General features: G+C 41.3%; 6 protein-coding genes and 3 pseudogenes across 9 annotated transcripts; 6 read left to right on the top strand and 3 right to left on the bottom strand.

The window, feature by feature from the left end:
• The first annotated feature begins 95,516 nt into the window (after positions 1 to 95,516).
• Positions 95,517 to 118,148, top strand: ADORA3 (adenosine A3 receptor). Of its 2 annotated transcripts, XM_053591055.1 has the most exons (7): positions 95,517 to 96,178; positions 103,232 to 103,338; positions 106,021 to 106,368; positions 115,138 to 115,195; positions 115,949 to 116,049; positions 116,602 to 116,660; positions 117,949 to 118,148. In XM_053591055.1, exons 1-7 carry the CDS (start codon positions 95,829 to 95,831, stop codon positions 117,958 to 117,960), a joined length of 1,035 nt encoding a protein of 344 aa, XP_053447030.1. In that variant the 5' UTR covers positions 95,517 to 95,828; the 3' UTR covers positions 117,961 to 118,148. The 2 variants fall into 2 exon arrangements, with proteins under 2 accessions (XP_053447030.1, XP_053447029.1); XM_053591054.1 differs by lacking the exons at positions 103,232 to 103,338; positions 106,021 to 106,368; positions 115,138 to 115,195; ... (1 more) ...; positions 116,602 to 116,660; positions 117,949 to 118,148 and adding an exon at positions 97,972 to 99,081.
• A 6,650-nt stretch (positions 118,149 to 124,798) lies between these two features.
• Positions 124,799 to 130,524, bottom strand: C5H1orf162 (chromosome 5 C1orf162 homolog). Of its 2 annotated transcripts, XM_053591757.1 has the most exons (8): positions 130,403 to 130,524; positions 128,654 to 128,686; positions 127,752 to 127,883; positions 127,574 to 127,621; positions 126,709 to 126,799; positions 125,886 to 125,989; positions 125,546 to 125,595; positions 124,799 to 125,323 (listed from the first exon to the last, which is right to left on the bottom strand). In XM_053591757.1, the coding sequence occupies exons 4-8, from the start codon at positions 127,608 to 127,610 to the stop codon at positions 125,159 to 125,161; spliced, it is 447 nt and encodes a 148-aa protein (XP_053447732.1). In that variant the 5' UTR covers positions 127,611 to 127,621; positions 127,752 to 127,883; positions 128,654 to 128,686; positions 130,403 to 130,524; the 3' UTR covers positions 124,799 to 125,158. The 2 variants fall into 2 exon arrangements, with proteins under 2 accessions (XP_053447732.1, XP_053447733.1); XM_053591758.1 differs by lacking the exon at positions 128,654 to 128,686 and having other exon boundaries at positions 130,403 to 130,509.
• On the top strand, positions 127,735 to 128,744 carry LOC128585458 (signal peptidase complex subunit 1-like; annotated as a pseudogene).
• Positions 130,525 to 134,260: 3,736 nt separating the features above from the next.
• LOC128586753 (ragulator complex protein LAMTOR3-like) lies at positions 134,261 to 134,780 on the top strand (annotated as a pseudogene).
• A 6,833-nt stretch (positions 134,781 to 141,613) lies between these two features.
• Positions 141,614 to 144,060, bottom strand: LOC128586116 (arf-GAP with coiled-coil, ANK repeat and PH domain-containing protein 2-like; annotated as a pseudogene).
• Positions 144,061 to 147,830: 3,770 nt separating this feature from the next.
• ATP5PB (ATP synthase peripheral stalk-membrane subunit b) lies at positions 147,831 to 161,411 on the bottom strand. The gene is made up of 7 exons (XM_053592875.1): positions 161,225 to 161,411; positions 160,923 to 160,959; positions 155,056 to 155,201; positions 153,425 to 153,588; positions 152,775 to 152,900; positions 149,193 to 149,372; positions 147,831 to 148,247 (listed from the first exon to the last, which is right to left on the bottom strand). Exons 1-7 carry the CDS (start codon positions 161,262 to 161,264, stop codon positions 148,170 to 148,172), a joined length of 771 nt encoding a protein of 256 aa, XP_053448850.1. The 5' UTR covers positions 161,265 to 161,411; the 3' UTR covers positions 147,831 to 148,169.
• Positions 161,412 to 161,482: 71 nt separating this feature from the next.
• On the top strand, positions 161,483 to 170,491 carry WDR77 (WD repeat domain 77). 2 transcript variants are annotated; one of them, XM_053592874.1, is made up of 11 exons: positions 161,483 to 161,749; positions 162,002 to 162,187; positions 163,194 to 163,335; positions 163,639 to 163,688; positions 166,035 to 166,105; positions 166,220 to 166,274; positions 166,733 to 166,804; positions 167,316 to 167,424; positions 168,496 to 168,564; positions 169,195 to 169,270; positions 169,326 to 169,388. In XM_053592874.1, exons 1-11 carry the CDS (start codon positions 161,635 to 161,637, stop codon positions 169,386 to 169,388), a joined length of 1,008 nt encoding a protein of 335 aa, XP_053448849.1. In that variant the 5' UTR covers positions 161,483 to 161,634. The 2 variants fall into 2 exon arrangements, with proteins under 2 accessions (XP_053448849.1, XP_053448847.1); XM_053592872.1 differs by having other exon boundaries at positions 169,195 to 170,491.
• Positions 170,492 to 177,402: 6,911 nt separating this feature from the next.
• On the top strand, positions 177,403 to 200,146 carry OVGP1 (oviductal glycoprotein 1). The gene is given in 14 exon segments (XM_053592871.1): positions 177,403 to 177,626; positions 181,292 to 181,417; positions 186,302 to 186,331; positions 186,722 to 186,926; positions 187,903 to 187,959; positions 189,490 to 189,655; positions 190,147 to 190,271; positions 191,547 to 191,655; positions 191,754 to 191,939; positions 193,649 to 193,765; positions 197,947 to 198,082; positions 199,262 to 199,800; positions 199,802 to 199,925; positions 199,928 to 200,146. Coding segments are annotated over 13 exon segments (1,956 nt in total). The 5' UTR covers positions 177,403 to 177,626; positions 181,292 to 181,347; the 3' UTR covers positions 200,020 to 200,146.
• Positions 200,147 to 226,114: 25,968 nt separating this feature from the next.
• LOC128585457 (pepsin B-like) lies at positions 226,115 to 233,964 on the top strand. Its single transcript, XM_053590563.1, has 8 exons — positions 226,115 to 226,300; positions 227,442 to 227,559; positions 228,090 to 228,208; positions 228,934 to 229,133; positions 230,202 to 230,324; positions 232,424 to 232,571; positions 233,484 to 233,582; positions 233,812 to 233,964. The coding sequence occupies exons 1-8, from the start codon at positions 226,115 to 226,117 to the stop codon at positions 233,962 to 233,964; spliced, it is 1,146 nt and encodes a 381-aa protein (XP_053446538.1).
• The last annotated feature ends 4,340 nt before the right edge of the window (positions 233,965 to 238,304 follow it).

The following is a 238,304-nucleotide window of genomic DNA, read 5'->3' as shown; positions in this document are numbered from 1 at the left end:
GAGGGTTAGGACTCCTGAATGACTAACATCTGAATAAAAAAATAATAAGGGCTGAATTCTTAAAACAGAATACAAATAGAGCTTAGCGCCTATAGCTCAGCGCCTAGGGTGCCAGCCATATACACTGGAGCTGGTGGGTTCAAATCCAGCCCGGGCCTGCCAAACAATAATGCCAACTGCAACCAAAAAATAGCTGAAATAGCTGGACGTTGTAGCAGAAGCTTGTTGTCACAGCTACTTGGGAGGCTGAGGCAAGAGAATCGCTTAAGCCCAAGACCTTGGGGTTGCTGTGAGCTGTGATGCCATGGCACTCTACCCAGGGTGACATAGTGAGACTCTGTCTCAAAACAAACAAACAAAAAAGGAGAATACAAATAGAATTTGCCACCAAAGAGATGGGCTCTTAACAAAAAATAAAAATAATTAAGTATCAGGAATGCAGGGGACCTGACTAAAGGTCTCATTTGGTTTTTGTTTTTGAGCTTGGCACAGGGCAGAGGTGAACTATTTCTCAAGTCTTTCCCTTGCCTCCTGCAACCAGGATGCACAGTGTGAAGGACGAAACGACAGGGCATGTGCATCCCTCCATAGACAGCAGATATGGGTCATCCTCCTGCTGGGAGTTAGAGGGTTTCTCATCACCCCTCTGCCCTGCGATGTCCAAAATGACACAATTATCACCATTTCAGCCTATGAAGCACCTCACTAATGCTCATTCTCGGACCCTAATGAGTTCCAGAACCAATCTGTGATCTTACAAACAGCGCAGGTTTATCACTAAAAGAAAGCACTGTGACTCTAGCGTCGAAAGTCAGCTCAGCAGAGTTCAGCAGTGAGACGTTGACATGAAAATGAATTCGAACAAACTCTTGTGGGCTTTGTAAGTCCTCCCTGTTCTGTAATACCATTAAGCAGAAAAATGTTAGGTGTTGGATAGTCTGACGTGGCAGCTCCCGCATGATGCCTGTCTTACAAACTACACTGGAGTATCCTTTTATTCTCTCTTTAAATTTCACAGCTTCCTCTACTCTACCTAAAAAGGAAAACTCACATCTTTGAGCTGTTACAATACAACTATTGGCAGCCGGTAAAGTGAGAACAGAGCTTTGCCTTAATTTATTGCACCACGCAGATTTATTACACATCAGGGTAATAATAATAACACTGTGATAACAACACTGTGACTTGCTGCCGAGAATCTCCCCCTTTAGTCCAGTAGGAGAAGGGTAGAGGGAATTTGGAGGGCCCACAGACTCCTTGTACGATGCTGGGGATCGCTGGGCACCCTCTTGGCTCAGTGCCACGAGTTGATGCGATACTACTGGGCCATGCAGTGCCAAGATGTAATGCAGAGCTTGTAAGGAGATGTGGTATTTAGACAGAAAATACTAGAAGCCATTTGCCAGGTCTACGAGAAGAGTGTTTGCACAGTTGCTTATTGCCTGGGGAATGAGCATTCCCCAGCTACCTTCACATAAAAGTCTGCGCAACCTGAAATATGGTGAGAACCCAGTTTTAGAACCTTAGCAGTGAGGGGGTCCTTTGGGGGGTGTATTTTACCTGTCTTTTAGCAGCAACATCTTTGAAAGAATCTGGGACAGTAAAAGTTAAGTCTATTCAGAGAGGGCGTCTAAGAAACAATAAAATTCATGGTTAAGGGTAATCACCCTTTGGGCCAGAGGTCTCTTTGGGACCAGTTTCTCTTCTGGGCTGTTCCTCTGCCTCATCTAATGGCTTCTGAGTCCTGGGGTGCTTGACTGTTTCCAGAGAAACTGCTTTGAGGCACTGGGGCACTGAGCTTGCCTGCGGTGATGGTGACGGCAGTGACAACCCTACAGAGGACAGCGTCCATCAGAAGTGCCCTCCTGCTGATCAGCTTGCTTGGAAGCCTCTCATTAGAGTTTCTAATTTCTAAGATAATGGGAACTTAATGGGGATTATTTTGATTTTCTCTTACCAGCCAACACTTTTATGTCCGCAGCCCTGCCGCCCCCAGCTGCACTGCCTGAGCAAGCTTACATTCTGAACAAGTGAAAGCTTGGCCCAGGAGACTGCTGACATGACTTCAGAAAGGCACAGTCCAGTCCTTTTGCCCAATTTTCTTTTCTCTGAGGCTAAAACTTTGGCCTTGTAACTGTGTTTGAGTTTCTGGCCACTTTGGTGACTACTTCAGACCCTGCATTCTTCACCTACCAATTTTTGGGTAGAAACATCTTCAACAAATCATCAAGGAACTTCTCACTGAATTCTAACTATTTAAAGAGCTCAAGCTACTGCTGTTTCCTTCATACCATGCATGATAAAAAGAAAGAATTCAATCTGCTCATAATCAATCACCTGTTTTTACAACATTTTTTTGATGATGATAGTGACATTTTTGGTTTTTTAAGAGTATAAGCTGAACTGTGGACATCTTGTCACAGGGACTTAAGTTCAAGGGAAACCAGAGTGTAATAGGGACTTCCCAAACAAGAAGAATTTGGATCTTCTTGATTGATTATGGTAGTACTTAAGGCAGAGATTCACTCTCTAAATGCAGTACCAGGACCCAAATGATTGGAAAGTTATGTCTGATTAACCCTCAGAGGAATCAAATGACCTTAGGTCCTGGGGATCCAAAGACATTGTTCCTGTCCTCTGTGAAGGCCTTGATTTTCTTTCCTATAAACATTAAGTTTGTTTTTGCATTGGCAAATGGAAGTCTGTGGGGATAAACTGGCCCTAGGGGATTTTTATCCTGCCAAAATGGTTGACAAGCCAGAAAAAAAAAAAAAGGTGAAACCATCACCCTTAGTATACCAACTGTGTCCATCACCTCACAGGATAGTCTGGGTTTGGATCTCCCCTTCTGTTGGCTGTCAGCTATTAGGACTAGTCAGGCAAATTCTGAATCTTGGAAACCGCTTCAGTCCTGTGATAATTGCTGGTGGTAACAAACCATGTCTGCGTTTAATGGAGAATTATCACTACTAACTTGAACTTCTGGTGGTGGATCTTCATTTCACAAGTGACCCCAAAGCAATCTAACAGTAGAGAACCCAGGGAGGCAGAGTGGTGGCTGAGGCACAGAAATGGAGATAAGCACGGCCAGGGGCTCTTAAGAGTTTGAAAGCACGTTGCTGATCACTTTTGATGGCAGGGCCACAACTGGTTTTAATTAAGTAATTGCTTTGAGGGTAAATTTATAAGAAAGGGAATTCACTCTCCAGCCATTTTGTTAATAAGTTGGTCCAAAAGAAAGAATTGGGAAAGGGCACCAAAGAAGAAAAATGAAAATACAAGGTAGGAAGTAGGTAGAAAGTGTAGTGTTATAAGCAAATCTAAACCAAAATTGCTGGGGGTGAAGACCTGTTTTTACAACATTTTTTGATGATGACATTTTTGGTTTTTTAAGAGTATAAGCTGAACTGTGGACATCTGACCACAGGGACTTAAGTTCAAGGGAAATCAGAGTGTAATAGGGACTTCCTGAACAAGACATGGCAGTGAGGGGAAACACTGAATAGGTGGGAAGGAGGCAAAGTTTAGTCCTGCAAGAAATAGTCGCCCAATGTCAAGGCATGCCTGTATCACTGGCAGTTTTTCGGAGTGCACACAGTGTGCAGAAACTTGGCTTGTCAGCCCTCCTGATGTTGACTGATAGGGTGACCGCACAGCGGAGCGCTACAGAAGCTCGTTTGCTGCCTTCACCAGTCTGTAGGTGCTGACTGTGCTGGGAGAGTCACCACCGCAGCCACAGTGCCTCTTCTCCTTTGCCCACTTCCTCCTGCTCATGCTGCTCCTCTCACTGGGGAAGCCGAGGCCCACTCAAGCCCGCCTGCATCTCTTACAGCAGAGGTTTGGGACAGCATAGTACAAAAGATCTTTGCAAACTTTTCCTTTCATCTTCTTGAAGTTTGAGCAGAGAGGCACAGAATAGGTGACCCAGGAGCAAAGAAATGTGAACATTTCTAAAATGAGTTTGGGATGAAGTTTATCTAAAAGTGCAGCTGGAGGCAAAAACAACTTTCAGGGTTAAAGTTGAGCAGGATCTCACAGAGTTGCAATCCTGCACATTTTGTTTTGTTAAAAAGAGAAGTTTTTTAAAAAGGCTAGATAATGCCCCCTCAGTTGGCATGGCATGAAAAAGAATCTAAAAGATGTTTGCTATGTTTTTTTTTTTTTTTTTGTAGAGAAAGAGTCTCACTTTATGGCCCTCAGTAGAGTGCCGTGGCCTCACACAGCTCACAGCAACCTCCAACTCCTGGGCTTAAGCGATTCTCTTGCCTCAGCCTCCCAAGTAGCTGGGACTACAGGCGCCTGCCACAACGCCCGGCTATTTTTTGGTTACAGTTTGGCCGGGGCCGGGTTTGAACCCGCCACCCTTGGTATATGGGGCCGGTGCCTTACCGACTGAGCCACAGGTGCCACCCTGCTATGTTTTTTTTTTTTATTGCAATCCTCAGTATTTGACTGGGAGGAGTGGGTTTTATATTCTAACACAACTGTTCATGCCCCAAACTTAGAGGGGGAGAGAAGAAAGTATCTTGGAGGAAAAAAGAAAACTTTTGTTACCTAAAATTTTCTTCTTTGAAAAAATACAAATTCAACTTACAAGCTAAAGGAACACTCATTGAATCCTCACTATTATCCCAGAAGACTCTACTGAATAATTCAGCTGTTCCTAATTTTTGAACATCTCATTTCAGAGTGCATGGTAAATACTAATTACTTTTCATAGCACTCCAAAGTTGGTCAAATCACTCACACTTACAGTGATGACGGGTAATAGTCTTCCTTCATTGACATTATACTTTCCACATTCTGGAAAACTGAGGCCTGAGAGGACAGAGGTAAAATTTTGGCTTCAAGGTTCTGGACCAAAGAGTGGTGCTCTAGGAACCAAATGTTGAGCACTCTTGTCACCTCTGGAAGTGGTTTTTTGATTCAGCAGTGGTACTTTCCAAGTCAGCGCTTGTGTATGTCAGCAGATAGGACTCCTGTCCTGGGGCCCCAGGTCCTCAGCTCCACTTCATGTCAGGAAAGCCCTCTGGCAGTTGAAGAGAGTAGGGGTGGGTTGGAAAGTACAGTGAGGCCCCAGTGAGTTGGGTGGTTGGATGCTTGGATAGAAATCTAAGAGGGGAAGTAGAGGGGCTCTGTGATTGTGAGTCAATATCACAAGAGGTAATTGGATTGGAGGGAGCTGGCAGGACTTACACTCCCTCCTCCCTTGATAATGAACCGTCACAGTGCTGTGGCCAAGCCTGACCAAAGCTTCACTTGCCTCTTTGGGTATTAGATTTAACTCTGGGAAGGGGAAAAATTGGGACAGGTTTCCTGAGGCCTTTTTTGTTTTCACCTCTAATTGAGATAAACAGGACATTTATTCCAAGGTTGATCAAAATGACCTTAGAGTAGCTAAAATAATTCATTATCAGTTGGACTTGGGTCATTTTTTTAAGTGCTGGAAAGAAGGATGGACACAGCTCACTGTGTTGAAAAGGTTAGATGTGTCTGTTTCTTCCCATGTTCTTCATAATCTCTTGCCTCAGAAAAGTGGGAGAAAAAAAATAAACCAACACATCATTTGATGAATGTCTCTCCCCACAAAATAGTCCAATTCTGTGTCTCAGCAGGAATGGGGAAAACCAGAAAAGGAAGTGATATTTATTGAGGGCCAACTCCACCCTGGTCACTTTATATGAATAATTGAATTTATTTACTTATTTTTTTGAGACAGAACTCAAGCCGTCGCCCTGGGTAGAGTGCTGTGGCGTCATAGCTCACAGCAACCTCCAATTCTTAGGCTCAAATCCTGTTGCTTGCTTGTTTTTCTATTTTTAGTAGAGACAGGTCTCCCTTTTTGCTCATGCTGGTGGTTGAACTTGTGAGCTCCAACAATCCACCCACCTACGCCTCCCAGAGAGCTAGGATTACAGGCATGAGCCACCATACCTAGCCAAATAATTGAATTGAATTCTCCTTCATAAGACCTTACTATGCAGGTGTTATTATCCCCATTTAAAAAGATAGTTCTATTCGATTATCACAATTAGGAAGCCATGAAGTCAAAATTTAAAACGTAGGCTTCCTGACTCTAAACTCCACTTTCCCTCTTGCTATCATGTTGAAGGGTTCATTTTGAATGAAGATTAACTTGATCCTGAACTCAGCCTCCAGGAGGAAAGGGACAGTAGGGTACTGCCATCTTACTCAGCATGGTTATTAGAATGTCCTCAGTGACATGAAGGGTCAGGATGCCAAATGGTTGTTTCTAATCCCTGTTTGACTGAATGAACACACACCATTTCTAGGGTGTGAAATGTACGGGCGGTAGACCTGTGTTGGGAGATACTGTATAATTTGTTTGTTAAAAATTTAATTAGAGTAGACCTGTCCATAAATTTAGGGACACTATAAAGTGAAGGGACCTTCAAAATCATGTTACTGTTAACCTTCTTATAAAAACAATAATAGCCAAATTTATTAAGGGCTTACTATGTGTCAGGCAGTGTTCTTTAGGCTTTCTATGTGTTGTTTAATCTTCCAACAATCCAGTGAAGAAGGTATTATTATTTTCTCCATTTTACAGATGAACATACAGAGGAAAGGCACAGAAAGGTTAAGAAACTTATCTGAAGACACACAGGAAGGAAGTGGCAAAACTGGGATTTGAACTTTCCTGTCAACTACACTTTTCTGCTGCCTGTCATCGGGGAGATTATACATAGATAGAAAGGGTCATTGCTGTTCTTGGAGGTCGTTTCTCTGCTGGGAGAAGGACCTATTTCTTTCCCTATTTTCTATTTCTAGAGTAATAGTAACATTCTGCCACAATACAACACTAAGTAGAGGAGTCTATTCACAGTAACTTCTGAGTCCTTTTTAGTCATTAAGTAGCTTAGTTCGTCTCTTTCCTTCTCCTCAGCTGGTCTTAAGCACTCTTGTAGCGGGTGTGAGGGGTGACTAGGATGTCCTTTCTCAGCAGAAGTTACCACTATCTGGTATGGTCATTGTCCTGGATACCCAGGCATTACAGAATGGCTGAAATTCCATACTCCTTGTACACAAAGGATGCCACCGTCATCATAGGCTTCACCAGAGAGAGACAGGTGGTTTGCCTGCACTGAACGTTGTTGTTTATGTTAATGAACACCTTGTCTGTTGTCTGTATGTATAAGTATGTGGACTTCCCTGGGGGAAAGGCCAGGAGCTCAAAGAAAGGTCTCGGAATCCCATCCTCTTGCTGTTGTTGAGAGGGGAGTGAGTGAGGCTGCAGCAGCCTCAGCTTTTAGTTTTGTCTGCTGAAACTCCCATTTGCCTAGGCCTCATGTGTAAACCAGGGTTGCAAAATTACTCACTCCAACTCAGATGTGTAAAGCAAATGTAGTTTCCTTTTTCTCGAAATCACTCTGATCTCTCTATAAGCCCTCACCTGCTGGGTAGCAAGAGGGAAAAAACTAATTTTAGCTCAAGAGATGTTAAAACAGTCTGATGCAATTATTTAAACAGTTTCTTTAGGCTTAGCTCTTTGTATCTGAAATAAAGCACAGTTTTATTGGATTTCTTGATTCTTCGTTTGCTTCTCTCTAGGCGGTACCCATGGTTCTGAAGTCAGGTCCCTGGCCCCATCCCCTCACTGCATGGTACTGTGGGGCTACCTACACAGCAGTGTCCTAACAGGGATCTCAAGGGGATTGGGGAAAGAGCTATGCTGCCCTTGAGGTTCTCTATTTCATCTTTTAGGCAGAAATCTGGAGAGCAGGCTGGATGCATTAGCTCACGTCTATAATCCTAACACTTTGGAAGGCTGAGGTGAGAGGATTGCTGGGGGCCAGGAGTTCAAGACCAGCCTGGGCAACATAGAGAGACCTTGTCTCTACCAAAAATAGAAAAGTTCGCTGGGCTTGGTGGCATGCATTGTAGTCCCAGCTACTTGGGGAACTGAGGCAGGAGGATCACTTGAGCCCAGGAGTTTGAGGTTTCAGTGAGCTGTGATGATGCCACTGCACTCCAGCCTGGGCAACAGAGTGAGTGGGTCTCTGTCTCAGAAAAGAAGAGATGAGAAAAGAAAAGAAAAAAGAAACCTGGAGAGAGAAGCCTGGAAGAGGACCAAGGGCCTGCCTGCCTATCTGGTATGTGGCTGCCCCTATATCTCCTTCTAACATCAGCTGGAGGAGAAGGGCTTCCAGGCTCTGTCACAGGCGGAGGAATAGCCTCTTTACCCTAAGGAGGAAACTCTAAAATCAGAGTCTTGATTCTTGAACTTAGAAGATTATAAAATAACCAGCTTGTTTTAACAGTCCTGACCTGCTAAAGCATTACACTTCCAGGTAAGGCCTCTGGAATATGAACTGAAAAGAAAAGGGATTTAGAGAGGAATTGAGGTACTGTGTGTGATTTTGTGAAATATATACTTGGTCTTCAAATCCATTTCCTGACGTATAACTCCCTAAACCCTTAGAATCTCCAAAGTGGTGTCTTTTTGTGTGTGCTGATGATCAATTGGTGGCCGGCAGCCCCTGGGTCACTTGGGGATGGGGCTGGTCACAGGAAAGACCAAGGCAGGATTAGAGGATTGGAACTTTCAGCCCCAATCCCAGTCTCTGGGGGGAGGTGATGGTTAAGTTGATCACCAATGGCCAAGGGCTTGATCAATCATGCCTACATAATGAAGCCTCCTTAAAAATCCCAAAGCACTGGTGGCACCCGTAGCTCAGTTAGTAGGGTGCCAGCCACATACACTGAGGCTATCGGGTTCAAACCTGGCCCAGGCCTGCTAAATGACAATGACAACTGCATCAGAGAATAGCTGGGTGTTGTGGCAGGCACATGTAGTCCCAGCTACTTCGAAGGCTGAGGCAAGAGAATCTCTTGAGCCCAAGAGTTTGAGGTTGCTGTGAGCTGTGGTGCCACGGCACTACTCTACCCAGGGCAACAGCTTGAGACTGTCTCTAAAAAAAAAAACAAAAAAACAAAAAAACCCCCCAAAGGGCTGGGTTCAGGGAACTTCCCGATAGCTGAATTTGTGGTGGTTCCTGGAGGCTGGCACACTCAACGGGGCATGGGTGCTCCACATCCCTTCCCACATACCTCACCCTCTACATCTCTTCATCTGTATCCTTTGTAATATCCTTTCTAATAAGCCAGTAAACAGAAGCTAACCGTTTTTCTGAGTTCTGTGAGCCTCTCGAGCAAATTAATTAAACCCAAAGAAGAGATTTTGGAAACTCCAACTTGAAGCAGGTTGGTCAGAAGCTCTGGGAGCCTGAACTTATGACTGGTGGGAAGTGTGGGGGGCTATCAGATAGCATCAGATCCTACCTATAGGATCTGATGGTATCTCCAGTAGGTGGTATCATAATTTAATTGGAGTGCACCAAGCTGGTGTGCACTGCAGAATTGACTGCTTGCTTGGTGTGTGGTGAGAAATCCCTTCACACTGAGTTATAGATGTCTTCCGTGGATCGTGGATCGCTGCATGGTGTGAGAGCGGAGGAAAAACACGGTTTGAGCTTTTGCACTTTCATGATGTGTTTGCTGAACATTGTTGCCGTTATGTAATTGTAGTCTAGGGATGATGAAGGGGGAGGGTAACAGAATGCTTAGAAGCACTCCTCAAAGGAGAGGCAGGATTGTGTGTAATGCTTAAATACGCACACTCTGGGTTCGGTGCCTGTAGCACACACTGTCCTTTCAGCACCAACCACATGCATCGAGGCTGGTGGATTCGAGCCCGGTTCGGGCCAGCTAAACAATGACAACTGCAACAAGAAAATAGCCAGGTATTGTGGCAGGCACCTGTAGTCCCAGCTCCTTGGGAGGCTGAGGCAAGAGAATGGCTTAATCCCAAGAGTTTGAGGTTGCTGTGAGCTGTGACGCCACAGTACTCTACTGAGGGCGATATAGTGAGACTCTGTCTCAACCCCCCCAAAAAAAACAAAAAACAAAACCACGCACTCTGGACCCAGGCTGGGCTTTAGTATTTCCTTGTGCTTCGAAGAACTTTATTTCTATGTAAACGCAGTTTCCTTATTCTTAAAATGGCATAATTACAGTATCTACTTCATAGGGTGGTTACAAAGTTTAATTCTGTTAAACATTTATTAAAAAGTTACACTTTTGTCTATCTCACAGTAAGTATTCCACAAATGTTAGCTATTTAGATTCCAAATATACTATATATAACATTAGATTTTGTTTTATTTTATTTTACTTTTTGAGACAGAGTCTCACTATGTGGCTCTCAGTAGAGTGCTGTGGCATCACAGCTCATAGCAACCTCAAACTCTTGGGCTTAAGTGATTCTCTTGCCTCAGCTTCCCAAATAGCTGGGACTACAGGCACCAGACACGATGCCTGGCTATTTTCTGTTGCAGCTGTCATTGTTGTTTAGCTGGCCTGGGCTGGGTTCAAACCTGCCAGCCTCGGTGCATGTGGCTGGCACTGTAACCATTGTGCTACGGGTGCTGAGCCATAACATTACATTTTAAACCATAGCAGTTTCTTATGGGGTATAGGAGAAAGAAAATGAATTTTCCAAAATAGACTAAGCTATATAATCTTGAGCAGGCTATATGACTTCTGTGAGTCTTGGTCTGAAAAATGAAGGTGATAACATCATAGGATAGTTGTGAGAATTGAATAAATTAATGATGTGAAACACTTAGCACCTCTCTGAGGCTCAATCAATGTTTTTACCCCTTTTCCTTTTTCTCCTTATGCTGGGATGTGCTGTTTTTAAATTATGTATTTACTGTTCTCAGGCAAGAATCCAAAGCTTTTGTAATCCCCAAACTGGTCAGCACATTGCAGAAGCTCAATGAAGATTTGTTGACAAGGCCAGGCACAGTGGCTCACACCTGTAATCCCAGAACTCTGGGAGGCCCAGGCAGGTGGATTGCTTGAGCTCAGAAGTTTGAGACCAGCCTGAGCAAGAGAAAGACCCCGGTCTCTAAAAAATTAGCTGGCCATTGTAGCCTATGCCTGTAGTCCCAGCTACTGAGGAGGCTGAGGCAAGAGGATCACTCGAGACCATGAGTTTGAGGTTGCTGTGAGCTATGATGCTGCAGCATTCTACCAAGGACAACAAAGTAAGACTCTGTGTCAAAAAGCAAACAAACAAACAAACAAAAAACAAAAAAAAGATATTGAAATGAACCTCCAAATCTGGAGCTTAAGACCCAGAACTTCTCCCCTGTCAAGTGCTATTAGGGGAGAATTTCTGCCCCTCCACCAAGAACTTCAGCTATTCTAGGCATACACTTCTCCTTGGTATTTATGAAAATTACTCTGTGGCCTGTCGAAGGCATTTGTGTCTGCTTTATTCATGCTGCTCAACCCACACTTGGAGAGAAATGTGTTTGCATAAATACTAGCAGATGAATTTTTTAAATATCACTTTTTCTCTCCTGGCACTCTGTGAGAGAAATGAGCAAATACAAACAGAGGAGTATCTCACTAGAATTATAGCAGATGGGCTTCTGCTGGGGATCTGGACTTTCTTGGAGTTTACACATTTGGGAGATGTAGGATTATGACAAAATCCATTTGTAATGTTCATGCACAATATTAATTGCTTAAAGATTGAATTTGATGCACATTTTCAGCCCCAATTTTCCCTTTGGGAAACAGGCAGGATTCTGTAACTAGCTCTTTGTAGGAGTGATTGTCTTCCTAAGCCTAGCCTAAATCCAGTTTGATTGAGGAAGCAAGGAGAAGAGAGAAAAAGAAAATTTGCCTTCATTCCACACTGCAAGGGCAGGGGAAAAAAGGCAAGTCTTCCGTCCTCATTTTAGATGGCTTCATGCTTATGACCAAGAGTTTATTATGGATGTTAAAAATGGTCACTGGTTACACACACACCCTGACTTTGATTTTGATTTGGGTCACATTAGTTCAGACTGCACATCCTGAGAAACACAGCTATATGTGGGGAATTGACTACAAACCCTCCTTGCTAACAGCCCACATCTTTGGCCTAGATTCTTTCTTATTCATTCATCCAACAAACTCTGTTGAGTGTCAATGCTATGGACTGTTCGTGACCCTCCCATTCATATGTTGAAAGCTATTGTCCAGCTTGGTAACTGTAGCATGGTGGTTACAGCACCAGCCACACACACTGAAGATGGTGGGTTCGAACCTGGCACGGGCCAGCTAAACAATTGCAACAACAACAACAAAAATAGCCAGGCATTGTGGTGGGCACCTGTAGTCCCAGCTACTTGGGAGGCTGAGGCAAGAGAATCACTTAAGCCCAAGAGTTGGAGGTTGCTGTGAGCTGTGATGCCACAGCACTCTACCAAGGGGGACATAGACTCTGTCTCAAAAAAACAAACAAACAGAAAACCTTTGTCTTCCTTTAAAATGGGCGGCACCTGTGGTTCAGTGAGTAGGGAGCTGGCCCCATATACCGAGGGTGGCGGGTTCGAACCCGGCCCTGGCCAAACTGCAACAAAAAAAAAAAGAAAGAAAGAAAGAAAGCTACTGCCTAGTGTTAGAATATTTGGGGGCAAAGCTTTTGGGAGATGAGTAGGTCATGAGGGTGGAGCTCTTATGAATGGGATTAGTGCTCTTATAAAAAAGAGACCCCAGAGCGCTCCCTTATCCATTTATCCCAGTGAGGACACAGGGTGAAGGCACATCTGTGAACCAGGAAGTGAGCCCTCACCACACTCTTGATCTTGGACTATCCAGCATCCAGAACTATGGGAAATACATTTCTGATGTTTACAAGCCACTCAATCTAGGGCATTCTGTTATAGCACCTCAAATGGAGTATGATAATCTGTAGACGAAGCACTACCTGAAGAGTGGGAATTTCGCAAGGACAAGGAGACATGGTCCCTGACACTATACAACTTAAGTCTAGTGGGAAAACAGACGAGTGTTGGAGTGTTGTAACTCAGTCGTTCAGTAAGAAGCCCAGTAGAAGCAACAGTTTCCATTTCTGTCTCATGTGTCCCCTGAACTGGCCTTGGAGAAAATGAGAGGTAGAAGCTGTCCTGTGGCCTCTTTGTTATCAGAGCCTGCGCGGGGTCTTTGGGAACTCCATGGAAGAGTTCTTCATCCAGCGTTGACCCAGTGGACTCCTAGTGTTCATGTGTTGTATTTAACCAGCCCCTTAAAGGAAGGCCATGAATGATTGTACCGACCTGCAATGGTGACCCCTGGATCTCAGAAAAGCCCTACCCTGAATCAATAAGTATCAACTTATTTTTTTGTTGCAAGCATGTTTGTTTCTTAGGAAGGCAGCGTGACATGCGGCAAAGTACACAAACGTTGAAGTCAGCCCTGGGTTTTAACCTGGGCTCATACATTTATATGAGTTATTTTAATTTTCTGCTATTTAATGGTCTCATACACAAAGCACAGAAAAGGAGATTTAACTCTGGATTGCTGAGATTCCTAAATGAAGCAATCACTCAGAAGGGCTTAGTACAGAGCACATTGTCTTCTGTTATGCTCTGGAACTGTATTCCACATGACACAGGACTTGCCTTTCAAAGAAAACAGAATTTACATGAAATATTTAATAGTAATCATAAGACCACGGCTATTTGGCAAGTGATACATTAATACCATAGCTGACTCTGCCTATCCCGACTCATGCCAACTCTCTTCTTCTTCTGCTCTAACTCAGCAGCTCAAATCATATTTCTCCAGCAAGTACCCAACCAGGGACACCCACAAGAAAGAAGTCTGAATACTCTGATAAGAAATCAGAATAAGAGACACTCTGACACTTTATGTTTAAAAATGAGGCTCAGCACCTGTAGCACAGTGGTTACGGTGCCAGCCCATGCACTGAGGGTGGTGGGTTTGAACCCAGCCCAGGCCAGCTAAACAACAATGACAGCTGCAACAGAAAATAGCCGGGCGTTGTGGTGGGCGCCTGTTGTCCCAGCTACTTGGGAGGCTGAGGCAAGAGAATCGCTTAAGCCCAAGAGTTAGAGGTTGCTGCGAGCTATGTTGCCATGGCATTCAACCAAGGGTGACATAGTGAGACTCTGTCTCAAAAAAAAAAAAAAAAAATGAACTTCTGCCAAGCATGGTGCCTCATGTCTGTAATTCTAGCACTCTGGGAGGACAAGGTGGGTGGATAGCTTGAGCTCAGGAGTTTAAGGCCAGCCTGAGAAAGATCAAGACCCTGTCTCTAAAAATAGCCAGGTGTTTCGGCAGGTGCCTGTAGTCCCACCTACTCAGGAGGCTGAGGCAAGAGAATCCTTAAGCCCAAGAGTTGGAGGTTGCTGTGAGCTGTGATGCCACCACAGCACTGTACCAAGGGCTACAAATGAGACCCTTTCTTAAAAAAAAAAAAAATGAACTTCTCAGTTTGGGCACATTTTGTCCCTGTCTTTTGTTTTACTGTTCTTTTCACTCATTGAAAATATTATCTCTTTTTTCCAGGATGCTTAAAAATGTTGAGGTGAAGATAGGGTCCCATCTGACAAGAAAATACATAGCTAGATGGCTGTGACATTGCCTCAGGTAATTCCTATGTCCTTCAAGACCCCTGTACCAGAAGCCCATGAGTCGCAGCTCAACAGGGGCTGGATTCCTCTAGATGTCTGTACTGGCAGCTCCCTCTGATTGTTCTGTAGTTTCCTCCTGCTGCCTGCAGGTCACTGGTCCAGATAGGGGTAGGACCTGCCACATGGTAAGTTGTGAGGCTGATGCAAAAGTCTCCCAATTTTGTACATTAATTAAATAAAGACAGAGTTTTAACAGTTGGAAACAAATTTAATGTAAAGGTGATTAACTCTGGATTCCTAGGCAGCCCTTAATAATCATGGTTGCATAACTTTCCATATAATAACAGGAAAAAAATAGTAAGATTTATTATTAATATTTAGCAAAAAGCAGCATACACAATTCTACGCATGCAGAATGGTGCAACTGTGTTAAGAGAATAAATATATGCTTACCAATGAACTAGAAGAAAACACACTAAAATGGACATGGTTGAGGAATGGCTAATATTTTTTGTTTTTTCTTTTACTTTTATAGCAATTATATATTGTTTATAGAAAAAGGTGTTTTGAAATGAAGACTTCTGAGGCCAAGAATATGCTTTCCTAAGATGATTTTCATGAATCATTTCCAAAGAAGATTTTCAGCCAAACAGAAACCGAATGACGAGAGGCAGCCCTTTTAAAAAACTTAATAGGGTCAGAAATTTCAAGTACTTCATCAAGTCTTGAGTCTGGTTTTTCTTGACAGGCGCTATAGTTGTTTTCTTTCTAGCTACCAAATTTGTGTTAGCTTTACGTTTCTCCACTTCCTCTTGAGATGAAGCTTTGCTCTTTCCAAGTCATGCCATCTGGTTTTATACTTATGCGGGATAGGGGTGGGAGAGCAGCAGAAGATAAAACTAAAGTCTGGCACCCGCCCCCGCTGCAGGGTCAAGTGAAGCAGAACGTGGCTGGAGGCTTAAAAATCCAAAGTAACTTGTTGTTTTTCTCTGTTTGTAAGCTGTCCCTGAAGTTCCTGGTGTTGACCTAGAGAACTGGACAACTTGTGATCAAAGCCTGTCATCCTCATGATCTGAGACAGCCTATCTCTGGGGTGGTCTATAATTCTTTTTTCAAAAGAGTCCCCTGGTGGTCAGATCACATCAACCGTCCTGGATGCCTCTTCGCCTTCGTTGCTTGCACACATGGTTTTTCTTTCTGGCCTCTTGTTGTGACAGTTTAAACATCTTAGAGAAGGACTGTGGGCTGGCCAGAAAGAGCCTCATGAAATCCGACCATTAGGCATGTTCTGAAGCCTATTCCACTACTTTTTCACTCAGAAAAGCAAAAAAGTAGGAGTCATGTCCCAAGCTACCAAGACAAATGGCCAGTGGCTTCTAAGCAAAGCTACTCCTGGTGGGAGAGCACCCCAGGATCTCAGCAGGGCCTCAGCTTCTTAGGTATTCATGATGGTCCTGTCCAGTGTTGCCTGGAGCCTTGGCAGTGAGGTGGCCACCCAGCCCCACCGTTGTATTTCAAGATAAAGTTTTCCAGTAATGATGCATTCTAAAAGATCCCAACAAATAAAAATATGAAAAGAAGAAATTAAAATTCTGCCCTGACTCTTGTCACCCAGACACCAGACACAGTATAACCAGAAAAGGAATGGCCCTGGAGCAATATCATTGCAGATCCCTGATTAGCAGTTTTGCAGCAACTTGAACAAAGAATTCCAAGCCCCAGGACTCAGAACTTGTAAACAGATAAACAGAACAGGACAGCACTTAGGTGACTTGTACAGCTGAGTTTTACTAGACAGCCCAGCGTGAACAGTTCCCGAGGGGCCTGGGCTTAGCTTGAGTCAGCCAGGGTGTGACAAGCCACAGTGCTGATCTCACCTTTGCAAGCCACCCAAGTTCCCCCGCCTTCTCCGCCCACTCAGCTGCTGTCAGCCACCTCTGCCAACTTGTTCATTTTGTTTCTATTCTTTCTCTCTCTTTCTCTGGGCAGCCATCTCCTCTGCTGTTTAACCCTCCTCCGCCCCAAACACGCCCACTGATCATCAGAGCTCTGTGTTGGAAGTGTGGTGACTCATTTGCTACTTAGGTACTTTGGGCTTATTACTCTCCAGTCACTTTACTGAGAAGAACCTGCAGAGCCAAAACAGAAGAGAGGAAACGGGGGCGTGCGGATGGGAGGGAACGGGGCAGAAAGCCAAGAGGTACTATGGAAAAGTTCAGCGGAGGTGCTGTTGTCAAAGCTAGGACTCAGAGAACAAGGCCATTCCAAAGCAACAACAGGAAGGAAAGAGTGCTTTGATTAGAACTTCATTGAGAGGCCTGGACACACACCCTAGCGTTCTCCCATGGGAGGGGTGGTGTGTGCAGGAATCCAAAAGAATACTCATTGCTCTTTTGGAATATTTCTGAGCAACCACACCCAGGCTGTGTTGACTCAGCCAAAGCAAGGTGGAAGGGTGCAGTTACAGGACGGTCAAACACAGTAGAAACTATTTGCCCTAAACTTCAGTGTCCTGCTCTCCAGTATGTGCCTTTGGACCATCTATTTACATTCCTGTGCAGACAATATCTGCTGTGGAACGGCTGCTGTCCTGAGTGGACAGACTCTACTTAACGTTGTGAATACTAGTGACCATGTGTGGCGGGTCAGCGGAAGATTTGTGAATACACATACAGGATGGCCATAAATTGCACACAAACTTTATGGCCACCTGTATATGTGGTGGAGAGGCTTTCAGAATGTTATTACTTACAAATTAATTTTCCTTAAATTTTTCTCCCCTAGAATGTGCAGTACGTGGTTACTTGTTCTTGCATAGTAAGCCTGCCTTGTTCTAGTCCCAGTCTCCCTAGAAAGAGGATTCGATTACTGTTTGAAATATTTGCCATCCATTTCTAGTTTGGGGCTTGCAAGGTTAACATGTCAAGAGTATTTGTTCTTTTCTAATTATGCATTCTTGAATCTAACAAATATTCCCAATTGTGTAATACTGGAGCCAGCCCTCCAGGTCCAGAGCTTCTGATGAGCAATTCTAGAATGGGATTCTGAACCCTGAATTCTGATTTCTGAGAGAAGGAAGCTATGAGAACAATTCATGATACATATCATAATAATACACTGAGTTTGGGCTGTTAATTCCCTCTTATACAGCATGGTATAGGATGCATCATATAGTTGCTACGTGCAAACCATTTTACTGGAAACAGTGATAAATGCAAAAACAGTATGTGATGGAAGCCCAGAATTAGGATGATGGAATAGGATCCAGGTCTCTGATGGCATCATGCCACCATCTCAGCCCAGACAACAACAAATCAGTATCAGGTGGATCATATCTCTGATCAATCAAGAAGTACTTTAAGTGTGACACACCTCTTGGAGGCAGGGCACAGTTATAAGAGGGACTTTACCTAACAAATGCAATCAGTGTAACCTGGTTCTCTGTACTCTAAATGTATCCCCAACAATGAAAAAAATCTATTAAAAAGAAGTACTTTAATAACACCATATATTCAGGAATTTAAAAACGCTTCTAAATAACTTTATAAATAAATCATAATTGATGGGTCAAGAACAAATTAACACTAAAATTAGATAATACAGAGGGCTAAACAATGAATAAAATATATTTTAAAACTTATACAGAGAAATTTATGGAGAGAAATTTACAAAAGCTTTAAACTATTTAGAAAAGAAGAAAGACTAGAAATTAGTGAGTCATGTGTCTCAGCATGCAGGATGGAACAATAATATAGACACAAGAAAGTAAAAGGAAAAAATAATAAGCTCAGAAATTAATAAGATTAAAAATGAAGTTATAATAGAAAGGATCATGAAAATGAAAAGCTAGTGCTTTAAAAACACTAATATAACTTATAGGAATGAAAAGGGAAAATCACTGTATATGTAATCAATGTATTTTAAAATATAAGAGAATGCTATTAACTTCATGCAATGAAATTTGAAAGCATGAAATGGCCAGTTCCCTAGAAAAGTAAAATTTACCAAGACTGGATTGAGAAGAAATAGAAAACCTAATTGGAGGTCTAAAGCTATTTGTAAAAATTTGAATTGGTAGCTTAAAGTCTATCTTTAAAAACAAAACAAAACATCTGAGAGCCGGAGGGGTTTATAAACAAGTTCTGCCAACACCTAAGGGAAAAGTTAATTGTAACCTTATATGTTCTATTCCAGATAATAGGAAAAAAGAAATGACCACAACTTATTTTATGATGCTAGCAGAATTTTGATACCAAACTAGACAAGGATAGAAGGGAAAAGAGAATTATAGACCTATGCATCTCAGAAATGCAAATATAGAAATCCTAAACAGAGTAATGGAAAATTAAATCCAGCAAGGCATTAGAATTAATATTTGTAATCTGTTTTGTCTTATCCTAGAATATAATATTAGAAAATGTATTAATATAGCTTACTATATTTTTACATTAAAGGAGAAAAAAATTCCAAAGATTTTATAAATTTTAATTCATAGTAAACATCCTTAGCAAATTCACTGAAGAATGAACTTCCTTAACTTAATAAAGGGTAGTCACCCCAAATTTATAGCAAACAATATACTCAATGCATATACTTAATGGTTAAATGTTTGTTGGAAGTGTTCCCTTAAAGTGAAAATAAAGCGAGAATGTCTACCATCACTACTTGTATTAAACTTAGGAATGGAGGATGGCTTTGGCTGTTCTGGGTCTTTTGAGGTTCCATATAAATTTTTGGATTCTTTTTTCTATTTCCATGGAGAATGTTATTGGTATTTTTATGGGGATTACATTGAATCTATAGATTTCTTTGGGTTTTATGGACATTTTAACAATATCGATTTATTTCAATCCATGAGCTTGGAATATATATATATATATATACTTTTTTTTTTTTTCTGAGACAGAGCCTCAAGCTGTCACCCTGGGTAGAGTGCCGTGGCATTACAGCTCACAGCAGCTTCCAATTCCTGGGCTCAAGTGATTCTCTTGCCTCCGCCTCCCAAGTAGCTGGGAATACAGGTGCCTGCCACAGCGCCTGACTATTTTTGGCTGCAGCCATCATTGTTGTTGGGTGGGCCCAGGCTGGATTTGAACCCACCAGCTCAGGTGTATGTGGCTGGCGCCTTAGCCACTTGAGCCCCAGGCGCGGAGCAGAGCATGGAATATCTTTCCCTTTGTGTTTTCTTCAGTATCTTTCATCGATGTTTTATAGTGTCCATTATAGGGGTCTTTCACTTCTTTGGTTAAGTTTATTCCTAGGTATTTTATTTTATTTGAAGCTCGTGTAAATGGGTTACTTTTTCAGTTTCTTTTTCAGATTGTTTACTGTTGACATATGGAAGTGCTACTGATTTTTGTGTGTTGATTTTGTATTCTGCAACTATAAGATAATAAGAAATCAAATGTGTAAGGATTTGGAAGGAAGAAACAAAGTATTGTATTCACATTCGATGTGATTATCTACATAGAAAAGTCAAGACCTTCTATCGAACTATTAGATTAAGAAAGTTCAGAGAAATCCATAGATATAAAATTGAATTGCAAAAATAAGCAGTGTGCTGATACAGGAGAAAAAAAATTAGACACTGTTTCCTAAGCAGCAAAAATAAAACCCCATAATATAAATAAGAATAAATCTAACCAAAGGTGTGTAAGAGGTGAAGATGACTATAAAACAATAGTGTAAAATATAAAAGAATATTTAAACACCCACTGAGAGGTACTATATTTTTGAAAGGAAGACTCAATGAAGTCGTGAATTCTTCTCAAGGTAATCCATAAATTCAGTGCAATTCCAATCAAAATCCCCAAGTTATTTTTTATTGTTGTTGTTTTTTTTTATTTTCTGAGTGGCACTGGAAAGGTTAGTTTACATTCAGAAGGTAGACCAACAGATCAAAAATAGGCAACATAATTCTGAAAGTTGAGAAAAGTTGTTCTACATCATTAGTATAAAACAATAGGAATTAAGGTGGTATGACCAAGGGATAAGCAAATAGACCAATTGGTCAGAAGGGAGAGCCTGCAACTGTCCCAGACATATATGGAAATTTACCTGTGACAGGTGGGTGATGTTGCAAATCAACGAGGAAAAAAATGTTAGCCAAGGTGTGGCACTAAGATAATTTGTTTCCATGTAGAAAAATATTACATAGCTACTACATACCATGTAGAAAATTCTAGATGGATTAGACTCCTAAATGTCAAAGAAATACTATAAAATTTTCAGAAGAAAATATGGAAGAATATTTTCATTAATTTGTGAAAGGAAATTATTTTGTTTATTTATTTATTTATTTTTATTTGTTTTTGAGACAGAGTCTCACTTTGTCACCCTCGATAGAGGGCTGCAGTGTCATAGCTCACAGCAACCTATAACTCTTGGGCTTAAGTGATTCTCTTGCCTCAGCCTCCCGAGTAGTTGGGACTACAGGCGCCCACCACAACGCCCGGCAATTTTTAAGAGACAGGGTCTCGCTCTTGCTCAGGCTGGTCTCGAAACTGTGACCGCAGGCAATCCACCCTCCTTGGCCTCCCAGAGTACTGGGATTACGAGCGTGAGCCACCATGCCTGGCCAGGAAATGATTTTAAATCATTTGAGCCTGGGCTCAAGCAATCCTCCTGCCTCAGCCTCTCAAAGTGCTGGAATTAACAAGATTTCATTGTATTAAAATTACAACTTATTTACAATAAAAAGATTCAAAGTGAAGCATCAAGTCTGCAGCTAGTAGTGTATATTTCTAATGTGTAGAACCAAAAAGATTAGCACTTCCCCCACCCTTCTTTCATTTTTTTTTTGTTTTTGATACAGGGTCTTGCTCTTTCTCCTGGACTAGAGTTCAGTGGGATCATCAAAGCTCTCTTCAAATTTCTGGCTCAGTGATCCTCCTGGCTCACTCAGCCTACCAAGTAGGTGGGCATGTCCCACTACACCCAGTAATTTTTCTATTTTTTGTAGAGATGGCTCGGGGTGGGGGTGGGTTCTCACTTTTGCTTAGACTGATCTTGAACTCCTAGCCTCAAGCAATCCTTCCGCCTCAGCCTCCCAAAGTGCTGGGACCACCAGCGTGAGCTCCCACATCTGGCCAAGATTAGTATTTTGTGTAGAATAGTTCCATAAATTATTGAAAACAAGGCAATTCAACAGGAGAAAAATGAGCAAAAGATATGATTAGGTGTTTCACAAACAGGAATACTAAAATTAGTGTATAAACATAAGGAAAAATTGTAGAGTATATTCATGATCAGATATATGCAAATTATCAATAAAACAATCACGAGGGCTGGGCATGGTGGCTCATGCCTATAATCCTAGCACTCTGGGAAGCCGAGGCAGGTGGATTGCCTGAACTCACAAATTCGAGACCAGTCTGAGCAAGAGTGAGACCCCATCTCTAAAAATAGCCAGGTGTTGTGGTGGTAGCCTGTTGTCCCAGCTTCTAGGGAGCTGAGGCAAGAGGATTGCTTGAGTCCAAAAGTTTGAGGTTGCTGTGAGCTATGACAGCATAGCCCTCTACCAAGGGTAACAAAGTAAGACTCTGTCTCAAAAAAGAAATAAAATTTGGCTTGGCACCCGTAGCTCAGTGGTTAGGGCACTGGCCACATACACCAAGGCTGGTGGGTTCAAACCTGGCCCGGGCCTGCTAAACAACAATGACTACTATAACAAAAAAATAGCCAGGCGATGTGGCGGGCACTTGTAGTCCCAGCTGCTTGGGAGGCTGAGGCAAGAAAATGGCTTAAGCCTAAGAGTTTGAGGTTGCTGTGAGATATGATGCCATGACATTCTACTAAGGGAGACATAGTAAGACTCTGTCTCAAATAAATAAAAAGAAATAAAATTTAAAAAATTAACATGTCATTTTATACCTATCAGATCGGTAAGACTAAGAAAAAAATGTCTGAGTGTTGATGAGGGTGCAAGAGCTTATATGTATACAGTTCATTGTTTGCATCCTCCCTCTGTCATCACCCCCAGCATACAAGTTCCACGAGTGCAGGGCCTTCATTTTATTATTATACAGGTCTAATCTCCAGTGCCTGGAATAGAGCCTGGCACTGAGGGAGGTGTGCGCAAGAACTGGTAAAGTCGAAGATGCAATGTTAGATGGAATCGAACACTCCATTATTAAGAATATGATTGACAGGAAAATAGAAGAGCTCTTTCACATGTACACAAGAAATCATGTCCAAGCATGTTTATTGTTTAAGTATCGAAACAGCAACAAATTGGAAGTAGAAAAATGGATAGATTGTGGAGTAATATGTAACTGTTAAAATGAGTGAGTTAGTATTAAAGATGTCCATCTGAACACTACACTTGAAATGTTATGTTTGCTGGGAAGAGCTATACACTGTCTTTACGAGTTGAAAAGTGTTAGATAAATAAAGGACTTCAATGTAAATAGAATATGATAATTCATAGTAATTTTTGCTGCACAAAAGGTATAAAATAAAACTGGCCATGATAAAGGGTACAAAATGATATGAAAGTTCTAAAAGAAGAGGAATTAATCTCTTCAAAAGGAATCAGGGAAGTGGGCATGCATGAAGTTCCACTTAAACAGGTGGAAATGGAGCAAAGAGATTCTTTTTTTTTTTTAGAGACAGAGTCTCACTTTATGGCCCTTGGTAGAGTGCCGTGGCATCACACAGCTCACAGCAACCTCCAACTCCTGGGCTTAAGCGATTCTCTTGCCTCAGCCTCCCGAGCAGCTGGGACTACAGGCACCCGCCACAACGCCCGGCTATTTTTTGGTTGCAGTTTGGCCGGGGCCGGGTTTGAACCCGTCACCCTCGGTATATGGGGCCGGCGCCTTACGCACTGAGCCACAGGCGCTGCCCGGAGCAAAGAGATTCTTAATGGAGAGAATAAAATACCCACGTAAAGGAAATAAAGCACTGTGAAAGTATATTTTCAAGAAGTGTTTAAAAGTTCAGTTTTACTGGAATGCAGATTTAGTATAAAATAATGATGCAAGGTAGGTTGGAATAAAATCTTGGAGAATATGTTCCAGCTCCATCCATGTAAATGTGAAAGAGGTAAAGTCTCCATCTTTCTTTAAGGCTGCATAATATTCCATGGTGTACATATACCACAATTTATTAATCCATTCGTGGATCGATGGGCACTTGGGCTTTTTCCATGACTTAGCAATTATGAATTGGGCTGCAATAAACATTCTGGTACAAATATCTTTGTTATAATGTGATTTTTGGTCTTCAGGGTATATACCTAATAGAGGAATTATAGGATTGAATGGCAGAGCTATTTTTAGATCTCTAAGTGTTCTCCAAACATCTTTCCTAAAGGAATGTATTATTTTGCATTCCCACCGGCAGTGTAGAAATGATCCCTTTTCTCCACATCCACGCCAACATCTCTGGTCTTGGGATTTTGTGATATGGGCTAATCTTACTGGAGTTAGATGATATCTCAAAGTAGTTTTGATTTGCATTTCTCTGATGATTAAAGATGATGAGTATTTTTTCATATGTCTGTAGGCCGTGCGCCTGTCTTCTTCAGAGAAGTTTCTCTTCAAGCCCCTTGCCCAGCCTGCGATGGGATCACTTGTTCTTTTCTTGCTTATACATTTGAGTTCTCTGTGGATTCTGGTTATTAAACCTTTGTCGGAGATATAACCTGCAAATATCTTCTCCCATTCTGAGGGCTGTCTGCTTGCTATCTCAAGAATGGAAGAAAAAGTATCCAATGTACTCAGCCCTACTATGAAATTAATTTATGGCTTTCATGTGAAAGCTATAACCCAGTTATAACCTAAGAATATGGGGAAGGGAGAGAGGGAGGGGAGGGAGGGGAGAGGATGGGCAGTGGGAGGGTGATTGGTGGGATTACACCTGCGGTGCATCTTACAAGGGTACATGTGAAACTTAGTAAATGTAGAATATAATTGTCTTAATACAATAACTAAGAAAATACCAGGAAGGCTATGTTAACCATGTGATGAAAATGTGTCAAACTGTTTATAAAACCAGTGTATGGTGCCCCACGATCGCATTAATGTACACAGCTATGATTTAATATTAATAAAAAAAAATCTTGGAGAAGTTTAAACCCCCAGTTAAAGTACCTAAACTGCCTACAGTGTACTTCTGGATTTGTGTTTCAAATACTTCTGCTCCACTTGACTTTATGTTATTGGGATTTCAGATTAAGATATTGTCCTAATAAACTAGTTGTTAACTTCAAAAATTAGAATATCATTAAGACATCAGAATGTTGTCTTATTATTATTAACTGTGTTAATACGTTTAAGGGGATGATACACTTTAGAGAGACAGATAAGTAAATGTAGATATCTCATTATCAGAAAGTGCCTTTTCTCCAATATTTCACTGGTACCTCTGCTTAGTTTACCCACATTTTTAACTATCTTGTTTATATTATAGAACAACTCTTTATTTACTTGACTTTATTTTTAGACCTAAAAGCCAAGTAATTCATTCATCCAAGGGGGAGGGATGTTTGAGAAGGATGTTCAGCAGTCAGGTAAACCAGAGAGGAGAGGGTAGGAGGGCATACTAGGAGGAAGTTCAGGAGCGTGAAACATGTGCGCATACCATCAAATGAGATCAGAAAAAAGGAAGAGTGAGGTACTTGGTAGGAAAGGAGGCTAAAAGCTGTAGGCAGGAAGCACATCATGGAGGACCTCGAGTGTTAAAATGTTCTAGGGAAGCAGTTGAAGTGTTTTAAGCAGGGAAATAACGTGATCTGATTTGACTTACGTGTTAGAAAGGTTATTCTGGCAGCAGTTGGCACCTGGTAGCAGTGTGGCCGGTAGATGGAAGAAGCAGCAATTAGCAGACTACTAGAATGATCCAAGTGACAGAGGGGAAGCGAGGGCCTCCGTTAAAATAGAAACCATGGAAATGGATTCCAGGGATGGTGGGGTACAGAGTCCAGGAGCCTAAGTAACTGGTCAGATGTGGATGGGCAGCCTTACAGCTTGACACCTGTGTGGAAGGAGATGCTGGTCGCTAAGGCAGGAGGAGAAGCGGGTTCATAAGGCAAGATTATGAGTTTAATTTGAAGTCTTGATATGGCCTGGTTATTTGTCCACTCCAAATTTCATTTTGAAATTTGATCCCCAGTGTCGGAGATGGTAATTTGTGGGAGGTATTTGGGTCATGCGGGTGGATCCTTCATGAATAGCTTTGTGCTTTCCCTGCCGTAATGAGTGAGTTCTTGCCTTGTTCACCTGAGAACTAGTTGTTTAGAGGAGCCTGTCTCCTCCCTCTCTCAGCCTGTGACATGTGTGTGCCCCCTTCACCTTCTGCCTTGATTGGAAGCTCCCTGAAGGCCTTACCTGAAGCAGATGCTGCTGCAAATCTTGTACAGCCTGTAGGACAGTGGGCCAAATAAACTCCTTTTCTTTACAAAGTACCCAGCCCCAGGCATTTCCGTTATAGTAATGCAACCTGACTAACACTGACATATTATTATCCGTGGAGAGGCAAATTTCAGTCTGACATATAGATTTGAGGCCATGGGCCACATGTGGAAGCTGAATTGGTGTCTGTGATTGAGACCATCAAAAGAGCTCGTAAGTAGACCAGGGGGAGCGAAAGCCTGAAGCAACTTCTTTCTGGTCAAAGAATAAAACAGAGAAAGACCTGAAAAAGGAGAAGAAAATGGGGCAGCGTCTGTGGTTCAAAGGAGTGGGCCACCGGCCCCATATGCCGGAGGTGGCGGGTTCAGGCCCAGCCCTGGCCAAAAACTGAAAAAGGAGGAGAAAATGGTATCACAAAGACCAAAAGGAAAGGAATGTCAAAGAGGGTGTCCCAAAAGTCACCCATAAAGTCGCTGTACATAAGGAAAATGGGGAATTGTAGCCAAATATACCTTTATTTAGTAAATATTCATTACGAAAATTTATAGAGAGGTGGCCAACACGTAGATAATATTTTGTAAAAGTTCGTAAACACGGTAGAGAGGTCAAGTGACAGAAGGACAGGCCAGAGAGAGGGAACTAGTGAGCTGAGAGAACAGTTTAATTGGCATCGTTAGCACGTTTGGCAGATTTTGATGGACTTTTAGAGAATGGGAAGTGAAAGTGGAGACAATCGTGATAGGTAGACTTCAAAAACTTGGCTTTGAAGGAGAGAGAAAGCACTAGAGCTAGAAAAGAAGAGTGGGTGAGTGGAAGTTGTATTTAAAGAAAGTAGAGATGTAAATATTTAGACGCTGTCAGGAAAGATCAAGGAGAGGGGAAGCTGGGAATGGAGGAGAGGGTAAGTGACAGAATGCGTGTTTCCTGAGGCGAGGCGGAGACCTCATGGAGGGATTAGCTTCAGATGGGAAAAACTGTTGCCCTGAGGAGAGAGAAAGAAAAAAGGGTAGATTTTGAGTTTTTAGGTTTTGGCAAAGGATCTTAGATAGTTCCAACCTCCTAGCTTTACTTTTCTTATAAAGTAGAAAGTAGGATAATTTGCAGAAAGTGAAGATGGAGATGTTCAGGATTTGAGGGAGTAAAGAGAACAGGCAAGAGAGCTGTTGAGAAAAGTGGCACAGGGAACAGGTTGGCCGCAGCTTAGGGCCACCTGAAGTTGGAGCAAATGAATCTGTGGGAAGGCTTGTGGCTGCCTGGGGCTGAGGTGCAGGAAGCAGGAAGTAAGTAGCAAGGGTGGAAAGTCATAGAATGATTGCAAAACAAAGACAAGGAGGAAGAGGGCTGAGAGCAGGCTGCTGGGAGGATAAGAGGGCCAGGACCCTTGTGTGGAGGAGTCAAGGGAATATAAGATCTTGTGTTACCCGGACTCTTCTACGTGGACCTTGGAGTGCCACAGGGTGACAGAGGCATAGGAGGTAGAGGGGGGAAAAGGGGAGAATGTCAACCAGATGGCAAAGCCCTAGGGGAAAGCTGGGACACTCAAGATTCCAGCCAGCTCTGGGGATGCAAGATTGAAGGACAGTTGCTATCAAATAAGAAGCCATCTCAAAAAAGGCAGTGAGGCACCTTTTCAGCATTCCCAACTAGCTACTTATTTGTTCATTCATCCTTCCATCCGTCTTTTCATTCAACAACTTACTAATATTTAGTGAATGCTTGCTACCTGCCAGACACGGAGGTGAACAAGACATCTACATTGGGGTTGGGGTCTCAGTGTGTGACACACCTTTTGGGGTCAAGGCACAATTGTAAGAGGGACTTTCCCCAACAAATGCAATCAGGGTAACCTGGTTTCTTATACCCTCAATGAATCCCCAACAGTAAAAAACAAACAAATAAACAAACAAAACCCAAGACATCTACATTTATCAGTTCTAAAAGCACACATTTATGTCTCCACTTTCCTCTTTCCTCTTTTTTTTAAATATCTCTGAAGTCATGTGGGATGTTGCTTACCCTGATGTCAGTTAGACTGCAGTCATGATGTAGTTGTCCTGATCTGCCCAGGCTCAAACTTAGTCATAGCTCTTCATGTTGCCATGACTTCAATTAAGTTAAGTACACTGTTCATAATAACATATTGAGCTAAGTTGCTGTTTCAATTGTGAAAAATTACACTATGATTTGGCATTGAAATGCAAAGTTACTATATTTGCAGAAGGCATGGAAATAGAACTTAAAATTGATATTAATGAAACAAATATTCATCATTGGAGAAATGATTGAAATTCTATACATTATTGGGAAAAACAAGAACCACATGCTTTATGGGACCTGAGAAAGGAAGACCCACAAACAAGTAAAATTGTGTTATATTTTGTACTGAGATAGACACAAAACCTAAGATAAGCCAAGTAATGCAATTGAAGGCAGGTGGAATTGGCCCATATTTCAAAGCATGAGAGAGGTAGGAGTGACTGATTCCTGAGTCTCAGGGTTATAGTTAAGGCATTGTAGTCATAGTTTAGATGGCTGGATTTTTTTCTTAGTAGTACATAAAATTATGGTGTGTCTTTTTTTTTTTGGGGGGGGGGATTTAATTTTTTTTATTAAATAATAGCTGTGTACATTGATATGATCATGGGGCATCATTCACTAGCTTCACAGACCGTTTGGATTTAATTTTGACCAAAGTGCATTACTTAAACATTAATTCCTAATTCAACTTGTTAATATGTTGTTTAGGATATTGCATCCTCATTTATAAGTGAAATATGTTTGTAATTTCCCCTTTATAATATGTGACTTAGAGTAGATGATAACTCACGTACTAGAACTATATAAACATTTTCTTTTAGAGAAACACAGAATGTCAGAACTATAAGAACCAAATCTCTTTGTTAGCAGATGAGGAAAATTGAATCTCAAGGGGTGAGTAACTGACTCAGGATTATACCCAACCTGCCTATATTAGAGGCAGAGGATTTTATTTACTGCAGAGGAAATTGTCTTGCCTTGTGGCAAAAAGAGTAAGAAAAGATAAGGTTACATAATGGCTTGATGGCCCAGACTGCCATTACGAACTCTATAATTGCTTTGTTTTCCTTATTGGAAGGACGATAAACAGCTTTAATAACTACTGATCTTTGACAACATGCTCCTGATTTGTGCTCATCATCCGTATCTATTTAATCTCCTTAATCACTGGCCTTGCTGGCTTTATAGTTTAAATATTTCATACAGCACACTCTCTCAGTGTGCCTTTTTATTTTTCCTATGGCATTTTTAAGACACACAAGATAGTTTTAGAATGGATATAGAGAGTAATTTATTACTTCATGTGATTTTTCCCCTAATACATAAAAAACTAGTTGCTTCACTGTTAGTCCTACCCTGGAGCTTAGATCGTTAAGGACGCAGGTGTCCAAACTTGAAAGGGCAGGATTAAACCAAGAACAGAGGTGACATCCATTCTATTCAACTATTGAAAATACCGTTTAGTAACTACAGGCAGATTTATATCTTTCTACCCCATTCCTTCTGGCCCATTCTGTCACAGAAGGAATCTCTTTTTTGCCATCCATGACTTCTAATATAAGTTAGAAAATACAGTAGAGGGTGTGAAAATAAAGATGAAAGATATTTAATGTTTTAGTTTTGCAGTAAAAAGCTGCTGACTCTCGTAAGGGAGACTTTATGGCCAGAAGTTGGAGTTCATCCTCTTAGGTTCAGTATTTCAACGGAATAAGACCCAAATTTGTGTGTGTGTGTGTGTTTCCGTAGTTGTAGGAGCTTCTATGTTTTTTGTTTTTACTAAATAATGCCATTCTGGTCGCCAGCCTTGCCAGTCAGTTATAAATTATTCCCTATTTATAAATGAATTACTCTAGAGGCATTAGAGCAGTGGTTCTCAACCTGTGGGTTGCGACCCCTTTGTTCAATGTAACAACATGGCAATTAGGAAGGTTGAGAACCACTGCATTAGAGGGATGTAAGAGGCACTGGGAGAGACCCGATTCCTCTCTTCAGGGCCTTTTATCTGTGATGTGAATATGGGGCTCCTGCCAAAATTCATGTGTTGGAACCTGATACCCAATGTGATAGTATTAAGAGGTGAGGTCTTTGGGAAGTGATTAAGTCATAAAGACTCCACTTTTCATGAACAGGATCAGTGCCCTTATAAAAGAGGATTACGGGATCTCCCTTGCCCCTTCTGCCTCATAGAACATACTGCCAAGTCTGCTGGCACCTGGAATGTGGACTGCCCAGCCTCCAGAACTGTGAGCAGTGAAGTTGCTGTTGTTTATAAATTACTCTATATACAGCAGCGGTTCTCAACCTGTGGGTCGCGACCCCTTTTTGACAATGAAAGTACATGGCAGCATTAGGAAGGTTGAGAACCACTGATCTAAGATATTTCCTTATAGCAGCCCAAACAAAGACAGGGAGATTTGACATTTTCTCTTTGTAAAATTAATCCATGGTACATCTTATTATATATCTTTCCAATCATTTTTATTTTTCTTTCTTTTTCTTGCTTCTTTTTTTTTTTTTTTTCTGAGACAGAGCCTCAAGCTGTCGCCCTAGGTAGAGTACCATGGCATCAGAGCTCACAGCAACCTCCAACTCCTGGGCTTAAGCCATTCTCCTGCCTCAGCCTCCCAAGTAGCTGGGACTACAGACGCCCACCACAACGCCCAGCTATTGTTTGGTTGTGGCCATCATTGTTGGTTGGTGGACCCTGGCTGGATTCGAACCCACCAGTGTGTGGCTGGTGCCTTAGCTGCTTGAGACACAGGTGCAGAGCCTTGCTTCTTTTATTTACTTATTTATTCCGAGAAGGATCTCACTCTTGTCTGGGTTAGAGTGTAGTGGCACCATCATGGCTCACTGCAACCTTAAACTCCTGTGCTCAAATAATTCTCCTGCCACTCTCTGGAGTAGCTGGGACTACAGGTATGTAATAAGGATCAGCCACAACATCCAGCTGATCTTTATTTCTATTTATTTGTTTGTTTGGTTATTGAGGAGACAGGGGTTTCACTATGTTACTCAGGCTGGTCTTGAACTCCTGGCCCCAAGCAATCCTCCTGCCTCAGCCTCTGAAAGTGCTAGGATTACAGGTGTGAACCCTTGCTCCTGGCTTTCAATCATTTTTCTATGCATGATTTTTAGAGTTAAAATATCAATTGTATATATCATTGTATTTTGCTTATTATACATTATTATGTAATCATTTCCTTATGTTATTAATACTCTACTGGAGTATAACTATTAATAGCTGCATATCTCAGTTAGTATACCATAATTTTTTTACCCATTCTCTTATAACTGTGAATTGTACTTAGCTTTTTCTTTTGGCAATTTTATTCAGTTTTTTATAATTAGGTTTTTTCTAATGAAATTGTAATGAATTTTCTATTCTATAAAATAACTATAATGAACATCTTTATTCATTACATAAAATTGTGAAAATATGGAGACTGGATTTTTTTTTAATGTACTAAAGTATTAATAGAAATCAGTGAAATAGTAACCTGAAAGTTGTAAATTGTGCATAAGTTCTACCATATATATATATATATTTTTTTTTTTTTTTTGAGACAGAGTCTCAAGCTGTCACCCTGGGTAGAGTGCTGTGGTGTCACAGCTCACAGCAACCTCCAACTCTTTGGTTTAAGCAATTTTCTTGCCTCCCCTCCCAAGTAGCTGAGACCACAGGTGCCCACCCCAATGCCCAGCTATTTTTTGGTTGTAGTTGTTGTTGTTTGGCAGGCCTGGGCTGGATTCGAACCTGCCAGCTCTGGTGTATGTGGCTGGTGCCTTAGCTGCTTGAGCTATAGGCACCAAGCCTCTACCATATTTTTTTAAAGGGTGGCTTTTGGGGGGAAGCATGAGCATTTACCTGTCACCATCAGGAGTAGATTTTTCCTCCTAGAGAATAATCCAGCATCCGTCCTGCAGCCTAGGGCATGTCCTGCCTTTTTGCCTGTTTCCAAGGCAGAGAAAGGCATTGGGGTTAGGGGAGAGGAAGAGAGTTTAGGGATTCAGTGATGATCTGTACCTCGCAACTTTGGCTGGGAACAGAAAATACAGGAATCTCTGCAAACTATTTTTTGAAAATCAGTCTTTCTTGCAATTGAATGATATATTCAATTGGATATTGGACATATCCAATGTCCAATTGGGTAGGAGTGGCCTCTCGCCCTCCATGCGCCCTTCTCTTCTTGTCGTTACCGCAGGACTGTGTGGTCATAAGGGCCAGGAACCCAGAACAGCCAGGTTTGGGCCAGGAGTCTAGGCTGCTGGGTGGGAGTAATCCTCTAGCTTGGTACCCAGGAGCTTCAAAGGACAAACAATATGATCTGAAAGCTCTTAGGTCATGCTTTCTAACACAGCTGTTAGCACACACCCTGTAAACAGGAAATGTCTTAGGAAGTACCACGGAGTGCTTCTTACTTTTATTTTGTAAGAAATGATCAAAAAGCCTGAGCAGAAGGTGACATTCATCTGGCATTAGAGTTAATTTAGAGTTCCTCCCTGACAGTTCTGGTTTATGCTCTGGGCAATTGTGTGCCTGGCTGCTGCTTAACAGGAGCTTAAATATTCCCAAACTAATCTAGAACTCATTTTTGCCTTGAAAAATAAGCACCTCAGTCAAGGGAGTTGGATGTAGTTGTTACATAGCTCATTTTTGCCATCAGAGAGAAGAAAAAGATTTACTAAACCCTAAACCAATATTTAGATACCTCTGGGTGTGGAATGTGGAAAATTTAGCACAGGGCAAAAGAAAAAGCATGTTAAAAAAGAGTATGCTGGAGGCTGGAACTATTTGAAGAGCATCAGAGAGGCTAACATGAAGAGCTGCTGACTTTTGGAAAAGACTTGGTCACTGTATTTCCCCACCCACTGTGGTCCACCCCTGCCCCTGCCCTGCCACATACCACTTACTTCAGTCATGCTGCCCCAGGGCGTTGGCATGTGCTGCTCAGTATCTGGAATGCCCCACTCTTCTCTTTTCTCCTCTTCATTTGGCAAATTCCTGCTTATCCTTCAAGGCTGAGATGTCACTTGATGTGGTTATTACATGAAGACAGCATAGTGGAAAGAATTTCCAGGGGTCCTCAAACTACGGCCTGCGGGCCACATGAGGTGGTGTGATTGTATTTGTTCCCGTTTTGTTTTTTTACTTCAGAATAAGGTATGTGCTATGTGCATAGGAATTTGTTCATAGTTTTTTTTTAAACTATAGTCCGGCCCTCCAACGGTCTGAGGAACAGTGAACTGGCCCCCTGTTTAAAAAGTTTTAGGACCCCTGACTTAGACTCTAGAGCTATGTTTTTCAACCTTTTTGTCTCACAGTACACTTGAACCTATGGTTAAACTTCCATAGCACACTTAAACTATGGTGATCAAAAAACCAATAAAAAACCAATAAAAAAGAATATAGTTACTGTGCTTTGAACTTCTTTTCAAAACAATTTAATTAAATGATCTTTAAAATTTTTCATGGTATATCTAAGATCCTCTCATGGCACACCAGTTGAAAATTGCTGCTTTAGAGTATAAGCCTGTGTCTTTTTTTTGAGACAGAGTCTCAAGCTGTTGCCCTCAGTAGAATGCTGTGGAGTCAGCAACCTCAAACTCTTGGGCTTAAGCAATTTTCTTGCCTCAGCCTCCCAAGTAGCTGGGACAACTGGCGCCCTCCACAATGCCCAGGCTTTTTTTTTTTTGTTGCAGTTGTCATTGTTGTTTTAGCAGGCCTGGGCTAGGTTTGAACCCTCTATTCTCAGTGCATGTGGCAGGTGCCATAACCACTGTGCTACGGGTGCTTATCTCTTGAGTCTGTGATGTCTATATGGTATTCAAATTCCTCATGTCATGCTTAAGTTATGGGGTTTCCAGGCAGAAAGAGGATGGAATCTACTTAGGGAATTTTCAATTCATTAATGTATTCAACAAATATTTATTGAATGACCTCAGAGGGCAGCTGATCCTATCACTTGTGTTCTTGATCCGTTTTTTTCTTCCTTCAGAATAGGGTTTCTTGACCTCAACTATTGGCACTTGGGCCAGAAAATGCTTTATGTGGGAGCGGTCCTGTGTATTATAGGCCATTTAGTAATGTCCCAGGCCTCTACCCACAAGATGCTACTAGATGATAGTAACAACTCCCCCACTCTGGTTGTGAAAACCCAAACTACCTCTGGACATGAGTGCCTCTGGTTGAGAAAAACTGCTGTAGCACTTTGCTCCTTAGTTATTCCCTCTATTGGCTCCTTTCCCTCATAAAAATACATGATTTTCTCCCATCTTTAGAAACAAATCAATTTCAACCACAAAACCCTCGTCACAGTCAAGCTCCGCACAAGTACAGCCTTCATTTGCTGTTGTTATCCATACACCTGTTCACCGGCTGCAGTCAGGCTCCCCAGCCCCCTTCAGAAAGTGCTCTGGCAAAGCCACTACAGATAAACAGATAAATGGCAAAAACCTGACAGTCTTTTTTATTTATTTATTTATTTATTTTTTTATGAAGTCAAATACACATAGATCATGAATACATTTATGCATATGTGGGGTACAATGTGTTGATTTTTTTTTAATACAATCTGACGTGGTTACATCAAACCAATCAACATAGCTTTTGCCTCATTTACTTGATCATTGTGTTAAGACATTTATGTTCTACACTTGACGCATTGGACTTGTACCCTTGCAATGTGCTCCGTAAGTGTGGTCCTGACCCTCCCTGTATCAAAGCTCTCCTCCACCCCCCCTCGCCCTTCCCACTCCATTTCTCTCCTTCATCCTGGGCTATAGTTGTGTTCTATCTTTCATAACAAAGTGTGAGTAAATATAAGTAGGTTTCATAGAAGTACTGAGTACATTGGATACTTTTTCCTCCATTCTTGAGATGCCCAAGAAAACCTGAGTCTTTTTTGCACTGTGTGTCTTCACTGGCCTCTGTGACTCTTGCCATTTGGTGAACTCTGGGATGTCTTTCCTCCGTGGTTCTTCTCTGACCTTCCTCCACGGATCTTAGTAGTGTCTCCTTTGCGGGCCTCTTAAATTTCGGCATTTCCCAAGGTTCTATTATTGGTCTTCTGTCTTCCTGGGGCACATTCACTTATTCTGGTGGTTTTAACTCTAATGTAAGCATCAATTCCAAAGTTTTTAGTTCCAGCTCGAATTTCTTTCCTGAGACCTAAACCTAAACACATCCATTTGTGTGTCTCACAAATATCACAAAAGAGAACTTACTGTTCTCATTTTTTTCTGCCCGAAGTTGCTTCTTCTCCCACCTTCCCATACCCCATGTGATCTACGTGGCGGAGCACGGTGAACACATTAGGCTCTGGTGATGCAGATATTTGGCACCTCAGTAAAGATGCTCACCTTAGGCTCTTTAGCACAAATGGTCCCAAACTTATGATTTCAACTTTATGATGCTGCAAAAGTAATGCCATTCATTAGAAACTGTGCTTTGTGTACTGATACCACCATTTTGTTTTTTACTTTCCGTATAATATAGTATACTTTCCGTATAGTATTCAACACTTTATTATACAATAGGCTTTGTGTTAGATAGCTGTAGGCTGATGTAAGTGTTCTAAACATGTCTAAGGTAAATGAGGTCAAGATACGATGCTTGGTAGTTTATGTGTATTAAATGTATTTATACAGTATTTTGATTTTACGAGGGACGTAACCCATTATGAGCTATTCAACACTTCATTATTCAATAGGCTTTGTGTTAGACATTTTACCCAGCTATAGGCTAATGTAAGTGTTCTGAACATGTTTAAGGTAGGCTAGGCCAAGATATGATGTTTGGTAGTTTATGTGTATTAAGTGCATTTTGACTTACAATGTTTTTGTGTTATGATGGACATAGCCCATTGTGAGTCGAGGAGCATCCGTAATGTGAGGGCAAGTCCATTCTTCCCCTTCTGTAGGTCCTCTTCATAATCCTCTGGCTGTGGGCCCATGTGCAGCAATGAACCCTAATATTACCTTAAGTGAGATAAACTTCATAAAGCATCCGGTACCCAGTGCATGCTCAGTACCTTGAGTTTCCTTGTCTGTGTGGTATAAATTATATTTGGTTCTTCTTCCCAGTTCCTTTCATAGAGCTTCTAAAGCCCCTGTAATTTTCTGGATGGTAGGAATATCTTTTGTTGTTCATAATGAGCCCCTTCGATAATTCCTGAGTTTATGCTAATGAGGTGAGGCCTCCAGATAGCCTCAGGACAGGGTCAGTCACCCATAAGACCTAGTGATTGGAGGATCAAAGGTTTGGAACTTTCAGCCCACACACCAACCTCCAGGAAGGGTGGAGAGGGAGGCTAGACGCCAAGCTCTAGGAACACTCTTGAAAAAAGGGCTGATGAGCTTCCAGCAGCTCAACAGTGAGGGTACAGAGAGGGCACAGAAACCCCATGTTCCCCCATACCGTGCCCTGTCCATTGTGTCATCTGGCTGTTCATTTGTATCCTTTACAATAAAGTGGTAAATATGTTTTCCTGAGTTCTGTGAGTCATCCTAGCAAATTAATTAAACCCAAAGAGAAGCTGCAGGGGACCCCATCTGTAGCCAGTTGGTCAGAAATTTTGGTGGCCTAGATTTGTGACTGGTGCCTTAAGTGAGGGAATTCTTGTGAGACTGAACCCCCAACCTGTGAGATCTGACACTGTCTCCAGGTAGGTAATGTCAGAATTGAACTGAACTGTAGGATAGCTGATTGGTGTCTGCTGGAGTGTCTGGTTGGTGTCTGGGGAAAAACTCCATAGACATCTGGTCACATGAAGGATTCCATATCGAGTAAGTAGAGGGAAGGAAAAAAGTTTGCTTTTTCTTTTATACCCTGTTATTCTCTCTGGAAGACACACTCAGGAACATGAAAATTATGTATTAGCAGTGAATTTACAAGTGATTTTTTTCTTGTGTTCTCTAAAATTATTTTTGCAACTAGAGAAAAGAAATGTCATGAAAACACTCTTATACATACACCTGACCATGCCACTCCTTACTTCCCCTCTTGCTGGCTATTCATCCTTCTGGTCAATTCCGAGCCTCCAACTATGGTTTATAAGATCCTTCGGGAGCTGACCTTGATCTAGCTCTGTAACCTTTCCTCTTGCTCTACTACCTCCTCCACACATCCCACACTCTGGCAGTGCCAAACTTCTCCAGATCTCTGATAAAACATGCTGTTGCCTGTTTTTGCACAGAACTCTCTCTCTGCTTGGTGACCCATGCCTTCCACCCCTCCCGTTCCATCCAGTGCCCACATGGGACACTTGGCCAATTCTTATTTCTCAATTCACAGTTCAAACATGTCCTCATTTAACCCTTTTCTTATTGAAGCTGCTAGACCAGAAGTAAACATGCTCTCTGGCTTCTCATTCCTTGTCCATTTCAATTTGTCAGAGCACCTAGGACACTAGATTATATTTAATTGTTGACTCATCTTGTCTCTCTGTAAGAGATTGTGGAGTCCTTAAAGGCAACAACTGTGTCTTTTATTTATTTATTTATTTTTTGAGACACAGTCTTACTATGTCGCCCTCTGTAGAGTGCCATGCTGTTATAGCTCACAGCAACCTCCAACTCTTGGGCTTAAGTGATTCTCTTGCCTCAGCCTCCCAAGTAGCTAGGACTATTGGCGCCTGCCACAAGGCCTGGCTATTTTTTTGTTGCAGTTGTCATTGTTGGTTAGCTGGCCCTGGTGGGGCTCGAACCTGCCAGCCTCCGTGCATGTGGCTGGCACTGTAACCACTGTGCTGTGGGTGCTGAGCCAAGTGTGTCTTTTATTCAGCATGCAGGAGATGCTTGATTAAATTTTATCTAACTGGGTGGTTGGCACATCTTTTCTGTGGGACATAATCACAAGATGAACTCTATCTAGCTGAACCAATTATTTTGACCTGGTTGCTTGTACCCCCACATTAACCTGAAATAGATTTACTTAAAAAATTTTTTTGACCTAACTGAGAAGAACTGTAGTAGATTTCAGGATGGAAGGAGGGGAAGGAAGTAGGAAGTAGGAAACAGGCCCACTGTCCCTACTGCCTTTTTGTGATCTGACATGCTTTGTGGAAGTAAGTGTAATTAGATGAGATAAAGAAAAAATTTTTAATAAAAAAAGCCAAGCATTTCATATGTTTATTTTAATCCCCGATTTACTTGGAAATAAATAATATTATTTTTAAAATATAAGAAATTAAGACTTCAGAGAAGTCAAGTTACTTGCCCAAGTTCAAGCAGCTACCAAACTTCCAAAGTCTAAACTCCTAAATTCAATAATGTATTTGATCCTAGAGTTTGAATGAAGCTTGCAGAAAAACTTCAGGGAGAAATTACCATCATGGATCATCTTGACCACTTAACATGCAAGAAACCCAGGTTCCTGCAAAAGAATACCTGGATATCACGAATTAGTCCAAATTTTCAGGGTCTGAACTTTTTGCTATACACTTTCTTGATCCATCCTCCAACTCTAGAAAAGTGCCGGTAACATAAGCTTCCTGGAGTTCTTGGATCCATATCTGATTGCCCCATGGAACTTCCTGGGTCTCAGTGGACAAGGAAAATCTGACCTGTAATGTGGTTGGGGACCTGGAAGGGACCACTTCTTGGAGCATTAATAAGAGTGTTGGTGATGCAGATTTTGAGACTCTAGTAAAAACGTTCCTCTTAAGTAACCTGAGCTTGAGTCCATTTTCCCTCCCCATGTTCCCTCTTCCTGAAGCTCTGGCTGCAGGCCCACATGGAGGCCTGCCTCCTGGTAGCTTCATTAATGACTTCAGAGGCTGAGTGAGATCAGGTGGCCTCCGAGCGGGCACCAACACCCATTATATTCTCCAAAGATAAGGAAACTAAATAACATTAGCTAGCTGGAGCAAACAGTGCCATAAACATACCCATACCTTCCTCCCTCCCTTTCCACCTCCAAAGGAGCAGAAAAATGCCACCTCTGTCCATATTTAGATAGAGAAATAAGGAACTAAATACAATCCCACCATTTAGCCGGAGGAGTTCTCTTACAGACAATGTTTTCGTTATTCTCCTCTGTTGAGTCAAGTGCCTTCCTTCTTCCTTCAGGAATATCCCAAATACTTTACCTGCTTGAGCACCTTAATTGGATGGCCCTGAATTATGTACATAGTCACATGGTACTGCAATCTCTAGTCATTATATACATGGATATAGGATTCAGTTTATGGAATATTTTTCTAGCAACATGATATGTGTGATTTTGTCTTGTGTATCCTAGTGAGTTATAACCCTCCATGAGACTCAGAAACATGTTTCTTCAGTGTTGTTGCCTGGTATGGCCCACTGACCAGCAGGGTCAGAATCAGCTGGGAGTTTGGCATAAATGCAGACTTTCTGGCCCCACCCCAGACCGACTGAATCAGAATTTGCATTTTAACAAGATCCCTGGGTGATTCACATACACTTTAAGGTTTGAGATGCTCTAAGCTAGAATGTTGTTAATCATACATAAACTCTGTTGTGATACCAGCGTTAAGCCCAAGAGTTAGAGGTTGCTGTGAGCTGTGATGCCATGGCATTCTACCAAGGGTGACAAAGTGAGATTCTGTCTCAAAAAAAAAAAAAGAAGTTCTGGAAGGTTAAGACTTCAACATTTGAATTTGGAGGGGGACATAGTTCAGCCCATGATAATGATAAAATACCTTATTATTGTCATCCCTTCTTTTTTTTTATTGTTGGGGATTCATTGAGGGTACAATAAGCCAGTTACACTGATTGCAATTGTTAGGTAAAGTCCCTCTTGCAATCATGTCTTGCCCCCATAAAGTGTGACACACACTAAGGCCCCACCCCCCTCCCTCCATCCCTCTTTCTGCTCCCCCCCCATAACCTTAATGGTCATTAATTGTCCTCATATCAAGATTGAGTACATAGGATTCATGCTTCTGTTCAGTGACTTGATTAATGTTATACAACTAGTAATGATAGAGTCACAGCTACTCATTTATTTCACAATCATTTGTTGCATGCCTTGTAGTCAACTATGTGTCCCAAGCCTTGTAGTCAGTGATAGAGGTACAGAAATCACTATTCCTTCTCTCTTAAAGCTATATTTTGTGGATTTTTATTTTGGAGTCAATATGCTCACTCTCTCTACTATTTACAGAGATTAATTTTTGAGTAGCCACACATCATTATTTATTGCCAAATTCAAAGGGACAGTATAGCAGAGTCACTTACCTTCCAAACAAAACCAGGCTCTGAATCTGGCTTCATAAAAACCCACTTGGGGCTGTATTTGTTTCAGGTAAGTTCCAGCCATTCCTGTAGTGACCAACTCATCCCAGTCTGCCTGGAATTTCCCTAATTTCAGCATGAAAGTTCTGTGTCCCAGGAACCTCTTGAGTCCCGGGGAAATGGTGGTACTTGGTCACCCTACTATTTCCTAGCTTGGACCTTGATAGGATAGAAGAAGAAGGAGCAGACATCACAATAAGAGAGCCTGATTTCAGAACCAAGTTGAACTGATGAGGTGGTAAAACTTTAGGTTCACTGGGCCTCTCTCTACGAATAGAGGTAATCTGGTTCAGCCTGTTGCCTCCAAAGGCAGGAAGCAAATCCGGGAACAAATGGAATGAATGCCTCCAGCCTTGTCTACTCTCAGCCTAAGCAGGCACACTGAAAATGAACAGGATGATCTCTTGGGCTATCTCAGCCTGAGGATCCAGGGACTTGTGAGTTCCAAATATCCAATCATCCTTCCTTAGGTAATCTCAGTTTCAATTAACATGTGAGTAGCTTTAACAGTGAGAAGCTGTGAGGCAGCCCTGCCAGGACTCTCTGAATTTACCATCTCAGGGATAACAGGAGAGGGGAGAAGGAGAACAGAGAGCTGTGCGCTTTTTTTAATGCAAGCCCTGGGAACATGGTGAAAGGGGCTTCTGAAAGGCAGCCAGATCCTATTGCATAATTGATGACCACAGCATAGCCCTGCTGACCTGCTCTGATACTATCCATCTTTCTAAAGCTCATCATCTCTTTGCAGCTCCCTCAGATGCAGAAACAGAAGTTCCTGCGTATGGAAATGGCGGGTTTCTCAGGAGCAGAGGTGCCAAGGACCTTGTACTCCAGCCTCTGCTTTTTATTATTCTGTTAGCTCATAGGCTTCAATGACGAGGTCAGGAAACAAGGGCTAGTCAAGGGGCCTCATAATTGGCTAAATCAATGCAAACTTCCAAATAAGAAATTTAGCCTTTTGGGGAAAAAGTCCAAAATATCTGCCATTTTATCTATACACTGGGTGTTAGGGTTTCAACAGATGAATTTGGTGGAGCTGGGGTGGGGGTGGGGGACACAATTCTGTCCCTAAAAGGGTTGCCGTTTTACTCTAGGACAATCTCTGGCTTCTAGTAAGCAGCTCATCTTGGCAGTGATAAGACTTTTAGCCAGAACTGGGTTTGCCATGTAAGCTCCTTCTGCTTTTAGCTTACCAAGTTCCCAGCGTCATGGTTACCCCAGGTTACCCGGAACCTGTTTCCTACATAGTGTGTAAGTACTTCACACATCCACATCTTACACATCCCCTGGTGTCGCACCCTTCAAGAAGATGCCCAAACCACCCTCCCCCTCCTCTTGGCACCTGTAATTCTCTGTGGATAAAGTTCTTATCCTTGTATCTATGATGTAGTTCTACAATGGAGTCTGTTTGTCTCTGTGATGCAGTTCTACAATGGAGTCTGTTTATCTCCTCTTCTGAATGGTGTGGACTTCTTGAGGGCAGAGCCTATGTGTGCTCTCATTCAAGGGTATATCCTGCACCCAGCTTGGTGCCTATAACATGTTAGATATTTGATACACGTTTGATGGATTGAAAAAAGGTGACCTCCTAAAACTATGATTCTGAGGTGATATATACCATGAAGCCATTGCAGTTTAGTGCCAGGGCCCTTCATTTGCATGAGGACTTACTTAACTAGTTTGAATTCATAATTTAGTATTCTTTCCCTTAAAGAAAACTTTTCCACCCCCAAACCACTCTCAGCTAACAACTGTATAAATTTTAGGCTCTACAAAAACTAGGCAGGCGCCTGGGTTGCTGAGATAGGGTATAACTCTCTGCTGTATTTTTTGCCACAGGAGGGGAACACGCCTCAAATACATTCCTCCTTCCCTGAGAGTCTTATATAATCTTGTTACTCAGCCATCCTTTGATCAAGGAAAATGAAAATGCTGGAGCTGTGTGCCTGGCAGCATGGAATACACCAGACTTCCAAAAATCAGACTAATTAAAGACAAACAAGGTGTCCAAGGAGGATTCCAGGAGTTTTTTCCCTACCAACTAGTACTCGTGATCTTTACAGAGAGGGGAAGTATGGCCACCCTGTTTCTTTAGTTTAGAGGCTCAGTCATTTACTCGGACACTCAGCTTTGGAGGGCACTAGTTGTTTGCTCCTTTGGGACTGATCTTTAAGTCCCCCTCCCCCATTCCTCATACTTTTTCAATGGCAAGTCTAGCCAACCTGACCTCTCATAAGGTCTCACCTTAGCCTGTTTCTCTCTGCAACTCTCTGCTGTGGATTCTTGCCTCATTTTTGCAAACAGCACAAACTGGCCTTTCTCCTCCGCTCCTTGCCCCTCCTCCATTCATGCTCCATTTGATGGCCACGGTGACCTTTCAACAGTCCCAGGTGCTCATGTTGGAGTCCTCAGTCACTCCCTTTTCTATGAGGGAGAAAACTCACATTCCCTTGTGTGATACACAGTCCTTCGGACCTGGCTGCTCCATACCTTTCCTTCCCCATCTCTCTCACTCCTCACGGGCACTTCAGGACTCATCAAACTGGGTCACATGTAGTTTCTTGAAGGGGCTGTGCTCTCTTTACTATCTGGACTTTGGCCCATGGAGGCCCCTCTGCTTAGAGGGTGCTTCTCCCTCCCTGGCTCATCTTTTCCACGCTCAGTTTGGATTAGTGCTATAGTTCACGAGCCATATATTTATTTGATTGTAAATTTTCTAGCAGCTGCATTTTGAAACTTTAATTTCTGTTAAATTTCTTCCATCTTTGTAGAGATGATGTCTCACTACTTTGCCCAGTTGGTCCTGAACGCCTGGCCTCAAGCAATCCTCTGCCTCAGCCTTCTGCGTAGCTGGGACTATAGGCAGGAGCCACTTGTGCCCAGCTTCTGGTAGCCACATTTTAAAAAGCAAAAGAGCACATGAATCATATGAAACATCAGTAAAATTTTACAGGATGCAATAGCAAAGGTGGATATAGTCCTACCCAAACTGTAAGGTTGTGTTTAATGGAAAACTACTTCACACTGCTTCAGTTTTAAATTTAAATTAATATTAAAAATTTGGTTCCTCCATCACACCAGGCACATTTTGCCACGTTACTGATTAGCACAGGTTTAGACTTCACATTCCCTGACATCCCTGTCAACCTTAGGTCCTCTCCGTTATATTACTACAGTGTCCTGTGCCTAACTCAATCATAGTGCTTATTACACTGGGATATGGTTGCCAAGATGACACAGGAAAGCCACTTGACATCCAGATGGGTCCTTAGTTTCACCCAAGAAATATTCAGGCATGAGCCAACAAAATAAGGTGAAAGCGAGATTTATTCAGAAAGTCTACATCACAGAGTAGAGACCAGCTCTCCTTGCAGAATGGAACCTGTCTGCACAGGGCACCAGCTCCCTGATTCCTGTTGTCTTTCCACTTAAGCAAAGGATGGGAGGAATATTCATGAAAGGGGCTTCTCTGCCATCTTGGCTCTAACTGGTTGGAACTCGCCCTGCCTCCATCCTGCTTTGATCAAGATAACTTGAAACTTTGTGAGACTTCCTGACTCATGTAGGTAATGCTGCAGCAATCAATGATGCCAGGGCAGCCCCCAAGCAGGGCCTGCCACTACTCTGTCTTGTGGCTGCTTGTCTTTGTTCTTCATCAGACTCTGAGCTTCTCAGCTATGAAGACTTTGTCTTACTCATCTCTTACTCAACAATTCTGACCTAAGATAATTGCTTGGTTTGTCTGAACAAGGTCCAATGCCTGAACAGCAGCAATCTTCTGTGGGCCTATGAGGCACTACAAAATTGTGCCCCTCACTTGCTCACTCCGACCTCAACTACCATGCTCTCCTTCGTTCACTCTGCTCCAGCCATACTGGCCTCCTTATCATTCCTTGAATAACCAGAGTCCAAACTCACCTCAGGGTTTTTGCACTATGCTCTCTGTGCCTGGAAAGCCCTTCTCTGGGGGGGGGGGGGAGTCAATTGGCTTCACTTGCTCTCTTAGTGCATGTAGGTGTCTCATTAGAGCCACTTTCCCTGATCAGCCTTCTAAAGCAGACCCCATTCCACCAGTCATTTTCTAACTCCCTGTTTTTCATCACAGTGCCCATCACCACTCATCAACTTATTTAGTCAATTTGACTCTTCCTACTATAAATTTCATGAGAGAAAGAACTTTGCTATTGTGTTCAGTGGCCTGTTCTCCCAACTTAGAATAGTCTCTGGCACCTAAGAGTTGCTCAATAAATATTTGTCTGCTGTAGGAAAGTTAGACTATCTATCAAGGAGAACTTAGGGAAAGAGAAGACACTGTAAGACATTTAAAAGCAGAGTTTCAGAAATTTCTCTCACTTCATTTTGCAATGTCCAAAGGGCCTGGGGAATCATCCAATGACCAGATTTTCCTGGCTGATGATATAACACTTGTTACAGGAGAAAAAGGATAAACGTGAATGTTTGGGGACTTGAAACTTGATGAGTATGTCCAATTCTATGCCCCCCTAACCAGGGGATTTCTGATTCTCTAAAGGCAGAAGGGTTGGATGGGTAGAATGTGGCTGTTAGACGCTTCCACGGCAGTTGGTAAAGACTACCAGTTGGATGGATGAAAGGGACTCCAGCAGGACTTATTGAGCAGAAGGTCAGGTAGGAAACTCCCAGGAAGAATAGCCAGACTGGACACTGGCTGCCCAAGTCCTCAGTAGCAACGAGTCATTGCAGAAAAAAAGAGCCGGGAGGCAGAGAGCTGGGTCTGAGTCTGTATACTTACCACTTTGGATCATTACACAGTGCGGTGGGGAAAACTACTTAATGAATGCTTTGTCTTCCTCATAAAAAATAGAGATAATTTGTATTTCACAGGTTTGTTGTAAGGATAATGTCATACAACATATGGGCTGAGCACAGTGGCTCACAGAGGCCAAGGTGGGAGGATTGTTTGAGACCAGGAGTTTGAGTCCAGCCAGGGAAACATAGCCAGAGCCCATACAAGAAATAGAAAAATTAGGCAGACATGGTAGTATGAGTCTGTAGTCTCAGCTACTTGGGAGGCTGAGACAGGAGGATTACTCAAATCCAGGAATTTGAGGTTGCTGTGAGCTATGATGATGCCACAGCACTCTACCCAGGGGTAACAGAGTGAGACTCTGTAACAAAAAAGTAAGAGAGAGAGAGAGAAAGAGAAGAGAGAGAGAAGGAGAAGAGAGAATGGTTTGACCAATACAAGTTATGCTCTGGGGCATTTCCCCATGAGCGCTCTTGTTTGCCCAACCTATACCTTCAATGAGTGAATATTTTTATTGTATGCAACTCAGTGCTCTTGCAAACTTTTATTTTGTTATAAAACTCAGAATCATTCCCTCTGAATGTCTTTCAGGATTTCAGAAAAACAGATCTCCAATCTGGCCCTGGAAAACCATCATAATTATGACCTAAGGAGTCACACCTTGACATTTCAAGGAATACTGTTTTCGAATTATTTCATATGTGAATGCCTCATTTCACATTTCATATGTGAATGTGTAACTCCCCAGATAGATTGTAAGCTGCTTGTTGTAAACAGCCCAGTCTTAGGCGTTCAGTACTGGGTTTAAAGTTTAGGTTTTTCATTTACTAGTTGTGTAAGACTTTGGGTAGGCTACTTACTCTCTTTAAGCCTTAGTCTTCTCATTCATAATATTGACAGCATAATAATCATTTGCAAAGGGCTGTTGGGAGAATTAAAAGAGATAACACTTAAATAACTTAACCCAGTATGTGATATATGGTAAGAACCTAATAAATGTATCTTCTTAGCAATAGCTGCCAGCACAAGCCTAGATACCTGCTAGCATTGACTTTCCAAAAATATTTGATTGATTGAGAACTGGAAGTAAAGCAAAGAAAGCAGAGTAGGTTGAGGCCAGTCTTGGCCTTAGTCTCCCAGCCTATCCAAAGGAACTGAAAAGTTTATGGCTTTCTGACCCCTGCAGAGACTTAAACAATAATATAAGGGCAATTTATTTTGCGGGGTTGACAACCGATGTCTCATTTTAAATATGACAGCAGGTTTAGGTAGAGGAAGGGAATATTGGCGATACTAGTTCTGAAATATTGATGGAATGGTTGTGAGATAAAAATATGGGGCAACATGAGATATTTTCTAGAATATTTCCCAACTTCAATTCATCTGCCACATTTTCAGATGACATATCTTGATTTTTGCCCAGATAATTCGATGGACAGAGATGTAGATGTATGACTGCACATTACCAGAAATGATTAGCATTATATTTATTTGGTTATTTAATTTATTCACATATTGTTAACAGGTTTAAACTTGGATTGAGAAGTCCAGGCCACAGGTGAAGGGCCCTGAACTAGAATGGAGAGAGGGGATCTATTTCAGGCATATTTCTGATAGAATTGACCCAACTCAGGACTCTCTTCAAATTACACGTATACACATATGTGGACACATGCATATACTCATGAGATAAAGACTTCACTAATGGAGACTTCCATAAATTAGGAGAAATTGCAAAAAACTCAACAGTAGTGAGAATTAGAATAGTAATGGCCTATGAGGGATAACAATTCTGTGACCATCTGCTCTGCCTTTAACTGACCATGTGGCCTCTCTGAGATGGGAGCCTATAACCTCTGTCCCTCCCTCCTTACCCTAACACACACCATCTGCTTCTCTGTCAGGTAGGAAATTAATAATAGTGGTCAGTGGCACCAGATCATCCATTTAAAACCAACAATTGGGTAGGTGAGGAGTTTTGAAAATGGAGAGTCCTGGCCGAATATGGCAGCCCACACCTATAATCCTAGTGCTCTGGGAGGCCAAGTTAGATGGACTGCCTGAGCTTCAGAGTTTGAGACCAGCCTGAGAAAAAGCAAGACCCCGTCTCTAAAAAATAACTGGGCATTGTGTGTGGGGTGGTGGGGTGGTGGGGGGATTCCTGTAGTCCCAACTACTCAGGAGGCTGAGGCAAGAGGATTGCTTGAACCCAAGAGTTTGAGGTTGCTGTGAGGTATGCTGCCACAGCACTCTACCAAGGGCAACAAAGTGACACTCTGTTTCAAAAAAAAAGAAAAAAGAAGAAAATAATAGGAAAGTCCTATTATTTCTTCCTTTAGGGTATGATCCTCTTTTAATTCAGCCTTGTTCACTGGACACAAGACCAAGCTCAGACTAGGATGGGCATCCAGAGAATGACAGCGCTCTTTCACCTGACATCTAGGCCAGACAGTTTTTACAGGGGAAATGCAGAAGTGCAACTGATTAGGTCACATGTGTTGAGGCAGGAGGGTTTGGGAGGATGGAGGGAAGTTGGTCTCCAAGGCAATTAGCAAGTATTTATTAGGTACTGTCTACCAAGGCCCTCTTTCATTATGTTCTGCATAATTCATTTATTCATTTACTCAATGACTATTTATTGAGAACCTACCCTAGGCCCCAGAATATGGCAAGAAGTGAAACCATCACCATCTCCTGCTGAAGGCATCTCCCTGCCTTCATTGCCTTAGTTCAGCTCTAGGAATAGTAAAGGAGATTAGGCTCGGATAAGGGTGGGGGTGGGGGCCTCTTTGATAATTCTTATGTCTTTGTGTTGGGAGAATACTGGGCTGGCTATTTTTTCAGCCTCACCACTCAATTGTAATGTCTGATTTCTGGTGCCTAGCATATAAGAAATACTTAGTGAAAGAATGTTGAATGAAAAAAAAATTGACTGCTCTGAGAGGCAATTTTTAACATAATTTTTCTTTTCAAAGGAACCATACATGATTTATGAGAAGCAATTTTTAATTCCACGTTTGTTATGTCAAGAATCTTTGATCCTGAAGGATAGGACAGGACAAATGACAAGTGCTCAGCCCCACTGTTCAGAGTTGCAGAAATACAAAGCATAAAGGCATCCTTGAGAGTAGGTTTGTGCTGATTTCACAGCAGCAGGTGACCTAGCACTTAGTCTCTCCCAGCATTAAGGCTTGAAGCCACCTTGTAAGCTAGACTAAAGGAGACAAAGTTTTAAATCCAGCTGTCATTGCATTTCTCCAAGACTAGGAAGGCAATGATAATAAATGGTTTGTGGATATTTTAAATATTAATAATAATCTTTTTTTTAATGTATAGATACTTTTTTTTTTATTGTTGGGGATTCATTGAGGGTACAATAAGCGGGGTTACACTGATTGCAATTGTTAGGCAAAGTCCCTCTTGCAATCATGTCTTGCCCCCATAAAGTGTGACACACACCAAGGATAATAATCTTTTATATGTGTATAATCCTTACACTTTCCCAAAATACTGTTTATGTCATTGGGTCCCATTTGATTTTATCAATGGGACAGATATTTTAATCTCCTTTCCAGGATAAAGAAAAGGAAGCAAAGTAAGAATAAATGATTTACCCAAAGACACCCAGTTGGTTACTAGGAGAGCTGGAGAAGAATTCCAATCTCTTGAGGAACAGTATTATGCATAGTTCCGCATTTGGTTATGTAGACTCTAAATTTCATGAGGACAAAGACTTTGTTTAGAACACTGCTGAATCTTAAAAGCAGTTATTTGTTTAATTTAGCCACATGCTATTAACAAGTTTTAAACTTGGATTGAAACGTCCAGGCCACAGGTGAGTGAAATGGAGAGAGGGGATCAATAAACATTAATGTTTCTTTCCTTAGAATTCTTTAAATCTCTTTTAATTGCGTTGTTCCTAACTTCTTAAGTTAGTTGAGTAATGCATTGATTTTTGCATCATTTTCTTGATAATATAGGCAATTAAAACCATCCATGTCCCTGAAATACTGGTTTAGTTACATCTCACAAGTTTGATATATACTTTCATTGTTATTATTTATTGCTGAGGTTTAAATGTTTTCAAATTCAAAATTTCAAATATACATTTTTGAAAATTACCTTTAAAAATTGATGTATATAGCAATTTAATTGCATTGTGTTCAGAGAACTTTGTGTGAAACTGATAATTTTAAATACATTAGGACATAATTTATGTTTTGCTCAGTTTTTTATAAAAGTATAATCTTTGCTTGCTGGTACTATGTGTTATATATAGCCAGTTTAATCAAGCTTTTATGGTATTGTTTAAATAATCCCCCTTTGGTATTTTAATCAGTTGTTCTACCAGTTACTAAAAGAGATATGCTAGTATCTGTCATAATGATGGTAGATTTGACAATTTTTTGGTCATTCTGTCAGTTTTTACTTTATATTTGAAAGCTGTGTTATTAGGTAACTAAGAGCATAGGCGTTCATGTTTTCCTGGGAAAGGAAAACATTGATTATGAAGAGACTATTTATTTATTATTATTTTTATTTTTTTGCAGTGTTTGGCTGGGGACGGGTTTGAACCTGCCACCTCCAGTATATGGGGCCGGCGTCCTACTCCTTGAGCCACAGGCACTGCCCAATTTATTTTAGTAATATTTTTGTTTGATATTAATATAGCTATATAAGTTTTCTTTCAACTAGTAAACTGTCATTTTTTAAATTTCAACCTTTCTTTGTTGCTATGTTCTGAGTATTTATCTTGTAAACAGAAAGTTAAGTGAATTTTTAAAAATCCTTTTTAAAATCCCTTTTTTTTTGAGATAGAGTCGCACTTTGTTGCCCTCATAAAGTGCTGTGGCATCGTAGCTCACAGTGACCTCAAACTCTTTGGCTCTAGTGATCCTCTTACTTCAGCCTCTCAAATAGCTGGGACTAGAGGTGCCTGCCACAATGCCCAGCTGGTTAGTTTTTTTTTTTTTTTAGAGGCAGGGTCTTACTCTTGCTCAGGCTGGTCTTGAACACCTAAGCTCAGGTAGTCCACCTGCCTTGGACTCCCAAAGTGCTAGGAATATAGGCCTGAGCCACCCTGCCCAGCCTTTCAAAATCCTTTAAAAGAATTCCTTCTATATTAACTTTTAACCCAAATAGTTTGGTCTGTTTATTGTAATTACTGTTACATTTAGATTCATTTTTAGTGTCTTAATTTAGACTTTCTATTTCTATTCCTTTTTCTGTTTTCTTATTCCCATTCCTTTCTTGCTTTCTTTTGGATTGGAATTTTATCTCCTTATTCCAACCCCCCTTTATTATATGTTCTATTATTATAATGGTTACCCTAGAAATCCTTACATGCATAATTTGCTTACGACAGACTGAAGCTCTTTCTTTTCCTTTCTAACTAAAACAAGGAAGCTTAGAATGTATTACACAGATCAATCTCCCCCAACTCATATCCTATCAGTGTTCACATTCCTATTTAAAAAAATTTTTTATGCCATAATTAGTTATTTTTATTATGGTCAACTTCTTAAATTTGTTTACATATTTGTTAGTCTATTTATTATTTTTTTTTTCTGTTTTATCTCAAAACTTTTTTTCCTGATATCATTCTACTTCTTTTTTTTTTTTTTTTGTGGTTTTTGGCCGGGGCTGGGTTTGAACCCACCACCTCCAGCATATGGGACCAGCGCCCTACTCCTTGAGCCACAGGCACCGCTTCTTAAAGTATATTCTTCAGAAGTTCATTTGATGTTAGTAAAGTGCCCGTTTTTAATTATCTGAGAATTTCCTAGTTTATTCTTTATTTCTGTAAGATTTTAAAAACAAGGTATATATTTTTAGGTAGACATTTTCATCTCAGTCTTTTGAAGAAATTATACTTCTCTATTCTGCCTTCTATTGTGGCATTTGTATATTTTCTTTGGAAAAATATCTACTCAAATACTTTTCCCCTTTTTAGAAACTGGGTGAATATGCCATTGTTGAATTGTAGGAATTCCTTACACACTCTAGGTAATAATTCATTATCATATAGGTAATTTCCAAACATTTTTCTCCCATCCGGTGGGTTGCCTTTTCAATGATAGTGTCCTCTGATGTACAAATGTTTGATTCTTTAATTTTATTTTTTGATGTACAAATATTTTAAATATTGATGTAGTCCAATTTATCTATTTTTTGTTGTTGTTGTTGCCTGTGCTTTTAGGGTCCCATCCAAGAAATTATTGTCAAGTCCAATGCCATGAAACTTTGTCCGTAAGTTTTCTTCTATGAGTTTTAGTTTTTAATCTTTATGTTTTAGTTCTTGAATCTATTTTGAGTTAATTTTCATATACAGTATATGTGACAGTCCAACTTCATTCTTCTGTACGTGATTATCCAGTTTTCCCATTTATTATTATTCAGTTTCCCACCATTTATTAAAACGACCATTATCTCTTTGATCTTTTCCAATCTTTTCTAATCTCTCTTCCAGAAAGCCAAATAAATTCACATGCAGCTCTCTCACTTCATTCTCCATGTTTCTTAATCTCTCTTAATTTCCATTTAATTATTTCTCTAAGCTGAATTCTGTAAAATTTCTTCATCTCTGTTTTTCAATAGACTAATCTTTTTTTCGGTCAGTCTACTATTTAATCTGTCTATTGAGTTTTAAATTCAATTATTAATTTTTTATTGTTTATAGATCTATTTAGTTTTTCCCCCCAAATATAGCCTGTTATTCTTTTCTCATATTTTCCAATTAATTCTCTTTCTTTTAAACATATTAAATATGTAAATAATTACTAAATGTTCTATAGCCATTACTACCTACATTTAAAATCTTGGCAGGTCATTCTTTTCTTACATATTGTTTTCTGCTATCTTTCACTCAGGAAATTTTTTCTCATGTATTTTGCAATTTTTTATTCTGAGCTAACATTCTTTGGAACTTTGTGGGAATTCTTAGATCTCTGAGTGGAGAGAATTTGTGTTTGCTTTTTCCAGAGGTTTGGGGACTATGAACCTGTGACCACTTTGAACAAAATGTTTAATTTGGAATTTTTGGAACATGAAGAAAATGTAAATAAATGCTCCAACCTTATTTGAAGACTTACATGTGGTTAGTTCTCAGAGGAGACTTTTGACCCCATACCAAGTACCATGATCATTATATAAAATTACTTTTTTCCACTATATTCCTTGGAGGGTTATGTGTGTGTCTCTTTTAACAATTCACTGAGCATGTAACCCGTTACACTCCTGGTTAAATATTTGGGTCTCCAGTCTTACTTTGAACTTATGTGTATGTGAGACTTATAGTTCTGTTTCCAAGTGGCCATTAAAATAAATGCTCTAGACTACTGTGAGCTAGCAAATGTTCTAGAACAGCTGCCAGGTCTAGCATTCACCCCCATCTTTAAATTTGTTCTGTAGTTTCATCTTGGTATTTCCTTTTATCTTGCCAAACAAAAGATGTTTGCTTCATTTTTGTCTGTCATTTAATTTTGAGAAGTTTATAAGAAACATTTTTTGGATATGAAATCCTCTGTAATGCTTACACACTTCCGTAGGTCCTTATAGTTGTAAACTCTGTGATTTTTTTTTTTCTTTATAGAGACAGAGTTTCACTTTATTGCTCGTGGTAGAGTGCTGTGGCATCACACAGCTCACAGCAACCTCCAACACCTGGGCTTAGGCGATTCTCCTGCCTCAGCCTCCCAAGTAGCTGGGACTGCAGGTGCCCGCCACAATGCCCAGGCCGGGGCTGGGTTTGAACCCACCACCCTCGGTATATGGGGCTGGCGCCCTGCTCACTGAGCCACAGGCGCCGCCCAACTCTGAGATGTTTTAAATGTGGTCTTAGGTGTTATATTTTATGTGTATTAATTCTTACAGTAAGTCTGTGAGGTATGTACTGTCATTACCATTATTCTCATTTTAAAGAAGGAGAAACAGCCATAGAAAAAAAATAATATGCCCAAGGTCACATATCTCAATCTGGGAATGCTGGCTTCAGTGCGAATATACTTAACCGCTTCAGTGAGTTACATTCAGTTTCTGCTTTGTGCCAAGCACTCTTCCTCCTTGCTTAAAATCAGAATCGGGAGGCAATGTATACCTATGTGGAACCATTAGAAAACAACATACCATATGTTCTTAAGTCCTACAGATGCTACAGGTGTTTGCAGAAAGTGTAATCAACGGGGAAGATTTTTTCTGTGTGTTTTGTTTTGTTTTCCTTTCTTCTTCTTCTCTTGCTCTTTTTTTTGCCAGTTTTGGACTTGAAATAGGTCTTAAGAAATAGTCGCATTAGCCAAGTAGAAAAAAAGGGAAAAGGGAAGGAATTTCAAAAAGGGGGGTGAGGCGAATGAGCACAATGTCAGGTAGAAATGAGCATGATGGTATATGTGGAAAAGATCCTGACCCACGAAGGAGGTCTTTTTTAGGAAGAAATAGGCATTCATTTGGGTAAGGAGGAGCCCAAGAGCCAGATAGAGAAATTTAGATATAATGGGTAGAAATTAGGCTTAAAAAAGATATCTTCATAACAGCATATTGGATTGGATGGAAGCTGTCAAAAACTGAAAGGTCTAAGACTTACCCTACGTGTAGGCTAAAAAGTTAACCCGTTGCATGGATACTGGCAGAAAACCTGAGGCTCCTGAGTCAGAGACAAAGGACTCTATTACTCATGGCACAGCGGGCAGCATGAATGTCAGTGTCACATCTATTCCCCTTGCTCCTCAAGTCTCACAGAGGTGATGCAGAGTGAATGCTGTGTATGCCGAGAGTTCTTGCCAGAGCTGGGGAATCCTAAGCCCAGGAAACACAACTTTTTTATTGTGGGCTGCAAACATACCTGCCTGGCCTTTTCCCTGGAGGAAGATATTTTTATCATACTAGGCAATAAAAAACCCCTGTACTCTAAAGGGAGACAGTCCAAAAATAAGGTCATCTGTAACTTTGCTTACAAGATGGGAAGAAATATGAAGAACTCATAAGGAATTGTTTTCCAACAGAAGTAATCTGAGAAATAGCAATCTGAATATGAAGTATTTGGGAACATTTCATGTAAACTCTGTAAGAGTAGAGATCTTGTTAGTTTTGTTCACTGTAATTGTTTTAGTGATGAATATACAATCTCAATAAATTCAGTTTCAGTAAATATTTGCTGCATGTATTTAATGCCTAAACATTTTCAAGTGTTTGTTATAAGGTAGGCCCATAAGTGTTGACAAATGTTAACTCATTTAATCCATTTAAACCATAGATACTTTTTTTTTTGTACAGAGACTCACTTTACCACCCTCGGTAGAGTGCCATGACTTCACAGGACTCACAGCAACCTCCAGCTCCTGGGCTCAACCGATTCTCTTGCCTCAGCCTCCTGCGCAGCTGGGACTACAGGCGCCCGCCACAACGCCCGGCTATTTTTTTGTTGCAGTTTGGCCGGGGCTGGGCCTGAACCCGCCATCCGCGGCATATGGGGCTGGCGCCTTACTCACTGAGCCACAGGCGCTGCCCAACCATAGATACTTTTATTATCCTATTTTACATATGGTAAAAACTGAGGCATAGAAAGATTTAACTAACTTGCCTCAGGTCATATATAAAGGAAGTGGTGGAGCTGGTATTCGAACACCAATATATAATTCCAGAATCTATTGCTTTAACTAGTATAATAGATTGCCTCTTGAGGCCTTCTTGGTGGTGGTAGTGTTGGTAGTGGCCTTCTGTAGTCCCTGATACTTGGTAGACTGAGGCAAGAGAATCATTTGAACCCAAGAATTTGAGGTTGCTGTGAGCTATGATGTCACAGTGCTCTACAGATGGGTGACAAAGTGAGATTCTATCTCAAAAAAAAAAAAAAAAGAAAGAATAGTGCACCTAACAGCAGCAAAATAAACATTTTTCTCAAGTGCAAATGGAACATTCTCCACATTAGGCTATTTACTGGGCCACAAAGTAAGTCTCAATAATTTAAAAGGATTAAAATCATACAAGGTATGTTCTTTGACCACATTAAAATGAAATTGGGCTGGGTGTTGTGGCATGTGCCTGGAGTCTCAAATTACTCAGGAGGCTGAGGTGGGAAGATTGCTTGAGCCCAGGAGTTCAAGGCCAGCCTGGGAAGCACAGTGAAACTGAAAAGGAAATTAAATTGGAGGTCAGTAACAGATATAAATCAACAAAATTTACAAGTATCTGAAAATTAAACAACACACTCTTAAAACAATGAGTCAAAGAAGAAATCACAAGAGAAATTAGAAAACACTTGAAATGGATAAAAATAAAAGCATGACAAAGAGAAATATAAGTGATACAGGGAATGTTGAAAGAATGCTCAGAGGGAAAATTATAGTTGTAAACACCTTTATTAAAAAAGAAGAAAGATCTCAAGTTAATGATACAATTATTCATGTTTAGAAAATAGAACAAGAATGGCAAACTGAATTCAAAGAAAGAAAAAGGAAGAAAATAATAAAAATTAGAGTAGTAATAAATAAAACTGAGAATAGACAACATTAGAGAAAATCAATAAAAGCAAAAGTTCAAAAAAATTGGGAAGTCTTTATTTAGAGTAATCAGAAAATTAGGGAAAAACTTTAATTACTAAAACCAGGAGTGACAATAGGCATATTACTACTGACCTTAAAGAAATAAAAAGAATTATAAGAGAATACCATGACCAATTGCATGCCAACAAATTTTATAATTTAGATAAAACAATTTCTAGAAACATATAAATTGCTAAAACAGACTCAATAAAAAACAGAAAATTGAATATACATATAAAAAGTAAAGAGATTGGGTGGTGCCTGTGGCTCAAGGAGTAGGGCGCCGGTCCCATATGCCGGAGGTGGCAGGTTCAAACCTAGCCCCCGCCAAAAACCAAAAAAAAAAAAAAAAAAAAAAAAAAAGTAAAGAGATTAAGTCAGTAATTAAAAAAAAATTTTCCAGCCAAGTGCAGTGGCTCATGACTGTAATCCTAGCACTCTGGGAGGCCAAGGCGGGTAGATTGCTTGAGCTCATGAGTTTGAGACCAGCTTGAACAAGAGTGAGATCCCATCTCTAAAAAATAGCGGGCATTGTGGTGGGTGCCTATAGTCCCAGCTATTCAAGAGGCTGAGGCAAGAGGATCACTTGAGCCCAAGAGTTTGAGGTTGCCGTGAGCTATGATACCACTGCCCTCTACTCATGGGGACAAAGTGAGACTCTGTCTCAAAAAAAAAAAAAAAAAATTCCAACAAAGAAAAGCCCAGGACCAGAAGGCTTCACTAGTGAATTCTGCCAAATCTTTAAAGAATTAATCCCAATCTTTCACAGGAAAATCAATTGATCAATCAATGGCAAGGGGACAATTTCTGACTCATATGAGAACAGTATTACCTTAATATTAAAACCAGACAAAAGATATCATAAGAAAAAAAACAATAGACCCATATCTATTATATCTATTATAGATATAGATGTCAATACAATCCTCAGTAAAATACTAACAAACCAAGTTCAGTAGCACATAAACAGGACTAGAAGAGGGGTCTTCAAAAATGTGTGTTATAAAAAACTATGCATGGATTTCAAAATTTTTTCACCAAAATAAACTTGTACTACCGTCTCATAACATATCTGAACAGGAAGTTTGGGGCATTAAGAAGGATCAGATGTCAGTTTGAAAAAAGCCCCCTATCAGGGCAATTTGAATTCTGCTCAAATTGAACCAAGAACAAACGTCAAATTTATGGTGAAGTTTGAGTGGAAGAATGGCGAAATCTCTGGTGCTTTATGAAAAGTTTATGGGGATAAATACCAAAAAGAAATGGGCTGTTTAAAAATGGATTGCTTATTTTAAAAAGGGATGCAATGATGTTGAAGATGAACCCTACAGTGGACAACTGCCCTTATCAATCTGGGGGGAAAAATTAATTTTTTTACGCCCTAATTGAAGAGGACGGACAATTAGCAGCAGAAACAATAACCAAACACCCTAGACATCTTGACTGGTTCAACGCACACAATTCTGACTAAAAATTAAAGTTGAGCAAAGTTTTCACTTGACAGGTGTCAAAACTGTCTCACCCACATCAGCTGCAGACAAGAATGAAAATTTTCAATGAAAATTTTAAACAGGCGAGAGAAAGCTCCTGAAGCATTTCTCCAAAGAGTTGTAAAAGGAGATGAGAGGTAGCTTTACCAGCACAATCTTGACGGCAAAGTACAATCGAAGCAGTGGCTACCAAGAGAGGGAAGTGGTCCTCTCAAAGAAAGGCAGACTGGTCAAAAGCAAAGGTCATGGCTGCATTTTGGGGTGGGGGGATGCTCAGAGTATTTTGCTTATTTTACTTTCTGGAGAGCCATAGAACAATAACATCTGCTTACTATGAGAGTGTTTTGAGAAAGTTAGCCAAAGCTTTAGCAGAAAGATCTGTGGGAAATCTTCACCAGAAAGCCCTTTTCCACGACAACAATGCCCGTGCTCATTGTCTCAAGGGAAATTTTGTGAGTTTGGACGGGAACTCAATAGGCATCCACCTTACAGTCCTGGTTTGCCTCCTTCTGACGTCTTTGTGTTTCGTAATCTTAAAACAATCTTTAAAGGACATCATTTTTTTCTTCAGTTAGTAATGTAAAAAAAGACTACATTGACATGGTTAAATTCCCAGGACTGTCAGGTTTTCTTTTCTCTTTCTCTCTCTCTCTTTCTTCCCCTCCCTCCCTCCTTCCCTTCCTTCCTTCCTTTTTTAGTCACAAACTTCTGGACTCAAGCCATCTTCCTATCTCAGGCTCCTGAGTTGCTGGGACTACAGGTGCACACCTCTGTACATGATTAACTTTTTTTTTTTCAAGAGATGAGGTCTCACTCATCTCAACTCAAGTGTTGCCCAGACTTGTCTCAAACTCCTGACTTCAAGTGATTCTCTTGTTTCAGCCTCCTGAGTAGTTGGGATTGTAAGCAAAAATGTTTAGGGATGGTCTAATGATCTAATCATTGCTTACAAAGTATGTTGAACTTGATGGAGCTTATGTTGAGAAATAAAGTTTGTATGTGTGTGTATCTATTTATTTTTTGTGTATATCTATATTTTTGAGACAGGGTTTCACTCTGTCACCCAAGCTGGAGTACAGTGGCACAATCATAGTTCACTGTAGCCTCCAACTCTCAGCCTCAAATGATCATCCTATTTCAGACTCCAGAGTAGCTAGGACTATAGGGATGTGCCACCACAACTAGCTAGTTTTAGAAAATGTTTTTGTGGAGATGAGGTCTTACCACATTGCCCAGGCTTGTGTCAAACTCCTGGTCTCAAGTAATTCTGACACATTGGCCTCCCAGACTTCTGAGGTTATAGGCATGAGCTACTATGCCTGGCCAAAGTGTGTATTTTACTTTTATAGGTTAATCCTATTTTCCATGATTTTTTTTTTAAATAAAAAGGTTGGTTGTGTACCATTACCAGTGGAATTTGTCCCAGAAATAAAAGATTGGCTCCATATACAAAAATTAATCAATATAATATAATAATAGAGTAAGGGAAAAAAACATGAATATCCAATTGACACAGAAAAAGCATTTAACAAAATCCAACACCTTTTCATGATAAAAAACCTCAAAGAACTAGAAATACAGGGTATCCCAAAAGTCACCCCTAAAGTCACCATACATAGAGAAAATAGGAAATTATAGCTAAATGTACTTTAACTTATGAAATATTCATTACAACATTTTACAAAGAGGTAGCCAACATGTAGAGAATACTTTGTAAATATGTGTAGAATTTTGTAATATTTTGTAATGTAGAGAGGTACATTTAGCTATAATTTCCCCATACATGACAACTTTAGGGACAACTTTTGGGATACCTGGTAGAGTGCAAATTCCTCGATTTGACAAAGGGCGTCTGTGAAAAATGCATAGCTATCTTTATATTTAATTGTAAAAAGCTAAAATACATGTGGTTCCCCTGAAGATAAAGAAAAAAAGAAAATGACCATTCTCTCTACTTCTATTCAATACATTATTGAAAGTTCTAGCCAGGGCAACGAGGCAAGAAAAGGTATAAAAGGCATTCGGATTGGAAAGGAAAAGGTAAAACTACCTTATTCATCTATGATGACATAAGTATGTATAAGTTCAAAATAGAAAACCCTAAAGCATACACACACAACTAGATCTAGTAAACGAATTCAGCAAAATCGAAGATAACAAGATCAATACCAATTGCATTTCTATATGCTAGCAACAAACATTCTAACAGTAAAATTTAAAAAACAATTTAATTTACAGTACCATCAAAAAGAATACAACACTTGGGCATTGTTCTACTTTATACTCATTAGGATGGCTAACAATTAAAAACAAAACAAAACAAAAACCCAGAAAACAACAAGTGCTGGGAAGGCTATGGAGAAGTTGGAGCCTTTGAGAAGTGATAGTGGGAACGTAAAATGGTAGAGCCATTATGGAGAACGAGATGGCGGTTTCTCAAATAAATTACAGTAGGATTATCATGTGATCTAGCAATTCTATTTCTAGGTATATATCTAAGACAATTAAAAATAGGGACTTGAGGGTGGCGCCTGAGGCTCAAAGGATTAGGGCGCCAGCCCCATATGCCAGAGGTGGTGGGTTCAAACCCAGTCCTGGCCAAAAAGTGAAAAAAAAAAAAAAAAGGGACTTGAACCTACACACAATATTTGCATACCTATGTCCATAGCAGCCTGATTCACAATGGCCCAAAAGTGGAAGCAACCCAAATGTCCACAAAGGGATGAATGGATAAACAAAATGTGGTATATACATGCACTAGAATAGTATTCATCCTTAAAAAGGAAGGAGTCTGACACATATCTACAATACCCATGAACTTGAGGACATTATGTTAAGTAAGACAGTCACAAAAGAACACATACTGTTATGATTCCACTTATAAGTACGAGGTACCTAGAGTCGTCAGATTCATAGAGACAGAAAGTAGAAGGATGGTGGTTGCCAGAGGCTGGGGGGAGGATGGAATGGGGAGTTACTGTTTAATGGGTACAGAGTTTCAGTTTGGAAAGATGAAAACAGTTCTGGTAGGATGGGCACAGTGGCTCACACCTGTAATCCTAGCACTCTGGGAGGCTGAGGTGGGTGGATTGCTTGAGCTCATGAGTTTGAAACCAGCTTGAACAAGAGTGAGATCCCATCTCTAAAAATAGTGGGCATTGTGGTGGGTGCCTGCTACTTGGGAGACTGAGGCACGAGAATCACTTGAGCCTGAGAGTTTGAGCTGTGATGTCATGGCACTCTACCAAGGGCTTCAAAGTGAGACTCTGTCTCAAAAAAAAAAAAAAAAAAAATTAGTTCTGGAGATGGATGGTGGTAATGGTTGCAGGACAGTGTGAATGGATTTAATGTTGCTAAATAGTACACTTAAAATAGTTAAAATAATTTAAAATGGTTTCAAAAAACCCAGAATAAATTGAAGTAAGGTGGGGGGGGAGGGGAAGAGATGGTAAAACTCCAAATTGCTCTACAGTTTCAATATAAAATCTATCAAAATTCTACTTTCCTTTTATTAGATATGTACAAACATCCTAAAATTCATATGGAAATGCAAGTTATCTCAAGTAGCTAAAGAAAATCTTGTTGAAAAACAAAGATAAAGGACTCCCAATTTCAGACTTCAAACTTAACTACAAAGCTCTACAGTATTCTAGAGGGTCAGACTTCCAAGTTAACTACAAAGCTCTACAGTATTCTAAAGGTTCAATGGATAAAGCTGAAAGTTCAGAAATAAACTTGTGGACAATTGGTTTTCCACTCAGTTTCCCGGACTATTCCAGGGGAAAAGACAATCTTCGACAAATGTTGCTGAGGTGGCGCCCATAGTTCAGTGTGTAGGGCGCCAGCCACATACACCAAGGCTAGCGGGTTCAAACCTGGCCTGGGCCAGCTAAAACAACAATGACAACTGCAACAACAACAACAACAAAAAGAAATAGCCAGGCATTGTGGTGGGCGCCTGTAGTTCTAGTTACTTGGGAGGCTGAGGCAAGAGAATCACTTAAGCCCAGGAGTTTGAGGTTGCTGTGAGTGGTGACACCACAGCACTTTACTGAGAGTGACATACTGTGTCTCAAAAACAAAACAAACGAACAAACAAACAAACAAAAAACAACCAAATGTTGCTGGGACAACGAATGAAGTTGAACTTTACACCATATGTAAAATTTAATTAAAAATGGATCAAAGACCTAAATGTAAGGGCTAAAACAGTAAAAAGTTTCAAAGGAAACTGAATTATAAATCTGTGCAATCTTAGATTTGGTAGTACTTTCTTAAATAGGACACAAAAAGCGTAAGCAACAAAAGAAACAACATGGAAGTTGGACGTCATCAAAATTAAAAACTTTTGTATAACAAAGAGCACTACAAAGAAAGTGAAAATATAATACAACCCATAAAATGGGAGAAAATATTTGTAAATCATGTATCTGATAATAGTTTAGTAGCCAGAATATATAAAGAACCCTTAAAACTCAACCATAAAAGGACAAATGATGGACAGGTTTGGTGGGTTGTGCCTACAAGATTAGCAAAATGGCAGGCCCAGGCAGGAAGATTGTTTGAGGTCAGGAGTTTGAGACCAGCCTGAACAAGAGTGAGAACACCGGGCGGCGCCTGTGGCTCAGTGAGTAGGGCGCCGGCCCCATATGCCGAGGGTGGCGGGTTCAAACCCAGCCCCGGCCAAAAACTGCAACAAAAAAATAGCCGGGTGTTGTGGCGGGCGCCTGTAGTCCCAGCTGCTTGGGAGGCTGAGGCAAGAGAATCGCTTAAGCCCAGGAATTGGAGGTTGCTGGGAGCCGTGTGACGCCACGGCACTCTACCCCAGGGCGGTACAGTGAAACTCTGTCTCTAAAAAAAAAAAAAAAAAAAAAAGAGTGAGAACCCCATCTCTATGAAAAATAGAAAAATTATCCAGGCATTGTAGAAGCTGTGGCAGGAGGACCACTTGAGCTGAGGCATTTGGGGTTGCAATGAGCTATGATGACACCACTCTGGTTTAGGCAATAGAGTGAAACCCTATCTTGGAAAAAAAATGTAAAGACCCTATTTAAAAATAGGCAAGGAACTTGAATAAATATATAAATGGTCAAAAAGCACATGAAAAAATATGCAATAGCCGTTACACAAATGCAAATCAAAATTACAATGAGATACCACTTCACATCCCCTAGGATAGTTATCATAAAAAAAAAAAAAACAGAAAGGGAAAATGAGTGTTGGCAAGGATATGAAGAAATGGAAACCCTCAGACATTGCTGGTGGGAAAGTAAAATAGTGTAGCCAATGTGGTAAACAGTTTGGCAGTTCCTCAAAAAGTTGAATGAATATAGAGTTCCCATATGAGCAAGCAATTCCACTTCTTGGTATATGTCCAAGACAACTGAAAATGTATGTTGACACAAAAACTTGTACACTAATGTTCATAGCAGTGCTATTCATAGTAGCCCCAAAGTAAAACAAACCAAATGTCTATCAGCTGGTAAGTGGATAAACAACATGTGGTATATCCATATAATAGCATGGAAGTACTGATACATTGCTACAACATAATGAACCTTGAAAACATTATGCTAAATGAAAGAAGTTAAACACAAAAGGCTACATATTCTCCTACTCCCTTTATAGACATGTCCAAAATAGTCAAATCCATAGAGACAGATTGTAGATTAGTAGTGCCAGGATGAGAGGAGGAGGAGATTGAGAAGTGTGGGGTTTTGTTTTAGGAACATAGAAATATTCTGGAATTAAATTGTGGTGATTGATGGTTGTACAACATTGTGAATATACTAAAAATTACCGAATTGTACTTTTAAGTACTTTAAAATGGGCAAAATGATGAATTTTACATTATGTGGATTTGCTCTCAATTTTAAAAAAAGGAACAGATCACACATGACTGAATCTACTTTAAGGTTTCATGCCCAGGTAATTTGAAGAATGATATCTCATCAACAGAGAAGAGTCAGTTAGAAAGGGGAGTCTGATATTGTCAGGCAAATAGCAAATTTGCCTTTAAACATGTTGGCTTCAAATTGGTCGGAAATTATGATCTCCAGTAGATATCTAGTGCAACTTTAGAGCATGAAGTACAATTGAGAAGTATTTAGCATGGAATATAATAGAGACTGGGAGTGTGAAGTGCCCCATCTTTCCACATTGTAGCCTATTTTCTCTCTGAGAAGACTCAGTACTTTAAAATAAATCTGCACTGCTTCGAGAATGGCCCACCTGGGAAAGAAATATGGAGAATCCTCAAAGAAATCAAAATAGACCTTATATTTGATCTTGCAATACCATTACTAGATATCTTCCTAGAAAAAAATCATTTTATCATTAAGGATTTGCACTAGATTGTTGATTGCAGCTCAGTTTATAATCGCCAAGATGTGGAATCAACCCAAGTGCCCATCAACCTATGAATGGTTTAATAAACTGTGGTATATGTATACCATGGAATACTACTCAGCCATGAAGAAGATGTTACTAAAGAGAACATTCTCTACAGTAAAGTATCACAAGAATGGAAGAGCAAGTATCCAATGTATTTAATACTAATATGAAGCCAGTAGATGAACTAATACACATCCACACAAGAAAAAAACTGAATTTAACTCAAGTTGGGCAGGGGAGGAAGGGGGACTAGTGTGCTCTCACCTAATGAGCACAATGTAAGGGTATATGGCACACCCCCTGGGTGAGGGGCAGAAATGGGACCTTACCTAGCAAGTGCAAACATTGTAACCTAATCATTTGACCCTCATATGAACCTAAAAAAAAGTTAAAAAAACAAACAAACTCCAAAACCAAATTAAAAAACAAAAAAACCAAAAATGGCCCACGGTGGCACAATGAATGGTAACATAGGAATAGGAGTAATTCTATTTTTATTTGAAGCTTTCCAATCAGCAGTAGGGTTTCTTCCCTCCTCCTCCTCCTTAAGGCAGGGCTCAGTCTTTTAATAAGGAAAATCCAACTTTTCATTTCCCCAGTGCATTAAGACCCCAAGAAATGATTGCATTAACATTTTGGTGAACACTCTCCCTTGAGAGTTTTAAGCAGAAGAGTGATGTGACACAATTATGTTTCTAACAGATCAGTTTAGTTGCTTTTGGAGAATGGACAGGCAATTCCCTTTTGGCAGTGAATCTCCTTGGCAACGAAAATTTTCAGGTTTTCTTTCAAAATCAAGTTCTTTGATTTTAAGGTTAAAACAATATTATGCTTGTACACACACACACACACACACAGTCACTCCTGAGTTCACACAGAACTTTTGGTTCATCTGTGAAAAGTACCCATAAAAATTACATTTCAGACAATAGGGTTACCCAAGAGCTCTCACCTCTGCTGTCTCTGTCTGTGTTTGTGTGTGTTTAGCCGAAAGAATTTCTTTAGAAATGTTCCAGATATTGTAACCCAGTGGGGGAATCTACAAATAGACTTTGACATCAGTTTCTCATGGTTACTGAAAGAAATATACATGACACATTCTCTCTCTCTCTTTTTTTTTTTTTTGTAGAGACAGAGTCTCACTTTATGGCCCTCGGTAGAGTGCCGTGGCCTCACACAGCTCACAGCAACCTCCAACTCCTGGGCTTAAGTGATTCTCTTGCCTCAGCCTCCCAAGTAGCTGGGACTACAGGCACCCACCACAACGCCCAGCTATTTTTTGGTTGCAGTTTGGCCGGGGCTGGGTTTGAACCCGCCACCCTCGGTATATGGGGCTGGCGCCCTACCAACTGAGCCACAGGCGCCGCCCATACATGACACATTCTCAATCCAGGTACTGCTCTGGGAGTAGACACACAGGTCCGCTGTTGTAAATTTGTACATTAAGAGAAACGCTGCCTTCACAGTACAAATCACAGAAGAAAAGTTATTTGCATGACTGTGCTTCATGAAGTCTGCTCTGCTTTAAATAAAAATTTCCCACCCTCAGCTGCCTCTTCCAGAACTTCACTCCTCCTACCTAGCCCTCTACCTGCTTTCTCCAGGACCAGGCCTACTGCCTCAAATAATTGGAATCTGTCAGGCAGCTGCCTGCTTTCCTACCTCTCAGTGGGCACAGTCTTTACCCACGTAAAGGAGACACAGCCACTTCTTCAACCTCTTTGCATTGCCCCAAGTTAAACAGCTAAGAGAAGTGTGCCTATTGAAAATGCTCATGGTGTAATGCATGCTGCTCCTGGGGACACACATGCCATAAAAATACACCATCCTGCCTCTCCTCTCCAGCTGTTTCCTTCAGAGGCAGTGGGCATGTTTCATCTCTTTCAACTGTGAATTAGGACTTTCTTAGCCTCCACCATATGTGGTTTTATTGCATCACTCGTAGCTTCTAGAGGCTCTTATTTCTGTGCCCTCTGTGACTCCTCTTCTGGAGTCTTCAACTTCTCAGGCTCTTTAATGGTCCCTCTGTACCCTGCCCATCTTCTGAACGTTGGATTTCTTGGGGTCTGCTTTAGCCCACTGCTCTTCTCTCTCTCACTCTCCTTTTCCTGGTTATCACTTTTATTCTTGTGATTGTAAACATCGAGTACAGGTGAGTGATTTCCAAATGGGCATGTTCCCAGAGCTTCAGACTACACTTCCACTGCCTGCTAAACATCATCACTTGGATAACTCATAGGTGCCTCCAACCTGGCATGTCCCAAATTACCTCCCTACAAATGTATTACTTCTTTTCTGGTTTGCCTGTAAATCATCTAGTAGTTTTTGTTTTCTTATCACTGTATATCAGTTAGAATTCTTGTACGGTACTCATAGAAGAGCTCAGCTCCCTTATATAGACCTTGAGCTAAGACTGTAAAGCCCTGAGCTCATCCTTTTCTTTTCCTGAATTCTCTAGCACACTTAGAAGCAATTAATCACATTATGGTTTGTAGCTTCACTAAAACATCCGATGACAGCAATTACTTGCTCTTCCAAAGCTTTACCTTCTAGGGCAGAAGTTAGCAAACTGTGGCTCCTGAGGCACATCTGACTTGCTCCCTATTTTTGTAAATAAAGTTTTATTGGAACACAGCCACACCCGTTTATATGCTTATTGTCTATGTTTTTGTGTTATAATCAGAGCTAAGCAGTTGTGACAGAGACCATATGGCCCACAAAGGGGAAAAGATTTACTATCTGTCCCTTTTCAGAAAAAGTTTGTTCTTTAGGCATTTAATTAAAGGTGTCAACATGGGATAATTGGGGTAACTGTTTCACCACTGTGTACTATATAATAGTGGTGGGTCCTACACCATTGGAAATAGGGCCATCAATACTTAAAGGGTTTTGATTTTTTTGAGACAGAGTTTTACTCTGTCGCCCTGGGTAGAGTGCAGTGGCATTATCCCAGCTCACAGCAACCTCAAACTCTTGGGTTTGAGTGATGCTCTTGCCTCGGCCTCCCAAGTAGCTGGGACTACAGGTGTGTACCAGGTTTTTCTATTTTTAGTAGAGACTGGTCAGGCTGGTCTCAAACTCCTGAGCTCAAGCAATACTGCTCACCTTGGTCTTCCAGAGTGCTAGGATTACAGGTGAGAGCCATTGTGCCCAGTCAGCCATTCATACTTTTAAATCTAGTAACATCAGGAAATGAATTCTAGTTGTCTCTTCAGAGGACATAAGTTCTGAAAGTTCTGTACCTCTGGAATCTTGTCTGGTGCCAAACTCTCTAGCAGGGGAGACTTCTAGCAAAACCACTAGATATTTGACCTTACACAAATGTGAGATGTGTTTATGGTCTTTATGTCTCCTGCTGAAGCGTAAAGTTTGCAGCAGGCAGTCAGGAAGGGGAAAAGGAGCTGGCACACTTCATCTTGTAGCTAAATACTCACCTGGCCCAGAAGTCAGAAAAGCTGAAGGAAGACCCATGAGGAGGTGAAGCAGATAGCTGTAGAACGGACTGCTGCCCTGTGCCAGGGAGACGAGTCAGCAGACAAGTGACAAAGTTTGCGTGCTGCACCTGTGCCTAGTCCTCCCTCTTGCACACCAGAACGTTATGGCTGCCGCCTCACTTCCACCACCTGGAGCTCAACTCACCCAGACGTCTCTAACTGACCATCCTAATCAGAAACATGCGAGGGAGACAGCTCTAGGAAATAGTCATTTTAACCATGTTGACAAATTACAAACCACCACAATCACATTCCCAATTATTAATTTTTAATTACATGATTTAAGTTTTTAATTAAGAGATTTCAGGGCGGTGCCTGTGGCTCAGTCGGTAAGGCGCCGGCCCCGTATACCGAGGGTGGCGGGTTCAAACCCGGCCCCGGCCAAACTGCAACCAAAAAAAAAATAGCCGGGCGTTGTGGCAGCCGCCTGTAGTCCCAGCTACTCGGGAGGCTGAGGCAAGAGAATCGCCTTAAGCCCAGGAGTTGGAGGTTGCTGTGAGCTGTGTGACGCCACGGCACTCTACCGAGGGCCATAAAGTGAGACTCTGTCTCTACAAAAAAAAGAAAACAAACAAACAAAAAAAGAGATTTCAAATTTCTAATTCAACCATTACTTTTCTGTTTTCCTGTGTATCTGGTCTCAAGTAATAGTGTATCATTCTCTAAGTTTCTAAAGCAAGGTACCTGGATTTCTTCCTCTCCATCCTCACGATAAGCCACTCACCAAAACTTGAATTTTAAATTCTCAATGTATTTCTTGTATGTTCATTCTTCTTTGGCAGGGAGCTAGCTGGTTCTGGCTTTTATTATCCTTTGCCTTATTGCTATCACTGCATCACAGCCACTTTGCCTCCCATCCATCCTCCTTTCCATAGCTGGTGCAAACTACCTCAAACACAAATAAAACCACATTATGATTTCTTCACTCGTAACACTTCTCAAAAATGTCATGATCAGTAGTAGAGATTGGGAGTAGGGGATATGTGTAAAGCAATGAGTAAGTTTCATGCTGTCTTTGTAGTTCCTAGGGGTTTTTTAATTGTAGTAAAAATTGTAGTAAAATGTAGTAAAATATATAAATAATACAACATTTTAACCATTTTCAAATGTACAATTCAGTGACATTAAGTGACATTGTTGTGAAACTGTTACCATCATCCATCTCCAGGATTTTTTCTGTTTTCCCAAATTAAAATTCTATACCTATTAAACAATAAGTCTCCTGTATCCCCTACCCCCAACTCCTAGCAACCACCATTCTGCTTTCAGTCTTTACGATTTGAGTTACTTTATAAATGTTTCCTGTAAGTGGAACTATATGTCTTTTTGTGACTGCCTTACCATAATGTCCTCCAAATTCTTCCATGTTGTCAGGATTTCCTTCCTTTTTAAGGCTGAATAATATTCCATTGTGTGTGTATACCGCATTTTGTTTATTCATTCATTCGTAGGTTGGCTTCTACCTTCCAGTTATTGTGAATATGGTATACAAAAATATGTTCCAGTTCCTACTTTCAATTATTTGGGGTATATAATGGGAAGTCAAATTGTTGGATTATATGGTAATTCTGTTCTTAATTTTTTAGGGTTTATTCTTTATTTTCAAAAATTAAAAAATTATTTTCAATTATTATAGGTATGTAATAGTTGTATATCTTCATAGGGTAGATGTGATGTTTTGATACAGACATGTAATTAATCAAATCAGGGTAACTGGGGTATCCATCACCTGAGGCATTTAACATTTCTTTGTGTTAGGAACATCCCAATTCCACTCTTTTAGTTATTTTAAGTATACCCTAATTTACTGCTGATTACAGTCTCTTTGTGGCATTATCATTCTATCTATTTAACTATATTTTTGCACTAGTTACCCATCCTCACTTTATCTCCCTGTTTCCACTACCCTTTCCAGCCTCCGCTAACCACCATTCTATTCTCTGTCTTCATGAAATCATGTTTAACATTTAACTTCCAAATATGAGTGAGAACATGTGAGATCTGACTCTCTGTGCTCTTCTTATTTGAGTTAACATAATATTCTCGAATAGTATTTGTGTTGCTGCAAATTGCAGGAATTCATTCTTTTTGTAGCTATATAATATTCCATTGTGTATATGAACTACAGTTTCCTTTCAATAACTGTAGATGTTGTGATTGTCTTGTGGATGATACGGTCCTACTCAAGGGAGACCTCATGGGTTTACTTCTTGAGACATCAAAGGTAAAACAAAAAATGCTTTTAGCACAAAACGAGCAGTGGTAGGTGCCAACCGTGAAGGGCTAGGCATGGGGAGCAGGCTGACTCAGCAGCCACAACAAGAGACAGACACCCTCAGCAGGAACCTCCTTCTTACCCCCTGCCAGAGCCATCAGTCACATGCAGATGTGTGATGCATCTAAACAATAAGACTAGTAATGGAACGACCTTTAAATTTTTAAAGGGAGTGAGAGATATACTTTCCAACTCAAATCCTCCTTCCTGACCTGGAAAACTCGAGAACAAGGAGTCACTCAGGTTCACCTGGGGTACTGTCCAGGATCTGGGGTAAGAACCAATTCCAGAAGGACCAATTGTGGTTTTTAGCAAAACTGATGTCACTTTTTACATATCATAACAAGTGTATTTTTCACAACTAGTGTTATGCACAACATCATCCTGGTATACTCAATTTTCTGACCCTACCATTTTTTAAAAAATTGTGAAAATGCTATGTGAACTAACAAATAGCAGCAAAGAAGTGGTCTGAAATATTAAATGCTCATGTATTTAAGGAAAGTATGTAAAGAAAAATGTAAGAGGGCTATTCTGGTAGTGAAGGCTAGGGCACAGGGGAAAAACAACCCCTCAAATAAATAAATAGGAATAAAAGTCATCCAACAGAAAAGATCACATCTGTTTTCATCCTGGTTATCATAGCCCTCATGTGTCTCACATTGCTAATTATATTGTTTCAATGTTCCTTAAAATTTATTAATCCTAGATTATATATGTGTTTCCAAGGCTTGGTCAAGTAAGATTGTTTCCCTTGGAAACATAATATTTTTATTCCTTAGCAATTATGAGTGAGTTCAGACTACCTGCTTTCTAAATTTTTTTTTTTTTTTTTTTTTTTTTTGCCGTCCTTGGTAGAGTGCCATGGCATCACAGGACTCACAGCAACCTCCAGCTCTTGGGCTTCTGCGATTCTCCTGCCTCAGCCTCCCGAGCAGCTGGGACTACAGGCGCCCGCCACAACGCCCGGCTATTTTTTTGTTGCAGTTCGGCCGGGGCTGGGTTTGAACCCGCCACCCTCGGTATATGGGGCCGGCGCCCTACTCACTGAGCCACAGAGGCCACACTGCTTTCTAATTTTTTAAAACAATGTGCCAGAAAGAGAAAGCTCCAGCTCGGCACCCATAGCACAGTGGTTACGGCATCAGCCACATACGCTGAGACTGGAGGGTTTGAACCCAGCCCAGGCCAGCGAAGCAATAATGACAACTGCAACCAAAAAATAGCCAAGCATTGTGGTAGAAGCCTGTAGTCCCAGCTACTTGGGAGGCTAAGGCAAGAGAATCACTTAAGCCCAAGAGTTTGAGGTTGCTGTGAGCTGTAATGCCACGGCATTCTACAGAGGGTGACATAATGAGACTTTCTCAAAAAAAAAAAAAAAAAAAGAGAAAGCCCCTCTTTAAAGAAGAACTCTGTGGTGTCCTTTCTGATGTCCTAAGTCAGCTTGTCCAACTTTTTTTTTTTTTTTTTTTTGCAGTTTTTGTCCAGGGCTGGGTTTGAACCTGCCACCTCCGGCATATGGGGCCAGCACCCTACTCCTCTGAGCCACAGGTGCTGCCCAGCTTGTCCAGCTTTTGAAGTACAGCTTGGACTTTTAGTCTCTTTGGACTCCTTTTGCTTTAGACTCCTTTCCCCAAAAGGGAAGTTTAGTCTCTTTGGACTCTTTTCCCCAAAAAGGGAAGTTCTCTCTTTAAAAAATAATGCTTTATGATCATATTTTTTTATGTCATAATTGCTGTTTATGTACCTGCCCGCATCACGGAATGATGCTCTGCTGTCAGTTGGATTACCTCCCAGTGCTCAGCAAGTCCTCACCGAACACCTGCAGGGAACTCAGTGCTATGCTCAGACCCAGAAATTAATCAAGTGCAAAACACTTATTGAGCACCTACACTCTGCTGGATGTTGGAAGACAAAATAAAAAGGACAGTCTCTGCATTTGAAAGCTCTGAATCCAAGTGAGGAAGATAGCCTGGGAGCAAATAAGACCACAGCAATTTGAGCAGTCGTGTACCAGAGGTGAGCGCTCTGGGAGAGAAGGTGACACATGACGTGAGGCCTTGAAGGTCTTGAAGTGTAATTTCACTGAAGAAAAAAGAGGTGAGAATGCTGGGGAAAGAAGTTTGAGCAGGTAAGGTGGTTTCAGAAAAACTTGAAAACCAGGGGAAAGAATTTGACATGACTGGCGAGCTGTTGAAGGACAGTCAGACACCACATATTGGAGAGGCAACCAGAAAGTTCTTGCAGTGCCAGTCACTGGGAGGGGATAAAGCCTGGGAACCTGAGGAATAAACAAAGGAATGGAGAGGAAAGGAAGAGACCACAGCAGGAAGGGAAGGTGCTTAGCAAAGGGAAGGAGAGGAAGAGTTGTCTGTTGAGAGAATGATTGAATATTTAAGTACATAGTAAATAGGATTTGATGTAGCAAAAAGAGGTGAACAGGAAACGTTATGACTTTAAAGATTTGAACCGCAGTGACAAAAAAGAATGGCTTATTATTTGAAGGATATGGGATGAGAGATGAAGTAGATTCAGAGAAAAAGAAATTAACATTGGCTGTAAACTCCTGTTGGCAGAGTTTGGCCTCTGTCCCCTGAGCACAGGACTTAGCATACAGCAGTTTGTCATGAAATGTTACTAGGAAGTTAACAGGGCAAGAAAATAGGGGAAACGAGGCCCTGGCTTCAGTGTCTGCTGTCCCATGACACCTTGCAAAGTGCTGCTCGTGCTTTTAGCCTCTCTGGCCTCAGTTTCCTCATCTGAAAAATGCAGCAGTTGAGCTGTGGCTAACTAATATCCTTCTGATGTTAACAGTGACTGTTCGTTGATTTCTTCTCCTTAAAAAACAACATAAAAAATTAATCCCAACTCCTTAGGCTTTCTCTCCCCTGGGATGTGAGCAGAGGGAATGACATGCAGGAGGGAATCTAAAGGACTTGAGAGCTGAAGGGCTTTTTCTTGCTGGTTTGGAGGATGCTGTTGCCATAAATGGAAGCGGTGTTGGAGTGTTGTTTTGCCATGTCTCCTGGACTTAAATGGAACTAAATTCTCGTGTAAAGATGGAGAGGAGAAAAGAGGAGGGGGTGCCTGGGCTGGGAGCTGGCTGCTAGTCTGTGCACTGGAGGTCCAAGTTCAAATATGCTTGCAGGAAAGCTTCAGTTCCATTTTCTCTCTTCACACAATGAAGCTGTTGTGTGTCGAGAGGCTGGGAAAAGGCAGCTGCATTTCTAGAGCTCCATGGCCGGCGTCTTTTCGATTCTCTTTTGATTCTCCTCTGCTGGAGTCACACCCCACAGGACACACTCATTTCTATGTTGGTCTAAAGGATAAAATATTGTAAACTCCAGGAGACAAGCAGCACGGCCAGACCAGACGTTACTGGCCTCACGAGCACGTGTTTGAGGCACTGAGCCAGGTGTGAATAATGGCTTTCTGTAAGACAGGCAGCAATGAAACACTTTACCCTCACTTCAAACATTTGCTCTGTCTGCGTGTATGTTGACCATTTTAGGTGGGTAAGTTCTTGGACAGCTAGGTCCTTTGGCTGTGTTAGTTTAGTGTTATAAACTATCCCTATAGGAATGTGTTGAATAAATGCCCATCTGATTTAAAACGTCCACAGGGATTTCTGTGCCTGCTTTTTACAGGATCTCTAATCAGATGGTCCCTGAAATGGCTCTGACCCTCTCTTTGGGAACAATTTCTAGAGTGATAGTTTGTTTGTTTGTTTTGCTTTGCTTTGTTTTGTTTTTGTACTAAACCTCCGTGCAATAGTTTTTCTGTGATTTCTCTTTAAACAGAATGACATGTAAGGAAGCTGGCTCAAAAGGGGGTTAAAGCTGGGGGTTAAAGGTGGGGCGGTGCACTGAGGTACAATGATAATAACAGTGGACATTAATCCAGTGCTTACTCTGTGTCAGGCACTGTATGAATTTAATTCATTTAATCCTCAAAGTGACTCTATTCAATAGGTATATCTTCATCATCTTAAAATGGGGAAACTGAGGCACAAAGTTTTTTTTTTTAAGGAGCTGATAGGTCATTGAGTCAGGCTTCTAAATCTGGTACTTTATAGCCTACCACTACACTGATTTGAGCAGGGTGTTCCCCTAACCTTCATGCCTCTTGGTTTCTCCTGTGGGCCATGTTGTGTTTTCATTCTGAATAGTCCTTAACTATTCATTGGCTTTATTCCTATACAAAAGCTGAGTATGAAGTAATGGGAGAGGAAATATGGGCTGAAGAGTAAGGGAAGAAGTCATGGCATCAAGTCCTTATTCACACTATCACATGCTCATGCACACACATACGCACACATATATACACACATACTCATGCACGGACATACATGCTCTCACACACAACGGATTTGTTTCTTTGATTTTATATTCACATCCATGTGCTCCCAGAGGCTCCTTTCCTGCCAGGTTATACATAGACCTTCCCTGAGGGATCAGTTCTTCCCACTCCAGGTCATGGGAAGGGGCAGGAAGGAGATGACTTCCTTTCCAGGGGCCTGATGGAAACCCATGTTTGGAGAGAAACACTTATAAAAACTAATCAATAAGAATAGCAACTATAAAGGCCAAACTTCTATGAGTAAGACAATGCAATCATCAGCTCTCAGATCATAGAAGGAAATCAGTCCTATCTTTTAGAAGCTCAGCATTGACAAAAACAAACACCAGTTCTGAGGTGCCTACAACCCAAGACCCCAAGATTATCACCTTGGGCCATATTTTATGATGTGTGGGCATATACTCTACAGTTTATTGTACCCTGGATTTAAAAACAACTCCAATTTCTACAACCATGGAATTGAATGCTGTGTTGTCGTTACAGTGAGAGGAGGGAGATTGGTGTGCTCCAACTTAATAGGCACAGTGTAAGGGCATATGGCACACCTCCTGAGTGTGGGACACAAGTACAATAGGGACTCTACCTAACACATGCAAACACTGTAACCTAATTATTTGTACCCTCACATTAATCTGAGAAAAAAAAAAAGGTAAATATGAAACACTATTTTATTATTTTTAAAAAACTTTTAAAATAATTGACTATCAATTCCAGGAAGGCAGCTTAAAAAATGACTCTGGAATGCAAAAATAACAGCCATGTATCGAAATATTTATAACACAAAGACGTGTCTGGCAATAGCACAGGGCCAGGAAGGAGATTAAGCATATGAGCATAAGAACTATATGAGAAAAACTACAAAACTCAGATGAAAGAGAAAAAGAACTTAATAAATGAAGAGTTATGCCACATTCATACGTAAGAAGACTTAATATTATCGAGATGTCAGTTCTCCCTAACTGGTATCTATATTTACACAATGAAAATTGTGTAAATGAAAATCTCAGAAAGTTGTTTTTTTGGTTAATAACGGATTCCAAAGTTTACATGTAGATGCAAAAGACCCCAAACAGCCAACACAATATTAAAAAAGAACAAAGTCAGAAAACTGACACCACCTGACTTCAAGACTTATTGTAAAACTAAAGTAATCAAGACAGTATGGTATTGACAAAAGAATAGACAAATAAATCAATGGAACAGAATTAGAGCCCAGAAATAGACACATATAAGTATGATCAACTGATTTTTGACAAGGAGCAAAGGCAATACAAGGTGAAGGGAAAGGAGTGAACAGACAGAACCAAGAGGACTTTTAGGGCAGTGAAATTATTCTGTATGATACCATAATGGTGGATACATGTAATTGTGTAAAATCCAGTGAATCCCATTGTAAATATTATGGACTTTGGATGATAGTGATGGGTCGGTGTGGATTCTTTCATAGTAACAAATGCACACTCTGATGGGGATGGTAATAGAGAAGTTGCAGGGAGGCGTGTAAGAGTACTCTGTGTACTTTTCACTCAGTTTTATGTGAATATTAGATAGCTGTCATAAATGCATTTCAAAAAAATTAAAAAAATATTCCGTTGAAAAGAAGGCATAAAAAGAGGAAAAAAAGGAACTGAGAATAGATGAAACAAATAGAAAACAAATGGTAAAATTATACATTTAAACCCAAAGATGTCAACAATTATAGTAAACATTAATTAACTAAAAGGCAGAGATTGTCAGATTAGATAAAAAGTAAAAATCAATTATATGTTGCCTTTAAAGAAATTTATGTTAAAGACACAGATAGGATAAAGGTAAAAAGATGAAAAATAATATACCGTGATACCATTTATAAAAATAGAGCTGAAGAGGCTCTATTAAAGTTGATTTCAGAGCAAAGACTATATTACCAGGGATAAAGAGGGTTATTTCATAGTGATAAAAGGGTCAGTTCATCAAAGGACATAGCAATTCCAAACATTTATGCACCTAAAAATAGAGTTTCTAAATACATGGGGGTAAAAATTTGTTAGAACTCCAGGAAGAAACAGACACATCCACAATTATAGTTAAAAATTTAACTCCTCTCTTTCAATAGTTCTTTGAATAAGTAGACAGAAGATCAACAAGGATGTAGAAAGACTGAGTAACACTATCAATTAACTGGGCCTCACTGATGCTTATAGAACTATCTACACAACAACAGTAGAATACATATTCTTTTCAAGTACACGCAGAACACTAACCATTTAAATATAAAACAAGTCTCAATAAACACAAAAATATGTAAATCATAAAAACTGTTCTCTTGTCATGTCTGATTAAATTAAAAACCAATAGTAGAAAGCTATGAGGAAAATCCACAAATATTTAGAAACTGACACACTTCTAAGTAATCTGAGTCAAAGAAGAGCTCAAGCAGAAAATCAGAAGGCATTCTGAAATAAATAAGAGTAAAAATATAATATCAAAATTTGTAGAACACAGATAAAACAGTGCTTAGAGGGAAATCAATACTACCTATTTAGAAAAGAAAGGTCTAACATCAAGGCACTAGAAAAAGAAGATTAAGTAAAACCCAATGCAAACAAAAAAGAAAATAACAGCAGAAATCAATGAAATAGAAAACAAAAATAATAGAAAAAGTCAATGAAACAAAAGCTTATTCTTTGAAAATATCAATAAAATTGACAAGCCTCTAGTCAGATTTATCAAGAGAAAAAAAGAGACTAAATTAACAATGTTAAGAATTAAAGAGGGGACATCACAACAGCTCCTACCCAGACTAGAAGAATAATAGTGAATGTTGTTTATAACTTTATGCTAATGAATTTAACAATTTAGATAAAATAAATAAAGATTTTAAAGACACAAACTGTCAAAGCTAAATAAATCGAATTTATAATAACATTTCCCATAAAGAAAATTTTAGGCCCAGATGACTTGATTAGTGAATTTTATCAAACATTAAAGATGAAATATTGTCAGTTCAACACAAACCGTTCCAGTAAATTGCAGAAAATACTTTCAATTCATTCTATGAAATCAGCATTGCTTTGTTACTAAATCAGACAGACATTACAGGAAAAAATTATAGAACAATATCCTTCATTAAATAAATGGAAAAAATCATCAAAATTTTAGCAAATCAAGTCTAACAATATATAAAAAGGGAATACTTGCTGGGCACGGTGGCTCACTCTCTCACATGTGGAGAATATGTAGAATACATATTCTAACACATGCCTATAATTCTAGCACTCTGGGAGGCCAAGGCAGGTGGATCGCTTGAGGTCACAAGTTTGAGACCAGCCTGAGCAAAAATCGAGACCCCATCTCTACTAAAAATAGAAAAACTGAGGCAAGAGGATCACTTGAGCCCAAGAATTGGAGGTTGCTGTGAGCTATGATGCCACAGCACTCTCTACCCAGGGCAACAGCTTGAGACTCTGTCTCAAAAAAAAAAAGAGGTAATACAAGTGTGCAAATGGAGTTTATCCTAGATATGGGACATTGATTTATGATTCAAAATCCAATCCACCATTCATATATTAATAATCTAAACTAATAAAAAGCCATGTGATTATATTAATAGGTACAGAATAAAAACCTTTTGACAAAATCCAACGTCTCTGATATAAATTCTTAGGAAACTCAGAATAGAAGGAAACTTTTCCAATTAGATACAAAGCATCGATGAAAATCCTACAACAACTTCACACTTAATGATGAGTGACTGAATGCTTCCCCCCTAAAGTCAGGAATGAGGCAAGCATGGCTATTCTGACTATTTCTATTAAACATTGTACTAAAGGTTCTAGCCAGTAGGATAAGGCAAGAAAAAGAAATAAAAGATATTTTGATTGAAAAAGGAAAAGTACACATCTGTAATCCTAGCTCTCTGAGAGGTTGAGGCAGGTAGATTGCTTGAGCTCACAAGTTTGAGACCAGCCTGAGCAAGAGCGAACCCCATCTCTAAAAATAGCTGGACATTGTGGTGGGTGTCTATTGTTCTAGCTACTTGGGAGGCTGAGGCAAGAGGATTGCTCTCTTGAGCCCAAGAGACTGAGGTTGCTGTGAGCTATGATGATGCCATGGCACTCTACCCAGGGTGACGGAGTGAGACTCAAAAAATAAATACATAAATAAAGAATTGGCTCAGTGCCTGTAGCAGTGGTTACGGTGCCAGCCACGTTCACTGAGGCTGGCAGGTTCGAGCCCGGCCTGGGCCAGCTAAACAACAATGACAACTACAATAAGAAAATAGCCGGGCATTGTGGCAGGCACCTGTAGTCCCAACTACTTGAGAGGCTGAGACTAGAGAATCGCTTAAGCCTAAGAGTTGGAGGTTGCTGTGAACTGGCATGCCACGGCACTCTACCAAGGAAGACATAGTGAGACTCTGTCTCAAAAAAAAAGAAAGAAAGAAAGAAAAGAAAAGAAAAAACAAAACTTCTGGTTTGATTTTTTTTCCCTTTTGTAGATAACATGATTGTCTATGTAGAAGATTTTATATAATTTTGATATATAAAAATTAATTGTATTTCTCTATTTTAGTAGTGAACGAGCAGAAATTGAAATTTAGACACAATACTATTTGCAATAGCAACAAAATAGACAAACAACAGCAATAAACAATACTTAAGGATGAATTTAGTAAAAGGAATGTAAAATCTGAACATGGAAACCTACAAAGTATTGCTGAGAGAAATTAAAGAAGGCCTAATAAAATGGAGAACTATAATGTATTCATAGATTGATGTAACAGTATACAAAGCAAAAATAGAAATAATCCCATATATATACAGTTAATCTAGTTTCAATAAAGGTGCCAAAGCAACTACGTGGGTAAAGGACAATCTCTACAACAGATGGTGCTGAAATAACTGGATAGCCACATGCAATAAAATGACCTTCAATCTTTACCTCACACCATATATAAAAATTAACCTGAAATGAACTATGAACTTTAGACTTAAATCTAAGGCCAAAACTATAAAATTTCTAGGAGAAAACACAAGAAAAAGTCTTAGTGGCCTCAAGTTTGGAAAATATTTCTTAAATATGACACAAAAAGCACAAACTATACAGGCAAAGGTAAATAATCCAAATTAAATCTTTTGTCCTAAAGACAAAAGCAGTTAATAGTGCTTTCAAAAACACTATTAAGAAAATAAAAATGTTAACCACAAACTGGGAGAAAATAACTGCAAATTGTATATCTGACAAAGGTCTTGTATGTACAATATACATAGTATAAAGAATAACTCTAACAACTTCCTTACAAATATGAATAAAGCCAGTTGAAAAATGAGCAAAATATTTACTAGTCAGTTCATGAAGGATGATATAAAAATATCAAATAAACGCACGAAAAGACACTCGACCTCACTGGTCATTAGGTATATACATAAAATTAAAATGAGATACCATTACATAACCATTAGAATGGCCAAGATACAAGCAACTGACCATTCCAAGTATTGGTGAGAATCTAGGCAGAGGAAATGGAACTCATTACTGGTGGGAATATAAAATGGCAGTAAAATTTGGCAGTTTCTTGAGAAATTAAACATATATCTACCATACGATCCAGAATAACCAGGTATTTGCCCAAGAAAACATATGTCCTTGTAAAGGCTTGTTCATAAATGTTTATGGCAACTGTGTTTGTTAGCTCCAAACTGAAAACAGCCCACCTGTCCCTTAATAGGTGAATATATAAGCAAATTGAGATAGATCCAAATGATGGAATCCTACTTAGCAATAACAATGAAAGAATTATTGATGCTTATAACAACATGAATGAATCACAAAATCATGCTGAAAGAAACCAGATGCAAAAGAATACATACTTAATGTATAACCCTATTTATGTAAGTTTCTAGAAAGTGTAAATTAATATGTATAGTAACAGAGAGCGGATGTGTAGCTAGAGGATGGGAAGGGCAGGGGCAGGAAGGAGAAATTACAAAGGGGCATGAGACTTTGGGCAGTGATGGCCATTTTCATTGTCTTGATTGTGGACTTTAATATGTGCGTGTTAGTCTTATTTCAATAAAGGTATAAAACAAAAGGAATTCATTTTAGATTACTGTTAATACCTACCAATGCTTAAACATATAACTGAAACAAAAATACCCTTACTGTGTGCAGTGTCATCTGATATATAAATTTCATTCCACTCTGTTTAATTGCAAATATAATGTGGTCATGATGCACTAATTTGATTTCCAAATTCACTAGTGGGGTGATACCGGTAGTTTGAAACTCATTTTTGTTTTAAGATATATTTAAGAAACGGTTTATACCCCAAACAATTTCTTAGTTACATTGACGTCTCTCTGAGATAGTTCCTATGTGTTTACCATGAAATTTCGTCTTCCCTACTGTTCACGTGGTTGAGAAATTATACAGTTGGAAAGTAAAAGATGTAACCTTTCAAATTCTTGCATTGGAGACTGAGATTCACTCTTAACCTTTTGCTACTACTTTCTTACTGACTTGTTTGGGAGATTGTTGGTTTTATGATTTTTTTTTTTTTTTTTTTTTGCAGTTTTTGGCTAGGGCTGAGTTTGAACCTACCACCTCTGGTATATGGGGACGGCGCCCTACTCTTTTGAGCCACAGGCACCGCCCGATTTTATGATCTTGTAATGAAAAATTTTCTGTGATGACTCTATTCAAGAGGAACACTGTAAATGGCTTGTGGGGAGCACTGAGATGGCAGCTACCTGACTGCACAATTCCTATGGTTGCCAAGGCTGCTACACTTTACTAACATGGGTACCTGTATAAAGGAAAGCAAGCTGGTTCTGGCAGTGAACCCACTCTTTGTAATAACTTAGTTTCCTGAAGAGTTTACTTTCAGTTTGTTTGAAGACCATATGAAAAGGGATTCCTATTTGCTAATGTGCAGTACATTAACAGGGGCAACCATGTCTGTGTATAACAGGGCCCAACAAAGAAGAGAAAAGGGCATGAAGCTGAAGAGGGAAGCAGAAAACAGAAAACTGATGGAAGCAACCTGGGGCTCAGGGTAGTTTCAGTTCTGTTGTGCATGAGTCTTCCTGCATGCAACTTGATATTTACATGCCTGCTGGTCTCTTTTCAGTTACACATTGTCATTTGCAAATCCAGTTCATTTTCTATCCATAATTTAATAAATTAATCTGGAAGCAAAAGGAGTTGAAACTTAGGCAGAAGTAGTCTGAGCTGTGATTGTAACCTCAGCTCCTTTTAAACAGAGGGTGAACCATGGTTTTCCCAGGGGTTCTGGAAGAACCAGTGGAGTAGATGCTGAAATCAAGCTTCAAGGCACACTCAGGGGACACAGGGTTTTAAATGAGAACTTAAATCCCTAGGCTTGGCGGAGTGGCCTAGTTCCCAGTTGATTTAGCTCCTCAAATCTTATATCTAGACTGTGCTCTGATAAGTAGCCAAAGGTTATAAATTCTGAATTTGAGCAGTTTCAGGGGAGGGGAATCAGAGTGTATTAACGATATTGCTTCTGGGCAAGTAGATTTCAGCATTGAGTTCACACTTCCCTTATGTAGAAACTAGGAGAGAGCATGGCATAGTGATAAAGCAAACCTTGGTTCAGATTTTGTCTCTGCTGCTTGCCAGACCTGTGACCCTAGGAAAATTGCTTAAACTCTCCGAACTTCAGAATTCTCATTTGGAGCAGCAGTTCTCAGTTGGGAGTGATTTTGTCTCTCAGGGAACATTTAATAATATGTGGAGACATTTTTGATTGTCATGACTTGGGTGTGGGGGTTGCAGAGAAGCCATGGATGCTGTTGACCATACTGTAGTGCACAGACGGGTCCTCACAACAAAGACTTATCCAGTCTTAAATGTCAATAAAGCTGAGCTTGAGAAACCCTGGTTTACAGATACTGTATGGAAAGTGTCTGCCATAAAATAGGTAGATGCTGAATCAATGGAAACTATCATCATTGCTGAATGATCATTTCAGGGTGACTGACTGCAAACCAGATTCTGAGGAAGCAAGGATTATGCATGGCTGTCTTCGGGTCATAAAAAGTCCCTAACAGTGGCACCTGCAGGCCACCAAACAGTTAGCACAGGTATGGCAAAATGATTAAAAGTGGGGGCTCTGGACCTGGTTGGGTCCAAATCCTGGCTCTACCACTTACTACATATGTATTCATGGGTGAGTCACTGAACCTCAGTCTACTTACTCATAAAGTTGGTACAAAAATAGTACTATACTGGTCTGATGCTGTGTTAAGACACACACAGGACCAGTCTGCATAGCAAGTTCTCAATATTTGCTATTATTACAGGGGGAGTAGTTCTGGAGCTAATTCCGAGAGGAACACTGGTTTTAATAAGAAGGTCAGAAGTTTTTGATATGGAGTATGAAGTGGAACACAAACCAAACAAAAATAGATAATCCATGCAGCAGTAGAAAATATTTCAACCCACTGAGGGCCCACTATGGGTTCGTGGGCAAAGTGGCAGGTGTGAATACATATCTTCTCATTGAATTCCCCTCTTTGAGGTAGCTTTTATTAACCTATTTTAGCCTCACTTAACAGATACAGAAACAGACTCAGAAAAATTAAAATAACTTGCCCAAATTCACACATAGCCACTAAGTGGCAGAGCTAGGGTTTTAAATCCTGGTGTGACTCCAGTGTGTATTTTTGTGGGCTGAAATTAAAAAATGCTCTACTCAGAGCAAATTCCCAGAATACAAAATATTGAACTAGTTTGAGTTTTCTACATTTAGGAAAATAAAAAAACAAACAAACAAAAAAAAAACTTTAAAGGCAAGCCTCTGTCTCTAGTACCTTGGCTGGAACAAATGGCCTGGAGTTAATAGAGATGGGTAATCTAGATGGCAGGTAATCTGAGAACAGGATGAATTGACAGGAGCAGTCCTTGCTTTTTTTCCAGTGACAACTGCTAAATCCAGAGAAATCACCCTATATTGATTGCTACAGCAGCATAAAGTCACTGGGGAAGAATACTTGGTAATGTTGGAGGCCTGGTAGCCTAAGAGTAGGGATGTGGACTGTTAGGTTATTCAGCGTTGGTACTTTTCACCATGAGGTGAGATTTTCTAGGGGGTTCCCGCCACATCCTTTCTCCCACTAAATGTTTCACGAGTCTACTGTTGTGTGAGTGCCCAAGTGAGCTTACACCCTGGGTGCTTGGGAGGGAGGGAAAAGGAGAGAGAGAAATAGAGAAATTGTTTAGTGAGATGGGACCACAATAGCACAATAGCCTGGGACTGAAGAGCTGGCAGAACCAGGAAAATGTTCTGGGTAGTTGGTATTGCCTCCCTTTAAATCAGTAGTTTTCAAATGGTGTGCTATGAAGATTTTTAAAGATCGTTAATTAAATTATTTTTGAAAGAATTTTAAAGCACAGTAAGTATATTCTTTTTTTTAACCTTTTTTTTTGGTTAATAATTTGTGCCACAGAAGTTTAACTATAGGTTCAAGTGTGCCATGAGATTAAATAAGGCCGAAAACACTGTTCTAAACAAACAGCCCTGTTTAGATAAGGGTGAGCATGGTGCCTAGAAAAAGCTAAGAGGCCTGAGTATATCCCAACCCGAGCTGTGTCAATGCTCACTGCTGAGGCTGGAAAACAGATGTTGTTTCATAGATCAATGATTTTACTGAGGGTCCCCTTCACCTTATCCAGCGCTGGAGGACACCACGCACTGCTTACAGTGGGACAGTCATCCCCCAGACCTCCCCAGCTCCTGCCCACCCTCTCACAAGCTAGGGTCTTCTGCAGACTTCAGCTTTGAGGCCTTCTCAGGAACCCTGGGCCCCACTCCTCCGGCAGAAGCTGAGGAGGAGGAAAGAACAAGCCCCGGTGTCATTGCGTGTCCTGTGTGCTCTGGGGCATGCTCTGTTCTTCCCCGGGCAGAAACGCTCCCCAAGTTCATTAACCTGGCTGTTTAAATATAGGAGAGGAAACAGATGCTGGCCGAGCGGAAGTCCCTACGGAGAAGAAGGGCTTTCGGCAGAGGCTTGCTGAGGCCGATAAGAGCAGGGGTGTGCTCCACGCCCAGCCTCTGCGGATTTGCTTTTGGGCTTTTCTGAGGTAGCCCTGAGCTGTCACCATCAGAACTTGGCCTTTCTCTAAGCTCCTCCTCATGAGTGACCTGGACAGGGGTTACTTTTAAACTGCTGCTGTGACTTCCTTTTGGCTTGCGTCCCCGCTCTTCTGTCTCCAGTGCCCTGAGAACAAGCAGAGGTGCTGCCCTCCAGGCCCTGGGAGGCGAGGGCTGTCCATACGTGGACAGTGGCTGGTCGAGGGCAAACCCAGTTGATGTCATGACTGGACTGTGCCCAGGACTCCCAGCTTCAGGTCTGGGTACTGGCCTCAGATAAGTCACCCAGCAGGACTGTGGTTCAACCTGCAACTCCAGGACGCTCAGCGGCCATACAAATGATGGGACCCGTCTCCGTGGTGTCGCTGCCGCCCGGCCAGGATCCTAACTGGTAGCCCCCGCTTTCTGGGCCGCGGCTGTGCTGACTGACCCCTGCGGTCTGCGGGAACACCGGTCCCTCTGGCGTCCCCCAGCACGGGAGTTCCGGAGGAGCGTGTCCGGTGGGTGCACCAACAGCATCCTCGGATTGTGTGGGGGATGAATCACGACTATAGTCCCACCGCTTCTGCCCGCCCGCCACTGCGGAGCCGCTGCCACTGCGAATTCTAGCTGGTGACGTCGGGGCCACTCCCTTGCGCGAAGTCCCCCTCGGAGCTCCTCCTCTGCCGCCTCTGGCTTCCTCCAGTTCTCAGGCGCACAGGAGGACGTCCCCAGCAGCCGCCCAGCCCAGCCACCCCTGGGAGGCCTGGTGTCCATCGCCTCTGGCACAAGAGACAGTTTGCTGCTCTTGGGGACTTCCTTCCTTGTTGTCTGCTGAGAGGAGACCGGCAGGGTCCCCACCTCCTGCTTGTTAGGGAACACGATGCCCATGTCCCCTTCTAGTCTCTACCGCCAGGCTGTGAAATCACCCATCAGAGGATGATTCCCACATCAAACAAGCAGGTCTGAGGACTGACAGGCGACAACTTAGGAAATTGGCACTTCTCCTAGAGCAGAGGGTGGCAGTTCTCAGCAGGTGGGAGATCTGGGTCAGTGGCCCCTGTGAGTCAGGCAGGAAGAGCCAGTTCATCTCCCCCTGACCCACCAGTCTGATGTGCAGAAAAGCCTTCTCAGGTTAGAGTCTGGGTCAAAATTAAGTCTTACTCTAGACTAGAGGCTCCCTGGGTAGGGGACGAGCTGACCTTGGGCTGCCTTTCTGTTGAATTCAGGACGCTAGAGGCTCTCAGACTCTGTTACTCATCTGTAGAAATGAGCACAACCCATCTCTCAAGGTTGCAATTGAACCCAATGAGCTGCTGGGGCAGCCTAACACAGTGGTTGGATGTGTGGCTGTCTGAGGTTGAAGTGGACAGTGGCTGGTCGACAGTACAACCTTTGCTAGCAGTGCAACCTTGGGCAAGTTGCTAATCTTTCTAAATGTCATTTTCCTTACCCACCCAAAGATGCTATGGAAATGACAGGCTTTATCATAGGGCAGTGCTAATGATCCGGTAAGCATGTGACTGCATTCAGGCTGTATGAAAGATTTGAAGACGTGCCAGCATGGGCCAGGCCCAGAGAGAGCCCTGCAGTGTTACTATAATTGTATTTACTACACATGGGGATCGCCCAGGCATTGGTCCTGACTTTACATGAGGCACAACTTTTAGCATGACTTTAAGGGAGGCAGTGTGGTAAGATGTGGGGTGCAGTGGTGATGCTGGGTACCAGTTCACACTTTGCTTCTAGCTTCCTACAACTACTCCTTTGGGTCTTTGTCATCATTTGTGAAATGGCAGTTTGGACCTATTGTTTTCTAAGATCCATTTTAGCTGAACCACACAAAAGTTTAACATCTATTATAAAATGTATTTGTAAAAGAGTATGTGCGTCCTCCCTTCATTTGGTCAAGACATAGCTAAGAGTTCCCCTTCAGCAAGTAAAAAGAAGGGAGAGGTTGAGGGCCTGTAGTGATTAGAACATTACACCAGAGCCTGTGGCCTGTCTGTGGTTTTCTGTTGAGGCGTCACCTTTGCCCTCCTCCCTAATGTTTCTGGACCTTCCTCCCACAACCCCTCCCACTGGCTCCCTTGCAACCCCATCCCAGCCAGGGGCTGTCCCCACCTCCCTGCAGATGTTCCTAGTTTGCAGATTGCATGGAGTTCACATTGGTCATTTGTTCCATTTGCTCAGAAACAACAGCTAGCATTATTGGCAGAAATGGAGAGGATGCCAACTCCAGAATAACACAAAAAGCCCTAGTCATGGGCACTGAGCGGGGGTGGGACTGGGGGGAGGGAGGGCGCACAGGCTGGACCATCTGTAGTGACCCAGAGTTCTGTTGCCCGCGCTGAAGTCATGGTCACTGAAGCAGTGTCTAGCTTTGCTCTGGGAATGACCAGAGCAGGTCAGTTGACTCACCCTGGAGGGGCAAAGATAGGATGAAATAATATCTTGGAGGCTTGGGAGTGATTGGAGAGCCTGGAACCAGCCTGTAGACCTAGGATGTGTTTCTTCACCTCTTTGAAAGTAGGAAAGATTTCAGGGTTAATGAAAGATTAGAGGATGTTTGGTACTGAGGTTTGAGAGCAAATACAAAAAAAGTAATGCAAATTAAATTGGACTCACATACTCCATGTTTTGGCTGCAGTTGGCTGTACTATCCTCCTGATGCTGTTATTCAGCAGCCCTCACTCCGTGCTCAGCAGGTGGCCCCTACGTGAATAGTGCTGAGGGATCTGCCAGGCCCTCTAAAATGAATGACATCTGAGAAACAGAAACTATGATTATTGCTCTGAATAATCTGGTTCTTGAGAACTGACCCTTGATGGTTCCCCTGTAGCAACTGAGGGGAACCAAGTGGCTCTTGGGGACTGGTGACCTGACATGCTGCATACTTGGAAGCTGTGCACTATCAGACCTGGGCCTTTCTTGCCCCCAGGCTCATGAAGGAGCCTACCTATGCTGACAAACCACTCACTTCCTAGCAAGTATGGAGAAGGGAGAGAAAGACAGTCTCCTTTCTGTGCAGTCTCCTTCAGGCAGTTCCCATTTCTGAAGCCGAGAGTACCATTGGGGAATCTGGAACAGGGGTAAAGCCCTACAGCAAGAGGCTGAGACAATCAGCCCTGGAGAACCCCAGAATCTATGGAATACATCCTTATGGATTTCCAATCCAACTGTATCTCATGGTTTGGGGAGGAGTGGTAGGTGTGGAATGATTTCCATTTAACTTAATATCTACCAAGCCCCTGGTAAGTAGAGTACTAGGTAGGCACTGGAGTGGCCCTGATGCCGAAACCTGGACTCTCCCTGATGGCATTGCCATTCCTGGTGGCTTGCTGAGGTGCAGGTGCAGGGGCCAGGTTCTGTGTCAGCTGCCGTGCCTACATTACTTCAGTCAACCCCCAGAGAAGTATCCTTCTCATTTATCAAAGGAGGTACGAAGACAAAAGATTAAGCAATTTGGCCAAGGTCATCCATTTAGAAACAGAGTTCAAAAGAAAGACACGGCATGTACTAAAAGAACTGGTTGAAACTTGACAGTGATTTCTCCTCTGGAGCAGGCTAGGGTGAGCAGAGTGGAGCAGGATGGATGCCTACAGGAAGATGCAGCAGGGTGCTTGTTGTGCGGGATGCACAGGTGGTTGCAAGGGTCTCACTGCAGCTGAACATCCATTAGGTAGAGCCTGGGTGCCATGGGTTTGGAAGGGCACTGCTGATGCAGGGCAATGTAACTGACCAGCACCCACTACTATACCTACTAGCATGGATTGATGGGCAGATTGGCCAAGAGCAAGTGCAGTGATGAAGAAGGAAGGGTCAACTTCATGCTTGGTTGGGCGATAGGCTACTTGGCTGGAGATTCAGAAAATTGATCTCAGCTTTCAGATGTTTGTGATAAAAATTTTTTAAAAAATGAAAAGAAAGTTGGGACCAGAGTGACAAGGGAACCAGTGAAAGGGTTTGCTAGTGGAGAAAACTGACTGCCTGTTCCAGTTTGGATTTTTTTTTTTTTTTTTTTTTTTACTTTCTTTTCCAGTTTGGATCTTGAACTAGCCACTCTGGGCATCAGTTTTCTCAGGAGTTTCATCCCATTTCAAATTTATGTGTCCTAAAAACTTCATCTTGAACACACTGGCATGGTGCAAGATCGGGGGTCAGGGGTCAGGGGCAATGTGTCCGACTAACTTGTAACAAGGGATAGAGGTGGTTCCAGCTCCTGCAGACAGAGCATGAACAGGACAAACAAGGAGACAGACCAAAGACAAAGGAACAAGTGAGTTTTGATTGTGAAAAGTGTGACATAGGAAATAGAATGAGATGGTGGAGAGAACACGTGTGTGCGTGTGTGTGTGTAAGCATGTGCGTGTGTAAGGGGAACCATATGAGATAGATCACAGAGATTAGAGAATGAAATGACCTATTGTAGGTAAAAATGCTGAAATTACAAACTATAATGTAAATATTACACTTCTCTCTAAGGGTCCCTCTAACTAGACCCACATGGGTCATGCACAAAATTTTCTATATGTTCTGGTTTGGAATTGAAGTTAGAAGATGCAAAAATTTATTTCTGTTGAGGCAGAGGTCTTCAGATACCCCTTCTGATTCCTCAGTGGGCAGAGAGAGGTACAGTCAGCATTATTACAGGTAAAGAGAAGACAGATCTGAGAATAATACATCATACATTCAACTGGAATTTATTGCAAATCTCCTATGTTAGGGCTCCTGCTGATTTTGGGAGAAAGGGAGTGGGAGGAAGATTCAAAGATGAATAAGGCAAAATGTCTTCACTTAAGGAGTTTACTAGCTAGTGGGAGAAATAGTCATGTAAATAAATACAAACTGGTGTATAAATGCTCAAATAGAGGAATATGTAAGCTCATGTGGGAGTACAGAGGAGGAAGCTACTAACTCAGCCTCATAGCATTAACAACTTCAATCCCTTGTGGAACTAAGTGGGATGTACAAAAATAAAAATAAATTTTACCTGGAGGAATCATGTTATGTTTTATACACATCATTCCTAAGAGAGTGTTTATTAGACATTGCTGGTTATGGATGCCCAAATATTGTGATGAAAGCTTTCTCCAAAAGCTCACTAAAAATGACAGAACATTTTCAGTTTCATCTTTTTTTTTTTCTCTTTTGCCCAAACTGATAACTTAAAAAGTGATTGTGGACTACTTATGGGGGGAAAAAAATTCCTACTCAAATCATGAGGGAGTGGACGTGGATCCCTGCATGACAGATTGGAGTAATTAATCTGCTGTCATGCCTTTGGAATAATCGCTGATGCTCCCTCTAATGTTAGTTTTATTTAGTTATTATTGATATATTGCATATGTCCAGAAAGAATGTGAAGCGACTCTTAGTCAAAGAACAGGGTGTGATGGAATTACTAAAACACTAGGAGCCGAGGGACAATGTGGGGCACAGAGACGTCGTAGAAAATCTGAGCAAGGTATGATTACCCAGACTGAGCACCAGCCCTGAGACTCCTGGCTGCTTAGACAAAAATGAATTATTACAATGCTCTCTCCCTAGCCAGATGAGCAAAGCAGTCTAGTTTATTAAGAAAAGCCACCTCTTTTCTAGCACTAACAGTCCTCAGAGAAATTTATCTTATGAAACTTTATGTAAGGGACATAGCAACAGCTAGTATCTTCAATCATGATGAAATGCTGAGGCATACTTCCTATAACAGTTTTCTGTATTAACCTTTAATAAAAAGCAGAGGGAATAAGGTTATCTGAGAAGGCACTTCAGCAGGGAACTAGAGTAATGTGATTTCACAGCACCATGTCTGTGAAGAGAATGTGGAGGAGGGGCTGGCTGGGTGTTCTTTACAAGGCCCGAGTAAGTGTCTTCTTGGCTGGGCTTTCACAGGAGCTAGAGACCAGACAAGCGACACCAAATGCAGATACTGGGTATCTGGCCTGACCTTGTCCTACCCACTAGGGCACTTGGGTTTTGGCATAGTTGATGCTGCATTGTACCTGAGTGTTTCACTGAAAAATCCAGGGCTTTGAAGCCAAGATAGACTTGGGTTCAGGCTCCAGCTCTGCTGTTTGCTGACTGTTTGCCCAGTGTAAAGTCATTCAGATCTCACGAAGCCTTAGTTTCCTCATCTGGGAAGTGGATCTGATGTTACTGCATAATGACTTTCAGAGTTAGTATAGGATTGTAAGCAATGTGTGCAAAACACCTAACAAAATGCCTGGCACATGTTAATTGGTGTTCAGTTAGTGATAGTTCTTAAGATTATAACCATAAAAGGATCTTGTAGAGTAGGAGGGGGGGACACATGTCATCAAAACAGGGGAGGTTACTTATCTCCCCATGTGGCAGGAAAGTTTGCATCCAATTCATTAAAGTTTTGTCACATTTGTTAAGGCGGAAGGTTAAACAGAAGGAGCCAGGACGCAGCCCTCCGTGAGCATTTAGGATTGGCAGTTGTTCTATCCAGAGTTCATCCATACACCTTCTGGTATTTAGGTAAAGGCACAAGGATCAACATCAGGATCCCTAGTTGACACAGATGGGATCAGGGGGTGAAGCCAGACCAGGGTAGCACCTGGTGGTAGGGGACACCTAGCCTAGTGATTAGATGCCAGGGACTGATAAAAAGAGGCCAGGTTGTGAAGAGACAGGAGGGTGTTTAGAGACATCCTGGGCTCTGAAAGACAGGAAGCTTTTCTACAAAGGGGGAGGGCAAGTCAGAGATTGGCAGGTGGCAAGGGAAGGACCAATGACACAGGTACTGCAGGTGGCTAAAAATCTCTCCACTTATTTCCTCCTCTGTGAGATTACATTAATGATACCTGCCTTGTGGATCTGTTGTGTTCATTTAATAAAGTGTGTGGAGCTCTGCACATTCTGAAACAAAACATACTCACTGTTTTTATCGGAACACGTGCAGGTTTGAAAGGCGAAGCTCCTTCTCACCTTGCGTCAAAAGGATTGATTGGGCTTGGAAGTTCCCAGGAATACTCTCTGTGGGACTGGGTTGAATTTGGGCAGTTGGATATCTTTTCTGGTCCCTCTGGCCCTCCCTCAATTCTCACTTTCATTTTCTGCACCATCTGAGGGTGCTGGGTAAGCAGGGCTCCATGGGGATGTTTTGAGTTCTCATTTTCCTTCTCAACAGCAGCCTGGGACCCGAGACGCAGCAGAAAGGTGCTGCCATCAGGCGGCCACGGCTGAGTACAGCGCCTCGGCCAGGAGGCAGGGACAGGCCTTTCTGACAGCTGAAGGGGAGGCTACCCAGACCAAGACTCAGGCAGTTAAAGGCCTCCTCACTTTTTGAGTGCCTTGAACCTGGAGCAACTTGACAGTTAGCTGAACCCTTCTCTAGATTTTTCACCAGGGCCTGGAGACCTTCTGACAACAGTGGGGGTGGGTGGGGGGTCTGGTGGTGGGACTGGGCAGTCAGCATAGTTCCTCTTTCCTTGGTAGGATTTCCTGTTACTCAGAGTGAAGGAACCTTGACCTCACCTCTCCTTTTCCCCTCACACTGGCACTAAGTGAATCTCCACATGCTCAGACTAGAGGATGGCAAGTAGCCACTCATTGTGTGTCTGGGCAGCACAGCTGGAGTGGCCTATGTGACTGGGCCCTGGGAAGAAGGTCCAGGAGACAAGGGCTCCAGATGAGCCCCTGGGGGAAGCCTTATCTCTTCCCTCTGGCTTGACTGAGAGGCAGACAAAGATGGTGAGACAGGCAGGGGATGTAAGAGAAAGCCAGCACCCTCAGGGGTGACTCTGAGCACTGTTTTTTTTCTAAGCCTCTGCTCTTAGCTAGCAAACATAAAACTCTATAAAAATCTAAGACTTTGGGGAAGTGGCAATGAGGCCAAGAGGAAGTGAGCAAACTGATTTTGTGCAACTCTGCAGACACAGTGGAGTCAGTGAGAGAGCCCTGGGCAGAAGCCGCCACTTTCTGCCTGCCCGACATCCTGTCTTAGCTGCCTCCTGGACCAGTTCTAGAGCCCCAGCGGTCCTTGCCCTGGGCTTCTGCTAACACTGCATCTTGCTATTATTGCAGGGGCACCTACAGTTTTCTAGGATTTTCTGAAAAAACTTCAAAGCATCAGATGAATCCTCTCTTCTGCCAGCCTCTCAGGATGTTACAGCCTTGTGGCTGAACTGTGCCCAGTTGCAACAGGCCCACGTAAGCACTAGGCCAAGGTTTGGGACACGTAAGGCCTTTCTCCAGGACTCCAGTCACTTTTCTTGTGATTCAGGCCAATGGTTCCTCCCAGATTCTGGCCTCCCTGATGAAGTTCAGGTTCTTTTAGTAGAACTGAAAACAGCCATGGCCCTTCTTTTAGGTGGAAAAATCTCCTAAACCATGGTTCACTTATAATTTATGTATTATTTACAAAAACTGTTTTGGTACTCTGATCCAATGAATAGTTTTCTTTCTGGTCCAGAGTTTCTTGTAGGACCCCCAGGCCCACCAGTTATGCAATCATATCTCTGGTCTGCCATCTCTTCCTAACTCAGAGCAGTTGCTGAATCTACATTATACTTGTTCTTTGTCCCCACAGTCTTGGTGGCCACTTTCTTTTTCAGATCTGAGAATATATTCACCTCCCATTGATACTGATAACATGGCAACATCAAACTGAGGGACTCCATGAACTTGTGAAAGCTTTGTGTGATTGTTCATTCACTTACTGAAGGCTGTTGTTCAGAACCTGGGCTCTGCAGCAGGGGTCTGGGTTTCAATGTCAGCTCTGCTACCTCCTAGGTGTGCAAGCTTGGGCTAGTTCTTTAACCCTCCAGAGCTTCAGATTGCTCAGCATTAATGATAGTATCTATTTTATCAGAGAGCATCAGTGAGCATTGAATGGGACGGTGAATATAAAACTCTAAGTGCTAAGCAGGTCCTAGCTGACTTCTTGTTATTAATACCCAGGCTCAGGGTACACAATGTAGTTCACTGAGGTGCTTTCCTGTTCATACATTTATCAAAAATATACTGAGCACCTATGACCTCCAGGCATGGTGATAAGGGCTGGAAATGCAGAAATGGAAAGTGGTGGTCTCTGCCCTCTGGGAACTTACGGAGTAACAGGGCAGGGGTGTGGACACACAGCACACTGAGGCCCCAGAGGGGAGGTGAAGTCTGGGAAATTTTCTTCAAAGTCCCATTGGAGTATGATCTTGAAGAAAAAAGTATATTCTAGGCTCGGCGCCTGTAACTCAGTGAGTGAGGGTGCCAGCCACATACACCGAGGCTGGCAGGTTTGAGCCCGGCCCGGGCCTGCTAAACACAATGACAACTCCAACCAAAAATAAAATACCCTGGGCAGTGCCTGTGGCTCAAGGAGTAGGGCGCTGGTCCCATATGCTGGAGGTGGCGGGTTCAAACCCAGCCCTGGCCAAAAACCACAAAAAAAAAAATAAATAAATAAATAAATAAAATAAAATACCCTGTTTCCCCGAAAATAAGACAGTGTCTTATTTTAAGGTGTGCCCCCAAAGATGCGCTAGGTCTTATTTTTAGGGGACGTTTTATCTTTCCTGTAAGTAGGTCTTATTTTCAGAGGATGTCTTATTTTGGGGGAAACGGGGTAGTCAGGTGTTGTGGTGGGCACCTGTGGTCCCAGCTCCTTGGGAGGCAAAGGCAAAAGAATTGCTTAAGCCCAGGAGTTTGAGGTTGCTGTGAGCTGTGATGCCACAGCACTCTATCTAGTGAGACTTTGAAAAAAAAAGATAAAGTGTATTCTAGGTGGACTTGGGGGAGAAGGGCCCTCTATGCCAGGCAAAGAGCATTTGCACTGGGAAGAGGAAGTGAAAGAGAGTGGCTTCTGAGCCACGAGGGGCAAGAGGTGGCAGGAGGCGGCAGAGGCTGGGAGACCCCATCATGGAGGGTGTAAGCCACTGTAAGGAGTCTAAACTTCATCCTGAGGCCACGTGACAGTAAATGGTTTTTAAGCAAGTAGAGGAGTGCGCCTGGCAGTTGAGTTTCAACATGACCTCTCTGGTTGCTTCAGGGCAGGGGTTGGGAGTTCTCAGAATCTCCTCCTTGAGAGATGATGGGATGCAGTGAGTTATCTGAGTGTGGCAGTGGACAGTACTCACAGGTGGAGGAATGGGCAGACGAGGGGACCTCCTGCCCAGTCCCACTGTCCTCTTTCCCATCTTGCCTTTGGTTTTCAATCTCAAGTAAAAAGGACACTCAGGACCCAGTCCTAGGCCAAAACGTTATGTGAATATGAAAGTCTTTCTTCCCCTCTCCTCTCCAATCACCCTCCCCGAGCAGTGATAGACTGTCCATTCAGAGAATCCAAAGGAAGGGCTTCCCTTGTTCACAGAAAATAACGCCCATGATATGATATGTACAGAGAATTCTGGAAGTAGAATTCTCAAGTGGGCAGAAGTGGTTTGGTTGGCCCCATGTGTGTCCCCTGCCTCCCTCCTCTCCAGTGGACTCTTCCTCCACATGTTATCTTGTCTATAGAATGCTATGTTTGGACACAAACTCCGTTTCCTTGGTTTCTCTAGCCCAGCTGAGATGGGCTGATTCCTAAAGAACTAACCTATGTGTCAGACAGGAGGGAGGGGGGATTTTTTTACAGTGACTTTCCAAGAGTCAAAGATTGCTTTATCATGAGAACTGGCTTTTTCTAGTACATGCGGCCTTTTAGAAATTGCTCTTGGCAACTTCCTCCTCTCAAGCAGAGATAAGGAAATCAGTTGTAGTAGAAATGTTTATGGGAGGCCACATTCACTGGAGACTGTTGAAGCTGTTCAAGTTCGGCATTGCAGGGATTTAGGCAGAGCTGATTTTGGAAAATGCCAGAATGATGGCAATGCATTTGGAAAGGACTGCCCCTTAGTGTCTGGTCTGGGGAGTTTCCTCAGGGAGAGATGACAAGTCTGGTGGGGACAAGTATGGCCTATAGGTCAGACTTGGATCGAGTTGGGAAAAAGCAGTGAATCACAGGGTGCAGAATCAGAACAACAAGGAAAAGGGACAGGCCCTGTCCAGGGCATCTCCCTAATGCCCCATTGACGAGTGTTTGTTGCTAGACACCACCACACTATTTTTATTTTTGGCTGTACACATATATAGGTGCTTTCAATTTGCTGTGCAGGCTTACATCCAAATAACCCCTTCGCACAGTGATGAGCAGCACCTGAAGCAGGTGGGCTCCCTAAATGACAGCTGCGTTCAAGCATCTGGTTCCCAGAAGCCGATGACCAGGTGAGCAGCTTCAGGGAAAAGGGTCTGATTCCCAGACAGATGCATGATGGTGCTGAGGCTTGGGAGTGGGGGAGGCCGGACGCGCTGTGAGACTCTGCACACACTGCTTTTTCCCTCCCTTCTGTGCATCTGGTCATCCTGCTGTCCTTCTGTTCCTCAAATAGCTTTGACACTGGTAGATGCTAGTTTGAGAGCACGAGAGACTTTGCTAGGGGTTGTGGGTTGAGAAGAGAGACTGAGGCTCAGCAGATGTGCTGAGTTTTTGCTCTTTTGAGCAGAGACTCTTTGCTTGTCCCTTTGACAAAGGATTGTTGTGGCAAAGGCTGGGTGCCAGCTGTGCTCAGCAAAGAGTCAACTCATGCAGCTGAATTCTCAGCGCTTGCTGTTATGCACTTAGAAGGAGTAAGTGCTGGCTAAGGTTAGGAAGCTGCCGCCAAAATCTATTTCTTGTTTCTCTGCTTCTCCTGTCTGCCTCCTTATATGGGGCCTTGCTGCTAACCCAGCCAAAAGCAAGAATATTGCATAGTTGGCACACTTAGCTTCTCTCCCCCCCAGTCCTGTACCCTCATTGGTCCCTGAATGAATGAATTCTGTCACCTAATCTTGTTTTGACCATTCTCTCTGCCACTCCCACCTCCTCCTTGGCTCTTTCCATCTTTTTGCTGAGAGTTCCGTGCTCTGTACTTCCTCTTGGCACATCTCACTTCCTGAAACACCGCTAAAGAGGGTTGCTTATCTTGATGGAACTTAGAAAGCCCTCTGGGGACAGGGGAAGGCAGAGGCCTTGACAGTGTCTGTCTGGGGAACTAAGAGTAGCAGGACTTTCACATTCAGCCCACATAGAACCATCCTGCAGGCCTCTAGGAGCCCAGGCGCGTGTGGCTGGCAGAGGAGCTGGAAGAGCTCGCCCTGAGAAGGGCCCTGTCTAGGGAATGGATCACCCCACCAGAGAAGAGGAGTGAGTGAGGTGTGAATTTTAGACTGTTGCTACCCATGGACCTCTGGGAAGATATCTGGGAAGATCTAGGCTCGCTGGCCATTACAGATCCTGCTGGCTCACCTGTCCCCGTGGGGACTCCTCTGCGAAGGCAAGATGCCCATCAACAGCACCGCCCTGTCTCTGGCCAGCTTTACCTACATCACTGTGGAGGTTTTCATTGGGCTGTGTGCCATAGTGGGCAATGTACTGGTCATCTGGGTGGTCAAGCTGAATCCCAGCCTGCAGACCACCACCTTCTATTTCATTGTCTCCCTTGCCCTGGCTGACATTGCTGTAGGGGTGCTAGTCATGCCTTTGGCCATCGTCGTCAGCCTGGGCATCACAGTCCACTTCTACAGCTGCCTTTTCATGACCTGCCTGCTGCTGATCTTTACCCACGCCTCCATCATGTCCTTGCTGGCCATCGCTGTGGACCGGTACTTGCGGGTCAAGCTTACTGTCAGGTAGCCTGTGGGATATGGGGGGCAGTTATAGAGGTGCCTGTGAAATGAGGCTACAAAGTTTAGATCCCAGACCTTTTGAGTGATAATGAATGCACATTGGTCCTCAAGGTTGAAATAGGGCAATAAATGTCTGTGAAGAGTTGAGCAACGAATGATGAGCTGAGACTCAGGAACTAGAGCCAGGAATGCTCCAGTCCTTTCTCCACTGGCTACAGGCAGATGTTCAGTCCTCGGGGTAGCTGACATTGATGAAGTCTCTAATTAGTAAAAACTGCTCTTAAGTTTTAGAAATGGTAAAACCCTACCAGATAAAATTTCTTATTTTAGGAGAAGCAGACAGATAAGAATGAGGGAAGACAAACTGGAGGTTCTTTTCTTTGCAAATGCAGGTTATTATTTCATCTTTTTGCTTTGATTCTGTGCCCACTTCAAGCTTGAGAAAAGGGTTCTTAGAGTGTGTATATTTCTCCTCCTTTTCTTCCTCCTTCCCCTCTTGCTACTCCTCTTCCTGCAATGAAACCTTCCCCCCCAAAAAACGTTCTTCACTGCCCATCGTAGTTCCAAGCTTCTGTGTGAGTATGTGAAGAAAGCAGACTGCTAAATTGAGAAATCTAATTCCCCAGTTGTCCTAAATTGCACTGGCCTCATGTTTCGCCTCTCCTTTGAGGAAAGAGCACAGAGAGGGGGCTACAACTAAGTTATAGATGTAAACAAGCCTGTGTTCAAAGACGATCGTGAGAACTGATCTTGGCCAAACTATTTCCCCTTCAGTTTCTTCATCCATATCACAGTGGTTAAGATGCTCTCAACTCAGACCTACCTTTTTTCAATTTTAGTCCCACCTCTTCTAGCTGGTATAAGGTACTTGTCTGAGGTTCAATTTTTTAACTATAAAATGGGGATAATAATGTGCACTTTCCTCATAAGATTAAAAGAGTTAACATATGTAAAGTTCTTAGAAAAATACCTGGCACACAGCCTATGGTCCATAAATAGTAGCTATAACTCCTATTATTTTCACAATTGCCATCAGTAAAATGGAGATCATCAGAAAAATATCTTGTTTGTTGTGAGATTTAACTGACATAAAATATAGTGAGTAAAAAGTCGGTATTTAACAATATTAGTCTCCTTCTTCTAGTCTGTGTAGGTTGCTGTCGGGAAGGAGGTTTAAGCAGAAAGGGTGACTTTTACTGGTTGAGTCTTTTAAGGTCTCTGAAGTACTTCAACACAACCTATACGACTCCACTGAATCACTGAACTCAAAACACCAAGGATGGATGCCCATGCAAACAGAGAAGCAGGGGCAGGGCAGGTAGAGAGGAAGTGTGGAGAGACATAACATAATTTACGGGCATCTGTACAACAGCCAAACAAAACAGTGCAGGGCGTGGCAGGCAAGCGTGCTCTGAGAAGACCATTTCACACCAGGTATGTGATCCCCAGAGACTTAGGTAAATCTTACCTCCCAGAGCTGAAGAATTCTCACACTAGGAATGGAAATAACTTTAAGCAATATATTCCTCATCCTTTCTAGATTGTTCTTTTTTAGAAGATTCCCCAGAGGAGTTTGCTGAATTTTTCTCTGTGGTCTGCCCATCCTATCTTCATATCCGGTAGAGTTTAGCTCAAATCACCATAGAATATCAACGCTCTCCTCTCTCAACAGAAGACTGGGGAATTGAGAGAGTGTACGCTTTGGCTCACCCTGTCTCTCTCCTTTACCCTTGCCATCTCCCTCCACCCTGTAGCAATTCCTGCTGCGAACTCACTGGCTTTTTTCATTCAAACAGATACAGAAGGGTCACCACTCAGAGAAGAATATGGCTGGCCTTGGGCTTTTGCTGGCTGGTATCATTCCTGGTGGGGTTGACACCCATGTTTGGCTGGAACGTGAAACTGACCCCATGGTACCACAGAAATGTCACCTCCCTCTCCTGCCAATTTCGTTCCGTCATAAAAATGGACTACATGGTCTACTTCAGCTTCTTCGTCTGGATTTTAATCCCCCTGGTCGTCATGTGTGTCATCTACCTTGACATCTTCTACATCATCCGGAAGAAACTCAGTCAGAACGTTTCTAACTCTAAAGAGTCAGGTGCATTTTATGGACGGGAGTTCAAGACAGCTAAGTCCCTGTTTCTGGTTCTCTTCTTATTTGCTGTGTCCTGGCTGCCATTATCCATCATCAACTGTGTTATCTACTTTGATGGGGAGGTACCACAAATTGTGCTATACTTGGGCATCCTGCTGTCCCATGCTAACTCCATGATGAACCCTATTGTCTATGCTTATAAAATAAAAAGGTTCAAGGAAACCTATCTTTTGATCTTCAGATCCTGTATGATCTGCCGTTCCTCTAATTCCTTTAACCCAAACGTTGAGCAGATTTCTGAGTAGTCATCCATGAACGATGATGATTCTCTGTCTTCAACAAACACTTGAAGACCTGACCTATCTGCCTGGGCCAAGGGCATTTTGCATCCTTGATTCCTTTTTCCGAGGTGGAGAATATTTGGCTGGCTGCCTCTTATCATACCTCCCCTATGACCCTCTTCCTCCACTTCAGTTGTTTTTTCTTGATCTTCTTCTTTAACTCAGTTTTCTGGAGGCTTGACTTGAGGACAATGTATTATTCTACTATTGCTTACTTATATCCCTCCTTCTCAAACAGAAGAAGAAATTGTGGAGTCTGAGGGGTGCTTCATTCACTTACCAACAAAAGACTCTAGGTGGTTTGGACACATATGTAATATTCACTCAGTTCCACCCCGGTGTGAAACATAGCAAAGAACTTGCTCTCAGAAGATGCCTAGGAGATGGTGGGAACAGGAGTGAACTGGTTTTAAGGGAGACTTAAATCGCTGAACTTATCTGTGAATGTACTTGATAAATAAAAGATGACAGCTAACTGTTGTGTGGCTCTTTGCTAGGGTCCCTTGGGGCCTGAAGACCTGACTGGTTGCTCTTGACAGTCACTCAACCTGCTCATATGCTACCTGGACTCACGTGGCCTGCTCAGCTTTTTATCCCTTGCCCCAGAACACCCTGCTTCTTATTCCTGGGTTGATCAGAGCATTTGCCAATTTCATGAACTGTTCCCTTAATGTTAGAGGAAGAATCCTAATCATTTCCCCGGGTGTTTCATTCTAACAGGAGTAGTGGGTACAAGGCAAAAACAGATGCTGGGCAGCTATTACTTGTTAAATACCTTCCGCCCATTATCTCTTTAGATCCTGAAAATCTGTGAGGTAGGTGCCACCCTTAGTACCATCACCATTTTGCAGAAGAAAAACTGAGGCACAGAGAAGTTAAGTAATTTGTCTGCAACTCCTTGATTAACAAGTAGGAGAGCAGGGACTTAAGCTCAGCCCTGCCTTATGGGAGACGAGCTTCTTGCCGCCTATTCTCAGACAAGACGGATGGGTATAAGCCACAGTTTGTACATGTGAGGGCTGCTGTTTTTTCACCTTGCTGATCTCTAATCAGAATTCTGGACAGGGTAGAGTACCGGTCACTATGTCTGAGCGTTTTGGGAGTATGGCTCCAGAAGTTGAAGGTGGAATGTCTGGCTCAGTGTGTTCAAATCTGCAGCTGTAGATTCCCACTCCCAAGGCAATATATTAACTTGACAAGAGCAGAAAAGTGGAGATTTCAATTAAACAACATTAAAGAGGGTAAGTGTCTCTGAAAGTGAATTTAATTCTGAGCCAGTCCTAAAAGTTTATTCTAAACCTAATCTTATAGCTTGATAACAAAATTTACCTTGTAAACATTTCTTTTCAGCAAAGGGTCCTTGCTTCTCTTCTTGTCAGTCTAGGAAGAAGCAAGAATTCTAGGATGTTTTCCCCTCCGTTGATTTGTTTTAGTTAGAATGTGCCCCCAAGACGAGGCCCTGGGTGGATTCCATGGCTTCTGCTGTTCCTGCCATCCAGTTCTGCCCCAGAAATCTTTGCACAGAGGGAGAACGGAGAGGAAGTGTTGTTCAGGTCTGTCTCCCAGTAATCTTCACACCAAGCTTCTTAGTTTACTAATAATTTCTAGCTGTCATAGCAACACTTAACCCGTGTCCTTTTTTTCTTTTTAGAAACTTGATTTAAAGCGACCACTTCCCTCAAGACAAAACAGCTGTCTTTCTTTAATCATTTGGTGTTATTAGGCAGGCTGCAGCTCTTCAGTTTCAGAACTGCTTGTACTTTTTTTTTTTTCTTGCTTCCTTCTCTTCTTCCTACTTCTCCTCCTCCTTCTCTTTTCTTTTTGATTGCCACTGCTTCGCGAGTCCACGTATGGCTTTTTGTGTTCTGCTTTTTGTTTTGTTTTTGTTAAATGGGGATCTCCTGAGATAAGGTGTTTCACCAGCATAGAAGAAATCTTTACAGTGAAAATGTCTTTTACAGTAACTCAAAACAAATGAACCAAGGGTCACTGCTGAGGAGCTTGAAATCCATTCTGGTTTCAGGTTTAGAGAGCTCCTTCTGCCTGGTTCTCTTTCAGTGAAGCAGTCAAAGGGAACTGCGGGCTTTTATTTTAAAGACGTAAGGTAAAAAGACCACCCAGACAAAACTTCTTCCTCTTCCATACGAGTAAGCTGGAAAAGGTGGATGTTAAGCAACTGTTTTGTTTTAGGGTTTTTTTTACCTTTTTTTTTTTTTTTTTAAGTCAACTGTGGAAATAATTGGAGACTAATGAACACAAAGACTATTTATTTATTCTGAGCTTGCTATAGTGAGGGAGTCAGCCTCAGTTGCTTGCATTTTGGTAGGGACTCAAAGGCAGGCAGAAGAGTGGGAAAGCTTTAAAGTGGGGTAAAAATGTAAACTGAGGCACATTAAAATTGGAATGATTTTATCTGAGCATTCAGCAGTTCATGAATCGGGCAGCTCCAGATGGCAAGCAATTTGGTACCTTCCACTGAGAGGGAGAAACATTTATAAGGTGTTTGTGGAAGGAGGATAAATAGTTTACTATTTAAATTGCACATGAACTTTATGTCCACCCTGTGTATTCAATTGGTTCAAATGGAAAGTCCCTATGAAAGGGTTGACTTGGTAGTTTCTGATTGGTTACCACTGAGTTGGGCTTCTGTTTGCTTATATAGGGTCCCAAAGGGCTGGAGTCCTCTTGGCCTAATGGCTGCCCAATTAAGTCTTATTTTGTTTTAACAGTGAAAATTAAAAAGGGAAGGCTTCATGTGTGTTCCTATGGGAGAGTGTTGGCATGGGGAAACTGTAGTCTGGCTAACTGGAGTGGGGCACCCCGTGTCATTAGCTGGGGGTGCATACTTGGCTTTCTCTTGTTGGTCCTAAGTTGGAAGTAGGGACAGAAATTAGGGAAGTTTTTAGTTATTAATCAAGCCCTGGCAATTTCAGCATTGTCAGAGATAAGGACTACTTTTAAATAACATGACCACGGTGTCTGTATTAGTTATCTATTACTGTGTAACAAATTATCCCAAATTTAGAGGCTCAAAACAGTAATCCTTTATTATCTCTTGTGATTTCTATGAGCTGGTTGAGTGAATGGTTCATGTTCAGGGTCTCTCATGAGGTTGCTGAGTTTCTAGTCACTTGAAGGCTTGACTGTGACCAGAGGATCCACTCCCAAGGTGACTCTCATATTTCTTGTAAGCTGATTTTGGCTAACTGGTTCCTTCCCACCTGGGCCTCTTCACAGCCTGCTAGAGAATCCCCATGACCTGGTGGCTGACTCCCCGGGGAGCAGCGCAAGAGACCAGGGTGCATGTCATACCCCCTTTCTGACCTAGCTCTGAAGTCACACACCATCACCTATGCCATACTTTATGGATTACAAAGTCTGACCTTGATTCATTGGGAAGGGGGACTACAGAGGGCATGACCACCAGGAGCTACCTTGAAGGCTGCCCCCTGACAATACCGTTATCATAAATAACGAAGAAGAAATAAATTAACAATTATTTCTTAATAGTGTCACATTTTCTGAATTGTTTGCTGCCATACAAATATAAATAAGTTCCCTCTATTTCAGTTAGTTGATATGTCTACGCCCCCCTGTAATCTATCAGGTCTCCTTTTCTTTCTTCCTTTTTTGTCATGCAATTTATTTGTGGAACTCAGAACTTTCTGATGAGGAGTTAATGAGAAAATTTAAGTACACAGTGCAGGCATGCCACTGGCCCGTATGCTGAGTTTGTGTGAACTGGAGGAAGGCTCCCCCTCCCAAAAGAAGACATTATTGCACAACCTGGGCAATATTCACATCTGACATTGATGGGAAGTGCTAGCTCTGAAGCATGATAGGCAGTGCCCAGCTTAATTTCACTGGAAGGGTGTTTCAGTGATTCAGACTTCTAAAACCAGCAGTCAGAGCACGTGAGAAGCCGCCGCTGCTGCTGCATGACAAATCTCCTAGTTCTCTCCCAGCTCTTCCCAGCAGAGCTTTTGAGAAGTCTGCAGATTGCAGCCCTGGCTGCTGACACCTAAGCACCCACACTTGTGTGTGCTCGCACGCTTCAGATTCCAGGCACACAGGCTGCTAACAGCTGGTACACTCCACCCACCAACCACACCCCCCAGGAGGCTGCAGGGGCCACTGGAGAGTTGGGTTAGTGAGGAATCTCTTTGCTGAGATTCCTCTCACTTATACAGAGATTGGGCTTCCAAGAATAATGGCAGACAGGAGGAGCAGCCTCTGATGATGCCAGGATCATTGGCAACAGGGCAGGGCACAAATGAGCACCTGCAAATGTGTGCCAGTGATGGTAGGTGTGCGCGTGTGCCCTTTTGAATGTGTACAAGACCTGGTGTGGCAGATTTGTCCAGAGGAGAGATTTCCACTTTTGTTTGAGGCTCTGCCAGGAAGCCCCAAATTGTTTTAGTTGCCCCGTAAGTAAGTTTATGTCCATGAATGGCATCCTTCTGATGACCCTCTGGTGCAGTACCGTTGTGCAGTGTACAACCTGGACACCTATCTAAGGCAGCATTGCTTGGATTACTTGGTTCTTCTCCCTTTTCACTAGTCTGTTCAAATAATAAAACCATCTGAAGCTCAAATATATCTGTTTCCCTTGAACAGGTCCAGGATTCCTGAGATCCCTGGGTATATCCTATCACTCCAGTTAAAGATTTGCTTCCTTCCAGCCATGTGGCCCTTTATTCTGCTCTCCTTTGCCCTCTTTTCAGGTAAGATGGGGATAGGAACAATTCTAGCCCTTCAAGCTGTGGCCTCCCTGGTGGAGTCTCTGCTTGTTCTCACAAACCACCTAAGTAATGAATGGGAAAATAAAAGAGGTGAAAATAATATTAGTTCTTGTTTTTAGCTCTTATAAGAGGGCTTGTGAGGAGTTTGAAATCTTTGGCTAAAATGAGGGCTCCGTAGTTTCTCTTTCAGTTTCCCCAAGTGTCCCTCTCTTCCTCCTCTCCTCTCAAAAAATATTTCTCTTCCTCTTATCCCCTCAAAAACTATTTGTGCAGATACATGAGGACTCAACTTACCCCTTTCTGCCCAAGCGCGACCCCAAGATGAGATTGGAAGACTGGCCTTGAACCAGCTCTGCCGCCTTTCAGTCGTGTGACTGTCGAGTCACTGCACCTCTCTTTGGGTCAGCATCCATGTATATAAACTGAGGCTCTTCCTTGTGGGGTCATTATGAGAACAGAACGACATCAAGGATGGGAGCCTGTTTTATAGGAGCCATATCTGAGGAGCATTGGAAGGTCCTCAGCACACATGTGGAAGGTTGAGAGAGGGATGGGCTCTGCTGCCCATATCTTCTCCTTGGTCAGACATTTTCCCAGCCCTGGTCAAGCTGGACAGGGTGTGTATAGTTTTCTCATTACGCAGTATCCTGAGATCATAGAGGTGCCTGTGCTGGTCTTGTACAGAGGAAGCATGAGGTTCTTAGCTCCTAAAGACAGAACCTGGGGCAGAGCCTGTGGCTCAAAGGAGTAGGGCGCCGGCCCCATATACCACAGGTGGTGGGTTCAAACCCAGCCCCCGCCAAAAACTGCAAAAAAAAAAAAAAAAAAAAATGACCAAACCTAACTCCCTCTATTTTCAGCTCTATGAAGCCAGCAGAAGTCTCTGAACCTTCTCACTTTCTTTTTGAGGGTGCCAAGGTGGGGTGGGAACAAAGGACAGAGAATCTACTAATAGTAAACCTCGGGCTCTTAAAGGCTCCTGCCAAGAAGTGGTGAGAGTTCTCCGTGTCTGACCCACTCTTAGGCTGGGGAAAAAGACTTCTCCAAGGTTGCTGTATTAGTTTTCTAGGGCCGCTGAAACAAAATACCACAGTCTAGGAGGCTTAAACGATGGACATTTATTTATTTACTGTTAAGGATGCTAGAAGGTCAAGGTAAGTGTCTGCAGGTTTGGTTTCATCCTGAGGCCTCTCCTTGGCCTGCCCTCCTGTCATGTCCTCAAAGGGTCATTCCTCTGTGTTGTTAGTGTCTCTTTTTTTTTGGTGGGCGGGACAGAGTCTCACTATGTTGCCCTCGGTAGAGTGCTGTGGTGTCACAGCTCACAGCAACCTCAAACTCTTGGGCTTACGCGATTCTCTTGCCTCAGCCTCCCAAGTAGCTGGTACAGGCACCTGCCGCAATGCCCAGCTATTTTGGGGTTGTAGTTGTCATTGTTATTTGGCAGGCCCAGGCTGGGTTCAAACCCACCAGCCTCAGTGTATGTGGCTGGTGCTGTAACCACTGTGCTATGGGCTCCAAGCCAATCTCTCTCTCTTTTATAAGGACACTAGCTAAATTAGATGAAGGGCCACCCCAATGACCCTATTTGAACTGAATTACCTCTTTAGAGACTTTATGTCCAAATACAGCCAAATTCCAAGGTAACAGGTACCTCAGTGGTTATGGCATCAGCCCCATACACCAAGGCTAGTGAGTTTGAACCTGGCCCGGGCCAACTAGACAACAATGATGACAAACCTCAACAAAAAATAGCCAGGCATTGTGGTGGGTGCCTGTAGTTCTAGCTACTTGGTAGGCTGAGGCAAGAGAATCTTTTAAGCCCAAGAGTTTGAGGTTGCTGTGAGCTATGACACCATGGCGCTCTACTGAGGGCGACAAAGTGAGACTCTGTCTCAAAAAAAAAAAAAAAATAGGGGTTAGAACTTTAACATGTGAACTTTGGGGTGGGACACAGATACAGGGATGAGAGGATACTTGTTCAGTCCCCCAAAAGTTTGCTGAAAGAGCAACTCACAATTAAGGCAGATTAATAAGAGAAAGGCTTATTTATGATGCACATGGGGAGAAATATGGCATGATTACTCAGTATCCCAGTGGGATCCAAACGTTTTTATACATGACTTTTAGAGGGCAGGAGGAGCTAAGACGTATAGGTAATACTGTTTGGGGAGGATCAAATGGTGCTGGGGAAATAAATAGATGGGGAAAATAGATTGACTTGTAAATGGTTCTCTTAGCAAACTAAGCTAACCTGGGAGAAAGGTGTTATACTAAATGATCTGGGTCAGATCTGGTTGCATTCTCAATCCTCCTTCCTTTTAATATAGGGACAGGAGACAACAGGGACAGGAAAGGAAGTCAATTGACCCTTTTGATCTTTTGGTTGGTCACTCTGGTTGATGCAGATAGAGGGAAAGCCCCTCTAATGCTTTTTTGATCTAGAAGGGTCTATAATTCAAAGTACTTTTTATACCAAGGAGGCATATCTGGGGTTGAAATTTTCTGAGATTCTTCACAGTTCCGCTCATAACAGCTGTCAATCCTGAAAAGGCAAGACTCCAGCCTCCAATTCTCTATCCTGTGGGAGGGCAGGAGCTACAATGTGTCTGAAGGAACAATGATGTGTGTGTGCGTGCGTGTGTGTGTGTGTGTGTGTTTTCACAGATGCTATGGTCATGGATGAAAAGCTCAAGGAAAGCTTTGTGCTGGACAGTGCTTCCGCCATCTGCAGCTATGATGCCCATTATAAGGATCACCCCAAATACTGGTGCCGAGGCTATTTCCGGGACTACTGCAATGTGATCGCCTTCACTCCCAACAGCACTGAACGTGTGGCCCTGAGGGACACGGGAAACCAACTCATTGTCACCGTGTCCTGCCTGACCAAAGAGGATACGGGATGGTACTGGTGTGGCATCCAGCGGGACTTTGCCAGGGATGACATGGATTTTACAGAGCTGATTGTGACTGACAACAGAGGAGACATTGCCAGTGATTTTTGGTCTGAGAAAGGTAAGAAGCCTGCCAGGGTATATTGGGGTAAGTACTTACACTGGAGCCAATGAGCACCAGCTCAGATTCCCCCTAGGTTCTTTGGGGTTACCTGACCTCTCTCTCCTTGGAACAGAGGGTTGTTGTTGATGGTGCTGGGAATTAACTGGGAGCATGAGGAAGAGGAGAGAGTCTGGGGCCTAGGGTGCCCAGTCCATTGGTAGGAAAACAATAAAAATTCAAAAACAATGGATGAGTCTAGAATTTAATAAAAGATACGTTGTAGATTTTAAAATGTGTTTTTTTCTCCCTCTCTAGTTTTCTCTTTTTTTCTAAAGACAAATTATTGTAGGACCAATTTATTTATAAAGTTAAGTTTTAGTCTTATAATTGTCCTGATTATTGTGTAAAGCACAGCAAGAATAGTGACTAACTATAGAGGCTCTTTAAAAATTGGCTTTACTGGATTTGTTATGAGGAATTTTAGATTAGACTTTTACGAGGCTTGAGGCCAGCCAACTCCAGGATTTGCCACCCGACTCTCTGCAACACCCACATGAACTGGATGGATGACGCTCTTCTTGAGGTTCCACAATAACTTGAGATTCCTGGACCTATCAGGAGGTGACATTCTTTATCACAGATCAGGAGCCCTATGAAGGAACTGTATAGGTGAAGTTTCAGTCCATCTTGTCAAAAGGCTTTTTATGAGCTCTATAAAATCAACCTCAGTATTTCAAAGAAGTCTGGTCATATCTGAAAATATGTTATTCTAGTGAAAGCTTTGGTAAAATAACCACTGCCTCCGATTCTGTCCTGTTAACAAATGAAAACATTCTTATTGAACTTGGGCAAATGATTCTATTGTTATAAATTAAGAATATTCACTAATACTGAGGGTGCTAAAAAACATACACATATTTTAAGAAAGGAAAAAGCTGTATTGAAATGAATACTCAATATGTACCAATCATAAAAGATGAATACTGGCTCAGCATCCGCACAGTGGTTATGGCGCCAGCCACATACACTGAAGGTGGCAGGTTCGAACCTGGCCTGGGCCAGCTAAAACAAGAGCAATAAAAAATGGCTGGGCATTGTGGCGGGCGCCTGTAGTCCCAGCCACTAGGGAGGCTGAGGCAAGAGAATTGCATAAAGCCCAAGAGTTTGAGGTTGCTGTGAGCTGTGACACCACCTCACTCTACTGAGGGCGGCATAGTGAGACTCTGTCTCAAATAAATAAATAAATAAGAGATGAATACAAGTCATGTTAAGCACGTCTTGTAATTGCAGAAGTCAATCGACTTGAGTATTACAAATTTAATATATATTTTTAAACCTTTTTTAAAAAGTGTGTGTGTGTATATATATACCCCTTATACTTTGTACTTTGTACTTTGATATATTTGCATCCTCTGTAGTTTCAAAATTCTGGAGAAATCAGTTAGAAAAAAAGAAAAAGTGCTTCAAATTTTGTTGACAAAAGCATATTTTTCTTAATTTTTTGTAAGCTACAAATAGCTCAAAGGAAAAAAGTTTTCTTCTGGAAAACAAAACATAAAAAGAATGAGCAATGTTTCAAACAAAAAGTTCATGACAAAGTTGTTTCAGTCCTCTCTCAGTTCAGTTCCATGTCATTAACTCCTGTTCTGTTTGATGTTGGCTTAGCCATCCTCATGAACATGTCACTTTTTAATATTAGAGTCCTGAAAGTTTTTTCCTAGTCCGCTGATGTTATCCTCAAAGTTATTAAACATTAAATGGAGTGGGTGGTATAGTGGTGACCATAGTTGCCTTCCAATGCTGTCAAAAACCTGTATTCAACCTGTAATCCTAGCACTCTGGAAGGCTGAGGTGAGTGAATTACTTAAGCTCAGAAATTTGAGAACAGCCTGAGCAAGAGTGAGACCCCCCATCTCTACTAAAAACAGAAAAATTAGGAGGGCATAATGGTGTATGCCTATAGTCCCAGCCACTTGGGAGGCCAAGGCAAGAGGATTGCTTGAGTCCAGAGTCTAGGAGTCTTAAGGTTGCAGTGAGCTAAAATAACTCTGCTGTTCTCTATCCTGGTGACACAGCAAGACTGTCTAGCAAAAAAATGTATTTGTAAGAAGCTTTTCCATAAATTTATTTAAAGAAGGAGCAAATTATGGACTATAGCTGATTATAAACTGCTTTTTTGAGAAGAATCAAAGTAAAATAATAAATGTGGATAACAAATTCTTGGAAAAGCCATAAAGATGCAATTGACAAGGAATGGTTAGTTTGTAGTCTACAACCATTTAACAGTGATCATAGTTATTACTGATAACATATACCAAAACATATCAGAATTTTAGGAATCTCTTATAATTTTGGAACATACATCTGGAATACATTTATATAAATTTGACCCAAATAAAGTTAAACACCATTTTATGTTTGACAGTGCTTTCCATATGATCTTAAAACACCATATAGGCCTACTGGTCCCTCTTGGACTTTCAAGGCCTTAGTATCCAAAACGTTAGTTTAAGGTCAAGAAGACTGAATTTAGAGGATTTGAAATTTTGAATTTGAAGTCTGTCAAATATCAAAGTTTTAAAATACTTGGTATCACAAAAAGATCATAGGTTACTGTAAAATAATGGTTACTCATTTTGCCAAAGTGATAATTTTATAGATTTCAAAAAGTAAAATCCTTTGTACTTTGATAGACAGGAGATTCCGTTTCTCTGCCAGTCGAAAGACAGTATGAGGCAAACAAAATTTATCTCTTTCTCCCTTCCTTTTTGCAGTTATTCCAAAGATGAACAAAAATATTTTATTATTTCTTATTATCATTATATAAAAAAATCTTGTTCAAAAGAGAGAAAATGAAATTTTACTTTTATATTCATGTATTGCCAACATTAAAGTTAATTTTAATAAATTCTTAAGCAGAGGCCAAGTGTGGTGGCTCATGTCTGTAATCCTAGCACCCTGGGAGGCTAAGGAAGGTGGATTGCTTGAGCTCATGAGTTCGAGACCAGCCTGAGCAAAAGCAAGACACCATCTCTACTAAAAATAGAAAAACTGAGGTAATAGGGTCTTTTGAGCCCAAGAGTTGGAGGTTGCTGTGAGCTATGATGCTACAGCACTCTACCCAGGGCAAAGGTTGAGACTCTGTCTCAAAATATAAATAAATAAATAAATTCTTAAGCAGATCCACCCAATCACAATAAACTTTGACTACATGAAATGGGGTTTTTATAAATCTTTTACGAGCTGTTATCATTTTTTATTCTTTCTTTAAAAACATTTTTATATTCATTTAGTTTTATCATTAAAAAAAATTTTTTTTTTTGAGACAGGGTTTTACTATGTTGCCATAGTGCAGTAGCACCATCGTAGCTCACTACAACCTCAAATTCCCTAGCTCAAGTCATCCTCCTACCTTGGTTTTGAGTATCTGGGAGGACAGGTGTGAGCCACCATAACTTTGCAGAGATGGGGTCTGGCTGTGGTGCTCAGGCTGGTCTTGCACTCTTGGCCTCAAGCGATCCTTCTGCCTTGGCCTCCTAAAGTGGTAGGACTACAAGTGTGAGCCACTGATACTCCCAGCTTAAATATTTAAATGTATAACAGGCCAGGGGTGGTGCTCACACATGTAATCCCAGCACTCTGGGAGGCTGAGACAGTGGATCTCCTGTGCTCAGGAGTTCAAGGCCAGCCTGAGCAAAGCAAGACCCCTTCTAAAAATAGAAAAATTGGCCGAGCATTATGACAAATGCCTGTAGTCGCGGCTACTGAGGAAGCTGAAACAAAAGGATTGGTTGGGCCCAAGAGTTTGAGGCTGCTGTGAGCTATGACACTAGGGCCCTCAACCCCAGGGTGACTGAGCGACACTCTGTCTCAAAAAAAAAAAAAGTAAAACAATCTTTAAAAACCTCTAAACTAGACAAAAATTACTTTTCCCTTAACAGAAACCACATCTTTTTATGTCTTTATAAGCTCAAAGACAAATTAAGCATGTATCAAGTCAATTTAATAAAGAGAGATACAGATGGATCTGGAAGAAATTTGAAAATCTTTTAAAAATAAAAAGCCAATATCAAACTGTTGTATTGTAAGGACCAAGCTAGCTAGGTAGGTGGCTTTTTAATTCATTCTGGTTTTCAGCTGGACCACTGAGCTTAGGACAGAACCGACAATGAATCTCAGCCCAAAGACAGACGCTGTTGGGACCAGGACATGTGATGCTTTTACAGTGTACTTTGTTACAAAGACATTTCTCGAAGTGCTTGAACTGGGCCCTCTCTTATATAAACACTTGGAGTAATAACTGTTTATTGTAAACAACTACCCTCAGCTAGTGATTTGTCAGCCATCACGCACATATAAGTTTTGGGTTTTAGTTATTTTTTATGGTACAACTTGTGTATCAGCCTTTAATTAACCTGATTTCTGATCACAGGTCTCTTTAAAAAATTCTTTTAAATCTCTTCCCACACAGATTTTAGCTGGGAGAAACAACTGATATTTCTGGCTTTTTTTTTTTTTTTTAGACAGAGTCTTACTGTGTCGCCCAACTAAGTAAAGTGTTGTGACGTCGCAGCTCACAGCAATATCAAACTCCTGGGCTCAAGTGATTCTCTTGCCTCAGCCTCCCAAGTAGCTTGGACTATAGGGCGCCTGCCACAAAGCCCGGCTATTTTTTGTTGCAGTTGTCATTGTTGTTTAGCTGGCCCAAGTCGGGTTTGAACTGGCAAGTCTCATTGTGTGTGGCTGGTGCTGTAACCACTGTGCTACATACCGAGCCTATTTCTGGCTTTTGAATCTTTTTCTATGAAAGGTTCCCTCTCAAGTGACTTACTAAAGCCAACCTTTGCCAAGGTATCCTCCCAAGTGAAACCAAAAGCCTTACTCACAGTTAGGACTTAATCGAAGATGCATAAGGCACTCTTAAGAGATGTAAGGCAGTCCTCATAAGATCTGGAACAAACCCAAAGACAGCTCAAATAAAGGATAGTTTCACTAGCCACAGTTGGAGTACAATTCACATTTCTGTCTGGCCAAATTTTCTAGAGTGTCTCAATTTCTCAGGTAACTATCCATACACGAAGACTCCAAACCCTGTATTTTACCACAGATGGAAGAATGCAGGAAATCAAAAGCTGTCCACGGAAGGGAAAAAGATCAGTAAGGGGGGTACTACAAAAAAACAAAAATCACACAACTACGATACCAAAAAGACTAGTTTTCTGATCAGGAATCAAACCCTAATTGTGGTGGTAAAAGCACGAAATTTTAAACAGCCTTCCTGGGGAATTTTGCACGGAATTGAAAGTTTGAGCTTGCAAAAAGTTTCAACATTATTTCGTGTCAAAATTTTGCTTTTTTGAAAGGCTAAGACACTACTGTGTATTATGTATCCTTTTTAACTTTAATTTTTCAAATCAATAAGGCAACTATTTAGAAAATAAGAGATCTCTAAAATCTATTTTTAAAACAATCTCAGGAATCTAATTTAATGGATTCATTTTCTGGCCATTGACAATTTGAATTTCCATCGGTATATTGATTCTAATAGTGACCTAATCTGATAGCCTTTCCAAGGAAGATGCACCTCCCAAGATCTCCCCCCACACTATCAGAAATAAGCTAAGATAGACAAATTGTCCTAAGAGCGTGAAGGGGAATTAAAAAGTCTCAGATTTCCAGCCATTTTCAGACTGGCTACCTGACCTCCCTCCCCCCTCAGGTGTAGACACCAAGAGAGAGCACTCTCATTTGGTCATAGCTGTCAAGCCCTCAAGGATGTAAGGTGAGAGTGAACTCAGCTGGTACCCCGCTTTGTGTGTGTTTTTTTTTGCAGTTTTTGGTTGGGGCTGGGTTTGAATCCGCCACCTATGGTCCCTCTCTTTATGACAGATCATGGACAAAGAGAAAGGAAAAAGCTGTTACTGGGAGGAAAGGGATCAAAGAGAATGAATATTTATATTACAGAGTGCTCAAAGTGTACAGAGTTGCTATACCCCCAAACTAGCCACAAATCTTTTTTTCTTTTTACTTAAAATCTTGCAGAAGAGAGAAACAGGGATTTTTTTTTTTTTTTTTTTTACTGTCTGCTCAACCAGATTCCACAGAGAGAGAAAAGCTGGGAGCCTGACTGGTGAGGAATTTTTACCCCTTTGCTGGCTTGTCGGGTCCTGAATTCCCTCTACCATGGCTCCCAGAAGAGTGGAGCCTGGATCACTCTGCTTGACCATTGTAAAAGAAAGTCATTCTTTTTTCTTTCATAGGTTTGTAGGCAAAAGATACGATTCTGCAAAATATACCTCAATAGGCTATAAGGAGTAATTAAATGAACATTTCCAATGTCAGCTGAGACAAAGTTATACTACGCACGTAACACGGACACAAGGGCCATTACTGTGCCAGTGTCTGAGTTTTAACTGGGCAAGACAGGTGAAGCAGGCAAAACAGTGCCTCCCTGCAGGTCAGGCCACTGAGCTGCTTTCTGCCATGGATTCCTTTAGGCTTCCCCAAAGAGACATGGCAGAATGACAACAGACATTGACAGACATCAGGCCACTCAAATCAGAATTTCAAAACCAGAAACTGTTTCAAGAAAATCAAATAGAGTTTCTCAAGGTCACAGTCCCTTTGAGAGCACATGTATTGAGAATGAGATGGAGTCAGTCAGGCTAGGGCTGAGACGACACAGCTGGTCTGGTCAGTTTAGGTCCTATGCGATCTTCACCTCATGTCCCCCATTCTTGCCGTTTTGTAAATTCACCTTTAACCTAAAGGTGTATATCTTGAGTAGTTTGGGGCAGTTGATTTAGGAGATTAATTTTTGAATTGGAATGTTGTTTTGGGTCATGGGTTATGCTGCTTATTGTTTCTTATGGGTCATGGATTATGTAATTTTTGTTTTTGGTTTATTTATTTATTTTTTTTGGTTATGCCCATTATTATTGTTTAAGATAAGGGTTAACATGTTTTTGCTTTGAACTTTCATGTATAAAACTGTGATTTTGGAAATGGAAGAGCAGAACAGTCTTGGAGAAGCTACTCTCACTGTTCTCCAGAATCGCTGGCCATCTGACAAAGTTTGGTGGGCCTCCCCTGTCTCAGCATATTGACTGACAGTGACGGGGGCCAGGCCCGCTTCATCTGGTAACACCTTCAACTCTTTTAGGGGGTAATCCCCTACCAAATCCCATGCTGCAATGAAGAAGAGCCAAGGGTCCAAAGGGAGAATACCTTGATGCTATCACACACAAATGCACCATTTACCTAAGACATCCTTCCAAACTGTAGGGACCAAGGTCCTTGGCAGATTGATTAATAGAAAAATCACTGACATGAGCCAGATTGATTAATAGAAAAGAAATCAATTTATTTAATATATATACAGGGAACCTGCAGGATGAAGACCCAAGTACAGAGGGAAAGTGTATTGTAATGCTTAAGTTCCACAAAATATGAACAGCATATGTAGAAATACAAATTGGACAAAAGCATGATCTAATAATGCTAACAGACTAAGTGGGGAAACCCAGAGAGGCCTGTTGGTTGAGATTCTTCTTGACCTCTTTTAGCATACTTCCTTCTGGGTGTGGGGCAGGACACTCTCTAAAATGGCGGGGGTGTGTGTGTCTTATGACCTATAGTCAAATAAGGTAGGTAAGATCATCATCCCCTCCATTCAGCAGGCTGGTTTGTACACAGAAGGGTGGAAAGACAGAGTAATCTTCTTAGGTTTTATGGCTGGTTTTGGGGAAAAGGGATTCTGGTTCTTGTGACTGCTCATGGATAAGAGGGATTCTAGTTTCTGTGGCTAGCCTTGGAGGAGAATGGGGACTGAGCCCCAAGAAAACCAAATGTCTGTTCCTGACACTGCCCAATGAAAGTGCGATGGGCCAGCGAAGCCCATCAGCAGTCAAACGTGCACAGCTCAGTCCCTGAGTAAAACTGCTGCCCACCTGAGACTGCTGTCCCATCCGAGTGGCCAAGAAATTGTTATCAAGCTGAACTGGGGGTTGCTTGCACGGTGCAGTAAAGGCAGACACTGATGCCAAGATTTGCAGCAGGAAAAGGGGGCATTTATTGCCAGGCAAAGAAAATGGAAGGCTAACACTTATGACACAAACTCCCGGATGGCACATGGGCAAGGGTTGTTAAAGGCAGGGGTATAGTTTTGGGAAGCGGAAGTTGAAGGCAAAATGAAAACCAATAAATACATGGAGGTTATACATCAGTTTGGGCCATGGGAGTGATTTTCTCCACACCCTTCAGGAAGAAACTTAGAACACAGAATGGTGGTCAGGGTTCAGGCCCTGTTCTCCTTTATCTGGGCTATATGTGAGAGGAGATTGGCAATTCCCATCTGGTGGGATAGTATGAAATAAAAATATATGTTAAGAAGGTCCCTATTAATTTCCATAGGGAACAAAACCCCTGGTGATGCTGGCTTGCCTTGGGGACTGTTATTGGTGTCTTCTTGCTCTTCAGGTTGCTCATTTACTTTTTAAGGCTAGCTAGGTAGATGCCTGGAATTTCCCTTGAAAGAACTCCAGAGTTTTCTTTTATTCCCATGCTTGCGGAGGTGGCAGGCCTCTAAGAGGGGTCCCCGCTCTGTCTTGAGCTGTTCCCTGTGCAGGGCACGTGTATATACTTGTACTTGACCCCTCAGCTTTGCCCTGAGGTGAGCCTGAGCACTCCTTGTCTTAAGAGAATGGTAGGCAGAGAAGCAGCCGGCAGGCTGAGGAAGTGCCCGAGTGGGGCCCTTACCTGACTCTCACCAAATCCTTTTTGATTCAGGCAACAAGAACAGAAGCTGCCGGGCTGCCAAAATGGTCCACAAGGTGGATCGCTCCAGGTCAGTCATAATCTTAGGAGACCAAACTGTTTGGAGGGGTGGGCAACAGCAACACAACGTGACAAATAGTTTGTGCACCTGCCACTTTCCAGTGGCACGTTGTCACCCCAGCTATATATCCTTGATGTGATTATTTGCTTTCTTTCAGAAGAACATAGTTTAGGATCCTTGGCTGTAATCAGCAAAAGTACTCTCTAATTAAAAGTGAACATTTTTCAAAAGGAGAGGGCAGTGTTTCAAATACAGGAGCAGGGATGTGGCCACCCTCAGAAAATGTCAAGAACAATTGTCGGGGGAAATTGTCATCAGGATTTCATGTTTCTGATCTGCCACTCTGAAGTGTGTTTGCTTCTTTCTCTCTGTGTTCTACAATGTATATATGTACACACACGTATATGTGTGTGTGTATATATATATATATATATATTTTTTTTTTTTTTTCTTCTTGCCACAGGAGAAGGCATTCATTTATGGTTTCTGAGTTTATTTCCCCCCCATTCAGCAGACTGACCAGGCTGAGATTGGATCCTCCTGCTCCCAATTTCCAGTTAATTTCTGAGGAAGGAGCTCCTTGGCCCAGCTTGGTCTGATGCTCACCAGGTTTAATCAAGTGTTGTCCAAGGGTCAGGGTCTAAAGGACTACAGTTGCCAGGCGCTACTGTGACTGGGTGGGGGCTGAGGATGCAGATCCCAGAGAGGGGCGTCCAGAGCAGAGAACTGAAAGGACACGATCTCTGCTGTGATTCCTTCTAGGACATCCATTCTCATCATTTGCATACTGATCACGGGTTTGGGGATCATCTCTATAATTAGTCATTTGTCCAAAAGGAGGAGAAGTCAAAGGAATAGAAGGGGTAAGTGGCCATTTGGAGGTGGGAGGGGAGGGGGTGGACAGGCAGGAATTAGAGAAGATGAAAGAGGTCAAGGAGCAGCTGTCAAGTGAGTGAATGTGATCTTCCTTTTATTGCCTGGTCTTCTGGAGACCAATGCAGACAGCTCGTGGGCTGGGGAAGAGACCCGTGTCCTGGTGACAAAGGCATCATTGGAAGGACAGAAGGAAACTTGTGGCTTTCCTAAGTGGCTAAATGTATAGATCAGGAGGGGGGAGGCCCTGAGATAACCACAGTGCAAGTTCCCTGTCTGAGGGCCACCTGCCTTCACAGCACACAGACTTTGAGGGGCAGCTTTATGCTGTGACTGAATTTTTTTGCTCCCCTGGAGGAACTAGGATCCAAGTCTCCCATGAAAGGAAGGATCTTCTGGGACCCCTGAGTAAGCAGGTGTAGAAAGATCTCCTGGAGAAAGGTCAAGGTAAAAGAGGACAGGTCTGAGGGTCTCAGCTGTGCCTTGAGCCAAAAAAGTGATCCTTGAGCTTTGTGTCTCCTTTTACCTCTGGGTGATTACAGGTAAAGGCCTGGCTAGAAGCCAAAAAACCAACCAAGCTTCTGCGATCCCCACGTCCTTGGTAAGTCCCCTCCTTGATTCTTCTGCCTTTAGTCATGTGCCCCACCCTCGCCTGGTCTTTAGGTCTTCTCATTCTTCATAGAGAAGGGACTGTGTGCATTTGTTCACCTTTCCCTTTGGGATGGCATCAGAGACACAATGGCTGGCCTTATCATCTAGAGAACCCTTTAGGCCAGCGTGTGGTGGCTTTGCTAACCTCTGAAGTATGCACAGAGCAGAAAGAACATCAGACACAAGTGCTGCTGTTCACCAATAGTGTTTTTGCTTCTTTCTTTTTAAGGCTCAGATATGCCGGAGGCAATGGGAGGAGTGCAGGTGTAATCACAAAACTACTCCAACCTCCCCTGGGGGTGGAAATGTAGAAAAACAACATTTCAGGGAAGGAGAGAGAAAATACCGTAGGAACACCTGTTGGTGACACACAAGGGTCCATAGCTGGAAGAATCTGAACTCTAAGCTGAGGCTGTGAGGTCTTCACCTTTTGTCCTCTGGACTCTTCGGGAATATGGAGGTGGACATGTGAACAAAGCTGTGCCTTTCCCAGGTTTGCCCAAGACCACCACTCCCTTTGGGACATAACTGTGGTCTAGTTCTTTGCTAAAACCATTGTCATTTCTTAAAGGCATGACTTTGGTGAATGCCATACTTTTCTGGGCCTATTTTTCCCTCTAGAAACTGAAGACTTTATTCTCATACTCCCCAGGATTCTCATTCATTCATTCATTCATTCAACAAACAAGGACCATGCTAGCTAGATGCTAAGGGGTACAAAGATGAATAAAAGCTGCTGTATCTATCTTCGGGGAGATTATAATGCAGAAGGGGAGAAAGACAAACTATCACGCGTCAACACCCACATGCAAAATTGCGAGCTAGAGTCATGGTGCGACGAAAGATAAGACAGTAGTAGACCCATGCTGTTCCTTTTTAGCAAGGAGTAGTACAACCTTTTTCAGCTGTGGCCTGCTTCTTCAAACTCTAGCAACTGACAAAAGGCAGCCTAAACCAAGGTCCCTTCTAACTTTGACATTCTTGGGTTCTAAAATAGTCCAGCTGTGTTCAGATCACCAAAACTTGGTGAGAGGTGAACCAACTTAGCTATTTCCTTTTTGAGCCTTGCTGTAATGACATCTGATTTCAGCACTGGAAAACAACAACAACAAAACTTTGATGTTTCAGTCTCAGCAAATCCCCATGATAGAGTTTGCAACTTTTGCTGTAGGAACATATGGTAAAGGTAGGCAACAGATCTCAATTCAGTTTTCTCTTTCTCTTCTCTTACAAAGTAGGAAACTCTTTGAAGCTCTTCTCATGTGTCCTGACTCCAAAGGAAAACATGTCCATTCAAACTCCGAAGGAAATGGCTCATACCGAACAGATGTGACTGAAGATTTCTTTTATTTAGTTCATAAATAAAGTGATGCTACAATAGAATCACCATGACAACTGGCCCACATCTTGGGGACTGATTTTGATCTCTCAGGCCTTCTGAAGGATCCACTAAGCTTGCCAGCAATCATTTGCAGCTAGGTAACAACAGTGGTAGTCAGATAAGCTATATCTGATAGACCACACCTGAGCAAGGCTCCAATCAAATAACATCTCAAGATCTTACAGAATATGGGTCGGGGGCCCAGGAAATCACTTGTATTTCTTTAGCCAATAAATTCCCAACCAGTGTTGAATGAACTCCAAGTTATGACTAACTTCTCCCAGGATATTACTAGGGAAGTATTTCTGGAAAAGTTTTTTTTTGTTTTTTTGAGACAGAGTCTCATGCTGTCACCCTGGAGAGAGTGAGGTGGCGTCACAGCTCACAGCAACCTCCAACTCCTGGGCTTAAGTGATTCTCTTGCCTCAGACTCCCAAGTAGCTGAGACTACAGGCACCTGCCACAATGCCCAGCTATATTTTGGCTGTAGTTGTCATTGTTGTTGTTGGTGGGCTTGGGCTGGATTCGAACCTGCCAGCTCTGGTGTATGTAGCTGGCACCTTAGCTGCTTGAGCTACAGGCACCAAGCCTCTGGAAAAGTTTTTTAAAAGTATAATATTCCAACTCATTTATGAATTGGTATTAAATGCTATTGAATTGCTACTAAATGAATTGGTATTAAACTCACAGCTACTCAACAGCCTGATGGGAAGGGATGAGGGTGCAGGCACCATACCTCTGTGATTCCATGCAGCCCTACCTTGCCAGTCTCTGGGACTGGCATTAAACAACATCAAAAGTGCTTTTTTTTTAAATTTTTTTATTTTTATTTTTTTTGCAGTTTGCAGTTTCTGGCCGGGGCTGGGTTTGAACCCACCACCTCCGGCATATGGGGCCGGCGCCCTACTCCTTTGAGCCACAGGTGCCGCCCAAAAGTGCTTTCTTTTCATCAGCCACAAAACAACCCCAATCGCTCCCTGTGGCTGTGTATCAAATTTACACAAAGGGGTCACTAGCCCACCGGTTGTGCAAATAGTAATCCAGTTGGGACCTGTCCTCAGGTAGAACATCATATTATAAAAGTCAAGACGCCAGATCTTCCACAGTAGATAAAGACACTTGTAGAAATCTTGGAAGACTTACACTCACACTGCCTGAGAATTCTACAGGTTTGTTGATTCCATAATGCAAGGGTCTTTTTCATTCCCCTATCTAGCAAAAACCTTTGAATCTGTGGTCAATGATTTAATTATTAATGATTTAATTAATGATTTAATTTAATTAATGATTTAATTATTTTTTTTATCCTCCAGCAAGAGGAGTTGCATGCTAGTTCTCATTATAGAGAGACAAAAAAAGTAAAATTTTGTTTAGGGTTATACTATTATAAATGAGAAGCTTCAAGAAAACAAGAGGGAAGAGAAATTAATCTGATATTTCTTGTGCAAGTGGATGGCCATGGGGCAAAGCTTACTCTTACTCTTGCAGCTATGTTTGTGAGACATTGGCTCTGAATTGGAAAGCTGGTATGGGCTCTAGCTTCAGGGTTAGCAGAATTATTTAATGTCAGTCCAGAGCTGGATAACAGCTGAAAGCTCCAGAGGCCTCCCTGGGTGTGCTGTCTACAGTCAACCAAAGAGAGAAGATGGTTCCTGGGTCTCTGCTGCCCTCCTGGGGCCTGCCGGCTGCTCTATTTGCAGTGAGGCCTCTTCACCACACTATTTCCCTAAACCTGTCTTTCTCCTAGACCTTTTTGCTGCCTACTCCTTCATCAAACCCTCTTCCACTGCGTTCTCCCTTCAAAATCCAACTGCCAGGAGCAGCTGCTTTCTCTCTCAGAAAGAGAAAGAATGTGCTCGCTGGATGATATCACCTGACTTTGCCTCTCAAGACTTCCCGACATTCTTGAGGTAGCTTGGTGTGGAGGCAAAATACAAGGAATCTGAAGTCAGGAGACTTGATTTAAAATTTAGTTCTGCCATTTACAAGCTGGGTGACATTGGATAAATTCATCTCCTTGAAATTTAATTTCCTTACTTTAATTTTATTTTGAGACAGAGTCTCACTCTGTCACCCTTGATAGAGTGCTGTGGCATCACAGCTCACAGCAACCTCAAACTCTTGGGCTTAAGTGATTCTTTTGCCTCAGCCACCCAAGTAGCTGAGACTACAGGCGCCCGCCACAACACCTGGCTATTTTTTTTTGTTGCAGTTGTCCTTGCTTTAGCTCGCCCAAGCCAGGTTCAACCCCGCCAGCCTTGGTGTATGTGGCTGGCACCCTAGCCACTGAGCTATGGGTGCTGCCTTACTTTAATTTTTAAAGATATTATTTAATATATTTTAAAAAGATATTGGAGGTGAATGCCTCTCTCTCATTCCTGCTTCCTCACTTGTAGATGGAGCTCCATTAGGGCAATGCTCCTCAATGACTGCCCAGAGGAGGTAGAGAGATGTGTCCGATGTGGGAGACTGGAAGCAGGAACTTTGCCCCTTCCACTTCCTTTTTTAATCTTCTGGGTGCAGCTTTCAAAGTGCACATGATTTCTTCTACAACTCCCTGGGAGCAGGCCGAGCCACTAAATTGGCTGTGGGGAGGGGAGGGGATGTGTTCTGCTCTAGTGGCAATTATGAAGTTCAGTATTCAGGATCTCCCTTCTTTGCAGCTACTGTACAAACCGTATTCTCCATTGTTGACTATAGGTGGATTCATACATAATCAAAATGAGATTCTGGTCTCTATCTAGTGAGTCCTCTTTCTTTTTTCTCAGTTGGTTCAGGATTCAGGTAGGGAACGGGAACACGAGGTCTTGGGCACCCTGAAGATCTTCAACATGGTAAATGTTATAGAAAGTGTCTTTTTTTTTTTTTTTAGACAGAGTCTCACTATGTCACCCTTGGTAGAGTGCTGTGGTGTCACAGCTCACAGCAACCTCAAACTCTTGGGCTTAAACAATTCTCTTGCCTCAGCCTCCCAAGTAGCTGGGACTACAGGTGCCCGCCACAATGCCTGGGTATTTTTTGTTGCAGTTGTCATTGTTGTTTAGCTGTTCCGGGCCAGGTTTGAACCCACCACCGTAGAAAACGTCTTTAAGAAAAACATACCTCCTTCCCACCCCTGATTTTCAGTCTCTGGGGTTCCAAGTTCCCCTCCTCAGAGGCAACTGCTAAGACCATTTAATTGTGTGTTAACATGGGATACATGAATATACACAGACACACACACAGTCAGTGTTATACACGGATATATTGATATATTCTCTCTTGCGCGTTGAGGCGAGCACACTCAGAAGTCTGTTCAGGAGCTTGCACTTTTCATTTAGAAATGTATCTTGGAAACTTTTTATTAGAACACATAGGGCTGCTTTCCTTTCAATGGCTGCATTGGGCTCCACTGACCAGTCTCCTCTCAGCAGATCTTGAGGATTATTCCCCAATCTTTCACTGTTTCAACTCTCTGAAACAGTGAAAGATTGTGGACTACTCACTGGCAGTGTGAACTTGAGTAACCTACTTACTCTCTCTGTGCCCCAATTTCTGTATCTAAAATAAGAATAATGACTGTAATCCCATATTGTTCCATGAGAATTCCATGGATAAATGCCAAGTGCTGAGAATAGTGCTGTTATAATAATAAACCTAGGTTTGAACCAATTTGATGACTGCTATAATCAAACTTATATGGGTGATTTTCCACATATTCAAGCAGGATACTTTCTTAGAAATAGAATTTATTTTATTTTATTGTTATATTTTACCCTACTTGCAAGTTAAGAGAAAAACTGCCAAATTGCCTTCCAACTTACTGTACTTGTACCAACTTACTGTCCCACCAGGAGTGTATGTGTCTTGATCCCCCACAATCTTGCCCACACAACTTGCAAACTTTTAGAATTTTGCCAATCTTACTGATGAAAAATATTATCTAATTGTAGTTCTAATTACTATTTATCTTATTATGAGTAAAGTTGAGTACCTTTTCATCTGTTTAAGAGCCATTTATGTATCCTTTTCTATGAATTATCTAACCATATCCTTTGCCCTTTTTTCTGTTGTTGATTTTTTTCATATTAATTTATAAAAGATCTTTATGTATGAAGAAAATTAGGCCAGGCATGGTAGCGAATACCTGCAATTCCAGAGGCTGAGGCATAAGGATTGCCTGAGGCCAGGAGTTCAAGACCAGCTGGGGCAACATAGTGAGACCATATCTCTATAAAAAATTCAAGTATTATCTGTATAAAAAATTCCATGCCTGTAGTTCTAGCTACTTGAGAGGCTGAGACAGGAAGATACTTTGAGCTCTGAAGTTAAATGTTGCAGTGAGCTATAATCATGCCACTGCACTCCAGCAACAAAGACCCTGTCTCTTAAGAAAAAAAACAATTTTTTCAAAATAGAAAATTAGCTCTTTGACTTTTTAGTGGTATTTTATAAGTCAGGTTGATTTTTTTCTAGTCTGGGCTTTATGTCATACATTCAAAGGCATATTGCACTCTGAAATAATTTTTAAAATTCTGCTATATCGTCTGGCATGGTGGCTTATGCCTGTAATCCTAGTACTCTGGGAGGCCAAGGTGAGAGTATCACTTGAGGTCAGCAGTTTGAGACCAGCCTGAGTAAAGCAAGATCCCATCTTTACTAAAAATAGGAAAATAAGCTGGGTGTGGCGGATGCCTACAGTCCCAGCTACTAGGGAGGCAGGAAGATTGCTTGAGCCCAGAGTTTAAGGTTGCTGTGAGTTAGGTTGATGCTGTGACACCCTTGCCTGGGGCAATAGAGTGACACTTTGTCTCAAAAAAAAAAAATTCTCTCAATCTTCTGGTATTTTTATAATTTTTTACAGTTATATTTTTGACATGTCTGGACTTTATTTTGATATAAAAAATGAGATATGGATCCTATTTTTTATTTATTTATTTATTTTTTATTGTTGGGGATTCATTGAGGGTACAATAAGCCAGGTTACACTGATTGCATTTGTTAGGTAAAGTCCCTCTTGCAATCATGAATCCTATTTTATTTTTATCTACATGGTTACCTATTTATCTTAACACCATTTATTGAATAAACCAATTTCCCCCCAATAAGTCGACATGCCATCTTCATCATCCTCTAAATTTCCCTATGTGTTTTGGTCTGCTTATGTTCTTTTTATTCTACTCCATTAACTTGTTTATTCATGCACCAGTAACGTATTGCTTTAATTCAACATGCTTAATAAAACAGGTCTTTTAGTTAGCTTTTGGGGCTAGCCTCATATTACTTTTATTTATTATTTATTTTTATAAAGTTTCCTGGATAAGCTTTCTTGTCTATTGTTTATATGGGAAATTTAAAATAAGTTTGCCTAGTGAAAAATAATCATCTTGGTATTTTTATTTTATTTTTTTTTTGAGACCGAGTCTCTCTATGTTGCCCTTGGTAGAGTGCTGTGGCATCACAGTTCACAGCAACCTCCAACTCTTGGGCTTAAGCGATTCTCTTGCCTCAGCCTCCCAAGTAGCTGGGACTACAGGTGCCCACCACAAGGCCTGGCTATTTTGGGTTGTAGTTGTTATTGTTGTTTAGCTGGCCCAGGCTGGGTTCGAACCCGCCAGCTCCAGTGTATGTGGCTGGTGCTGTAACCACTGTGCTATGGGCACTGAGACTCTTTTTGGTATTTTTAATGGGATTGTTTATGTTCATTGGGATCTGAGGAAATTAATGTTTAGATGATTTTTTATCTTTGGGTCTTATATAGTACTATTATGGATATCTATTTATTTGTTTGTTTAATTTATTTAATATTTTTTTGAGACAGAATCTCAACCTGTTGCCCTGGGTAAGTGCCATGGCGTCCTAGCTCACAGCAACCTCAAATTCTGGGGCTCACCTGTTGCCTCGGCCTCCTGAGTAACTGGGACTACAGGCGCCTGTGTAATTTTTCTATTTTTAGTAGAGATAGGGTCTCGTTCTTGCTTAGGCTAGTCTCACACTCCTGAGCTCAAGCAATCCACCAGCCTCCCCAAGTGTTACGATTACAGGCTTGAGCCCCTACTCCTAACATTATAGATCTCTCTTGCACTTTGACTAGTGCTTTATATGATATGGACCTTGTATTTGTGTAGAACTCTGGGCTGTATAGTTTATGTGCATGACATATCATTTAATCCTCACAGCAAGTATTAGTGGTGTGATTGTCTCTGTTTTCAGGATGAAGGACCTGAGGCTTAAAAAGGTTAACAAACTTGCCCAAGTGAATGCAGGTGGTTAATGGCACAACTTTAATTTAATTTAACTTAATGTATTTATATATATATTTGAGATAGAGTCTCACTTTTTCGCCCTCAGTTTGAAGATGCCCTCACAGCATCTTCAAACTCTTGGACTTAAGTGATTCTCTTGCCTCAGCCTCCCAGATAGCTGGGACTACAGGTGCCTGCCACAATGCCAGCTATATTTTTAGAGACGAGATCTCACTCTGGCTCTGGCTCATGCTGGTCTTAAACTCATGAGCTCAAGCAATCCACCCACCTCAGCTTCCCAGAGTGCTAGGATTACAGGCAGGAGCCACTGTGCCCGGCTGGCACACCTTGTTTCAGAGTACTATCACCTGTTAATTTTTTTAGCTTTGGATGAGGTCTGGACTTTTGGTACTGACTGCTGGAGAAGGTGATGGGAATAGACAAATAAATGATGAAGGAGCCAACACAGTGGAGGGTTTGCCTTTATTTCAAATTCTTGATAGATTATTCATTTGGTTGACTCCTCCCAAGTGGATCCACAATGCTAGGTGAACACTCTGTGCACTAAGCTCTGTACCACACGCTCTGGAAAGGCACGAGGGAGGCAGTCTCAGCCCTTGAGGGGCTAATAGGCTGTCAGTTCAAGTGGGAGGGCCAGCGATATTTTCTCTGGCTAGGAAAAAGAGTGACTATTGGTCTTCAAAATTGCTGGCCAGCATCACCAGGTCACACCCAAACAACTCTTAACTGCAGTTTCACAAAGGTTGTGGTCCAAAATTTGTTAAAGAAAAAAAAAAGGAAAATGGTGTATGAGGATAATGTGCTGAAATGGCAGAACTGCAGTCAAGGCTCACTGGAAAGGCAAGGTGAGTGTGATGCTTTAATTTGATCATAGACTATGGGGTCCAAGTCTGCAGAACAATTCTTGGTCAAGTGATTGCCCTTTTCTTCTAAGATTTTGAAAGTCATGCTGGCATAGGTAAGTGATTCCTCTGAGACCGATGGAAGCTACAGAGAAAGAGAAAGGAGGAATGAGTAAGTTTGATTTGGAGATGAAGGTATATCCTTAGAAGCAACCTGAAAGCTTTGATCAGAGAAGACCCAGGAGACAAGAAGAACCCTTCAGTCATTTGCTCAGTGGCCAGAAAGCAACACTATTAGTCTGGGGTAGTGGCAGTAGCCCAATGACAGTAGCCCTCTAGTGTCCTAGAAACAGCATGGTCATCGTACCTTGGCCGGAAGATCTGAGTGAGGCTTCAGGGCCTGGGGACTGGGGTGACCTGCCACAAGTGTCAGGAAGAAGAGGAACAAATCTCACCAATGGAGCCTAGGGGAAAGGGGAACCTCTCCCTTCAATCTTGGGTGAAAGGGTGGGGCAGGAAGGAGTTGCTGGAGGGTGGGGACGACAGGGAGGAAGAGAAATGAAGGTATTGAGTCCCCAGTCTGCAGAGAGGGTGGGCTGGCAGGAAACCGCCCCCCCCCCAACACACACACACGCACCTCACTCATAGTTAACTCTCCTCTCAATGGCAGAGGGGAAGGGCTGCCCTGTCCCTTGGGGACTGCTTACATTTTCTGTAGCCCTTTATGATGAGGAAGACAAGCACCACCAGCAGCAGTGTCAGCAAAACCCCAGCAGAAAAGGCCAGAATTAAATCATTTTTGCTGTTTTGGCTAAGAAAGAGAACAGATGAATTGTTGGGCTTTTTAAAAGCCTCTCTTAAAGGCCAGAGTACAACCTTTGCTGGGTATAGATGAACCCCTGAAATGGCTTTCATACTGGTTAATGGACTTTAACTCTCATCCACTGAATTTCAACATTTTGCTTTTGAGTTTTTGATCCACCTGAGGTGTCAATGAAAGCTGTAGCCTATTCCTCCTACCCCATACACAATGTTCATGGGCAAATTTTTTTCTTTTTTTCTGAGACAGAGTCTCACTATGTCACCCGTGGTAGAGTGCTATGGCGTCCTAGCTCACAGCAACCTCCAACTCTTGGGCTTAAGTGATTCTCTTGCCTCAGCCTCCCAAGTAGCTGGGACTACAGGTACCCATCACAACACCTGGCTATTTTTTTGTTGCAGTTGTTTAGCAGGCCTGGGCTGGGTTCAAACCCACCACCTTCGGTGTATGTGGCTGGCACCATAACAACTGTGCTACGGGCACAAATTTTATCTATGAGCTTAGAGGATTCATAAAAGCCCTGAAGCTTGGGCAACACCAAGTTAAGAATCACATTCCTAAGTTCAAAACGAATTTGGTTCTGCCCACTGTTTCTGGTCCCTTCTCCCCAGACTCCCCTGCCTAAATCCCTAAGCCAAAGTTGTCAACGCAAAATCAAATGCCATGTGGAGTGGCACAAAATGAAATAGATGCAAGAATGGCTCATTTACTTGGTGACATTTGAGGGACAGGGTGCCCAGCTAGTCCAGCTAGTCGACCTGGTCATTGGGGTTGGTGTGGTGGACATGCTTTGTCCTTTGCCTAGGAGAGAACATGAAATGAATTAACGTCTCTTCCATGTCTCATGAAATCCTTCCAGTTTAAGCGTCCCCAGGTGCCCTGCCCTGCCCAGGCTACCAGTGGAGTAACAATGGGGCTGCAACTCTATAAAAGAGAACACTTTTTCTTTTTAAACCCTGAGTCCTTTAAAATGAAAATTAGAACTGGGATTTTAAAAACAATCAGCTACATAAACGAAAGAAGTACAAGCCTAGAGTCCCTCTCATGAATGAAAACATCTCATGGGTCTGCCTCCTCCAAAATTTTGGTAGGAACTCCTGGAAAGATATGCTTCCTTTGACCCGGAGATCTCTAGGCTAGGGAGAAACAGAACAAGTATTTCCCAGAGTCCTGGGGAATTTGACCTTGGCTTTTCTGGTTTGCTTATTTATTGGCAGGGCAAGCTACTAACAGTGCCTTGCTGCAGAGGTTTTCCCATAGCCTATACCACAAATAAAAGAGCAGTGAGAAAAGTGAACTGGATTCTGGCAAACTAGCCTGCGGGTCTAATAGAAAACACAGAGACTTTTTCTTTTTTTTTTAAAGCTCAAATCTGGAGGGGCAGGCAGTTCTCTCTCTGCTTCCCTCTTTCACTTCTCCTGGCATTAGACTCTACATTGTGCTAAAATCTGATTCTTTCAACTTTAGAAATGCACCAGCTACTGCTGTCCCTTTACAGCTTTGGCGACTACAATTTCTAGGTATTTTACCTCAGCAATGAGACAGGTTCCTGTTCAGTTCCTGTCCTGAACTCACCAGTGTCGGTTTTAGGTGTGGAGTGAACTCTTCCCATGCTATCTTCCCCTGAGAATAGAAAAGGTACCATTTAGAGAGCTTGGAAAGGACAGGCAGCTGAGGGGCCAACTCTGGGACTGGGACTGTAGTGTAAGAACAGTAACAATGAGATAGAGGCAAAAATGATCACAAACTTTACCTGGTGTAGCTGCTGCAGCTCAGCAGCCAGCCCTCAAGTTTGCCGGTACAGAAACTTGATCTTACGGGACACCACAAATTGACTGCTTCAGAACAGATTCCTCAACCAACTCACAGTAGACTGATGTATAAACTGAAATAACAGAGGAACACAGTGGTGTAACCAGCACATTCTACACATCAGAAAATATACAGGTGCCTGCCACAACGCCCAGCTATTTTTTTTTGTCGCTGTTGTCATTGTTGTTTAGCAGGCCCCAGCAGGGTCCGAACCTGCCAGCCCCAGTGTATGTGGGTGCCCTAACCACGGAGCTATGGGCGTTGAGCCTTTCCCCCCCTCCTTTTAAAATGTTTTTAAACCAAAAAGTATAAAGTGTCTCAAGGCAGAAGCAAAATCACCCAAGCTCCTACTACCCATTGTTAATATTTTAGCGTCTCTTCTTTTAGTCACATCCATGCATTTCTTAAAAGAACCAGCAGAGATATTTCTTTATATGAGAGGTTATGTTATCTTTTTTTTACTCAGCATTTTATCATATACATTCTCCCACTAAAAACTTTTTATAGAGGGCCATCACGTTCTCTGGCTTGGCCGGCCAGCCAAGCGACACAGAAGACCTGACCCGGGCACCTACGGCCACTAATTCTCAGTCACCCTCTTCCTGCAGGGCTGCGTGCCGGCCTCCTCGGCCAGTCACGTTGGAGCATCTGAGCCCACGCAGATGGACTACAAGGGCCAAAGCTGGCTGAACAGAGGTTTCAGGGAATTACTCTGGATTTATGTGCGGGCACGTGGCTGAACAGTTCGGGTGGACTGTCTAGTTATGGCTGGATTTGCATTTTCATGTTTGCTGACACTTCCCCCTTGGCCTATCTATTGCCGACATCCTCTCAAGTGGTTACCTGTTCAAGACTCAGGCACAGAAGATAAGAAACCTGGGGAAAGAAAAAATAAGAGGCATGCTAAAAATAATGAATCGGAGTTTTCATGATCAGCACCTGCTTTCATTTCCTGTGAGATGAGCTAAATTGCTCTCTACCAAAAATATAAACTAAACCACCTCTGCGCTTACCAAAAAGCTGTGCATAGATTTAGTTTCATTTCTAACCTAGGTGGGTTTTGACTTATAAATAATTCAGACCCTGTCTTCATAATCTTCCTCTGAAATGTGGAACAGAAAACACGAGTATGTTGTTTCTTTCAGGTATACATAAATAACAGAATAAATGCCTCAGATCTGTAAAAGGATAGTACAATTTAACCATCAAAGTTTTATAATTCATTATAAGTCATTAAACCATATTAATGTTTCCAATTAAAATGCATAGTACAAGTTAAAAAAAAACCTTTTTATAACATTTTTAGTGGTGATAGGTCTTTCCGCAATATCACTGTACTGTAACTAGCTTAATCAGTTGCCCCCCTATTGATACAATTGTTTCCATTTTTATTTAAATAAATAACAATGAAACAGACATTTTTAGGCATAAAACTTTGTAGGCATCCCTGATTGTTTTTCAGGAGGCCATAACTTGACTTCATATTTAGGCAAAGCCATGATAAAATTTTTTGGCTCTGCTATTTCTGCTATATTTCAAGGGAATTCAGACAACAAATTTCATCAATGATTTATAGTTTTAATTGTTCGGTGCTCGAAATAGCTCATTGCCATGTACTGGTTACAATAGCAGCAATGGCAACACTATTATGTACCTTATCAGTGACCAAACATTTTTAGGTCATGCCATGTAGAATAAATAATAAGACAGGGGCTAACAGGAAAATTTGGAGAGAAGTCTGAGCCATGAGAATAAGAAGCCCACAGTCCCCAGCAGGATCAGCACTGGTAATAATTTTTCTAGCACATTTTCCTCCTTTTTTTCTTTTTTCTTTTCTTTTTGTAGTCCTCTCTTGACACTGAGGTGGGCCTCTCTGGACTCCAAGGTGGCTTCTTTTTTGTAATTTATAAGTCAATGGTGCTCTTTGCAGAATACCATAAAATATTCATATGATATTTCTTTCTTTCTTTATTTTTTTAATTTTTGGCAGGGGCTGGGTTTGAACCCACCACCTTTGGCATATGGGACCAGCGCCCTACCCCTTTGAGCCACAGACACTGCCCCATATGATATTTCTAAATAGTTTACCAATATGTGTTGGTACTATACAGAATGTCAACTAGACCTCATCAATGGGGAGGTGGAGCGGCTACGGTCATTGGTTTCTGTAAAATCCCGACCTTCATATCAGTACTTATGAATTTAAAGAAGTATTACCATAGCTACCCTGAAAAAGTTAGGCCATTCTACCCTGAAAGACAAAGTGTTCACACAATGACACAGGGAAATAGCTACTCAAAAATCCAGGCCAAGAAAAGCAGGAAACACATTTTCCTTTGAGAACAACAATCTAAATGTTTGACAGAAGCATAAATTAAAATAGAAACAGTGCTATATATACTTTTTCATGTTTTGTCCAGCCCGGGAGAATCCTACTGATTGCCATAAAATCCATCAACCAAATAGAACTATTTAAATACAATCCTTCCCCCCTCAAATAAAAAGACAAAAGATGATAGAAACTAGTAACACATTTTCTTTTGTTGAATGATTATTTCATCTAGATTAAAAGCGTATGGTAAATTCATTTACCTTTTAAGAAAAATTCTGGTCACAAGATGCAATTGTCCAAGACTGAACATTTCACTTGCTTCTATTACCACTTCTATTTTTCAGAAATGATGAAATAAAGATTTCTGTCTCTGCCAGTGCCACCATCAAGTTGTGTGTTGCAAAGATCTTTTCCAACTCCAGCACTTCCTCTTTGAGGTAAGCATGACAATTTTTTAAATCCTATAAGCAGAGAGAACTTTTTGTTCCTTTGTATGTGTTATCTTTTGACACATGAACACAAGAACTTAGGAGATAAGACAAGTTTATTTCTAATTAAATATTTACTGAGTATTTACTTTAACCACCATTCCAGATATCATGGAAGTCACAGCAATATGACATTACCACTGTCATCAGGAACCTGATAATCTTATCTATTGTATATATATATATATATATATATATATTTTTTTTTTTGAGACAGATTCTCACTTGGTTGCCCTGGGTAGACTGATGTGGTGTTACGGTTCACAGCAACCTGAAACTCTTGGGCTCAACAGATCCTCTAGCCTCAGCCTCCAGAGTAGTTGAAACTATAGACACCCCCTACAATGCCTGGGTAGTTTTTTTATTTTTAGTAGAGATGGGGTCTCACTCCTGCTCAGGCTGGTCTCTAAACTCCTGAGCTTATGCAATCGACCCACCTCGGCCTTCTAGAGTGATAGGTACAAGTTTGAGCCACCTCTTGAACCAATCTCATCTATTCTAATCAGAGAGATGAGGGTGATAGAGAAAACTGAAGAACAAACAATGTTAAGAGTTAAGTACTAGCTGTGCAGACTTCAGGTGTGTTAAGAGTATCGGAGGTACTAAGTTTAAGTACCATTATAAGATATACTTGTAATACTTAAGATTTACTTTATAATTAAAGGGAAGGTGAATCATTTATAAATATTATCTATAAAATATTAATAAATATACTCATTGAATACATGCTATAGGCCATAAAGTGGGCTAAGTACTGTGCGTTTTTCAGAGAGCAAGATAGAAAAGTTCCTTTCCTCATGGAGCCTGCCATCTATCTGAGAAAATAAATGGAAAACAAGTAAATGGTAGATTAATAACACATTGTGTTAAGGATCATAAAGGAAAGAAACAGTGCTAGCTAGAAAGTAAATAATGGAAGAATGTCTTTAGATCAGATGGAAGACTGGAGAAGACTCCAAGGAACAGACATTTACCCTGAGAACCTGAGAATAGGAAGGCACCGTGCAGGCCGAGAGCCTGGGGAAGAGGCTTTCAGGCCAAGGGAAGAGCAACTCACAGATGTGGACGAGGGGTAGGACTGACCAAGCAGTCCTTATATAATACCCTGTTTCCCCGAAAATAAGACAGTGTCTTTTTTTAAGGTGTGCTCCCAAAGATGCGCTAGGTCTTATTTTCAGGGGATGTCTTATCTTTCCTGTAAGTAGGTCTTATTTTCGGAGGATGTCTTATTTTCGGGGAAACAGGGTAGTACTTAAATCAGGCCAGGGCTTGCAGGTGAACCTCAAGCTGCAGCAAGCATAGGCTTTGGATGGTGGGAGAAAAATGAGGCTGTGGAAGTGGGTGTCCCAGGCCCAGCATTGGTGGCTGGGACTCAAGATATGCCTTTCTGGGATATCGGTATCATTCAAGAGTCAGGCATTTGAAGAGGGTGGAAGGTGGAAAATAGTTACATAGATGGATTACAGCCAGATGGTGGAGTGCGTTAAATCCAAGCAAAATATATGAAGTATATTTTGGTATAAGGAACCACTAAAAATATTTGATTGTGATATAACATGATAAACATGGCCTGTAAGAAAGAATATACAATGCCATATAAGACAAGTTACAGGTAAATAAAAAAACAAGGAAATAAGCTGAAGGGTATTGTGATACTCTGGGTATCATTTAGTAAGTGTGTGGGCACCAGAAATGGGAAAGAAGCCACAGGTGTGCTAAGATTGGAGAACATACAACTTGGAACCTGGATGTGGGGAATAAACTAGCAGGATGACTCAATAATTAACTTCAAATTTTTGATCCTCAGTGGCTGAGAGAATTCATTTTTTCATTTACTCACTCCAAAAACATTTACTTAACCTTTGCTATGTATCATATACTGTTCTAAGCTTTGAGGATATTGCGATAAGCAAAAATATCCTTTTTCTGTCTTCATTGAATTTTCATACTAGCAAAGGAGGCCCTTACCACGCAAAGCAATAAACAGTAAATTGTGGCTACTACCTCTGCTGTGGACTCAATGCCTATAACACAGGGGAAGGGAACCAGGGAAGCTTTCCTGAAGGAAAACATTCAGTCTGAAATGTGACATGGGAGGCAGAGATCCATCAGACCAAAAGGAGAAGAAAGTTCAGAAGAGATAGCTGAAAGAGCAAGGAAGTAGTGGAGGTCACCTCATCCCTCTTCCATGTGAGATGACACTGGAGTGGGGATGGGGTGGAACCTGGTGAGAATGAGGTTGAGAGGCAGGAAGGAGCCAGTCTCTCAGCACTTTTGTCTTTGTTGTAAGAGAAGTGGGTGTATCTATACTAAAGGTATTTAAACAAAGGGTAACATGGTCAGATTTTCATCTTGAACAACCACTAAAACTGGGGGAGAGAGAACAGATTGGAAGATATCCAGAAAAGATATGAATAGAGGGGTTGAGAGGTTACTGCAGTGACCCAGTTGAGGGGTAATAGTAACTTGGACTAGGGTGGTAGTCCAGTGGAGAGATGAAGAGATGTCGATGGATTTGAGAGATATTTAGGCAGCAAATTGTAACTTGGACTAGGATGGTAGTCCAGGGAGAGATGAAGAGATGTCGATGGATTTGAGAGATATTTAGGCAGCAAAACCAAGGGAGGATCAAAAGTCAGGCCATGATCAAAGGTATCACCAAAGGGCAAGAAGGAGGAAGAAGAGCCAGAGAAGGAAAGAGTAGTTCAGGACGTAGAGGGAGGATTGGTTAATGAATCAGACAGTTACTGAGCACCTGATATAGCCCAAACACTCTGCTAAGCCCCAGAGAGACAATGATGAGTAAGACATCATCCTCAACTTGAGGGATTTTGCAGTTTTGTAGAGAGACAGATATCTTCATTCATCTGCAAAACCGTGTTCCAGAATGGCCAGCCACAAAAATAAGCGTGATGAAATGTTGCAGATGGTATGTGAGATGTCCGTACAGGGTGGAGTGGGACCCAGAAAAGAAAGTGGTTGGGCTAAACAATAAGGCAGGAGGGTAGGTGTCAAGAAAATCCTCACAGAGGAGATGATGTCTGAGTTGTGTCTTCAAAGATGAATCACATTTTCTAGGCTGACAGAGGGAGGAAATGTGTCTGTTACAGGCAGAGGGACAGCATGAGCAAAGGCATGCTTTGTCATGCTGGTCACCTTTAGGGAAATGCAAGTATTTCACCACAGAGTGGTGATATGCAGAATGGGGGTGGGGTGGGGAGGGTGGGGAATGGAAAAGGAAAGGCTGGAGAGGAAAGACAGGCCAGATAATGGTGGGCCCTAAACAAACTTTACCTTACAGGCAATGGAAAGAGGAGTAATATGAGTAACATGAGATTGGAATAACTACCAGTTTTCTGGATTTGGGTTTAGGCAACAGAGTGTGTGTGTGTGTGTGTGTGTGTGTGTGTATGTGTGTGTAGAGAGGCACTGGTGACATGCCAGTCTGTAGGTGAAGAGTCCTTTGGTATTTCTTAGAACTCCCATTAGGTCAAGAGTCATAAAGAGTCATGTGACAATGGCTTGCAGAGGAAGCTTCTTTGAAGCTGTCTCTGAAGTGACAGTAGAGAGAACAGGACAGGCCAGAAACCCAGGCATGGAGACTGATCCTGTGGGAGAAAGGGGTTCATCATGGTGGATGGCCTGAAGCGATTCATGTATAAAACGTTACCAAGGGTGGCACCTGTGGCTCAAAGGAGTAGGGCGCTGGCCCCATATACCAAAGGTGGCAGGTTCAAACCTGGCCCCAACCAAAAAACAGCAAAAAAGAAAAAAAAAAGTTACCAAGTGTTGACCGACTCCACGCTATTGCTGTGTCAGATAGAGACGGAGTACCTGTTATTAAAGTGGCCAATGACAATGCTCCAGAACGTGCTTTGAGACCAAGTTCCTTATCTGCTTTTGCCCTGGTAACTGACCAAGGGCGCAAACTTGGACTTTCAAAAAACAAAAGTATCATCGTTCCTGTAACACCTACCAAGAGGTTCAATTTAATCATTTACATTTGGTGGTAAGTTTTATAGCCAGCAGCAAGGTCAGTACGGGACTTAACTAATTGTTAGCCTAGTACAGAACTAAACTAATTGTCAGCCTAGTAAAGGAGCTTGCTTCATTATTTGAAGAATTGAGACAAGTTGTGGAAGTTTCTTAATCTGACAGTGGTTTCAATGTGTACCTTATGCTCATTATAGCAACATAATATCAATCCAACAGTTTTTAGATCATATTAATACTTTTATCCACATGCTCAAGAAAGGGGCCTTTTTCCCCATCTTATACTAAAGTGCTTAAAGATATAATTTATAGACAAATTGATTGTTGTATTTTCTTGTGTAGGGTCTTTTCTTATTTAGTGAGATTGGGGGATACCACAAAAATGGTTCCATCTATCGCAGCCTTGGTGGAGATAGTCCAGTCACCAGATATGAACAAGATTCTATCCAGTGGATCTGAATCAAAATGGTGCATTGACCACTTGAGCCATCAAGTGTTCCCTATTGTACAGGATGTCCACGCCTGCAGAATGAAGCAGACTCTTTTTTATTATGAATAATGAGGACATAGTTTTCTTCAGATTATGTTTTATTTTTTTGCATTGAGTGTGAGGAAAATAAAGTGGCTTAGTGAATAAAATAAAATAAAATAGGCCTTTGGTATTGCAACTAGGATGATCTGGACAGAGACAAAGCCTATGGGCAAGAAGAGGTAGAACTAATGGGTGATGAATTTCGTCATTCATTATGTGTGAGAGAAAAGAAAGGGAAAGAGAAGAGATGGGTGTACCTACCAGCTTTCTGCATTGTATCCATTAACTAACATTGGGAATATAAAAGAAGAGACTATAGGATTAAAGATAAATAAGCAGTTTAATTTTGTGCACAGTGGGTTTGGGGCATCTGTGAAACATTCAGCCTCTAGATGTCGAGAGGGCAGTTGGGCACATAGATCTGGGGCTCGAGACAGAGATCTAGATTTCTGTCATAGGCAGAAATCTCTACCTTGTTCTCACCAATAACCAGGCTTCCTCTCCTTCTGGTGTGGAGCCTTCCTTGTGGTTGGGTAATATCATGTGATTATGAATGAAATGACCCATGTTCCTTTCATCCAAAGCATTTAATTGCTGATGTGAGACTTCCTCTAGCCTTCCCTCCTCTGCCATTGAGGGCAATTATAGAGATTTTTTGATGAGACGAGAAGTCAAAAGCTCTAAAGCTGGATCACTGAGTCATCACAGTTCTTCTAGAGAGTCATCTGGACCTGCCATGGACTTTATACGAGCAAAACCCAAACTTTTCCATGTTAAGCTACTGAGATTTCGGGATAGTTTCTCATCTCACTTAAACTAACCTATCCTTCCAAATACTATTTGAGATAGAGACTAGGAGTTCATCAGCGATGGGAATGGATAAGCTCAACCAGATACAGTATGAAGAATGAGAATACAATTCCTGGGATAGAACTCTGAGGAGCACCAGTGTTTTAGAGAGAGGCAGAAAAAGTGGAGTCAGCTAGAGAGAAATCGAGAAGAAACAGTCACAGCAGAAATAGCTATAAGTATATGCTGTTAGAAGTCGGCACAGGAAAGGAAGGAAGGACAAAGCTGCAGACAACCATGCCAAATGCTGCTGAGAGGGAGGCCAAGGACAATGAGGATTGGAGAGAGTTGGCTGGATTTGGTAGTTAAGAGATTAATAAAACATTTTGCTACAGCAATTTGGGTTTTGGTAGTGGAAGAAATTAAACTTCAATGGGCTGAAGAGTCCATGGAAATTCCCAAGCGTACCGCAGACTAAATATTTAAAGATATCTTCTCATAAAAAGAAAAATCAAATTCTGGATGAAGTATTTTAAATACCATAATTTAAAAATGCATGGTTGAAGTAGCTGTGGGAAATCCTCAAAGATCTGAAATAAAGATTAAGTGAACTTGAACCTTAAGCTGGTGTTTGCTCTGGATATGGTCACCAATTTTTGTTGACCTGAGGGTTGGGTTTAAAGGCCACTTGTGCAAGCAAGCTCAGAAAACAAAGTCTAACTCCAAGGGGTGTCCAACCTTTTTAAAATTTTTATTTATTTATTTGAGACAGTGAGACTCTGTCACTCTGGGTAGAGTGCCGTGGCATCGATGCCCACAGCTACCTCAAGCTCCTGGGCTTAAGCGATTCTCTTGCCTCAGCCTCCCAAGTAGCTGGGACTACATGTGCCCGCCACAATGCCCAGCTATCTTTTTGTTGCAGTTTTTTAGTTGGCCTGGTCCAGGTTGGAACCCACCATCCTGGGTGTATGTGGCTGTCATAACCACTGTGCTACGGGCACTGAGCCTCAACCTTTCTTTCTTTTTTTAAATCTGTCACACATTGGAAGAAGGAAAGTTATTTTGTCACACATTAAATACAAAAACACTTATGAAAGGTGATGAGCAAAAAAAGATCTGTGCATAATTTTCATGATATCTAACACAACAGATAAACAAATTAGTCCTTGAATAATTCACATGTGGCCCATGGGCCATAGGTGGAACACCCCTGGAAGCTTGCACAAAGGTGGAAATTTGGATCATACTTTCTGAAAAGGGTTCCCCGGTAAGTGAACTAGGAAGGAATTCATGCCACAATGGAGGTGGTAGAGGTCCTTGCTATATTAGTTTTCTATTGGTGCATAACAAATTATCACACTTTTAGAAGCTTAAAACAATACACATTTAAGGAGGGGCGCAGTGGCTCATGCCTGTAATCCCAGCACTTGGGAGGCTGAGGCAGGTGGATTGCCTGAGCTCACAGGTTCGAGACCGAGAGTGAGATCTCTCTTCTAAAAATAGCTGGGTGTTGTGCAGGTGCCTGTAGTCCTAGGCAAGACTATTGCTTAAGCCCAGGAATTTGAGGTTGCTGTGAGCTGTGACACCACAGCACTCTACCAAGGGAGACCAGTGAGACTCTGTCTCAAAAACAAACAAACAAAACAATACACATTTATTATCTATGGTTTCTGTGTGTTAGAGCCCTGAGCATGTCTTATCAGGATTCTCTGCTTTAGGGTCTCACTACGTAGCAATCCAGGTATTGGCTGGGGCTATGTTCTCGTTAGAGGCTTGAGAGGAACATGTATTTCCAAATTCTCTTTAGTTGTTTAGTTGTTGGATAAACTTATTTCCTTGGGCTTATATGACTGAGAAGCCTGGTTTCTTACTAGCAGTCTGCTGGAGTCTGTCCTCAGGTTCTAGAGACTGTCTACAGCTCTTTGCGACAGGTTCTTTCCATTGGTAGTTCACAACATGGCAGTCTGCTTCCTTAAAATCACAGAAAGTCACACTCTCCAGGCTGCTAAGATGGAGTCCTATAAAAAAAAATGTAATGATGGGAGTGACAGCCCATCACCTTTGTTATAGTCCATTGATTAGCTGCAAGCCACCAATTCCATCTACATTTAGGGGAAGGGATTCCATCTACCAGGGGAAATAGAAGGGAGCAGAGACCTTGGGCCATTGAAGAACTCTGCCTGTCAAACTCTCTTATCTCAATTGTGACTCTGGGTAGAGGGGAACAAAGAGAAAAATGAAGCAAAACAAAATGACTTTTCCTTGGGAATTCCTAACCACAAAGCTTTAGGACGTTTTAGGCCAGACTTTGTATTGTTGGGGTAACCTCAAAAATCTCAAGTTTAAATTTGTTCTTTATATTGATTCTATGCATCAAGACTCTGGCAGTAAAAAATACACAAATTATCTGTGGCAGAATGCCTTCTCCACAAGATGTCCGTGAAGTTCAATAAAATGAGCTAACAATAAAACACACAGGCACATACACGCACACACAACCCTACAAAAGTAAGCAAATCATCGTGTGAGAGACAGCAGAGACGACAAACTGCAAAGCCCAGAGACCAAGACCTGATATTTTTAAGTAAAGAAAATGAATATTGAAAATATAATGAAAAGACCGAAAAAGTTCTAAAAGAACTAGGCAAATTTGAAAAAAAAAAAATAGAACGTAAACTATAATAATTGAAATTAGAAATTGCTACGGTTTGAATATGTTCCCTCCAAAATTCATGTTGAAACTTAGTCCCCATTGTGGTGGTATTGAGATGAGGGGCCTTTTGAAAGGTGACTACATCATGAGGGCTTTGTTCTCTGAATGGGAATAGCACTATTACAGAAGGGTTTGAGGTTGAGAGAGTCCTCTCTTTTTCACCCTTCTGTCCCTTCTGCATGTGAAGAGACAATACTCGTCTCCAGAAGATGCAGCAACAAGGTACCATCTCAGAAGCGGAGAGCAGTCTTCACCCATCTGGTTGGCAACTTGATCTTGTACTTCCCATTCCTCATAACCAGGAAAAATAAAATTCTGTTCTTTACAAATTACCAAGTCTCAGATATTCTGTCAGAGAAGCACAAATGGACTAAAACAGAAATTCAATAGTGAAGATAAACAGCAAGTTAGAAACCCTGTTAAAAGGAAATAGTGGACAAGAAATATAACACAGACAGGCAAAATGAAAACATGAAAGAGAAGTTAAGAGGCATGTTAAAATTTCTAGAGCAGTGTCTTTCAAAGGTTTTTATCTCACAGCATGCTTGAACCTCTGGTTAAATTTCTGTGTCACACTTAAACTACATTGATCAAAAAAAAAGGTGAAAAAAAAAGAATATACTTACTGTGGTTTGAACATCTTTTGAAACTAATTTAATTAACAATCTTTAAAAATTTTCATGGCACACCTAAGATCCTCTCATGGCACACCAGTTGAAAATCACTGTTCTAGAGTAATTATGATAAGCATAGAGTATGTAACTCGAACTAGTAGAGAAAAAAAATCATTGGAATTATAATAAAATATAAAAAAAAAAACCCAGAATAGGCAGAACAACAGAAAGTATGCAATGTTGGTGAGAAGAAATTTGTAATTACTAATAACAATAAATGAAAATGGGGCTGGACATAGTGGTGCACATCTGCCATCCCAGCACTCTGGGAGCCTGAAGAGAGAGGATCCCTTAAGGTCAGAAGTTCAAGACCAACCTGAGCAAGAACTAGATCCTGTCTCTACTAAAAATAGAAAAATTAGCTGGGTGTGGTGGCAAGCACATGTACTCCCAGCTCCTTGGGAGCCTGAGGCAAGAGGATCACTTGAGCCCAAGAGTTTGAGGTTGCTGTGAGCTGTGATAATGTCAGGGCACTCTATGCAGGGTGACTGAGCGAGATGCTGTCTCAAAAAAAAAAGAAAGAAAGAAAGAAAAAGTTTGCTGACTACTCTTTTAATATATTATCCATAATTTCCTCTGCTTGATATCTTTTTTTAAAAAATGGATTTCCATTCTTTTAAAAGAATATAAAATTCCCTATTTATAACCAAAAAGATGCATAATCAGGATCGCCTACTTCTCCCTTATCTCCTGTCACAGTCCCCTACCCTTTTTTGTGCTCCAGTCACTCGGGGCTGTTTTTCAAGGTGCCATATACTCTTTTCCACATTAAGGGCTTCGCACAACTCCTCCCTCTGTTTGATCATCTTTCCAGCCTTCAGATATCAATTTAAGAACAAACTGTTCTAAAGGCCTTTCATAATCCCCCACATGCCAGATTAAGTTCCCTTATTATATGTTCCCTTATCATACGTACCCAGTTTTAACATTAGGAACACTTAGGCCAGGCATGGTGGCCCATGCCTGTAATCCTAGCCATGGGAAGCCAAGCTGGATGGATTGCCTGAGCTCACAGATTCAAGACCAGCCTGAACCAGAGGGAGACCTCTTCTCTAAAAATAGCCGGTCACTGTGGCTGGTGCCTATAGTCCCAGCTACTTGGGAGGCTGAGGCAAGAGACTCGCTTTAGCCCAGGAGTTTGAGGTTGCTGTGAGCTTTGATGCCACAGCCCTCTACTAAGGGGTGAAAAAGTGAGACTCTGCCCCTCCCCAAAAAAGAAGTCATTAGGAACATTTATATTATTCAATGGCTAGATTGTGAAAAAATAAGCTCTGTGGACATCCACATTGTCATACCCTAGTTTCTAGCATTGCCTGACCTGTGGTATGCTTTTTATAAGTGATTGTTGAATGAGTTTCCCGTTCTGCCATCCAAAAACTTCATTCTTTCAAGATCCATTTTCATCTTTCAGTTTCAAAGGAAGAAGTTTGTTCAATTGAATGCTATTTCCTCTGTCTACCATCTGGATGTTATTCTACCACTTAGAGATTTTTTTTTTAACCTTTGAAACACAGTTTTATTACATCAATAAACTTGTCAAAATTTTAGGCAATCAACCCACGAGAAAGAAGCACAACTTCTGACCTGGGATCCTTCTGGTGATTTGAAAAAGTAAAAGTTTCTTTTTGCTTCTTAAGATGGAATAAATGTAAAGGACTGAACTACGGCCTATACCTATACAGTCATTGTTTGTATGTTAAAGTACTGGACAATATAATAACACGTCATCTAAGGAGTATAACTGCATTTATCAGCAAATGGGGATTTTCGAGTTCTAATAATTACATCATATATTATGTGTATAGCTTGGCTACCAAACACACACACACGCACATACATCCCTCCCCTATTTCTGAACCACCAAAAATCAGGGAAGCTAAAAAAAAGAAAAAAAATTCTTGAAGCGGACAGGACAGTTGGCTCCCACTTGACTGAATGATCCTGGGCAAGATGCATTAAAAAAAAAAATATCAATGCTACCACTCACTGGCAATAAATGAGATTTTATCTAACCTCTCAGTATCTTGATACCTAGAGATGGCTTAAATCTAGATTCAACTTTTATCTATAAAAAATAGCCCTTTAAATAGGCCTTTTTAAAATAAAAGAAGTCCTCTCCCAACAACTAGAGATCTATATTTTCATTTATAAAAATATCAATGAATGGGTACCTTCTTTCCAAACCACTCACTAGCTACCAAAATTAAGTAGAACGAAAGCCGTAAAATTTGTGAATATTTTCATCTGTATACATTGTGGGGTCACCAAATTTTGCATTTTCCCCTTTTTAAAAAAATTCAGAATTTCTGTGCATCTTGTTGGAAACGATTTAGTTTTTCTGGATTATTGGGTGCCATTTGGGAAAAATCACGAAAAATGTCCTGGTAAGTTTCATCACCTGGCTGCCCATAAAGTCCTTCTGATTCCCGCATCTCTTCATTCATTCTTGCTAAATGTAACAAGGTTACTATATCAGCATTGGCTGCTTCCACAGCTATGTTCAAAGGGTCTTTCCCTTCTTCATCAGTGGCATGTTGATTGGCACCTTGTTTTAGGAATAAACATACCTGCCCTGTGTGCCCTAAGATGGTGGCATGGTGCAATGGTCCCCGCCCTTGGACATCTCTTTGGTTCATATTAGCACCATTCTGTAGGAGGAACTCACATGTCACCAAAGAGCCCCCTAATACAGCCTGAATAAGTGGTGTTGCTTTGTTTTCCTCTGAATTAGCCCAGTTCACATCTGCACCATGAGCCAAAGTTTCTTTCATATGAAGCCCTATAAAGCTGCAGTCCTGGATTAAAATGTTTAGAGTCAAGAAAAACAGAAGAATCTTGCCTTTCTCCTTCAGGTTCATATTAACTATTGGCTGACACTGTGGACGGTAAAGATTCTCTTCCATCATCACAGCTCTTCTGGATTCCACTGTCATTACTTTTGACTGAACTTTGGGCAGATGCTCTGACTTGGTCAGCTGGCCCAAGTTGGGAAATGCTCAGCTTCTTTTCTTCATAACTTTTGGAGACAATCTTTGTTTCCTGCTCAGGAGGTGATAATGATATAGAATATTCATCCACAAATTTCCTCTCCACATATTTTGCTCTGATATATGCCTCCTTCTCCTGTCTTTGTCCTGGTTGTGGTTTCTTTATTCCCATTTTGTCCACTTTAGCTTCATAAACTCGATTTATAACATCATTCCCCAACTCACACATAAGCTTTAAAAGTTCTGGCTCCCAGGTGTCTAAAGTTAAAGATCTTACTTTAGAAAAATGAACCCCAAGACTCCAGTGAATTCTGGAGCACTCAATACATAAGGTGATGCCCAGGTTGATGCTTGCCCATCGTGGGTCTGCCAGACCACAGTCACAACAGCTGGTATTGCCAGGGATACACTGGACCCGCTGCAGTGCACTTTCTCCTTTTAATAATTTCTCTTTTGGCTCATTTCCAGAATCTAGGCTTCCTGTGGATGGAGATGATTTCTTATCCAGCTTCTCTAACTCATCACCCTTCTCTCTATAAGCAGTAGCAATACTGGTCTGAACAGCCTTAATCCATGCCTGGCGCAGCTTTTCAGAATCTGCCTGGAGCATACAACTTTTTGTTGGAGAGACCACCTCAAAGCAAAATCGTCCTTCTATGTCTTCACAATGTTTCACTGTGCAGAGACTAAAATCTTCAACTACTACAGTAGGGTTATCCTTAAACTATTTCTGGTAAACCAACTGATTGTTCTGTATTGAAAACCAGCATCTGTTCCATGTTTTGAAGGCATTGCTGGCTCGTTTGAACAGATATCCTTCCATAACAATGCCATTCGCAGCATCTACATTATATTCTAACTTAGAATCATCGCTGGAGAAATTCTTTTGTTGGATGGTGGAATGTTTTTGCTCCATCTCTCTTTTCTCTTTTGCTGCATCCACAACCAGTAGATCCAACTGTGCTCCAATGTCTTTCATGTAGGGCCCAAGTTCACTGAACAGATCATATCCTTGATGAAAGAAGGCCAAATGGGCATACATAAAGGATAACATTGATTTTAGGATTTCTGATCTCCTTTTTGATTGAAGAACATTAATCTGAAGTACATAGTCAAGGGCTATATGTCTAAAACATTTTCTTGTTGCTGTCAGAATGTTTGTGGCTTCTTTAACTTCATGCTGTTTGTTTCTTTGTACTTGGGCATTTTTAACTAATGCATTTTCTTTTTCTTCACTGACTTTTTCAGATTACTTCTTGGCATCTTTGAATTTTCTAAGATCTTCTTTAACAAAGTTCTGAAGCTGTGCCTTAATTGATCTCTGAGTTTGGTCAAACGGGATTGTGTGGAAATTTATCATTTCTTGAAGACCCTTGGAAAACTTGGTCAAACTTGTCTCAACTACAGCATCATTACTAGAAAACAGAGCCAGGTCTCGAATCCGATTCATGAACTGTTTATTTGCAACACAAAAGGCTTTTCCAGTGTCAATCATGGCAATACAAAGCTTCACAAGCTTCCATGGCAGACATTTCTTGCTCCTCTTAGGCTCTCTGGTCTAGGCAAACAATCATTCTTATCAAGTTTTAGTTCCAATTCTGCCACATCACTTTCTACTTCTTCTAAAGCAGCCCCGAAGCGGGGCGAGTCCTTCAGACACTCCTCGAAATCCACGGTCATCTTCATTCTGCCTCCCTCGCCTCGCAGGCGGCGCTGGAAGAGCAGAGGGGGCCGCGGGAGCGGCCGCGCTGGGAATTCAGACGGCTACCGCGGGCGCGCGGCCGCGACTAGCGACGTACGGAGCTGCGGAGGGCGCCTGCCGGCTGGTCATACCAGCCTCGAAGACAGCGAAGGCTCGGCAGGCCCAGTCCGGCCCCTCTTCCTCCCGCCCCCAGCAGAGCGCCGGCCTTAGAGATTTTATGGGTCATCCTTCGCTGTTATCTTTTCATCCTCTTCTTCCTTATATTGATTGACTTATTTTATTCATTTAAGCCTTTCTCTTCTTGAAAGTTCCCCTAAGCTGATCTTTGGCTCCCTCTAGCTAGCTACAGAGGTATGCAGTGTTCTGGAAATTAGTCTATTTCCTTATTGTCTTTGAATCCTTTTAACACCACTATAATCAATCTCTCTTCTGTCCTCACCACTCAACCACAATTACTACTCTGAAGGCATCAAAGACCACCAAGCTATTAATTCTCATTGGCACTTTCAGTTTTAATCTCCCTGAAAAATTGGTTATGGTTTACTCTTTCTACACGGAACTTTCTACTGCCAATTTTTTGACACTACTCTTTGCTGGTTTTCCTCCAATGACTGGCCATTCTTTCCTATGCCATTCCTCAAACATTGATGTTCTTTCATAGCTCTATACTTGGCCCAATTTATTCCTGAAATACAGCATGTCCATGAAGTTCGTGTGCAATTTACAATGTTCAACTACTTTAAATTGCACGTGAACTTTATATCCACCCTGTATAGTTCCTCCTGCAGGTGTTACAAATCGTAACGAATACCTCCCTTTTGTCTCTCAAGCAAGAAACTGACTTCTGACCTTCTACATTCTCCCTAGTCAAACCCTACTAATGTTGCCTATTTCTCATGAGCTCCTTCCTTTTCATCTGTACTGACAAAGCCCTCAGTGTTGTTTAGTTAGAATGATCCAACAGCTTAACTAGCCTTGCCTCTCCCAACCATCCTCTGTATTGTTGCTGGCGATTTTTCTTAAACAAAAATGTAGTGATCATTCCTCTGCTTAAAACCTTCTGGGGGGGTGCCCTCTGTTCTCAGGAACAAAATCCAACTTCTAAGCATAGCACTTAGGAACACTAATATAATTGCTATGTATATTTCACTCTGAAATTCCTTCAAAGTTTTTAAATGTCACACTCTCCTACATCTTCTCTGCTATCACCAATGCTGCCCCATCTTCCTGGACTATAATCTCCTAGACACTTTTGGCTAACTTCCTCTCCCAAATGCCAGCTCAGACACCATGTCTGCTCAGTCACCTTTGTGGTCTCTCCATTTTTTTTTTTTTTTTTTCGTAGAGACAGAGTCTCACTTTATGGCCCTGGGTAGAGTGCCGTGGCCTCACACAGCTCACAGCAACCTCCAACTCCTGGGCTTAAGTGATTCTCTTGCCTCAGCCTCCCGAGTAGCTGGGACTACAGGCGCCCGCCACAACGCCCGGCTATTTTTTTGTTGCAGTTTGGCCGGGGCCGGGTTTGAACCCGCCACCCTCGGTATATGGGGCCGGCGCCTTACCGACTGAGCCACAGGCGCCGCCCGGTCTCTCCATGTTTTATCAGATATTTTGACTTCCTAGGAGTGGAATTTTTAAGTATTATTCATTTAGTTAACATTTATTGGTAGGATAGTTATTGTGGTAGTTTGTATTTTGTTGACTCAATTAGGCTGAACTACATTTTCCTCTGCGAATATTCTGGTCGCCACGAGCCACAAGAAATTCTTAAACATGATCTGGAGGGTGAATGTGAAGTAGCAACTATTTTGTAGCTCATAATGCCTGGGTGTTGACTCACAGATGTAGCTGGGCATGTTCATCCTTTCACTGATCATTCAGCTTCTCTAACCTTTAGACAGGTGTTTGTGAGGAAGGACTGGTGATACAAGACCACTTCACTCTCAAGATCAGAGATAATAAAAACTGACAAGGGTTTCAGTCTGTGCTTGTGATTTCTACTTGTTCCTACTGTCTCCCTCTAACATCCATCTTCTCTTCTTACATACCTGCCCTACAGACTTCAAGTTCCAGGATCAAAGAGTGGTAACAGCCTTACAGACTGCTTAACTAGCTCCCATAATAGCATTAGGTCAAATTCCTTATATACAGTATAAACATATTCCAGCAGTTCTGCTTCTCAGACTAAACCCCGATTTGACTGATACACATAAGGGAAACGGTGAGACTGGCTAGACTACTTAAAATGGTGCCTGCTACAATTTCAAATCACCCTGTGCTAAAATCTATGTGTTATCACATATTCTTTTTAGTAGATAATTTTCTGAGGTAGGAACTTTTACCTGTGACCAGTGCAGTATGTTGCCTAGCACACACTAGGTGTTTTATAATTCATTGACAAATGAGTACTTTGAATCACCTCTGCCAACCCAATCTAAATGGAAGGAAGAAAAAAGTCAACCTGACTTCTATTTTAGATCAGTATGTGGAGTGCAGACTGAACCAGCAGAACCCCGGCAGCCCAGGAGGTGCCTTCAAGGAATGACCCCCCCAAACAATAGCCTTTCTCCTTGCTCCCTCTGCCAAGTCAGGTAGCTTCTGTATACTTTCCTTTTACTTAACAGCACAAAGCCTTCTCTCCCTGAAGTTAATCTTTGCCCCATGTACTAAGATTCACATCATTTATCCAGTTATTTCCCCTCAACCTTATAAGATGAAAATATTCCCGCTTGCTTTCCTTGCTCATTTGCAATATTGTTAATATAAGCAACCTTGTTTAGGTACTATATAAATAAAGCTGTTCACACCACGCTGGCTGCAGCCATCAGCTGCGCCAGACCTCCTGATTCCATCTCTTTATCTTTGATACAATCTATGTCTCTTATTAATTCCCTGCCATTCCCCCTCTGGCTCATTTACTCTGTGAGCTGGTTTGTGAAATCAGTACATTAGCTATCAGTAAATATTGAATCAGATGACTGTTACATAAATCAAAATCTTACTGCTATCAGTAAATGTTGAATCAAATATTACATAAATTAAAACCTTAGGAAGTCAATGAAAATACTAAGTACCCATATGATATTTTCAAATTTCTTATTTATCTAAGTAATCCATTTAAATATATAGCCAGGAGTGGAACTGCTGGACCACAGTATTTCTAATTTTTTGAGAACTGCCACATTGTTTTTTCTTTTTTGAGACAGTCTCACTTTGTTGCCCTTGTGCTGTGGCGTCACAGCTCACAGCAACTTGCAACTCTTAGGCTTAAGCGATTCTCTTGCCTCAGCCTCCCAAGTAGCTGGGACAATAGGCCACAATGCCTGGCTAGTTTTTGTTGCAGTTGTCATTGTTGTTTAGCTGGCCTGGGCCGGGTTGGAACCTGCCACCCTCGGTTTATGTGGCTGGACCTGAAACCACTGTGGTACAGGTGCTGAGCCTGCCACATTGTTTTCTGTGGAGGCTGTACCATTTCATATTTCTACAAATGAGGATTTCAATTTCTCCACATGCTTACTAATACTGGTTATTTTCTATGTTTTTGATAGTTGTCTGGATTCTTAAAGAGTGATTATATTACATATTGAGTCCAGATTTTCTGGAGGCATCCAGCTAAAATAATAAAGTCAATGAAGCATTTCCTTTGGTTATTTTAAGAGTACCAAAAAGCTTTAAATTTCTCATAACCTATCATATCAGCTAAAAATAGCTTATCCTGGTCTCACAGACAAGATATTAGTTAATGACATCTTTATTTTATGCCTATAAGACAAACATTGAGACATTTCAGAAAATTATGCAACCTGAAAACCTTATTCCAATTGTCATTTTATTGCAAGACGGTGGAATTAATTACAAATTTAAATCATAACTTGGTAACCTTTAGTTAGGCAGCACATTTTAACAAAAGCAAATCTTTTGTTCAAAAGTAATTACGTAACAACTCAAAACACATAATAGGAAGAAGGGTGAGAAACATCTAACTGGCCAATAGATTTAGTTCTTTCACTATATGAAAACTCAAACTTTTCCTTTTTAGGAAAGGTAAACTGTAACTTCAGTATAGACAGAAATACGGAAAGATTTTGTCACACAGACTAATTTCTTTTAATTAATGGGTTTTAGTTGTCTCATTTGGGGAAGATCCATTTACAGAACTGGCTGTGCTTTCACCTTCTTTGCGAGCAGCTTTAGATCTGCAATGCACTTGGCAATTGTCTCCTTTTCCTGTAATAAGGAAAGAGAAAGCTGTTAGACCTTTCCCAAACACAGAAGGGTACAAATACTAATTGTAAAGAACATTTCCTACCAGACCAGAACCTCAAGGTGATTACTGGCTTAATGTTATAAGACTACTAGAAAGGTTTAGTGGTAAAATTGATTTAATGCAGAACAGATACAATTTATTTTAAGCAAATCCAAGGGGTTACTTAAAATTCTCTGGGTTAACAGCTTTTATGAATGAAACCTGTACAGAATTTGAGGACAGATACTCCTATAATCATGTGTCACTGATGTTAGCTTGCACAGCTAACAGCTGCTTGAAAAAGACCAACCTAACAAACATCAGTAATATAGAAATGTTAATAAAGAATGAAAGTACATTCTAGTTTATTTTCTGTACTAAGTTTCTTAAATAAGCATGTATGTTATTTTAATGCAAAAGACAGTTTATCCTATTTTTCTAATCCTATATAAGTTAGCCAGAAAATGACCAGAAATACCTAAATATACTATTTATCTGGGAAAGAAAAAAATGTCTTAAGAAGAGGGAATGGAAATCATGAAATTAGGAAAATGCAAGGGGCTTAGAAATAGCCTTGTTCAATCCGTTTTATAGAAAAGTGAAAAATATGTTGGCTAATGTTACCCAAATTATGGAATGTAAATGCAGGCCTACCACAACCAGTGTTCTCAACAATCTCTCCACTTACAGGGCGAGAGCCCCTTTCGTAATCAAACTTTGAGGAAAACTGTCATGGCAGTTGTGCAGCATCTTCTAGGTTATCATTATCCAGAAAAACAGACTGTAGGCTAAATAAACTGTATTGTATTTAAAAAAAGACTGTAGGCTAAAGACTCCTTGCCAGTTATTCCTATCTTAACAAAAAACATCAGCAGATGCTTATCAGAGATACCAATAGAACTCAGAAGCCATAAAACATAGTGTACCTGCTGTGCAGAGATGCTCTGCACCACGTGCTTCTCCACCCAGTTTATCATGTGCTCCTGTTCCTTTCGCTGCATCATATTCTGCACAGAGATGTGATAGTCCAGGCGATTCTTCACCTCCTTATATACTCTATGTAGCCGGTCCCGGTAAGTAAGCTCCAAGGCCATAGCAATGTTATTCTGGGGCAAAATTTAAGAAATGGTGAATACCGTGTACAAACTTGAAGGAATACTTCTGCTCTGAGTGCCCCACTTATTAGAATGCCCTAACACTCCCTTGTATGGGAAATTCTTTTAACATAGAACTATGTTTAACTAGGTAACACATACATAGTAAGAAATTACAACGGCATTTAGTACAAATATATGTAGTACAAAAGAAGTTTCCTTAGGCCTGTCCCCGCACCAATCCTCTTTGGTCACTATCTTTCTGGATTTGTGTCCCTCTCCAAAATATTTAATAGACAAGATATAGGTTATATGCATACACAAACATACCCCTTATTATGACATGCAAACTCACCTCAATTTTAAGTTACACTGGATTCCACTATATTAGCGTTCCATAATTCATTTAATCAAGCTCTATTATAATTAGGTTGCTTCCAAGTTTTTCTACTACCAATGATGCTGTATACATTGTATGTTTGTCTCTGCACTGATATGTTAATATTTGCTAGGTTAAAGAATAGCTAACATTGTTGGGTACCTGTTATATTCAAAGCACTCTTCTGGCGGTGGGTAATGCCTATAATCCTAGCACTCTGGGAAGCCGAGGTGGGTGGATCACCTGAGTGCAGGAGCTTGAGACTAGTCCGACAAGAGCAAGACCCTAACTACTTAAAAAATAGAAAAATTAGCTGGGTGTTGCGGTAAGCACTTACAGTTTCAGCTACTCAGAAGGGTGAGGCAAAAGGATCGCTGGAACCCAGGAGTTTGAGGTTGCTGTGAGCTATATTGCTGTGAGGTATAATGTCAGTACTCTACCCAGGGTGATAGAATGAGATTCTATTTTTTTTATTGTTGGGGATTCATTGAGGGTACAATAAGCCAGGATACACTGATTGCAACTGTTAGGTAAAGTCCCTCTTGCAATCATGTCTTGCCCCCATAAAGTGTGACACACACCAAGGCCCCACCCCCCTCCCTCTGTCCCTCTTTCTGCTTCCCCCCCATAACCTTAATTGTCATTAATTGTCCTCATATCAAAATTGAGTACATAGGATTCATGCTTCTCCATTCTTGTGATGCTTTACTAAGAATAATGTCTTCCACTTCCATCCAGGTTAATACGAAGGATGTAAAGTCTCCATTTTTTTTAATGGCTGAATAGTATTCCATGGTGTACATATACCATAGCCTGTTAATCCATTCCTGGGTTGGTGGGCATTTAGGCTGTTTCCACATTTTGGTGATTGTAAATTGAGCTGCAATAAATAGTCTAGTACAAGTGTGAGATTCTATTTCAATAAAATAAAGCACTTGTGTTTAGATTCAATTACATCTTATAACTACACCATGAAATAGTTACTATTATATTATTATAATCATTTAGGTGTGAGGAAACTGAGCAGAAGAAACTTGCCTGAGGTTACAGAGCTAATAACTTGTGAAGCCAAGATCTGTATACAGACAGTTATGTTACAAAGTCCATCCTCTTATTAAGTATTTCAACTTGGCTAATCCACGGGAATCTCAAGCCAATGCACACAAAACTAAAGGGTATTTGAAACAAGGCAGAGAAATCCTTTAATGTGAAAGTGAGGTATCAATCCTCAGCTTAAACACTTTCAAATGGCTTTCTCTCTCAAGAGTGTAACTCGAAATCTTTACAGAAGCCAATATAGCCCCTGACTACCCTCTCTACACTTTGCCTCCTTTTATTCACCCCTTCGTCCACCGTGTAGCTATGTAGGCCTCCTTACTTTTCCTTGATTATGTCAAACAAACCTTCAGGTTTAGGGAATTCGAAATTGTTTTCCGAAGCCCGGAATTTATTTCCCCAGAAATTCACGTATCTTGTACCATCAGTTCTTGTATGCATTTGCTCAAATATCACATGAGAAGTATTTCCTGACTGCCCTATAAAAATAATTCTTTTCCTTTAATACTAGTTTATTATACTACTTAGTATTTATTATCTGTTGTCATTCACTTCTGTTCAATTGACTGTTTTGGTCTTAGTCATATTTTTAGTCCCCTGCTTTGGCTAGAGTATTTACATAGGAAGAACTCAGTAAATATCCATTAAGTAACTATTTTATAAATAAAAACCCACATGACTATAATTTGCCTCTCATAAAAAAGCTACATTGTCAATTTGGTTTTAAAAAAAGTCAAAATTTGTGTGTGTGTGCGTGCTTACAAGTGTGCATACAGTATGCATTAAGCAGGAAACTTTCTCCTGTTGTACCCTAAAATATGCAAAAGGCTTTAACATTTTCTGAGTTATTTATTTATTTATTTTTGAGACAGAGTCTCACTTTCTCACCCTGGGTAGTGTTATGGCATCAAAGCTCATAGCAACCTCAAACTCTCAGGCTCAAGTGATCCTCTTGCCTCAGCCTCCAGAGTAGCTAGGGGACTACAGACACCTGCCACAATGACTAGCTAGTTTTTATCTATCTTTCGCAGAGACAAGGTACCGCTTTGCTTAGGCGATCCACCTGCCTCTGCCTCCCAGAGTGTAAGATTACAGTCATGAGCCACCGTGCCTGGCCCATTTTTCTGAGATTTTCAAACATTCATGTGCTTAAGAGTCTTTAGTGATCTATTTAAAATAATATATTCTTGGATAGCTCCTAATAGAGATTCTGATTCCACAGAATCCTTTTGTTCCCCTTCCAAAGGAATAAAAACTACACCAAAGGTAACTGTGATGCATGTGGTACTGAGACCACCCTGAGAAATACTGGCCTAGATCCTTAATATTTCAAATATTTACTCCATCTTACCACCTTACTTTTCACTTCATACGTGCTTTAATACATATATAAGAGCATCACATTTTAAAATATGTTAGTCATAAAGTACTAGGCTCAAAGTAAAGATAGTAGTAACAAAATACTTGAACATGTTCCTAAAGATCATTTTGGAAACTAAATATTTTAGCCTCCAGTTATGTTCTGACCATGGTAAAAAGCTTTACTGCTCTATGAATTTGCTTTGAGAATTCAGAATGTATAGTATAAACATTTCTTACTGCAAATATGTTAAGATATTCTTATAGCAAATACACATACATGAAATAAATAGTATGTATTTTACTTCTGGCCCTTCTTAGACAGTACATGCCATTTTTTAATCAGCTCTAACTTAATGACTATTTTCCTTTTAAGTGTGGATCCAGAATGTGTTTTTTTACAATTTTTTTATTTCTAATTTTAGAGTAATTCCAATTATTTTTTCACTTGACAGTTCTAAAAAGTCTGAATAGCTAGAATTGCCCAAATCTTTTCTTTTCTATATCAAACAGATTGAACACAATCTATTTAACCATTCTTCCGAAGAGATTCTGAATTTTTCTTTTTAAATGCATGCAAATGAGTAATTTTATTCTTCTAGGAAACTTCTAAAACCCACCCTCTGGACATCAAAAAGGTAATGCCGCTTCTGAACCAGTGCCTGCTGTGACTTCTCCATATCAATCGCATCCTGGATTTGTTTGATGGAAGCTTGCTTCACCTCTTCTAGCTGGGCAAGTTTTTGCTGCAATCGTTATCAATAACAAAGATCAGTGAAAATACCAAGGGTAATAAAAACAGATTCATTTTATGCTTCCTCAAATTTGTATTTCTCATTTGTAAAAATACCAAGAAATATATATAGGGAGAAATGCACAGACTCTTAAAAAGAATTACCCATAATAGCTATGCAGTTATCTTGTTAAATGAACTGTTAAATAAAAACTGAAGGGTTTTGTAGATAAACATTTCTTTAAAACAGCAATTAACATTGACCCTTATGATTGTAATCACTATACTACATAGATTAATTTCTACTTGTTCTTCCTCCAATGCTTATATTAAAATTATCGGGCGGCGCCTGTGGCTCAAGGAGTAGGGCGCCGGTCCCATATGCCGGAGGTGGCGGGTTCAAACCCAGCCCCATCCAAAAAAAAAAAAAAAAAAAAAATCACACACAAAAAATTATCCCTATATGGCCTTGATGTTTCTGCTAGCTTAAAATGAGGGAATAAGGCTTACTGAGGGAATAAGGCTTACTGTACTTACCTCATTGAGTTTATCAGCAAATTCTCCAATAGAGGCACCATATTTTTTAACTACATAGACAAATAATCCTACTACTGATATGGTAGAGAAGGTCTCTGGGGTAATCACATATATTTCTTTGGATAGAGAATACAAGATAAGCCCGGTTCCAAGCACATAGGGTCCTATAAGAGAGAATTATTGGATGAGGATGTGCAATGCCTAAAAAGAGGAAAGTCAGAAAGATACTTCTGCATTTGGTTAGGCAAATGTTAAGCAATAATTTTAAATAAGCAGATTCAAAGACAAAACACTGGATTGGGAAGCTGTATGGTAGAACTGAAAGAACAAAGATCTGAACTCAAGAAAACCTGTATCCTGACTCTACAACTTATAAGAAACAAAGCAAAAAACAAACAAACAAAAAAAGAAACAATTTAAATAATCTTTGAACTTAAGTTTCCTCATCTGTAAAATGGGAACAGTACCCTCTTCACAGTTTGACAAAATAAAACAACGTGTGTGTGCACAGGAAGGTAGAAGAAGAATTTAATATCAGGTTTCCCACTCCTATAGAACCTAACTGTAACATTTCAAATTTATCTTTTCCTTTAACCAAGCCATGAGTTCTGAAAAAACAAAAGCCATAATTTACATTTCTTTAGGATTCTCCTCAGTGCCTAATAAGATGTTAGAAAGAGGCAGAGAGGCCTTTAGGGTGGCATTTTATAGTACTTCTGAGAATGGCTAGTATCAAAGAATGATAGGATATATTATGAGAATATGGTTTCAGTGTCAAATATATTTAACTCAGCCTTTCCCATACAAAGTTTCAACAGTTTTTCTTTTTAAGCTGCCTATAACATATAAATTTTAAATGTGAATTTGCAAGAAAGGCTTATCACATTTTTATCACCTATGGAGATCTGAGGACACTCACATTTCTTGCAATTCCAATTAGGAAAATACTACTCCAGGGTTAAAAAAAATAAATAAAAATCTTTGGTTTCCAATGTTCCATAATTACAGAAAGAATTCTAAATTTAACCAGGATCTAGGTTCAAGCCTAGCTCAATCATTAAGAAGATTAATACAATTTCAGCAAATCGTTTGTTTTCTAGTTCTTCTGGGTAATAAAAATGCCTTCATAAGACTACTGTGAAGATTAAATAATGTAGGTAAAATCGCAGTACATTAAAAAAGCAAAATTTTGAAAACTCATGCTGTTTTTTTAAAGAGAAAAACTTATAAAAATGGTTCAGTTTGTGCTCACATCCATAAATACACAATAGTCTCCATCACTTTACCTGACGTTATTTTTGTTCATATCTCCTTTGATTATCTTATATTAGACATTTATTCACTTCTTTATTGTTTATCCTACAACGGAATGTTATGTTCCATAAGGGCAAGCACTTAACATAGCTCAACACTGTATGCCTAGAACACTGCCTGGTATAGAGCAGGCATTCAATAGAGCAGACATTCAAATCTTTGGTGTACAGAGACAATGCTATCAAATAAAAAAATCCCAAGCAAACTTATACCAAAGACAAGGTATAGCAATCACCTCAATTATTACATTGAATTACTTCAACAATTCCCTTTTAGTGTACCAAATATACCACCAAAGACTAGGCAAATGCTCTCACCTGTTACACCAGTTTTAGGATAAAGAAACTGGAAGAATTCCTCAGGGATCAGACCAAAACGAACTTTTCCTCCATATTCAGGAAGAGGTGGTAGAGGGGCAAGATTTGGCTGTCCAGTGTGAAAGATCCTTGTTGCCTGCAACACCCTACGGGTAGCAATTGCAAAAATATAAAACCTAATCTTTAAAGGGAACAAATGTATAAACAATTAGCAGAAACAATGAATGGGGCCGAGGACTGAGGCGGTTTCCTAAAACAGACATAATGGAAAGAAAATGGACTTGGAATGGGAAGGTTAAGGGTCTAATAATTAGCTGTGACAAGGACAATGACTTAATCACAGACACTTAAAGTCATATGCAACCTTCTAATACTGGAATCCTTTCTCTAAGTCTCATAGGTTATCTGCTTACCACCTTGTTTATCTATTATTAGCACTGAAGTATATAAGAACATGGACTCAGGCTTAGCGCCTGTAGCATAGTGGTTATGGCGCCAGTCACAAACACTGAGGCTGGCGGGTTCAAACCTGGCCTGGGCCAGCTGAACAATGACAACTGCAACAAAAAATAGCCTGGTGTTGTACGGGTGCCTATAGTCCCAGCTACTTGGGAGGATGAGGCAAGCGAATCACTTAAGCCCAGGAGTTGGAGGTTGCGATGATGCCAGGGCACTCTACAGAGGGCGACACAGTAAAACTCCACCTTAAAAAAAAAAAAAAAAGACTCAGCAGCCAAATTCCTTGGGTTCAAATCTGAGACCTGTCACTTGACTTTAAGGAACTAATTAAGCTTTTCTTTGGATTTCTCTCAGTAAAACGGGAATATAAGGGTTGTGAGAGTTGATTCAACACATACGAAAAGTGCTTAGCACAGTGAAGTTCTATGTAGATGGTTAGCTACTATATACCAGCTATGTTGTAAGACAAGAACTTTGACCTTTTTGAATACTCCCTTTGATAGGGTGTTAATTACTATGTGTTAACAGGCCTTTTCAGTATTGGGGAGCTCTATAATTATGTTCATCTTTGAATTCAAATTCAGTTGCTATATAAAGTCTTGCTTCTCATTTTGCTTTTTTATGTATGATAACACTGATGAATCTAGGTTAACCATCTCATTCCCTTTACAGTCCTGATTGTCTACCACAAAGACTTATTTTTCTTTTTTTTGAGACAGTTTTACTCGTCACCCTCGGTAGAGTGCTGTGGAGTCACAGTTCACAGCAACCTCAAACTCTTGGGCTCAAGCGATTCTCTTGCCTCAGCCTCCCAAGTAGTTGGGACTACAGGTGGCTGCCACAAATGTCCGGGTATTTTTTTAGAGAAGGGGTCTCCCATCTGTGAGCTCAGCCAATCAACCCACCTCAGCCTCCCAGAATGCTGGGATTACATGTGTGAGATACCCAGCTTGGCCAGAACTTTTTTTTTTAATGAGGTATACGGGCCAAGTGTGGTGGCTTATGCCTGTAGGCCCAGCACTCTGGGAAGCTGAGGCGGGTGGATTGCCTGAGCTCATAGATTTGAGACCAGCCCATCTCTAAAAAAATAGCCAGGCATTGTGGTGAGTGCCTACAGTTCCAGCTACTAGGGAGGCTGAAGCAAGAGAATCGCTTGAGCCCCAGAGTTTGAGGTTGCTGTGAGCTATGACACCATGCACTCTACCGAGGACAACAAAGTGAGACTCTGTCTCCAAAAAAAAAAAAAAAAAAGGTATGCAGAACTGAATACAATACTCTAAATATAGTCTGACCAATTCATTCATTCCACAAATATTTACTCAGAACTTGCTATTGGCAGTACTAGGCTTGAACCATAGTGCTATTATCAAGAGGATTTGCAAATTATTCTGCTATTGTATTAAAAGCAGACTAAGGGAACACTTCTATACTGCTGGTGGAAATGCAAATTAATACATTCCTTTTGGAAAGATGTTTGGAGAACACTTAAGAGATCTAAAAATAGATCTGCCATTCAATCCTATAATTCCTCTACTATGCCCAGAAGACCAAACGTCACATTATAACAAAGATATTTGTACCAAAATGTTTATTGCAGCCCAATTTATAATTGCTAAGTCATGGAAAAAGCTCAAGTGCCCATCAATCCACGAATGGATTAATAAATTGTGGTATATGTACACCATGGAATATTATGCAGCCTTAAAATCTCTTTCATGTTTACATGGATGGAGCTGGACCATATTCTTCTTAGTAAAGTATCTCAAGAATGGAAGAAAAAGTATCCAATGTACTCAGCCCTACTATGAAACTAATTTATGGCTTTCATATGAAAGCTATAACCCAGTTATAACCTAAGAATAGGGGAAAGGGGGAGAGGAAAGGGGGAGGATGGGCGGAGGGAGGCTAATTAGTGGGATTACACCTGTGGTGCATCTTACAAGGGTACATGTGAAACTTAGTAAATGTAGAATATAAATGTCTTAACACAGTAACTAAGAAAATGCCAGGAAGGCTATGTTAACTAGTGTGATGAAAATGTGTCAAACTGTTTATAAAACCAGTGTATGGTGCCCCATGATCCCATTAATGTACACAGCTATGATTTAATAATTAAAAAAAAAAAAGCAGACTAAGATCGCATTTTTACGGATTACAGCATATTGATGTCTCATTAAGCTCTTCAGGAAATAAAATCTAATTCTGTTCATATCTGCTGTCATGATTAGTCTCCTTTGACTTCTTAACTGTTTCTGTCCTACTTCCTACCCCTACAACTCCCTGTTCTCTATTCCCCTTGCAATGTAAGATTTTACATTATTTTTATTGATTTGGGTTCACTGCTTACCTTTTGAATATTATTTCTGCCTCCAAATATATTAGCTACCCCACCAAACTTTGAAATCTAAGCATCACCCTTGAGATTCCTTCATTATATCAAAGTTTCTCAATCTCAACCCTATAGACATTTTGGACTAGATGTTGTGGAAGGCTGGTCTGTGCATTGTAGAATGCTTAGCAGTGTTCTTGTGGCCTTTACAAACTAGATGCCAGCAGCACACCCAGCCTCCATAATGGTGACAATCAAAAATATCTACAGAGACTGCTAAATATCCCTTGGAGGGGCAAACTGCCCCAGGTTACTACTGATATAAAATTCATATCATCACAGGATTTGCTCTGGTCTAACACAAATCCTCTCCCCAACTAGCTTAGTTCAAGCCCTCATTATCCCTTGAATAAACTTGTTTAACAATCCAAAAGTGGTGCCTCTGCTTCTCTTCAAGTACCCCTAGCCCCTGCACATTACAGCCAAAGTTTCTAAAATGCAAATTTGACTTGAAAACTTCAAGGCTCTCTCTGGCCTATGGGAATCAAACAATATACTTGATCCAGTACCTATCAAATTTTGTAACCTCATCTTTCTTTGTTTTCCTACCCCCTCAGCCATACAGAACTGCTTCACAGCTTTTAAAAATGAACAAAAATTTAAGTCTAGGTGCAGCAGCTCACATCTATAATCCTAGCACTCTGGGAGGTGGAGACAGTGGATTGCCTGAGCTCAGGAGTTTGAGACCAGCCTGAGCTACAGTATAGTCAGATGTTATGGCAGGCAACTGTAGTTCTAGCTGCTTGGGAGGCAGGCTGAGGCAAAAGGATCACTTGAGCCCAAGAGTTAGAGGTTGCTGTGAGCTATGATGCTGTAGCACTCTACCAAAGGACACAAAGTGAGACTCTGTCTCAACAAACAAACAAACAAAACAAAAATATGCCTCATGCTGCCCCCTGTCCAGTATGCCCTTCAGGAATGACCCACAGGAACTGTATTAAAGGGCCGCGGCATTAGGAAGGTTGAGAACCAATGCTCCATTGGGAGTTTGGGAAGGGTGTATAACCATACACAATTTTAGGCAGCTGGTTAAGTGCTATGAAGAGAAACGGAGCAATGTAAGAAAACAGGGAGCAACAGAATGGAGAAGAGTTTTTTAGAAGGTCAGGTGACATTTGAGCTAACCACCTGAGGAAAAGAGAGAAGACAACTAGAAAGATCCTGAGGTGAGAATGAACTTGACAGTTTCCAGAGGAATAGCAAGGTCAGTATGGTTGGAGAATAAACTAAAGAGAACAGGAGATGGAATCAAGAGGTAGGGTGGGATTAATTCATATTGTGCCTTCTAGGTTATGCTAAGTTTGAATTTTATTTCAAGTAGGATGGGGAACTCTTTAGGAAGGCTTTAGGTCAGGGGTTTCAACCTTCCCCGCCCACCCCCCACCCACTGCCACACATTGGAAGAATCAGTGTTGTCTTGGGCCACACATTAAATATACAAACACTAGCAAAAGCTAATGAACAAAAACGGCATACTTTCCATGGTATCTAACATCACAGACAAATGTCTTCACAAAATCAGCATGCAGCCTACAGGCCACAAGTTGGGCACCCCAGCTGTAGGTGAAGAATTGACCTATGCCTCTGGCTATTGTGAGAATGGCAGTAATGAGACAAAACAGAGATGCAAGACTAATGAAGAAACTATTGAACCAGCCTAAGTGAAAACAGGGGGTGGTTCATACTTCAGTAGTATTGGGAGCAGTAATTAAAGTTTAGATTATAGGGGCGGAGCCTATGGCTCAGTGAGTAGGGCGCGGGACCCATATACCGAGGGTGGAGGGTTCAAATCCAGCAGCGCCAAACTGCAACAAAAAAATAGCCGGGCATTGTGGTGGGCACCTGTAGTCCCAGCTACTGGGGAGGCTGAGGCAAGAGAATTCCTAAGCCCAAGAGCTGGAGGTTGCTGTGAGCTGTGATGCCACTGCACTCTACCAAGGGCGACAGAGTGAGACTCTGCCTCTACAAAAATAAAATAAAATTTTAGATTATACTCTGGACAAAAAGCCTTGCTCAGAGGTACAAGAAATGTAGTGTAAATGAAAATCAAGAAATGTTCCTCATTATCTTTTATATATAGTTCTTTTATTACCTATGTTACAATTATTTGTTTACCTGTCTATGTGGAGTCCTTTTGGAAGCAGTCAATTATAGCCTAACTTTATGGCATACACAATTACAGATAAATTCACTTTTCTGGCCATAGGATAGTTATCAAATTTTGCAAGTTTTAAGACTAAGCTTGGAAGTGGAAAAAGAAATCTCCAAGAAAACTGTCATGTCTTACGAAGTAATTTTAACAGTAACAGATGCTAATGTTTACCACTAGGTACCAAGTACTGTCTTTCTAGAGTTTCACAGGAATTAAGTCTCTTAATTCTTGTAACCTACAGTGTCCCATTATCTCCATTTTGTAGATGAGGAAATTGACATTACACAACTACTAAGTGGAAAAGCCAGGTATATATACCCAGCTCTACCTTTGGAGCCCTCACTCTAAACCACTACTTTATAGCTGCCTCCACTCCTAGATTGTGAGCTCCTTGACAGCAGGTACTTAGCCTTACTCATTTTTGTTTCCTTATTATGTGGGTGGCAGGACATACAATTTACTGAATCAATGAATGCTTTCTCTAATTCTTATCAAGCCAGTAAAAAGTAGGAATCTGAGAGACAAACTGAAAACAATTTGCTTCACTGTTTTATTTAACATAATTTGTTCTTTGCTATATAGTCTAATAACTTTGATTAGAAATGTGGCTACTATGCCTAGCTGAAGGTCACAGGGGAGAGGGGCAGCCTTACAAGACAGCAAAAGCAGTTTCTACCTTAGTTAGAACACATTACTTACCCTTAGTCTTTGCTATTGGCGATGTTCCTGGTAGTTACAGGAACAAGTGTTTGAATCATTCCTAAAATTACCTGAAGAAAGGAAATTTCTAGCCTAAAGCTGAGGAAGTAACTGAGAAACAAAATGAGATGATAAAAACAAGGGAAGCTTTACACTCCTCACACTTACCCTGGACCTAGAAGGGCTGAGTTCTTCAGAGAGGCGGCTGCAGATACACAAGGCGCAAGTCAGCAAAGTCAAGTTGAAATCGAGTTTGTCTCTGCGCCGTCCCTGCCGGGCCCAATCTCTACTCCACGTATCCCTCTTTCTCGTTCCCCCAAACCTCACGCTTCCTCCCGAACCGGGCTGATCACTCCCCACTCGGGCCCAAGTGTCTGCTCCCTTCTCCACCCCCTACCCGCCTCTATGTCCCTCTAGAGTCGCTTCCTTCCAATTACCCTGATAGCCAGCCTAGGCTTTACACCCCTCACCCGCTGTGGCGGAGGCAGAAAGTACCACCCGTGACAGCATGGTCAGCGAAGGTCCAGAAGGCAGCAGTCCTAGCGTCCCCGTGACCCCGGCTGGAGAATCGGTCAGGGGAAGGAGCAAGATGGACGCTCGCAAGTATCGCGAGAAGAGAACCTTGAATCCCTTTTTTCTTCAACTTTCGATGGGATGTTTTTTTATCTCGCGAGATCAGGCGCCGCAAACCTGTTGCTGCTGCAGGGCGGCCGTCGGAAAGAGGTTTGGAAGCCTAAGAGCAATTCTCGCGAGATGTAGAGTTGCCGTAGCCTCAGGAGAGGGGCGGAGGTCTAGAGGTACACCTCGTGGGGGTTGCTGCGGGACCTGAATCTCCTGCAGGCTTTCAATCTGGTTTTAGGTGGAAGTTGGAACCGTGGAAATGCGGAAGGAAACTCCGCAGCCCCTAATACCCCCGGCAGCCCGCGAGTGGAACCTTCCCCCTAATGCTCCCGCTTGCATGGAACGGCAGTTGGAAGCTTCGCGGTACCGGTCCGGTGAGCCCAGATCTCGGTCCTAGGAGCTCCCTCCCACTGGCCCCGGGCGCCCCTTCCCGGGACTGACCCTCCCAACCTCCCTTCGCTCCGCATGCCATCCTGACCCCTGGCTCGTGTCGCTGAGCGGTCCCCAATCCTGCTCACCGCCTTCCTTAGCTCATATCCACATTTGGCCCGCGAGCTGTTCTGCGCGGTCACCATGGAGACGAGCCCTTCCACTACCTCATGAGCTGACAGCTTGTACTCTCGTAGATGGGGCGCTTCTGCTCGGAGCCTCCAGCCTGAGTGGCCGTTGCTGGGCTGGCTCCCTCTGGTTTTTTAAGGATCCTTGTGCCGCCCCCAACGAAGGTTTCTGTTCCGCTGGAGTCCAGACAGAGGCAGGAGTGGCTGACCTTACTTGGGTAGGGGACAGAGGTATCCTAGTGGCTTCCGATTCAGGTGAGTCCCTTTCCCCTCCTCCCCCGGTGGAATGGAGCCTTGAGATACAGACAGATAGGGCTGGGCTCAATCTTTAATGTCCCATACTCATTGCTCGAAGGAGTCTCAGAGTGTTGGCCTCAAATGCAAACTCTTGTGTAAATGGGAAATATCTTTTCCAAAATTCTAAATTGCCTGGTAGGATTTCCTAGAAAAAATCTATAACAAAATTAAGAAATGGATCGGAACCAATTTTCTTTTGTATAACCTATCCCTGACTCTGCAACCCAGACCAAGGATAATATTGATCTTAAAGGTGATGCTGAAGCCAGTCTGTCCTACCTGTCTTTTCCCATTTTTCCCATTTTCTTCTTGTTGTCATTCTGCTTTCTTGTCAGTGTCAGGCTCCACCAGGGCTTTTGCATTAAAAAAAAAAAATATATATATATACATATATATCAGAAATTGAAAGTTGGCAGGCATTGCATGGAAGTTTAAAAATCGCTTTTTAAAAGATTGAGCCTCTCTGATAATTGAGCTTCAAGACAGGATGGGGGAGGGGGTTGTTCTATATTTACCCAGTCACTGTGCAAGACAGTCAATCTTTTCAACCTTTTAAAAAGAGATTTTTGAAGACATTTATTCAAGTAGTTCAGAAAATATTAGTGTCCAAAGAATTGGGCAGGGTCCACATCACTGTATTGTGTGCTTAGACAGTTGTAGAGACTTGATTCTTGTCTCTGGGAATGGATTTTCCAGTGCTCTCTCACTAGAAGCAGGGTGTACCATTTTTCCCTGTCTTTTTCTAGAAGGTTTGCCCACTTAGTTGTGTGTGCTGTCATTCAGAAAACAGTAATACACCAGAAGGCCAAAAGGCTTGGAAGTTAGCTAAACCCTGTAATGATGTGGACTAACTTAATTTGTTAGTTTAGTAACAGTGACTATTTGAATCCTAGAGGTGAATTATCGTCTTGGTATAATCTAAGCTTATATTTCTCTTGCCTTCCCCCCATCCCACCTCTAACAGGTGCTGTTGAGTTGTGGGAGCTGGATGAGAATGAGACACTCATTGTTAGCAAGTTCTGCAAGTATGAACATGATGACATTGTGTCTACAGTCAGTGTCCTCAGCTCTGGCACTCAAGCTGTCAGTGGTAGCAAGGACTTCTGGTGAGCCCCTGTTCTCAGTGCTTCTGTCTCTAGGCCTCCTGTAGGTGTTCTTACTATCCTGTTAACCTTATTAAGTAATCTTTAGCTCATTATAAGAATACAATGACTACTTACAGCACGTCTCTAACATTTCTTTAGAGATTTTGCAGTTCCTTGTAAGTAGACCATAGTAGAGGTCTAGGAGGCAAAGACATGGGACCTGATGGTTAAAGGAAGTTCTTGTTTGAACATGTTTTTATGTTGATAGTGTAGGTCTGTCAACCTACACTATTGATTAAGTGTCTTTTACTTTTTACTTCTTAGCATCAAAGTGTGGGACCTTGCTCAGCAGATGGTTCTGAATTCATACCGAGGTGAGTATTCCTTCTTTTTCAGTCCTGGCCTTGGTTGTTTTATTTGTATTTTACCCTTTGAGCCCTTTGGACTTAGGAGCAGCAGTTCCATTTTCCTCTGTCTGATACTTTTCTTTTAAAACTGTAGTCAGTCTCCAATATCTATCTCTTATCCTTTTCCCAATTTCCCAATTTCTACTGACGGTCTTACTGCCTTCTTAGCTACATAGCACTGAAACTCTCAGTCCTTTTTTTCTGTTCCTCATGTTTCTCCACTGTCAGTCTTTTGAGTTGCTTTCCACTTACTTGGTCAGTCACATTTTGTTCATTTCTTGTGCCCCATTCATTTTCAGGCTTTACCTCACATAGATGGTGGCACTTACCTCTCCATCTATAATCTTTGGTTCTTTTGATCTTTCATTGGTTTCCTGTGGCTTGTGGATTAAAATCCCATTTTTTTGTCACACCAATTAAGCCCTCTTACTGTCATTCCCTATTCAAGCACACTGTACTAACTTAACCCAGTCACAGTAGATCCTTTACATTCTCAAGGGATAAACCCCAACACTTGTGAATCTTGACCTTTTGAATTTTACCTTCATAAAATATCTGTTTTTCTGGCATGTCTATAATAGTTCATCTTTCTGCTTACTTTCACTAACAGTGCTAGCATTTGACTTTATTTTGGAAGCCGTTCTTTGTGAAGATAATGTCTAAGCCTTAATATGTGTGTGGCTATGAGATTTAGATGTACTATACTTGCTTTTTATTTCTTTTCTTTTTTTTGAGATAGTCTCACTTTGTCACCCTTCGTAGAGTGCTGTGGTGTCATAGCTCACAGCAACCTCAAGTCTTGGGCTCAAGTGATTCTCTTGCCTCAGCCACCCTAGTAGCCGGCTATTTTTCTTCAGCAGGCCTGGGCTGGGTTCAAACCCACTAGCTCTGGAGCATGTGGCTAGCACCCTAACCACTGTGCTACAAGTGCCCCCTTGCCTTTTATTTTTTAGACATCCAGTCTTTCCTGGTTAATGCTAATTCTTTTCCAGCACTTCTCCCTTCAGCCTTTTCTGTTATTAATTGGTGTTTGTGTCCAATTCCCTCCAATGAATTCCAAATCCTTTGGGGGTAAAGAACTGTGTGTTCTTCATCTTCTGTATACTATTATAGTGCTTGTTTCAGAGATACGCTTTTTTTCAAGTAAGCACTTCCTTTTCTGACTTGTTATCCTGTTGGCTTTCCATACCTTCTAGGGCTAGGAAGGAACTATGGAAGGGGGTTTAATTCCAGCTTTCTGCCTCAGGCTTGACCCGTATGTCTGTATTACTGAATTACTTCGAAGGTCTGGTTTGATGACTTTAGAGAATATGATTTCCACAGCCTCTAATTAAGATGGAGCAGTGGTTTTCAAAATTTAAATAGTTGCACGGAAGATTATGTGTTACATGCCATTTATTGTACACTTATTTTAAGCATGTATTTGTCAAAATTTTGGGTTTGTAGATTAAACCTATTTAATTTATGCAAAATGTTTATCAAATAGCCTAGTTGGCAAAAACCAATCTGCATTGTTAAGCCAGTTGGCCAAATTAGACTAAATTTTCTGTCAGAAAAAGTCTGACTTCATTTTTAAATTCAGATAATTTGTTGGATATATCCTTATGACAACCATCTGTCATATTTTTTAATTCTCATTATGAGACAAAAACAGAAGTAAGTTGCAGAACCACACTTGTGTTTGTGGTGTGACTGAAACCAGGGCAGTCCACTGAAGAGGCTGTCTTTCTTTTGCTCTTTGGTTCTAAGGGAAAAGCCCCTTTTGCCCCTTAGTTTGGAACCCTTACATGTATTTTTATACCGATGAGCATTGTATCATAGAAGGATTTGGGATGAGTGAGAGGTATGTGTTCCTTCCATAAAGTGGGAGAGAGGAACTGTAGAAATGAGGCGGTTCAGTCTTAGGAAAGAACATTGGAAAAAAGGATTCCTTTAAAACTGTCAGTGCCTAGAACTCCCTCCAGAGTGTGGTATGCTGTTAGGAGACACGTTTATTCCAGTATGGAAACTGCTATTCTATAATGGAATTATTTAGCTCCTGCATTCAGAATATTTGAACCGTAAATTCCTTTAGTATTCCTACTAGGTCCCTAATTTCTCCTTTATGGTCTTTATTAGTTCATTTTTTCATAAGCCTGTTTAGATTTAAACTGTTCTTGGGTTTTGCCTAATCCATAATCTCACAAAATTTGTTAAATTGTATCACGAGACCAGGTGTCTTTCTCATCCTCCTGCCCCTTAATTGTACCTGGGCTTGGCTTCTTGTAATGCCTCAGCTTCTTCTCTGTTATACGTCTCCTCTCTCCCTTATAGCTCATGCTGGCCAAGTTACCTGTGTTGCTGCTTCTCCCCACAAGGACACTGTGTTTCTTTCCTGCAGTGAGGTGAGATACAACTTCTCCTTCCCTAACCACACTCCAACCCTCAGTGTGGAACTCTCCTGGCTGCTAGCTGCTTCTTTGGATGGTGAAGCCTTTTTCTGTTCATCTTCCTTCTAGGACAATAGAATTTTACTCTGGGATAACCGCTGTTCCAAGCCAGCATCACAGATGGGTGAGTCTGAAAACCAGTGGTAAGAATGGCACTAAGAACCCACCTGGAAGAGGCTTTCTTGGACCAGTGTCAAATCAAATTTGCCAGATGCCCAGTTAAGTCACTGTGACATAAGTGACAAATTGTCCTTTCCCACTGAAGCTGTCCTAACCCCATTAAGTACTGAGAGGAAGGGCCAGTTCCCAAAAGGGGGATTTACTTTGTTATATGGATGGACAAAGGGGCCAGAATCATACCTTATGCTTCATGCTTGAGGTTTGCCTGTGACTCATGTCCAGAAAAGGCAGGAAGCTGGTACATAAAGGTGAGGTTTTGAGGCTCAAGGTTGAGGACACTATTGCCATAGCAGGATTTGAAAAACCAAATAAAGGTGCTGCTGGGATTTAGAGTGACATTGTTTGAGAAACTGCTTCTTCTGGGTTCGGAGTTGTTCCAGACCTCTCTTTTCTCCTTTGCAGGCTACAGTGCCTCTGGCTACCTTCCTACTTCACTGGCTTGGCATCCTCAGCAAAGTGAAGTCTTTGTCTTTGGTAAGACAGCGTGTCAGACTTCCTATTGACTCCAGGAAGGGCAATGATGAAAGAGAAAAAGCTAACTCTGTGAATTATACTAATGGAGGTGGTGGGAGGTGGGATGATCTCAATGTAGTTTTCATTTTGCTTTAAAGAACATGATGTTTTTTCCCCAGTGGATTCAATTGCTGATTCATTGTCCTAGCTCCTGTGTTCTGAGCTAGAAGTCAGCCACAAAGCAATTGAGTTGCTATATAGGGAATTTCATTCTACTGTGGGTAGGTGTAGAACTATAATGGTGGTGAGGCCTTGTATATGGTGACATAGTTTGTGATTAAAATAACTACTTCATTAATTTGATTTTCACAACCATCCAGTGACTTATTATTCCTACTTTGTACAAGAGGAAACTGATCTTCAGAGTAGCTAACTTGTCCACTCTTGAGGAAGTAGGATTCAAATCCATGTCTAGCTAGCACCAAAGTCTGTGCTCTTTATCACTGTGACATGCTACTTCTTTTTCCAATAGGTGATGAGAATGGGACTGTCTCCCTTGTGGATACCAAGAGTGCAAGCTGTGTCCTGAGCTCAGCTGTACATTCCCAGTGTGTTACTAGGCTGGTGTTCTCCCCACACAGGTAACTGTTTTTTGTTATCAGGGGCCTGGCAGGTATGAATGGGAAGAGTAAGGGGGATGTGTATGTTGGTAAAGTATTAGGTGGTTAGGTATTTTTTTTTTTTTGTAGAGGCAGAGTCTCACTTTATGGCCCTCTGTAGAGTGCCGTGGGCTCACACAGCTCACAGCAACCTCCAACTCCTGGGCTTAAGCGATTCTCTTGCCTCAGCCTCCCGAGCAGCTGGGACTACAGGCACCTGCCACAACGCCCGGCTATTTTTTGGTTGCAGTTTGGCCGGGGCTGAGTTTGAACCCGCCACCCTCTGTATATGGGGCCGGTGCCTTACCGACGAAGCCACAGGCGCTGCCTGGTTAGGTATTTCTTTAAAGCAGACAGTGCTTTAGCTGAAGTTTCAGAATGTCAAAGACCATTAAGACCCTAATCCTTTGCCAGATGTGTAGTCTCTGAAAATGGCTGTAATCTGTCCTCATTCCTCTCAACACCCAAAATGATTAATATTGTAGGCTTATGGGACTATGAGGTTGGAAGTGCCTACATTTCTGGGTGAGCAGGCGTCCTCAAACTATGGCCCGTGGACTATGAAGTTGGAAGTACCTACATTTCTATAGAGCAAGGGTCCTGAAACTATGGCCCGTGGGCCACATGAGGCGATGTGATTGTATTTGTTCCTGTTTTGTTTTTTCACTTCAAAATAAGATATGTGCAGTGTGCATAGGAATTCGTTCATAGTTCTTTTTTTTAAATTATAGTCCGGGCCTCCAACGGTCTGAGGAACAGTGAACTGGCCCCCTGTTTAAAAAGGTTGAGGACGCCTGCTATAGAGAGACCAGATGGAGTGGTTATTTGCCAAGATGATTGTCAGCCTGGCTTTGCTTCATTTCTTCATCTTTCCTTGGAACTTATAATGTGGATGTGATTCTGGGATCTTGTAGTCACAGAGGAATTTATAATCTGGCTTAGCCAAAAGTGGGATTTAAACTGCTTTCTTTGGGTCAGTGTATGTGGGGGTGGGGGTGGTTGTGGGCCAGTAAAGATTATGACTTGCAATCCACTGTTCTCTCTGTCTCCTAGTGTTCCCTTCCTGGCCTCTCTCAGTGAAGACTGCTCACTTACTATGCTGGACTCCAGCCTTTCTGAGGTGTAAGTATGAGGTAGAATTCTGTGATTGGGAATCAGGGAAGGGGAGTAGCAGGTGGGCAAGCCCCTTTCCTTTTCAGAAAAATGCTTTGTCTTTTTGGAGAGAATTCTCCATCTGTATGTGAGGGACCTGGGTGATGGAAGCAGGCAGATAGTTGGCTAAGACCAATTTTCTTCCTGGGGCTGATTGATAACCATCTGTGTCCCTGGTAGAGGAGGAATATGGATGGAATTTCTAAGTCTAGCATTCCAGCATTCTCCCACAAGGGGACAGTCTACCCTTTCTTCATAAAGAGTCACTAATGTGAAATGCAACCTGCCATAGAGTAAAAGCCACCAGAAGGAAGATGTACTGGCCTCTTTGCCATGACTTGCTGCCTGATGCTGGCCTGTATCTACCTCACTCCATCTACCCTCTCTTCCTCTGTGAAAATAAAGGAGTGGATTAGATGATAGTCGACATTCCCTGTGGGTAGTGTCCTGATGATGAGGCCATACAGATGATGAAATGTTGAGGCCACACAGATGATGAAGTGTGTAGAATGCACACAAAGAAGGGGCCCTGGATGTGTTGGGGTCTGCTTTTTCTTCTTTCTTCTACTATGCCCCAACTTTTTTTTTTCTTTCTTCTAGGTTTAGAAGCCGGGCCCACAGAGACTTTGTGAGAGATGCTACTTGGTCCCCACTCAATCACTCTCTCCTTACCACAGTGGGCTGGGACCATCAGGTCATCCACCATATTGTGCCCACAGAACCCCTCCCAGCCCCTGGACCTGAAAGTGTTGCTGAATAGGTTGGATTTAAGACAGAAAGCAAGTCCCCCATGAGTATCGGCCTCTTTGTGCCTGCTCCTCAGCTTGTGAGACAACGCAGGAGCCTTCTATAGTATGTTGATACACAAGAACTGTGTAGTTAATTGGCATTGTCTCTCAGTCTGAGGAAGGCTGGATTCTGGGATCTTGTAGTTGCAGAGGAAAAACTTTTTTAAAAATGGATATGTATGTGTGTCTGAGTGTGTGTGTAGATCTATAGTTATTGGTGCGGGGGGAATAAAGATATCCATCTCATATTTCCTAAGCACTGTCCCACCCTCCCACCAAAAAAAGTCTATGAAAGTGTTTTATGCTTCCCATGTAGCTATTTATGAGGAATTGGTCATGTCCAGCCACATGGGTGTCCCTGGATTCTTGGAAGCAGCTCTTATACTATTCACAGGGGTCGATTTTATTTTTTTATGATGCTTAAGTCACCATTCCTATGGAAAATGCTTCCAATTATAAAAATCCAGCCCACTGCACTTTGAGAAAGAGGCAGGACATGCTACAGTTTTATGTAACTCCTTGCTACTAAACTGAATCAGAAGTCCATTTTCTGGCTAAATAAGAAGTTGGGCTGGTACCTGCATAATGCCAGTCCATTCTGCCCACTCCCTTCCCTCTGTTCCCCAGTGGAATTATATATATGAGAGAGGAGTGTTTTTATGTCATAGATGCCATAGAGAAAAGTTTAGGGACGATGGAGTGCGTAAATAGGCATTTCAGTTAAGTTACAAAACTAGCACTAACTGTTACAGAGAAATCTTTACTGCTTTTCCTACCTGAAAATAGCCTGGGGCCTGACCTCCCTGCCTCTGGTTCCTCTCCCGGGATATAGAAAGTCTGAGTGCTGCATTTGTAGATTCTTCAGGTTTTAAACCCAGCATCAGAAAGAGAATCAGAAATACTGGTTGGTAAAATAAAGAGTTTAGGCATTGTTGGCCTCGTTTTTTTTGTAGTATGTGTGTTAATATGCAGTGAGACTTTGCTCTTATGTGAGCCATCAGAGTGCCCATAATCCATTACTTTTGTTTCTGTGCATCTCCAGACTTCCAAAATTTATTGGAATTTAAGGTGTGAAGACTTATTTATTCCTTGGGTTGGTAGAGTGGCTATTGCCAGTTAAAAGTCATGGATCAACTACTGATTGTATTGAAACTAAATATAATCAGGGCTGGGCACGGGGTCTCACACATGTAATCCTAGCACTTTGGGAGGTCAAGGTAGGAAGAATGCTTGAGACCAAGAATTCAAGACCCACCTGGGCAATGCAGTGAAACTGACTATCAAGAGAACAAACAAATAAGTAAAATTAGTTGGTATAGTGGCGTGTGCCTGTCCTCAGGTGCTCAGGAGTCTGAGGCGAGTGGATCTCTTGAGCCCAGGAGTTGAGGTGACAGTGAGCTATGATTACGCCATTGCACTCCACCCTGGGCAACAGTGAGGCCCTGTCTTTTTTTTTTTTTTTTTTTTTTTGAGATAGAATCTCACTTTGTCACCCTTAGTAGAGTGCCATGGTGTCATAGCTCATAACAACCTCAAACTCTTGGGTTCAAGTGATTGTCTTGCCTCAGCCTCCCTAGTAGCTGGAACTATAGGCATCTGCCACAACGCCCAGCTACTTTTTAGAGATGGGGTCTCTCTGGCTCAGGCTGGCCTGAAACTCCTGAGCTCAAGCAGTCCATCCGCTTTGGCCTCCTAAAGTGCTAAGATTATAGGTGTGAGTCACCGTACTGGGCCAGCCCTATCTTTTTTTTAAAAAGGAAATAAAAGTAGTTATGTGCTTTTGAGCTTTGTGAGTTTAATTTCGGTAAAATCACATTATGAAACTGGGGCAATTTGAAGGAATTTGGGCAAAATATTTCCAAGTAAAATAGTCATGCTTCATTCTGGCCATGATCACCCTCTAGTGAAACATGGGAATTTGTTGTTATATGAACTCATGGGGTTGGGGTAGTATGGAAATAGGATAGTTACGTAGAATCACTTAAATTCTACTTTACAAAGGTAAAACTTAAATTTTGTGGTCACTTAAATGAGAAAGGGGATGAGGGTGTGAACTGAATAGGAATTAAATTTGCACAGCCCATTTCCTCATTGACTTTATAATGGTGGAGAAAAGACTGAAAGAAGTAAGAGTCCAAAGAAGTGTATATATGTGTCAAGGTGGCTAAAATGACATCAAAGAAAGAAAATGTAGCTTTTAAAGAACCACATAATCTTTTATTGTTAAAAAAAAAAGTTAGTTTGAATTCAGATAGATCTGTGCTGATGAGAATAATTCACTTTTATTAGTGATTGCCACGAACATTTGTAAACCTACGCAAAGTCACAGGAGTGGCCACATTTTAGGTAAGTGTATATGTTACAGTGAGCAAAGAAGATAGTTCAAAATAGAAGGGCACCTCAAAATAATTAGAAATGTAATATTAAATGTGGTGGGTCATTCACTAGGTCCTTGACTTGAGTGTAGTCAGCCTGGACTTTCTGGTGACAGGAGGAAATGGGATTTTGTTTGTTTGAAAACAAATTATGTTGCATTTAATTTCATTGGTTCAAATCCACTGATTGTTAACATTGGAGTAAATCCATTTTCCTATCATTGTTCTTACTCCGAAGTCCATTAACCCAACACTATTCCACTTTTGATGGCTGGTCCACCAAAGTCTAGGATGTTCAGTCCTTGAGTAATACTTGGAACAACAAGGGCACTGAAGGCATCAGACATTGGGCTGATATCCAAGGTATCTCTCCTATCCCACACAACAGCTGGACTCTGTTTTTTTTTTTTAAGACAGCCTCAAACTATCACCCTGGGTAGAGTGCTGTGGCATCACAGCTTACAGCAACCTCCAATGCCTGGGCTCAAGCGATTCTCCTGCCTCTGCCTCCCAAGTAGTTGGGACTACAGGTGCCCGCCACAATGCCTGGCTATTTTTTGGTTGTGGCCATCATTGTTGTTTGGCGGGCCTGGGTTGGATTCGAACCCACCAGCTCAGGTGTATGTGGCTGGTGCCATAGCAGCTTGAGCCACAGGTGCTGAGCCGTGGACTCTGGTTCTTTAATAAATAACTATACAGGCATTACCTACTGGTTCACAATCACACTTCAGCAGCAAAAACACCCAACCTCTATCTGCTCTGGGCCTCAGCCATGTGTCCTCTGGACAGTATGTTAGAAAGAACAGGAGATAGGAACCCTCTTGTATTTTATTTTTTAAGTTAGATTTAATTTCCAAAACTTTCTTCCCAATTCTAGACCTGCCAGTAAAGGACCCTGATATTTATTCTTGTTTGCATTTTGAGAGCATGCATATTGTGTCTTTGGTATTTCCTTTGTATTTCAGTAGGTGTTAGACTTTGTATCTACAAACTAAATGAGAATAGAAAATATGTTCTAAGATAGAATTACATAAGCATTTCAGTAGGATGTACACTAAATGTTTTTACGCCTTCTGGGAAGCTATGGCATCTAAGGACACTCAACATACCTGAAAGAAGCTGAAAGAATTTCTATCAAGTCACTGTAGCAAGCTGCTTATTGCCAGTCTGTGGGTCATACTGAACACATTATTAAAATCACTTGTGCAGGAAGTTGATTATGTTTGGAAGGTAAGCAAGCTGTAGTCTCAGTTTGAGTTAAAATTTCTCTCAAGAACTTCATCAACAGGCTACATAATACAGTTTTGGAAAAGTACACAAGGTAAGCAGACCACTCTTGGGCTCTTAAACACACTTTGTTGTTAAATTCTCCATAAAAATGGGCAATTTTGGAGGTTTTTGTCTTCATTACATGGTCAGGAGGGGAAAGGTTAACTCTTGTTTCAAGTTGTAGAGACACAGTGATCCTGTAGTCTTTTTTTATTATTTGCCATAACATTTAATATAATATTCCACTTACTGTCTTGTCTCATAAATGACTACATTCATCACTAACTGAATGGTAGTGAATGGATCACCAAAATTCAAAAGATCACTAAAAGAGTTTAATGCCCAAACAACTTTAACGTTAGGCTGTTGACTTGTTCTGGGGAAAGCCTAGCCAGTGTAATTGAAAGTCCTTTCAGTGAGTCTAGATCAGTGGTTCTCAACTTTCCTAATGCTGCAACCCTTTAATACAGTTTGCGACCCACAGGTTGAGAACTGCTGGTCTAGATAAACAGGAGGGTCATAAAGTTTGTGTGCAATAGTTGTGACTATTTAAATTGCACATGAACTTTATGACCACCCTGTATTTCACCTGTCCCTGTGATGGAGGTGTGCCAGATTCCAGTTAAGCATTGCTCTTTGACAGACACCATATTATAAGCATTAGAGATTTCAGTTGCAAACTGAAAATTTCCACTATGGTAGTAACTCTTATCTGGGGTCTCAACTAATGAAAATTGTTTGGATCAGGAAATGCACTGTATAGTTATTGGTACAAGTGAAATCAGGTTCTGCAATCTCTGCAATTAGTCTCAGTAGAATTAGAACCTGGCCGATGTATGAGACATCTGGGGTCTCAACTAATGAAAATTGTTTGGATCAGGAAATGTACTGTATAGTTATTGATACAAATTAAATCAGGTTCTGCAATCTCTGCAACTAGTCTCAGTAGAATTAGAAGCTGGCTGATGTATGAGACTCTTTGAAACCATTATTTAACTTCAGTTTGCTTGGCAGAGTTAATGTTAATGCTGTCTTTGATCTAGGCACCCAGAGACAGTGGAGGTAGGCTCTGTGCCCACCACTGTGTCTGGACCTGTGGTGATGAGTCCTTGTAACAAGATTGACTTGGGCTCTATTGATTTTTTTAGCTGTTTTTTTTTCAATTTATTATTTTAACCATTTTAGGTGTACAATTTGGTGGCATTAAGTCCATTTACATCATTGTGCAGCTCTCACCACTATTCATCTCCAAAACTTTTCTATCGTCCCAAACTGAAACTCTGCTCATTAAACAATAATCCCCCTTCTTCCAGACCCTGGTAATCATCATTCTACTTTCTGCTTCTATGAATTTGACTATTCTAGATACTTCGTGTAAGTGGGATCATACAATATTTGTCCCTTTTTTGTCTGGCTTACTAGCTTTTATAAGATGTTGACTTGTTTCTCAAAGTATGGTCCATAGACCAGCAGCATTGGCATAACCTGGAACTTGCTGAAAAACCAGAATGTTCATACCTACTAAATCCAAATTTACATTTTCAAAAGCTTCCCAGGTGACTTATGCATGTTAAAATTTGAGAAGTATTGACTTAGATTACCTATTGAGAATTCCAGATGGCTTATAAATGAGGTAGAAATCATCAATCATTGAGTGGTGAGCAGCTACGGTACATCACATGTTGTCAGGCCTTGTGTGTTTTGGCGGTGAGCAAGACAGACCTACTTATCCTGCAGGATAAGCAATGATCCCCCTGGAAGAAGGGGGATTATTGTTTAATGAGTGGAGTTTCAGTTTGGGATGATAGAGAGAAGATGGAATTCGTATTTTTCACCACTTTGAATATATTACTTCTGTTGTTTGTGAGTCCACTGATAGTCTTCTGGGTGTTCCTTTATATGTAATGAGTCTTTCTGTCGTTTCAAGCTTCCCTTTTTGACTTTTGACAATTTGGTCTCATAATATTCTTTGGGTTGGTCTTTCTTAAGGCTCTTAAAATGTCATTTCTTTCTTTTTTTTTTTTGAGACAGAGTCTCAAGCTGTTGCCCTGGGTAGAGTGCCATGGCATCAGCTCACAGCAACCTCCAGCTTGGGCTCAAGCAACCCTCTTGCCTCAGTTTTTCTATTTTTAGTAGAGATGCAGTCTCGCTTTTGCTCAGGCTGGTCTTGAACTCCTGAACTGAAGCAATCCACCTGCCTTGGCCTCCCAGAGTGCTAGGATCATGGGTTTGAGCTACCATGCCCAACCAACTTCTTATGTTTGAATGTTTACATCCCTCCCAAGATCTAGGAAGTTTTCAGCCAATGTTTCTTGCTTTCTCTTTGTATGGAACTCCCATAATTGGTATATTCATACAATTGATGGTATCCAATAGGTCTCCTAAGCTTTTTTCACTCTTTTTTTAGTCTTTTTTTCTTTTTTCTTCATCTAATTGGTTAATCTCAAATGACCTGTCTTTGAATTCACTAATTTTTATTCTGCATAATTGAGTCTGCTGTTGAATCTCTCTATAGATTTTTCTACTTCTGTTTTGTATTCTTCAGCTCCAGAAGAGTGTTTAAAAAAAAGAAATTTAAAAAAATGTTAGAAAAATCATTCAGAGTAGATGAGGGACAAAAGAATGTAGTCTAGTGCTTTATTAAACTTCATATTTTATTTATGCATTGTTTTCCTAGTTCTATTTATTGTCCTATTACATCTCACTAAGCTTCTTAAAGATGGTTATTTTCAATTATTTTTCAGACAATTTGTTGATCTCTATTTCTTTTCAGTCAATTATGGGAGATTTATTAGTTTTCTTTGATGGTGCCATGTTTGCCTGATTCTTCATTATCTGTGTAGCTTTACGTTGGTGTTTGTGCATTTAAAGGAGCGAACACTGCTTCCAGTCTTTAAAGACTGGTTTTGACAGGTAAAGGCCTTATGTTGTTGGGTCCCTAAGCTGAGATAATTGCTTCTGACATCATAGCTGTAGAGTTGGATCTGGGTCCCCTGGCTGCTACTGAGTTCAAGTAGGTTCCACAATTGGTGTGTCTGTTAATAGGGTCTCTAGCACATGTAGAACCTGTCTGGTCTCTGGGTAGACTGGACTGTCTGTAGGACCTTGGTCAGTAGGGCTGGTGCTGAGATGAGGGTCTGCTTCAGTGTCTGCAGATGGAGGGCATGTTACCAGGTGTACAAATGGGGATGGTTTTCTACAGGTTCCTGGAGGGGTTTGCATCGAGTCCCTGTCTAAGGATGTGGGCAAGTAGTACTGGCCCTGGATGATGGCTGAGAGGGGCTGGAACTGAGTCAGAGGGCTGCCCTCTCATAACAGCTTTTCTAGGACTTAGGCTCCCACATTATTGTTTTTTTTTTTTTTTTTTTTTTAGCCACTGGCCCCATGCCCACATTATTGTTGATGTGGGGAAATATAAGTAGAGGACCTTATATTCTGCCATCTTGTTGACAGTGGTATTTAGATCGAGTCTTAAAGGTTGAATATGGGATAGCTGATAGTTGGGGCTGGGGAACAATTTCAGATGGGAGTGATAGTTTAGAGGTCCTGCCGTAGAAGGAGCTTACGGCATTCAGGAAAAGGAGGGATCACTATACCTAGAAGTTAGATGAGGGAGGGGGGGGGAGTAAAACTAGAAGAGGCCAGAAGTAGCTGGATCATGGATGCTCTGAATCATGGTAAGGACTTCAAATGGGGAAGGAAAGTGTTGGATGTGTTTTCAAAATAAATTATGTGTATGAGGTTTGAAGGGAAGGCTATGGAAGCCTAGCTTTCTTTCTCCATCCCTAGGCCTCTAGGGTATAGGCCAGTGAACTAGGCTTGGCTGTTTGAACTTTCCCACTTTGGGACTTAAGTCTGGAGGCAGTGCTGCAAACTTCAAAGAATGGATAGTGGGTAATAGCCCAGTGGCAGCAGCATCAGTGGCATAGTGGAATTTCCTAACTGGACTTCCCACTGGAGGACCCTGGCAGTGTCCTATACAACTAGTCTTTCTTGGATCCTGTCTATGTTTTAAGATTTTATAGCATTTCTATTAATTGAGTCATCTTACAATCTTTTCATTGAATTTCTGTATTAAGTTAGCTTGACTTGATTTCTATTGTTTGTAACCTGCACACCCTGCCACTGTTTTGGTCAATGGAAGAAGTGTTGTAGGGTCTATAAGGTTGGAAATGAAACAGAAGCTATTGTTTAAGTTTTGAGATTCCTTTTGTAAGGTCATTACTATCATCAGGAATAGCAGCCTTTTCTTCATTTATTGGTTTCTCTAAAAGGTTTTTTGTTTCTTTTTCTGACCTTGCTCTGCTCGCTTTAATCTCCTAAAGTCTTTCATCCACTCTAATATGCTAACAGAGGGGTTAGGAAGCCCCCTTATTACCATGTACTTTAATAATAGTGTGGCAGGTACAGTTGGTTGCCTAAGACTATTCTCCCTCCTTATTCCATCTTCACTAACAGGACCTTGATTTTTTTCAGGTACCACATGTCAGGTGGCCAAGCCCTTGAGGGTAGAGAAGAAAGAAGAACTCAAGTCCTGGATGATGGTGTTGAGCACCTGAACTGTAGCTGTGGAAGCATTCTTTTCTGAATTTCATTTAATGTGAGTTAGTAAGTTTTCATTTTGGTTAAGTCCCTTCTAGCTGAGTTTTCTATTGCATACATGAAATGCTCCCAACCAATGGAAATAGTTAATAATGATTATATTTTTGAGCACTTGGCTCTTTTAAGCATTCTATTTAAAGCATTACTTTTGTTAATTAGAACACTCTGGAGGGTAATTATTACTATTTTGATGTAGATGGGAAAACAGACTCATAGAAATTAAGCAACTTAATCTAACATCGTGTAGTCTAGGAGTGGGGAACATTTTCAGGGTGGAAGGCCATATTAATTTAGCTGAACTTAAATAAGTATGTTCACGAAAATTCAGTTAGATATACTTAAAAATGTACATTATTTTGTAAAAATCTAACTACTATGTATGAATAATTTCAAAGAATGAAAAGTACTTATTAATTTTAAAGTTAACTGATATTTTTTCTTGACTCTTCAACACCTATACTGATTTTATTTTATTTTATTTTTTTTAAACATAAGACAAATCTTTATTCACCTTTTTCTATAAATAGGAGATAGTCTTGCATAGGCAGCAAAGACTGTCTACTATTGCCTCCCAGCAGATCCAAGAATTTAAATTAAAATGTTTCTGCAGCAGGAGTCTGTCTTCCTCATGACAGTCTTCTGGAAGAGACCCAGTTGTCTCTGCTTATAAGTGGGGAAGGAATACATTTTATATTTCTGTCTCTCTTAATGGACAAAATTATAAACAAGGCCAAAAAAAAAGAAAAAAGAGAAATCTATCTCCTTTCATACTTGGGGCCCTGTATCAATGGTTCACCCAAAATTTCTGTTAAGAAATTATTATTATTTTTTTTTTTTGACAAAGCTTAAAAGTCTACAGTTTATTACAGAGGAAGGACACAGTAGAGTAAGGGCATGAAAGTCAGGCTATAATCACAGCAGGTGACTTCCAGCAAGAGGTATGGAGAGCCAGCTATAGACTCTTGTGGTCCTCTCTTTGACATTCTTATATGACTTTCTTATATCTGCTTTTTGTTGTAAAGCATTTGAATATTTGGTTGCAGCATGGAGGTCTGCAGTTTCAGTTGATCCTTTAGATGGGTATTAATCATTTGCGATTGTAAGGACATATTGATTTGTGTTACATAAGAGAAGGTAGATTCACAGCAATAAGTGTTTGAAAAGCAAGAAGACATTTTTCGGGCATGTTGCTAAAGATGTGGGTATTCTGCAGTTTTCCATATTTCAGTTGGATCTTTCTTAGCATCTAACCATACTTAAAATATCATCTAGGGAGCTCTCAATCAATTCCCTTTATAGTTCGCGTTAGGTGCTTTGGTGATATCAACTAGGTGAGGCTGAAATGCTAACTTGAGTGTGAGGTCATGGTTCTCAAAGTCAGTGAAGCTTCCATTGTTACCAACAATTAATAGGCCTGTAACAGCTGCTTATTCTTCAAATGATTGGCATTTATTATCCTGTTCATCAATGACCTTCCCTAAGTGGGGAGAATGTTCATCTAAAATTTCCTTTTGAAGAAGTACTTTGAAAAAAGATAGCTTTTCTTGAAATGCTTGCATTTGGGGGCATATATCATATACCTATATAGATTAAGTTTTATCTTGCAAAGAAATTTTCAAGTCATTTTGACATGATAGCACATTTGTTTCCCTTGTGTTAATTCATCCCAACAAACTGAATTCTCCTCCATCTTTGATTACCACCCCCAACTTTGTTCTGTGTGTAGAAATTCTCTTTTTTTCTCAAATCCTACCTGTCACACTTCTCCAGTGTATTGTTTTGTATTACGTGAACCTTGTGTTATTTTTGTTTACTTTCTCTTCTCTAAAAGAGTGTAAATTTCTTTAAGGGGTGACCATCTTTGTAGTTTCCATAATGCATAGTTAAATAGAACAGTCCATGTTTTCAGAGACTTTTTGGGTAAATATTGTAGTCTGTGGAGTATTCTTCTGTTGTGGATCCAGTTGCTTCAGTCATATTACTTAAATTAACTCCAAACAGTGTCTTCAGTGATCACTTCATGATGCAGGCTCTTGTATCAATTATAGTAATTCATTTAGAGGCCCATGAACCTCAGATTTGCAATATGTGCTCTGCAAGTTAGAAATTCAGGTGTTTACTTCCCTCTTGTGTGATTGTATCACACTGAAATTTGTAGCTTGTTCTTTAGAAAACTCACCAGAGAGTAAGGAAGGGGAATAGATTAATATTACTGAATTTTTTAGGAAACTGAACTGGATTGTTGAAATTACTATACGTATGCTATAAAGGAAGTGATTTTTATCTTAATGACAATATATTTTAGTACAATGGCCTCATTCTTTGCTTTTTGTTTTGGTGGCCTAAGGAACCCAAAAAGGCTAAGGGGTAGTTTTAGCTTCCAATTTATTGAGATTATAACTGTGTTACTTGAATGTTAGGACCTCCAAAGCTACTTAGCCAAGACTACTACTGAATAAGAAATAAAAATTCTTCAAGTGAATTATTAGATGTAACACCACTTGGTTCTCATTACAGTGATGTGTTTTGGCTGTGGTAGAGATGGCACCAACTATTGTCCCTGGTTTAAGACATGAAGGTGTTAATGCAATAAACTAATGTAATGTTCTGTGGTCTATCAAGAAAGTATAGTTCCCTTTGGACAATATTATAACAGAGGAGAAAAGTTGACACAGTCCTGGGGTGAGATGGTAAAAGTATATTCTAGTCCATTTATGTGGCATCCATTCTAGATGCCATATAAATGCCATCTTCCCAAATTCCTTAATGACTAGAATGGAAAAGAAGACCAGCTATTAGCTGCTTATCAAATGCAAGGGGCTATGGTGGTTTGCTCCTTTGAAGAATAGTACATCTGGAAATGCTGTTGTATTGGCAGCACTACCTGATTATGTTTGTCATTAACTACTGTCATTCTTCATGATTCTTCCGGTGTTTACACCAGCCAATTAGGTGAATTAAAGGAGAATGTGGTAGGAATCATCATCCCTGCATTTCTGAATTTTTTGATGGTAGCATTAAATCTGCAATTCCTCTAGGGATATAGTATTGCTTTTCTTTACTATATTTTTAAAATTAAAGGCATGTGTGTACCTTTGTGTGTGTGTATTCATTTACCCTTGAACTTCAAAAGCCCTCAATGACAGGCCACATTGGTGTTTCAGGTTTTTGAGAATCAGTATAAATTTAGAGTCAACATCTAAGGCCCCTGCGTAGCCTAGGCATTTCTTTTCCCCAAAGTCCAGTTATCCAGGCCATATTGTCTCTGGGGAAAACTTGAGTGAAAATTCACGATGTATACTTGTGAGTACATGGGAGGATGCTTTCTCAGAAAGGCCCAGCTTTCTCAGAGTTGAGTGGGTTCAGGACTGAACTTTACGTCTGGTAACTGGAAAAAGATGTGACTCTCTTTTGTAGTAATCTGGGTTAGATTTCTGTCTCATGTTTCTGTCTAGAAATTTTCCACTTATATATGTCTACCAGTGTTTTAGGATGCTCATTTATTTCACTTCTTGAGACCTCATCCTTAATTAGTCATCACTACAGATTCAAAACACAATGATTACATTTCTTCCTCATGATTTATTGTGGTCACTCTGCACAGCTTGTATCTGATCCATCAGGGAACCGATTCCTTGCACTTACTTGAATCATCATTTCCAGTCTACAGAGGACAGCCATCATAGCATTGGACCTCTCTGGACTGGGAATCAATCATCATGAGCAAAGGCACAGAACTGAGAAGATGGGACAAGAGCAAGTCAGGATGGTTTAGCACCCTGCCTATCTGTGAGTCTCTTCCTCATTCCTTCTTTCACTTGGCTGCATGTACCTTCATAGAATATTATTCTGATTATGTTAGTTTCCTGCCCAGACACCTTCCATGGTAGGGAAGTTTCTAACCATCCTCGTTTTAAATGGTATATCCTGCATGTTTTCTTAATCACACTTACCAAAAATATAAGCAGATGGGAAAGGGTAATTACATTAAAAGTCGATGTTGGAATTCTTCTTCAGATTTATTTGAGAAAATACCCCAATGCAAAAAAAAAAAAAAAAAAAAAAAAAGAAAATACCCCAATGCCTGCGTTGGGTGTAGAAAGTCAAAACCCAAGCAATTTGGGTTTGTTTTGAACTAAACTAAAGCAAAAAAAGTGAGGAATTTTCCAGTAACTGGAGTAGGAGAGATTGGACACTGGGACAGATGACAGGAGCTAGGAGACGATGGAAGTCTCTGCATTATGTGATGGGACCCTTCCCAGGAATCTCTCATTCCTATATTTTTAATAATAACTACCAACTCAAGAGCTAGAAGAGAAGATCCAGCAAAAGGCCTAAGTCATGCACTAGGAAGCCATGTGGAAAAATAGTCTGTACCCAAGGATGCAGGAGCAGAGAAGAAAATACAAGGAAGAAACCTTGAGAGTTTGCAGGAATCTAGGGGACACTTTGGGCTGATAGAGGCTGTAGGGCTAGGATTTAGGCAGAGTGCAGCCAGACCACTGAGGGGCGGGGAGGCTCTAACTGACATCCAAGCTACATACTTTTACTTTAAATATTTGTGACTTTATTTTTTGCTTGCTACATTAGAGCGATCATGTCTTCATCTGGTTGATTTTGCTAAAATATGAGAGGGGTCATACTGCTGTAGGGATTTCTTCAGTTACCCAAGTAAAAGACATTTGTAAATGTCCTTTCTCACTTCATGAGAACAGGCTAAGCACCAGGAAGTTCTTGTCTAAGTATCCGGGTGGGTGTGTAAAAAATAATTTTTTTTTTTTTTGACAGCAAAAACTCAAGGAAAAGGATTGAGAGCAAATAGAGCGATACGACACATTGATTTTCAATATAACCCACATTCAGTATTTTACTATTTATCAATTGCAATCCATAGTCATAGTTGCCAACTCTTTGGCATGGTTATCCCTGAATTATGCAGAGGTTGTTCCTGGACCTCCATTGTTATATCTTGGCATTCTCAGCATCATCAGTCACTTTTTCAGGTACAGATGGGTCAAGTCTGAGATCTAGCCATGCTCAATGAAGCAGAATAGAAGCCCAGAGTTCTGATTCAGGTACAGATAAATGAGGTTCAGATTGGCAGGGAAATTGGCTTCTATGGTAGGTATGGCATTAACAGTTAGCACCCCTATTAGTAGTCTGGGGGCAAGGGTACAGACATAGTGGAAATTCTCATTGATGTGGAATCTAGAAGGGTTGTGGGGTTCCATGGGAGAGGCTTAGAAGTAGAGGAAGGTAGGTATTTCACATCAAAGAAGTCTTAAATGACAGTCAGTAAGGCCTGAGGCATAAGGTGAAAGTGAGTCTGGCAAGGCAGAGTCAAAGAACCCATCACCTAGGAACCAACTGTGGTAACAGCAGTTTGCAGAACAGGAGAAGTAAAAGCAGACCAGACCCAATAAGAATTAGGTTACTTGGGCTAGGAATGGTGAAGTAAATACGGACATTAGAGTTAGAAAACACATTGGTGTAAACTAACCAATGGTGAAAGTTGTTTCCAAGCCTGATCTATTGGTCTCACAAGGCTTAAATTATCTCCTGATTCAGGTTAAAACTGGCCTGAGGAATGGAGGGTGGCCCTGAGTGTGCAGTGAGTCTCAAGTTATGGCCCCAGTGATGATACAGAGCAGGAATTGAATCTCAAGTCTGTTTGGCAGCACAACTCATGTTTTTTTTTTTTATTGTTGGGGATTCATTGAGGGTACAATAAGCCAGGTTACACTGATACAACTCATGTTTTTGTCATTGCACCCATCATGCTACTTCTCCAAGAAAGAGACATATGCACTAGCTCTGCAGATAATGATCTGTTTCACTAGACCATATGCTCCTTGAAAGTAGATACTGTGTCTTTTTATTTTATTTTATTTTTTGAAACAAGGTCTTTCTCTTTTGCCTGGGCTAGAGTGCAGTGGTATAATCATAGTTCACCTCAAAGTCCTTGGCTCAAGCAATACACTTGCCTCAGCCTCCTGAGTAGCTGGGACTCCGGGAATGTACCATCATGCCTGGTATAATATTTTAATACTTTACAGAGACAGGATTTTGCTATTGCCCATGCTGGTCTTGAACTCCTGGCCTCAAGTCATCTTCCCACGTTGGCCTCCCACTATGACTGGCTGAAGCTGTGTCTTAAGTTTCTACCAGGGCCTGGAATATGCTTAATGGATATTTGTTGAATATATAAAAGAAGGCACAGATGGATGAACAAATGAAAACACAGTCTCTGTTAAGTGGGATATCTGACTTTCCCAGAGTTCAGTGAAATACCACTGTCCCAAACATTCTATACTATTTATTGTTTTTATTTCATGATATCCAAGCAAACTGCTGATTTAAAAACAATGACTTCCCTAGTTTATTCCTAGTAGAAATGAAGGATAGATGTTTTGTGCATTTAACCACTAGTCACTGTTACTGTCCTGTGTCATGTATCATATTGCCACGTGGTTAGTACCTCATGCTAGTATGTGTGGGTTAGGTGAGCAGTGTCAGCTCCGAGAAGATGAACATTTGGTCTGAGACCTTCTGGAGTAGAGAAAGAAAACCAATATATTATAAAAACATCTGGCTTATAGTTTTGTTTTGTGTATCCTTTATACCAGAAGTCCTCAAACTATGGCCCGCAGGCCACATGTAGCGGTGTGAATTCTATTTGTTCCCATTTTGTTTTTTACTTCAAAATAAGATCTGTGCAGTGTGCATAAGAATTTGTTCATACGTTTTTTTTTTTTTTAAACTGTAGTCTGGCCCTCCAACATTCTGAGGGACAGTGAATTGGCCTCCTATTTCAAAAGTTTGAGGATGCCTGCTTTACACCATTGTTGTACTTTTTAAAAATTTGCTCTCAGATGTCCAGAATTATGCTCATCATATTCCTGAGGTTCATAACACATCCTCAACCATTGACTCATGTATGGGCTCAAATATTATTGACTCATAAATATTCAGGTTCTTGGTTTCTCTTGAGAAGTCTAAGGATCTGCTCATATTGGGTCTATTCCCCTGCCAGGCAACCATTAGCTGCCTAGAGTTAATACCGATCTCTCTCGTTACCTGACCATGAGGCTTCATGTCAGTTGATGTGTATCACTGGGGTTGAACTGTCATTCTTTTACTTCCCCCATTTATATTACCTTCCTGGTGAGTGTCAGCATTGGAGTTGGATAGCCCTGCTCTGGTGGGCAACCCTCTGGCCTCCGCAATAACAGCTACCTTTTGTTGAACTCTTATTATATGCAAAGCACTAGACTAACACTTTTTCTTATACCATCTTTTTAATTCTCATAGAACTTTACAAGGCAAGTATGGATATTTGCCCTTTTTTTGAGACAAAGTCTCACTATGTCATCCTCAGTAGAGTGCTGTGGCTCACAGCAACCTCAAACTCTTGAGCTTAAGCAATTCTCTTGCCTCAGCCTCCCAAGTAGCTGGGACTATAGGTGCCCACCACAACACCCAGCTATTTTTAGAGATGGGGTTTTGCTCTTGCTCAGCTTGGTCTCGAACCTGTGAGCTCAGGCAATCCACCTCTTAGAGTGCGAGGAGTACAGGCATGAGCCAACGTGCCAGCCCTATGAGGCAAGTATCTTCATTTTACAAGTGTGTAAACTAAAGTTTGCAAAGACTAAGTGGTAACATTGAAATTCAAACCTTGAACTCAAAGCCTGAGTCCAAAGCTGGAGCATTCATTACTTCATATTACACACTTTCCCAACCACTAAGTTTTGCAACAATAGAATTATTGCCATAATGCAGTATTTCTCCTCCATTCTCCTCCATTCTCAGTCCCTATGGGGCTGAATGCCAGGAAGAGGGGCTGAGCACCAGACAGGGGCAGTCCAGCCCCTGTCATGCCTTGTGGTACATATTATTCTTTGCCATTATCAGTCTGAGCTATTGCTTTGTTTGTTCTGAGAGCTACAGCTATTCTAAAGAGGTCACTGTGACTCTCACAAATTATCAATCTTGGCATTTGTGTGTGTGTGTATGTGTGTGTGTGTGTGTGTGCGCGCATGTACCTGAGCTCTCCTGCTGCTATTCATGGGGAAGCTCACATAAAGGGGCTTGAGCTCTAGCCTCACAGTTCAGCTGTCAAGCCCTTGAGATGTGGAAGAGACTAATCTTGTGGGCTGGTGAGTAGGGCAGGTCCTAGAAGATACCATACTTCAGAGTTTGTCATCTCTCTGGTGCCTAAGAGAGTGGTCTGGGACTCAGGGAGCATGGAATGGGACATAGTGAAGGGTCACAGGAATCTAGGAAGGGATGTTTAGAGCAGTGGTTTTTGACCTTGGTTGTACATTAGAAATTTTTAATGCCTGGGTTCTGCCTTGCACAAATTAAATCAGGATTTCTAGGGGAGCAGCCAGGATATCAATACATTTTAATTTGTAGCCAGGGTTGAGAACCACTGACCTAGAGCTTTTGCTGGAACTTCTAACAGTCGTTGTTGTCCATGTGGACACGTGGTGTTTGTTAGAGAGAAGAAGAGCTTAGATCTCAACTTCAGAGAAGAGAAACTAGTGGCTGGTGTGTGTCTTTGTGCATCTGTGTCTGGATGTGGTGCTGAGTTGGTGGGTGCACTTGTTAACCAGCTGTGCCGAGGCACGCGCTCTGGCCAGCATATGTGATTCCTTCCTTTATTTCCTACAGGGCTGGTTCTTCTACTGCAACACCATGATGGTAAGGAAACTGTGGTCTCCCCCTCAGAGCCAGGGAGATTGTCTGGCTGGGAAGTCCCCCACATTGAGTGTTCCCCTGCAGCCCCATCGCACCCAGGCGCCTTTGTCAGGGATTACTGATCCAGTGCAGTTCAGCAGAGGACTTTTGGAAACCTGCTATTTGTGTCACTCACTTTGTGCCTTGATCCAGACTTGAGAACCTGTTCTGACCGAGATTTCCTAAGGATTTTTTCCTTCCTGGGACTGCTGTGTAGTTTTGGAGTGTGTGACAGGTTGGGGGAGGAACCTCCAGTGTGGCCTGGACTTGGGCTGTGTTCACATTGCTGCCTGGGATTTGAACTCTGTCCCTTCCCTTGGTGTCTGCCCGCTAACGTGTGCTCTCCCTTCCCAGGGGCTGCCCACAAACTGGTGTGTTATTTCACTGACTGGGCACAGAGTCGACCAGGCCCTGCCTCGATCTTTCCTCGTGACCTGGACCCCTTTCTCTGCACACACCTGATATTTGCCTTTGCCTCAATGAACAACAGTCAGATTGTTGCTAAGAATCTCCAGGATGAGAAAATTCTCTACCCAGAGTTCAACAAACTAAAGGAGAGGTGTGTTCATACTGGATGTGGGGGTTGTATTTTTAGATTTTTCAGATAGAAGAGACCTAAGCCTATTTCTCCTGTTACCCTTCAGCTTCCTTCTGATTCTTCTGGTCCTAGCTTCCTCTCAGACGGGGCTCCCAGGCACCCCCAGCCTAAGAATTCTCTGTCTTTCTTGCCTCCTTTCCTTTGTGGTTGCTCTTACCCATGCCCAGCATGATGATGTCTCTCTTCTCTGCCTGATAAATCTCAACTCAGTCTTTGAGCCAAGTTGTGAAGACCTCAGGTATTAATGCTGTTAAAGAGGCCTAAATAACAAATACTCAACAAATTCTAGTGTTTTGTTACCATTTGTCACATGTGAGCGCCTTAAGGGAAGGGGTAGTGTCTCTTATGTCCTAGTGTACCCAGGGGCCTGGTCAGTATCTGGCACAGAGTTGGTGCTTGGTTAGTATTCCTCTCTCCAGGACTCCTGGGATCTTTCCCTGTCCAAGGGAAGCTTTGTCATAGTGGTTGTAGGTGGGCAGGGAAAGACTCCTGGGCCTCTAGACTGCAAGCTTCGGGAGTGGGGAGCTTGGCAGTGTTGTTCATTATTGTATCTCAAGCACCTAAAGCAGTCCATGGGACATAATCATTGTGAAGTAAGTATTTCTTGAATAAGAAATTGAGTGGAGAGAAACACGTTCAGCTACTCTTTTTTTTTCAGGGAACATCATGGGATGTGGGGGAGTTTGGCGGACTTTGTACTGCCTGGAGTTGTTGGGCTGTGATGCTGGGGTTGATTGTTCTCCTCTCCTTTTCTTTCCTCCCCTTTCCGGTGCTCTTCTCTCTCCTTCCCTCCACCTGCCTTGCCCCCTTTCCTTCCCCTGACTGCCTCCTTCCTATTTCCTGTTATCCCTCCAATGAGCAAAGCAAAAATATTAGTGACTGCAGCTGCCCACTGGAGTAAGAATCCAGCGTCTCAACCCTGTCCCCCATGTCACAGGAACAGGGAGCTGAAAACACTGCTGTCCATCGGCGGGTGGAACTTTGGCACATCAAGGTGAGGTTTTGCTGTTACTGTCTCTCCCTGGGAGGGTGCAGGCAGGCTAGAAGTGAGGACAGCTTGGCCATGGGGACAGCAAAGTTAGTGCACATAGCTCCCCAAGTCATGAATCCTTGACCCTGTTTCTCCGTGGGGTTCAGAGCAGACAGGAAGTTCCAGCAGGTGGTATGAAAAGGAGGGTCAGAATGGGGCACTCACAATCGTCCTCTCAACCCTACAGAAGAGGAGAGTTATTTTATCCTCCAAGGGGAGGAATTTTGTGCAGAATGAGATGAATAAGCTTCAAACCTCACAGGGCCTGGGTTTCTTCACTTTTTAAATGGAGCCCATGATAATCAACCTCAAAGGACTGTCTCAGAGGAAAGGAAGTAACAATAATATGTTCAGCTAGTGCCTTGGCACATAGTACGGTTCCACAGGTGGTGGCTGCTCTTGTAAGCGTCCACGAGGTAATATGGAGATGACGAACTGCCTTCATTGTCTCTGAAGAAACCTTCCCCCTATTTCATGGCTGGGGCCTGGTAGAGGCCATGCCAGCCTTCCTGCCTTAGGCATGAGATGTAGAGGGAGACCTGATGCAACTTGGGAAGGCTATCCAGGTGAGATGGGGAGGTCGGGTGGGCGCGGCAGGCAGCTTTCCCTGGGCCAGGCTTCACCCCACCTAGGTGCTGAACACTCTCCTTGGGCCACACGCTGGGCTAGAGCTGCACGTGCCTTACCTCATGAATGCTTGGGAGAAGCTCATAGAGTGGTTGTCTGTATTCCATATTGGTGGGAAAGAAAGCAAGGGTCACAAGTATTAAGGAACTTGCCCTACTTGTCCCAGGTGTCCCTCAGGGATCACCCAGTAGGAGGTGGCAAACAGGCAGTGAAACTCAGGCCTGTATATCTCTGAATATTTTCTCATCGGGGCCCACAGGATTAGCCCCAAACTGCCTAAACTTGAGCTCTAGTAGTTTGAATTTTTCTAAAAAAATTATTCACTATGGAAGAGAAAATTAAAAATTTTTTAAAAATCAAGCAAATGAACAAAAGAGCAAAGGGATAGGAGCCCCTTATCTGAATAAGTAGTTCATCCCAGGCCCGGCTTGGCTCATAGATCTTTCTGGTCCTTGGCTCATGTTCCCTCCCCTGATATTAGATAACTAGGGAAAGAATGTCAGTGCTAGGACAGGTCGTGGGAATTGAGCAGGTACCTATGAGGAGACAACACCAGGCAAGTGCCTTGCCAGTGGCATTACCATGATTTGGGGGCAAAGCTGGATCAAGCTAGCTTTGCCCTCTCCAGGCTATGGTGTTGATTTTGTGCCTGTGCCATCTGGCTGGGGCAGTGCCTGGTTTTCATCTGCACCCTGCTGCCTGAATTCTCCTCAGTATGTAGCCTTTGGTGCTAGAAGGGGCACTAGAGAATGTGTGAGAGTTTCAAAGTTTCTGCTCTCCTTTCCTTCAGCCATACCTGCAAGGGGTCTGAAAGGAGATTGTGAATCTGTGGATGGTGTTCTTAGCCTCACCCCCTTCTCCCTGCAGGTTCACCACAATGTTGTCCACATTTACCAACCGTGGAAAGTTTATTGCTTCAGTTATTTCCTTCCTGAGGACACATGGCTTTGATGGCCTTGACCTTTTCTTCTTATACCCTGGACTGAGAGGCAGCCCTGTAGATGACCGGTGGAATTTTCACTTGTTAATTGAAGTAAGGCCAGTCTGGACGCTCCAGAATCCAGAAATCATTCTACTTTTATCATATCTGAGCTTGTGGGAGAGGAGGAGCATAAGGCCAGGGGCAGGAGAGAGGAGACAGAGGGTTCTTATACTGCCATCACCTAGAGGTGCAGGGCAGAGTGGCTGCTGAGCAACTCTATGGTTGCTCTCCTTTCTCTGCATCCTAGGCTTGCTCCAGCCCCTAGCCTCAGCGATAGCTGCAGGACGCAGCTTGTGGGGTGCCCTTAGGCAGTGTCAGCCTGCATTTGTGCTCCTGAGCTGGCTTGCCACCCCTTGACTAAATCATTCACCAGGTTGGGTTGTATCTGCCTTTCTCACCAGCCTGTGATAGGGCCCATGTCTGCGTGTGACTCACCTTTGTGTCCCCAGGACCTGGCTCATGGGGTTCAGTGAATGCTTCTGTCTGGTACCACCCCCTCTATCATCATCTGGTTCTCTGCGTCTTTCTCTGTTTCTTCCTAGGAGCTCCTGTTTGCCTTCCAAAAGGAGGCACTACTCACCATGCGCCCAAGGCTGCTGCTCTCTGCCGCCGTCTCTGGGGTCCCATACATCATTCATTCATCTTATGATGTGCGTCTTCTAGGAAGGTGAGTACACGTTGCCTCAGTGGGGCAGGACACTGGAGGGAAGGAGGCATCTTGACTTCAGAACCCCAGAGCTCCCAAGCACTGTCTCTGAGCTCCCCATGTGCAGGGTGCTTGTGCTAGTTTGAAGGAGGATTTAGGAGAATGGATGAGAACAAAGGTTAGCTCCATTATTCCCTAGGGCTTTCTTTAGCCAACACTCTGTCTCCTCTCTCCTGCCCCTGGCATTATGCTCCTCCTCTCCCATGAGCCCAGATATGATAAAAGTAGAATGATTTCTGGATTCTGGGTGTCATCCCCACCCACAACAATATTAGCGGGGTAGTCTTCTGCATAGCCAATTGCCAGGTCTTACAAAGAAAGAATCACAGAGCCTTGGATTCTTCCCACCCAGAGCACAGCCGTAGGCCTGCACTGTGCACAGGTGCTCTGGCGTTAGAGAGGTAGGTAAATTAACAACTGCTGCCACAAAAACAAAACTAGGAACCCGGTCATGTCCTTCAGTGCAGGTCTCTATGCCAAAATCAAAAAGCTAGACAAAGAATAGCACATAAATATTTCTGGACATGCCAGATCTCAGCTAATTTTTCTAGAACCTCTTGAGTCAAGAATTTACATATGAGGAAAGAGAAGCAAATGTAGACCAATAGAGAGATGGGCATTTCTGTGTGTGATTGCACTGGGGAGAGTGGTTTCAATGTAGAAGGAAAGATGAGAGACCCGAGGTGGGGGTGGGGGTGGGGCATAGAATTTGTTAGTTAACCTATCTGAGTTTCAATTTCTTTAACTTTAAAATGGAGATACTTACAGTCCTTAGGGCATTGGCCAAGTTAAAATTACATTAGATAACCAGTGTAAAAATCTTACACCTGTGACCTGGTGCGGCTCATCTGTACATGGCCATTCTGAAAGCTTTCTGGGGGGAGGTGGGTTTCAGTGGCTCCTGGGATGGTAGGATAAGCTCTTTTACTGCTATGGGATGGTAGTGCTTTTACTTGTGACCATTTATGCAGACTTCTGTTAGTACTTGTATTGGGCCTGGATGTATTTTTTTCTATCTGACTCCTTTCTGACTCCACAGATACTGTCAGGAAGTATAGACCCTGATGCACAGATGTCCCTAATTAGCAGATGGCTATAGCCTAGGCCCCACGGGCAGAAGGAGTGGGGAAGCTTGAGTGACCAATGCACAGCTAGCTAGCTAGTTAGTGCTGAAGCAGTCTGATTCGGAAATCTGGCTAGCCTGGTCTTCATATCTCTTCCTCCTGCCCCTTACAGACTCCTGGATTTCATCAGTGTCTTGTCTTATGATTTACATGGAAGCTGGGAAGACTTCACAGGACATAACAGTCCTCTGTTCTCTCTGCCTGAAGACACCAAATCTTCGGTAAGTAAAGAAAGATCTCAGGCAGCTCATACATCTGCCCTTGAGCATAGGCTATTGGCTCTATAACAAAGAGGGGTCTGTATTTTTCCTACCTGCAGGCATATGCTATGAATTACTGGAGAAAGCTTGGAGCGCCCCCAGAGAAGCTCGTCATGGGTTTCCCCACCTATGGACGTACCTTTCACCTCCTCACAGCCTCTAAAAATGGGTTGCAGGCCAGAGCGATGGGACCAGCATCTCCAGGGAAGTACACCAAGCAAGCTGGCTTCTTAGCTTATTATGAGGTGATGATAATAAGGGCCTCTGTCTAGCAGTTAGGGCTCCCCCACCCCCTGCTAGGTCAATGGCCTGGACAAGGGGCAAAGGCAAGGGTGAGAGTGTTAGAGACAGGGCAAAGAGGTAGTTTATTGGGGAAAAAGAAATCCACTATTTAGATTTTATTTTTTTAATTTGGGGGGATATTATTTGAGTTGTTTGTAAGGGATTGAGGGTCTTGGTGGAATCTGAATGGAAGGATTTCATTGCACCCCTTAAAAGGATCTTAAATGTTATACATATAAATCCAGACTTGCTATAAGGCCTAAATAAAAATTATTGATAATTGCAACATATATAATTTCAAACATACACAAAAGAAAAAGAATAGTATAACCTCTGTGCCCCACCCCCACCACTCACTAAGCTTCCATCATTAACAATTCCTGGCCATTCAGTGTAGAACCTTTTGCAAAACTAAGTAGGATCTGAAAGAACTGAAAACATATATGATGATTCTGAAAATAGTTATCTTCAGTACGTTCTGTTTGCAAAAGTAAGGAAATGTATACTAAATTAAAAACATTCCGTGTAAATGTTTGACTCAAAGCGAAAAAGATATATAACATTAAAAAAAAAAAACAATTCATGGCCAGTTTCATCTCTGCTCTCTGACTCCCTCCCTTCCCACTGCAAGGTTATTTTGAAGCAAGTCCAAGACATTCTCTTCTGTATGTTCTTTCACTCTACCCCAATTTCTCTTCATCAAAGCTTACTCTTGAGTGGAGGAAAAAGACAGGTACCCAAGAGGACACAGTAAGAGGTACACAAGTGTGTGGCTGTAGGGATCTGGACAGGTCAATTTGAGCAGAGTTGAAGCACAGAGAAATTCAGATGGGCAGGAGCGATGAGATGGAAAGGACTTCGTGGGGAGAGGAGAGCAGGCACAAAGGCATGTGTGTGTTGGATGTGCTGGGTGGAATAGTGGAGGTGCTGCATCCCTCTCCAGTCTCTGCTCTGTGCTGGCTGGATGGAAGTGTTTCCTGCTAATCCAGTGAGGAATGGTCATGAGTGATGGCCTAGATGAAATAATGTTTTCGAAGGACATTATGGGTCAAAGAGGCTTTGATAGAACCAAAAGAAAAAAGAAATAACTTCACCCTTAACTTCAGTAGCACAATTTGAGCACCTATAACTCTGTAGCGTGTAGTTTCTAGCACAATGCTGAGTACCCAGTAGACGTGCAAATGCTTGATTCATTCTACAACCTAGTTTTCTGTGCCTTCAAGACCTTTAAATCTAGGTTTAAGTGCTAGTTTGATAACTACCTGTATGGGGTAGTTTGTCCTGAGATCTAATGAGCAAGGAGAGACTTGTTTATTAAAACAATTTGAAAAAGACACAGATTTGGTCAAAGATCAGGTATGCTACTCTTAGTATATTAGTACTGGCATTATGTACCAAACTCTGGCTTTGTTTCTCAAGGATGTCATCCACTCCTTGGTTCTCTCTGTTTCTCCATCATGGATGTTAGAGGAAGGAACATGTCACAGTAGGCATTTATTCAAAATAGAGAGGAGCTCCTTTGTGATTGGCTTCCCTGTGCTCTCTTTGGTACAACTGCTCATTCCCTGATGAGGCGTTCTTGGGTTCTTTATCCCTGGTGAAGGAATAACTTTGTCTTCTGGTGTTTCTCTCCATGGTACTTCCTGGAACTAACCTGGTGGTCTCTTGGCAGATTTGTTCCTTTGTCCAGGGAGCCAAGAAACACTGGATTGATTATCAGTGTGTCCCATATGCCAACAAGGGGAAGGAGTGGGTTGGCTATGATGATGTCATCAGCTTCACTTACAAGGTGAGACCCTGATTTTTCTTGCTCCAGCATATTGTTATCCGTGGTTTCCATAGGCCCTACTCTGTACAACATGTGTGTGTGTGTATGCATGTATACGCATACATCTGTGTGTATGTATATATATGTGTGTATACATTTATGTATGGGTATACACGTGTATATGCATGTATATGCACAAATTTCTGTTTATGTGTATGTGTACACATGTATGTGCACACATTTTTGTGTATGTGTATACGCATGTATGCATGTATATGTACATATTTGTGTGTATATGTGTGTGCATGTGTATGTACACATTTATGTGTTTAAGTATACATGTGTGTATGTATGCATATGCATGCATTTATGTGTATGTGCATACATGTGTGTATGCATGTATATACACACATTTGGGTGTGTGTGTACTGTGTGAACAGTGAAGGGCGAGGATGATTAGATCAGGTGAGTTTCAGGCATCCCATTTAGTCTAACCCTATATTTTGAAAATAAGGAAACTTGGCTCTGAGGGAATTTATATTTTCTCAGTTGACACAACTTTTTTGTAGCAGTCTCTTCTTTTCTTCTATTCTGGACCAAATAATTTTGCATCAGGTAAAGTGCTCCATGAATGTTCCCGATTCATGGCAGGGGTGGGAAAGTCAGGGAGACTTCCTGAGACAGTGAGCAGGAGACAGAGAAGTTAATGACATGGGTGAAAGACCCGGTAGTGCAGAAAGCTCACAGAGGTTCAAAGAAGAATTTGGTTGGAGCAGAATTTTTTATGGAGTGACTGAAATGCTGGTAAAGGTGTTTGATCTTTACCCTTTAGGGCAAAATCAGGTTTCTGTGGGTGGATGACCTGTAGTTTTGAGGTCTTTAGACTGTGACCACAACTCTCTCCATGTGAGTAGTGTTTTATGAAGTTGAATCTGGCAGGTCTTAATGTGAACTAAAAGAAAATTGACCTGTTCCTGTGGTTCCTAAACCTGCCTCTGCTTTGGAATCACTTGAGAGATTTGATAAATGTAGAAATCTTGGTTCTATCCCTGAATTTCAGTAATTCTTAGAAAAAAAATTTGGAAACTGTTCTAGTATATCTCCACATGTTCATCCTGCTATAACTAGGTTCACATTTTGAAAGCTCTGAGGGACACAGAGGTGTCCAGGCATGAGATAATGAGCGTCTAGACTAGGGTGGTTGGAAGGTGAGCCAGTTTAGGGGTAAGAAATTGTCACAATTTGGTTCCTGCTTATTCATAGCTCTCCTACTGAGGTAGAAGTGGTTAAGTGTTGGCTGTTCTTTGGGGGTGGTGAGTGGAAGGCACAAGACATAGGGAAGCACTTCTGAAGATTTACTGTGTACCACCTCTGTGTATCATGGGGTGCGAGGCCTACTGGGAGGGGGAAGCTAAAAAAGCATGGCTTCCAGCCTGGTTTGTGAATAGAAGACACAGAAAAGATCAATGACTCAATGGAATTGTCCAATTGGATGGAATTAAATCTGTGACCCACAGGACATCAGGGAGGGGATTGACCTCATGCTGGAGAAGGCCTGAGACCAGCAGCAGAGGGTAGAGTTACTAAGAGGGGCAGTTACAGTACCTAGCAGGGATCACTCCCTAGACTTCTCAGAGTTTCTACACAGTATGGACACTTCGAGCAAAGGAAACAGACAAGCTATGCTATAAATAGAGAGCTGCCTTCCTCTTTCCCCAGAACATTTTCTTACATTGGGAAAACCCTTTTCCCAGGGAGGGCTTACATTCCACAGCCAACTTCTCTCTCTGGAGGGGAGGAGGGCGATATATGCAAGTCATCCTATATGAGCTCCGAGTCTCATAATTTCAGGGTTCTCCGTAGTGCAGACTCTGCTGCACGTACAGATGAACATGTGGCTTTCATCTTATTGCCCTTTGGGTAATTAAGGCATGAGAATCATTTCAAGGTGCTCTTTTGGCTGTTTTTTTCTTTTTGTGAGAACTGAATGTTCTGTTCTCTGATCTAGACATCTGGGGGGTGTGTGCATGTATGTTCAGAGGATGCCAAAAAATATATACACATTTGAAGAAAGGAAAGAAAAACTATTAAATTTGTAGTATGCAATACTATGTATACATCCATGTCTTATCTTGTATATTGTATTTTGTATCTCTTGTAATTGCAGAAGTCAAATGTGATTGGTGCATTAAAATTGTAATACAGTTTTTTCATTTCTTAAAATGTGTACACATTTTTTGGCACCCTTTGTATGTATATACACGTAAAACTAGCATGATAACTTGTTAGTTTGTAAGTAGAACAAAACCTCAGAGCCTTCACAGTTTTAGACTTAATAATTGAACTCCTCCTCCTTCTATTTTACTTCTGGGGAAAGTCAACACCAGGAAGGAGCCAATGGCCTTTGCCAATTGTCTAAGTCACATAGTTATTGGACACAAAGGAATCTGTCTTTACCATCAGACTTGACAGGGAGTCCTGACTCGGTATTACCAGGACCTGGACTGGAGTTTACACTCTGCTGTTTAGGTATAATTTTATTTCAGATTAATATGAGGGTACAGACAGTTAGGTTCTATTGTTTGTGTTTATTAGGGAGAGTCCGAGTTGTAGTTGTGCCCCACACTCAGGCTGTGTGCCATATACCCCTACATCCTGCCTGTTAGGTGAGAGCACCCCCACCCCCTCCCTCCTTCCATTTGAGTTTGTGTTTTTCTCTTGTGTGGATGTGTATTTGTTCATTTATTGGTTTCATATATAGTGGAAGTTTTAAAAAGTATGGATGAAAGGCTTTATTTTCTCATCTGTGAAAAAAGTACAATATTGGGTGGTGCCCGTAGCTCAGTGGGTAGGGTGCCAGCCACGTACACCAAGGCAGGCGAGTTCAATCCTGGCCGGGGCCTGCTAAATGACAACTGCAACAGCAACAACAACAAAAGGAGCCAGCGTCATGGCGGACGCCTATAGTCCTAGCTACTTGGGGGCTGAGGCAAGAGAATCGCTTAAGCCCAAGAGTTAGAGATGCTGTGAGCTGTGACACCATGGTACCCTAGGGCGACAGCTTGAGACTCTTTTAAAAAAAAAAAAAGAAACAAAAAAGTATAATATCATCTGTTCTATCTGTACTTTTTAGCATCATTATGACATAAGGAAGTGATTTTTAAGTACTAAGTGTACAGCTTAGTATGATAATAATGGTAATTAGCAGGTTAGGGAACCTAGAGGGTTAGTAGATAATATTTAGTGAATATTAACTATGTGGCAAGTCTTAATCCCAGTAAGTTATATGTAGGAAAAAGTTGTATAACATTTTTATGTAACATAAAACATAAGATTTACCACTTTGATTTTTAGGTCTACAATTCAGTAGCATTAAGTAAATTCAGATTGTTATATAACTATCACTACTACCCATCTCCAGAACTTTTTCCTCTTTCCAAACTGAAAATCTGTGCCCATTAAGCACTAACTCTCCATTCTTCCCTCCTCTAGCCACTGGCAACCACCATTCTGCTTTCTGTTTCTATGAATTTGACTACTCTAAGTACCACATATTAAGTGGAATCATACAGTTTTTCTCTGGTTTATTTCACTTAGCATATTTCATCTGTATTGTATTATGTATATGTAGCAGTTATTTTGATCCTAAAAATGTTGGAAATGTTATCCATTTTTTATAAATGGAGCAATTGAGATATGTAACAGGGTTGGGTGGGGTGGCTCACACTTATAATCCTTACACTCTGGGAGGCCAAGACAGGCAGATTGCCTAAGCTTGAGACCAGCCTGAGCAAGAGTGAGACCTTGTATCTACTAAAAAATAGAAAAACTAGGTGGGCATTGCAGCGGGAGCCTGTAGTTCCATCTACTCAGGAGACTGAGGCAAGAGTATGTCTTGAGCCCAGGAGTTTGAAGTTGCTGTGAACTATAATGATGCCACAGCACTCTACTCAGGGTGACTTTACCCAGTGAGACTCTATCTCAAAAACAAAGAAACAAAAACAAAACAAAAAAAATACATAATGGCTGTATAACTTTTTCAAGATTTCCTAGTTAATAAGCAGCAGAGGCTGGACTCAATGAAGGCTATACTCCTACCTACCCTGCTACAGTACCTCCTGAAGTCTGTCTTCTGTTTTTTTTGTGGTTCTCAGACTAGAGGGTAGCCACTATAGCAGGTTGACTAACTGTTACTTTTACAGGCATGGTTCGTAAAGAGAGAGCATTTTGGGGGGGCCATGGTGTGGACATTGGACATGGATGATGTCAAGGGCACTTTCTGTGGTGCTGGCCCTTTCCCCCTTGTCTATGTACTGAATCATATCCTGGTGCGGGCTGGTAAGTAGCAATGACCTGGTAGCTGGGGTTGGAAGTTACGTAACCAGGCATTGGGGTGGGACCTTCTACTAGGGCTAAATCAGTGGTTCTCAACCTGTGGGTCATGACCCCTTTGTAACAATGAATAGTACATCCTGCATATCAGATATTTACATTATGATTCATAACAGTAGCAAAATTACAGTTATGAAGTAGCAACAAAAATAATTTTATGGTTGGGGGTCACCACAACATGAGGAACTGTATTAAAGGGTCACGGCATTAGGAGGCATTAGGAAGGTTGAGAACCACTGGTCTAAATGCTTTGGTGAGACAATATGGCATTGAGGGAAGAGATTAAGCTGTGTCAGGCCACTATGTTTTCTAATCTTCATTGGGATACTTGGCCCTATTTTGACTTCTTGGAGCTTCCTTCACCTTACCTGTAAAATGTGAATAATGATTACATTCATAACATTTTATAAGAATTAAATGAGATATGGGATGAAAACTGCATTGGTTCACAATTATCAATCAATATGCCAGTTTATTGCTCTGTTTCTTTATTTTACTTTCATGGACAAGAGCTAGAAAAGGGAATTCTCTTTGTGATAGTAGAGGCTGCCCTGGCAGTAAGGAGATGGAACCGAGCATGCTCGGGCTGAAACATCCTTAGCGATGGTTTATGATCCTCATCTTATATACAACAAGACTGGAGCTCAGTCAGGCCAAATCTTTAGGTGAGCTGTTCACTGCATACTCTCTGGAGCCTCCTTGGCATTGGCTTTGTTCCTGGTGACTCCTACAATATATAGGCAATAAGAGGCTTCTCATTGAGGATTCTTCTAGTGAGAAATTAGGCCTTGACAAGTGCCACTGATGGTGCAGTCAGAGGGGAGAAAGTGAAGACATAGCATAGGGAACAGTAGGTTTCTCCCTGGAGTCATTCACCAGAAATGTAGCAAATCCACTGAGTGCCCCTGGGTGCCTGGAACCAAGTTAGCATGATGGGGTGGGGAGCAGGGCTGCTGAGTGGTAGAATTTCACTTGTGTTTTCAAGTGGTACATTATGAAATCCAGTTCTGGATTTTGAGAGCAGGTACTTTGGCCCTGGAGTAGTTCTAGCCTGCCTTGCCAGTAATTAATAGGATGAGAAGGAGATAATAGGAATCATATTCTTTTCTGGTGATTTTTTTCTAGAGATCAACTCAACTTTACCACAGTTTTGGCTCTCATCTCCTGTGAATTCTTCAAGCATTGACCCTGAAAGGCTGACTATGACTAAGATTTTACCCCCAGGAGGAGAGGCTTCAGGCACCAAGATTAATAGAAATTATGAAAACATGACTACAAACCCCATAGGTGGAATGGTGACTCCTAGAAGGGAAACTATATCCTTTGGAAAGCACACTGTAGCTCTAGGAGAGAAGACTGACATCCCTGAGGGGAAGACTGTGACCTCTGTGGACTATCAGTCTGTGACCACTAAAAGGCTGACTGTAGACCTTGTGTGTCTTCAGACTGAGACTTCTGGAGAGAAGACCATGACCCCCATGGGTCATCAGTCTGTGACCCCTGGAAAGATGACTGTGACCCCTGTGCCTTTTCAGACTGAGACCCTTAGAGAGAAGACAGTGCCCCCCCAAAGGAAGCCTGTGGCCCCTGAAAAAGTGGCTGTCCCCCCTAGAAGGATGCCAGTCCCCCTTAATAGGCAGATTGTGCCTCTAAGAAGGATGTATTTATTTGGCATCTAAGGTAGGCCCTTACCCCAGGGTGGGTGACTTGGGCCTTCAGATGGAAGTTAAAAACAAGATGCTACCCTACAGCTCTATCAGCCAGCTCCCAGAATACATTACTGTGGCTTTGGTTCTACTAATGGGAATCATTCCTCTGTTAACTCAATGTCCCTTCCAACAAATCTTCCCCCTCTAGAAAAAGAAAACTCTGCTGTGGATTAAGGAACCTAAGGTCTGTTGGTAGCATGATCTGGGGAAAGCCTTTGTCTTTTCTTCTCAGTGATGTGCAGAAGTTGCCCACCATTCACAGGGCAAAACAGGCCCAATGGATGAATCTTTTTTCTGTTGAATAAATTGCAAATACAAGAATCCACCTGAGTTCTCTGAGATTCTTTTAGTTGAAAGGAGCTTCACACTCCATTTGTCAGTTTCTCCCTTTCAAGGTCATTTTCCCCTAGTGCTATTTTTTGAAAGAGGAAGTTTACATCTAGGCTACAATGATGTTTTCCAATGAGGATTATGTGCTTCTTTTTCTGCCATGAGCAACTGCTTACCTCACTGTTGGTCAGAGCCAGAATCTCTTCTAGAACAGTTTTTCATAATCTTCAAGGGGAGCTGGGAGAAGAAGAGAGAAGTTGAATTTTTCAATTATATTTTCTGCTTGGTAAAATATTTATTGTCCCTGAAAAAACACCCTCACCTAATTTCTCTTCAAGAAGTGGTTGAGGATAAGGTAAAAAAAGTATTTCAAAAATTATTTTGTATAGTATTACCAGCACGTTGCTCCTAGGTCTCCTCCTAGGAGACCAATTCCCACACATTAAACCCTACAATCTACCTAGGGAGCAGTTTCCTAGGCATGAAAGACCCTCATAAGTTGCTGTAGACACAGGATCAATTTCTAGCCCTCCGCTTCTAGGAGCAAATGCTACACAGAGTGGATATCATATCTATCATGAATGCTACTTTTTCTTTTAGGAGTGTAGGCTCCAAGTATTTAAACCAGGAGTCTTAAATTAAAATGCCCATAGAACCAGGAACCTGTCATAAATGATTGAAGCATGTGAAAGCACATGGCTACACGCCTGTGTTGTCACAGCATGTCATGTATAAGTTTTATGTTGTTGCATAACCAACCAATCCTAAATGTTAGTAGCTTATAAAACCACCATGTACTTGAATCAGAAATCTACAGTTTGGAAATTAGAACTGGGTTTAACTAAGTGGTTCTTATTGTCTTGGCTGGTCCTGGCTGATCTTGGCCAGAGTCATTTATGCATTTACAGTTAGCTGGTAGGTTGGGTTGGGGATGACTGGTATGTTTTGGCCTCAGCTGGGTTGACTGACATCTCTTTCTATGAGATATCTCACTCTTCAACCAGGTTTGTTCACATTTTGGTAGTCATACAGGGTGACCATAAAGTTCGCATGCAATTATTTATTTATTTATTTATTTATTTATTGTTAGAGACAGAGTCTCACTCTGTCACCCTTGGTAGTGTGCTGTGGTGTTACAGCTCATAGCGACCTCCAACACTTGGGCTTAAGTGATTCTCTTGCCTAAGCCTCCTGAGTAGCTGGCGCTATAGGCACCCAACACAATGCTTGGCTTTTTTTTGTTGCAGTTGCCACTGCTGTTTTAGCTGGCTGGGACTGGGTTCAAACTCGCCACCCTCACTATATGGGGCCGGTGCCCTACCCACTGAGCCACAGGCACCACCCTCGCATGCAATTTAAAATAGTTGCCACTCTATATAGTCAGAAAGTAAGAGAGAAAAATAGATAGTTAATTTTAAAGTCACTATCATATTTACTGTTGGATCATATTTACTGTTGTCCTGCTGGCAAAGCAGATCAAATGGCCAAGCCCCAAGTTACAGAGGTAGGGAATTGTCCAAGTGGATACAGTGAGGCATAAACAAATGAGAGGACATCACTGCAATAATACACCACACAAGTTCAATGTTCTAGTATTTAAAAGAAGCTAAAACGTGCGTATGTGTGTGTATGTATGCATGTAGTGGAGATTTATTTATTTGAAGCATTATCTAATATGTGTGCAGTCAGATGTAGCCTATGGACGTCAGTTATGACCTTTGCACCAGGGCCGCTTTGATAGGCCAGTTGGATCAAAGGGTACCACGTTTGCATTAAGGTTTGATGGGATAGAGATGGGTTGACGTTTCATTCTGGACCATGGATTGTCTTAGGTGTCTTCACTTATACTCATCTAAAATTTTGAGGATTATATAGTGAATTGGTCATGTTTAAAGTATAGATAAGGCATAGAGGTAAAACTTTAGCCCTTAGCTCCTATATGGATAATAAATATTTTTGATGGATCTTTATGATATTTTGTCTGTTCCATTTTCTACATGTGCTTTTTATTCAAGAGTGAGTTGCCCGGCAGTTTCTAATCTATCTATATTTTTATCTAACCGATAAAGTTTTCTCTTTTTTTATTGTTGGGGATTCATTGAGGGTGCAAGAAAGCAGGTTATACTGATTGCATTTGTTAGGTAAAATCCCTCTTACAATTGTACCTTGCCCCCCAAAGCATGTCACACACCACTGATAAAGCTTTCTTAAACTTTTCTCTTAGCTATTAAATTGATTGGGATGTCTACCTTCATCAGGTCAAAGGACCATCAGGGTTCTTGCCTCTACTGATGAAAGCTCTTAGTTGCAGACAGTGGAATCCACTAAATCTAATTTGGGGAAAAACATAAAAAAGGCATTGCATGGTATTAGAATTTTTTGGGGGATCAGGAAGCTAGGATGGGATACTATATGGCCAGAAACAGCATGCCCAGGAGGTATGGATGACTTTTTAAACCATATTGTTAAGGGTCTGAGATTTTATCCTATTTTCAACCTAATAATTTAGCTGTTTGCAGTGTGTGTGTGTGTGTGTGTACACTGACAGATAACATAAGAACTGTGGATCTGAGACAGGGGAGTTTGCTAAAATAATAGTAGCAAAAGCCAGAACAACGTCTTATACCAGTTGCATAAACTACAGTCCCATGGGAAAATGCAATGAGGAAAAAATTATGCCTGCACATGCAGAGGGTGCATTTCACGAGAGGAGCCTTGAAATTAGGAAACTGTGATCTTCTGGGCTCCTGGTACCCTGGTACCCTGCCTATGTTCCCATCCTCTCTCCTGCCTAGAGATAGAGCTCTATCTCTAGTTCACAAGGCTATTTGCTATTTATATATCCTAGAAAAGATAGTCCAAGATGTATAGAAATGCCAGAACCATGGAAAACACTCTGCAATAGTTCCAACAGTAACTTCACACTAATCACTGCTTTCAGCTCAGCGTCTATAAAGTTGGAGACTAGATACAGAATCTCTGCCTCAGCTTCTAGAAGACCTGGTCTTCCTTATGCACTCGTCTTTATTCCGTACTTTACTCAGTAAGTTTCCTGTCAGTACATTTGCCTGGCAGCCCCTATGCCACATACAAAACTGTTACTTCAGGAAATCTTGGAATTGTTGGTTCAGCTTGTCAGCCTGTTACAAGAAGGTGTACTGGAGGGGGTTAGCATCAGTATTTTTTTTTTTTTTGAGACAGAGTCTCACTTTGTCACCCTGGGTAGAGTGCTATGGTATCACAGTTCACAGTAACCTCAAACTCCTGTGCTCAAGTGATCTCTTGCCTCAGCCTCCCGAATTTTTATACATGAGGTCTTGCTCTTGCTCAGGCTGGTCTTGAACTCATGAGCTCAGGCTCAGACCCACTTTGGTCTCCCAGAGTGCTTGGATTTCAGGCGTGAGCCACCATGCCTGGCCCTAGAATCAGTATTGAGTTTGGTAATGTTTCAACTGTAAGGATCATTCTGTGGACTCCCAACATATGTATAAATCCTTCTCATACTTGAGTATGCTAATAACAATTGCAACAAATTCTCTCAACTAATACAATTCAACAATTCACACTCTCAATGAAAAACGGACTAAAAACAAATGGACCTAGCTGTATTCAATAACAACTTAACCTTGAATTGAAGGGGTTAGGGAAGAAAAGAACTAACCTTAGTAACTTTAACTTTGGAAGATAGAATTTTGACTTTACATATAACTGAAAGGCTAAAGACAAAACTATACGCAAACACTGCACTCTAGTCATTAAATCTTTTTTTCTTTATAGGTGTAGACATTAGCAATTCTGAAATATGTGTATTAAGCAAATAAATATTCTGTGGATAAGGAGAGTTGGATTTCTTACGATCAGAAATGAGTTATAAATAGGCAAAGGGAAGAGGCTAGAGTTAATACTGTGGTGTTGAAATCGGAAGTATCAGTATACAGTGATGATTTTAAAAATATATACAGATAAAGTTGATATAGAACTGACACAGAAATATGTGCGTACATGAATATATTTCCTAGCTTTAATTGCTGAGATGGCTTGAAGTAATGATATTCTAGTAGCAATAAATACAAAGTACCCAGATCTTAGTTTCTAAATTCCATTCTCTAGTAAAAAGGAACCAGAGATCTTGAAATGGCTGATTCTTGGGCTGAGGCTGAGGAAAGTACAAGAAAAGACTAGAGCATCTTATGATTCCAGAGAGTAAGGAGTACTTAAAAATGGTTGGGTCATGTCAAAAGGACATAGGAATCACCTTGAAGGAGTTGCAATTGGCCCAATCTGGGACAATTTGAGCAACAATGTAAGTAATAATAATAGATTAGAACTCACAAAATAAAATATCATGAGTCCATTCTATCAATAAATAATTGAATAAATAAATAAATGAGAAAGAAAGGACAGCTTATTCTTTTTTGATTTTTTTTTTGCCGGGGCTATGTTTGAACCTGCCAATCCGGCATATGGGACCGGCGCCCTACTCCTTGAGCCGCAGGCGCCGCCTTTTTTTTTTTTTTTCAATTGTTGGGGATTCATTGAGGGTATAATAAGCCAGGTTACACTAGGTAAGTCCCTCTTACAATCATGTCTTGCCCCCAAAAGGTGTGGCACACACCAAGGCCCCACCCCCATCCCTCCTTCCTTCTCTCTGCTCTTCTTTTCCCCACCCCTCCCTCCTTCTTTCTCTCTCTGCTCTCCTCTTCCCCCACCCCCACTGTGACCTTAATTGTCGTTAATTGTCCTCATATCAAAATTGAGTATATAGGATTCATGCTTCTCCATTCTTGTGATGCTTTACTAAGAATAATGTCTTCCACTTCCATCCAGGTTAATACGAAGGATGTAAAGTCTCCATTTTTTTTAATGGCTGAATAGTATTCCATGGTATACATATACCACAGCTTGTTAATCCATTCCTGGGTTGGTGGGCATTTAGGCTGTTTCCACATTTTGATGATTGTAAATTGAGCTGCAATAAATAGTCTAGTATACGTGTCCTTATGATAAAAGGACTGTTTTCCTTCTGGGTAGATGCCCAGTAATGGGATTGCAGGATCAAATGGGAGGTCTAGCTTGAGTGCTTTGAGGTTTCTCCATACTTCCTTCCAGAAAGGTTGTACTAGTTTGCAATCCCACAAGCAGTGTAAAAGTGTTCTCTTCTCTCCACATCCACGCCAGCATCTGCAGTTTTGAGATTTTGTGATGTGGGCCATTCTCGCTAGGGTTAGATGGTATCTCAGCGTGGTTTTGATTTGCATTTCTCTAATAGATAGGTATGATGAACATTTTTTCATGTTTGTTAGCCATTCGTCTGTCTTCTTTAGAGAATGTTCTATTCATGTCTCTTGCCCATTGATATATGCAATTGTTGGGTTTTTTCATGTGGATTAAATTGAGTTCTCTATAGATCCTAGTTATCAAACTTTTGTCTGATTCAAAATATGCAAATATCCTTTCCCATTGTGTAGGTTGTCTCTTTGCTTTGGTTGTTGTCTCCTTAGCTGTACAGAAGCTTTTCAGTTTAATGAAGTCCCATTTGTTTATTTTTGTTGTTGTTGCGATTGCCATGGCAGTCTTCTTCATAAAGTCTTTCCCCAGGCTGATATCTTCCTGTGTTTTTCCGATGCTTTCTTGGAGGATTTTTATTGTTTCATGCCTTAAATTTAAGTCCTTTATTCATCTTGAATCAATTTTTGTGAGTGGGGAAAGGTGTGGGTCAAGTTTCAGTCTTTTACATGTGGATATCCAGTTCTCCCAACACCATTTATTGAATAGTGAGTCTTTCCCCCAAGGTATGTTCTTGTTTGGTTTATGAAAGACTAGGTGGTGGTAAGATGTTAGTTTCATTTTCTGGTTTTCTATTTGATTCCAAGTGTCTATGTCTCTATTTTTGTGCCAGTACCATGCTGTCTTGAGCACTATGGCTTTGTAGTACAGACTAAAATCTGGTATGGTGATGCTCCCAGCTTTATTTTTATTACTAAGAACTGCCTTAGCTATACGGTTTTTTTTCTGGTTCCATACAAAACACAGAATCATTTTTTCCAAATCTTGAAAGTAGGATGTTGGTATTTTAATAGGAATGGCATAGAATAGGTAGATTGCTTTGGGAAGTATAGACATTTTAACAATGTTGATTCTTCCCATCCATGAGCATGATATGTTTTTCCATTGATTAATATCCTCTGCTGTTTCCTTTCTGAGGATTTCATAATTTTCTTTATAGAGGTCCTTTACCTCCTTTGTTAAGTATATTCCTAGTTATTTCATTTTCTTTGAAACTATGGTGAAGGGAGTTGTGTCCTTAATTACCTTCTCATCTTGACTGTTATTGGCATATACAAAGGCTACTGACTTGTGGACATGGATTTTATATCCTGAACATTATTGTATTTTTTGATGACTTCTAGGAGTCTTGTGGTTGAGTCTTTGGGATTCTCTAAGTACAAGATCGTGTCATCAGCAAAGAGGGAGAGTTTGACCTCCTCTGCTCCCATTTGGATTCCCTTTATTTCCTTGTCTTGCCTAATTATATTGGTAGAAATTCCAGCACTGTGTTGAATAGTAAAGGTGATAAAGGACAACCTTGTCTCATTCCAGTTCTAAGAGGAAAAGCTTTCAGTTTTACTCCATTCAGTAAAATATTAGCTGTGGGTTTGTCATAGATAGCTTCAATCAGTTTTAGAAATGTGCCACCTATGCCTATACTCTTCAGTGTTCTAATTAGAAAAGGATGCTGGATTTTATCAAATGCTTTTTTGCATTTATTGAGAGGATCATATGATGTTTATTTTTGCCTCTGTTAATACAGTGGATAATGTTTATGGACTTGTGAATGTTAAACCCAGCCTTGCATCCCTGGGATCAAACCTACTCGATCATGATGTATGACTTTTTTGATGATAAGCTGTAATCTATTGGCTAGGATTTTTTTGAGAATTTTTGCATCTATGTTCATGAGTGAAATTGGTCTGAAATTCTTCTTTTTGGTTGGGTATTTTCTGGTTTTGGTATCAAATATCAGGGTGATATTTGCTTCATAGAACGTGTTGGGGAAGATTTCTTCCTCCTCAATTTTTTGGAATAATTTCTGCAGTACAGGAATAAACTCTTCCTTGAAGGTTTGATAGAATTCTGGTGTGAAGCCATCCGGACCAGTATATATTTTTGCTGGGAGTTTTTTTATTGTTTCTTTGATCTCAGTGCTTGACATTGTTCAGGAGCTCTATTTCTTCCTGGCTAAGTCTAGGGAGAGGGTGTGATTCCAAATATTGATCCATTTCCTTCACATTATCAAATTTCTGGGCATTGAGTTTCTGGTAGTATTCAGAGTATTCTTCAGAGTATTCTTGTACGTCTGTGGGATCAGTTGTTATTTCCCCTTTATCATTTGTGATTGAGTTTACTAGAGATTTTACTTTTCTATTTCTAGTTAGTCTTGCCAATGGTTTATCTATTTTATTTATTTTTTCAAAAAACCAACTCATTGTTTCATTAATTTTCTGAATGATTCTTTTGTTTTCAATTTCATTGATCTCTGATTTGATTTTGGATATTTCTTTTCTTCTACTGGGTTTTGGCTGACATTGTTCTTCTTTTTCCAATTCCATAAGATGGTTTATGAGTTTGTTGATGCGCTCTCTCTCTCTGTTTTTCAAATGTAGGCATCTAAAGCAATAAATTTTCCTCTCAGGACCGCTTTTGCTGTATCCCACAGATTTTGGTAGCTTGTGTCTTCATTGTTGTTATGCTCAAGGAGGTTAATGATTTCCTATTTCATTTCTTCCTGCACCCATCTGTTATTCAACAGAAAGTTGTTTAATGTCCATGCCTTTGTGTCGGGTTGAACGTTTTTGTTAGAGTTGAGTTCCACCTGTAGTGCCTTATGGTCTGAGAAGATACAAGGTAAAATTTCAGTTCTTTTTATTCTGTTGATATTTGCTTTGTGTCCCAGGATATGATCAATTTTGGAGAATGTTCCATGGAATGATGAGAAGAATGTATATTCTTTGTGTTTGGGATGGTGTGTTCTATATGCGTCTATCAAGCACAGTTGTTCTAGGGTCTCATTTAAATCTCTTATACCTTTGTTTAGTTTCTGTTTAGAGGATCTGTTCAGCTCTATAAAAGGAGTGTTAAAGTCCCCTGTTATTATGGTATTATTGGATATCATATTGGTGCGACTGAGTAAGTGTTTCAAGAATCTGGGAGCATATAAATTGGGTGCATAAATATTTAGAATTGAAATGTCTTCTTGTTGTATTTTTCCCTTGAGCAATATAAAGTGACCATCTTTGTCTGTTTTGCCTTTACTTGCTTTAAATCCACATGTATCTGAAAATAAGATTGCAACTCCTCTTTTCTTCTGAATTCCATTTGCCTGAAAATTGTCTTCCAATCCTTGACTCAGGGTTTTAATTTGTCTTTTGAAGCCAGGTGTGTTTCTTGCAGACAGCAAATGGATGGCTTGTATTTTTTAATCCAGTCGGCCAATCTATGTCTCTTCAGTGGGGAATTCAAGCCATTAACATTTATTGAGACAATTGATAAGTGTGGTAGTATTTTATTCATCTTATTTGGTGAGAGTCCATTGCTTAGTTTTATCTTTTGCATCAGTGTGGAAGTTAGGTTCTGTCCTTTAATTTCTGAGTTCTTACTTTGCTGCTGATCCATTGTGGTGGTCAGTGTGCAGAACAGGTTGAAGTATTTCCTGTAGAGCTGGTCTTGTTGTGGCGAACTTCCTCAATGTTTGTATATCCAGAAATGATTTGATTTCTCTGTCAATTTTAAAGCTTAGCTTAGCAGGGCATAGAATTCTGGGCTGGAAATTGTTCTGTTTAAGTAGATTCAAGGTAGATGACCATTGTCTTCTTGCTTGGAAAGTTTCATTAGAGAAGTCTGCGGTCACTCTGATGGATTTGCCCCTGTAGGTCAACTGGCACTTACTCCTGGCAGCTTGAAGAATCTTTTCTTTTGTCTTGACTTTGGACAGGTTCATCACCATGTGTCTTGGAGAAGCTTGGTTAGAGTTGAGGCAATCTGGGGTCTAATATCCCTCTGAAAGGAGTGTGTCAGAATCTTTGGTGATATTTGGGCAATTTTCATTTATAATATTCTCTAGTATGGCTTCCATTCCTCTGTGGCATTCTTCTTCCCCTTCCTGGATACCTATAACTCATATGTTTGAAAACTTCATAAAGTCCCATAATTCTGTCAGCGAACGTTCTGCTTTCACTCTCCTCTTTTCTGCCTCTTTAACTATCTGAGTTATCTCAAGAACTTTGTCCTGTACCTCTGAAATTCTTTCTTGTGCATGGTCTAACCCAGGCATCCTCAAACTGCGGCCTGTGGGTCACATGAAGCGGTATGAATTGCATTTGTTCCCATTTTGTTTTTACTTCAAAATGAGATATGTGCAGTGTGCATAGGAATTTGTTGATAGTTTTTTTTTTTTTTAAACTATAGTCTGGCCCTCCAATGGTCTGAGGGACAGTGAATTGGCCCCCTGTTTAAAAAGTTTGAGGATGCCTGGTCTAACCTGTTGCTGATACTTTCTATTGCATCTTTAAGTTCCCTAATTGACTGCTTCAGTTCCTTCAGCTCTGCTATATCCTTTCTATATTCTTCATATCATTCATCTCTTATTTGATTCTGTTTTTGGAGTTCCTTTTGGTTATTTTCCACTTTGTTAGCAGTTTCCTTCATTGTTTCCATCATTTTCTTCATTGTTTTCATCATGTGTATTCTAAATTCCCTTTCTGTCATCCCTAACATTTCTTTATAGGTGGAATCCTCTGCAGTAGCTACCTCATGTTCCCTTGGAGGGTTTGCTCTGGACTGGTTCTTCATGTTACGAGGAGTTTTCTGCTGATTCTTCCTCATGAATAATTTCTTTTATCTGTTTTCTTGCCCTAATTTTCCTTTCACTTCCTCTTGCTTTTTAAGTTCCCGTGCCTATGAGTCCTTTTGGTACTGGACCAGAAGGATGAGAAGGTCGAAGAGCAAGAAGGGATAAAAGAAAGAAAAAGAAAGAAAGAAGCCGGGCGTTGTGGCGGGCGCCTGTAGTCCCAGCTGCTTGGGAGGCTGAGGCAAGAGAATCACGTAAGCCCAAGAGTTAGAGGTTGCTGTGAGCTGTGTGATGCCACGGCACTCTACCCGAGGGCGGTACAGTGACACTCTGTCTCTACCAAAAAAAAAAAAAAAAAAGAAAGAAAGAAAGAAAGAAAGAAAGAAAAGAAAATAGGGAAAGGAAAGGGAGTGGGTAAAAGGGAATATTGACAAAAAGAAGAGAGGCACAGAAAGAGAGAGACAGACCAATATAGGTGTACAGTAGGGTACTTTGACACAACCTTAAAAAAAAACCAACCTCTGGGGGTGTCTGGTTGAGTGCTTCCCTTGTGGTCAGCAGCTCTTTGCTAGCCTGACTGGACACAGTACCCTACCTCCACCAATTAGAGAGGAAAGACAAAAATGCTATAAATCAAACCAAAACAAGCAAACAGAAAACTTTACAGGATAAAATTGGGTGAAAAACCAAATAATACGGTTAGAAACACTAGCAAAAATTAAGTTCTAATTATTGAAAAAGGCAGCAATGGGAAATTGTATTTAAACTGGAAAAATGGAGAAAGAAAAGAAAGGAAAAAAAGAAAAGAAAAAATCTGTGCGGAAAAGGTTGAAATTAAAAAACAAAACAACAACAACAAAATAAACAACAAACAAGCAAAAAAACCCCAAACAACCAAAAACAAAGCAGTATATATATCTTTTTGAATATTGTCTGGGCAACCGGTGGTCTTCTGGGGTATGACATGTTAATCACAATGCTGATACAACTGGAGGCCTCTGCTGATTTCACAAACCCCACAGGGTGGAGACCCTAAATCTCTCTTCAGCCCTCTTTAAAGGCACTTTAAACTTCTAAACTTGGCTAAGCAGAAGCTTTCCCAGGAATGTGCTTGTCGCTGGGATTACTGCCGAAGGGCTACCCACTTACCCAGTGTGCCAAAACCTGTCTCACTCTGCCCCTGAGGGTTAAGGCTGTAAGGTGCCTCAGTCCCCGCCTTTAGGCTGCTCGGTCACTAGGTTACTAGTTTTTGCCTGATCCTTGCTCTGCGACCCTGAGGGTGGAGCTTGCTGGGGCAGTTCTCTCACAATGGCTCCCTGCAGCCCACAGCCGAACACTATTAGCTCTGTCCAGCTCAGCGGCTCAGTCTGGGGCCCTAGACAATGCCCAAAGTTCTCTGCACTCCTGCTCAAGCTCTCCCCAAGGCAGTTCAACTGAGTGCCAAGTCCAAAAACACCAAAACAGTTCACAGGTAAAGCCTTTCTGGTTTGCAGTCTCACTGCTGCTACTTACAGCTGCCAGCGGGATTAGACCCATCGAACACATGCAACCACTTGCCAGCATTCCACTGTTTTTGTCCTCCTTTTGGGGTCCAGAAGTCTCTCGCTGACTCCCTGTATCCTCAAAGGGATGATTATAAGTAGATTCCACCAGCCAGAGATGCCTGGAGTCTTATCTCCCCAGACTCATGTTGCCCAGTTGCAGGGAAGCTGTTACTCGGTTGCCATCTTGCTCTCCAATCCCAAGACATCTTATTCTTACAATAGAATGCTAGTTAATAAATACAGAAGAAATAATGGAAATGGAAAATCATTATTTGGCAAACATCACATAATAGTATTTGTTGGAGACAAGAAACATCAATGGATGCTAAAATTGTTGGATGGAAATATAAGAAGTGGAATATTTGCACAGCCTCAAAATATTTTACTGCAAGATATCAATTACAAAGGGAAAAAACGGTGGCATTACAATGTATGAAACATGGCAGACACCATTTAAACCAAGTGATCAAAGTTGACTTCACATTAACAAACAATGAAACATGTCAATATTATGTAGCTCCTGATGTAATGTTCTGAGAAGGGCACATTATCAGTTCTGTGATATTCTTCCCAAAAATTCATAACTAGAATTCAAAAATAAAACATCAGACTAATCAAAATTGAGAAACATTGTACAAAATAACTGGCCAGTCCTTTTCAAATGTGCTCATGCCATGAAAGACAGAAACTGTTGCACACTGGAGACACCTAAGGAGATCTATGATAACGAATGTGATATAGGATCATGGGTGGAATTCTGGACCAGAAAAAGTCATTTCCTTCAGGATAGAACTAGTATAGAATAAATCTTGCCATATCCATTGATACACTGACCCAAGACACTGTGTCTTCTTATTTGGGTTACTAAGAGAGTTCTTCACTTTTATTTTTTTTAATTAAATCATAGTTGTGTACATTAATGCAATCATGGGGTACAATGGGCTGGTTCCACGCACAATTTGATATATTTTCATCAAACTGGTTAACATAGCCTTCGTGGCATTTTCCTAGTTATTATGTTAAGACTTTCATACTCTACACCTAGTAAATTTCACATGTACCCTTGTAAGATGCACCGTAGGTGTGGTCCTACCAATTACCCTCCCTCCACCCATCCTCCCCCAGCAAGCTCTTCACTTTTAACTTTGTCCCCAATAGCTTATTCTCAACCCAGCAGCTAAACTCCTGTCTGATCATGTTTCCTTTGCAGTGGCTCCTAATTTCTCTTTTTAAAAAAAGTTTTAAAATGTATTTTCATAAAAATTTTCTCAATATTTATATCACTTTTTTAAAATTTCGAAGTTTTACTTGGGTACAAATGTTTTTTGGTTACATGGATTGCTTTTGTAATGTTTGAGTCAGGGATTTAACTGTGCCCATCACCCAGATAGTATTTATTGTACTCATTAAGTAGATTTTTGTCCATCTGCCCTCCGCCCTGCTTGATTTCCCTTGAGTTTTACTTCTCTTTATGCACACGTGTGCTTGTTGTTAGTTCCAATTTAATAGTCAGTACATATGCTGTTTGTTTTTCCATTCTTTAGATACTTCACATAGGATAACAGTTTTCTAATTCCATCCAAATTGTTGCAAAAGGCATTAAGTCCTCCTTCTTCATGGCTGGGTGTTATTCCATGGTAAACATATACCATGTTTTGTTAATCCACACATGAATTGATGGGCACTTGGGTCGATCCTGATTTCACTCATTATAAAAAGACAAAGCTTTTACAGTGCCCTACAAGACTCCATGATCAGGCCTCTGGACCTCTAAAAGATGCTCTTGGCTCTCTCCCTTTCACACTGTGTGAGCCTCTGTCTCCTTGTTGTTCCTTGAAGACCCAGGCATGCTTCTGCCTCAACACCTTTGCATAAACTGTTCTCTTGGTCCAGAAAACACTTTCACACTTCATTTATTTAAATCTCAGTCTTTTATCTAATAATTACTTTCTCAACAAAGCTTACACTTATCACCCTATTGAATACTTCACACTATACACTGCTGGCCCACAATATTAATATTCCTTACGCTCCATTACTTTTTTTTTAATCCCATAGCAGCACATCTTTTCCACAGCTTGGAAGCTAAACAGAGAAAGAGGGGCCCCAGTTGCCACACACATCACTTGGGAAGCCTGGGGCAACTGCCTCAGGCTCAGTGAGTTCTAGGGGAAGAACCTTGGCTGACCAGCAGCTCCAGCTTAACTGCATGGACTTTGGTCTGCTGAAACAATCCATTAACTGCATGCCTGGGCATCAATAGTCTCCATGCTGGTGGAACATCCCCACCCCTCCCAATATGGGAAGCTCTTCCCCTAAAAATCCCAGAGCCAGTTCTGGAGCACTCACTTTGCCTGAGTCTGAAGTTCTGGTTGTGTAGCTCCAGGGCCCCTTCCAGGCCTATGACTCCAACTCTGAGACTCCAGAGTTGTGCCTGGATTCCCAAATCCCACTACTGAGTCCCACCACTACTGGTAGGCCAGCAAAACCTCTCCGATGTCTAATGCTTCACTCAGGACACCCCAGAATTGAGCAGATATCACTCCTAAACTGGGTTCAAGAGAGTCCCCATCAAAGGAGAACAGGTGCCCTGAAATCCTATTATCCCAGAGTTGAGCAAGGAGCAGCTAAATGAGAAGAAACAAGCAAAAGAACCCTGGCAACAAGAAAAAACAAAATAGTTTGAAATCTCTGTGGAAACACAATGGAGCTACATTAGTGGACTCCACCCATAAGGAAATTGAAGAAATGACAGAAATGGAATTCAGAGCATAGATGACAAGTAAGATGAATGGGATTAAAGAGAAAGTTGAAAACCTACAAAAAGATGCCAAAACAATATTTTAGGAAATTAATCAAAAAAAATGGAAAAGTCACTAGAGAGCTAGACAAAATAAGAAAGGATATAATAGAACTTAAAGAAATGAAAGAGTCATTTAGGAATTTTTTATTTTTTATTTTTATTAAATCATAGCTGTGTACAGTAATGCAATCATGAGGTACAATGTGCTGGTTCCGTATACAGTCTGAAATATTTTCACCGAACTGGTTAACATATCCTTCATGGCATTTTCTTTAAAACACAGCAGAAAACTTCCAAAACATACTAAGTCAAGGAGAAAAAAGAACCTCAGAGTTTTAAGAAAAGGCTTTAAAGGTAAAGAACAAAGGTAAAGAAACACAAAGAGGTTCATTATATAATGGTAAAGGGAGAAATTCAACAAGAAGATGTAACAGTCCTAAATACATAGGTGCATGAGGTCTGACAATTAAGTTTGCAAATTTGCTACCATGCACTTACATTGCCAGCAATATACAAACAACTCAGTAAGATTTTATAACCATGATATTTCAGTGTCTCACCATTGTGTTTGACTTGACCTGTGATGTATTGCTGAGTGATGTTCATTATTTTTCAGGATTTTTGTGTGCTGTTGTAGGAATGTTAGATGGAGCTTGAAGTAGAGCAATGGGCAAACATTCATAAATTTCTTGTTAAACTTCACAAGAATGGAAGTGAAATCAGGGATGTCTTGTTCCAAGTTTATAGGGATAATGTTAAAAATAAGTGGCAGTGTAGAAATGGATTTAACAAAACAAAACAAAAAAACCCCAGTGTTACTGAAACATTAATAAAAAAAAACCTCACAAGAATAAAAAGTCAAGGAACAGATGGATACACAGCCTAATTCTATCAGATCTACCAAAAAGATCTGCTTATCATAGTACAGAAATTATTCCTTAATATTGAGGAGGAGGGAATCCTCTTCAACTAATTCTACTAACCCACTATCACCTTGATACTACAGGCAGGAAAAGACACAACAAAAACAAAAAGCTACAGACCAATATGTCTTATGAATATAGATGCAAAAATCCTCAGTAAAATACTAGCAAATTGAATTCAACAGCACATAAAACAAAAAACAAAAAACAGTCTTCCATGCCCAAGTGGGCTTCATCCCAGGGACGCAAGGATGGTTCAACATATGTACATCTATAAATGTGATTCAACACATAAACAAAAGCCAAAAAAAAAAAAAGAAAAGACCATACAATTATCTCAATATATGCAGGAAAAGTATTCAACAAAATCCAACTCTCTTCCATGATAAAAATCCTTAACAAACTAGGCTTAGAAGGTGGTTGTAAGATGTTAGTTTCTTTCCTGGTTTTCAATTTGATTCCAAATGTTTATGTCTGTATTTTTCTGCCAATACCATGCTGTCTTGACCACTATGGCCTTGTAGTGCAGTCTAAAATCTGGTATGCTGATGCCCCCGGCTTTGTTTTTATTACTAAGGACTGCCTTAGCTATACAGGGTTTTTTTTTTTTTTTCTGGTTCCATACAAAATGCAGAATCATTTTTTCCAAATCTTGAAAGTATGATGTTGGTATTTTAATAGGGATGGCATTGAATAGGTAGATTGCTTTGGGAAGTATAGACATTTTAACAATGTTGATTCTTCCCAGCCACAAGTAGGATATGTTTTTCCATTTGTTAATATACTCTGGTATTTCCTTTCTTAGGATTTCATAATTGTCCTTATAGAGGTCCTTCACCTCTTTTTTAGGTATATTCCTAGGTATTTCATTTTCTTTGGGGCTATGGTGAAGGGGGTGTGTCCTTAATTAGCCCCTCATCTTGGCTGTTATTGGTGTACACAAAGGCTACTGACTTGTGGACGTTGATTTTCTATCCTGAGACATTACTGTATTTTTGATGACTTCCAGCAGTCTTGTAGTTGAATCTTTGGTGTTCTCTAAGTATAAGATCATATTATCAGCAAAGACAGAGAGTTTGACCTCCTCTGCTCCCATTTGGATTCCCTTTATTTCCTTGTCTTGCCTAATTGTATTGGCTAGAACTTCCAGCACTATGTTGAATAGTAATGGTGACAGAGGACAACCTTGTCTGGGTCCAGTTCTAAGTGGAAAAGCTTTCAGTTTTATTCCTTTCAGTAGAATATTAGCTGTAGGTTTATCATAGATAGCTTTGATCAATTTCAGAAATGTGCCACCTATACTTATACTTTTCAGTATTCTAATTAGAAAAGGATGCTGGATTTTATCGAATGCTTTTTCTGCATCTATTGAGAGGATCATATGGTGTTTGTTTTTGCTTCTGTTGATGTGGTGAATAACGTTTATGGACTTGTGTATGTTAAACCAGCCTTGCATCCCTGGGATGAAAACTACTTGATCATGATGTATGACTTTTTTGATGATAAGCTGTAATCTATTGGCTAAGATTTTTTTTTTGAGAATTTTTGCATCTATATTCATGAGTGAGATTGGTCTGAAATTCTCCTTTTCAGTTGGGTCTTTTCCTGGTTTTGGTATCAGGGTGACATTTGCTTCATAGAACGTGTTGGGGAAGATTCCTTCCTCCTCAATTTTTTGGCATAATTTCTGCAGTACGGGAATAAACTCTTCCTTGAAGGTTGGAGAGAATTCTGCTTTCATCTTTCAAAAACCTGTTTTGTAGTTAGTATATTGCCACCAGGTGGCAGAAGCATACAGGGTTTTGTTTTTGAATGGTGGCAGGAAGGAATGTGTGCAAAAAGAGCAATTAGAAAACCTTAGCTAAGAAAATGCCAGGAGGGCTATGTCAACTAATGTGATGAAAATGTGTCAAATGGTCTATGAACCAAGTGTATGGTGCCCCATGATCATATTGATGTACACAGCTATGATTTAATAAAAAAAAAGAAAAGAAAACCTTTCCATAAAAATTAAATCAAATATACATATTTTCTCAGTATCACGAAAGCTGATAGCCTGGTGTGTATTGAAGCAAAGAGAGCTTGAACACAATAGGCATACAGGAGGAGGCTGTGGTTAGATAGAGGTTCTGAGTTCAGACAGACCAGATCTGAGACCCCCCACCCCCCACCATGTCACTGTCATTAATTGTCCTCATATCAAAATTGAGTACATAGGATTCATGCTTCTCCATTCTTGTGATGCTTTACTAAGAATAATGTGTTCCACTTCTATCCAGGTTAATACAAAGGCTGTAAAGTGTCCATTTTTTTTTAATGGCTGAATAGTATTCCATGGTGTACATATACCATAGCTTGTTAATCCATTCCTGGGTTGATGGGCATTTAGGCTGTTTCCACATTTTGGCGATTGTAAATTGAACTGCAATAAACAGTCTAGTGCAAGTGTCCTTATGATAAAAGGATTTTTTTCCTTCTGGGTAGATGGTCTTGGTACATCTACCAAGTAATGGGATTGCAGGATCAAATGGGAGGTCTAGCTTAAGTTCTTTGAGGGTTCTCCATACTTCCTTCCAAAAAGGTTGCATTAGTTTGCAGTTCCACAAGCAGTGTAAAAGTGTTCCTTTCTCTCCACATCCATGCCAGCATCTGCAGTTTTGAAATTTTGTGATGTAGGGCATTCTTGCTGGGGTTAGATGATATCTCATGGTGGTTTTGATTTGTATTTCTCTAATAATTAGGGACAATGAGGATTTTTTTCATATGCTTGCTAGCCATTCATCTGTCTTCTTTAGAGAAGGTTCTATTCATGTCTCTTGCCCATTGATATATGGGATTCTTGGCTTTTCTTCATGTGGATTAATTTGAGTTCTCTATAGATCCTAGTTATCAAGCTTTTGTCTGATTCAAAATATGCAAATATCTTTTCCCATTGTGTAAGCCTGGGTTGTCTATTTGCTTTGGTTGTTGTCTCCTTAGCTATACAGAAGCCTTTCAGTTTAATTAAGTCCCGTTTGTTTATTTTTGTTGTTGTTGCAATTGCCATCCATGGCAGTCTTCTTCATAAAGTCTTTCCCCAGGCCAATATCTTCCAGTGTTTTTCCTATGCTTTATTTGAGGATTTTTATTATTTCATGCCTTAAATTTAAGTCCTTTATCCATCTGGAATCAATTTTTGTGAGTGAAGAAAGGTATGGGTCCAGTTTCAGTCTTTTACTTGTGGATATCCTGTTCTCCCAGCACCATTTATTGAATAGGGATTCTTTCCCCCAGTGTATGTTCTTTTTTTTTTGGCTTTAAGTCTTTTTTTTTTTATCGTTAAATCATAGCTGTGTACATTAGTGCAATCGCCTGTACCCATTCTAAGATGCACCATAGATGTGGCCCCACACTCCCTCCACCAAAACCTCCCCACTCCCTTCCCCTTCCTTGGCCCTTTCCCCATAGTCTTGTGCTATAGTTGGGTTATAGTCTTCATGTGAAAGCTATAATTTAGCTTCATAGAAGGGCTGAGTACATTGGATACTTTTTCTTCCATTCCTGAGATACTTTGCTAAGAAGAATATGTTCCAGCTCCATCCATGTAAACATGAAAGAGGTAAAGTCTCCATCTTTCTTTATGGCTGCATAGTATTCCATGGTATACATGTACCACAATTTGCTAGTCCATTTGTGGGGCAATGGGCACTTGGGCTTCTTCCGTGACTTAGCAATTATGAATTGGGCTGCAATAAACATTCTGGTACAAATGTCTTTGTTATATTGTGACTTTTGGTCTTCTGGGTATAAACCTAGTAAAGGAATTATAGGATCGAATGGCAGGTCTATTTTTAGGTCTCTAAGTATTCTCCAAACATCCTTCCAGAAGGAATGTATAAATGGGCATTCCCAGCAGCAGTGTAGAAGTGTGCCCTTTTCTCCACATCCATGCCAACATCTCTGGTTTTGGGATTTTGTTATGTGGGCTACTCTTACTGGAGTTAGGTGATATCTCAAAGTAGTTTTGATTTGCATTTCTCTGATGATTAAGGATGATGAGCTTTTTTTCATGTGTTTGTAGATTGTGCGTCGGTCTTCTTTAGAGAAGTTTCTCTTCAAGTCCCTTGCCCACCCTGAGATAGGGTCACGTGTTCTTGTTTGAGTTCTCTGTGGATTCTGGTTATTAGACATTAATCAGAGGTATAACCTGCAAATATTTTCTCCCATTCTGAGGGCTGTCTGCTTGCTTTACTCACTATGTTCTTGGCTGTGCAGAAGCTTTTTAGTTTGATCAGGTCCCAGTAGTGTATTTTTGATATTGCTTCAATTGCCTGGGGAGTCCTCCTCATAAAATATTGACCCAGGCCGATTCCTTCAAGAGTTTTCCCTGCACTTTCTTCAAGTATTTTTATAGTTTCATGTCTTAAGTTTAAATCTTTTATCCAGTGAGAGTCTATCTTAGTTAATGGTGAAAGGTGTCCCCAGTGTATGTTCTTGTTTGGTTTATTGAAGATTAGGTGGTTGTAAGATATTAGTTTCATTTCCTGGTTTTCAATTCGATTCCAAATGTCTATGTCTGTGTTTTTGTGCCAGTACCATGCTGTCTTGACCACTATGGCTTTGTAGTACAGCCTAAAATCTGGTATGCCGATGCCTTTGGCTTTGTTTTTATTACTAAAAACTGCCTTAGCTATACAGGTTTCTTTTCTGGTTCCACACAAAATGCAGAATCATTTTTTCCAAATCTTGAAAGTATGATGTTGGTATTTTAATAGGGATGACATTGAATTGGTAGATTGCTTTGGGAAGTATAGACATTTTAACAATGTTGATTCTCCCCAGCCAGGAGCATGGTATGGTCTTCCATTTGTTAATATACTCTGCTATTTTCTTTTTTAGGGTTTCTAATTTTCTTTGTAGAGGTCCTTCACCTCTTTTTTAGGTATATTCCTAGGTATTTCATTTTCTTTGGGGCTATGGTGAAGGGAGTTGTGTCCTTAACTAGCCTCTTATCTTCTCTGTTATTGGTGTATACAAAGGCTACTGACTTGTGGACATTGATTTTATATCCTGAGATATTACTGTATTTTTTGATGACTTCCAGGAGTCTTATGGTTGAGTCTTTGGGATTCCCTAAATATAAGATCATATCATCAGCAAAGACAGAGAGTTTGACCTCCTCTGCTCCCATTTGTATTCCCTTTATTTCCTTGCCTTGCCTAACTGTATTGGCTAGAACTTCCAGCGCTATGTTGAATAGTAAAGATGACATAGGACAACCTTGTCTGGTTCCAGTTCTAAGAGGAAAATTACTCCATTCAGTAAAATATTAGCTGTAAGTTTGTCATAGATAGCTTCAATCAGTTTCAGAAATGTGCCACGTAGTCTATTTTCTTCAGTGTTCTAATTAGAAAAGGATGCTGGATTTTATCGAATGCTTTTTCTGCATCTATTGAGAGGATCATATGGTCTTTGTTTTTGCTTCTGTTAATATGGTAGATAATGTTTGTGGATTTGCATAAACCAGCCTTGCATCTCTGGGATTAAACATACTTGATCATTATGTTTGACTTTTTTGATAATAAGCTGTAATCTATTGGCTAGGATTTTTTTTTGAGAATTTTTACATCTATATTCATTAGTGAAATTAGTCTGAATTTCTCCTTTTTAGTCTAGTCTTTTCCTGGTTTTGGTATCAGGGTGATGTTTGCTTCATAGAACATGTTGGGGAAGATTCCTTCCTCCTCAATTTTTTGGAACAATTTCTGCAGTACAGGAATAAGCTCTTCCTTGAAGGTTTGATAGAATTCTGGTGGGAAGCCTTCTGGACCAGGGCATTTTTTTGTTGGAAGATTTTTTATTGTTTCTTTGATCTCAGTGCTTGAAATTGGTCTGTTCTGGGGCTCCATTTCTTCCTGGCTAAGTCTAGGGAAAGGGTGTGATTCCAAATATTGATCCATTTCCTTCACATTATCAAATTTCTGGGCATAGAGTTTCTGGTAGTATTCAGATAGAATCTCTTGTATCTCTGTGGTGTCAGTTGTTATTACCCCTTTATCATTTCTAATTGAGGTTACTAGAGTTTCTACTTTTCTATTTCTAGTTAGTCTGGCCAAAGGTTTATCTATTTTATTTTATTTTTCCAAAAACCAACTCCTTGTTTCACTAATTTTCTGAATGATTCTTTTGTTTTCAATTTCATTGATCTCTGGTTCAATTTCAGATATTTCTTTTCTTCTGCTAGGTTTAGGCTTAGATTGTTCTTTTTTCAATTCCATAAGATGGCTTGTGAGTTTGTTGATGTGCTCTCTTTCTATTTTTCGAATGTAGGCATCTGAAGTCATAAATTTTCTCTCAGGACTGCTTTTGCTGTATCCCAGAGGTTTTGGTAGCTTATGTCTTCATTGTTGTTGTGATCAAGGAAGTTAATATTTCCTCTTTTATTTCTTCCTGCACCCAACTGTCATTTAACAGAAGGTTGTTTAATTTCCATCCCTTCGTGGGGGGTTGAACGTTTTTGTTGGAGTTGAGTTCCACCTTTAGGGCCTTGTGGTCTGAGAAGATACAAGGTAAAATTTTAATTATTTTGATTCTGTTGAGGTTTGTTTTGTGTCCTAGGATATGATCAATTTTGGAGAATGTTCCATGGGGCAATGAGAAGAATGTATATTCTTTATCTTTGGGATGGAGTAGCGTCTATCAAGCACACTTGTTCTAGGGTCTAATTTAAGTCCCTTATATCTTTGTTTAATTTCTGTTTAGAGGATCTGTCCTGCTCTGTAAGAGGAGTGTTAAAGTCTCTTGTTATTATGGTGTTATAGGACATCATATCGCTCATACTAATTAAAGTTTGTTTCAAGAATCTGGGAGCATTTAAGTTGGGTGCATAAATATTTAGAATTGAAATGTCTTTTTGTTGTATTTTTTCTTGTCCAATATCTTTGTCTTTTCACCAAAAAGACAAATATCACCATCTTTGTCTTTTTTGACTTTAGTTGCTTTAAATCCACATGTATCTGAAAATAAGATCGCAACCCCTCTTTTCTTCTGAATTCCGTTTGCCTGAAAAATTGTCTTCCAACTCTTAACTTTGAGTTTTAGTTTTTCTTTTGAAGGTAGGTGTGTTTCCCGAAGACTACAAATGGATGGCTTGTTGTTTTTTAATCCAATCAGGCAATCTATGCCTCTTCAGTGTGTAATTCAAGTCATTAAAATGAACTGACATAATTGATAAGTGTGGTAGTGGTCTATTCATTTTATTTTGCGAGAGTCCATTGCTTAGTTTTATCTTTTGCATCATTGTGGAAGTTAGGTTCTGTCCTTTAATTTCTGAGTTCTTACTTTGCTCTGTTGATCCATTGTGATGGTCATTGTGTAGAACAGGTTGAATTATTCCCTGTAGAGCTGGTCTTGTTGTGGCAAATTTCCTCAATGTTTGTATATCAGTAAATGATTTGATCTCTCTTGTCAATTTTAAAGCTTACCTTAGCAGGATATAGAATTCTGGGCTCGAAATTGTTTTGTTGAAGTAGATTAAAGGTATATGACCATTGTCTTCTTGCTTGAAAAGTTTCATTAGAGAAGTCTGTGGTCAACGTGATTGATTTGCCCCTGTAGGTGAACTGGCACTTACTCCTGGCAGCTTGAAGAATCTCTTCTTTTGTCTTGACTTTGGGCAGGTTCATCACAATGTGTCTTGGAGAAGCTTGGTTAGAGTTGAGGCAACCTGGGGTCCAATGTCCCTCTGAAAGGAGTGTGTCAGAATCTTTGGTGATATTTGGGAAATTTTCATTCATAATATTCTCTTGTATGGCTTCCATTCCTCTGTGGCATTCTTCTTCCCCTTTCTGGATACCTACAACTCATATGTTTGAACACTTCATTAAGTCCCATAATTCTGTCAGTGAACATATTGCTTTCTCTCTCTTCTTTTCTGCCTCTTTAACTATCTGAGTAATCTCAAGAGCTTTGTCCACTACCTCTGAGATTCTTTCTTCTGTGTGGTCTAATCTGTTGGTACTTTCTATTCCATCCTTAAGTTCCCTAACTGACTGCTTCAGTTCCTTCAGCTCTGCTATATTCTTTCTATATTCTTCCTATCGTTCATCTCTTATTTGATTCTGTTTTTGGATTTCCTTTTGGTTATTTTCCACTTTCTGAGCAGTTTCCTTCATTGTTTCTATCATTTTCTTCATTGTTTTCATCATCTGTATTCTAAATTCCCTTTCTTTCATTTCTAATATTTCTTTATAGGCAGATTCCTCTGCAGTAGCTTCCTCATGGTCCCTTGGGGGGATGCTCTGGACTGGTTTTTCATGTTGCCAAAATTTTTCTGCTGATTCTTCCTCATGAGTATTTTATTTTATCTGTTTCCTTGCCCTGATTTTCCTTTCGTGTCCTCTTGCTCTTTATGTTACTATGCCTCTGGACTAGGGTTTCAATGAGTCCTTTTGGTACAGGACCAGAAGGATGAGAAGAAGCTGCCAGTGGGATTAGACCAAACTAACACATGCAACCACTTGCCAGTTCTCCACTGCCTTTGTCCTCCTTATGGGGTCTAGAAGTCTCTTGCTGACCCACTGTGTCCCCAGAGGGGTGTTTGTGGGCAGATCCCACCAGCTAGAAATGCCTGGAGTCTTCTCTCCCGAAGTCTCACCATGCCCAGTTGCAAGGAAGCTGTTACTTGGCTGCCATCTTGCTCCTCCCCCTCTTCCTTGTTAACTCTTAAGTTTCTCTTTAAAAGCTTATTTCTCTAAAAGGAAAATTAAATCGTGCATATGAAATTAAACCTTCTTTGGGTTTGTGCATAGCTTCAGGGTAGATTCATGGCAAAGTTCCATGCCACCTGCTTTATTTAGGGAGTGATTTTTATAACTCAATATTTCTAAAAGGCTACAATGTAAATAAACAAAACAAAACAGAAAACAATCAGTGGTACATAGAAAGTCATTAAGGATGTCATTTTTGGGATTAAAAAACATTAATGGCTTCTTACTGTTTATAGAATTAATTCAAAATTGCTTACCATGGAACTCAGGGTCTACCTTCCTAGATTCTAATCTTGTACATTGTGCCTATGTAGGTACTTAGTACTATCTATAGTACTAGTCATGTGCTAATAGTATAGTAGTCCAGTAGTTCTTGTCATGGTGCTCTGGTGTGTCATAGTGATCCATGATGCATGTTATAAGTATTTGATAGAATAATAGTTAAAATTCTGAAGAAACTGAGTAGGTACTGTTTCAATATAGTACTACATATTATAGACTCAAGGGTATTTCTATTACAGCATTATAGTCTTTTTCATTTCAAATGGTTTCTCGAGTAGAAAATAATTTTCAGAGTGGCAATTAGCATGATGGGAACTGGACCCAGGCAGGTCCTATGTAACTGGGGCTGGTAAGAAGCTGTGCTGAGAGTCACTCTTCTGGCCATGTTGGCCACAGTGTTCTCTGAACTCATCATAGAAGTTCTCTCCTTTGTGCCACTGATCAAGTTTTTCTTCTGCTTCCAATACCTTTTAAAAAAACCATCCTTACTTCCCCATCTAGCACCCTTCAAGATCTTCACTTAAATGTTACCTCCTCTGTGAAACCTTTTCAGTCCCACCAGGAGCTATTTCATCCCTCTCTTTACTTGCTCTGTGAATACTATAGTTATCCCTGTCATTCATTCAACAAACATGTGAATGTTTAGAGTGATCACATAATTTGCTTATGTGTCTGTCATTCCAATAGGAATGCAGACTTTTGTATCTCAAGGACCAGTTTTAGTTACCTTTGCACTCCTAGGGCTTAGAAAAAGTGGGCACAGGGTAGGCATTCAAAAAAAGTTGACTGATTTGTACACTAAAAAATGAAAAAAACAGAAAGTGCTGTGAGCTATGAGAATCATATATGGAAGGCTATAGACGAGACTGATAAAAAGAAGAGAGAAAAGAAGCAGAATTAGTGAGTTGACTATGAATCACAATAAAGCACATGCCCTTAGAAGTCAAAGAGCAACTTATTCCATTGTTCTGGCAGAAGTTGCTGGCATCCATTTCTAAATAGACACAGGACGGGGATCCTTTGTTCTCAGTGCATTTTACATTTGTTATCAAATTATAATCTTCAGGTTCCATCAGTAAATCCATTAATTGCTTTTTAAATTGATTACAGAGTGAACAGAATAGTCCTTGATGATTGCCAGAGGGAAAGACAAACAGAATCCACAGATGTGCAAGCAAACAAACTGGTACAAAGGTAGGAAAGTCCACATACCAAGAGACCAAAAGTGCCCGGAGATCAGGGTATAAAAGAGAGACCCAATCTTCCTCTGTGCACCCCAACCCTTGGCTCTACCACTGTGTCCTTTGTGTCAGTGGGAGGTTGAAAATCACCACCATGAAGATCCTGGTCTTGGTTGTAGCTTGTCTATACCTCTCAGAAGGTCTGGAAAGGTATGTTGGGGATTTAGCTACATTGTGAATTCCAGCCTCCAGGGCTTATCAAGCCAGGGAAGAGCAGGCCTCTTGGAGAGCTGGTCATGTTGTCTCTCGGTACTACAAACTAAAATGGATGGGGTATGTGAAAGAGAGAGAGAGAGTTTTTTTTTTTTTTTTTAGCTAAGAAGGAAGGATGCACAATCTCTGCCCCAGGATTATAGGAAGGACTGGGAAGAAATAGACCTTTATCCTTTGAAAACAACATATAAGCTATTTCCATGGTGGGAATGCTGGAGTGAATTCAGTGGTTAGGATTTGCTGAAATGGGGAGAATTCCCTCTAAGTGGCTCTTCTTGAGTAGAGCACTGCAGGTCAGCTCATCGAAGGGATTGCTTTAATGGTGCCCAGGTGAAGCCCATGCCTTTCATTTACCCTATTCTCTGCAGAGTCATTCTGAGGAAAGGCAAGTCTGTCCGCCAGGCTATGGAAGAGCAGGGTGTATTGGAGGAGTTCTTAAAGAACTACCCAAAGGGTGACCCAGCTGCCAAGTATCATTTTGGTAATGATGCTGTTGCTTATGAGCCCATCACCAACTACATGGAGGTGAGTAAAGGGGGTACGCATAACCCTTGCATCAATACAACCCCCATTCTTAGATACTCACTTGTACCTCTCATTAGCTGTAATGTTGAACTAGATACTAAACCTAAGTCTCATCTTCCTATGAAAAGAACTCAAAAAACATTATGAGTTGGTATTATCTAATAGTATAATAATTCCTTTTTCTTCCTCTTTTCCTCTCCTTACTGGCTCATGTCTCTAAAACCCAAAATATGTGGTTAAGAGATTCATAGTGGGAATGTTCAAGTTAACTGAGAGATTCAAAGCAGGTCTCTGCTGTAGGCAATGGCTGCAGGAGAAAGAAGGAAAATGCATGTGAGGCCATTAGGCAAAAGCTCCAGTGGCGCCAGACACTACATCTCTCTCTCTCTCTCTCTTTGGAAAGACATATTGGTCCCCAGAGCAAAAGTCTGGAAGTTCTCAAGCCTATGATGTCTCATCAGGGTGTCTCAACATCCTGGTGTCCTATGGACTGTGCTTAGTGAGATGTTATGTTGAGCATCGGAACTGGAAACCACCTTAGGGATCTCCTATTTCTCCCATATTTTATAGACAAAAGAACTAGAGGTGGGTAAGTGACATGATTGGCCCAAATTGACTTAGAATTTAAAATACTACCCCCAGGGACATTTTTTTCTGGTTCTCTGTGCTACCTCTTACTCCAAACTTCCTCATTCCCCCTGCTACTGTGTTACCAGGAAGGTGGAAAATGGTGGTACAAGTATCTAACACCTGGAAGAGAAGGGGAGTGGTGTGTGTATGTGTGTGTGTGTGTCTGTGTGTGATGTGGGAGGGTGGCTGGACAGTGAAAAAGGAGTATTTCTCCAACTCTGGGCATTCTGACATAGCATGGTAAATCCATGAAGGTATCAAATTTATTGTTAAAGTAGAAAAAACATTTGGAAAAGGATATTGTCTTCACAAACCAAGTCTTTCAAATGGAGACAAAAAAGCAGTCTTGAGGGAAGCTAGCTCCAGATGGGAAGGAGAATTTGTTGGAGAATCCTCTTACTCCCCCAAGGAAATGATTTGGGCAAAATGTAGCTTCCTGTGGGTCAATTTCTTGCCCATTCCTAGCACAAGGCTCTGTTGTTTACTGAGGGTGACAAATCTTTCTTTGCAGTCTTTCTACTTTGGGGAGATCAGCATTGGGACACCACCTCAGAATTTCCTAGTCCTCTTTGACACGGGCTCCTCCAACCTGTGGGTGCCTTCCACCTACTGCCAGAGCCAGGCCTGCTGTGAGTACATCACCAGCCCCCTCCTCACCATGGATGGGAGCAGATGGAGGGGCAGAGTCAGGATTTGAGGGCAGGATTATAATTCCAAATCCAGAGTTCTTTATGCAGATCTGTGCCTCACCCTCCTTATATTGGGAACATCTAGAAGTTTTGCTTCCAGTCTATCTCTCAGGACCCTTTTCAGAAGTGCTAACTGTTCTGGAGAGAGACAGGGGAAACAGACTCAGGCCTTCATTCCTTTCTACATTGTTCCTTCCCCTCAGCTCTCTCCTGTGGCCTATAATTCCTGGCACCTCTGAGGCAATCTATCCTTTAGGGAATGGTGGGTTGGAAGGAACTTGGGCAGTGACTGCCATCTCAGGGGACAGACTTTCCTGGGGATAACACAGTTTGTCTGCAATGCCAAGGATCTGAGGATGGTGCCCTAACCCAGCCTTTGTCTGATGATCCTAAGCTAATGAGGATTAGTGACCTTCACATGCTTTGGAAAGTAGTGAGTGACACGAACATTCCTTTCTGTCTTTCTACAGCCAATCACAACAGGTTCAACCCCAGCCTGTCCTCTACCTTCAGTAACAATGGACAAACCTATACACTGTCCTATGGGAGTGGCAGCCTGACCGTGGTCATGGGATATGACACTGTGACCGTGAGTAGTATTCACTCAGCCTTTGTGGTTTGGCTCCTATTTTCTAGATCCTTAAGCTATTAGTGAAATTCAGGCTTACTAAGTAGGTACAACCATCTCAAAGATAAGCATCAGAAGGGATGTCAAAAGCTATCTACTTTTATGCCTTACAGGACATGACATGCACAAAAAAGCTATCTGATTAAAGCTTCCTCCCAAGACAGGAATCACTTCCATGGCAGTCCTGACTGTAGAGAGCTCTTTACATAGGGTTAAAGTTATTGTGTCTTCTTGTAAGTTTGTTCTGTGTTCTTAACTCTGTCCTTGGGAAACACACAGAATAAATCTGCTTCCTCTTCCACACAGTTGCACTTTGCAGATTTGAAGACAAGTCCTTTCAGTACTTTGTTATTTTTTAGATCAAACACCCACAGTTCCTCTGATCATTCCTGCACATGGATTGTTGAATATAAAACCAGTTGCTTCTTTTACTGTCCTTGGAAGTGGAAACCATAAATCTAGAAAACGACTGCTTCCACCTCCCCACCACCCACATTTATTTCCCCAAACTCACATGGTTGGGTGACACTGTGACACCTTCCCTCACCTAAGGTTGAGCACTGCATAAAAGCAGTCAACTTCCTCTACCCAGGGCAGGTTCTGGATTCCAGACCCTAGGCACCTAAGTCTGGGAAGCCACGATCTGTCCACCTGAATTGTCAGCCTCTACCATCTGTTCTCCCCAGATTCAGAACATTGTCGTCAATAATCAGGAGTTTGGCCTGAGTGAGAATGAGCCCACTGTCCCCTTCTACTATTCGGCTTTTGATGGGATCCTGGGAATGGCCTACCCAGCCATCTCGGTGGGGAATGCCCCGACAGTCACGCAGGATATGCTTCAGCAGGACCAGCTCACTCAGCCCATCTTCAGCTTCTATTTCTCTCGGTAAGGACCCTTGTCTTGGGAAGGGCTCAGGAAATGAGGCTCCATGGGGGCTCTAGACAACCCAAGATCAGATGGGGCCCAGGTTATAAAGCTTCCCAACATAATGAATGGAGCCTGCTATAAAACATGGACGTCTTTCTGAAAAAGTGTAACTATATTTTGGGAGGAATTCTATTTTAAGTACATTTCAAGCATTTTAAATTATATTAGCCATAAGCCATATAATAACTCTTTTCTTAAACATGAAGAGCAGTCCCTTGACATTTATTTAGGAAGTCTAGAGATTTCCATGTTTGCACAACCCTAGAGTTATGGAACAAGCCACATAAATTTTTACTAGCAAAGAAAACAATAATGAAGTAATAATTATAACATTCTGGCTTAATGAAGTGTTCTCATAGCAGTTACTTCAAATGACATCTCAAAAATCCTGTCATTAACTCCATTTTGTCAGGGAGGAAATGGAGGTTCAAACAGGTTGTCAGTATTGATCAAGGTTGCCCACTGGTAGTTATGAAACCACGACTCAAACTCAAATATCTTGATCCCAAATCCAGTGCTTTTCTTATTTCATCTGGCCTTGAACTTCTGTGTCAAACCTTATTTCCTAGTCCCTTTTTCCTAAGAACATGATCGTCAAGGCACCCGATGGCAAAATGTCTTTCTTCTATTACAGGCAAGCCCGGAATAGTAAACAGTGAGTGTGTGCAGCTCAGACTTGACTACGATAGGAGTGTGCCCATCACAGTGCTCTTGAGGGCTCTGTCAGACTCTGTGCCAGGGGCCCCCCATTCTCACTTCCTCCCCAGGGCGGGTTTCTCTGGAATGCCTTTATAGTTTGTTTTCACGTGCCTGGTTTCCAATCCCATCTTCTCCAATTATGGGCTAATATATGTGTGTTGCTCTGAGAAGTCTCTTTCTTCCTTTGCCTTGGCAGGGGGGATCTGAGAGCAGCCCTCCCCCTGTTCTGCAGCACCCGAGTATGCAGACTGAGGAAAGGAAAGAGAGAGAAAACTATTTGACTAATTTTCACTGTGGGAACTCACACTTGTCTGCATTTCTCCCCAGCCAACCAACCACTCAGTATGGTGGAGAGCTCATCCTGGGAGGTGTGGACCCCCAACTTTATTCCGGTGAGATCGTCTGGACCCCTGTCACCCAGGAAATGTACTGGCAGATTGCCATCCAGGAGTAAGTAGAGAGGGCAGTTCCTATGGATTGGGCACGTACTGGACACTAACAGGATGTTTCTCCAGTGTGACACTATTTCCTGTTTCTGCCACGGCTGATACCCTTCTTCCTTGTCACTTAGTTTCTTAAAGAATCACCAAACCCCTAGGCCTGATGGTCTAGAGCTCAGTAGACTCTGCCATGTAGCTCTTGTCTGAACTGCTTTTTTTTTTTTTTTAGACAGAGACTTACTCTGTGCCCTGGGTAGAGTGCCGTGGAGTCATAGCTCACAGGGACCTCAAACTCTTGGGCTCAAGCAATCCTCTTGCCTCAGCCTCCTGGCTGGGGCTACAGGTGTCTGCCATAATGCCTGGGTAGTTTTTCTATTTCTAGTAGAGACAGGGTCTCACTTGCTCAGGCTATCCTTGAATTCCTGAGCTGAGAAGGGAGGCTGCCTTGGCTTCCCAGATCTTATCCGAACTTTTTGAAGTGGTTACTGACCCTGCATGCTGGCAGGCACTGTGAATAGTCCACGTCATTATTTTTGGAAGTATCATTGTCTCAATCTGCATATTCTTTGCCATTTCCCTCATTAGTGAAGTTAATAGCTGTTGTTGATTCGGGGTATGTGCCAGATGCCATGGTAAATACTTTAAATATGTTATTTCATACAATCTACATAATAGCTCTATAAGGAGATCAGCAATATATTTCATTCCATAGATAAAGAAATCAAGGCTCATAGGTTAACCTATCCAAATTACGCATTTTATTAGGCCATAATTTGAGCACAAGTTTATTTAATCCCAAAACTCATGATCATAAATCAGTTACTTCTATACTCAAAAGCCCTCAAGAATTTACTATCACATGCAATAAATACAGAACTCCTCTGGCCTGTACTTAAGACGATATGAAATTTAGGCTCCACCTGTCAATTCAGTCTTCCTAGTGCTTCCAGTATGAAGTACAGACTTCTCTGAGTCTTCACACCTGTCCATGACTTTCTTGCTTCTCTTATTTTAATTACACATCCTGGAGTGCTTCTTTGAATTTTAGGCATCCTTCAAAGCCAAGAATAATTCTTTACTCCTGCAAACTTCTTCTCTGGGGCCCAGTGCATAGTGATTCTTCTTTGATCCCATAATATTCATAGTTAACACACCCTAGTCATTGGGTGAGGCATTGGGGAAACAGCCCGACATGCAGGAGCAGAGAGGGAGATAAGAGTTTGGCAGGTCTGGACACTAGTTCAATGTGTGGGGGGTGGAAGTGTCTTTTTCACTTGGCCTAATTATACCCATCCTTTAAGTGTCACTTCTTCAGAAGAATCCTTGTGTGACCCCTCCAGACAAGATCAAGTCTCCTTTCTCTGACACTGCATTTCCTTAGTGGCACTTAACAGGGCTGCAATTCAACATTAGTGTATTTTTGTTAGGTGTCTGGCCCCTCTGCAAGGCTGTGGTGTCTATCTTGTTCGTTATTGTATCTCCAAGTGCCTTGCGTGATGCCAGGCTCATGGATAGCACCCAGTAAGTATATGTGGAATGAAGAGGAAAGGTAGAGCAGCAGAAAAGACAGGACGAAGAATCAGAGACCAAATCATGGAGGGTATTATATATGGCACAGCAGAGTTTAGTGGCTGCTGCCTTATGTGAGTCAAGCCTTAATGGATTATATGGGTTCATCTCTATTAGAATAAGCTCCTAAAAAACAGTGAGTACAAATTATCTGCTCCTTACATCACCACAATCCCTGAAAGAGGATCTTACACACAGTAGGTGTTCAAAATGCATTTTTTTATTGATTATGAGCCCTGACTGTGTTTCATACTATATGCTGGACACCATTTAAATAGATTAAAGAAGATAAGATACAGTTTCTGGCTTCTAAAACTTTTAGTAACTGGAGAGGACACTGGCCCAAGACTGGAGATGTTACTCCAATAACCACAAATGCACAGAAGTATTAGTACATGGGCAGATGTGAAATAGGGGTGGTCTGGATCCCTGGAAAAGGCAGGCTTTTGGAGCTGCTGAGGTGGGGGGGGATGAGGGATGGACGTGGCTAATGTTTTAAGCAGAGGCACTAGATTCTCTTTGTCCTGGCGTCCCCCTCAGGTTTTCCATTGGCAACGAGGCCACTGGCTTGTGTTCCGAGGGCTGTCAGGCCATCGTGGATACTGGCACCTCCCTGTTGACTGTTCCCCAGCAGTACATTAGCTCCTTCGTGGAGGCAACAGGAGCCCAGCAGGCTGAGAATGGCGATGTGAGTAACCAGGAGCTGGGGGCTTTTCTGCAAATGTAGGTGCCTGAGTGCAAGAGTTCACAAAAGAGGAGAAAGGGCTGGGTGGGGACCTGAGACCCTGGCAGGAAATATTGGGGGACACAGCATGGCATTTCTGCCGTGAGCCTTCCATGCAAGGCAGGGGGTAAGGCGAGGGAGTAACACCAACTCCATCCAGACTGTGAGTATGGGCTAAGCTGTGTCAGGAGGTGCAGCTAATCCATTGCAGGTCCTAGGACCATGTTTCCACCTTGCAAATGCTCTGAAAGAGCAGAGTCAGGGACCAAGATGTTTCTCCATTCCCTTTGGCTTTTTCTTCTCTCGGAATATGTCTTGGGGTTTTACTCTGAGTAGTCTTCGGTCCCCACTCTTGCCTCCTTTGTAATTTGCTTCTGCCTGCATGTAAGAGTCTGTGCCCAGACAAAATCTTGGATCCTCAGTTCATACATGTATGTGTGCATGTGTGTGCGTGTGTGTGCACATGCACATGCTGTGGTGGGTACATGAACATGTGCACATGAACATGCTATGAGTGTATGTGAGAGTACGGGAGTATGCTACTACAGGTGTGGGCCCAGGCCTTTTCTCTGTAATTTGTAGTTTCTGAGGTTACAGACTATGTTCTAGAATGAGTCTCATTCCATGTGGCCATATTGATACAACCAAAGTCCACTAGCTGAGATGTCTTTAAGGAGAGGACTCCAGAAAACCAAAGGAACTGGTTAGTGTTGAGCCTGGGAATCAGGCCATGCCTCTCTTGCTCTGAAACAGCCTCTGCTGGAAGATTAAAGGGAAAGTCTCACAGGGGACTCCCAGGAAAAAAGGGGGCTTGGGCCCTTTGTCTGGGCTCCCAGTCCCCTGGAGAGCCTCAGCATCGCCTCCTCCTCCCCTCAGTTTGTGGTGAGCTGCAGCAACGTGCAGAGCATGCCCACCATCGCCTTCACCATCGGCGGCGCCCAGCTCCCTCTGCCTCCCTCCTCCTACGTCCTCAATGTACGTATTCACTCTAGGCTTCCTGACTCTGTGATGGGTGGGCCCAAGCAGCTGTTCTGTGTCCCAGCTCACATCTGGGTGGCTATGAGGAATCACTGAGGGCCAGGCTGAGGCTGGACAAGAATTCAGAGCCCCTTCCAGGGGTCGTGGCCTGTGGGTGGGGTAGCTTCTGAGGGGGAGGGGCTCTGCTGTGCAGCTGGTTACATCTGTGTGTCCTTTGTCTCCTCAGAACAACGGCTACTGTACGCTCGGGATTGAGGTCACATACCTGCCCTCCCAAAGCGGGGAGCCCCTGTGGATTCTGGGAGACGTCTTCCTCAGGGAATATTACTCTGTCTTTGACATGGCCAACAACATGGTGGGCTTTGCCCTCTCTGCTTAGAGGAACCAGAGACAAGCCTGACAGCCTTCTCTGCAGACCTCTGGGATTGCCCTGGTGCTTCTGTGGGCTGATGGCAGCATTTTTCATGATCCTGGCTTATTCTGCTCACTGGAGCCTTATTTTCTGCAACTAATAAATCAGAAAACTTCAAATGTCTTTGATGTTCATTCCAAAATGTCTTCTTTGGTGTGTTCTGCTTTTAAAATAGTAGTTTACTCGAAGACCAAAATTAGCAACAGTTATCCTAGGCCATCAGCTGGTTAATTGATTAATGGGAGAGAAAATAGGGAGGAGGTCTCTGAGATGGAACCGCAGCATGTATCTAAAAGACACGGTGGTGTCTCGTGGGCACTCTTGTTGGACGTTGTCAACCCCCTTGGCGCTCTCTCTCCCAACATTGTTTTTTTCTCAATCCTTAGGAAAGAACACGAACCAGAGAAATTGCTGACTCACATACAATGTAGGAGGGGAAAAATCCTTCTAGAACATTTCATACAGGAGCTCTGAAGGCCAAATCTGATAAGAAAACTCACTTTCAGGGAAGCGGCACAGTTCTAATGAGTGTATTAAGCACTGTTACATTCCTCCTTATACCCCACTGGTGCTCAGGCTGTCTCACATGTTCCTTTTGTTTGCCTGGACCTAAAGGCAGTTGAGTATAAAACCCCAGCTTTATTTATTTTGGCAAGGAGAAGGGGTCATATAGGTAGTGTTAAAGTCAGATCTGGATTCAACATAATAAATGTTTTTGTATCATATTGCTATGTAATAAAGTCCACTATGCCACAGGTGCGTGAAAAATATAAATGAGGCATGGCTTTGACCCCTAGGAATTTGTAATCAAGTAGAGTATCTTGCTTTTGAGCATTTTCCTGTTTAAAGTAAGCCCAGTAATTGAATTTGCATCACATAGTTATCAACAGTCATATGAGGTGGAGGCCGCCAGTGCAGAAAGCTGTCTCTAGGGATTAAAAACTGGCACTGCCCTGGGACCTTAACACTGTTGCAATAATAGAGATATCACATTAACTCCAGTATAAATTAGAAAAGCATACATGGGAGAAAAGATGCAAAGCATCCTGGATCTGTGTGTGTGTGTGTGGAGGATGTTGGTGTGCATTTCCACACATCATTTCATCAATCTCTTCTACTAACATATAACAGAGCTGATCTTACAGAATTGAGTAATGTCTGCACTGGGCCGTTTCTTTTTTCTTTAGTGTTGTGTTTCTCCTGAGGGAGAAAGAGGTTCTTTTTGTCAAAGAGAAGAGAGATGCGGGTCAGGTAATCCCCAGTTAACCTCCATTCTCATCCCTTTCCCTGTCAGTCACTGCTTTGTTCATGCTCTGGCCTTTGACCTCAAGTGTTTAGAGCGAAGATCTTGAGCGAAGATCTTGAGTGAGATCTGGGACGTTCTCAATGCAGTTACTGAGATACAACCAAACTCAAATTATCTTCAAGTTACCTGTTTGCTGCAGCAATGTACAGTATTAGCAAAACCAGAGTTAGAAAATTCTACCTGCTTCCAGATTCTAGAAAATAACCAATAGAACTTCCCCAGCTGAAGGTCTTTTCGACCTTGTGTATCATTTGGGATGAGAAAAGATTTGTTAACACATGAGTGTTCTCTGCCTTCCACTAGCACCCCTCTGTCCTCATTGCACTAAAGAAAGCTCTTGCCTGCCCAATTTCTACTTTTTTATGATAAAGAATTAGGGGACTGGGTTGACAAAGAGAATGGGCAGGTCCACAGAGGTAGAAGGAAAGAGGAGAGAAAGAGCTGGAAGGTAACAGGATGATGAGAAGCAATTGAAACTATGGAGAAGAAGGTAAAATAGGGATTTGAGCTTTGTTGGGGGAAATTATCTAGAGGGGAATGTAGAATAGTGATTTTGAGAAATGTTGCCAATGTGTACAAATTAAATACTTTAAATATTATCTAAGACATATAAATAAATATTGTAATTCCTATTTAATTACTATTTGTGCAGGTGTAATTGTGCTTTTCAAAAATTAAGTCCTTTGTACATAGATCATGAATACATTTATGCCATTATGGCATAAATTGATTATTTATACAAATTGGAGTGCTTACATCCTGCTAATTAACATATCCTTTACCTCATGTACCCAATTACAGTGTTAAGACATTTGTGTTCTACACCTGATAGATTCAACTTATATTTGCAATATGCTCCATAGGTGTGGTTCCCCTATTAACCCTCTCTCTATCAATCCACCCCCTTTCTTTTCCCTCCCCCTTCCCTTCCCTCTTTCATCCTAGGCTATAGTTGTGATTCATATTTCATATGAAAGTGTGAGTGATTATAAATTGGTTTCATAATAGTAGTGAGTACACTGGATATTCCTCTACTAGGTGTATATCCAAAAGACCAAAAAAGATATTTGCACCAGATTGTTCATTGCAGCTCAATTCATAATTGCCAAGTCATGGAAGAAGCCCAAATGCCAATTGACCCATGAGTGGATTAATAAATTATGATATATGTGTACCATCTCTTTTATGTTTATATGGATGGAGCTGGAAAATATCCTTCTTAGTAAAGTATCTCAGGAATGTAATTGTGTTTTTTAAATGTGACTTCATGCAGAGAGTGGCCACATGGGACTTCAGCCTGTATTTGAGTTATATTTGTGAAACAGGTTCTAAACTTTTCTCTCAATTTAAATATTTCCCATGGCACCATCCTGAAATATAAATTGAAATCCCAGTTTGTGCAAATAAAATCTTTCCTGATCCCCCATATCTCTCCCCTCCCCCCCTGCACCTTGTACCTCTCACAGTGCACTCTGCAGAACACTGTATTTTACGCATCTGTCCTCCCAACTAGAGTTGATCTCCTAGAGGAAAGAGACTTAAATTTTTCTCTTTAAATTTTTAGAAATCTTAGATGTCTTTCTGGTAGTATGTACTTAGCAAATGTATATTTTTCTACCAAGTTAATGATAATATAAGTTAGAAAAAAGCTGTAGCAGTGAATTCTGCTTGAGAGAGGCAGGAAAGAGGAAGGAGGTGTCACAAGGAAATTATGTTATTAGATTTGGGTCTTGACCAGGTAGAGAAATGAGAGCGGACATCTTGTGCAGAAGGCTGGCATAAGGAGCAAAGAGTTTGTGTGATTGCACAGTAGGAGGAATGCCTCAGCACATGAGACCTGAAGAGGATGGCAGGAAATGACAGTGCTACAGTGGATTGTGATTAGATGTCCAAAGCCAAAAGTCTGGACTTTATTCTCTAATCAAGGGAACCCATTTGGATTTTAGAGGAAGGGAGGGCCGTGATTGGCTCTTGGTTTTGGGAGGAGTGCTCTGCTGGCAGGGCTTCCTTGTGCCCAGCAGCCCTTGGTTGGGCTTTTCATGTTCTTGCATCTGGCATGTCACTCACAAGATTCCCAAGAGACACAACTCCAGATGGATGTGTATTCTTCTTTCCAGCCAGACCTTCAGCTCTAGAACTCTGGCCATCTTCTGAGGCCCATGACCATGGCTGAGAAACTTAAACAAAATTAAAGGGCCCCTTTCCAACTGACCCTACACCCTAAATTTCAAAGCCAACCCAAAGTAACAAAGTCTCTGATTCCTCCTTTCTTAGTTATGCTCTGACTCTCTTTACTATTCACAAGTCACTAGAAACCTCAGAAATTGCTGACCACAGACCTGGTGAAATGTTTTGACCAAGGCCTTTTTCCTTTTCTCTCCCACTGTCAAGGACATGTTCAGAGGAATATTATCTTCTTGAGATTTGATGTGTAATGAGTCCTCTGAACTTGGCCACAGCAGGTGGGGGCTCAGACAGCAGCAGAGACTGCCCAGGGACCTTGTGAGTGGGAAAACTGTGGAACTAAAAGCAGGCCCTGGGGTTGGAATCCTGGTGCATACCTTCTATAACTGTTCCATTTTCAAAGTAATGATTATATCCTTCCTGGGAAGACCTTATATAGAGAACTCAGTGCCCCAGGCTTTGAGGCTTGGATCACAGCAGAGATGGGGAGGATGCTGCTCTGGGCTGGTAAGTCACACAGCTTCAATTCCCTTTCCCCTCCTCTCCTGTAAGTCCCGGGGGTTGTCTCTAAGCAAAGATCAGGGATCAAGGATCTAGCACCTTCAGTATGCAAAGGCCTTGTCTGTATTTTCTAAACCTTTTCTCTCTTCTCCTGCCATGTACCATTCCCATCAGGAATGGTTTCCTCTCTCTGGCACATGCTCAGGGCCCAGAATGAGAAGAATGAAGTTTTCTGTGCATTGGTAGAAAGTGCCAAAGCAACAAAGTACTGCACTTCAAAGGATCAGTAGGTGTGTCCCGGCAAGTTAGATGCTCC

The sequence above is a fragment of the Nycticebus coucang genome, chromosome 5, assembly GCF_027406575.1.
Source record: "Nycticebus coucang isolate mNycCou1 chromosome 5, mNycCou1.pri, whole genome shotgun sequence".
NCBI classification, from domain to species: Eukaryota; Metazoa; Chordata; class Mammalia; order Primates; family Lorisidae; genus Nycticebus; species Nycticebus coucang.
The sequence above is the reverse complement of the archived record's forward strand: the minus strand, read 5'-3'. Positions and strand labels throughout refer to the sequence as shown.

What these genes read in the sequence shown, in the direction of transcription:
- ADORA3 (XM_053591055.1), top strand. Translation starts at nt 95,829, where the DNA reads ATGCCCATCAACAGCACCGCCCTGTCTCTGGCCAGCTTTACCTACATC. An exon ending in CTCCTTTGCCCTCTTTTCAG is followed by an intron (nt 103,339 to 106,020) that starts GTAAGATGGGGA and finishes GTGTTTTCACAG; the next exon opens with ATGCTATGGTCATGGATGAA. An exon ending in TGATTTTTGGTCTGAGAAAG is followed by an intron (nt 106,369 to 115,137) that starts GTAAGAAGCCTG and finishes TTTTTGATTCAG; the next exon opens with GCAACAAGAACAGAAGCTGC.
- C5H1orf162 (XM_053591757.1), bottom strand. Translation starts at nt 127,610, where the DNA reads ATGGGAAGAGTTCACTCCACACCTAAAACCGACACTG. An exon ending in TGTCCCTCAAATGTCACCAA is followed by an intron (nt 125,990 to 126,708) that starts GTAAATGAGCCA and finishes TCTCTTTCTTAG; the next exon opens with CCAAAACAGCAAAAATGATT. An exon ending in ACTCAGATCTTCCGGCCAAG is followed by an intron (nt 125,324 to 125,545) that starts GTACGATGACCA and finishes CTTTCTCTGTAG; the next exon opens with CTTCCATCGGTCTCAGAGGA.
- ATP5PB (XM_053592875.1), bottom strand. Translation starts at nt 161,264, where the DNA reads ATGCTGTCACGGGTGGTACTTTCTGCCTCCGCCACAGCGG. An exon ending in TTCTGCCTCCGCCACAGCGG is followed by an intron (nt 160,960 to 161,224) that starts GTGAGGGGTGTA and finishes GTGTATCTGCAG; the next exon opens with CCGCCTCTCTGAAGAACTCA. An exon ending in ACCTTTTTGATGTCCAGAGG is followed by an intron (nt 149,373 to 152,774) that starts GTGGGTTTTAGA and finishes ATTTTGCCCCAG; the next exon opens with AATAACATTGCTATGGCCTT.
- WDR77 (XM_053592872.1), top strand. Translation starts at nt 161,635, where the DNA reads ATGCGGAAGGAAACTCCGCAGCCCCTAATACCCCCGGCAGCCCGCGAG. An exon ending in GGTTCTGAATTCATACCGAG is followed by an intron (nt 163,689 to 166,034) that starts GTGAGTATTCCT and finishes TCTCCCTTATAG; the next exon opens with CTCATGCTGGCCAAGTTACC. An exon ending in CAAGCCAGCATCACAGATGG is followed by an intron (nt 166,275 to 166,732) that starts GTGAGTCTGAAA and finishes TCTCCTTTGCAG; the next exon opens with GCTACAGTGCCTCTGGCTAC.
- LOC128585457 (XM_053590563.1), top strand. Translation starts at nt 226,115, where the DNA reads ATGCCTTTCATTTACCCTATTCTCTGCAGAGTCATTCTGAGGAAAGGC. An exon ending in CTGCCAGAGCCAGGCCTGCT is followed by an intron (nt 227,560 to 228,089) that starts GTGAGTACATCA and finishes GTCTTTCTACAG; the next exon opens with CCAATCACAACAGGTTCAAC. An exon ending in TTCAGCTTCTATTTCTCTCG is followed by an intron (nt 229,134 to 230,201) that starts GTAAGGACCCTT and finishes ATTTCTCCCCAG; the next exon opens with CCAACCAACCACTCAGTATG.